The 288,264-nt window shown below is 40.5% G+C and overlaps 4 protein-coding genes, 1 long non-coding RNA gene and 1 pseudogene across 22 annotated transcripts; 4 read left to right on the top strand and 2 right to left on the bottom strand.

Moving 5' to 3' along the window:
* The first annotated feature begins 6,571 nt into the window (after positions 1 to 6,571).
* LOC123387535 lies at positions 6,572 to 10,482 on the top strand (annotated as a pseudogene).
* Positions 10,483 to 15,069: 4,587 nt separating this feature from the next.
* On the bottom strand, positions 15,070 to 30,694 carry INSL6 (insulin like 6). The gene is made up of 2 exons (XM_004766177.3): positions 30,314 to 30,694; positions 15,070 to 15,470 (listed from the first exon to the last, which is right to left on the bottom strand). The coding sequence occupies exons 1-2, from the start codon at positions 30,591 to 30,593 to the stop codon at positions 15,133 to 15,135; spliced, it is 618 nt and encodes a 205-aa protein (XP_004766234.1). The 5' UTR covers positions 30,594 to 30,694; the 3' UTR covers positions 15,070 to 15,132.
* Positions 30,695 to 68,330: 37,636 nt separating this feature from the next.
* PLGRKT (plasminogen receptor with a C-terminal lysine) lies at positions 68,331 to 142,967 on the bottom strand. Of its 7 annotated transcripts, XM_045065018.1 has the most exons (8): positions 142,625 to 142,967; positions 141,701 to 141,828; positions 139,577 to 139,663; positions 109,918 to 110,045; positions 107,061 to 107,264; positions 97,854 to 97,984; positions 97,196 to 97,305; positions 68,331 to 68,772 (listed from the first exon to the last, which is right to left on the bottom strand). In XM_045065018.1, exons 6-8 carry the CDS (start codon positions 97,967 to 97,969, stop codon positions 68,438 to 68,440), a joined length of 561 nt encoding a protein of 186 aa, XP_044920953.1. In that variant the 5' UTR covers positions 97,970 to 97,984; positions 107,061 to 107,264; positions 109,918 to 110,045; positions 139,577 to 139,663; positions 141,701 to 141,828; positions 142,625 to 142,967; the 3' UTR covers positions 68,331 to 68,437. The 7 variants fall into 7 exon arrangements, with proteins under 7 accessions (XP_044920953.1, XP_044920952.1, XP_044920954.1 ...); XM_045065017.1 differs by lacking the exon at positions 107,061 to 107,264; XM_045065019.1 differs by lacking the exon at positions 109,918 to 110,045.
* Positions 142,968 to 155,847: 12,880 nt separating this feature from the next.
* CD274 (CD274 molecule) lies at positions 155,848 to 205,408 on the top strand. Of its 11 annotated transcripts, none has more exons than XR_006601949.1 (8): positions 155,850 to 156,083; positions 162,190 to 162,255; positions 162,563 to 162,904; positions 170,513 to 170,803; positions 172,685 to 172,792; positions 174,669 to 174,728; positions 175,714 to 176,109; positions 205,235 to 205,408. XR_006601949.1 is itself a non-coding variant. In XM_045065009.1 (7 exons), the coding sequence occupies exons 2-7, from the start codon at positions 162,204 to 162,206 to the stop codon at positions 175,770 to 175,772; spliced, it is 912 nt and encodes a 303-aa protein (XP_044920944.1). In that variant the 5' UTR covers positions 155,849 to 156,108; positions 162,190 to 162,203; the 3' UTR covers positions 175,773 to 178,660. The 11 variants fall into 11 exon arrangements, 8 of the variants coding, with proteins under 8 accessions (XP_044920944.1, XP_044920945.1, XP_044920946.1 ...); XR_006601950.1 differs by lacking the exon at positions 205,235 to 205,408 and adding an exon at positions 178,686 to 178,844; XM_045065009.1 differs by lacking the exon at positions 205,235 to 205,408 and having other exon boundaries at positions 155,849 to 156,108; positions 175,714 to 178,660.
* A 1,195-nt stretch (positions 205,409 to 206,603) lies between these two features.
* PDCD1LG2 (programmed cell death 1 ligand 2) lies at positions 206,604 to 263,727 on the top strand. Of its 2 annotated transcripts, XR_006601952.1 has the most exons (8): positions 206,604 to 207,512; positions 218,373 to 218,441; positions 229,180 to 229,485; positions 238,486 to 238,752; positions 245,061 to 245,195; positions 250,507 to 250,556; positions 260,882 to 261,035; positions 261,317 to 263,727. XR_006601952.1 is itself a non-coding variant. In XM_004766170.3 (7 exons), exons 1-7 carry the CDS (start codon positions 207,488 to 207,490, stop codon positions 261,320 to 261,322), a joined length of 858 nt encoding a protein of 285 aa, XP_004766227.2. In that variant the 5' UTR covers positions 206,607 to 207,487; the 3' UTR covers positions 261,323 to 263,727. The 2 variants fall into 2 exon arrangements, 1 of the variants encoding a protein (XP_004766227.2); XM_004766170.3 differs by lacking the exon at positions 260,882 to 261,035 and having other exon boundaries at positions 206,607 to 207,512.
* A 6,239-nt stretch (positions 263,728 to 269,966) lies between these two features.
* LOC123387517 lies at positions 269,967 to 276,141 on the top strand. The gene is made up of 2 exons (XR_006601948.1): positions 269,967 to 271,398; positions 275,230 to 276,141. It is a non-coding gene; the product is annotated as an uncharacterized LOC123387517 (long non-coding RNA).
* Positions 276,142 to 288,264: the final 12,123 nt, after the last annotated feature.

The raw sequence follows: 288,264 nt of genomic DNA, 5'->3' as shown, positions 1-288,264 counted from the left end.
TACTATTCAAAAAGCATTTTAAAAAATAACAGTCACTATTTCCTATAAATCCTTCCAGAAGAAGGTTTTTTAAAATGCTGTTGTTTTTTTTTTTAAGATTTTTATTTATTTGTCAGACAGAGCAAGCGAGAGTGTACAGGAGGGGGAGTAACAGGCTGAAGGAGAACAAAATACCCCGCTAAGCAAGGAGCCCCATGCAGCGCTGAGTCCCAGGATCCTGGGATTATGACCTTAGCTGAAAGCAGATGCTTAAGCGGCTGAGCCACCCAGATCCCCAATCCATGTTTCCATCAGTAATTTTGAGGATAGTATGAATCTTCTAGTACCACTTCTTTCCCTTTCTGTTAGTGATTTTATAACAGTGCATTGCAGCTTGTTGAATAGGAATTCTTGATAATAAGAGTAAAGGTATTGTTGACAATGAAAACTGAAACTGAATTTTGCCTTTTTATTGAAGGACTTGGAAAATGTTGAACTCTATCATTGTAAATTCCTTAAGAGACCCCATTTATTTCCAAAAGTATTATTACAGGGAAACAATTTTTCAAAAACTGTAGAGGATAGTTCTTTTCTAAAAATGGTTTGTAAATCTGAGACCTACGGGACAGTGAGTATGGTTCTGGGAAAAAAAGGAATTTATAAATTTCTGTCAGAGCTGAGATTAAATTCACATTTTGTGGGAATTTTTCTAACATCTTGAATTTCTCTTATTTTAAATTTGCTATAATAAATGTGGAGGATTAGAGTACAAATAACTCAGTCAAATGCCAAAAATACTTCAGCTCTAATAATTACCTAGGTCATTTTCTTATATTTGCTCCAACTTGCCTCTTAATGGTCATATTCTTAGTAGAATTCTTTCTCCTCTCTAAGATAAAAAAAAAAAAAAAAGTATCCTGTCCTCATCGTGTATCACTTCAGATCTTCCTACATAGGTATTCGCAAATCCTGGTGGTATATCCACTTAGAATTCCCTGTTAGATAAATATTCAAACAAAACCAAGAGATAAAAAAATTAATTATGTTGCAACTCTGAGAATATTATCCCTAATCATGATGTTTTCAGGGATCCAAGTTTGCTGTGGCCCCAAACAAACTCAGATACAAAAAAGGTGGGTATCTTGGGCCTGGACTTAGTATGAGAGAGTTTCATATACTACTTCTCTTTAGAACATGGTTTTTTAAGAGCTATCACCTGTAAGAGGGTCAGTACTCTTATTGGGGGAAGAAAACTCTTTTTAAGTATAGAGCACATAAACAGATATGCTGTGCTTTTAAAATTTCATGGTGGAGGAGAAGAGGGAGAAAATGAAAGGTCAGCTTCTGGTTGGGGAAGGGAAAAGGGAAATAATATAAAGACAGTTGAGGAACATTGCTCTAGAGGGTACTCTTACGGACATGGGCCAAACCAGCACTACCTCAGAAATGACCTCAGGAAAGGGAAGATATGTGTGTCAGAACAGCCGAGAGTATGAGAGCTTTAAGCAAATATTCCAAATAGTGTATCTGAAATAAGAAGTAGCTGATATGTAATCTTTCTAAAAAGTAATCTAATTTTAACCTCTCTAGAATTTAAAGGTTTTTCCTTAACAGATATAAAAGTTGGGTCCTCTTCAGTGGAGATAAATCCCTGAGTACCATTTTGTTGTCTTGTTTTTACATTTTACAGTAAGTAAGATTTAATACTCCCCTCAAAAAACTTAACAGGTATTTTAATAATATATGACACATTAACAATTTGCTTATTGGTCAGACAAGGAGGTAATAAAGTACTTTTTGATATTAAAACTATGTCCTATCACTGTATATTAAAGTAAAAAATAAAATTTCCACAGAGAAAAAGGAAAGAAGCAATGCCAAGTTAAGATCATATTTATTTTATGAAATGAAATTTATGGAGAAGACTGACTACTCATTTTTGACTGAAAAAATGCTACAGGGTTTGGTTTGGTTTGGTTTAATTTGTTAACTATCTTCCAGGGTGTGAAGTGGTGTAGCAGTGTGGTTTTGATTTGCATTTCACTAATGATGAATGATGTTGAGCATCTTTTCATGTGCAATTTATTGGCCATTTGGGGAAATGTCTATTTAAGTCCTTTGCCCCATATTAAAATTGAGTTTTGTGTTAAGTTTTGTGTTAAGTTATAGGAGTTCTTTGTATTCTGGATATTAACCCCTCATCAGATATATAATTTGTAAGTTATTTTTCCCATTCTGTGGATTACCATTTTACTCTGTTGATTTGTATCCTGTGAAGCACAAAGTTGTTCAATTTTGCTGTATTCCAATTTATCTCTTCTTTTGGTGTCCAAAGAATCACTGCCAAATCCAATGTTGTGAAGCTTTTTCACTATGTTTTCTTCCAAGTATTTTACAGCTTTGGCTCTTACATTTATGTCTTCAATCCATCTTTAATTTTTTTCATATGGTGTAAGGTAAGGGTCCAACTTTATTTTTTTGCATATGGATTTCCAGTTCTCCCAGCAACATCTGTGGAAGAGTGTCCTTTTCCCCACTGAATGATCTTGGGGCACCCATGTTGAAAAATCATTTGGCCATAAATGTGAGAGTTTTTATTTCTGTTTTATTCCAATAGTCTGTGTATTTGTCTTTATGCTAGGACCATACTGTATTGATTACTAGTAGTTTTTGTGGTTAAGTTTTGAAATCAGGAAGTGTGAGCTTCCTTTGTTGTTTTTCAAACAACAAACAGCTTTGTTGTTCTTTTTCAAAAATTGTTTTGGCTTTTTGGTGTCCCCAAAATTCCATATGAATTTTAAAATTGGTTTTTCTATTTCTGCAAAAAAATAGATTTTTGCAGATCTTGGGGTTTTGATAGGGATTGCATTAGATCTGTATATCACTTTGGGAATAGGTAGTACTCTCTTATGTGGATTATCTCATTTTATTTATACAACTTGTAGGTACTATTATTTTTCTCATTTTAGGTGTGTGGAAACTGAAGTTTAGCAATATACAATAATTTCCAAGTCTCACGTATAGAAGGAAGAGATGCTACAATTTGAACATAGGCAGCCTGACTCCAATGCCAGAGTTCATAATATGTGTTGCCTTTCATAGCTTTGGCAGCACACATAAAGCAGCAATAGATTTAGGTAAGCTTTCTGCAGTGATCCATAGTTATACTGCCCAAGTGGCCAGGTGACAAAACCATTTTCCCAGTACAAATTATTTGAGTATATTTTTAGTTGTGTGGCTACACATCCTATGCTCTGAACAAAAGAATTTAAGTGGGCAAACATAGAAAGTAGGTCTTTGTGGAAGGAGCAGTATAAGGGATGATACTGCCTTTTCCTAGAGCTGAGAGAAAGTTGAAAGTAAATGAATTTTTTAAAAGTTTGGACTAGATGATCTTTGCCTCTGAGAGTATTCTGCCAAAATTCAATTTAATTAACATACACTGTATTATTAGTTTCAGGGGTAGAATTTAGTGATTCATGGTACGCATTAAGTGTCCTTCTTAGTGCCCATTACCCAGTTACCCCATCCCCTGATCCGCAACCCCTCCAGCAACCCTCAGTTTGTTCCTTAGAGTTCAGTGTCTGTTATGCTTTGCCTCCTCTGTTTTCATCTTATTTTTCCTTCCCTTCTGCTATGTTCATCTGTTTTTTTCTTATATTCCACAAATGAGTGAAATCATATGGTATTTGTCTTTCTCTGACTTACTCTGCTTAGCATAATACCCTCTAGTTCCATCCACATCATTGCAGTTGCAAGATTTCATTCTTTTTAATGGCTGAGTAATATTCCATCACATCTTCTTTATCCATTCATCTGTCAGTGGAATCTGGGCTCTTTCCATATTTGAGCTATTGTGGACATTGCTGCTGTAAACACTGGGGTGCATGTGAACTTTCAAATCACTATGTTTGTATCTTTTGGATAAATACCTAGAAGTGCAATTGCTGGGTCATAGGGTAGTTATGTTTTTAACTTTTTGATGAACCTCCATACTGTTTTCCAGAGTGGCTGCACAAGCTTGCATTCCCCACCAACTGTGTTGGTGTTGGGAAAATTGGATAGCCACATGCAGAAGAATGAAGCTGGACCACTCTTAAACCATACACAAAAACAGGCTCAAAATGGATGAAAGACTTAATGTGAGATAGAAATCCATATCCAGGAATCCAATCCAATCCAAATCCAGCTTTGGTTTTCTTTTTCAACATTCATTTGGCTATTCGGGGTCTTTCTGGTTCCATACAAATTTTAGGGTAGTTCCAGCTCTGTGAAAAATGCTTGATGGTATTTTCATAGGAATTGCGTTGAATGTGTAGATTGCTTTGGGTAGCAGGGACATTTTAGCAATGTTTGTTCTTCAGATCTGAGCTTGGAATGTTTTTCCATTTCTTTTTGTTTTCCTCAATTTCATTTATAAGTGTTTTTAGTTTTTAGAGCACAGATCTTTTATATCTTTGGCTAGGTTTGTTCCTAGGTATCTTACGGTTTTGGTGCAGTTGTAAGTGGGATTGATTCCTTGATTTCTCTTTCTTCAGTCTCATTATTAGTGTATAGAAATGCACCTGACTACTGTGCATTGATTTTATATCCTGCAACTTTGCCAAATTCCTGTATCAGTTCCAGCAATTTTTTGCTGGAGTCTTTCAGGTTTTCTACATAAGTATCATGTCATCTGCAAAGAGTGAAATTTTAACTTCTTTGCCAGTTTGGGTACCTTTTTTTTCTTTTTTGTCATCTGATTGCTGATTTTAGGACTTCCAGTACTATGTTGAACAACAGTTTTACCATCAAATTCTTAACCATTATGTCAACATACTATAAATTATTGAAAAAGTACCACTTTTCAGGACAGTTATACCCAGGAGAGATAACTTTCTCTGCTACCCTTATGAACAAGGATTCTGTCATTTCAAGACCTTCAACATGTGTCCCAAACTGCCTTACCTAGATTTATTTCTTCTTACTCCTCAACAGTAACTTTCAAATCCAACCAAACTGGTTTATTCACCATTCATTCCCTTATAGTATCTTATAGCTTGGACTAGAGGGTATGGATAGAAATGGAAAGACATAGAAACAGATCCAAATGATGAATTGGATGGGAGGGGTGACAGAAAGGAACAAATCAAGGATGTTCCCTTGGTTTTGGTTTGATGGATGAGTTCTTATGGAGAAGGAGGGAGTTTAGACAGAATTCCATTTGGGACATGTTGGGATGCCTGCAATATTTCCAAGTAGGGATGTCACATAGATACATAGATAAACATTTAAAATAACAGATATAGGTAAGGTAACTTAAAGAAGTGTTTTTAGAGAAAGGAAGCAAATAGAGGGTAAGGTTCTGAGACAATCACTTAAAGGTTAGATAGAGAATGAGTCAGCAAAGAAAGACAAATAGTGGCCAGGGAAAGAAGAAAACAAGCAGAGTGGAGTTTCGTGAAAGCAAGAGAAACGTGTTTTTAAGTGGGAAAAAGTGGTCAGCTTTTTTTTTTTTTTTTTTTTTTTTAAGAGAGAAGTCGGTAGGGTGAGAGGGAAAGAGAGAATCTCAAGCAGGGGGCCTCACAATCACAACCCTGAGATTATGATCTGAGCTGAAATCAAGAGTCAGGTGCTTTACTGAGCCACCCAGGCGCCCCATGGTCAATCATTTTGAATGTTATTTACTGAAGCACCAAGTAATAGAAGCTTTGTTCACTGACCATTGTACTTGGCCACTGTGAACTGATGGTAAATTCATTGTAGGTTGAGGACAGCTTCCAGACTGGATCCGGTTGAGGAGGTTATAATGTTGGTAAGGAACTAAAGACAGTGTGGGTAGATTACCATTTGAGAAGTTTTGCCATGAAGGGGAACAGGAAAGTAAACTGATAGTGGGCAAGAAAATAAGATTCTTGGTATTTATTTGGGAGTTATTATATCAAGTTTATATGCTGATGGAGTGAGCCATGAAGAAAGAAAAACTAAAGGGGTGCAAATTATAAAGGGGGTAAAATTTTGAATGGGATCCGGGCACAAGAAAGAAATGAGTCTTTAATACATCAAGGACATTTCTCCATTTACAGCTAGAGGGCAGATGGTAAAATGGTAAATACAGGTAGGTTTGTAAATTTGGTAGTAGAAACATGAGAGCATCTTCCTGTGTTTATTCTGTATTCTACAGAAGTTTGAAGTGAAATTACTAACCAAAACTGATAATTTGATGGTACACCCATGTCTCATTTGATTACTATGGTTTTTGTTTTTGTTTTTGTTTTAAGAGATATTTCTTTTAGAGAGACAGCACATGCATGAGATTTTGGCAGGGGCAGTGAAGAGGGAGAGAATTGCAAGCATACTTCCTGCTGAGTGTGGAGCCCTATGTGGCACTCAGTCTCACAACCCCTGAAATCATGGCCTGAACTGCAGTCATGACTCAGACACTTAACTGAGTGAGCCACCCAGGTGTCCCTTTTCTTTCTTTTTGATTTCCTTGAAAGATCTTTGGAATGAGCAGAGCCATCCATCCCCCAGCTTCCAGTGCTGCTGTCCTTCCTTCCACCACTTCGCCCACTCTAATGGCCATGGCCATTCTTGGCATCCCCTGTGAGTGATGGTCATCACAGCAGACCATAGAAATAATGAGCTTCCAGCACACGAAAAGATGAAGGAGCACAAGAAGATCAACAACTGTTTTGAAGAGTTAAGGGAACAATTAAAAGAACTTACCGATCAGTATGAAAAGTCCGAAAATGATCCAAAGGACCCAAATCTGGGCAAACTATGGATGAATTACTTAAGAACTTAACCGAAGAAAAATTTTGTTGTTAAATGAACCAAGATAGGTTGTCGGATGTCATTGTTAGCTTGAAAAAAAGTAAGCTGAAGCCAGGAACGAGAGTTGTTTTGGCTGTGACTACATTGATACTTGCCAAGATCCACTGGTTTATGCAGGTCTCATAAGCACATAGGGAATATTTCTTTTTGTGAAGTAGAGGGGTCAGTGGAAGGGTTGGAACAGATGAGAGAATTCAGAGGTAATAGAAATACCTTTTTACAAACCTAGAATTGTATCAGTATAGGGATACTTCCAAAAGGCTGTTTGTTATAGGGCTAGTAGTTAAGAAAAACACTAATAGCAAGAGCTGCTGTTAGCCAACTGGAATGCAATTTCTTAAATGTAGCATATAGTTCTGTTGTAGACAAGTACATTGGTGAAAGTGCTCATTTGATAAGAGAAATGTTTTCACCAGGAATCATCAGTCATGCATCATTTTTATAGATAAAAAAAAAGGTGCCATTGGTGGGTACTTGTTTCCTGGAAGTACTTCAGCTGATAGATTCAGAGAACTTTATGGAGTTATGCAAATGGGTGGATATGATACTGTGCACAGATAAAATAATCATGGCTACAAACAAGTACAGTGGATCCTGCTTTGCTGTCTCCAGATAAATGGAAAAGATACACATTATGTATAAGCAGGTTAGCTATCTTGAAAATCTGTGGCTGTAACATTACAAAGCCTGATTAAATAGACTATTAGAAGCATATACAAAGCCTTCAGATGACTCATGGAGCAGACCTGAAAAACGTTTGCACTGAAGCAGGCATATTTACAATTCATGCTGATCATGAGTCTGGAGTATAGAAAGACTTCATGAAAGCCATCAGAAGTAACTGATTTTAAGTAGCTAGAGTCTAAATTGGACTACAAACCTGAATTCTAAAAAGATAGAACATAAGATGAATTATAGGTTTTTGATGGCTACATGACACATTGACTTAATGTAAAAATCAGTTGAAAATGAATGCAGTGGCAGTAATACTATTAAATGTGTATGAATTTAAAACAAAATAGTAAAAATATGTAGTTTGTAATAGATGTAGAAGTAAAAGATATGGTACAAATAGAAAAGACGGGGAAATTAAGTATACTGCTGACAAGGTCTATAAGTGCTTGTGAAGTGATATTTGAAGGTAATTTGTGATAAAGATGCATATTGTAAACCCTAGAGTAACCACTAAATGTCAAAATTAAAATTTAAAAGAAATAGCTAATAACTAATAGAAGCAATAAATTGGAATTAATTTTTTTTAAATCAATTCAATAGAATGCAAGGAGAAAAAAGAACAGAGATCAAATTGGACAAATAAAAAATAGCAGGAGCCTAGATTTAAGCCCAAATCATACTGGTAATTACATTAATCAATGATTTAAACATTATAAAAAGACACATTATCAAATGTAATGAAAAGGCGAGAACCAAGCACATGCTATTCACAAGGAACCAACTTTAAATATAAAGATGAAGGTAGGCTATAAGCAAAAGGGTGGAAAAATCAGGTATAATGCTAATCAGTAAGTTGGGAGTGGCTGTATTAATATCAGGAATATTACCAATGATAAAGGGAGACATACATAAATAACAAAAAGCAATTTATCAAGAAGACACACCATGCACCTAGTATCAGTGTTTTGAAATACATGAAATATAAATAATCTAAAAGTATAAATAGACAATTACACAATTCTACACATTTCAACACTTCTGCTAATTGACAGAACAGGAAGAATCCAAGATCCATAAATATACAGAACATTGCAATCAGCGAACTTGACCTGACCTTTATAGAACACTCCAGCAAATAGCAGCAGACTATGCATTCATGTCGAGTACACATAAAAAAATGGTTGGTTGGCAGATGGTTATCTGCCCTCTAGTTATTTCATGCCCTTCATCAAGATGAAACATATCTTGGGCCCTAAGACAATTCTCAAGAAATTTTAAAAAATTATTCTCTGTCAATAAGTTAAAACATCAGTAAAAGGAAGATCTTGTGTAATGCTATGAAAAATAGGAAACTTGAAAACAAATGGAGTTGAAGAAAAAATACAAGAGAAAATGGAAAATATTTTGTAGGGGCACCTAGCTGGCTTGGTAGAGTATGTGAGTCTGAATCTCAGAGTCATGAGTTCCAAGTCCCACATTTGGTGTAGAGCCTAATGAAAGCAGATGTATATATTGTAATGAATGAAAATAAAAATACATATGCAGGTAAGCTGTGATTAGGGTGGAATTTATAGCTTTAGATTCTTCTATTAAAAAGGAAGAAGGATCTAAACTTCAGAAACTGGAAAACGAAGGAAATTAAATTCAAGTATAGAGAAAATAAAGTTAGAAGTATAACAAAGTAGAAAAAAAATTGAAAGGGAATACCAGTGAAGGCAAAAGCTGCTACTTTGAAAATATCAATAAAATTGATAAACCTCAGAATTACCAAGAGAAAAATTTAAAAGGACATAAACTACCACAATCAGTAATAAATGGGCTATTATGTATATCCTACAGACATTTAAAGTAATGAAATAAATATGAGGTTTATGCCAATACATAGGACTAAGAACTTAGACACAACTAATTTCTTGAAAGAAAAAAAAAAAAAGCCAAAACAGACTAAAAATTTATAGTTAGAAACTTGAGGTAAAATAACTTCAGTGTGAATTTTATCAAAGAAGAAATAATATAATCTTACATGATTTTATTTTAAGATTTATTTAGTTTAGAGAGAGAGCTTGTGCATGTGTGGTGAGAGGGACAAGGGGCAGACGTCCCATTGAGCATAGAGCCCAACCAGGGGGCAATCTTTCAACCCAGAGATCATGACCTGAGCCGAAATCAAGAGTCAGATGCTCAACTGAGTGAGCCACCCAGGCCCCCTCACACAGATTCTTTATGAAAAGAAGAGAGTGAACACTTGCCAACTACCTTCATGAGGATCCCTTTATTCTAATACCAGGACCAAAAATAGACCTAAGAAAAAAACTGTATGCCCATATTCCTTATAAATACTGACAGAAAAACCCTTCACTAGTAGCACATAGATCCAGGAAAAAGGAAAAAAAATATTACTATATCACAACAGATTCTTCAGATTCTTATCTGAGGAATAGAAATTTAGTTTAACCCTCAAAAAAATCAATGAAATACATCATATTGACAAGATAAAGAAAAAAACTCATATCATCTCAATATATGCAGAAAAAGCATTGAACAAAATCCAACACTCATGATAAAAACTCTCAGCAAACTGGGCATAGACAAACTTTTTCAATCAGAATGCATCTGAAAAAATCAAGCTAACATCACACACTTAGTGGTAAAAGAATGAATGCTTTACCCTTTGGACTGGAATAAGACAAGAATGTTTACTCTCTTGTCTACATTGTACTGTAAGACCTAGGCAAGGCAATGAAGCAAGGAAACAGAAATAAAAGACATCAGAAAGGGAGAAATAAAAGTGCCTGTACTCATATATGACATGATTATTTATGTAGAAAAATCCTACACAATTTATTTTTTAAAAAGTTACTAGACTAAGGGAATTTATAATATTGCAGGATGGGTGGCTAAGGTACAAAAATTTATTATTTCTATATACTAGCAATAAAAAGTAAAATTATTAAAAATACCACTTAAAATAGCATAGAAATAAAATACTACGGGATACCTTTAACAAGGTATTTGTAAGTATTGCACACTAAAAACTACAAAATAGTGTTTGGTCTACAGTATTTTGTAGTTTTTAGTGTGCAATACTTAACAAATACCTTGTTAAAGGTATCCCGTAGTATTTTATTTCTAAATGGAAAGACATACCGTGTTCGTAGGTAGGAGACTCAATTTTCCTCAAAATTATCTGTAGATTCAGTGCAATATCAATCATAATCTCGGCAGAATTTTGTAAAAATTAACAGGGTTGCTCTAAAATTTATATGGAAATAGCAAGAACCAAGAACAGCTAATACAATATTTAGAAAAGAACACAAAGGTGGAAGAACTTAGACTACCTGATTTTAAGACTTAAAATAAGGCCATAGTAATAAGACAGTGTGATGTTGGCACAAGGATAAATGTGTGGATTAATGAAATACTACAGTATCAGAAATAAACCCACTCATATATACGGTCAGTTGATTTTTGTAAGATATGCCAAGGTGGACTGGATGACAGAACAATCTTACAATTAACATACTGGAACTACTTGTTAGCCATTTGTAGAAAATAAACCTGGCCTCTCTTCATCGTACACAAAAATGAACTCAAATGGATCACAGACCTAACATGAAAGTTAGAACTGTGAAAATTCTAGAAGCAAATTTAGAATATCTTAAACTTGAAAAAGATAAAGATATGTTAGATATACAGTGCAAAATACCCGTTATAAGAGAAAAATTGATGTTGATCTTCATCAAAATTAGAAACATATATATATTTTTTAAATTATTTATTTGACAGAGATCACAAGTAGTCAGAGAGGCAGGCAGAGACAGAGAGAGGGGGAAGCAGGCTCCCCACTGCGCAGAGAGCTGGATCCCAGGACCCTGAAATCATGACCTGAGCCGAAGGCAGAGACTTAATGCACTGAGCCACCCAGGCACACCAGAAACATATCTTTTAAAGATACTTTAAGGCAGGGAGCCCGGGTGGCTCAGTTAGTCATGCCTTCGGCTCAGGTCATGATTGCAGGGTCCTGGGATGGAGCCTCCGGATGGGCTCCCTGCTCAGCAGGGAGTCTGCTTTTACCTCTCCCTCAGCCCCCCCCCACTCATGTGTTCTCTTGCTCTTCCTCTCTGAACTAAATAAATACTATCTTTAGAAAATAATTTTTAAAAAGATACTTTAAGGAAATGAAAAAGCAAGTCACAGAGTGGGAGAAAATATTTGCATTTCATGTATCTGACAAAGCACTTGTATCAAGAATTTATGAAGACCCCTTACAATTCATTAATTAAAAAAACTAAAAATGAGCAAAAGATTTGTACAAACACTTCATAAAAGAAGATGCACAAATGACCAATAAACACACAAAAAGAGGCTCAACATCATTAGTCATGAGGAAATGCAAATTAAAACCCCAGTAAGATAGCACAACACTCTCACTAGAATAGCTAAGATTAAAAAGACTATGTAAGATATATGTAAGTCAGGATTCACTTTATAGCTAAATATATTCAAAGGCCAGATTTGTAAAAACATAACCATAAAAAATTTGAAAGACTGATAATACAAAGTGTTGGTGAAAGGCTGGAGAAACTGGATATTACTTAGAAAAACCACTTGACAATTTTTATGAAGTTAAATATACACTTCTATGCCACTGCACTGCCACTCCTACGTATTTATGCAAAGGAAAAACATGCTCACAGTGAAAATTGTACATGAATGTTCATAGCAGCTTTATTCCTAATGCAATAGAACGCTATGCAAAAATCAAAAGGAAAAAATTACTGATTGATGCAACAACACTGATGTATCTCAGAAACCTGAGTGAAATGAGTGAATTGAGCCAGATGTAAGAATATGTACCGGAGGGCTCCACTTATAGTGAATTTTACAAAAGGAAAGACTTCCACAGTGATGGCAGTAATCTGGGCCTGGACTGACTTGCAAATGGGCAAGGTACTACTAATCATTTAGAGTTTCCTTTTGAGATCAAACAATTTACTACCATCCTTGCCCTAATACAGTTCAAAACCACTTTTTGAACCACTGTCAGGGGCTTCATCATTCAAGCCCACCCAACAAAACAGAAGCCGCATCAGGTATTTTTAACAGTAAATTTAATATAGGGTGTTAGACTTGTATTAGAGGACTCAAAAGGAAAAAGTCAAATAGTAAAGTAGCGCAGATTAAAAACAAAACCCCACAACTTTTAGGAAGCAACTACCATGCCTGCACAAAGGAAAAAATTAGAGATTATCAAAACCTAGAAGCTTGGAGGAAGGGCCCCATGGAGCTGAGACCCAGATCTCTGCCTGCCTGGCTGGTGCTAGTGCTGTGGGAGCTTGAGGAAGGGCTCCCCAGAGATGGGACTCAGATCTCTGGGATCTCTGAGGGAAAGTATGAAGCTGGTTGTGGAAGTCAAGGATAAAACAAAAAAGACCATCACTACCAGTGGGCAGAAATGCTTACTTGGTAATGCTGACAGAAACAGCAAGAGGGGAAGGGGTCCTCTCTTGTGCCCCAATAGCAGATTCTCACAGGAAACTGACTACTAAAGGAAAAGCGTGGTTTACAGAATCCAAGTCTGAGCATCACAAAGCATAATAAAGAACAAAAGGAAATTCAGGGCTGAGAGCAGATAGGTTACTGACCAACACAGAAGTCAAAACAAAACAGAGACCAAATAAATAAACTCCAAACAAAAACACATGGATAATTTCTGCTCGTGATTTTATTGACATCAGGAGTATTGAACAAGATGCTGGGATTAAATCTTGACCCAGCTCCATCACTAACTAGCAGGTAACAACATAAAGGACCCTTAATAAGTTGCTTAAAATCAAAGTGTCTCAGCTTTCTTCCTGCTTCAGGATTGTTCTAAGGAGTCTGTAAGGAAATTGTGAGTGTTCTATGCAAATGCACTAAATCATTGTTAGCGCAATTATAAACATTAAAAGATAGTCATCAAACCACAAAACTATTATACACCCTAACAAATTATTAAAGTGTGTAGGGAAGTATACAGCTATGCAAATAGCACAGTTGGTTAATCTCACACTCCCCCCCCCTTTTTTTTTTAACGAGTGGGGAGAGGGCCAGAGGCCAGAGGCCAGAGGAAGAGGGAGAATCTCAAGCAGGCTCCATGCCCAGCATGGGGCTCAACTGCACAACCTTGAGAGCATAACCTGAGCTGGAACCGAGTTGGATGCTTAACTGACTGTGCCACCCAAGAGCCCCAATCTCATGCTTTTCTAATTTGGACTTCTGATGTGTGTATATCAGTAAGCTAATAAACTATTTTTATTTTTAAACTATAAGGACAAACCTATAATTCAGAGTGGGCTCAAGTGCATCACTGCATTTTAGCCTAAGCATGGGCAGTTCTCAATGGTGCATTTCCATCCAACATCAGCAGACTTATTCCACCACTAAACCATGATTCAATCTGTCATTTTGTATCTAAACGGGTGGCTCCCATATTTAGAAAGACAACTGAATGTAGACTCCCCAGGAACTGGTAAAAAAGTTCAGACATACTTATTAATGGGTTGTTTAAGTGTCTATGATATAGATACATGTGAAAAAGAACCTTTGTCCTAAGAAATAACAGCGCCAAATAGAAACAAAACTTAACTGTAAAGAACATTACAGTACATATTTGAGAAAGAAACTAGAGAAAGATTTAAAATGATGCTTACCTCTTAATGGTGGAAAGTAAGGATTCCACTCTGAATTCTTTGGAATAAGCTTTTTTTCTAATTTGCACCATTAAAAATATTTCACATGTGGACATAAAGTGGAAAAATACACCATGAACTTAGTGTTATAACATCACATCGAGTGGAAATATGCAAGCACAGAAATAGGATTTCAACAGTATTCCACAGGACTATTACCAGTGGTTCTCGACCTTAACCCAACGTCAGGATGAGCTGGAGGGCCTGTAACAACACAGATTGCTAAGCCCCACACGGGCAGTTTCTGATTCAGGAGGGCTGGGCTGGGACTTGCGAACTGTGCCATTCCCAGGTGCTGCTCACACTGCACTGTCTTCTGACTGAGCCAAAACAGAGTGTCCCGTTAGAGCAGTTCCTTCACAGCAGAGTAGCATGGAAAGGAGTTCACTGAACTCAGTAGAGATTGTGAGAAGATTACTGACCAGTTACTATAAAATGCAAGGAATTAAAAGAGAACCTATGATTATAGTGTAAAAGCACCTAGTAGGAGTGGGAGCTGGTTAATTATTTTGAAGATGGTGGGACAGACTGGCATACTAGAGTGAGCCTCACTGGGGTGAACCTCATTGTCATGGGGCATCAGTCCCATGGAAGGCAGAACATACTATAATCCACTTAAATGCAGCCTGAGAAAGTTTCAATCATGATGACAAGCATCAGCAGGTCATTCTTAGATGTCTACATGGACCATGCCACCTCCAGGAACATTTTCTTCAAATATAAATATATAGGAAAAATTGGGGTTCCCAAAGAAAATACTAAGTTCCTATTACTACCATAAAGTATTGCTAAATACCTGCAAATACTTTTAGATGGTGTTCACGGCAAAGAACCTACAAGGACAATTACCAAAAATAAAGTAAAATAAATATATTAAGCTTTTATTAAGTTAGTATAATTCCCAGGATGGTTAGTATATCTCCATCACAAATCATGGTACTTGTTTATGTACGTTTTTGTATTTAGTGTATGGAAAGCATGCAATACTGAGTTCTTCTATTGTACATCCTTTAAGACAACACTTTTCTGAAAATCCTCTGCGTTTTCTTTGGGGATGATTCCCCCAAAATACGTTGCTTAAGGTTTTAATTTTGTTTGTGTTTGTCTTCTGAAATTCTGAAATTTCATGAATATATTGATTGTTATCTTGTAATGAGGAAAATTCTCTTGTCTTATCAGGTGGCAAGTTGGCCCTTGTAAGTCTATACTCAGGCAGCGACGACATCTCCAAACTGTTCATCTCTTCTTCCTCAGAGGCAGAAGTAGAGACTGTTGAAAGACAAGAGAAAGAATCCTACTTTATTAAAATCTTCCTTTAGATGAAAATTTCATCATAATACTAGAATACTAAAGTCCATTAATTATTTTTTAAAGATTCATTTATTTGAGAGAGAGAGAGAGAGCAAGCACACCCACATGGGGAGGGGTAGAGGAAGAGGGAGAGAATCTGAAGCAGACTCTGTGCTGAGCATGGATCCTGATGCCAGGCTTGATCTCACAGCCCTGAGATGACTGGAACAGAAACCAAGAGTTGGACGCTCAGCTGACTGAGCCATCCAGGGGCCCTTAACGTCTGCTAACTATTAAAAACAAGTAATTAAATAACAAAATGGGTTTCAAAAACGATATTTATTTTTTAATTTTTAATTTTTAAAAAAGACTTTATTTGTCAGAGAAAGAGAGAGACCACAAGCAGGGGAGCGGCAGTCAGAGGTAGAGGAAGAAGCAGGCTTCCTGCTGAACAAGGAGTCTGATGTGGAAGTGATCCTAGGACCCTGGGATCATGACCTGAGCTGAAGACAGACGCTGAACCAACTGAGCCACCCAGGCATCCTGGCAATATATATATTTTAACTAAAAGAGTTGTAAGTAGTGTTTTCCTATAAAAAAGCTCAGAAATCTTTGCACATTTTTTATGGAAAGACATTTTTTATTGAGATACCATTCACGTGTCATAAAATTCAGTATTTAAAACATACAATTCAGCTGAAAATAAATTAATTTTTAAAAAAAACATACAGTTCAGTGTTTTTTAGTATATTCACAAGGTTCTGCAATCATCACCACTATCTAATTCCAGAATATTTGTGTCACCCCCAAGAGAAGCCTCATACCCATGAACAGTCATTCCTGTTTCCTTCTTCCTCTAGCCCTAGGCAACCACTGATCTATTTTTCATTCCTAAAGATTTGCCTATTTGGGAAATGAAATCATATCACACACATGTGGCCATTTATGTATGATTTCGTTCACTTATCCACGTTGTAGCATATATCAGCATTTTATTCCTTTTATGATTGAAAAATTTTTCATTGTATGGATATAACCCATTTTGTTAATCCATTTATCAGCTGATGGACATTTGGGTTGTTTCCACATTTTAGCTATTATGAATAGTGCTGCTACGAATATTCACATACAAGTTTTTGTGTGAACATATGTCTGCAATCTTCTTGAGTATTTATCTCATAGTAGAACTGCTGGATCTTTAAGTAAACCACCAAGCTTTTCCAAAATGACTACGTCATTTTGCAGTCCCACCACTGATGTATTAGGATTTGAGTTGCTCCACACCCTCATCAACACTTGTATTTTCCATTTTTGATTATGGCCATCCTAGTGGATGGGAGGTGATATCCCACTGCGGTTTTGATTTGCAAATTACCTACTGACAAATGATGTTGAGCATCTTCTTGTGTGTTTATTGTATATCTTCTTTGTATAAATGTCTCTTCACATCCTTTGCCCACTTTTACTTGGGCTACAGTACTCCTCCCTTATCCGCAGTTTCTCTTTTTCTGGTCTCAGTTACAATGCAGTGAACTCTGGTCTGGAAGCAGATGATCTCCCTTCTGACAGAGCATCCAAAGGTCAGTAGTAGCCTAATGCCACATCAGAATGCCTAGTTATTGGGACGCCTGGGTGGCTCAGTTGGTTAAGCAGCTGCCTTCGGCTCAGGTCATGATCCCAGCATCCTGGGATCGAGTCCCACATCGGGCTCCTTGCTTGGCAGGGAGCCTGCTTCTCCCTCTGCCTCTGCCTGCCACTCTGTCTGCCTGTGCTTGCTCTCGCTTCTCTCTCTATGACAAATAAAAAAAAAAAAAATCAGAATGCCTAGTTATTAATCTCACTTTCTCTCAGTACATAGGCCTTTTATTGTTTCACATCACCAAAAGAAGGGTGAGGACAGATAACATATTTTGAGAGACAGAGACCAGACAGAGTTACATTCATGTAACTCTTATTACAGTATATTTATAGTTGTTATATTTTATTATTATAAATATCTTACTGTAACTTATTTATGAGTTAAACTTCATTATAGGTATGCATGCATAGGAAAAACAGCGTATGTAAGGTTTGGTACTATACAAGGTTTCAGGTATCCACCAGGGGTCTTGGCGTATATCCCCTGCAGATAAGGGAGGACAACTGTATTTGTCTTTTTATGCATATTTTATAACAATTTTTTTCATTGTTGAAATATGAAGAGATGACGAAGTGGTGATATGCTCAATGAAATCACTGCTATAATACTGCTCTTAACTCATTCAGAATTACTGGAAAGAAATTAAAATAAATTCATAAGGTAATTACTTGGAGGCTTTATGGATTTCTATCATTGCCCTTCCCTGTCTACTGTCCCTTCCAGGACGATAAATTTGCCTAGAACCACGCTGTAGAGCCAGACCTTAAAGAGCCTTGTTCTGAACCACAGGATTCTACCCTACAGCCACAGCTGAACAGACTACAGGTTGTTAGTACCTGACCCCAAAGAAATCAATCTACCATGGAGGCCAACAATCCATGCCATTTGAAAACAAGAGTTAGCCCAATCAATGTCCTCTCTCTGAAGTTAGAACTAAGACGTAGTGAGAAACAAAACTGAAAGTGTACCATGAAGCTTGTCATATCAGGCCAAAGTCATTAAGAAATACTGGAGGAGAAGAGAGAAAGAGGGAGAGAGAGAGAAAAGTTGGTTTTTAAAGTTGGTGTGATTCCTCAGGTTTTCCAGAGACTTTCCAAGTCGGCTCCTAGATCTTGTTTCTATGATAACTATCTCCCCCACCACTTTTTCTCAGAGTTATTTAGGTGAATCCCTGTACCTTGTAGTTAGAGTCCTTTTAGAACACCATTCATTTTCTATTTAAAATTCTTAAGCTGAATTATGGAACACTAAAACTTTAGGATAGCTATTAAAGATATTGAATACTAAGTCATCCAAGGCAGATAAATGTGATGAATTAAAGAAGTATCATAATTCATAATTACAGAGTACAGTGAGGGAAAAAGGAAATTAGGTTGTCCAGGCAAAATTGAAGAAAGAACTTCCTGTTGGGGATGTACCATCCAGGTTCTGTTACTCAAAGGGTAAAAAAAGACAATAAGAAGGAAACTTATTCATGAATGAAGGCAGCTAAAGACTAGTTAATGACAACTAATATGTCTAAGTGGGGAGGTTATTTAAAGAGAAACAAGCTCTACTCACCAGAAAATAGAAAAAGTTAAACATGAGTATTTAGATCTATGAATTTGAAAAAGAACAATGGAAAGGACCCAAAGTAGTAAGAAGGAAAGAAATCAGTGAAATACAGAACCAAAGCACTATAAATGTTTAGAAACCCAAACTTGGTTCTTTAAAAGGATTAATAAAATAGATACAACCCTAACCAGATTAATGAAGAAAGAAAAGATGAAAATGAACAACAGAAGAGTAACAACAGAACAGATACAACAGAGTATTTAAAATAAATGAATGTTATGAAAGTTACATATTTAAAAATCAAAATGAAATGGATTAATCCATAGAAAAATACAAAATGCCATAATTGGCACAGAAAATTTAAAAAGATTAACACAGATGATTTTAAAGGTAGGTTCTATGTGCTTTTCAAGAACAGTAAGTTCTAATCATATACAAGTTGTTCCAGGAAAAGAGGAAAAGTTGCTCAGCATATTTTATGAATCTAGTATATTCTTCATCCCCAAATTAGGTAAGAACAATGTGATTTAAAAAAAAAAAAAAAGAAAAAAGAAAAAACCCTTGTGAGCCCACTTATGTTTGTTTGGAAGTCCTAAAAAAAACATTAGTTAACTGAATCCACAAACATATGTTACAAATATATTAAAGCATTCATTCCAAAAAATGCAAGGATAGGTCAAGATCCCCAAATCTATCAGTGCAATTTACCACATGATTAGATTCCCGTACTCACTCTCAATTGGTTTTGCTTTCTACTTGGTAAGAAAATGAAAGCTATCATCGGAGAACTTGCATTTGGTCCCTTCACCATTTTTTTTTTAACCTCATCTTTTAACTTCTGTACCCATACATTCTGCCTTCCTAACTACTTACATAGGTGAACTATTCACTCTAAAGCCAGTTCCTCCATTTAGGGACCATATCCTCATACTCCAAGGAATCACTCCAGCAGTGCTCCCCTATACCCTCATCATCAACTCTTCACTTCAATAAGCAAAAAAATGTTATTTCTCCCGCTTTAAAAAAGCCAAAATCACTTCTCTTGGCCCTGCTTACCTTGCCAGTTATCATCCTGCTTGCTTTCTCCCTCTGCAGCAAAACTCCGTAGTTTTCTTTCTTTCTTTTTTTTTTCCTAAGATTTTATTTATTTGTTAGAGAGAGAGAGAGAGAGCGCAAGCACAGGCAGACAGAGTGGCAAGCTAGAGGCAGAGGGGGAAGCAGGCTCCCTGCCAAGCAGAGAGCCCGATGTGGGACTCAATCCCAGGACGCTGGGATCATGACCTGAGCCGAAGGCAGCTGCTTAACCAACTGAGCCACCCAGGCGTCCCCTTCGTAGTTTTCTATTACTGTTTAATCCTTCTTCTCTCATTCCACCTTAAGCCCTCTCCAGCCGGGCATTTGTTCCATCACTGCACCAAAACTTCTCTTTTCAAGGTCACGGATGATCTCTATATTACTAAATTCAACAGCCCATGCTCATCTTATCTGACTCATCAAAAATATTCCTTCTTGATACACTTATTGAACTTCATTTCCAGGACACCACATTCTACCCACCTATATGTTCCTCTTTGATCTTCTTTGTAAATACTTCCTCCAACTGTTTAATGTTGGTGTTTCCCAGGGCTCAGTCCTTGGCACTCCTCTCTCTGTACACTTCTCTTGGTGATCTCATCCAGTCTTAGGCTCTGAGAATCACCTATACACCTATGACTCCTAAATTCCTATCTTCAAGTGACGTCATTTCCATAATCCAGATGTACATTTATATCCTACGTCCTACTCATTGTCTCCACTTCAGTGTCTCAAACGCAACATGTTCATAACGCCATCTTATCAAACTCCAAACTGCCCCAAACTGAGCTGCCAATATTGCCTTCAGACCTCTTCCACCTGAGGCCTTTCCTATCTCAGTTGATAGAAACCTTAGCCTTCCAGATGTCTGAAGCAAAAACTTGGGGATCACATTAAAAAAAAAATATTGGAATCACTCTTGAGTTCTTTTTTCTCATATTTCACATAAAATCTGCCCAAATATATCTGGAATAAAACAATGTCCACTCCCTCCACTGGTCCCATCTCATCTAGCTGCTATCACCTGTAATACCACACGCCCAGAGGAAGACTCTGCTTCTGCTCTTGCCTCCCGACAGCTTGTCCTCGAGGCAGCAGCCAGAGTGATCCCTTTAAAATGTCAATTAATGTCACTCCCCTGCTCCAAAGTCTGTAATGATTTCACCACTCAGAGTAAAGCCAAAATCCTTACAATGGTCTAAACGTTTCACTAGGCCTGCCTGTTACCTCTCTCTCTGCCCCAGTCACACTAGCCTCCTTGCTGTTCCCTGTGTAAAAAGGGCCAAAATGTATTTGCTCTGCTCATTCCTTTGCCTCAACACTCTTTCCCCAGGTATCTTTGGCTGATTCCTTTATCTCCTCCGTTCTCAAACTTCACTTTTTCAACGAGGCCTACCTTGACTACACTATTTAATCCTATATCCCACCGTCCAGCCCCTGAACTCTTGATCTCCCTTATCTTGTTTCATTCCTTTTTTATGACCCTTATTACCTTCAAACATTTATTATGTTCACTTCCTATGCAAACTCCTTGAGGCCAGACATCTTTGATAAATCCCAAGGGTTTATAACAGTGGCTGGAACTTAGCAAGTACCCAATAACTATTTGGTGACTTAATCAATAAAAGAGACATATACAAAAATATACCCCCAAAAAAACCTTTAATAAAGTTTAGCCCTACTTATAATGATTAAAAAAATAGCAAGCTCCCTTATCATGGTGAAAGTTATGTAGCACAAACCTACAAATTTTATACCTAACGGAGAAATTTAAATGTATTCCCCTTTAAAATTGGGAACATGACAAGATATCCCACTATCACTACTACTTAACAGCGCTAGAGGACCTGGCTAATGTTATAAGAAGGAAGACGACTGGTGAGAGGTGAGAAAGGGAGAACAAAGCTATCATTTGCAAAGGATAGACAAATCCGTAGAACAAACTATTAAACCATTAAGATAATTTGGCATGATTACTGGATAAAGATCAACCTGTAAAAATCAAACTCATTTCTCTAACCAAAATCACTAACAAAAATATAATTAGCGAGTATTTACAATATCAAAAATAAATATTAAACATTAACTTAATAAAAAATGTAGAAAGTCTCCACTAAGAAAACTTTAAAATTCTAATATGAAAACATTCCATGCTCCATGAATTTAGTTTGTAATTGCTTTATATTAAAAAGATGTAAATCCTCTTCAAATTAATCTATATAATCCATGCATCTCCATTAAAATTGCAGATGGATTTTTATTTTATTTTTTCATGATATTGTGCTCACCACAAGTGTAGCTAGTATCTGTCACCATACGATGCTATTATACCATTGACTCTATTCCCTATGCTCTTTTGGTCCCATGACTTAGTCATTACATAACTGGAAGCCTGAATCTCCTACTCCCCTTCACCGATTGGCCATCCCCTCCATCTTCCTTTTCTCTGGAAACCATCAGTGTTCTCTGCATTTATAGGTCTGATTTCACTTTTTGTTTGTTTGTTTATTTGTTTGTTTTTTTAGATTCTACATACAAGTGAAATAATTTGGTATTTATCTTTCTCAATATGACTTATTTCACTCAGCATCATACTCTGCAGGTCTATCCATGTTATCACAAATGGCAAGATGGCATCCTTTTTATGGTTGCATAATATTCCTGTGTGTGTGTGTGTGTGTGTACCACCTCTTCTGTATCCATTCATCTATCAATGGACATGAGTTGCTTCCATTTCTTGACTATTGTAGATAATGCTGCAATAACACAGGGGTACCTCTATCTTTTTGAGTTATTTTTTTGTTTTCTTTGGGTAAATACCCAGAAGTAGAAATACTGGATCATATAATAGTCCTATTTTTAATTTTTTGAGGAGCCTCCATACTGTTTTTCATAGTGGCTGCACCAATTTACATTCCTACCAATAGTGCATAAGAGTTCCTTTTTCTCCACATCCTCACCATTACTAATTTCTCATGTTTTTCATTTTAGCTATTCTGATAGGTATGAGGTGATACCATATTGTGTGTGTCTTTTTAAAATTAAATTAATTTTTTTTCAGTGATCCAAAATTCATTGTTTATGCACCACACCCAGTGCTCCATGCAATATGTGCCCTCCTTAATACCCAACACTGGGCTCACCCAAACCCCCACCTCTCTCCCCTCCAAAACCTTCAGTTTGTTTCTCAGAGTCCACAGTCTCTCATGCTTCATCTCTGCCTCCGATTTCCCCCAACTTACTTCTCCTCTTCCATCTCCCAATGTCTTCCTGTTATTCCACCACAAGTAAGTGAAACCAAATGATAATTGACTCTCTCTGCTTGACTTATTTCACTCAGCATAATCTCTTCCAGTCCTGTCCATGTTGCTACAAAAGTTGGGTATTCGTCCTTTCTGAAGGACGCATAATACTCCATTGTATATATGGACCACATCTTCTTTATCCATTTGTCCGCTAAAGGGCATCTTGGTTCTTTCCACAGTTTGGTGACTGTAGCCATTGCTATTATGAACATTAGGGTACAAATGGCCCTTCTTTTCACCACATCTGTATCTTAGGGGTAAATACCCAGTAGAGCAATTGCAGGGTCATAGGTTGGCTCTATTTTTTATTTTTTTGAGGAATCTCCACACTGTTTTCCAAAGTGGCTGCACCAACTTGCATTCCCACAAACAGTGTAAGAATGTTCCCCTTTCTCCACATCCTCTCCAACACTTGTTAACTTTTTTGTTGATTTTGACCATTCTAACTGGTGTAAGGTGGTATCTCAATGTGATTTTTATTTGAATCTCCCTGTTGGCTAAAGATGATGAACATTTTTTCAGACATATAGTGATTTTGATCTACATGTTCCTGATGATTAGTGATGTTGAGCATATTCTGATGTGTCTGTTAGCCATCTGTATGTCTTCTATGGGAAAATATCTATTCAGGTCCTCTGGTCATTTTTAAGTTGGATTGTTTGTTTGTTTGGTGTTGAGTTGTATATGTTCTTTTTATATTTTGAATATTACCCCCTTATTAGATATGTTATTTGCAAACATCTTCCCCCACTCAATAGGTTGCCCTTTTGTTTCGTTGATGGATTCCTTTGCTGTGGAAAAGCCTTTTATTTTAGTGAAGTCCCAATAGTTTATTTTTGCTTTTGTTTCTCTTGCCTTATGAACCATATTTAGAAAAATGTTCCTATGACTGATATCAAGGAAATTACTGCCTGTGTTCTCTTCTGGGAGTTTTAAGGTTTCAGGTCTCACATTTAGGTCTTTAATCCATCTTGAATTTATTTCTGGAGTAAGAAAGTGGTCCAGTTTCATTCTTTTGCGTGTAGCTGTTCAGGTTTCTCAGTACAATTTACTTAGAGACTATCTTTTCCCCATAGCATATTCTTGCCTCCTTTTTCACAGATTAACCATATAAGTGTGGGTTTATTTATGGCTTTTCTAGCTTGTTCTATTGATATATGTGTCAATATATTGATATTTTTGTGCCAGTATCACACTGTTTTGATTACTATACTTTTGTAGTAATCTTGAAATCTGAAATTGTAATACATCCTACTTTATTCTTCTTTCTTAAGTTTGCTTTGGCTATTTAGGCATTTATTTTTGTGTGTGTGGTTCCACACAAATTTTAGTATTATTTGTTCTAGTTGAGTGAAATTGTTGTTGGCATTTTGATAGGAATTGCATTGAATCTGTAGGTTGCTTTGTGTAGGATAGACATTTTAACGATATGAACTTTTCCAATCCATGAGCATGGCATATCTTTCCATTTGTGTCATCTTCAATGTTTTTTTGTTGTTCTTGTTTCTTTGTTTTGTTTTTTTTAAGATTTTATTTATTCATTTGACAGAGAGAGTGAGAGAGCAAAGGCAGGGGGAGGGTGAGAGGGGGAGGCAGGCTCTCTGTTGAGCTGGGAGCCCAACATGGGGCTTGAGTCCTAGGATAGAGCCCTGCAATGGGCTCGCTGCACAGAATCTGCTTCTCTTTCTCCCTTTGCCCCTCTCCACCACTTATACTTCCTTTCTCTCAAATAAATAAAATCTTTTTAAAAAGATTGGTGATATGCCCATCTAAAAATTATATCCTAGAGAGTCATAACATTAAAAACAGTATAGTAATTGTACAAGGTCAAACAAAAGACCAATTAAATAGAATGGGAAACTCAAACAATAAACAATATCGTAAAAAATATCATTTAGAAGATGGTGTTTATAAAACTAGCTCCTTTTGTAGAGAAAAATAAGACTTGTGGAAAAAATTGAGATAGTAATCCTAGCCAGAACAGACCAAAGTGGTCTCCAGAATCAAGAACCTAACGTGAAAAGTAAATCTATAAAGTTAACAGAGGGAAGAAAAGGACCTCTAAAATGAAATTTCAGAAGTATGAACAATAAGGCAAAATGCTTATTGTCTAATTATATAAAATTAAGGCTTTCTTAAACAATACCAATAGATGACAGAATAGGAGACTATATTGCAATATCTAAAGCCAACAACTATTGTTTTGTTTTGTTTTGTTTTTTTGACACAGAGAAAGAGAGAGATATTACAAGTAGGCGGAGAGGAAGACAGAGAGAGGGAGAAGGAGGTTCCCTGCTGAGCAGAGAGCCCAATGTAGGGCTCAATCCCAGGACCCTGGGATCGTGACCTGAGCCAAAGGCAGACGCTTAACCCACTGAGCCACCCAGGCACCCCTAAAGCCAACAACTATTGTAATGGTACAATAACTCCTACACATCAACCGGAAAATGACCAGTCTAATGAAAATTATAAACAGAAAACTTTCAGAAAAAAATCGTACAAAAGGCTAATTTATATATGAAGATGTGCTCACATCCAGAGTAAGTTAAAACAAAAATAAGATGCCATTTCATTCTATCATACTGACGAAAGTTACAAATCATACAATGCTAATTGTTGGCATGGATATGAGAATACAGGAATCCACATGTATTCGCAACCTGACACATCTCAAGCAAAGCATACATCTGTTTTATTACATAGAAATTTTACTCATGGGTATAGATCTCTGAGAAATGTCCACACAGGTCCTTACTGGAGCACATATGATGATTTTCACTGTGGTGTTAGTGGCAGGGAGTTGGAGGCTATGCAAGTTAGGTGTTCACTGCTGAGAGGGTAAGTAAAATGTGGGGAATGTATATGAATTTTGTGGAGCAGTTTGAAGCAATGTCCACAAAGCAACCATAAAAGATAGATCTTAACTGCCATTTACATATAATTTAAGGGCACCTTAGTGGCCCAGTCAGTTGGGTATCCAACTCCTGATTTCTGCTCATGATCTCAGGGTCATCAGATTAAATGGCGCATCAGGCTCCGCACTCAGTGGGGAGTCTTCTCCAGATTCTCTCTCTCCCTCTTCCTCTGCCCCTCCCCCCACTCACGTGGGCTCTATTGCTCTCTCTTGCGCGCTCTAAAAAATAAATCTGAAAAATAATACCATTTATGTATATTTTAAAAATAAATGAGCAGGAAACAATGCACAATTTGCAAAAACATATACAACTAAAATCACAAACTAAACACTTTGGAATGGTTACCTATGGGAGGAGGAGAACAGGAGTGGAGAAAGGAGATATATGGAGACTTATCATCTTTTTTTCTTTTTTTAAAAGATTTTATTTGAGAGGCGCCTGGGTGGCTCAGTGGGATAAAGCCTCTGCCTTCGGCTCGGGTCATGATCCCAGGGTCCTGGGATAGAGCCCCGCATCGCATTGCACTCTCTGCTCGGTGGGGAGCCTGCTTCCTCCTCTCTCTCTCTGCCTGCCTCTCTGCCTACTTGTGATCTCTGTCTGTCTGTCAAATAAATAAAATCTTTTAAAAAAATGAAAGATTTTATTTGAGAGAGAGAGAGTGAGCGAGCATGCACAAATGGGTGGGAGAGGCAGAGGGAAAGGGAAAAGCAGACTCCCCCTCGGGCAGAGGGACTGGACTGGACTCAGTGAGGGCCTCAATCCCAGGACCTTGAGAAAATGACCTGAGCCAATGGCAGATGCTTCACAACTGATTATCCAGGGACCCCCAAGACTAATCATCGTCTAACACACTGTGCAATGTATTTATGCTTACTGTCCACCTTCACTATTATGTAAGCTTCATAAGAGCAGGAGTCTTCACAGCTATCTGAGTAAAACTCTTCACTCTTATATCCCAAGTACCAAGAAAAATACCCCGCATGTGATAGGCAATCAAATTTTGCTAAATTAATATATAAAGAAGGGGGACTTGCTTAACCCATTTGTGATAAGACATCTAAAAAACAAGAAAACATGTATAGGGGAATATGACCAATCCAGCTGGAATAGGGGTTATGGATTATAAAGCATTAATGCATTAATGATTTCACCTGGCTCTAAGAGCTAGGAAGTACCATATCAGCTAGAATTTAGCAATATGGTGGGGTAGGTCTTAGAGACATGGCCCCTACCCTCAAGGATCCACTATCAAGAAGTACACAATTTCAGTGTCAAGTTATGTATGAGTAGTTCTGAAAAAAAGCATTTTTAAATATGAGTACACTAAATTTTCTTTACCTGTGTCATACTCAAATAGATCATCATAAAATTAAAATTGTTGGTAATTGACTTGATTGAACATAGAAATGCATCCTGCTAGTACAGCCTAGTAAAAGTTAACTTTTCAGCCACATTCAAATGAAAATGAAATGGCATAATTATATATTCTATATTGAGAACACATACCTCTTCTCTATAACTTCTCATTGTTCATTGGAAATTAGCAGGATATATTGAATGTCCTCTTTCCTTATAGGTCAATAATTTTTTTACAAATTGAATTTTTAAAAGATTTTATTTATTTAAGAGAGAGAGAGTATAGGCAGGGGGGGAGGGCAGAGGGACAGGGAGAAGCAGACTCCCCACTGAAGCAGGGCTCAATCTCAGAACCAGAGATCATTACATGAGCCAAAGACAGACACTTAACTGACTGAGCCACCCAGGCACCCCTAAATTTTAAAAAAATTATCACAAATACATATTAATAACTTAAATCCATTTTTCATTCTTCTACACATTGTAAAACAACTATGGCTTTATGGCCCCATGACATTTCCACTATAGAAACTTGTCCTTAACATAGTAGCCATAGTAACATGTTTCATTGGTATGCCAATTCTATGATGCTATAAGCTACATTTTTATTTCCTACAAATCTTCTTTCATTGCAGTTTCCTCTTCATTGAACTAATGACATTTCTCCAGGGAAGTGTGAATAACACCTAAAACAAAGGGGTCATTACTCAGCTCTGAGTTTCAGTATATGTGCTACTGAAACAAGCACAGCTCTGAGTTTTAAAGTTGACTCAAAAAAATTAATAGTCTCCAGAGCAGGCTTTGTTGAGAAGCGGGATTCCAAACTCTTTTTTTTTTTTTTTTTTTTTTTTTTACTATTCCTCCTGTCTTCCTGGAGATGTTTTATTTTCTTTTTCCTTTTTAATTTTTTATTTTTAATAAACATATATTTTTATCCCCCGGGGTACAGGTATGTGAATCACCAGGTTTACACACTTCACAGCACTCACCATTCCAAGCTCTTTTTAAATAACAGACTCAAGCTTGGATGTCAGAGTGTAAAATTTTGATATGGTAGAGGTAGTGATAGCAGCATCAGCTATCTCTGGGAGCTTGCCAACATGTAGGTGCTCAGGACCCCACCCACTGAATAAGAACCTGTACATTAACAATATTCCCCAGGTGAATCATATGCACATTAAAGTGGGAGAATCACTGAATTAATGTACTAGTGGAAAACTGGGGGAGAGTCACTTCTTCCATTATAAGAGGAAAACAAAGTGTGTTTATATGTAGGTAGGTTTTATGGTAGAAAACAATCAAGAATCAGTCTGATGGTTTCTATTATTTGTCTTTCAAAGTTTTCATCCCTTTAGCAACAATAGGAAGAATGGAATAAGTCCCATTCATTCATTTAATAAGTTAAAATGAGTGCCCATAATGTGGGAGGCAATTTTAGTCTTCCAGTCATCTAAACCTGGGTGGGTTTTGGTGCGTTTTTGGCACTCCTTTCCTTAATTTTAAAAATCTTGCCTTTTGCAAAATATGTCCAAATCAAATTAAATTAATTGAATGACTTTAAATGCAATAATTTCAATGACACTGTGCTGGGGACAGCCTGTAGATAAAGTGCATTTTAAAATGACAAATAAGGGGCACGTGGGTGGCTCAGTGGGTTAAAGCCTCTGCCTTCAGCTCAGGTCATGATCCCAGGGTCCTGGGATGGAGCCCCGCATGGGGCTCTCTGCTCAGCAGGGAGCCTGCTTTCTCCCCGCCTAACCACCCCCCCCCTCTGCCTACCTGTGATCGCTGTCTGTCAAATAAATAAATAAAATCTTTTAAAAAAAATAAAATGAAAAACCATATTGGTACTAAAATGTAAATACATAATTAGAAGATAACAGCGAATTTGAAATAGCAATATTCTTCCTGAAGACTACTTAAAAGCATTAAGTATACATTTAATATATATTATGCAACATACCGTGTGCTAGATCCTCTGCTAGGCATTTCACATAAAAACATGTATGAAATAATCTCTAGAAAATGATCTGATATACACGCCTGGCCTTAAGGGAGAGGGCTGGTGCCCAGTCACACAGGCCCAGTGCTAGGGAGGACCTTGCATTTTATTTAATGCTGTACTGTCATAGTCTTGAAATTCCCCAAATTTTATCTTGTAAAGGTGAAGTGTTAAGAACATGAAATCTGAGGAGAGAAGGGACAGTGTGTGAGCAGAGGAGAAACACACCAAAAAAAGGGGGGGGGAGGGGGCTTTATATTTTAGTACCTTCATTGGCCCTTCCCTGCTTTTGAAAAAGGGGCCCTGCATTTTATTCTGCACTGGGCTGGCCCACTTATGTGGCTGGTCCTGATGACCGCCAGCTAGGTCTATGTGTAGCTATTGTGGTCGACGGAGAATGGAGTCAGCACCTATGGAAGGGTCAGTGAGGACTTCAGAGGAGAAATGAAACCTCAGAGGCTCTGAAGGACAAAGTGGGTTTTGTCAGGTGACAAGTGTACTCCAGAAACGGAAAGCCAAGGAAGCAGCAGCATTCTTACAGAAACGTATAGATGTGTATGTGTACACTTATTTCCTCTAAGTTAAAAAAAAAAAAAGCTTCCTTGGGGCGCCTGGGTGGCTCAGTGGGTTAAGCCGCTGCCTTCGGCTCAGGTCATGATCTCAGGGTCCTGGGATCGAGACCCGCATCGGGCTCTCTGCTCAGCAGGGAGCCTGCCTCCCCCTTTCTTTCTGCCTGCCTCTCTGCCTACTTGTGATCTCTGTCTCTCTGTCAAATAAATAAATAAAATCTTAAAAAAAAAAAAAAAAGCTTCCTTGACGTTTTGCATACCTGCGATATATTGGCTTATACAAATGTTCACTTATCTGTGTCTTCGGCACAAATTCCATTGCCCGGGGAAGCTCACCACCTGGCAGAGCCCACTTGGGGAAGAGACAGCACAAGGATGCGCAAACATGCCCTCGGTTTCCGGTTTTACCTGGGTTCGTGCCTCTCGCCCAAGCCGGGAAAGTGGTTTGGGAGCTTTCTGACCGGTCGGGGATGAAGGTTTCGATCTCGTTGTCCTGGGGAAACAGGGGCGGCGGGGGGGGTTCCTCCTCGAAGTAGCTCCAGTTGACGTTGCCGCAGAGTTCTACTATTTCCTTCAGGAGGTGCCTGCCGCACAGCCTCCTAGCTCTGCTGATTTCGCTCAGCTCCCGGGAGAACCGGACTAACAGGAGCCCCAGCCACAGCAGACACACGCAGAGGAGCCGCGGCATCCCTGGACCCCCGCCGCCAGGTCGGCCGCGCGGTCTAACTGCCGCGGACCCCGCACCTCGTGGCACCCGCGCCCGCGCCCGCCCGCTCCGAGGAGCCGCGCACGCGCACCTGGCGGTCTGGCGAGCGCGTGTGGACCTCGCGAGAACGCCGAGGCGCGAGGCGGGAGGCGCGAGGTGCGAGATGGCGGTGAGCCGGCTTCTGGCGCTTCCCCTCAGAGCATGGTAGGTCGCGTTCTTTAGTTCTTAAAATCCTCCATTCGTTTTCTTTGCCCGCCTCCTTACATCCGCGACCCCTGCGGCCGTCGTTAATCGGTAAAATCCTACCCGCGGAGTGCATTTCCCGCCCTTATGCCTGGTTGGTAACGGGGCGTCGCTTCCTCAGACGCAGCTTCTCTCTGTGTCTCTCACAGCTTCCCTCTTGGTGTACCTCGCGGGGCGTTTGTTCCCGTTGGTTCGTGTGCTTGTTTGACAACCTCTTCCCGGCCCCTCGAGTCCCGAAGCACCCCGCAGGCACGGCCGGCCGGTGTTTGCTTCCCAGGGCAGCTCGGGGCCCCCGCGCGCGGTCCGCTTGGGAAGAGCTGGAGCCTGGACGCACCTGGAACGTGCGCTCCTCAGCCCGGTTCACGGCGCGCTCGGGAGATCCCGCGCCCTCCTCGGGGAGAAATGGGCCGGAGCCTCGGCCTCGAGACCCGGGCAGTAGCGGGCATGCTGACCTGCGGCCGTCGGCGGTAGAGGGGACAGGACTGTCTGTCACTAGCTTGTGACAGCGACCCCGCGGGGTTTGCTTCTGAGGATCCCAGTATTTTGCTAAACCAGGGGGGTAAGAGATGAGGACGTGCCCCGCGCTGGGGGCGGGTGGCGTGGTCATTTGGGAGGAGAGCGGAAGGGTGCGATGCCCGGAGGACGCACTAGCGGCCCCCAGCGCGGAGTCGGGGGCCGCTGCGGAGGAGGCGCGATCGCCGCACAGTCCCCCGCGCGCGGCCCTGTGGAGTCGGGTGGTGCCGTCTACTGCCCCTTTCTGCCGGCCGCCTCCGGGTCGTGGTCTCCGTGGCCCGTTTCCCCAGCCTTGCCCTGCTGTCCCGTGGCACCCAGGAGCGCCGTTCCGTGAGCTCCAAAGGCCCGCGTGATTTCAGTAGCACGATGTCATCACCTTCCTTAAAACGGCTCCTGTCCAAGCTACGGTCGCTGTAGCCAGAGCTCCATCCGGGGAGCCCTGTGGGGACCGGGAACATTCCTTATGCGGAGAGGAACCCTTGAAACAGTTCTGCTGGCCTCCAGGGAGGGAGGCAAGCGCCTGAAACTGAGGGGACCGCTCAGACTCGGGTGGTGGGTGTCTTGGGGGGAAGCCACTGAAAACTGTGGGGACTGAATGCTTTGGCGCTGACACCGGGGTTTCAAGCACAGCGTAACGGAGGAACTCTGTTAGAATAGTGTCTGATGCTAGATTCCCGATCCAGTGACGGAACTGGATTTATATCGACTTGTGAAAACTGAGGAAGAGGGGCTCCCGGCTGGGCGACTCTTGATCTCAGGGTGGTGAGTTTCAGCCATGTGGTGGGTGTGGAGCGTTCTTCAAAACAAAACAAACACTAAAGCTGAGTATTCCTTGCACGGCAAAAACTGTCCTTTGAATTCGTACCTGTTACACCTAGACACATACTCTTTTAGGAATAAGAAGAGTATGGCTTATATCTCACACAGGGAGGTGGGGGGGTTATGTTTTCCATCTTTAATAATGGGGGGAAAGGTAGGCTAGGCGTAGTGGTGTGTATGGAAGATGAGGGTAACGGAGTCATTGCATGACAGTGAAGGACCTCAGTCATCGTGGCATGACCTCAGTTGAACAAATACGTTCCTTTACCAATCTAGCTCTTTTCTAAGAGAAACCATTAAGTTTCTTACTCAGTTATCTACTGGACTATCCATTTATGTCACTTAAAAATACTTACTTGAGGGACGCCTGGGTGGCTCAGTTGGTTAAGCAGCTGCCTTCGGCTCAGGTCATGATCCCACCGTCCTGGGATCGAGTCCCACATTGGGCTCCTTGCTCCGCAGGGAGCCTGCTTCTCCCTCTGCCTCTGCCTTCCACTCTGTCTGCCTGTGCTCGCTCTCACTCTCTCTCTCTTACAAATAAAGAAATAAAATCTTTTTAAAAAAAAATACTTACTTGAATCTCCTAGAAACATGAAAGTACTCTAACTTGAAAAATAATTTTTATTTGAACCCCCAAATCCAAATGTATTTGGTAATAAACCCGATTGTTTTTTTTTTTAAGATTTTTTATTTTTATTTATTTGACAGAGAGATCACAAGTAGGCAGAGAGGCAGGCAGAGAGAGAGAGAGAGAGAGGAGGAAACAGGCTCCCCGCCCGAGCAGAGAGCCCCATGCGGGACTCAATCCCAGGACCCTGAGATCATGACCCGAGCGGAAGGCAGCGGCTCAACCCACTGAGCCACCCAGGCGCCCAACCTGATTGTTTTCAAACATAATTTCGGCAAGGCAGAAGAGCCACTTGGGCTCAAGTAGAAAACTGCCGGTATTGTAGTTTAATGTTAACATGGTCTACTTTGGCAAGATCAATGAAAATTTTTATTACTTTTGTATGTATCTGGTGTTAGGTATATATAAAATGAATTATGTTGGTTAAATAATTAAGCATTTTATAATCACTATGAAGTTAATAAGGTTAAAATGCAATTGGTGCAATGATAGCATTAATTAAAAAAACAGATTCTTTAGTATTAAAAGGGTTGATTTTTGAGAAAAGCATATTATAGAGAAACTATATACTATTACAGAACAAATGAAGAATGTGAACACTAATAATGATTTCTTATGTTCTAGTAATCAGTCATGACTGACTTGAACATTGATAAATGCATCATGGAGAATATACAATTACTCTATATTGTGCATATTTTGAGGAAAAAATTTTTGTTACAGCCTTTTTTTTTTTTTAAACAACATAATTATATTGATAACTTCCTTCTCCTTTTGTTGGGAAAGTAGTGCCTCCATCAAAGATGACTGCTTGTGAGTGTTGTCTTGAAATCTGGTGGAAAATTAGGAATGTTTTTTACATCATTTTTAAGGTTTCTGCATGTTGGCTGATAGAGGGTGACAAGATTTTCTATTAAGTTTAAAAAAACAAGTGGGAGGTATGAAAAAAATTCATGTCAAGGAGAATCAGGAAAATTATAAACTTTTGTATGGTCCAAAAGTTGAGTTGCTTCTAGATAATTAAACTTGCAACAGAATCAACAAGTGTCCTAATATCTAAACAGCTTACTTATAGTGGGGCAGTGTGACCTACCATAGTATTACCAAGGTTCTTTAGCCACTGACTAATCCTAGGATTGTGCTAAAGCTTGCACAGTGATACTTTTGACTCTCCTGACACTATTTTGATAGATTACTACTTCCATCTGCATGTGTGGCATGGGGTTGAACACAGGCAGCCAGTTTGAGTCAGGGCCTGCAGGCTGTCATTCACATTGGTGGGCAGCAGCCAACAGGAGGGACAGACCAGCAGGGGCAGGAGCTCTTTCACTCATAGCTGCTCTTCCTGGATGTCAGAAAACCTCTTACAGTGTTTCTCACCCATAATCATCATATCGAGGCATTCCATGTCACGTAACTTCACCTTTTCATTGTTTACCCACTAGGCGGTGCTTTCTTCTAAAGAGTTGGCTCAGCAGCAGGTGGGATCAAAACAGGCCCAGCATCCTGAACCTGGTCTCTCCAGCCTTTTTCTAGGGACTACTGCTGCAGTTGCTTACTGCATTTGTGTGTGTCCCTATCCTGGGTTTCAGAATACTCTCTCTTCCTGGCTCCAGGTAGCTTTTATAGCACTTGGCTTAACACTCAGTTCTTGAGTCAAGGCTCTACCCCTTTCCCCAAAAGCTGGCAAAAGATTAGCTTTGTCAATACTTTCACCCTCTGCACCGCCTTCCCCTTATCTCCTTTCTCTTAATGTTCTCAGTATTCTTCTACTCCTTGCTTGTTTTAAAATTTGAATTTACCTTTTCTTCTTCCCTCCTCTACAACTATTTTTATGCTTACTTAAATATTTGGTTTTTAATGTCATCTTATTTAAATGTATGTTACGTTTATTATAGAAAATATAGTTAAAAAATAAAATTGGGGGCACCTGGGTGTCTTAGTCTATTAAGCCTCTACCTTTGGCTCAGGTCATGATCCCAGGGTCCTGGGAACAAGCCCTGCTTTGGGGTCTCTGTTCAGCGGGGAGCCTGCTTCTCCCTGTCCCTCTGCCCCTCCCCCTTGCTTATGCATGCGGTGCTCTCTCTCACTCTCTTTCTGTCAAATAAATAAAATCTTTTTTAAAAAATAAAGTTGACCTATAAACTCATTAGCTAGAGATTGTCTTGGCTTAACACTTACTGTGTAACCTATTATTTTTCCAAATTACCCCTTTTATTTCTATTTAATCTTCAAGCATTAAAAAATGTACAACAGTTAGATTGATTTCTGTAGTGCCTTGTACATCCATCTATGGTATCGTGATAGATGCACAGAAAATTGTTCACAAAAGAAAGAAAATTGATGATGTTCAAACCAAGTTCTATGAAAAGTATTAAAATTCCCAAAATACCACTTTAGGGTTGTACAATCATGTATAAAGTTTACATGGACTTTTCCATTCATTATTGCAGGGGACTGGAATCCTAAACTTAGTAGGAACTTCTGCTCTCTTGAGATCCTGATAAGGATTAGGAAAACCTATGGACACCTGGTATTGTCTCTTAAGTCTTAGCACGGGATTAAAGTTCTTATAGTGGTAGGTAATCAGACTCTATCACTTTCTACCAATTTCTTATTTTCTTTTGACTTCCTTTGGTGATCGGTGAGTTGTTGCCAGCTATCTGAATATTTTTTTTAATTTGAAATTAAAATTATTATCTCTAGATACAGGAAAATAAACACACACACGTGGGTGCACGCACACACACATACACACACACACATGACAAGGAAAAATCAATAGGATTTCACAATCCCAGGTAGAATATGCTGGTAACACATATTCATGTAAAAACCTTATATCTTTTTTAAATTTATTTTTTCAGTATTCCAAGATTCATTGTTTATGCACCACACCCAGTACTCCATGCAGTACATGCCCTCCTTAATACCTACCATCAGGCTCCCCTATCCCTTCATCCCTTCCCCTCCAAAACCTTAAAAGTTTGTTTCTCAGAGTCCATAGTCTCTCGTGGTTCGTCTCCCCCTCCGATTTCCCCAATTCACGTTTCCTTTCCTTCTCCTAATGTCCTCCATGTTATTCCTTATGCTCCATAAGTAAGCGAAATTATATAATAATTGATTCTCTCTGCTTGACTTATTTCACTCAGCATAATCTCCTCCAGTCTCATCCATGTTGATACAAAATTGGGTATTCATCCTTTCTGATGGAGTTGTGATATTCCATGGTATCTATATGGACCATATCTTCTTTATCCATTCATCTGTTGAAAGGCATCTTGGGTCTTTCCATAGTTTGGTGATTGTGGCCATTGCTGCCCTTCTTTTCACTACATCTGTATCTTTGGGGTAAATACCCAGTAGAGCAATTGCAGGGTCATAGGGTAGCTCTATTTTTCATTTTTTGAGGAATCTCCACACTGTTTTCCAAAGTGGCTGCACCAACTTGCCATCCCATCAACAGTGCAAGAGATCAAAACCACGTTGAGATACCACCTTACACCGGTTAGAATGGCAAAATTAACAAGACAGTAAACAACAAGTGTTGGAGAGGATGTGGAGAAAACCTTATATCTTTATGATGGACTTATGGTATTCTATGCTTGTTGCATTTTGTGATCAGGCTTTTAATCACTTTTTTAAAAATTTTAAATTTAACTTCAATTTAATTAACATGCACTGTATTATTAGTTTCAGGGATAGAATTTAGTGATTGATCAGTTGCATACAACGCCTAGTGCCCATTATTCCAAGTGCCCTCTTTAATGCCCATCACCCAGTTACCCCATCTCTCCCCCACCTCCGCCCCAGCAACCCTTTTTGTTTCCTATAGTTAAGAATATCTTATGATTTCCCCCCTCTCTGTTTTTCTCTTATTTTATTTTTCCTTCCCTTCTCCTGGGTTCATCTGTTTTGTTTCTTAAATTCCACATATAAATGAAATCATATGGTATTTGTCTTTTTCTGACTGACTTATTTCACTTAGCATAATACCCTCTAGTTCAATTCAAGTGGTTGCAAATGACAAGATTTCATTCTTTATTTTTTTTTAAAGATTTTATTTATTTATTTGACAGAGAGAAATCACAAGTAGATGGAGAGGCAGGCAGAGAGAGAGAGAGAGGGAAGCAGGCTCCCTGCCGAGCAGAGAGCCCGATGCGGGACTCGATCCCAGGACCCTGAGATCATGACCTGAGCCAAAGGCAGCGGCTTAACCCACTGAGCCACCCAGGCGCCCCAAGATTTCATTCTTTTTGATGGCTAGGTAATACTCCATTGTATTTGTATACCACCTCTTCTTTATCCATTTATCAGTTGATGGACATCTGGGCTCACTTTTTAAATTTTTAAGTAAGCCAACACAGCTGGGGGAAATGGGCTCATTAGATGATGCTCAAAGGATACATTAACTTGTAAATACAAATAGGATCACATATTTATAAACCTAATTTGTTTGTGTTCAAAATCTAGTTGGACTAGATCTGTTCCACCCATGTAAGCCTGTGGCCTTGATGAAAGTTATAGTACTTTTGAAATAAACTAATAAGTACTCTCAGTTTCCAATGAAAATATATGATTTAGGTCCCTCATAATTGGAGGAAAGCCATCTGTCAAATACTGGGCATTCTGTAATTCTTCACATAATATTTGTTTATAGCTATGGGATGGTCAGACTAGTCACTTTGAATACACTTTCATTATGACAAGCACTTTAGGAGAGGCTTTTATTTTATTCTTATTATTATTTTAAAGGACCATGGATTTTTTTTTTAATGGAAAACAGGTTTTGAAGGTATTTTTATGGGTTGGCTAACTTTGAATAACAAGCCGTGTGCAATAAATACTCTACAAATTAATTGATTATTTAAAAATGAATTTCCAGGTGTCTCATCATATCATGCTGAAAATTTTTTTTAAACATTGTTTTCTATTTCATATGTTCTAGATATTAATCCTTGTATAGTTTTCTCCCATTTTGTGAGTTTTTATTTCCTTCTCTTGATAGTGTCCTTTGATACACAAATGTTGAAAACTTTTTCTCTGAAATGTACTTCTTTGTATAATTAACATACAATGTTATATTAGTGTCAGGTATACAACATATTAATTTGACAGTTCTACACATTAGTGCTCATCAGGATAAGTGTAGTCATCATCTGTGATCATATAATGTTATTATAATATTACTATTTCCCATACTGTACTTTGCATCTCTGAGACTTATTTATTGTAAGAGTGGAAGTTTACTTATTAACCTCTTTTGTCTATTTTGCCCTATAGCACTAATCCCTACCTCTTGGCAGCCAATAGTTTGTTCTTTGTATTCATGGGTCTCTTTCTGCTTTGTTTGTTCTGTTTTTTAGATTCCACATATTAGTGAAATGATACGGTATTTGTCTTTCTCTGACTTATTTCACTTAGCATAGTACCCTCTAGATCCATCCATGTTGTCAACAACAAATATCAAGAGCTTATCTTTTTTTTTATGATTGGGTAATATTCAATTGGGGGAGTATGTGTTTGCATGTGTGTGTATCAACTCTTCTTTATCCATTCATCTATCAATGGATACTTGAGTTGCTTCCATATCTTGGCTATTGTAAATAATGCTGCAATAAATATAGGAATACATGTATCTTTTTGAATTAGTGTTTTTGTTTTCTTTGGATAAATACCGAGTGGTGGAATTACTGGATATTATGGTATTTCCATCTTTAATTTTTTGAGGAATTTTCATACTGTTTTCCACTAGTGACTGCACCAATTTACATTCCCACTGCAGTCCATAAGTCCATTCCCTCTACAGCCATACAGTCCTTACATTGCTTTTCTCCACATCTTCACTGACACTTGTTATTTATTGTCTTTTTAATACTAGTCATTCTAACTGGTATGAGATGATATCTCATTTTGATTTTGATATGCATCTCCTTGATGATTAGTGATATTGAGCATCTTTTCATGTGTGTATTGGCCATCTGTATGACTTTGGGAAAATGTCTATTCAGGTCCTCTGCCCATTTTTATTTTTTTTTCAAAGATTTTATTCATTTGTGAGAGAGAGACAGTGACAGAGATAGTGACAGAGAGTGCACAGGTGGGGAGGAGAGGCAGAAGCAGGCTCCCCATTGAGCGGGGAGCATGACCTGAGCCGAAGGCAGACGCCTAACCCACTGAACCACCCGGGTGCCCTCCTCTGCCCATTTTGAAATTGGAATGTTTGTATGTTTGTTTTGATGTTGTATAAGTTCCTTCTATATTTTGAATATTAACCTCTTATTGAATAAATCATTTGCAAATATCTTCTTCCATTCAGTAGGTTGCCTTTTCATTTTATTGATGGTTTCTTTGCTGTACAAAAAGTTTTTATTTTGGTGTAGTCCCAGTAGTTTATGTTTGCTTTTGTTTCCCTTGCCTGAGGAAACATATCCAAAAATACAGTGCTCAGGGCAATGTCTAAGAGAACAAGTGCTTCAATTTTAATCAAATCCATTATATCTGTTTTCTTTTGTTGTCTGTGCTTTAGGTGTGAAATCATTGCCACATCCAGTGTTAACCAGATTTTCTCCTAATAATTTTATTTTTAGCTCTTACATTTACATCTCTGCCACATTTTACTTAACTTTTATGTATCATGTGAGGTGAGTGTCCAGGTCCTTCTTTTGCATGTAGGTATCCAATTTTCCCAACACCATTAGTTGACAAGATTGTCCTTTCCCTATTACATGATCTTGGCACCCTTTTCAAAAACCATTTGACCAAACCAGGAGTTTACTCTGCGCTCTCTGTTCTGTTCCATTGATTTATATGACTATCCTTATGTCAGTACCTCACCATTTGATTACTGCAGCTGAAGCTCTGTAGAAAGTTTTGAAATCAGGTTGAAGAAAGAAAGAACTTTGTTCTTATTTATCTTAGTTCTATTTCTGGGAAAAAAGTCATTAGCATTTTGATAGGGATGACACTGAACCCGTAGATCACTTTGGATAACATTGATCTCGTAGTAGTGTTAAGACTTCTGATCCATAACACACATATGTTTTTTCATTTATTTCTGCTTTCTTTAATTCTTTTAACAATGTTTTATAGGTTTCTTCTTGTTTAACTCATTCCTAAGTATTGTATTTTTTTAAATGTTCTTGTAAATGGAACTGTCTTCTCCATTGTATTTATGAGTGTTCATTGTTAGTGTATATAAATACAGCCAGTTTTTACATGTTGATTTTGTATCCTGATACTTTATTGAAATTGTTTATTAACTCTAGCAGTTTTGTGGAATCTTTAGGTTCATCTTCAGGTGGAGAATATTTTATTTATTCTTTTCCAATCTGCATGCCTTTTTTCCCCTTTCTCTTATCTAGTTCTTCCAGCTACTATATTGAATTGAAATGGTGAGAGTGATCATCTTTTCCTTGTTCCTGATCTTAGGGGATAAATTTTCAGTACTTCACTATTGAGAATGATGTTAAGTTGGGTTTTTCATACATAGCCTTTATCATGTTGAGGAATAGTTTTTCTATTCCTAGTTTGTTATCATGAAATGGTGTTGAATTTTGTCAGTTTCTTTTATGACATGTTTTCCCATCATTCTATTAATGTGATATATTACATTAATTGGTTTTTGTATGTTGAACTATCATTGCATTCCAGGAATAAATCTCTCTCAGTCATGAGGGTTCCTTTTAATATTTTGTGAAATTCAGTTTGTTTTTTGTTGAGGATTTTGTCATCAATATTTCTATGTAATATTGGGGATATTTCTATGTAATGCCTTTGGCTTTGGTATCAGAGTAATGTTGACCCCTAGAATGAGTTAGGAAATGTTTAACCCCTTCAATTTTTTAGAAAAATTTGATAAGGTTTGGTTTTAATTCTTCTTTAAACATTTGGTAGAATTTATCAGTGAAACCATTTTGTCCTGGGCATTTTTGTTGTTGCTCTTATTGTTGCCAGATTTTGATTACTGATCCAGTGTGAGATTTTCTATTTCTTCATGATTGATTTTGATAGATTAGTTTGCTTCTAGGAATATATTAATTTCATCTTGCTATCCCCTTTATGTGCATATAATAGTTAATAGTATTCTGTTACAATACCTTTTACTCCTCTACAATCAGTAACATTATCCTACATTTCATTTCTCATTTTAAGCGGACTCCTCTCTCTTCTTTAATCAACCTTCTAAGTGTTTGTCACTTTTGTTGATCTTTTCAACAAAAATTAAAATCTCCAACTTTTGTCATTGAAATGTCTATTTCTCCACTGAATTTTGTCAGTGTTTGCTTCATATATTTGGGGGCTCTGGAGTTTGTTACATGTATGTTTGTCACTTTTATATATTCTGAATTAATAAGTTCTTAATATTCAATGTTCTCATTGTTACTTGTAACAGTTTTGACTAGAAGTCTATTTTATTTGAGATGAGTATAGAGTCTCAGTCCATTTAGTCTGCTATAATGAAACACCAGACTGGGTGGCTTATAAGCAACATTTCGGTCTCACATTTCCAGAGGCTGAAAGTCTGAGTTCAGGATGCTAGCATGCTTCAGAAGACTGTCAACTTCTTGTTGTGTCCTCGCATAGTGGAAGGGACTAGGGAGGGCTCTGGGGTTTCTTTTATAAAAATATTAATCCTGGAGGAGGGGCAAAATGGCAGAGAAGTAGGAGATCCTGTGTTAACCGGTCCCCTAAAGTGAGCTAAATATCTACCAGAACACTCTGAACACCCATGAAATCAGTCTGAGATGTAAGATTTACACACTTCTGGATCTCTTTGGGGGCAGAAGACATCAGTGGTGAGACAAAGCAGAGTGGGAATGCTCAGACTGATATTGGAGGATAAATAGAAGGGGGAGGAGCCACCAGAAGCAACCCATTGAGAAGTAATACCCGAATACAAAAGTGCCCTGTGATTGGGAACCAGCATTAACTTGGAGTCTGGTTAAAAGCACTCAAGAAGAGCAAAAGATCTTAAGGGGCAACAGGTAGAATTGGGCACTTACCGGCATGGGCCTAAGCCCACGTTCCCAGGATGGTCACCAATGGTGACCACCCTGCCAGAGAGAGGCGGGGCCTCCAGTCCACAGGCCCTGAGCCTGGGGCTTTCTGCTGCGCATTCCTGCCCACACCTGAGAAAGCCTGGTGTGGGCACCAGCCTGTGGTCTCTAGGACTGCAGCCTTCCCCAACTGGCCACAGGGTCTGAATGCTCCCAACCCACAACTGAGAGAACCTAGTGCCATCTCCGGTCTGGATCCCTCCTCCGGCAGTCTTCTGCGACGTGCATGACCGCAGAGTCGGAGCACAGCTGGTGTGGGTGTGGACTCCAGACAGCAGTCCGAGCAGAGGCAGCCACTGGAAGCAGGCTTCCTGGACCAATATTGCTAGAGGTTTTAGTGGCACAGGGATGCAGAGACAAACTGGGGACCTCAGATGACCACTGGGATGGTGGCCGGGGCTCTGTACTGCCTGTGGGAGGTTGTGCTGTTCAGTGAAGCAGAGGGGGGAGTCTGTGTGTTCTGGACCACCCAGAGGGGAGCAATCTGAGGTTTCTCTCTGAGGCAGAGGTCTAGGTGCCCACAGATTCTTTCTTTGCTCTGACCTTCTTGAAAAGCCACAAAAAGCCTCCAAAGAACAGAAACCTCCAGAGAACAAAAGCCTGAAAAACCGGTTTCCACAGAGCTCAGCCCCTTGATGGCCTGCAGGTTGATTCAACCCAAGCAAGATTGATGGGAGAACAATGCAGCAGGCCCCTCCCCCAGAAAACAAGCCAAAAGAATGAGAGGACAACCACCACAGGGTCCCCATATAACTGTAAAACCCCAACATCAGGGGAAAACAGTATATTAAGCTCTCGGTCTTGCTCTAAAACCTGTATATTTCATAGCTACAACTTTTTTTAAAATTTGTTCTCACGATTCTTGTTCTTTTAATTTTTAAATCTACTTATCATTACACTAGAGGTTTAATACAACATATTCCATAATAAGTTTATAACTTGAACTTTTTTCATACATATACCTTTCTTTTTCTTTTTCTTTTTAAAAAATATACATCTAGATATAAGCTTCAAGGTAATCCTTTTTCCCTATTCAATACTATCCCTATATATAAACCAGATTTAATTTCCCTTTATCTCTGAAAAATTGAGTCCTTTAACAAAGGTAACACGATAGACCTAGGAAGAACTAAAATTACCTTCCTTGCTCACATTGAGGGTTCATAACCACCCTCCCATCTTATTCTTCTGTCAGTGTTTCTGTGTATTTGTTTTTGTTCAGATACTATATAAATCTTATTGTGGGGGTTCATTGTGGCTGGGTTCTTTTTTTTCTTGTCATTTATTTTTGTTGATCTTTTTGTTTGTTTTTATTTATACACCTTATAAATCTTACTTTGGGGGCTCATTTGAGCTGGGTTTTCCCTTTCTCTCTCTCTTTTCTTCTTTTTCCTTTTTTTTTTTTTTTTTTTTTTTTGGTGGTGACTTCCTATTGCTCTGAAACTTTCCAGGTTGCACCTTGCCTGGATTATGGTTGATATATTCAGCTATACATCCCCTCAACCACCTCTCACCAAAATGACTAGGAGGAGGAAAAACCAAAAGAGGAAAAACTCAGAGACTCTGCCCTTTAGTTATTTATTTTTCAGCTCCAGAATTTTTGTTTGGCTCCTTTTCACGTCCAGTGATTGGGCTTCCTCATGATGGCTTCTGTCAACTTATATTGTTCTTTTAAATGGTCTATGTTTTCATCTTTATATGCCTTTTGATTTTGTTGTTATTGTTAAAGTGGGGGGGCAGTTGGATATACAGCCCATTCTACCAGTTTTAGCAGGTTCTCTGTACTGATAGAATTCTTCACCAATGAGCTGGACTTGCTCTGAGCCTAGAGAACAGCCAGAAGTAAAAGCTTGTTCTCTGATTTTTTCTAAGCCTGGGTCTTGTCTTGCCTTTCCTGTGAGTTTCTCAATCATTGTGGTACACAAGATGCTTTTGAATGTCTTAATTCCTTAAAGAGTTTTGCCCTACTTCTTATCAGGGCCTGGGATTGTCTATTGTTTGTCTCCACCAGTGAACTCTTGCCCCCGGTGTTTTGTGGGTCTGTAGTCTTCTTGAAGATTTCATAAGCAGTGCCCTCTCTTTTTCCACTTGAGATCTGAGTTAGGTTGAACAAATGCCAGTCTTTCAGATAGCTGTCATATACAGTAACTTACAAATAATGTTGACTCTTCACTCCTGTTCAGGAGAGGGAAAGGATTACTGGACTGTCCCCTCTTCCAGAGCAAGACTAAGAGTTCATGTGAGGGTGGGACAAGAGCAATCAAAATACCACAAATCTTCTCTACTGTTGTGAAGGTGGCATTCATTAAGCTACTGTAACCTGATTGGTTTCATGGTTTTCCAGAATTTTTCTGCAGTTAGTTTGGCCAGTTTCTGCTTGTTTCCACAGGGGAACAAGAGCTTATAGCTTCCCAGTCTACCATTTGGCTATTTCCTATTACTAAAGGACATTTGTAAAATATCTTTAACCTTCCCAAGCTGAAATAATATAATACATAAATAGAAAAATACTTTACAAATATTTGAAGTCTTTGCACTGAAAACAATGAGATTGCTGTAAATTATGTCATTTTTACAATTTTATCTTTTCCTATATACATCATGTTTATACATATTTTTTACACATCTTGGCTTTATCTGAAGAAGCATCTTATTTCTTTTGCAGCTAAGGAAGATAATGTGCATTATTTTTTTGATACAGTGTAAATTTTTTCAATTGCTTTTAGTTTTTACATTGAAATTCGGTCTTTAGCAAAAGAAATTACTTTAGTACCAGCTCATTTTCTGTAAGAAATAATTGAATAAAAGAGCAAAGAAAGGGCACCTGGGTGGCTCAGTGGGTTAAAGCCTCTGCCTTTGGCTCAGGTCATGATCCCAGGGTCCTGGGATCGAGCCCTGCATCGGGCTCTCTGCTTGGCAGGGAGCCTGCTTCCTCCTTTCTCTCTCTGCCTGCCTCTCTGCCTACTTGTGATCTCTGTCTGTCAAATAAATAAATAAAATTACTAGTTTAGACAGTCATTTGTAATATACCTACTACATAATAAGCTCTGTCATCAGAGATGTAAAGAATATGTTTATAAAGTTCTTAATTCAAGGGGTTCATAAACTGTTCAAATGTATTTCCTGAGGCCTAACCATCTTGATGCATGAGAATTAAATGGATCACAAAACATCTCTAAGCAGGCCATCAGGTTAGAATTGAGAAGAGAGAAAGAACACACACATATTGAGTTCTTGAGTGGTTTATAGGCATTCCACATGAGTCATCTTTTTGAGTTCTCACTATTGTCTACTGATGTGGATATTTTCATTTTTAACAAAGAGAGACATCCAGTTGAGAAAGGCAAATGAACATGTCCAGTGTAACTTTGGCTTGCACATGTGCAATATGTGGGCTTATCCTATAGTTGAGGGTCACTGAGAATTTCAAGATTCATAGACTTTTGAGACACAACTAAAGTGTGTATGAGTTCTTAAAAAGAAACAAGTATACCTATTTAAAAAAAAGATATAAATGTGTTAATGAATATAGCTGGTATGTGCTGGATCTGTGATTCACATTCCATGTCTACTGGATTCTAACACCTCCTTTTTTTTTTTTTGCCACTGTATTCTTTAAATCCAACTCTAGTTGGAGTTAATGAAAATGGTGAAAGTGAATAGTTGCAGATTAATGTCTTTGAATGAATCATTCATGGTATAAGAGCAGAGCAGTAAGCCTGAGCAAAATATTAGGTTGACTGGCCCAATCTCCTTCTTAGTCTCTTCTCTTTTGCTTACCCCATGAATCTGTCATTACTAGGAATGGTTTCCCAGTGTCTTCTGCCGTATTATGGTCTTAATTGTTTCCCCCCACCTCAGATTCATTTGTTGGATCCCTAACTCCCAACACTTTAGGATGTGACAGTTTTGAGAGATTGGGCCTGTCAAAATGTAACTGAGGTTAAATGAGGTCCTAAAGGTTCGTCATAATCCAGTAATACTGGTGTTCTTATAAGAAAAAGAAAAAAAGGACACAGAAATGTTTGCATACCAAGGTAAGATCATGGGAGGATATAGCAAGGAAACTACTGTCAGCAAGCCAAAGAGAGGCCTCAGGAGAAATTAACCCTGCAGCATCTTGATATCTTCCTCCCTCAACACTGTGAGAAAAATTATTGTTTTTCAAGCCACTCAGACTGTGCTGCTTTATTATGGCAGGCCTAGCAAATGAATACAGATTTTGGTACAAAGAAGTGAATTGTTGCTGTAAAGAAAACCTAAAGTGTGCAACCTTTAGAACCAGATAATAGAGGTTTTAAAAGAATCCTAAAACAAGTCTAGATTGCCTTGAGGATTGCTAGTGTGAGTATGAATGGTATATTGGTGGTGTTTCTGTGTGAGATCTTGTATAGAAATGGAGAATGTGTTATTAAAACTATAGGAAAGATGATTCTTTTTACACAGTGGCAACGAATTTGTCTGAATTGTCTTCTAGTGTTGTGTGGAAAAGTAGAAGTTAAAAGTGATGAATATGGATATTTAGCTGAGGAGATTTTAAGTAAAGTATTCAAGTACAGCCCGTTTTCTCCTTACTGCCTATAATACAGTGTTGGAAGAGAAAGATAAATTGAAGGAATTGTTAAGGAATATGGACCAGAACTTGAGGATTTGGAAAATTCTCAGCCTATCCATGTTGAAAAAAAAATAATGAAGGTTTTCTGAAGAGGCCATCAAGAGAGCAGCTTGATGATAGTCTTCCACAGAGAGATCACCCATGGATCTAAATGGCCATCTCAGCAGAAGCCAGGAATAAAAATGGGGTTATACCAGCAAAAATACTTCTGACTTGGACTAAAGGGACAAACATGGGACAAAATGAAGGAAGACTGTTGGACTTCTGGGATTCTACAGAATGGAACAGCAGAACTATTCCATTGTGAATATTATTTTTCAAGAAAACAGGAGAATGATCCCATGGGTGATTCAGGGAATGGCAGGGCTACCTCTGAATCATAGGTTCAGGGAGCAAAGCTGCCTCCTCCATTTCAAAAGATAAGACTTCTGCTTCCCATTGCCTCAGGGGCAAGATTTCTGCCCAGAGTTGTGAGGAAGTAGCATCCAAGGCAGAGCCGCAGCAGGTCCAAAAGGCAGAGTACCAAGCCAAAAAGGATTATACTTGCGCATTAAAATCTAATGAAATTTGCCTTGTCATGTTATAGATTTGTTTGGGACCCATCACCTTTTTTCTCTCTCTTTTTTTATTATGTTCAATTAGCTAACAGATAATACATCATTGGTTTTTGATGTAGTGTTCAACGATTCATTACTCATGTATAACACCCAGTGCTCATCACCACACGTGCCCTTCTTAATACCCATCACCCAGCCACCTCATCCCTCACACCCCCTCCCCTCCAGCAACTCTCAGTTTGTTTCCTGAGATTAAGAGTCTCTTATGGTTTGTCTCCCCTCTCTGGTTTTGTCTTGTTTCATTTTTTTCCTCTTTTCCCCTATGATTCTCTGCCTTGTTTCTTAAATTCCAGATATCAGTGAGATCATATGATAATTGTGTTTCTCTTATTGACTTATTTCCCTTAGCACAATATCCTCTAGGTCCATCTACGTTGTTGCAAGTGGCAAAATTTCATTTTTTGGATGGCTGTATAATATTCCATTGTATATATGGACCACATCTTCTTTATCCATTCATCTGTTGAAGGGCATCTTGGGTCCTTCCACAGTTTGGCTGTTTTGGACATTGCTGCTATGAACACTGGAGTATATGTGCTCCTTCTTTTCACTACATCTTATCTTTGGAGTAAATATCTAGTAGTGCAATACCTAGGTCACAGGATAACTCTATTTTTAATGTCAAGGAATCTCCATACTGTTTTTCAGAGTGACTGTACCAGCCTGCATTCCCACTAAGGATGTAAGAGAATTCCTGTTTTTCCACATCCTTGCCAACACTTTTTGTTTCCTGTTTGTTAATTTTTGCAATTCTGACTGGTGTGAGGTTTGTGGTTTTGATTTGTATTTTCCTGATGACTGGTGATGTTTAACATGTTTTCATGTGTCTGTTAGCCATTTGTATGTCTTCTGTGGAGAAGTGTCTCTTCATGTCTTCTGCCCATTTATTGACTGAATTATTTGGTTTTTGAGTGTTGAGTTCTTTATAGATCTTGGATACTAGCCCTTTATCTGATATGTCATTTGCAGATATCTTCTCCCATTCTGTGGGTTGCTTCTTGGTTCTATTGACTGTTTCCTTTGCTGTGCAGAAGCCTTTTATCTTTTTTTTTTTTTTTAAAGATTTTATTTATTTGTCAGGGAGAGAGAGAGGGAGAGAGGGCACAGGCAGACAGAATGGCAGACAGAGGCAGAGGGAGAAGCAGGCTCCCCGCTGAGCAAGGAGCCCGATGTGGGACTCTATCCCAGAACGCTGGGATCATGACCTGGGCCAAAGGCAGCCGCTTAACCAACTGAGCCACCCAGGCTTCCCAAGCCTTTTATCTTAATGAAGTTCCAGAAGTTCATTTTTGTTTTTTCTTCCCTTGCCTTTGGGGACATGTCTTAAAAGACATGTGGCTGATGTCGAAGGGGTTATTACCTATGTTCTCCTCTAGGATTTTGATGGATTCCTGTCTCACATTGAGGTCTTTTATCCATTTCAAGTTTATCTTTACATATGGAATAAGATAATGATACAGCTTCATTCTTCTGCATGTGGCTGTCCTATTTTTCCAGCACCATTTATTGAAGAGACTGTCTTTTTTCCATTGGGTATTCTTCTTGATTTGTTGATTAGTTAACTATAGAGTTGAGGTATCCATTCTGGTGTCTCTATTCTGTTCCATTGATCTATGTGTCTGTTTTTGTGCCAATACCATGTTGTCTTGATCACAGCTTTGTAATATAGCTTGAAGTCAGACATTGTGATACCCCAGGTTTGGTTTTCTTTTTCAACAATTCCCTCATGATTCAGGGTCTTTTCTGGTCCCATACAAATTTTAGGATTATTTATTCCAGCTCCATGAAAAATGTGGATGATATTTTCATCAGGATTTCATTGAAAGTATAGATAGACCTGGACAGCATTGACATTTTCCCAAAGTTTATTTTTCCAGTCCATGAGCATGGAACATTTTTCCGTCTCTTTATGTCTTCCTCAATTTCTTTCATAAGTGTTCTATAGTTTCTAGAGTATATATCCTTTATCTCTTTGGTTAGGTTTATTCCTAAGTATTTTATGGGTTTTGGTGCTATTGTAAATAGAATCAATTGTATAATTTCTCCTTTAGTCACATTGTTAGTGTATAGAAATGCAACTGATTTCTGTGCCTTGATTTTGTATCCTGCCACGTTTCTGAATTTCTATATAAGTTCTAATAATTTGGGGGAGGAGTCTTTTGGGTTTTCCACATAAAGTATCACATCATCTGTGAAGAGTTTGATTTCATCTTTGCCAATTTGAATGCCTTTTTGTTATTGTTTTTGTTGTCTGATTGCTGAAGATAGGATTTCTAGAACTATGTTGAACAAAAGTGGTGAGAGTAGGCATCCCTGTTGTATTCCTGACCTTAAGGGAAAAGCTCTCAATTTTTCTCTATTGAGAATATTTGTGTGGGCTTTTCATAGATGGCTTTTATGATATTGAGGTATGTTCCTTCGATCCCTATTTTTTGAAGAGTTTTAATCAGGAAAGAATGATGTATTTTGTCAGATGCTTTTTCTGGATCATTTGAGAAGATCATATGGCTCTTGTTTCTTCTTTTGTTAATGTGATCTATTACATTGATTGATTTGTGAACGTTGAGCCACCCTTGCCTCCCAGGAATAAACGCCCCCTGGTTGTGGTGAATAATCCATTTAATGTAGTGTTGGATCCTATTGGCTAGGATCTTGTTGAGTACTTTAGCATCCATGTTCATCAGGGATATTGGTCTGTAATTCTTTTTTTTTTTTTTTTGATATCAGGGTCTTTGTCTGGTTTTGGGATCAGGGTAAAATTGGCCTCACAGAATGAGTTTGGAAGTTTTCCTTCCATTCCTGTTTTTTGGAATAGCTTCAGTAGAACAGGTGTGATTTTTTCTTTAGATGTTTGGTAGAATTCCCCTGGGAAGCCATCTGGTCCTGAACACTTGTTTTTTGGGGAGGTTTTTGGTTACTGTTTCAATTTCCTTGCTGGCTGTTGGTCTGTTCAGATTATCTATTTCTTCCTGTTTCAGTCTTGCTGGTTTTTAAGTGTCCAGAAATGTGACCATTTCTTCCAGATTGCTTAATTTGTTGGCATATAGTTGCTGGTAATAAGTCCCAATAATTTCCTCTATTTCCTTGGTATCAGTTGTGATGTCTCCCCTTTCATTCATGATTTTATTACTTTGGGTCTTTTCTCTTTTCTTTTGGATAAGTCTGTCTGGAGGTTTATCAATCTTATTCTTTCAAAGAACCAGCTTCTGGCTTCTAGAAAACAAAAGTTAATAAATGACTTTTAAAAACATAGGTTGGGAAATACGAATCTCTTTGAAATGGGAGCAGGGTTAAAAAAAAGAAAAGGAAGAAAAAGTAGGAAAGAAAGTAAAAAAGAAATGTAAAATTTTAGCCCGAATTATACGTGAATTGTGAGAGAACACCTGGAGCTCCCTATATTATTTTCCCCTGGTGCTGGAATTTTACAGACCTGTGAGAAATAAGCTTGTCATTCACCTGTCCTTCCAGTCTGTCTTCCGGGGGAGGGCCTTGCTGCTCTGCTTCTGAGACATCTTTGCCTGGTTTGAATTACACCACCCCTTGTCAGGGGAATGGGTTTAATGTGAGCTGATTGGCATGTGGGGCCTAGTTCCCTGGCATCTTTCTGTTTTTCTGTAGAGAGTGAGAGCAAACATGGCCATGCAAGAATCTCCAGCCCAGAGCCAATGTCACAACTCCCCTCAGCAAATCATCCAGGTCTATCGTCTCCACCTCTGGGCATACCAACTCTACAGACTCAGACAATCATGCCCACCATACCTCTCCCATTGGAGTCATGGGGACCTGTGAGCATTTCTGCACATTGTGATTTTGCAATTGCTCGTGCCCTCTTATGCAGCTCCGAGGTCACAATGAGTACTGCTCCAGTGTCCCTTGGGGGTCACACTGCTCTGACAGCTGTTGCCCAGTTGTGGGCGCAGGTTCTTTATGTACCAAATCACTGAATCCCATGGCTGCCCCGGGCTGCACTTCTCCCAGGGGAGCCATAGGAACTCACCAGCACCTTTGTGCCCCATGACTCTACAGCTGCCAGTGGCCATGGGCTCATGTGCACATGTACCCTCCTCTGCACCTCCTAGGTCATGTTGGGTTCTGCCCAGCATCTCCTCTGGGCCACACCACCTCAAGAGCTGTCTCTGTCATAGACACAAGCAGTTCTGTATCTCCCCTAGGAGTCAGACAGTCCACACCCTCTAGTCCTTTTCAGGGCAGTCAGGCAGAGGGGGCAGTCTCTCTAGTTGTTTGGCTCACGGTTTATGGTGTCCGAAGTTGAAAGTCTCCTCTGGGCTTGCTGACCACAACCAGTCTCCCCACTCCAGTACTTGGGCCCTCTATTGGTGCAGACTCGGTCATTCTTTCTGAGTCTCACGGAATACTGAGACCACAATGATCTACTTAGAAGTCTGCCCTACTTGCCCCCTGTGCCCTTTTCAAAAGGGGGTGCCTCTCACTAGAGTAGATATCCAAAGGTCCCAGTTTTTTTGCTGTGGTGTTATATCATTTTCTGGCGGCCAGCTTATCTCTCTGTTTCTCCCCTATAAATATAGGTAATTTATCCCAGATAAATGATATAGTAATGTATCATATTACTAATTATTATTAATAATTGTGTCATTAATAATTATAATAAAGCATATTAATATATTTAATATGTTATATATAATTATGTTGTTATAATAATGTAAATATATTTATAAATTATATAATATTACTCATGTTTGTGCTCTACCCTGTTTTTCATGACGGTAATGTCTTGTGATGTTATAGTGTAATATCACAGCTAGGATATTGACATTGATAGTCAAGATATAAAGCCATCCCAATATCACAAAGATCCTTACAGTCACACCAAATTACCTCTCAAGATTATTCCCTTGGCCTTAACCTTTGGCAGATAGATCTTTGTATAATTTTGTCATTTCAAGAATGTTTTTAAAGGAATAATACAGTATGTAAACTTTAAGTCTGGCTTTTTTCACTTAATCTAGTTCTGTGGAAATTCACCCAAGCTTTTTCATGGGTCATTACTTGGTTACTTTTTTTTTTATTTTTTTTTTTTTAAGATTTTATTTATTTATTTGACAGAGAGAGATCACAAGTAGGCAGAGAGGCAGGCAGAGAGAGAGAAAGGAGGAAGCAGGCTCCCTGCCGAGCAGAGAGCCCGATGCGGGACTCGATCCCCGGTCGCGAGATCATGTCCTGAGCCGAAGGCAGCGGCTTAACCCACCGAGCCACCCAGGTGCCCCACTTGGTTACTTTTTATTTCTGATTATTATTCTATGATACAATGTACCGTGGTTTATTTAACCACATAGTATACTTATGATCTATAACTATTATTAGAAAAACTTATTTTCTAATTTCTAATACTTATAACTACTTATTAGAAAAACTAACTTTCCTGTGAAGCCCATCTTCTATAACTTGGATTCTCTTCCTCAGTAACATGACTTACGCTTGAGTTCAGCCAATAGTCTATGGCCCTGTCTCCCAACTTAGGCCCTAACCTCTGCCCAATGATTCGCCATTGTTACAACACATTATATTCACCTGGGGGAACTTTCTGTAAAAATCCCATGCTTGTGTTACATGTCAGAACAATCAGTCAGTACATCCCAGTGTCAGAGCTGTGGACTATATAGCTACTTTTAAGGTTTTCTTCTTATCTCTAGGGTGCTGTAGAGTTGGGTAATCACCACCTAGTGACTCCCTAAGGCCCTGTTGTAACATTTTAAGAGTAATCCAATTATTTTTGTTGCCTGTATATCCCTCAAGAAGTGGCAAAATTTAACGTATTTTATAAATACACCAACCATCAGCAAAAATTAGTGGGATATCAGAAGGGTTAAAGGGCATCATCCTAGAACTGTTCTTTCCATCATTTGTAAATGCGTGGTAATCCAAAAAAATTTGCAAATATTTCTCACAAGGTTTAAGAAGAGAAGGGAGATAGATAAGTGAATTTACTTATCTATATATCTTATGGATAAGGAAAATATGGTCAATATATGTGAAGTGGAATTCTTGGTTTGGGTTTTTTTTTTTTTAATTCTTGGTTTTTGCTGTACTGCTCAGTAGCTTTGGAAAGGATTTAACATGTTGGTGTGTAGTTCACCTCCCTTGCTTTCATTAATATTTAGTAATTAACCATAGTGTCTTTTTTCTCAAATATTTGCATTAAATTCTGTTATATAACTCAAGTGGGCTCAGTTGGAAGCTCAGATACTCTGGGGAACTGAGAATTCCAGAAATATGTTCTATGTTTGATGATTTGATGGTAAGATCCCATGTTTCTTTTTTTTTTTTTTTTTTAAAGATTTTTTTTTTATTTATTTGTCAGAGAGAAAGCGAGCGAGAGCGAGCACAGGCAGACAGAGCGGAAGGCAGAGTCAGAGGGAGAAGCAGGCTCCCTGCGGAGCAAGGAGCCCGATGTGGGACTCGATCCCAGGACGCTGGGATCACGACCTGAGCCGAAGGCAGCTGCTTAACCAACTGAGCCACCCAGGCGTCCCAGATCCCATGTTTCAAGGCACAGTTTAACGGGGAAAATGTTTAAGAATGATATTCCCACCCAGTGGCAGAAGTTTAATTTATGTTCACTTGATAAAAATGAAGAAGTTGAATATTTCTTAACACCACAGAGTGTGCCTATAAATTCATACCTATTACATGAAGAAAGAATATTTCAAGACAACTTATTTTATCACTTAAAAATATATACTTGGAGCTCTTAGAAGCATTAAATGACCCTGGTTTAAAAAGCACCTGAGGAGTGATGTCACCAAGATGATGACATAGGTCATTCCTGACTTCACTCCCTGTCACAAGACTAGCAATTGATGCCTACCACGGACAAAACACACTGAGAGAACATGAATGAAGACTAGAACATGGAAGTGAGGCTGAAACACCTCCTCCACCACAGAGACCAAGACAGACTACATAGAAGAGTAAGAGAATGGCTATACCTGGCTGCTTTGCCCTTCCCTCAGGCTCACACAGCACTTTGCTGAGAAGTCTCCTCTGGGCCTGCAGTTCCTCCAGTGGGACAAGAGAGTCCATAGTGGGTATCCAGCTTCACCAGCATTCTGAGTCACTTCATAGGAGCCTGAGCACTGGTTGTACTCCAAAAGTATCCTGGGAATCTGTGGTTCTCAACTAGGGGGAATCTGAGATGGAGAAATGGGGAGGGGCTTTAAGCAACTAGTTCTTGGATCTTGACAGACCAAGTTCCTATCTGTGAACCCAACTAGTAAGCATAACCATTGATTTTGCTAATATGCAGAACCAAGTCAGTAGTGTAATCTGATCAAGAAACTCAGTGGTGTTTGGGTGTGCTTGATTTGGATCCTCAAACAAGGAGTTTTGCCAACCCTGGATCCTACTCTACCCACTCCCAGGCAGAAGAGCTGAATCATAGCCCCTTCCAGTGTAGACTGTGGCTTCCAGCCCCATTTGACAGGAAGAGCTGACAAAAACACTTGGAAGCTTCTGTGTACCAGCAGTGCTTAAGCTGAGAGATGGGTGGGCAGAGCTGATTGCTGCCAGAGCAAAGTCAGTGGCTCTGTTTGGCCAAGGAACTTGAGTCAAGAACACAAAGAACCTTAGTGGCCTTGGAGCTGCTTCTCCTCCTATGTCTAGGTAGGAAAGTTTCATAGCCCCACTTATTGTTGAATAAAGCCTTCATCCTGCCCAACCAGAGAACCTTACCAAAGCACACAGGAAGCTCATAGCACATTCATCAGCTGTGCTTACAGTGGCTCTTCAACAGAGAGCACACCCTGTGTCTTTCCTTATCTGTAGAACAAAATCTGTAGCCTCACTTGACCAGGATATTCAGTTTATACTCTTGCCTCGTTCAGATCCCAAGACAATGAGCCATGTAGGCTCTGAGTTCTGTCTTGCAGCCCATCAGGTCAGGGAAGATATTCATAGTCCCACCGACTACTGAGTAGGATATCCAGTTCCAAACATCTAGTAAGCCTGACGAGAGAACTGAGGCAACTGTGGAGCTCATCCTACAGCCTCACTTGGACAGGGAACCAAGCCAGCAGTTCTGTCCATTTCTCAACCAGTAGCATACACCTTCCCACCCCTGTCCTAAAGAGCTTGAACAGTTGCCTCACCAAAAAATAAACCCTAACAGAAGGTCCCACTTGCCAAAGGATATTCTCTTCATATATGTCCAGAAATCCAAGCTGAACTGAGTGGTGAAGAAATGTCTACCATAGCAAACCTGCAAAGTTTGGATTAGGAGAACACTTACTTAAATGAGCAGATACCAATGCAAAGAATCAAGGATTACAAAAAAAATTAGGTAAATAAGACACCACCATATAAAGGAAACTTATTTGTCTTTCGTAATTGACTCTAAAGAAATACAGATTTTTGAGCTTTTGGACAAGGAATTCAGAATAATACTCTTAAAGAAATTTAGAACACACAACTAAATAAAATCAGGGAAATAATGCATGAACAAAACAGGTTCAACAAAAAAATAGAACCCCCCCAAAAGAAAAGAAAGAAGGAAATAAAGAAAAAGAAAACAAATCCTAGCACTGAAAAATGCTATAACTGAACTGAAGAATTCAATAAGGACCTTCCAAAGTGGACTTAATTATGTGAAAAAAAGAATAGTGTCCTGGAAAATAGGACATTTGAAGTTACCCAGTTGGAGGAACAAAAAGAAAAAATTAAAAAGAATGTAGATAACAAGACAGTAAACAACATGTGTTGGAGAGGATGTAGAGAAAGGGGAAGCCTCTTACACTGTTGGTGGGAATGCAAGGAAAGGATGTCCACACTCACCACTTTTATTCCATATAGGGCTAGAAGTCATAGCAATCAGACAACAGAAAGAAATAAAAGGCATCCAAATTGGTAAGAATAAAGTGAAACTTCCAGTATTTGAAGATGACATGATACCATATATAAAAAACCCAAAAGACCCCAGCAAAAAACTGCTAGAATTGATAAATGAATTCAGTAAAGTCTCAGGATACAAAATCAACATACAGAAATATGTTTCATTTCTATATACCAAGAATGAAGCAAAAGAGAAATTAAGAAAACAATCTCAGTTATAACTGCCAAAAATAATAAGATACCTAAGAATAACTCTAATCAAAGAGGTGAAAGACCTGTACTCTGAAAACTATAAAACACTGATGAAAGAAGTTGAAGATGAAACAAAGAAATGAAAAGACATTCCATGCACATGGATTGGAAGAACAAATATTGTTTAAATGCCTATACTATCCAAAGCAGATTACACATTTAATGTGATCTCTATCAAAACACTACCGGCATTTTTGACAGAGATAGAACAATCTATCCTAAAATTTGTATGGAACCACAGAAGACCCTGAATAACATAAGCAACCTTGAAAAAGAAAGGCAAAGCTGGAAGCATCAAAATTCTGTAAGAAAAAAAAGGGGGGTTAGCAATCAGAACAGCATGATACTGGCACAAAAATGGACACTGATAAATAGAACACAATAGAAAACCCAGAAATGTATCCACGACTATCTGTTTAATTCATCTTTGACAAAACAAGAAAGAATATCCAAGGGGACAAGGACAGTCTCTTCAAGAGGTATTGGGAAAACTGGAAAGCAACATGCAAAAGAAAGAAATTGTATCACTTTCTTACATCATATACAAACATGAATTCAAATGGATTAAAGACCTAACTGTGAGACAAGAAATCATAAAAACCCTAGAAGAAAACAGAGACAGTAACCTCTTGGACATTGGCCATAGCAACCTTTTTCTAGGTATGTCTCCTGAGGCAAGAGAAATAAAAACAAAAATAAACTGTTGGGACTACATCAAAATAAAAAGTTTCTTCCCAGTGAAGGAAAGAATCAACAAAACTAAAAGACAATGAGAAAAGATTTTTGCAAAAGACATTTCCAAAAGAGTTAGAATCCAAAAATATAAAGAATTTGCAAAACTCAACACCCAAATATCAAATAATTCAATTAAAAATGGGCAAAAGGGGCGCCTGGGTGGCTCAGCGGGTTAAAGCCTCTGCCTTCGGCTCGGGTCATGATCCCAGGGTCCTGGGATCGAGGCCCACATCAGGCTTTCTGCTCAGCAGGGAGCCTGCTTCCCCTCCTTCTCTCTCTGCCTGCCTCTCTGCCTATGATCTCTGTGATCTCTGTCTGTCAAATAAATAAATAAAATCTTTAAAAAGAATAAAATAAAAATGGGCAGAAGACACAAATAGATATTTCTCCAAAGAAGACATCCAAAAGGCCAACAGACACCTGAAAAGGTGCTTATCATTCATCATCAGGGAAATGCAAAACAAAACTGCAATGAGATATCATTTCATACCTGACAAAAAGGTTAGAATCAACAATACAAAAAGCAACAGATGTTGCTGGGAATGCGGAGAAAAAGGAAAACTTATGCACTTTTGGTGGGAATGTAAGATTGTACAGCCACTGTAGAATGCAGTATGGAGGTTCCTCAGGAAGTTAAAAATTGAATACCTTGTGATCTAGGAGTTGCATCCCTGGGTATTTATCGGAATACAAAACCACTAATTCAAAAGGATATATACACTCCCATGTTTATAGCTGCAATATTTACAATACCCAAGATACAGAAGCAGCCCAAGTGTCCACTGACTGATGAATGGATAAAGAAGATGTCACATAGGTATTTAATAGTGAAATATTATTCAATCATAAGAAACAATGACATTTTGCCATTAGCAAAAACTTGGATGGAGCTAGAGGGTATATTGTTGCTAAGTGAAATAAATCAGAGAAGGAGAAATGCTGTATTTCACTCATATGTGGAGTTGTTGTTTTTTTAAAAAGATTTTATTTATTTATTTGACCGAGAGAGATCACAGGTAGGCAGAGCAGCAGGCAGAGAGAGAAGGGGAAGCAGGCTCCCCGCTGAGCAGAGAGCCCCATGCGGGGCTGGATCCCAGGATCCTGAGATCACGACCGGAGCCTAAGGCAGAGGCTTAACCCACTGAGCCACCCAGGCGCCCCTCATATGTGGAGTTTTAACAAAACAAGCAAAGGAAAAAAAGAGATATGTAAATCAAGAAACCCAATTATAGAGAACAAACTGAATTACAGAGAACAAACTGATGGTTACCAGAGGGAGGAAGGGTTGAAGGAATGGGTTAAATAGGATATGAGGATTAAAGAGTGCACTTGGGAGGGGGGTGGGTAAAGGTGGGGAAAAAAATAATAATAAAGAGTGCACTTGTCTTGATGAGCAGCGGGTGATATATGAAATTGTTGAATCACCATATTGTATACCTGAAACTAATATAACAGCGTACATTAACTAATGAATTAAAATTTAAAAAAGAATAAAGAGATGATCTGAATACACCTATACCCATTAAAGAAGTTGGATCGATAATTAATAAATAACCTTCCAACAGAAAACACGAGGGCCAGATAGATTCACTGGGAAATTCTGCTACATTTAAGAAAGACACTTTAGAAATTCTTTGTAATCTCTTTTGAAAGGTAGAAAGAGGGAATACTTTCTAAATCATTCTGTAAGGCCTCCATTGCCCTAATACCAGAACCAGACAAAGACATTATGTGACAAAGAAAACAACAGACCAGTGTTTTTCATTGTCATATTTGTAAAATTCCTCATCAAAATATTAGCAAAACAGATGTAACAATGTTTAAAAATAAGACTACACCATGAGGGGTACCTGGGCGGCTCAGTGGGTTGAGCCTCTGCCTTCTGCTCAGGTCATGATCCCAAGTTCCTGGGATAGAGCCCTGCATCAGGCTTTCTGCTCAGCAGGGGGCCTGCTTCCCTCTCTCTCTGCCTGCTGCTCTGCCTGCTTGTGGGGTCTCTCTCTCTCTCTCTCTCTCTGTCAAATAAATAAACAAAAATCTTTGAAAAAATAATACACCATGAGGGACACCTGGGTGGCTCAGTTGGTTAAGCGGCTGCCTTCGGCTCAGGTCATGATCCCACCGTCCTGGGATTGAGTCCCACATCGGGCTCCTTGCTTGGCAGGGAGCCTGCTTCTCCCTCTGCCTCTGCCTGCCACTCTGTCTGTCTGTGCTCGCTCTCACTTCTCTCTCTATGACAAATAAATAAATAAAATCTTTAAAAAAAAATAATACACCATGACTAAGTAGTACTTATCACAAGAATGGAAGATTGGTTCAAGATTTGAAAATCATTTAATGTAAATAATATCAACTGGCTAATCTTGAATTTATTGAGACTTGTTTTGTGGCCTCACATGTGATCTATCCTGGAGAATGCTCTATGTGCACTTGAGAATAATGTATATATATATATTTTGATGGAATATTCTGTATATATTTGTTAGGTCTATTTGGTCTAATGTGTCATTTAAAGCCATTATTTCCTTGTTGCTTTTCTGTCCAGATGATCTATCCATTGGTGTGTGTTGGGGGGTAATTAAAGTCCCCTATTATTGCATTACTGTTAATGTTACCCTTTATGTTTATTAATAATTGATTTATGTATTTAGGTGCTCCTATTTTGGGTGCATGGATATTTACAATTGTTATATCTTCTGATTAGATTTTTCTCTTTATCATTATATAGTGCCCTCCTTTATCTCCTACTTTAGTCTTTCTTTTAAAGTCCATTTTGTCTGGTGTAAGTATTGCTACCTTGGCTTTTCTTTTGGCGGGGGGAGAGGGCTTGAATTTGCATGATACATGTTTTTCCAGCCCTTCACTTTTAGTCGACATGTGTCTTTAAGTCTGAAGTGAGTGTCTGTATACAGCATGTAGATAAGTATTTTTTTTATCTTTGTCATTACCCTATATCTTTTTATTGGAGCATTTAGACCTTTTACATACATATACACATTGATTGTTTGATTTAAATTTTTTTTTCAAGGATTTTATTTGTTTATTAGAGAGAGAGCACACAAATAGGGGGAGCAGCAAGCAGAGGAAGAGAGAAAAGTGGAGCTTGATCCCAGAACCCTGGGATCATGACCTTAGCTGAAGGTAGGTGCTTAACTGACTGAGCCACCCAGGTGCCCCAGAACTTTTACATTTAAAGTAATTATTGGGGAGCCTGGGTGGCTCAGTTGGTTAAGCGGCTGCCTTCATCTCAGGTCATGATTCCAGGGTCCTGGGATCAAGCCCTGCATCAGGCTCCCTGCTTAGCAGAGAGCCTACTTCTCTCTCTCCCTCTGCCTGCTGCTCTGCTTTCTTGTGCTCTCTATCTCTGTCAAATAAATAAATAAAATCTTTAAAAAAAATAATAGGTGTGTATTTGTTACCAGTATATTACTTGTTGTATTGTGGGATTTTTAAAAGATTTTCTTTATTTACAAAGAGAGGGATAGTGAGAGAGAGAGAGAACATAAGTAGAAGTAGCAACAGGAAGAGGGAAAGGAAGAATCAGACACCCCTGTTGTGGTTTTTATGGTTCTTCCTTGTTCCTTTCTTCTTTTCTTGCCTTTTACCCCTCGTGATTTGATGGTTTTCTTTAGTATTATGCTTGGATTCCTTTCTCTTTATTTCTTGTGTACTTATTATAGGTTTTTGATATATGGTTACCATTAGGTTCACATAGAACAACTTATGTATATAGCATTCTATTGTGAGTTGATGGTTGCTTAAGTTTGAGCATATTCTAAAAACAAAATTTTTACTCACCCCTCACATTTTACATATGTCATGTCATATTTTATATTCTTTTATTTCTGTATTCTCTTGACTGATTTTTATAGATATAATTGATTTTACTGCTTTTGTGTTTTTAATGTACATACTGGTTTTATAAATGATTAGTCTACTACCTTTATTATATATTTGCAATTACCTGAGAAACTTCTTCCTTTCATAATTGTCTTACTTCTAATAATGGCCTTCTTCCCCCACCCCACCCCCCCGATAGAATTCCCTTTATCAATTCTTGCAAGGCTGGTTTTGTGATTGTGAACTCCTTTAGCTTTTGTTTGTCTAGGAACTCTTTATCTTTCTTTTTATTCTGATTGATAATCTTGCTGGGTAGAAAAGTTTCTGCTGAAAAATCATCTGGTAGTCTTGTTGAGTTTCCCATTTGTGTAACTGTTTTCTCTAACTGCTTTTAAAATTTTGCTATTTTAACTATTATAGGTCTTGGTATGGATCTTGATGGATTAACCTTGTTAGGATCTCTCTGTGCTTCCTGGGTTTGGATGTCTGTTTCTTTCTCTGGATTAGGAAAGTTTTCAGCTATTAGACCTTCAAATACATTTTCTTCCCCTTTTTCTGTTTCCTTTCTGGGAATCTCTAGAATGTGAATGTTATTACATTTGATGACATTGCTGAGGTCCTTTAACATACTGTCATTTTTTAAAATTCTTGTTTTCCTTTTAGCTTGATTGCTTTCCATTAACCCATGTTCTAAATCATTGATTTTTCTCTGCATTCTATAATCTGATGTTTATTCCCACTAGTGTATTTTTTATTTCAGTTACTGAATTCTTCATCTCTGACTGGTTCTTTATTATATTTTCTACCTCTGTTGAAGTTTTCACTGGGACCATTTATACTTTTCTCAAGCCCAATATTTTTATGATCATTACTTTGAATTCTTTATCAGGAATATTGCTTATCTCCATTTCATTTAGCTCTTTTCTGTGATTTTGTCTTATTCTTTCATTTGGGACATATTCCTTTGTCTCCTCAGACTCTCTGTGTGTTTCTGTGTATTTGGGAGGTTAGCTACTTCTCCTGGTCTTGAAAGTAGTAGCCTTGTGTAGAAGGAATCCTGTGATGTACAGTGCTCCCTTGTCACCAGAACCAGGTGCTCCAGGGGTGTCTTCTACGTGGGCTGCTTAAACCCTACTGTTGTGCCTGAGCTGCATTTGTCTTCAGTTCAGTTGACTGCAATGACCTACTTTGCCTGCTGTGGATGTGCTGGACAGGATTTGTCCTTGTGCTGTTGAGAATCTTTTATGAGGCCTCTGCAAGCTCATAGATGGGCAGGGTCAGCAATCAAACTAGCTCTTAATAAAAGAGTTCCATTTAAAATAGCATCAAAAGGAATGTAATATTTCGGAATAAGCTTAACCAAAGATGCAAAAGATTTGTACAGTGGAAACTACAAAGCATTGCTGAAAGAAATTTAAAAAGACAAAACTAAGTGAAAGACATCCCATCTTCATTAGGTTGAAAGACTTAATGTTGTTAAATGTCATTACTACCCAAAGCAATCTGCAGAGTCTGTGCAATCCTTATCAAAATCCCAGTAAATATATATATATATATATATATATATATTTTTTCTTTCTTTCTTTTGCAAAGAAGACAAACACGTCTGGAGATTTATACGAGATCTCAAGGGATCCTGAATAGCCAAAACATCTTGACAAAAGAACAGAATTGGAGATCTTGTATTTATTGATTTCAAAACTTAGTGTAAAGCTACAGTAATCAAATAGTGTGGTAGTGGCATTAGGAAAGACCTATAGACGAAAGGAATAAAATACTGAGCATAGAAATAAACTCTTATATATATGTTCAAATTATTTTTTACAAGGAGTCCAAGACCATTCAATAGGGAAATGACTTTTTTTTTTCAACAAATGGTGGATAAAAACTGGATTTCCTCATGTAAATAGAGGAAGTTTGACACTTACCTTATACTGTCCACAAAAATTAACTCAAATGGATCAAAGACCTAAACGTTAAGAGCTACAACTATAAATATCTTAGAGGAAAACAGAGGATAAAAACTTTATGACATTGGGTTGATTTCCAATGGAATGATTTCTTGGATGTAACACTAAGAGCACCGAAAGCATTGGATTGATTTCCAATGGAATGATTTCTTGGATGTAATACCAAAAGCACAGAAACAAAATAAAAATGGGTAAATTTAATTACATCAAACATAAAATCCTTTTTGCAACAAAAGACTGTCAACAGAGTGCACAGGCTACTCACTGGAATGGAAGAAAATGTTTTAAAATTATCAGAAAAGGTATAAGATCAAGAATTTATAAAGAAGTCTCCTGCAAGTCAACAACACAAAACAAATAACCCAATTAAAGTAAGTGAATGACTTGAATAGACATTTCTTAAAAGAATATGGCCAATAGACACAAGAAAAGATGCTCAGTGTCACTAGTAATTAGGTAAATACAAATCAGAAGCACAATGGGATCCTATTTCACATTCATTAGATTAACCATTGTTCCAAAAGGAAAATAACAAGGGTTGGCAAGGATTTGGAGAAATTGAAAAACTTGTGCATTGCTATTGGGAATGTAAAATGGTACAGCCTCTGTGGAGTCAGTATCATGGTTCCTCAAAAAGTTAAAAATAGAATGAGCATGTAATCCAGTAATTACCCTCCTAGGTATGTAACTCAAAAGAATTGAAAGCAGGGACTCAAAGAGATATTTGTACATACATGTTCATAAGCAGCTTTATTCACAAAAGCCAAAAAGTAGAAATAACCCAAATAACAATTAATGGATGAGTAGATAAAGAAAATGTGGTATATACAATGAAACATTATTATAACATAAAAAAAAGAATGAAATTTTGATACATGCTACAACATGAGTGAACCTTAAAATCATGGTAAATGAAATAAGCCAGACACAGAAGGACAAATATTATATAATTCCACTTATATGAGGTATCTGGAATAGCCAAATTCATAGAGACAGAGGGTAGAGTAGTGGTTGGCAGGGGCTCGCAGCGGTGGAATGGGGAGTTCTTGTTTAATGGGTACAGAGGTCCAGAGTGAGATAATGAAAAAGTACTAGACATAGATAGTAGTGTTGATTCTACAACAGTGTGAATGCACTTAATACCAATAAAGTAGTCACTTAAAAATGGCTAAAATGGGGGTGCCTGGGTGTCTCAGTGGGTTAAGCCTCTGCCTTCAGCTCAGGTCATGATCTCAGGTTCGTGGGATCGAGCCCCGCATTGGGCTCTCTGTTCACTGTGGAGCTTCCCCCATCTCTCTGCCTGCCTGTCTGCCTACTTGTGATCTCTCTCTGTCAAATAAATAAATAAAATCTTTTAAAAAAATCTTTAAAAAATGGTTAAAATAGTGAATTTTTTGGTTTTGTATTTTACCATTAAAAATGCAAAACTATAAAACTGGTAGAATATAACATAGCAGAAAATCTAAGTGATGTAGGTTTGCATGATCTTTTATTTTTATTTTTTTATTAGAATTATTTATTTATTTAATTCCAGTATGATTAATGTACAGTGTTATACTAGTTTCAGGTGTGCACTATAATGATTCAACAGTTCTGTACATTAGTCACTCCTCATCACATTAAATGTACTCTTTAATCTTTAATCCCCATCACTTATTTCCCCCACCCTTCCAACCACTTCCCTCCTGGTAACCATCAGTTTGTTCTTTATAGTTAGAAGCCTGTTTTTTTGTTTGTGTCTTTTTCCTTCATTTGTTTTGTTATTTAAATTCTGCATGTGAGTAAATCATCAGTGACCTTTTAGATATAATGCTAAATCAGGATTCATGAAAATAAAAATTGGTACATTGGACTTTATTAAAACGTGAGCCTTCTTCTCTGTGAAAGACACTCATTGGAAAATGACACAACAAGCTACAGATGTATAAACATGTTTCTGATAAATGACTGGTATCCAAAGTATACAAGAACCGTTAAAATTCAACAATGAGAAAACAAAGAGACTGATTAAGAAATTAGCAAGAGATATGAACATACATTTCCCACCAAATAAGATATACTGATGGCTGATAAGATGGCTGTGAAAAGATGCTCAGCATCATATATCATTAGGGAATTGCAAGTTAAAACAATGAGATACTGTTGCACACCTATTAGAATGACCAAAATCCAGAACACTGGAAATATCAAACGCTGGTGAGGATACCCAGTTAGTAGCACAACTCCTAATTCATTGCTGGTAGGAATGCAAAATGGGATAGCCACTTTGGGGAAGAGTTTATCAGTTTTTTTCAAAGGTACGTATTCTTACCATATGATCTAGTAATTGTCTTCCTTGGTATTTGCCCAAGGGAGTCGAAAACATGTCCACACAAAAACCTACACACAAATATTTATAGCATCTTTATTCATAATTGCCAAATCTTGGATGCAAGCAAGATATCCTTAAATGGGTGAATGGATAAACTGTGCTACATCTGTATAACAGAATATTTTTAAGTGGTCTCAAGAAGTGGGCTGTTGAGCCTTGAAAAGACATGGAGGAATCTTAAAAGTGTATTACTAAGTAAAAGAAGATGATCTGAAAAAGTTGTGTGAGAAAGTAGAAAGTATTAAGGTGAAAGTAGAAAGATTAGTGGTTGATTGCCAGGGACATGAGGGGAATAGATGTAGCACAAGGGATTTTTAGGGCAAGGAAACTGTTGTGTACTACGCTGTTAGGATGGGCACATGTTATATAGATTTGTCAAAACCCTAGAATATACAACACCAAGTGTGAACCACAAAGTGGACTGTGGGCTTTGCTTGATAATGATATGCCAGTGATGGCTCATCAATCATAATAAATGTCCTATGTATAACAAATGTACAAATGGTGAGTGAGGTTGATAGGAGAAAGGGAATCTGTGAGAACTTCCTGTACTTTCCACTCAAATTTTCTGTGAACCTAACATTGATGTAAAAAGTTAGTTTTAAAAAACATAGAATGTAAACACAAAGAATGAAACCTAACAAACTGCAGACTTCCATAATAATAAATAATAATTAATAATATGTATTTATTGGTTCGTCAGGGGATGCAGCTGAACCACACTAATGCAAGATGTTAATGTTAGGAGAAACTTTTTGTGAGCAAGGGGGTAGATGAGAACTCTGTACTTTTTGTTGTATTTTTCTGTAAACTGAAAACTGCTTTGTATTCTCTCTGGTATACCACATATACTAAAATTAGAAAGAAAACTGCTTTAAAAATTAATGTTGATTAATTAAAAATATAAATGAATGTTTCCAGGGTGCCTGGGTGGCTCAGTGGGTTAAGCCTCTGCCTTCAGCTCAGGTCATGATCTCAGGGTCCTGGGATGGAGTCCTGCATCGAGTCTGCTCGGCAGGGACCCTGCTTCCCTCTCTCTCTCTGCCTGCCTCTCTGTCTACTTGTGATCTCTGTCAAATAAATAAATAAGATCTTCAAAAAGAAAGTTTGCGGTCAAAACAAAAGAAACAAAGACACTGTTTTGAAGACAAAAAATAAATGTGCCCATGCAGATAGCTGCCAAGTCCTGGAATGTAGTTCTTACTCGTGTCTACTGGATTCCAAAGACTTCTTTCTTTTTCCCGTGATATCCCTTGGATTCAACTTCAGTTGGAGTTCATCTTTTTTTTTAGAATTTAACTAGCCAATGTATTGTATATCATTATGGAGTTAATCTTGATAGTGAAGGCTAATAAAGATTAATGTCTTTGAAACAGTCATTGTAGGTATAAGAGCAGCAAGCATGAGTGAATGTATAGGTTGATTATTTCAGTCTTCTTTCTAGACCCTTCTCCCTTGCTTACCTCAACTCTCTAGGCTAGAAGTGAATCTAGAAATGATTTCCCAAGTCTCTTGCTGGTAGCAGGGTCTATGTGTCACAATTCTGGCCAGGACAACATGGGGAAGTTTCAGGCAAAGCTTTGCTTTTCTGATCCAGACATTAAGCCTTCTTCTGTTCCTTTCTTTTCCTTCCTAAAGTACACACTGAGATCCAGAGGTGCAGCAGCTGTGTTGGGACCATGAGGTGGGAAGATTAAGGAAGCTGTATACTAAGCATAGCTGACTGGAAATGTGTGAGGAGCCTGCTGGTATCATTCAGGGTTGGATATTTAGTCCATAGGCTTCTTCGAAGCTGCCATTGTAGGGTTTTGTTATTTACAGAGAACACGATCCTAATTGATACACATATAAAAAGAGTAAATTTTTTTATTTGAGAAATAAATTAAGCATACAAACATTAGTTTCTCATGAGAATTTTAGGACAACTTTGGTAACACAATTAGATATCTTAAAGATGTTAACTGATTATTTGAGTGTGTATAGTAGATGGTTAGCCGTGGATTGTCTTTGTACCACTTAAAACATGGTCACATCATCAGAGGTAGTGAATGTAGATTCTGGGACCATGAACCCTGCCTCATGGGCTTTTTTGAAGATGCATATGAGGGATATGGGTCAGGGTAGGGTCTGGGGAGATGCCTTATATGTCTGGAAATGCCTCTTCTTTCTGCTAGGGCTATAAATTTCCTGGGTACTGCTCTTATTCTCCTTTGCTGGACTTTGATAGAGATTAACTTGCTATTTAAGTTTTCTGTAAGTGCTGCCTAGAAATGTATGTGTATGTAAGTCAAAGGAACTGGCTAAATACTAAGATACTTGTTAATTTACTGTTCTCACAAGTTTTCATATAATTATTTTATTATAGAAATGGTTTGTAAATTCTCACATAGTAAACATAAAGTTTGTTTCCAATTGTTTATTCTCTTCTAAATATCTATTCATTTTTCTCCTTAAAAAACACAATTTGTGTTAGTGTCTTAGTTGGCAGAATTAGAAGAAGAGCCCTAGTTTGAAAAATACTTGAGTTTATATGGCCCCAACTCAATTAAATGGATTTAGTATCCAGTCTGGTTATTTGCAATTAATACTCCAATAAGGCACATAATCTTTTAAAATCTATTAGAAAACTTGGACTTTTCTAATAGATTTTAAAAGATTATGTGCCTTATTGGAGTATTAATTGCAAATAACCAGACTGGATACTAAATCCATTTAATTGAGTTGGGGCCATATAAACTCAAGTATTTTTGATATATCCAATATGAATTAATTTCAATTAAAAACATTTTGATCCCTTTTGTGTACCTGGTGTTAGGCATTATGTAAGTTATTTTTTATTTTTATCTCTTGTTATTAATATGTTTTTAAGTAGTGAAATAACATTTGGGTATTCGGTCTGGATGAAAAAGAGCGGGTGACAGGTTATAATTTATCAAATACAAATTTTAAAAGTAGGCTTATCCTTTCTCACAAGTGCAAAGCAAAATGTTTTACTAAGCTATCAAATTTTGAGTTATTGTGTGTGGTCACAATGATAAAGATTGTGTCACTTTAAGTTAACATTAAAAAAGCAATAGCAATTATACCATTAATAAGAAGGCAAAACTATTTTTTGGAATAAAAAGTATTATTAGAAGAAACTGTAATAAGGTGAGGAATATTTTGTTACACACCAAATGAAAAGCCCAAACATTAAGTGATGATTTCTCATATTTTAATAATCAGTGGGGTGACAGAGGCATCACTGAATGTGTCATCAAGAATCATGTGACTACTAGATGAAATACACAATACTTTCATCAGCATTGTGCAGAAAGCTCTTTTCTGGTACAACCTACATTACAACACTTATCACTTAAGGGTACATAGAACTGTCTCTTTTTTCGGGAATGTTTATCTAAGCCTGAGTTTTCGAATTCTGAAAGACTTTTGTCTTCAGTTTCATTTTGTCCACTAAGAACAGCTTTCTTCAATTCTTCCAAATTAAGATTTGAACTTTCCATTTCAAGTTGTAGCTCTCTTATTGATGGCTCCCTGTCAGAGAGTGCTGCCTTCAGCTCCTGTGAGAAGTTAGGAATGTGTTCCACCATTGTATTTAAGGTTTTCGTATGGATGATGGAGGATGGCAGGACTTCTAAAAGGGGAACAGAAAGAGAGAAAAATACTCAAATCAAGGAACATCGGGAAAATAAAATTTTGCACAGACATAAAAAAAGCATTGTCTTAATAGAATTAAACCAAGACAGAATCAACAAATATCCTGATTAAACAGCTTAGAGTATTATAGTTGGGTGGCTTAAATTACTGTAGCATCACCAAGATTCTGCTTTATTCCACAGACCTTCAGTCACCTTTCTTCATGTCCCCTTAATGCTTTCATTATGGCAGTTTTGACTCTTCCTGATTTCTGAAGGCATCTTGGTCATTGAAAACACTCAGTTTGACCACAGATGAATTTCTCTTACTGGATAATATCTTCTTATAGTAATCCTATCTAATATTCCATGGTGGCAAATTACTGCTTCAGGATCAAGTTTAAAAGGCAGAATCTTCAACTACTCTGATCTAAATGTCAGGAGGTAACCCGTCTTTGACATCCCTCACACATCTATTTAACAGTTCATTTTTCCCAGAGTATTTACTTCAAATAAAACAATAAGCTACTACTTTATCTCTCCTCCTAATGCTCTTTCTCATTCAAGTTCTAAACTGACAGATGAGAATTTATACCATTTTTTAGTTGTCAGAAATTTTTGCATTTTCTTTCAGTAAGATATCCTAAGGTTAATTCAGCCTCTTCATAAAATTCCCTCTGCTCTAATTTAAATCTCCTATAATTGGGGCCTTATTGAATGCACAGAAAAGCTAATAGTAAATTTCCATGTACTTAAAGCCAGTTAATTAATTAGGCAAAACAGTTGTAGCTTCTGTTGTGTTTATTCAGAGGCTGTGTCTTTTGGCATTCTTTTTCATCTGTAGATGGACATATAAGGTGTTTTGACATCTTGGCTATTGTGAATAGTGTTGCAGTGAATGTGGGAATGGCAATATCTCTTCAAGATCATGATTTCATTCATTTCAGATGCAGAAGTGGGATTGCTTGATCATATGGTAATTATATTTTTTTGGAGCAATCTATAGTGTTTCCATAGTGTTATAGTATTTCCATAGTGTTTTCTATAGTGCTGCACCATTTTGCTTTGCCTTCCCACCAACAGTATACAAGGGTTCTAATTTTTCCACATCTTGAACAACACTTGTCTTTTTTCAAGGGGCGGAGAAGCAGAGAAAGAGGGAGAGAGACAGAATCTCAAGTAGACCTCATGACTAGCATGGAGGCTGATCTCACAACCCTGAGATCATGACCTAAGCCAAAGTCAAAAGTGGGTTACTTAACTGACTTGAGCCACCCAGTCACCCGTCTCTCTCTCTTTTTTTTTTTTTTTAATAACTATCCTGACAGCTGTGAAGTGATACCATCATGGTTTCCCCCCCCCCCCAAAGATTTTATTTATTTATTCAACACAGAGAGAGAGATCACAAGTAGGCAGAGAGAGAGACAGGCAGAGAGAAAGGGGCAGGGAGAGGGTGGGCAGCAGGCTCCCCGCTGAGCAGAGATCCCAATGCAGGGCTCGATCCTAGGACCCTGAGATCATGACCCCAGCCGAAGACAGAGGCTTAACCACCGTGCCACCCAGGCGCCCCTACCATTTGATTTTCATTTCCCTGATGATTAATGACATAGAGCTTCTTTTCTTATACCCGTTGGCCATTGCATGTCTTCTATGCAAAAATGTCTATTCAAGTCTTCAGCCCATTTTTTAACTGGGTTATTATCTTTTTTGCTATTGAGTTGTAGGAGTTCCTTATATATGTTGGAAATTAAACCCTTAGCAGATATAGGATATGCAAATGTTTTCTCCTAGCCCATAGCCTGCCTTTTCACTCTGATTATTTCCTTTGCTCTGCAGAAGTTTTAAGTTTGATGTAGTTCCACTTTTCTACTTTTGCTTTTGTTGCTTGTGTTGCACTTTTATTAAAAGTATTTTTTTAACTTATCTTGAAACATTTTGCAATCAACAGCAACTTTACCTTCTCAATTCTAAATAAAAGATAATATCCCAATCGACTTGAAATCACACAAACATCTCTTAACCACTGTTATTTTGGACTAAAATTTCACTACCAGAGACCTCTTTTAGTTAAAAATATCTGTCTCTTATTTTTTAAAAGGGGTTCAATAAGTGTTATTTATGCACACATTGTAGGAAAAAAATGGCTAGTTAACAATTTAATAACATGAAAACAAAACTAACAACAGAGGTTTTAAACTCAAGTATATTGACATATACTTCAAAAAAATTCTTAACTAGTAATTTAAACATTTTTCTTGATCTTCACTTGCAGGCAATATCATGTTAGGTTATTTCCAATTAAATTATGTAGTGGGTAGTAATTAAGAGAGTTCTTTGAAAATAATTTGAAATCACAATATTCCTACAGAAATAGAAATTTGGCTAAAAAGCTATATATAAATGTGCTCAGAAAATCATTTTTAAGCAACAATTTGGAAACAACCTAAATGTCCATTAAGAATGGTTAAAACCTGTATGTCCAATAAAAATGGTTAAATATATATATATATAGTAGATTTATGATATAGAATACTATAAAGAAGTTTTAAATTCTATTTTTGGAGACTAACAATGTGAGAAACTGCTCACAGTGTGTTAAGTGAAAGTCAAGAGATATACATACGTATCTCCAAAAAAATTTTTTTTAAGGTTTTATTTATTTTTTTTTAAGGTTTTATTTTTAAGTACTCTCTGCAACCAAGTGGGGCTCGAACATACAATCCTGAGATCAAGAGTCACATGCTCTGACCACTGAGCAATCCAGGTGCCCCTACATATCTCATTAACATTGCTTTCCAATTCCTCATTAAAACAGATTTTTAAAAAATTTTCTCATTAAATTCACATATTTTTTCAAAGCCTATAATATCCATGTTTCTCATTTTTCTTATTATATTTATATATCTGTTTTTGTCTTTAATATGAGCATATTTTATTTATTCAGAAAAAGTGAATTAACAAAGGCAACACAATACAATTTGGTTGTCCCAACTTTGAATCAGTAAATCCCTGAACTTTGTAGTACTCTTCTAGTAATATTATATAAGAATTCTGTAAGAACGTGCATTAAATAAATCAGTCTCTAACCAACAGTATAGAAAACTAAAGTGAATAGCTTTATAATCATGTTTTAAATCCCATAAAAGAGAAGCAAATTATGGTTTGTGTGCACAATAATTTTATCTGAGAGTCACTTGTATACAGGATAGATAGGCTATAGTTGTGACTTATCATAAACTGAATATATGTTGTGAAATATAGAATACTAAGTTATTCATAATTGAGCTTGCATTTTCTGAATTTAATATGACCCATTACACTGCTTAGAACAGTTTGTGAAAGTTTGCATTGCTACTTAAACTTAACTTCCAGTTTATCTTTATAAATAGTTGATTACTAATGAAGTTGTTTTTGTTTTGTTTTTTAAACCATTTCAGATTTGAGCTGTCTTCAATTCTGGGGGCTTGCTTTTAAAGAACATCTACTACAGCTTCCAAATGCTTGAAGAAGCATCAATCAGGTTTTCAGCTGAAAACTTCTCTTGGGCAAACTTTCCTTGACTCTAGGTCCTCTTCAGTTTCTCCTGTAGATTAGGCCCTTTTCTTTCTTCAATCCCTTACTGTACAAATGAACTTAAAGGTCCAGGGCAAAGAGGGTAGGAGGCTAGGCTCTCCCCTTTGGTGACCCTTACAAATAAAGATAAAATTAAAAGAGGAAATTTTCGATAGTGTGGGCCACAGCACAGCTTTTTTGCAAAGGAGTAGAGTCATTAGTGAGCCCCTTTGTGTTTACCACTGCAGGATCCTCTCAGTGGTCTCCTGAGTTCAGCCCCATGCCCTCTGGCACTCAAACCAGTGCACACTTGACTGCCTCCAGCCCTCTCAAGTTGAAATGTTCTGTCCAGTTGCTCCAGCCCCCCAGCACTCCCTCTCCCAGGCCCATGGACTTAACTCGGGTCCAACCTGAATGGGTCCCACCTCGAACCGGTCTTTGCGCAACCAATATCCTCTGTGGCCCCCCTCTCCCCATCCAGATCATCAGATTGCCAGGAGGTGAAGGGCTCCACGTGCCCCTCAGGAGAGGCCTTTGTTGTTCCCGCTGCTAGTTCTACCTCTGGTGAGCTCCCTGGTGATAACTTACTAGAAAAGCAATTACAAGGGAAAACACAACTTTCAGGCATCACAACCTGAGTCAGGGCCAAGCGCGGGAAGCCCAAGCGCTCTGGAGCCAGGAGTGCCGGTGCCTTTCTAAATGGTTGGTGGCCCGCTCTCAACCAGTAATTGGAAGTACGTAGGCGGTGGGGGGTGGGGGGATAGGGGTGCTCACCTGCAAGTGGTTCTGATGCCTGCCGAGGTTCCCGCACTTGCTGGTGAACCCTTCCCACCCAGGAGATCGAGCCGCAGATCTGGATGCGTAGGCGGACTAACTCGCGGCCGCAAGCCTTAATTATCTTGTCATCGTTCTGGGCTGGGATCTCTCTGGGAAGCTGGCTCAGTAAAAGCCAGACTTTTAGCAGGTGGGACCAGTGCAGGTGCTGCATGTCGGACCAGATCGCTTCTGTTCTGGGCGTTTTTTCCTGTAGGACTGAAGCCCCTGTCGCCCACCAGTCTCTGCCTGTGTTCCAGTCCTGGACTTCAGGCTGCAGTCCTAACCAGGTTTCACCAAGCTTTTATAGCCCTTGGGCGACCACTTAGACCTGAGTCAATTGTCCAGGCTCCACCCCTTTCTCCACCCACCGCCTTGGAATTCTGCCCCCACTCCTGTCCCCCCCTTATCTCCCCGCCTTTCACCCTGAACAACTTTCCTCCCTTTACCCATCTTTCTGTTCTTGGACCCTTCACAGTTGTGTATTTTTTTTTCTTTTTTTCCCTTAAACTATTTTGTATACTTAGATAAATTTAGTCAATATTTGAAGTTTTCCTTTATTATAAAGTTAGGCATTGCCCTTACACTAAATTATATCAAGAAAAATAAAATTGAAATCACCCATATTATCTCAAATTCAGTTTTCCATCATGAACATTTGTTGTGTAACCTAATCTAAATAAGTTAATTCATATAGTGTCTGGTATATCAACCCATAAAGATATAATGAATGAACGGATAAATTAATAAGAGAGAGAACTGATGACTTTTATCTAAATCCTGGTTAAAATGTTAAAATTCTCAATGCATCACTTTAAGCTTGTTCAGTATCTTAAGTTACAGTGCACTTTCTCTACTGATTTTCTCTACTGTCTCCCAAACTATCTAGGAGATAGTTTGATTGTAACCAGTTTTTTGAATATCTTAATTTTAGGTTGTATTGTTTCTATATACCTCAAGACTGGAGAGAACACACACACACAGAAACAAGCCTCCCCCCCCCAAAAAGATCCCACAATTCTAGAAAGGATATTTTGGTAATATAGGCTACAGCACAGATATGGTGTTTATTTATTTATTTTTTTTTTACTATATTCTGTGTTTACTGTATTTAGTGAGGTAATTTTTAACAGCTCCTGATTTAACAGTTTGAGATAATATGCTCATTGAACAATCTTTCTAGATGGACATTAAGTGTCCATCTTTTAAGTGTAAATAAGTCCATTTTTTCAATATTTTTTTGCTTGTGTTCATAATATATACAGATTACCTCAGTTCTACCAGGTAAATTAGAGACATGTTGGAAGTTAGGGTAGCTTTGGTTAAAGTAATAACTGAACAATCACAAGTACAACATGGGCTAGAGTAATTCTGATTTCTAGAATGCTGCTAATTGCAACAGGACCCAAATACTAAGCATTGCATAATTAAAACAACAATAATAACAATAGAAAAGAAAAACAAAAACATAAAAAACAACCCTGACCAAAGCTATGAGAGGGTCAGAGGTAGTGCTTTTACACAGGTTTTTGCTAAGATAAGCAGTTTGGGAGAGTCTTCTTAAAACTGAGGTTGGAAAGGTTTCTTTTGTGGGTTCATAGTCATTGCAAAAAATAATCTATTTGCAAGGCTGCCCTCCAAAGTAATCGCTTATGTAAAATATAAGTTTCTGGGGGGCAGTAGGTGGTGTGCACTAAAACTACAGTAGAAGACTGATAATCAGCCTCCTGTGACCATCTCAAATGACCTCCAGGAGAAATCAAATACAGGAAGAACCAGAAAACCAGTTAAGCAGGGACATGGCAAGCAAAATTTTTAAACTATCAGATATGATAGGAACATATGTTAAGATGACCTAAGGGTCTTTCACAAGTCTGTGTGGAAATCAGAAAACCTTAATTGTTACAACCATAGCAAATTATACCTTGTGACTTGTCTTTGTGCTTGTGACTTGGAGAACTGCTTCCAAGCACGCATACACCTTTCTTCTGCATACATAATCCCCTGTATCTAATAAGCTTCAGGGCAATTCTGCAGAGCAGTCGGAAAGACTGTATCCTTGGCTATAGTCCTCAGTAGAACAACAGACAAAAGCATTTAGCAGCCTGCTTTAATGTTAGTTTTCTTTCAGTAGATGGGAATTTTTATTTTAGTAGTCTATTCTAGTAGTCTTTTTTTTTTTTTAAGATTGATTTATTTGACAAAGAGATCACAAGTGGGCAGAGAAGCAGGCAGAGAGAGGGGGAAGCAGGCTCCCTGCTGAACAGAGACCCTGATGTGGGGCTCGATCCCAGGACCCTGAGATCACCATCTGAGCTGGAGGCAGAGGCCCAACCCAGTGAGCCACCCAGGCGCCCTACCTATGTAGTCTTATAGACCTCCTAGCCATCCTGTGAAATGGCCATTTTCACATTTTATTATTATTTTTTTTTTTAAAGATTTTATTTATTTATTTGACAGAGAGAGATCACAGGTAGGTAGAGGGGCAGGCAGAGAGAGAGAGAGAAGCAGGCTCCCTGCTGAGCAGAGAGCCGGATGTGGGGCTCGATCCCAGGACCCTGAGATCATGACCTGAGCCGAAGGCAGTGGCTTAACCCACTGAGTCACCCAGGCACCCCCATTTTCCCATTTTATAGAGAGAAAAAGCAAGTTGTGAGTACTCAAATACTTGTTCAACTGTTTAGCGCATGTGCCAGATGTGGGCTTACCCTACTGTTAAGAGTAACAAACAAGTGCAGGGTTCATAGGTTTTGTAGGCACAGCTAACAGGTTTTTGCTAAGGGTTTTTTTTTTTTTTTTTTAATCAAAATAGCTTTATTTGAATTTTCAAGCTGTTTACTATAAAGGTATCAATGCTTCAGTGTGTCAGGCCCTGTTCTGAGTGCTTTGTAGTCTTTTATATAATTCTAAAGATTTTATTTATTTGCTTGAGAGAGAGAGAGAGGGTATAAGCAGAGGGAGGGGCAGAGGGAGAAGCAGCCCCCTCCCCCAGCAGGGAGCCAGACCCAGGGCTCCATCCCAGGACCCTGGGATCATGACTGGAGCTGAATGCATGTTGTTAAAACAAACAACAACAGAACCCAAAGAAACCTTTTAAAAGATTTTATTTATTTGACAGAGATCACAAGTAGGCAGAGAGGCAGGCAGAGAGGCAGCGGGAAGCAGGCTCCCCACTGAACAGAGATCCTGATGTCCGGCTCGATCCCAGGACCCCGAGATCCTGACCTGAGCTGAAGGCAGAGGCTTAACCCACTGACTTAGGCACCCCACAAAGTAACCTTTTAAAAGAGAATAAACAAATATATGCCATATACATGTCTGGTAAATGCTGGAGCAATGATTCCTATCCATGTCTACTGGGTTCCAAAGCTCCCTTTCTTTGCTTCTACTGTATCCAGCCCCAGTTGGAACTAATCTGCATGGTGAAGGTTAATAGATAAACATTAATGCCTTTAAAACAGTCATTTTAGGTACAAAGGGATCAGCAAATCTATAGATTGATTCTCTAGGCCATGCATTGTAGAAATTATTTCCCAAGTTTCTTGCTGGTTGCAGAGTCCATATGTCACAGATCTGGCCAGGACAATATAAGCACACATGTGGAAGTTTCTGGCAAAGCCTCTGCTTTTCTGATCCAGGCACCACTAAACCTTCTTCTGTTTCTTTCTTTCTTTCTTTCTTTCTTTCTTTCTTTTTTTTAAAGATTTTGTTTATTTATTTATTTGACAGACAGAGATCACAAGTAGGCAGAGAGGCGGGCAGAGAGAGAGGAGGAAGCAAGCTCTCTGCTAAGCAGAGAGCCCGATGTGGGGCTCGATCCCAGGACTCCGGGATCATGACCTGAGCCGAAGGCAGAGGCTTTAACCCACTGAGCCACCCAGGCGCCCCTTCTGTTCCTTTCTTTTCCTGCCTAAAGTACACACTGAGATTCAGAGGTGCAGCAACCATCTTGGGACCATGAGGTATGAGTGTCTGCTGGTTTCATTCAGATGCTGAGCAGTATTGATGGCTTACTCCCCAGGTTTGTTTAAAGCCCCCTACAGGGTTTTGTTTTGTTACTTAAAATACAGAGAACACAATCCTAATTAATAAATATATGCATAAATGGATTCTTTTTTTATATGAGAAACAAGCTTACATTCATTTATTTCTCATGAGGGCTATAGTCATAATTCAGTAGCACTTGAGTTAGATATTTTAGATTGAAGTAATCATTTGATTGCTTTTACAGGATGGTTTACCACAAATTATCTTTGTACCTCTTAAAAGTTAGTTATGTAAGAAGCAGTGAATGTACTTTCTGGGACCCGGAGACCTACTTCAGGGATTTTGTGGAAGCTGTGGTCAGGGAAGACGTGGCAAGGGCAGTTTCTGTGGAATTGCTTTTTGTGTCTGGTACTTTATCTTTGTCCTATCTAGGCTGTAAATTTCCTGGGAACTGCCCTTGTTCTTCTGGGTTAGATCTCCATTTCACAGAACTTTGTCCCAAGTGGCTGACAGCCTCTGAGGTTCTCGAGTGCCTTACTGAATTCCCTTGCTCCTGGTCTCCTACACACCACCCTCCCGCCTCTACCCCATCCACTTGGGGTCAGCCTGTGGTTCTAAGAGAAACTCACTTTTTTAAAGACAGGAGACTCTGCTCTTTTTATTTCACCACTAATGTCTTTCTAGCAGCTTCACATTTTGTAGCAAATTCTCACTGTTTTCACTGATGTGTCAATATCAACAGTCCCACTCAGTTCCCAGGATAATTAGTATTGCCTCAGATCTATTTTTCTTTGTATATTTCTTCCATCATTTCATTGGGATCTGGAGGAGGAGAGGTAAACCCTTGTATTTTTTTTTAAGCACAGTGATCAGAAATGGGTGCTGACTGTGTATCTCATCAACATCATTGGGACCACTCTAGATGTTTGTGCTTTCACTTCAGGTTATCATGCTGTTTTATCAAGAAGACTGAAACAAAAAATGAAGGAAAATTAGGATCTTAAGAAAGTTCTCTTATTAGCAAACCTTTGGGAAATCTCTTGGCTAAGAGATTAAAAAAGATAAATAGCTTCAATATTTTCTTATTTTTCCTCAAATAACAATAGATGTGCTAAGGGAATGTTCAGAAAGAATTATGCGACTGGATGAATACTTTTTGTGAGCAGGGATCTTAGTTTTTTTCATTAATGATACATGCTTGTCATGTAATAGGCAGTCAAATAATGGGTCCCCAAATATGTTATTGCTCACCATGAATGTTGATATATTGAGTCAAAAATTAAGGCTCAGCATTATATGCTGCATTGACATCTGGTGTAGCAGGGAGGGACTTTAACGGCCCAACCATAAGTTCCCCACCCTACTTGCTTACACAGTGGAGTCCAGCTCTCCTAGCCAAACAACTCTACTCAAGAGGACCAGGCACAGTTCTTGCTTATCCCTCAGTAATGGGTTTCATTTTCCTGCCACTTCATGGAATCATTCAAAGAAGCCAGTCACATTCTCTCACAGGAACCGCATTCTCTCATAGTAATCTCACCCTCTTGCTTCTGCAAGGCCTTCTTTATAGAGTCCCTGGTGGTTCACTCTGTTCTGAGTGCATCTCCCATTTAGCCATGCAGTGTCTTACCCTGAGCTGCGAGTGTATGTGATTAATAAACTGCTGCCAGTCTCATATGTCCGGTGTTGGTGTCAAAGGTTGTATGTGGCCATCCCTATAATCTTAGGCAGAGTTTCCTCCCTCACCAATGGGGTGAATAGAAGGCAGTTAAAATATTTGGATCATAGACAAGGTGGCCTATTCATGACCAAGGACACCTGGTCAGCTTTAATTAACTCCTCTTGGCTAACTAACTGGTTCAATGACATAGCAAAGCCTCCTGAGACAGAACTACCAATTGCTGCAGGCTCGTGTTTTGGGTATACTTTCTGTCTTTGTCAATATTGCCCTCTCTTCCCACCCTAAAATGTTCTCATCCCCAAGACAAGAATTGTTAATTGATTGCATCACAGCTTGAATGTTGTTGGGTTTGGCCGTGTTTGGCAGGTGGTCTCTGAGTCTCCTACTTGTAAAGGCAGACACAACTAACTTTAACTGTTTGGCTCTTGAGTCCCACTTGCCAAGGGTCCAGCTAGAACAATGTTGTCACTGCATCTAGCCTGGTGACAATCCCTCGCAGCTTGGGGGTAGCCATGTGGATATTGTTTGTGATTGTGCACCCCTGAGATAGGCTCAGAGTTGACCCTCTGTGAGTTTTGTGGAAAAGGAGACTACTGGGGCACCTGGGTGGCTCAGTGGGTTAAAGCCTCTGCCTTCGGCTCAGGTCATGATCCCAGGGTCCTGGGATCGAGCCCCACATCCGGCTCTCTGCTCAGCAGGGAGCCTGCTTCCTCCTCTCTCTCTCTCTCTCTCTCTGTCTACTTGTGATCTCTGTCTGTCAAATAAATAAATAAAATATTAAAAAAAAAAAAAAGAAAAGGAGACTACTATCCTGGGAAGAATTAAGAATAACACCTCAGTTGCAGGTCTATGGCCAGGTACTAATGAGAAAAGAAAAAGGGAAGGAGCATTTGGTACAAGCTCCTACCTGGATTTTGCTTAGTGTTGCTGGTTACCAGCATACCAAAGGGCTAATCTGGCAATCATGGAATTTGATGACTCCCACATGGGCCATAGACAAAATAACCTTATCGTATGTGGACCCGGAGCCTAGGGAGATTGACTGGAGGAAAAAGTGGTTGCCTATAAGGCTAGCTGCTATGCTTCTGAACTTTTCCCGTAGCCACCTGTACAATGGGTAATTGGATCAAAAGAGAAACTAAAAGCCATGACTTTCTGTAGTTAGAAGTGTGAAATATTTTGAGAGAAATTGTATACAGAGAGCGAGATAGATACAGAAAAGAGCGAGAGAGATACAGAAAAGAGCTGGGGTGCTGTGGTTCATATACTTAACAGCAGACAGCACAGCAGGACCTGTAAGTACTCTTCTGCCGCTGCTGCCTATGCTTCTTTCATAACAAAGATCCTGATCCTCGGGGTTACAGGGAAAAACACCTGTGGCATCCCTGTGGCACAGCAAAGGAGTTAATTCAAACTTCCTTAAACCCTGTAAGCAACTATTGCCATGGCGGTGGCCCCTAAACCTCATGATACTGATTTGAAACTCTGGAGGAAGAAATTAATAAATAAGTATAGGGTAGAGAGGACCCCACACACACCCTCAAAGTATATTTAGTGGCCAACCAAAAAAGGGAGAAAGAGAAAGAAAGAAAATGAAGGAAAGAAAAAACAAACAAACCTGGCCATGGGGAAAGAAAAAAAAAAACAAAACAAAACCTGAAACAAAGACCCACAGTTAGACCTAACTGAAAGTCCAAAATTTACTAAAATAAATGTAAAATAGATAAAGACCTATTTATTGGCTCTTGAATCTCCACAGCATAGATTCTGAATTAATCTTAACATCTGCTGAAATCTACCAATTGCTACCAATTGGACATAATACTAGACTCAAAGTATAGGTATACCTGGGGGTCCTTCTACATATTAACATGGTACCTGCTATAATCCTTGGAGGTTACTACATATGAAATCAGAGAACAAATAGGTATGTCTTACTTTAACCACTAAGACTGTTGTTTTGGCCAAATTGCCCATTGCTCCCATTGCTCCAAAATAGATTTTAGTTAGCGCAGATACTCTCTGACCCAATAAATGGTAAATTAAAAAATAAAGAAAGTCTTTGGTACTTAGCGTTTGGCTTGACAGAATATGACCCCATTAACTCATCTGCATGTTTTTTTACAAACTCTTGGGCTATTGTTTAAGACTTGCCCTAGGATACTACTTATTCACATTACCCTTAATCTAGGGTGTTGTCCTCATTAAGATAAATGGTCCTTCAGATTCTCCAAAAGGCCCATGGCTCCCACTCCCAACCTGGGCCTTTATTCCAGCCCAAAGTTTCCCTAACATTGCAGCACAGGAGAATTGCCTGGGAGATTTAAGAAATCCTAATGTGTTGCATGCAGAACAATCAAATCAGTATATCTGGTGTGAGAACCAGGCATCAGTATTTTTAAATATCTCTGTTGTGCCCAAGTTTTTGCGTCTGAGAGACCACCAAGGAGCCAAGCACCGATGCAATCACATGAGGGTTTGTTTGACAAGCTTAAGCTTGGGCCCAAGTATACCTGATGCAGATGCAGCGGAGTAGGGGCTTGGACCCCGAGCATAGTTAAGGCAGGGGTATTTATGGGTTCCTGTTACTAAAGCAGGGTGGGGATTCCTGAAACCAAAACAGGGTGGGGGTTACTAAAGCAGGGTGGGGGAAGTTCAACCCTTGGGCACAGGGGTCTTAGATGGCTGCCGGAGCTAAGATGGCTGTACTTATGCTAAGGCTAAACCTGAGGTGGGATGGCCTTGATTTTTCTTGGCCTTCACATTTCCCCAGAACAATTTTGACCCTTAAATCTTTAAGGTTGTTGAAAGTGGAAGGTCTCATCTTCCGTAACTTCTTCCTGCTCAGTAGAGTTGTCCTGACCTACTCAGGTCAATATTGATCATTTGGGGAATGTATAGGAGAGTTTTGAAAGACAGAGGCAGCTGAGTCCAGAGGTTTAAATCAATCATTAAAGGAGAGAGGGACTGTTTAAAGTGCTAACCTGAGTAGATCAGAACCCAAGAAATATTTTGTGATAATCTGGAACATCAAGATGGCTACACTTATGTCAGGGCTAGACTTGAGATGGGTACAGCCTTGTTTTTCTTGGCCTCCACATCTCTAGTTGTCTACAGTGTGCCAAACAGTTGACAAACCACTATGTAGCCACTGCCTAAAGACTCTAGTGAAAGATTTTAGGAATAACGCCATTTAATCTGTTAACTTACATAACCCTTTATATCAATAAAGTTAGAATTCCTGAATATATCAGTCCTTAGTATAAATGGGTTATGCAGTACTTTAAATGTCTTGTAAAGAGCTAATGTCAGTATCATAAGTGTTGGGTCCCCAATGTTGGGTCCCCCAATAATGGGTCCATGGTCAAAGGAGTGAGACTGATACAAAGTGAAGGTCAAGCAATGCTTTATTTCACGCCAAGCATCAAGAACCAGACTGACCATCAAACAGACTGGTGGCGGCTGTCCCTTACAGAGAGGACGACTCCTTCCTGCTTTCCAGACTAACTTTTTTTTTCTTTTTTTTTTTTTCAGACTAACTTTTGTAGAGCAAAGGCCATGTGGCTGGGCCTGGCCACACACAGGTGGCTAATTGAATTACAGTTCACCCCACAGTAGCTATAGAAACTAGCCTATCACCTTGTAGCTAGGAGACAGTATGAGCCCCTACTGATTGAATGTCTCCACCTGACCTGACACACCCTTGTATTTGGGCCATTATCTCCACTTGACCTAACCCACCCTTGTATTTGGGCTGTTACCTGGAACTGGTTTCTCGAACTTGCTTTTAAATAAGTTCCCCTGGGGCGGGCAGGGTCAATTTAAGTTTTACTGCATAAACAACAAAATGGCTGTTCAACCTAGGTGGGGACGCTCTGGGTAAATAGGCCTTACAATAAGGATATACAAATATGGTGGAAAACAGATGTGTATGTACAGAAAGGGGAATGTATTCTGGAACTTGTCTACGGTTCTAGCCAGTGTTTTATAGAAACATGTTAATTATTTCAATTTATATTTGTGGAACACATGTGAAAAATTAATACAAAGAAGTTCAGTTATGACTATTGAACCCAAATAATCACACTTTATTCCTTCCTACTTGATTTTCAACATTGATCTTTTATTCTGCAGTGACATCAAATGTCACTTATAATTTGCATATTTGAAGTGATTAGTAAGTTATGTTTTATATTTACTTGTATCTGGCTCAATAAACCAATCTTGAAATAACTCAGAATAATCCTTATAGACTTCTCAAACAATTTTATTATTAAAATATTAAAGCTTTAGAAATACATATGATTCTATTGATATTTAAGAAGTATTGTTTTCCTAGAAGCCAGTTTGAACAGAATTTTTTCTTTTTAAGATTTTATTTATTTGAGAGAAAGAGAGAGAGAGAGTGGAGGGCAGGGGGGAAGGACAGAGAGAGTAGAAGAATCCCAAGCAGACTCCCTGCTGAGCAAGGAGTCCAATCTAGGACTTGAACCGAGGACCCTGGGATCATGACCTGAGCTGAAGGCAGATGCTTAATTGACTGAACTACCCATGCCTCCAAGTTAGAACAGAATTGTAAATTGCCTTTTTTATGAAGTGAGGATTGTTTAATTCTACTTTTTTGGTTAACATTAACTGATAAATGCAGGTGGCTATATTCCTTTTTTGGGGAAAAGTGATACCCCAAAGCATTTGATGAAAGGAATTATCTTGAACTAAGCTGGCTACAGTGGAGAAGAAAATAGATTAAAAGTGTAGGACAAGTTGTATGCTCTAGGATTATGAACTCTCTTCATCTATGATTCAGTGGTTTCTAACAAGTGACTTACTGATTTTTAATGAGGGTGCTTTTCCTGTTGTTAGGTATTTATAGAGGATTTGCTCATTTCATTACAGTGAATGAAGAGACCTTACTTCTCCAGAGTGATTATCGAACCCAATAACCAGCTGTTTTGAATGCCTAGGACCACTTCCCTAAAAGGCATAATTTTTGAAAACCCTATTTTCTTTTAGGTTTTCTTGTTCACAGGTCTAGATAACTCAGATAATTTTGGATTTTCCAGGATATCCCTGATTTCAGTTTTATTTGTTTTAGTAAATATCAATTGTTTAAAGCATCACTGAATGTTATTTGAATTCTTATACCTTTTCTTTCTTGAAGTATCATCTAAATGGACTAAGCAAATATGGCCCCTGATCACATCACTTTCCCTAGTTTTATTTCTCAAATGTGTTCATTGTGTCCATAGAAAATGAATAGTGATTTTCTGACAAAAAGGGTATACAGTCAACTGATAAACAGAGAAAGGTTTGCAGTCAGCTGTTTCTCCTTTGTAAAATAGAACTCATGAAGTTTTATAGTAGAATGAAAATAGCAATAAACATGGGATACACTTGGGAGAACATCGATAAACACAGAACAGTAATATTAGGAATTTACTGAGTAAATTTATCTGCTAAAATTTATCTGCTAAATACTTTGCCTGAATTATCTCATTTTACCCCCCTTCAGCAACCCTCTTAGCTAGCTAATATTAGTACCACCAACTGCCAGAGAGGTGATAGAGGAACAGAGATTCAGCCACATGCTCAGGTTTGGTGAGCCTTTGGAATGAAGGTTCATACTGAGACTCAATCTGCAGAGCTTGGGCTCTTAACCCTTGGATACTGACCACAGTTTCCTGAGAAATTTTGTAAACATGATTTTATTTTTCCCACCCAACATGTAATAGTGAAAATGTAATATAGGCTAAGTACCTTTTAAATTTAAATTTAAATAGTGAGGCTGCTAGCCTCACTAACAATCTTTGAAAAACTGTCTGTTAACTTTGTATACCTGGAAAGCTAAAAAGTAATGGTTATTCATCACTCTTGAGAAAAAAATATACATTCTAAACAAAGTCAGAAGAAAGTCTAAATTATTGGACTATAAATTCAAAGTGGTGGTTCTCAACTAGGGGTGATTTGGAGACATATTTGATTGTCCAACCAAGATGGGGTGGGGGTTGCTATAAACATCGAATGGGTAGAGCCCAGGAATGCTAGTAAACATCATGCAATGACAATGCATGCAACAGCCCCCTACTGCAAAGAATCATCTGGCTCCAAGTGTGCTGAGGTTAAGAAATCCAGAATTAAGGCAACAAAATAGTTTCATTTACACTATTAAAATTATATACTAGTACACTATTAGAATTATCCAAATAATTAAAAATGCTGAAATGTGATGCATTCAATAAATTCATGAAGCTAATGGTCTGGCATATTGAGTCTAATAGTATATTTTGGTGAGTTCTAAAATATATGGTGTTTTGCTGGTGTTTAGACTCAGGTTCTTGATTAACTGGCAGAGTACTAGATATTTAAATATTTTAGGAGCCAGCATACATCTTGAGAGTGTCTGCATCTCGTAAAGAAACACATTGATAGGGACTTGTAGGTAGCTCAGTCAGCTGAGCTTCTTTTTCTTGGATTCCAGTCAGGTCATGATCGGGTTGTGGGATTGAGCCCCACATCAGGCTCTGCACTCAGTGGGGAGTCTGCTTGGATTCTTTCTCTTTCTCTCCTTCCTCTGGTCCCCTCATGTGCTCTCTCTCTCTCTCAGATAAATAAAAAATAACAACAACAACAAAGAAACTGGTTGATGGCTCAGGACTCAGTCTTACTCTGTTGAGAAGGAGGTTCCTTAGTTACTAGGGGTTTTGTTTCTTGATTGCTTTGTCCTTAAAACCCTGATATCTGCTCACTGGCACTGCAGTGAACATCCCAGTGAGACTGGGATACTTTTCTCCCAACAACTTGAATAATCTTGAGTGAAAACCTTTAATCTGAATTCTAAATAAAAGGATCTGGTCTATAAAATTAACACCATTAGCATAAAATCTAAAAGTAATTTTGTTTCAAAAATTCTGAGTATGTACATTAGATGACAAATGTTAAAATTCAGTTCGTTCTTTCATTCTGCTTCTCTTTTTGAATAATTCCATACTAAAGCCATTAGGAAGGGCAGAACAAAAGAAGTGTCTAGTGATGGCTCAGAGGGATGTGTTGAAAGCCAGGAAAAGCAAGTAGGGCATACACACTGGGGATGGCAAGGAAGGAGGGAAGGTAGCCTAGTGAGAGATGTGTGGGCCTAACTGGTTAAAGTTGGCTTCTGCACAGTGAGGCAGGCTAGTGGAAAAAGTAGGTTGAGGAACACATCTCAGCATGTGTAGTCAGAGCTCAAGCAGCGTTAAGAGGGGATCTGTGTAGAAGGGCTTTCCAGCACAGGGTATTGATACTCAAATAGACTGAGAAATGCAAAAAGAAAATGAGATAATGCTTTAGAAATCTTGATGAAAAATTATTAACAACCAGGAATTCTGTACCCAGCCAATCTATCAATCAAACATCAGAAGAGAATTAAGTTATTTTTAGATAGGTAAGGTCTCAACAGGCTTCCTCCATTTACTCTTTTTCAGAAAGCTATAAGAGGATGAGTTCCAGCAAATGAGATAGTGCAGCATAGGGAATAGGAAACTAAAGACCCAACACAGAAATAGGGAGAAGAGAACCCCTGCCATACATGAAGGGAGAACTCAGGATAGGAGCTGAGTAGAGGGAAAACAGTCCAGATGGGAGCAGGTCAGATGTCTCCAAATTTCTTCATGAAGGAGATACTGATAGACTAATTGATGTAAATGGATGTCTTGGGAGGAGATTTAGAAACTGACAAAGAGTTCATGGTCAAGGAAATGATAAATATAGAGAACATTAAAGACATGAAACAACAAAACTTACTAATTCCAGAAAAGCAGGAATCCAAGCAAGAAAGGAAAAATAATCACATTTTACTACATGGCACAGTTGTGAAAAGTGTTCATAATCATTATAACGCAAACACTGAATATTGATCTAACTGGAATGATCACCTAACAGGATTGGAAGAATGGGGCAATGGGAAGGATGCAAGCATGTGTAGTTGTGGTGGAGATGGTGGGGTGGGAGAGTTGAAAGCAAATTCTTCATTATTTACATATTACATCAGGAAATAATATTTTTAAAAATTGGAAATATTAAGAATTGGCTAAACTGGAATGTTATTTAGAGATGTAGTTAAAGTAACATTGTCTGTACTAAAATGGGAGTTGCTTTCAACTACTTTCCCTTGGCAATTTCGTCATTTCAGTTTGAGCTGATCTGACTCCCAGCTTGTAGCACCTGCATCTCCTGCCTACAGGTTTTCTCAGACCTCCAGAACCCACTTTGCCTAAATACCCTAAGTGCTAGAGAAATAACGGTCCAGGAACTGCCTTCCACCAGTGAACTACAAAGTAGGTTATAAATACCCCAGCTTTTTAATTCCTTGGGTCGGATACCTCTGGGGTGAAGGGGATTCTAAATCATTTCTCAGAATTCTCCAGCAGGATTAAGTTGCTCACAGAGGTAATTTCCTGGGTAAGATTTCATTTTTTAGTTTTCTTCTCTGTCCTGTCTTACTTTACCAATGCCCCACCAGGGTTTCTGGGATTACCTGCCACGTAAATGACTTGCTCAAGTCACTGTTGCAAAATTTGCTTCAGGGAGATCTTATACTGAGACAGCTAAAAAAGATAAAAGGGAATATCTCTGAGGAAAAAGAAATGGTAGGGAGAATGGACTACCTAAGCCATGACCCATGAATCTATTTGAATTTTTTTTCCCCTAAAACACTCCTAGTAGGAAATTGACGTTTCTGCTTGAATTGCTAAAGAGAACTTATCAAAGTTGAACAGAACTTCCTTTGCCAGCCTACTTAGACTTTCAGGCTTTTTCAGAGATGTAAGGCTTGTCCTCAGCTTCCAGTTCAAAAAAGAAAATTGTCTGGAAGGTCAGTGCTGTACTCTGTCCATAGTCCATGGTTATTGAATTTAAAAAAGTAGACATCCATAGGCACAAACTGTATTCAAACCCCAGGTGTCTTTTTATTGTTTCTGGTTCTTGAAAGAGCATTAGTTGGAATCCTTTCAAAATGTTTAATTCCTTGAAGATGAAAATAAAGCATTCTTGAGGCCAATTTTTCTCTGAAATAATTTAAGAAGATGTAAAATGGTCAAGTAGTTCAATCCATCTTGGGTTTCTAGCATTCTCCTTCTCTCTCTTTTTCTCAATCTCCTGGGTGCATTGAAATGGTGCTACCTTCTACTCAAGTCAGATCTCCATCAGCAGTAAATTAATGGTGAGGAGATGGTAGGAAGAGAAGGGAAAATAGTCACCTATATTCCTCAAAGCCTAGTCATGTTACCCTAACATCCTGACAGCTTTTAACAGACGTCCTGTATTATATTTCAATGTCTACTAGTATCTTTGATCCATTGACTTGCACATGTATTCAGCAGCTGTTTCCTTGTAGCTTTTTGAAACCTTCACCAACCCAGAATCCCAGATTGCCAGTTCTCCCTAGGACATGACTTCATGTGGACACATCCTGAACTCTATTCCTCTAACACCAAATGAAATGCCAAAGCCAACTCAGGGTCAGTGTCTGCCTGTCCCTCAGGTCCAGGCAGAGCACCACAGAGTGCTGCTGGCCACAGATGAAGTCCTCTAAGAAAAAATAAATAAGCTGAGGTTAGCAATCCATCATTCAACTATAACACTTGTGGACTGAGAAATTGTGAACCAGAAATGTCTTCTAAACCAGAGACTTAGCAATATCATTGAGTCTTTATCACTGGGATATATGTTTCCAGTTGCTTTTATTGGTGGTTATGATGAATTTGTTCTACCCAGACACACTTCTTACTGTCATCCAAGTAACCAAATGAATAAGCACAGCAAAATAACTGGCTAGAGAATCCCACAGGTGACTTTGGTCCCTGGGGGGCTCAGCTCCCCAAACCAGTGGCTCCCTTGGCAGCTATTTTTGGACTATTTACTATAAGGGACATTCCAGTTATCTCCATCCCTTCATGAAAACTACTCTTCTTGGCCCTCTTTTTATTTTCCTTATCTTCTAGGCCTTTCTTTCTCTGCCTCCCCTGCCTCTAGCCAGTCTGGACTTCCTGGTACACCTGCAACTCAAGCACTCCTCAAGTCTTCATAAGCTCTAAGAGTGACCCATAGTTACTAGTAGAAAAATCAGAAGAGATACTACGTAGTCATCCTGGAGTACTAGAAACTACTTTCTGCAAATTAGATAGTTGGTAAATGCAGGGTTTTCCTGAAATTTCCTGTAGGCATCCACAAGGCCAAACCTAAGGAACACTTCCAGTGTTCTTGCAGAACAGACACACTCCAAGGCCAAGAGATAGTGTAACCCCTGAGTAACAGGCTTTGTTTAATAATATTTCCTAGGAAGAGTTTGTTCCTTTCTCAGAATAGTGGAGCAGAAAACCTATCTAGGTTCTGGCTGGTGTCTCTAGAATATCACATTTGAACCTGCATATATTAATATTGTTGAAGTCTATAAAATACATTATGAATTTCAGATTGCTCATATTCAGATTACATTGGTTGTAGATAACGTTTTGGAATTTGAGTCTGCTCCCTCCCCATCCTTTTCTAACCCCGGTCCTTCTAATCCCCTCTTCTAAGACTCTGAGCCTGAGTATATGAGAGTTTAAACATATTTTTAATTTTAACTTTCATTGTCACTGTCCTTTCAGAGTCATGCAGCAGGCTGCATTGGAAGGATTTCTGCCAGGGATTCAAAACACCAATGTTTTAGTACAAACTACTGTCACCAGATGTGGGACTTTAGGTAAATCAGTAAAGACCTCCATTTTCTTAAGAAAATGTAAAATGGGTGCTTATACTGGACCATTTTAAGGGTTTTCTCATTTTAACATCTTGACAATAATTCCAGTATTTGTCATTAAAACTGCTATGAGTAGATTTGGAGCACTTCTATAATCTTTACAAAGTGCAGCTGGACCATAAAAAGCCCTTTAGTGTTACCCCCAAACACAAACTGAACTGCGTGGAATACCATATAAGCTTTATTTGTAATTTTAGTGCTTGTAATTTTAGTCCCCAGTTCTCTCATTTAAATATGAATTTAAAACTTTCAAAATGATTAAGAACTATGATCTTATAAACTGTATTTTTACTATCATATTTTATTATTACAAAGTGATTTCCAAGAAGGGTCATTCTGCTGCAGAGAACTTCTGGGCCCACATTTATTTCCTTTATACCACGACTTAACCCCATGTGAAGCAGAGGGAGTCCCTGATTTACTTTGGTTGGGTCAGCAGTGTCTTGGGGGAAGATGGACAGTCCACATGGAGTAGGGGTGAGATCGCCCCCCCACATCAACTTTATTCCTAATCACTAAAAAAACATCAGGTGAGGCTGCCATTATTCTAATCTCTAAGTTTTTGCATATAATCAGACTTTAGTTTCTTATTTTTCTCCTAACTTACTTATAATAATTTCCTCATTCTTCTTGTAGTATCACAAAAATCTGTAATTATAAGCTAGTTGAAGAAAGACTATATCATGTTCAGTATTTAGAAATGTCAGATGCCTGGTTAGTGATCAGAACTTAGTAATAATAGTAACTGATGGAAGTATTAACATAAATGGCTAAGAAACAGCTCAACAGTGTCAGAACAAAAATGTTTGTTCTTTCAGTTATAAATATTGTTATATTTAGTAATATAGTCATATGTAATTATATATGATAATAATAATATAATTATTATATTTAATAATAAATAAGGGGAGAGCTTTGGATAATAATCAATAATGCCAAGGACAGTTGGGATATATTTTAATATAGTTGAATTGCAAAGCCATTATTTAACAGCATTGCTTTGGTTTTTGCCTCACAATTGGGAGCAAACAAAAATATGAATGTGTGTATTTAGTAAAGGCTGTGTTGAGTAACAGTTATAAATGGGCTCAGGGTCAATGCCAGAGTGAGAAGCTAATGCAAATGAATGGCCTGGTGGTCCAGAGAGAGCTCAGAGCCTCTATGTTGCATATCAACACAAATCTTGAGTAAGGTCTTTAGCCAGTTGACCCTTGCAGGGCACTCAAACCCATTCTTGGTGATCTCTGGCTAGACCAAATTAGGAATGTTGGGGTAGCATGACTAAATTTAAAAGGAAATACAATTCCATCTGGCATGGTCTACAAACCAGTGCTGGATCTTAAGCATCCCTTAGACCACCAGTGTGACGCCCAATCACTTCTTTCTCATATCCTCCAGAAAATCCATGCTAATGATTCAATGAAGGGAAATCACCTTCTTCTCCCTCCAGAACCTCAAAAGACTTTCCTAATTTTGTTATTCTTTCAGGCTCTGGGATCTTCCTTCCTCCTGTAATAGACTAATTCCGGAAAAAACCCCACTGCAGAGTCTTTCACACACACCCTTCCCCCACCTCAGGATAGAGTGCAAATTCCTTAAACCCAGAGCTAGTCTGGAGATAAACTTTGCCTCCGGGCTCATTTCTTAACTCCCTTACCCAAGGAACCCTTTGCCCCAGGCAAATCAAACCAGTAGCAAATCCCTGGACTTGACAGCCTGTATTGCTTTTAATCACTTTAATCAAGCTGCTTTTGCACAGCCTGCCTCCTTATCTCCTTGGAGTACTTCAGTGCATCCTTTAAGACCTCAATGAGTATGATGGTATCAAAACCATCTGTTGATATGTCGTCAGCTGATGGAGGGTAATTGCTATTATATTCATGCCTGTTTTGCCCTTCAGGTTTTGTCTCTTATTGTTCCTCTTGGCCTTTCTATTGTTTTGCTGTGCCAAGTCTGAGGCTGTGGCTCTTCCTGTTGTGGAGAGGTCCCTTCCCTGTCCCCAAACCTGTTCTTCACAGGACTGGCTAATTCATCCTTCAGCTCTCAGCTTAAATGTTACCTCTTCAGAAAGGCAGTCCCTATCGTCCCAGATCTATGCCCCCCCCCATCCTCCCAATCATTCTCTTGTTGGGTCCCCCCAAAATTGGGTACCTTAATAATGGGTCCGTGATTAAAGGACCGAGACTGATATAAAGCGAAAGTCAAGCAAAGCTTTATTTCGCACCAAGCATCAAGAATCAGACCTACCGTCAAACAGACCGGTTAGGGCCTTCCCTACAGAGAGGAGGACCCCTCCCTGCTTTCCAGACTAACTTTTATAGAGCAAAGGCCATGTGGTTGGGCCTGGCCATGCACAGGTGGCCAATGAGATTGTAACACACACAGGAAACTCCACAGTGATGGTAGGCGACCAATTGAATTACAATTTACCCTAGTAGACATTTGAACCAGCCTATCACCTCCTTCAGAATTGGCGCCCAAAAGGGGCCCAAAGGGCGGGGCCCATACTCCTTGGTAGCTAGGAGACAGTATGCGCCCCCTTGATTGAATACCTCCACCTGGTCTGACCCACCCTTGTATTTGGACTTTGTTACCTGGGACCGGTTGGACTTGCTTTTAAGTAAGTTCCCCTGGGGGGCGGGGGGGGGGGTGCCAATCTAAGTTTTACAGCAAAATGGCAGTTCAACCAGGGTGGGGCCGCTCTAGCTGAATAGGCCCTTACACTCATCCTATTTCATTTCTACTGAAGCATTCATAACCATCAAAAATGGTCTTGTTTATCTTCCATGTTCATTTGTTCCCATCTTCAGTTCTCCCACCCCATTACTAGAACATATGCCTGGGATGCAGTAACCTTGTCTTCTCATTCACTCATTTAGCCTAGTGTCTATAATAGTGCTTGACACAGGGTCGGTATCAGGAAATATCTTTGGAATTATTGTGTTATATGTAGGGTTTGCAACTGGAAGAAGGGGTATAAATACAGTTATGAGCAAAGGTTTTCTGGTGAGTGAAAATAAAAAGGTAGGCATCCTAAACAACCTCGCCCCATTCCCACCTCTTCAGCAGCTCTGTCCTGAGTCATTTCAATGTTTTACCTTTTGTTTTTCACAGCTGTCTTTGTATGTCCAGAATGTGATAAACACCTAACCTTTTCAAGGCCTTTTAGATCATATTCATTGGAGCCAAACCATTTAGGTTCATGTTTCAGTTCTGTCCCTATATGACCTTGAGCAAGTAATTTAAGCTCTGTGTGCCTTAGTTTTCACATCCATGAAATGATGCCTGCCTCATGGGACTGTTAGGATGATTACAATAATATATGCAAGACACTCATAAAGTGGCCTTAATAAGTACAAATACATGTTAGTCATTAATATTAGTTATTTTCTATCATGTGGAGGGAGGACTCAATTGAAATATCCAAATAAAATAAGTATCTGTGGGAGATACATGTGATGGGAAAAATGTGTGTGAGAGAGAAATGAGAACAGCAGGACATTTGCTTCCAGAAATTCAAAACAATATAATTTATTAATTATACAGTTAGATATTTGTAATACACACATACATAGGAAATATGAAAGTTATTTAGAGTACCTCCATGATTTTGTGTTGATGCTATAAATTTTTTTAAAATAGTTTAACAAAACCCATCTTGCATTTTTATATTTTAAAATAAAATAATCATATCAAAATCTCAAGCATGTAAAAACCATGATTCAAGTCAACAATTATGTGTTTTGAGATTTGATGGGTAAACATGATTTCATTTTTCTGTGGAGAATTTACTCTGTTCCTTTCTGGCTTTTTCAAGGTTTTCGAAAGTGATCGTGCCTCTTGGCAGCTGCAACTTACTCTTTTCTGTTTCCAGTATGTTCTCAGCTTCACCTTAAATAAAGTACAGAAATATGCAAGGTGACTAAAAGATCTTTAGTATTTCGTGAAAAAGCCAAAATGCCATATTCCAGTGGCAAGTGGGAACACTATGTGGAGGCATGCCTCTAAATCTCACACTTAAATATTTCACCTGTTGGCCTCAGAGGAAGCCACCTCCCAGGGGAAGGTCATTTTTCCTTTGGGAGGAAAAAGGAATTCTGAAGACAGAGCGAGAGATCAGTCAGAGGCACCTGGATGGCTCAGTCGGTTAAGCCTCTGCCTTTTGCTCAGGTCATCCTGGGATCAAGCCCCACAAAGGGCTCCCTGTTAAGCAGAGGGTCTGCTTCTCCCTCTCCCTCTGCCCCTCCTCCCTGCTTATGTTCTTTTTCCTCTCTTTTAAGTAAATAAATAAATAAGTCTTTGAGAGATCAGATGCCATAGGTTTTACTTGACAGAAGACAGCATTTTAAAATATATAAAAGAATACCAAGTAATATCTTTTTCCTTGAAGGAACGTCAGGATGATAAGCATTAGTTGTGTTTGGAGGGGTGTAGGATGGAGAAGAAAAATACAGTGTTTGCTATACTGCCCCTTAATATGTAAGTGACATGAGAGAAAATAAAGCTTAATAAAGCTTTTTATTATTTTTCAGGAATACTAATCTTTTACCTGAAACCAATTGTAAATACCCAAAATAATATTAAATGTTCTTTAGTCCTTATACCTATATACACACAGCGTAAGAATTTTTATAAACAATTCCTCTTTAAAGTGACAGCTAGTAATTTCTTAGGCCCAGTTGAATACTAATTAGAAAAATTTTAAAAAACATTGTATACATTGTTGACATTCTATAAACTTTCTTTGGGAATGAAGGCAAATGTTTCTTTTTAAGTACTTCTCTTTAAGCACACCATTAATTTATACTCCAGACTGAATACGCTGGCTGCAATTTTCAAATTATAACATTTCAACCATCTGCAATCATCTTTTTTTTTTTTTTTTTGCCTCAGTTTTGAATAGAAAGCAAAAATAATTATAAATTATATGTAATTAGACACAGGGCACCTGGGTGTCTCAGTTGGTTAAGCATCTGCCTTTGGCTCAGGTCATGATCCCAGGGGGTCCTGGGATCCAGCCCCACATTGGGCTTGCTCCTTAGTGGAGCCTGCTTCTTCTTCTCCCTCTGCCCGTTCATGCTGTCTCTTGCTCACTCTCTTTCTCAAATAAATAAGTAAGATCCTTTAAAAAATGTAATTAGACAGGAATTTAATGACAGACTAAATAAATGTTCCCATGTGATGGTGCCTCACATATGACAAATTTTCATGTGTTTGCAGAAAGGCTGACAATAAAGTCCATCAAACAAGGACTGTATATCTTGGGTTGGTTTGTCACTAGTTAACAGGGCTAAATGTTATAACCTAAACTTTAAATACTCCAAGTTTCCTGGTAGACTATAAAGTTGTATTTTTTTAAAATAGGAAATTCCTACCTGTCTTTAAAGTTTAAAATTGTATGTTCTGTGGACTCTGGTGCACCTGTAATAAAATTACTTCCCAAATATACAGTCATAATATTACTAGAAAATAAACTTGTTCTCTATTAGTAGTATGTTTAAGTGAATGCTGTGTAATAGACTTGATATTTAATACTGCATATTAATTTTTATGAGGACACTAGAATTCTAATGTCCATATAAGCAATGAGCAGAGTTGAAATCAGACTAATGAATTCTTAAGCAGATGAGTAATATGAAACTGAACAGGTTATTGAAATGGGTTTTAACATTGGTAAATCAGTTGTATAGTAAGTTTCCAGCTTAAAATGGGACTGTACTCCAAAATTTAATCTGTAGATAAGTGTTTTAGAACTCAGAATACATTTTACCATAGTGATAATGCAATAAATCACTTGCTAGGCCACCAGCAAAAATGTTTAGTCCACAGTATAGGTGAACGGTGATAATAGTAGTGCTTGACCCCAACAGACCTTTTAGCAGAGTTTCTGTGTGGAAAATGTATTTCCAACTTCAGTGGGAATTTTTAAGAACATATAATCCTTGTATCTCCCTAGGCCTGGGAAAAAGATGTTCTACTCCCTACTGCAATACCTGCAGAGAAGTCTGCACTTCCTCCTTTCCTGTACCACATCAGTCCCCACAGAGCTTTAGCGACAGTGGTGTACACAGATAGTCCAGGAGAGGAAAGGATGCCAAAAATGAAGGCTTGGGAAAGCACAGTTTCCAATATGCTTTGGGTTGAAGGCTCAAGAAGAAGAGACACAGGGGCCCTCACGAGAGCGTCTTTCTGGTACAGGGCTGGCTTCTGGGGCAGAGCTGCTATTTTCTAGGGCAATAAAAGGGGGAGTTCTGGGAGAGCAGCATGGTGCAGTGATCATTTAACAACCAGCTCTCCAGGGAAAAATATGTAATTGCTTCTCGGCCTTTGGCTAAGATCAAATGCAGGAAAAAAATGTATATAAGTTTATTGTGAACATAAGTTTATTATAAATTTTACTTTATAAAACAAATGTAGCACATAATTTATAAAAAATAATAAAATGTTCAATATATTTTATTATAAATTTCACATAGCAAATGGATGGATTCTCATAGAATGTTTTTATTGACTTTTGTTGAACTCTTATATTCATAACTAATCTATAGTTGCAAATGATGAGAGAGTATAATTCCAACACGAATGATGGTTGTTATTTTCATTTACCCTAACAAATAGGAGAGAAATGGAAACAATGACAAATGTTGGAAATTTTTTCTTTGGGAATGATGTAAACAACTTGGATGAATCAGATAATAGTTTTTAAATGTCAGGAGAATATTTCCTCAGTTGTTTATACTATTCACAATGTAATGGCTACTGACACAACAAACATTTAAGCATAATCTGCATTATTAACATTTGCTTCATCACTTCCTTAAATCTAGACTATTGGTTGGCAAGCTTTCTTAAAATGGGCCAGATAGTAAATATTTTAGGTCTGTGGGGCCTTATATCTCTGTTGTAGTCACTCAGCTCTGTCATGGTAATGGAAACACATCCATAGAGAATTCACAAATGAATGGGCATGTCTGTGTTTTAATAAAACTTTACTTTCAAAAACATGTGACCACCCTGCAGGCCACAGTTTGCCGAACCCTGGCCGAGACAGTCAACAAAATGATGTCAGGCCTTGATTTGGTGTTTGCAGATTCCATGGTGTAAATACTCCCACCATGACCAACTTCAGGCTACCAATGGGATGCCACTGAAGTTGGAGTTATATGTGTTCTCTTACTGTGTGTGTATATTGTATCTTTATTTCTACCATACAGATACAATAGATATACTAAGACAGGTATACATAACCAGAGTGCAGATAATAATAGTAAAATAATGAAAAACTGATTAAGTTCTGAGTATTTATTGCCATTGTTAAAAACACAATTTAATATTTTTTTGTAATTTGTTTAATTATAACTTTATCTAATATAATGTTTAACAATGACTATATTTAATAACCAGCTTACAAATTCCTGAAAATTTGATAAGTCAGTTCTTGTGAGCTGGTATGAGCTGACTCCAGCATATTGCATGAGAGGGAACAGAAATGTTGGTCACTGGTAGCTCTGGGAGTGGGGTCTTGTCAGGATCATAAATCAAGGGGTCATAAGAAGACGATCCTTGAACCAGAAAAAAATCAGGAATATACTCTAGTTTATCAAAGACTGACCTTTCATTCTTTGTAGAAGGGTTCCATATCCTAAGTCATACTGGTAGGTGAACACAAAGCTTAATGGAATAATAGGGAAGAGGAAGGCTGGCTTCTTCCTTCTTATTGCTCTGGTTCAAAAACAAAAAGAAAAAATATCAATGACCTATAAATACATATCTGTAAACACAATGAAAAAAAATTACCTTCTTTTTGGAATAATGCCCACCATTTTAGAAGTTACTTAGTTCATTTGAATCATGTATGGAAATAGGATTTTCTTACTCATAAGGCCTCACCAGATACTGCAGTTCTCAAGGGCAGAATCTATGACTTTTCCCACTTTTATTTGATGTTGATACTCAGACTACTCATTTAAAAAATGGTTAAGTATTGGTATCTGTCCTTTAGGGATTATGGAGATCAATTTGCAGAGGCCTTCTTCTGTCTTGGTGTCAACTTATATAATGGAGACAAAGATGGGAGAAATCTGAGAAACTAGAGGTAGAATGAACTATTTCTACCCTGGTTCTACCGTCACTTCCAAGTACTAACCCATAAGGGGTTATTGTGTTTCCATATACACCAAAGTCCTATCTTGGCCAACTTGATAGTAATAAGCTAATGTCAAAAACAAAAAAGCAAATTAAGAAAAATTTAAAGTAAATAGCAAACATACCCAGCTGTTAAAGAGATGGCTGCAATGCCAAAAAAAGTTCCAAAATATTTAAGGAATTCCCGAGACCAAGCAATCTGCAAGGCCATTTGTCTTTCTCTCATTTCATTCTGCATCATTAGCTGCCTTTCCAGCTGAGGATGAAACAAATGACAGTCTGGTTACTCATTTTTTCATTCTGAGCACAGAGTTAATAATCTGCTTTTCCAGGGGATTTTCCTTCTTCAATTGCTTTGCTTTGTCTTTTTTTTTTTTTTTTTTTAATCTCAGTAGACTTTAACTAAAGTTCCTCTGGATAGCTATCTCCATCATCTTGGCAGTGAAATCTTGGAATGTATGTAGAATGGATGTGATATTCTTCTTCTGTGTCCCAAGGTCTCGAATGCATGTGGCCTGGAGCTTTAATTCAACTCTAAAATATATGTTCAGCCTATTCTGTCACATGTGAGAAAAGATCTATGTGCCTTTAAATGAAGGTACATCTTTCTGATCTTAATTACAACTTGTACTGAAATCATTTTATCCAACTGCAAATTGACATTCATTTGGAGTAGCAGGTCCTTATCATATTATGATATGAGGGGAGAGGGTATTATTCTGAGACATCAGTGGAGATTTTTCTTTGCCACTATTCTCTTGATACCTCAAGTCTTTTGTTACTTTAGTGAGTGTCTTTCCCTGCATTTGAGCAGAAAGTAGGTATAGCCCAGAACACAGGAGACTGGATTTCTGGATAGATTTTTAAAAAACACACAAGAGAAGCAATAGTCTATTATTTTGAGAAAGACTCTTGAGAAAGAAAATTGTTTTTTAAAGTCTAAAATCTTGGCACTGTGTATCATTAGCAGAATCTAGAGGAGAGCAAGCATAGAATTCGTGATGTAAACCATAGGGTGGGGAGGAATGAGTAGTAACATGACTCAGTTTTCTCTTTTTCCCATCTTTCTACTGTGAGAAGAAACTGGAAGAGGAAAAAGGAGACTTTAGAAAGATGGGGCTTGGTTCCTTGGCTTCTCTTAGGAGTTGAAATTTTGGAGAGTTGTGATGAATTTGGGATTTGGGGATCCCTGGAGAGAAAGCACTTGTGGACCTATCTTCTATCAAGAATTTGGGGAAGGGGCAACTAAAGTAGAGCTGAAATGGTTTCAGTGCAGATCTAAGCTTAGATCAGACCTGAGAGAGGCCACTCCGGCTCCCTCAGCCGCCAAGGGGTGTGGAGAATATCTGCAAGGTTCCCATATCAGCCTGAAGAGGGGAACAGAAGGTGGCTGAGAATTGAAAGCAGGTGGCTTAGCAGGTAGTCACCGAAACCTAGAGCCTGGGGACCCCATAAAAGACACTTCAGTAGAGGCCATAAACCAAGCACTGGGCAGGAAAAGTGGCTGGATGTCAGAGGATTAGCAGCACCCTGGAGGGCAGAGAGATGGCCAAACCAACCTGAAACATGGTGGAACGCCCACAACAGACCACCTGGCACTACACAGGTTGATCAAACAGAAAATAACTACAGAAGCCTCCTCCAACCAGATGTGCCTTCCCTATGACCATGCCACTTGAGATCACTTGGACTCAAAACTAGATTGGTCCAGGAAAAAATGCACAGAGAAGGGGAGGGAGCCAAGCTGAATTCACAAAGAAGTGTGTTAAGATGAAGTAATTGAGTCACTTTAACTTGTCAAAATTAAATTTGCCCTCAGTAGTAGAAATTGAAGTTTATTTTGGGTTCAGTTAGTGAGTAAATAGTGTTTTTGCATACATGATTATTTAGAATGTGAGATTTATCCTTGCTATATTACTTATTTAAAAAACTTAGATGATAGTTCATAGTATCCCTCCAAAGTGATGTAGAATGCATGAATTAATCATTTGTGCTGTTATCAAACGATAGCTGAATCTAGTCATGACACAGATGAATGTAGGATCAGTGGTTCTGAATCTTACCTGTACATTTGTGAGCATCTAGGGAGCTTTTAAAAATCTCAGTGCCCAGGCCCACATATCAGACCAATGAAACCAGAAGGGACCAATGAAACTGGGATCTGGAATTAGGACCAGTCATTAGTATTTTTTAAAGATTGCCAGGTAATTCCAGTGTACAGCTAAGATTGAGAACCACTGCCTGAAAACTCAAAACCTAGGTTTTTCCCACCAAAAATCACACTGAAATATCAGTTTGAAAACTGAACCTCTTGGAACTCTCAAAAGATTGGGGACAGAAGGCTTTTTAAGGCGGTGGAACTCATCTGTATAGTACTGTCATGGTGGATACCTTTCATTTCTCAGAGCCCTTTAAACTTTACAGCACAGAGTGAACCTCAGTGTTAACCTTAATGGGGCATCCAGGATGGGATTTTGGGACAGAAAAAGGACATCAAGGAAAAAACTCATGAAATTTGAATATGAAGTTTATTTAAAAGTGGTATATCAATGTTAATTTCTTAGTTGTGACAACTGTGCCATAGTAATGTAAGATATTATCTGTAGAGTATACAAAAGGTAGAGTATTCAAGAACTTTGTCCTCTTTTTCTATAAATCTAAAACTGTTCTAAAATTTAGTTTAAAAATGGTTATGAACAAATGTTATATTCTGGGTCTCTTTTACTGATAAGAATTGAGCCATGTATCTCCATGTATCATAGAGAAATTGTGAAAATCAGCAAGATTATGTATCTGTAACAGACTCTGAGCCTAGAGTTTAAAAAATATCTATGCATACCCTTTCCATTGGCAAAAATTTCCTGACGAAAGGTACCCCTGAGGTATAATTTTAATTATCAATTAGAGCTTTATTAACTACCACATACTTCATAAAGTTATGCTTAAAAATCATAGGTCTAGATCTAAATACATTTAAAATTCAAATTAATTAACAGGGTGTGCCTGGGTGGCTCAGTCAGTTAAGTGTCTGCCTTCAGCTCAGGTTATGATTCCAGAGTCCTGGGATGGAGCCCCAAGTTGCATCCTGCTCTCTGCTCAGCAGGGAGTCTGCTTCCCCCTCTCCCTCTGCCTATCCTCCTGCTTGTGGTCTCTCTCTCTAATAAATAAATAAAATATTATAAAAACCAAATTAGTTAATTTATTACCAAACTTTTTTAGTAGCCTTAAAGGGATAATTATATTGATACAGTTATTAGTTTATCAATAATAGGCATAACATAATTAAGTGTACATTCATTTTTACCCTTCTCCCAATATTGACACTAATGAGAAATAAGAGCAAAAGAGAACATGTACAGTAAGTTTTTTTAGCAGTCTTTAACCAAAGTATAAATATAAAATTCTTTATCTATTTTATTTTAATTAATTAATTATTTTTAAAGTAATTTTTAAAGACTTGTTTATAAGAATGTTTAATTATAATTCTGTAGTCATATGCCCAGTAATAATAACTAAGTCTATATTAATTTTTTTTCCTCTTTTGTTCATTTATTTATTTCTTTATTGAAAATCAATTAACATATAGTGTATTATTAGTTTCAGGGGTAGAATTTAGTGATTTGTCTCAGTTGCATACAACACCCAGTTCCCATTACATCAAGTGCCCTTCTTAATGCCCATCACCCAGTTACCCCATCCCTCTACCCACCTCCCCTCCAGCAACCCTCAGTTTGTCTCTTAGTTAAGAGTCTCTTATGGTCTGCCTCCTCTGAGTTCATCTTGTTTTATTTTTCCTTCCTTTCCCTTACGTTCATCTGTTTTGTTTCCTAAATTCCACGTATGAGTGAAATCATATGGTATATGTCTTTCTCTGAGTGACTTATTTCACTTAGCATAACACCCTCTAGTTCTATCAATGTGGTTGTAAATGGCAAAATTTCATTCTTTTTGATGGCTAAGTAATATCCCATAGTATGTATATATGACATCTTCATTATCCATTCATTTGTTGATAGACATTTGAGCTCCTTCCATATTTGTGTTATTGTGGACATTGCTAATATAAACATGAGGGTGCATGTGCCCCTTCTTTTCACTGTGTCTGTATCCTTTGGATAAATACCCAGTAGTACAATTGTTGGTTTTTTTAACCCATTTGAGGAATCTCCATACTTTTTTCAAGAGTAGCTACACCAGTTTGCCTTACCACCAACAGAGTAAGAGGGGAGCCCTTTCTCTTTTAACTTATGCATTTCCAAGTAACAGAAAAGTTGTGTTTTTATTTGCTTAATTGGGCAATGTCAAAAAGTATTCTCTGTGTCCTGCCACAAAAGAGATTTATTTTTATCATAAATGAAAATATTTCTTATTTGCCTTTGTTAAATTAGCAGAAACATTATTGATACCCTCTAAACTAAATGCAAAATCATAATCTCAGGTAAGCATAAAATAAACTAAGATTGTTAAAATAAAGCAACTATAATGAAAGCTGTGACAAGTAGATTTATCCTTAATTTGCTCTACAGATATTTTAAATGCTCAATATCCAGTGAGTAGTTTGGAGAGGATCCAGAAGGGGAAATGAGTAATAAGTTTGAGCTTTAAAAAAAAAGAGCAATAATTTTTTATGAATGACTTATGAAAATAACTGAACATAAACAAAATTATAGTAGCATTTAGAAGCTTAAAAGCTTTACTTAAAGCATCTTGTTACACATCTTCCTATAAAGAGTAAACATAATTAAATCCATTTTTACTCCCAGATGTGTGTAAACAGTAAGGTCACCCTAAGTAAAAAATAAAAATGCCAGTTTGGCAAAAACCCACTGTGTTAAGTCATGGATTCCAAATGTATTGACTTTTTCTTTTTTTAAGATGTTATTTATTTATTTGACAGACAGAGATCACAAATAGGCAGAGAGGCAGGCAGAGAGAGAGAAAGGGAAGCAGGCTCCTTGCTGAGCAGAGAGCGGCTCGATCCCAGAACCCTGGGATAATGACCTAAGCCAAGGGCAGAGGCTTTAACCCACTGAGCCACCCAGGTGTCCCTGTATTGACTTTCAGTATCGGAAGATGCTAACAAGATGAGCAGAGGCTGGGAAAGAACAAAAGACTATTGACCTTCTCAACCATTATCTAAAATTCTTTAAAGACCATTCCTAACTGCATCTGCTATAAGCACTAATAACTGAAATTGAAGACAATTCCACAACTTAAATAACAACAACAGTGAGGGTATTTTCTTTTATCCTGGTTTTCCTCATTTTAAAAAGTACTATTTCATAGTTTGATAATTAATGTTCCACTATGTCAGTCCTAACTGTGCACAAAACTAAAACCTCTATTTTATAATACTTAGAACTAAGAATCTTAGAACCAAAACATGCTTCAAAAGATCAAATCAGAAAATCCTTAAGAAACTGCAGGATGCAGGATGCCTCAGTCGGTTAAATGACTACCTTCCTCTCAGGTCATGATCCGGGGTCAAGTCCCACATGGGGCTTCCCACTCAGCAGGGAGTCTCCTCCATCTGACCCCCACCCCTTCTTGTACTCTCTCTCTCTCTCAAACAAATAAATAAAATATTTTAAAAGAAAAAGAAATTGTAGTATGCTTATTTCTACTTCACTGTGGCAGCTGATACACTACTAATAACAATGTGGCCCACTAGCAAGGTGTTTGGTGCTGTAGTAGTTAGTTACATCAACTTTCCCATCAAACCCTGTGAGGTCTGTCTATGAGTTGAAGAAAACAGAATCCATTCCAACTAGTAGATTAAACAAAATGACAATTATTGCAGGGTATGTAGCAGCTTAAGAATTTCTGGGGGAGCCATGAGAGTCAATTTGCCTCCTGTACTATTAGGAACAACAGGAGAAATGCTCTGCCGGAACGTGGGGCTCACCTGGGGTAAACCCACAGCTGCCATCTCCTGTCGTAGATACTATGGACCAAATGCTGAAACTCCACCTCCACATTCCCAGAATACTAGTCACTTCTGCTACAGGGGTAACAAGAAGATCCAGTGTCTTCTCAGAAATTTACACCACCCACATCCACCAAAGGACATGCCTACTTGGCAGCTTCAGGTCAGATGTGAAGCTCAGCTGCAAAGGAGTCTGAGAAATTCAAATTCAAATCTTTGGCTTTTTAGCCTCTGTTGCATTGGCAGGCACTCTCCAAAGGAGTCAGAATGGAACAGAAGTTAAATGATCTGGTCAGCATTAACTGCCAAGGAAGGTATTATCTCAGTTTACAGTTGAGGAAACTGATAATCAAAGTCTGAGTGATTTTCCCTGTGGCCTCACTTATTAAACAGCAGATCTGGGATTCTGACCTATACCTGCCTGTCCCAAAGTCCAAATTTGCAGTCTACTCTAAGTATACTTGGAATAATCAAGTCAGTATAGAAAATGGCGGTGAATGGACTGGGTATGTGATTACCATCTGAAAAGCTGTTAGTTTTCCATATTAATTAATGCCAGAATTTTAGAAAGACTGCACAAAGAGCTCTACATTGACCTGGGGTTCAAATTGGTCTGAATTATTCTGTTTAAATCTCTTTGAAAGAACCTTAACAACACACTGCCTCCAGGTTCTCACATTGGATTTCATGTCTCCCTTCCCTTAGTGATTTCAGTGACCACCACTTTCTGAATGTGAGCCTCCCAAGGTTCTTATAAGACCTCCTTCTCAATGCCATATCTAATTACCCAGAGAACTGGGAGGCACCACCACTTCCCAAATAATGACCCTGGTCTGCAGACTTGACTGTCTAAACACTTCTTGAGATGTGGCTTCCCCTATCCTGTAGCACAGACATGGGTTTGGGGCTCCAGGCCAAGTGCCCTTGGAGAGAATAAGTCAAGCCCTTGACTTTTTTTTTTTTTGTAAGATTTTATTTATTAGAGAAGATGCACGCACACACTTGAGCACAAGTAGTGGTGAGGGCAGAGGGAACGGGAGAAGTAGACCTCCCACTGAGCAGGGACCAGACAGGACTACACAAGGACCATGAGATCATGACCTGAGCCAAAGGCAGCTGCTTAACCAGCTGAGCCACCCAGGCACCCCCAAGCCCATGGCTTTATAAGGAAAATAGTGTCTGCTCTAGACAAAGGCAGAATAAGAAGCTGAGAAAGTTCTGAAAAGCTGAGACCTGCTCCCCTTCTGTAAATGGGATACAAAGGAAAAAGGCAACTCCTAGGAACAAATGAGCATTGGAGATGCTTCCAGAGAAGGTCCTTCAAATCCTCTGTTTACTTTCCCCCAGAGTTTCCTGCTTAGCCTTCTCCTCTTGATCTTCTAGTTCCTGGTGATATCATCACCTTGTAGTCTCCAACTACCACCCCTTGCTGATGACTTCTGAATTCTAAATCTCCATCCTAGAACTCTTTTAGTGGTAGATACTATTTCCAACTGCCTTCTGGGCATCTCCCCTGGGACACTGATAGGGAGGTCTTACCAAAATGTCCAGGCTCTTTCTTCTCTGCTGTCTTTGCTCCAGCCGAGACCATCATTATTCATCAACAAAAATATAGTATTATCACAATCTGTATTCTCTGTTCCTGGTTTCTTCCTTAATCCATCCATTTTTTAATATTTCTCTCTTTATCTTTGTTTATATTTATATTCCTATCTTTAAATGATTCTTATATCACTTTCCTGAAAACCTTTCACTGGTTCTTTAATTCCTAGACATGACATAGTTTAAAAAAATCCTATTCTGGTTTGCCTCTTGGGCTTCATGTCTTGCCATCTTTTCCTAGACTCCAGCCACCAGCCCTCACCTGCCCCAACCATGTTTCCCTTTCCACACATTTTTGCTTATGGAAGAAGACGGACTTTAGGGTTGCATGGACTAGGTTCAAATTCTAGTTATGTCACTTACTTGCTATGTGATTGTGTTAAGACCCCTAAATATCTTTACTCCAATTTCTCTGTCTTTAGGAGCAGTATAGCTACTTACAGATTGTTTTCCTAAATAATGTGGCATATTGCAAGGGACTGGAGCACCACAGCCATTCCTGTGTGTTAGCCCCTTTGTCTTCCTTTTACCCTTTATCTCCTGTCCCTGTTGGAGTATTCTTTCACTTTTTTCACTCTCTCTTTCTGAGAGAGTTTCTCTGTTTTCCTGAGTTTGAAGTTCCTCTTTGCTGAAGACCCCCACCTCTCTTTCTGGAGTCCCATCTACTCACTGAGCAATGCTGCCAGCTGCAGCCATCCAACCTAGCATTCCTGGCACTATGCTGAATTCAACCTTCCCTGCACTTGAGGTATACTTTTCCTCCTGACCAGCCTTTCTGCCAGGTCCTTGGATTCCTCAGAGGCTCTGGGATTCTTCCAGGGGAATGAAAATGTTGGTCTCATTTTCAGCTAACCCCTCTTCTTAATCCCACAAGTATCTAATTCAGAAAGTCCACCAACTTTTCTCTTGAAATCTCTCATTTTCTCCACCCTTGTCACCTCCCCTGGCATCCAAGTCCTTATTACCTCAGACCATGGCTACTGCAGTGGCCCTGCGATAGCCTTATATGTCTAGCCTGTGGTATAAGTCTATTAACAAAAGCACTGTGGCCCAGAGGTTACTACTGTGCACTCTGGTGCATACTGCATGTGAAGGCGAGTTCCATCACTTGCAAGCTGTCTAGATTTTGGTGAGTTCTTGCACCTTTCTGTGCTTCAGTCTTCTCATCTGTAATGGACAAATGACAGTGCCTGCCTTTTTTATTTTTTCTTCAAGATTTTATCCATTTATTTGACAGAGATCACAAGTAGGCAGAGAGGCAGGCAGAGAGAGAGGAGGAAGCAGGCTCCCCACCGAGCAGAAAGCCCCATGTGGGGCTCAATCCCAGGACCCTGGGATCACGACCTGAGCTGAAGGCACCTTGACAGTGCCTACCTTTTAAAGAGTTGTGTAAGGATTAAATGAGCAAATACATGTAGAGGTCTAGAGCACAGCTTTAATAAGGGTTAGATAAAAGTTAGTTGCTATTATTTGCCTAGAAAATAGATATAAAATTTTGAGATTGATTTTAAAAATATCAATTCTGCTCCTGTTGCTGCCCTGCTCAAAAACTTCTAAGGCTTCTCTTTTTGTGACATCACACGTAAATGCTTGCTCGGCTTTTCCAGGTCTTCCAGACCAGGTGTGCCCTTGGACAACCTCATTTTCTGCTGCAGCCCTTCCCAGCTTTGGTCAGCCTGGCCTCCTGCAGTTTTCTAGATGGGACTCCAGCCCTCTCTTCCCAGCCATGTGACCTCAGGCAAGTCAGGATGTATCTAAGCTTCAGTTTTCTCATCTGTAAAATGGGCACAGTAACAGTACCTACCTCATGAGTTTATTTTCTTAGGAGACTAAAAAGAAATTATGTCTACAGAGCACCTTTTCTTTTCTTTTTCTTTCTTTCTTTCTTTTCTTTTTTTTTTTTTTTTAACATGCTTAGGGTGGTTGGAGGAAAGGAGGTTTGTATGGGAAGAGCAGTAGCAGCTCTACGTTGTGTCAGTCCGAAGTACATTTCTATACATCTTGAAGCCTATAGGAAAGTAAAAATGTGTTTCAGGGGAAAGAGACAAAATCTCCACAGAAATGAACATATTATTCCCAAAAGCTAATGGCTATTGAGTCATTTACTTCCTGTAACCGTCTGTTGGCAGATGCTAGTAACATCCCCATTTTTCCAGAAGAGGAAACTGGTAAGAATGATGAAGTAACTTGCCAGTATGTATAGTTCTGTATGTTCTGAGTTTTCTTTTACCTTTTAGATAAACAAACCATAGCTCCAAAATTTAAAGGCACATACAAATGTGTAGAATGAGTGTTTGGCAAGGCTAGAGCTCCTTCTCTGGACTGTTAATCCAATGTTCTCAATAAAGCCTATCTTCCCTAATATTTATTTTCACATAATAAGTTATGCTGTTCATTTAGGAATAGAAAAATGTTTTATATAACCTATTTAATTCATAAGATGTTTATTTTATTGTAAATGTAACTTACCCAGCAATAATCAATAACTTCTATATAGAGAGAACTTTAAATGTTGTAATAGCTCGTTACAAATGGAGTTAGAATCTTCCAGACATTAGCCTAGCATCTTAATTTTTATCAGTCGATGAGAACAGACCAAAAAAAACAAAAAAACAAACACAACAGCAACAAAAAAAAAGAAATGTTACGTTTTCAGCAATATTAGGGAATCAGGTGTTCACATTTAAAAGCATTATCCAGAGGACTAAAAATATACTCCTTTAAGCAAAAAAATTTGCATAAAGGATTTCTAACCATTTTAATAGACATTTGTATAAAAGTTATATACTGCTTTTACTCTGGTATACAGTATAATATGCTGTTGCCTTCATAATAGAATATAACAAAGCAAAGTTGTTTGGTGGCTTATTTATAAATTTAGTTAGTTAGTGGTTATATACCCTTTTCCAAGAAGGTTTGCATTAGGCGACTTCTTTTTGTAAAGACACAGAATAGTCATTAGGGGGTGACTGGGTGGCTCAGTGGCTTCTGCTCTTGGCTCAGGTCATGATCCCAAGGTTCTGGGATCGAGCCCCACATCGGGCTCTCTGCTCATCTCTGCCTGTCTCTCTGCCTACTTGTGATCTCTGTCTGTCAAATAAATAAATAATATCTTAATATGTTTAAAAAAAAAACAACAACAATCATCTTTAGGTCTCCTGTGCTGCTGAATGAGGGGTGCTGCTGGAGCTCACAAAATGGCTCTAGGCCTCTGCATTTGTCTTTTGTCTCCTCCTGTATCAAGTAGTTATTTCTCATTCGTGGTAGGAAATCCTCTTCTAAGTACCAGTCTCTCTGGGATTCCCTCTCTGTTCTTTGTCTTCCTCTCTTTCTTTCTCGATGATCTGTTGCTTGTAATTGTCTTAAGGGCAGTAAGGGAGCAAAGCTTGTTAGAACTGTGTATAAAATAAAAATACATGTATTCCTAATACATTCTTATGACTGAAAGTCAGGGGCCTCCTGTGGGTATGTTGCATGCATTTTAGAATATGGCTTTGTTATAGTCATTTGGTTCTTTTGTCTTTAAGTATTTCTTCTTACTTCCTCATCATGTTCCAGATAAGAGGTTGTCAAATAGATAACTTCAGTCTAATGAGATGCCATTACAGTTAAAATAAAATGGGGAGTAATATTGTTTATACCTCTTATAATAATAGCCAGAAAATTTGTGAAGTACTTATTTTCAGGAATTGAAACAAAGCAAAAGAGAAGTAAAACAAAAAGATAAAACTAAGCCTCCCTGAACCCTCCTACACTGTTGGTGGGAATGCAAGCTGGTACAACCATTCTGGAAAACAGCATGGAGGTTCCTCAAAATGTTGAAAATAGAACTGCCTATGACCCAGCAATTGCACTACTGGGTATTTACCCTAAAGATACAAATGTAGTGATCCGAAGGGGCACGTGCACCCGAATATTTATAGCAGCAACGTCCACAATAGCCAAACTACGGAAAGAACCTAGATGTCCATCAACAGAGGAATGGATAAAGAAGATGTGGTATATATACACAATGGAATACTATGCAGCCATCAAAAGAAATGAAATCTTGCCGTTTGCAACAACATGGATGGAACTAGAGCGTATCATGCTTAGCGAAATAAGTCAATCAGAGAAAGACAACTATCATATGATCTCCCTGATATGAGGAAGTGGTGATGCAACATGGGGGCTTAAGTGGGTAGGAGAAGAATCAATGAAACAAGATGGGATTGGGAGGGAGACAAACCATAAGTGACTCTTAATCTCACAAAACAAACTGAGGGTTGCTGGGGGGAGGGGGGTTGGGAGAAGGGGGGTGGGGTTATGGACATTGGGGAGGGTATGTGCTTTGGTGAGTGCTGTGAAGTGTGTAAACCTGGCGATTCACAGACCTGTAACCCTGGGGATAAAAATATATGTTTATAAAAAATAAAAAATTAAATTAAAAAAAATTTTTAAAAAGAACTATAAAAAAAAATTTTTTTTAATGCATCTACCCTTTGGGGTACCTGGGTGTCTCAGTCAGTTGAGTGTCCAACTCTTGATTTTGGCACCAGGCTTCCCACTCAGCTGGGAGTCTACTTGTCTCCCTCTTCCACTGCCCTTCGCCCCACTCATGCATTCTCTCTTTCTCTCCCCCACCTCTAAAATAAATAAATATTTTTTTTAAATGCACCTACCTTTTGGTCTAGCAATTCCACTTTTGAGAAGTAGCATTACTTAATAAAAACTAGTTATTATTTCTGTTCTTGTCATCATCAGTATCATTACTTTCCCTATGAAGATACATCTTCTGGTATGAAAAAACCTATAAGATATATTGTTAAATGGAAAGAAACAAGGCATAGAAGAATGTATAACATGCTACCACTGCATGCACACACACACACACACACACACATATGTGTTCATAGTATTCATGTGTTCATAGTGTTCATAGTCATATATACCTGACTCTGTGGACTGCCTTTGGAAACTTTGAGAAACTACTAACAGTGATTACATCTGAGGAGATAAACTAGATGGCTGGGGACAGGGGTGGAAGGAAGTTTTCACTATATACTCTCTCCTTATTTCAGAATTTTGTATCATGTGCACATGTTAACTTATTCAAACCTAATTTTTATAAAGAAAGAAAAATATAGCCCCCAAGCTCCATTTCAGACTGAATCTGAACTTGAGCTGTCTGGAAAGCTAGATACTTGTTTTCATGCCCAACAAGAGTGCAGTGGATAAGTGGGTAATAGAATATTCATATAATGAAATATTCTGCAGCCTTAACAATGACTGTCCACATTGTAAAGGCTATCCACAACACTGGAAAGTGCAGGCACAGTGTCAAATTTAAAAAGCATGATACAGAATTTTATATAGTGTATGATAGCAATTAGGTTAACTTAAAATGTAGCACAGAGGGTCGCCTGGGTGGCTCAGTGGGTTGGGCCTCTGCCTTCAGCTCAGGTCATGGTCACAGAGTCCTGGGATGGAGCTCCGCATCAGGCTTTCTGCTCGGCAGGGAGCCTGCTTCCCCTTCTCTCTCTGCCTGCCTCTCTGCCTACTTGTGATCTCTCTCTGTCTATCAAATAAATGGATAAAATCTTTTTTTTAGAGATTTTATTTATTTGACAGAGATCTCAAGTAGGCAGAGAGGCAGGCAGAGAGAGAGAAAGGAGGAAGCAGGCTCCCCGCTGAGCAGAGAGCCTGATGCGGGGCTCGATCCCAGGACCCTGGGGATCATGACCTGAGCCAAAGGCAGAGACTTAACCCACTGAGCCAACCCAGGCGCCCCTAAATGGATAAAATCTTTTTTAAAAAATGTAGCACATTTCATGTCTTTGGTATTCTGATAGGGATTGTACTGAATCTGTAAACAGGTTTGAGTGATTTGGACATTTTTAACACTATTAATTCTTCCAATCCATTAGCATAGGATATCTTTCCATTTATTTTATGTTATCTCCAATTTCTTTCATCCAGGTCTTTAGCACATAGGTTTTACCTCCTTGGTTGTTTAAATTAAATTTAAATTAAATTAAATAAATTAAATTTATTCCTAGGTATTTTACTCTTTCTGATGTAATTGTAAATGGATTGTTTTCTTAATTTCTACTTCTGATAGTTTATTATTAGTGTATAGAAATGCAACAAATTCTGTATATTAATTTTGTATCCTACAACTTTACTGAATTTATTTATTCTAATAGGTTAAGGGTGGAGTCTTAGGGGTTTTCTTAGTTTTTTTTTTTTTTAAATATATAGTGTCATGTCATCTGCAAATAGTGACAGTTTTACTTTTTCCTTTCCAATTTGGATGTGTTTTATTGTTTTTCCTTGCCTAATTGTTGTGGCTAGGACTTCTAATACTATGTTGAATAAAAGTGGCAAGAATGCTTGTCATCCTTGTCTTCTTCCTGATCTTAAAGAAAAAGCTCATAGCTTTTCATTGTTGAGTCTGATATTAGCTGTGTGTTGGTCATATGTGGCCTTTATTATGTTGAAGTAAATTTCATCTGTACCCATTTTGTAGAGAGTTTTTTATCATAAATGTATATTGAGTTTTATTAGTTTATTAATTTATTTTGTTTATTTTATAATGAAAGAATTATAATAATTAAATGGAGAAACAGAAGTACGGATTACCAGGTAGTAAGATTATGGACTTTTTTTTTCTTTATGGTTATCTATATAAAAATAAACTAGTAACATTTAAAAAAAATACATCCATAATGGTGTCTGGAAACAAGGAAGGGTGCCATCAACAAACAAGAAATTTTGAGGAATTTCTGAAAGAGTAGAGTGCAGATGGAATCAGAATGATGGTAGAACCAGAAAAGAAGAAACTACAACCTAAAACAGACTCAGGGGAGGACATTTCTACCTATAAGAATGCTGGAAAAGCTTCAAGCTTGGGGAATTAATTAATAACTACCTATAAATGTAACTATAAAGGTTATCCATACCCTGCAACACAGAGAGAGAAGTAGCAGTGTTTGCCCCTAGTCAAATTTTCTCCAAAGTGGAAAATTTCTTGGAGGAAGCTCCTTTTCTTGGGGCTGGGATCAGAGATAGAAGAGATGTTACTGAGGCAATTATGGACTTCAGTAACAGACAGACAAGGAAGACATTTTTTTAAAAAGTCGGTTCATTCAGTCTGGAGTATGACACTATGCTCCATCCCAAAGCAGTTGTGGGGTTCTTAAGCCTGCTCCTTGCTCAGCCACCCTAAAGAGCAGCTCTTGTGTTGGCACGTGTCATCCATTCTACGAAGCCCACAGATTCAGAGGAAATTCATGCCAACTGATTAACTTACTTCTTCATCGCATATATGAACAAGCAACTAAGGGCTGCCCCGGACAGATGAGAGCAATCGAGAACATTAACAGAGAGAGACCAAGGTACAGAAAGAAAATACCTGGAATCTGAAATTGAGGTAATATGAGACACAGAAAAACTGTAGTCTGTGTGATTAGAAACTTCTTTCTCTGTTCCTGGATTTGTCTACAAGGGAAACTGCTGCATGGTTTCTCTAGCTGGCTTTTAGGTCCCTCTGGGGTAAACTACAGAGAGAGTGAGAGCATTGCACGTGATATCAGTCAGTCCTACAGTTATAATGTTGAACAAAAGGAGGCAGACACAGAACAGTACAAACCATAGGATTCCAGTGACACAAAGATCAAAATCAGATTCAAAACTAATCTATGCTGTAGGAAGTCAGGATCATGACTGTCCTCAAAGGGGGAGGGGCAAGTGGCTGCAAGAGGTCATAGGCTGTGAAAACTGAGTGAACTGCACACCTCAACAGTGATGAAAGCTCTACAAATAAGCAAGAAGCTGTAGCAGTTCAGAACCTTTTATACATTAGACAGTATAGCATTAGAACATATAAAGCAAAAGTGTTGGGAAAAACAAAGACAATTTTACAAATTATAAATAATAATGGTAGGATTTAACCAACTCTTTCAGAAATTGATAGCTCTGATAGAAAATGTAGAAATATTGAGGATTTGAGCAATTAAATTAACAAGTTAATTATGTGTGTATGTGTATAACCCAATAAACATAGAAAAATACTCTTTGTAAATATTCAGGGAACATTGCGTTTACCACAATAAAATATCTTAATAAATTCCCAAGGCAGAAATCTCATAGACCATTTTTTTAAATCATAGTGCCATAAAAGTAGGATGGAAAACAAGTATCTATAAGAATTTAAGAAAATAAATTGGAAAATAACTAATTTTTTTTAATTGGAAAATAACTAAAATCAACAAGATAATTTAAGCAGGATGGCTGAATATAAGGTCAACATAAAAATTTTAAAAAATTTCTATGTGGCCAGAAACCATTACAAAAACTATTCATAATATTATAAATACTATATAATACCCAGGAATAAGTGAATTTCATTTGTTGTGAAAATTACTTAGAGGGAAAATATAACACAAAAGTCAGTTTTGAAAATTGTCTTACCTGCCAGACATCCAGAGTTACTTAGAGGTGTGCTATACATTATGGTAGCAACCAGCAATATGTTTGTATTTAACTTGAAATTAATTAAAATTAAATAAAATTAAAGATTCAGTTTCTCAGATACACTGGTCATACTTCAAGTGCTCAGTAACAACATGTAGAGTTATGTATGTGTCTGATACACACACACGCACACATACACTGTATATCATGTAAATACATATAAAATACTTTCCCTCAGCCTATCACACATATATAGATGCATGGAGGTAGCTATATCTCTATCTCTGTCTCCACATCTGTATCTATGTATTTGTATCTGTATCATTTGTCATGTCCGAAGAACCTGCTGACCAGGTCCTTTCCATACAACCTTGCAGTTATGAGCATGTCTGGGGTATCAGCAAAGTGACTGGTGTGGCCAGAGTAGAGTGAGCAAGGGAAAGAGTAGTAGAAGACAAGGTCAGAGAAGTTGTGGTGAGGGGACAGATCACTAAGGGCAGTGCTTCACAAGTCTCAGTATGCATGTCTTTGAACTGAGGGATTTGTTAAGAGCAGGTTCTGATTCAGTAGCACTAGAAGGACACATAATTCTTTCTTTCTCTCTCTGTTCTTCCTTCTTTCTCCCTTTCTCTCTTTCTTTCTTTGTTTACAGAGAGAGAGAGAGCAAGAGCAGGGGGAGGGACAAAAGGAGAAGGAGAGAGAATCTCCGCCATCTCAGCGCTGAGCACACAGCCCAATGCAGGGCACAGTCCACAACTGAAGACAATGACCTGAGCCAAAAGTCAAGCGTCAGATGCTTCACTGACTAAGCCATCCAGGCGCCCCTGTAATTCTTTTTTTGTAATGCACTCCATTGTCAGTGCTTTTAAAGAATAGATCACAATTGAGTACAAAGTCTTATAGGCCCTTGCTGGAACTGTAGCATTTACTCTGAGGAAGATGGGAAGCTACTGGAGGATTGTGAACAGGAATTTGTGTGAATTGGCATTTTAGCAGGATCAGTCTGGCTTTTAATGATATCTTGTATTTAATCAGAGATTAGCATGTATATTTACCACTCATAGAAGCAATTATCATAATAGACCCAAACTGGAACCAATCCAAATATCCATCAACAGTAGAACAGATGAATAAATCATGGTTTTATATAATGGAAAAATGCTTGGAAAAAAATTGAATTATTGCTACAAGCAACAATGTGAAAAAACAATGTGGACATAATACTGAATGAATAACAAGACACAAAAGAATACATACTGCATGATCCCATACATAGGAAGCATTAACATGGGCAAAACTAATTTATGAGGGAAAGGTCTGGATAACTTTTGTCTTTAACAGTGGGAGAGAGAGGCAGGAGGAAGCCTCCTGGGGCTAGAAATGTTCTATATATTGATCTAGGTGGTAATTATGCAGGCATAAACATGTAGAAATTTTTTTTCTGTACACTTAAGATTTGTGCACTTTACTATGTTTGTAATATATTTCAACATAAGAAGAAAAGAAGATGTTGTAGGGGAGCAATTAGGAGGCTGCAGCACAAATCGAGGCAAAAAATGGGGGTTTGGAGGAAAGTGATCGCAATGGAAGTGGTGAAAAGTGGTTGGATTCAGGAAATGGTTGGAATTTAGAGCTGAAAGTGATTTTCTGATGGACTGGATAACAGGGTGTGAGAAAAAGGGAAGAGTAAGAGGTAATCCTTGCTTTGTGGCTTGAGCACGGCATGGTGGTGCCACTTACGGGGATGGGAAAACCTCCAGGACAAGCAGATTTGATGGATAAGAATGGGACCCAGTGGGGTGAGAACAAGGAATTGTAGTTTTCACATATTAGCTTGGGGTGTTTATGGATATCTAGGTAGATATGTCAAGTAGACAGTATGATAAGTCTGGGGTAGAAATATAAATTTGAAGTCATCAGTTACATAGGTGGTATTTGAAATTATGAGATTGGACAAGATTCCCTATGAAATGAGTGCAGATGGAGAAGAGAAGATAATTGTGATATGAGCCAGGGCTTCTCCCAGGAATGTGAAATAGTCAGGGAGCAGAGGAGGCAAAGGAGACTGAGCTGGATTGATTAGTGAAGGAGGAGGAGAAACAGGAGGTGTGGTTTTTGTTTCAAGGAGGGAGTGATCAGTGATCAACTGCGGCAAAAGTTGTTCAGAGGGACGCCTGGGTGGCCCAGTTGGTTAAGCATCTGCCTTGAGTTCAGGACATGATCCCAGAGTCCTGGGTTTGAGTCCCCACATTGGGCTCCTTGCTCAGCAGGGAGCCTGCCCCCCACCCTGTGCTCTTTCTCCCCCTCATACTCTCTCAGACAAATTTTTTTAAAAAGGTGGGGGGAGGGGCGCCTGGGTGGCTCAGTGGGTTAATCCTCTGCCTTCAGCTCAGGTCATGATCTCAGGGTCCTGGGATCGAGCCCCACATCGGGCTCTCTGCTTGGCAGGGGGCCTGCTCCCTCCTCTCTGCCTCCTCTCTGCCTGTGTCTCTGCCTACTTGTGATCTCTGTCTGCCAAATAAATAAATAAAATCTTAAAAAAAAAAAAAAAAGGTGGGGGGAGAGTTGTTGAGAAATTGAGACAAGGGCTGAGAGATTAATTCTGTTAACTAGTAAACATAGAAACCATGTCTATCATATAGTAATCACTCAAATATCACCAGCTATATGGAGAAATATAATGGGGAATAAACATTAAAGCCAATATAAACTCACTGTTCTTGGCAAGAGATACTTTTGCAGTGAAGAAAATAAAAATTCTTCAGAAATGAGCTCAGTCTTCCATTCTTTTTCCCTAACCCTTGAGGTTTTGGCTTAAAATAAGCAAGTACCCAGACCTAGGGATCTAGCCTAGTCTTCAGTCATGATGGTCCTCCAGATAAGAGGGAAACGAAGTGTTTTCTTGGTCTGTTTTGCAGACTGCCCAAACTTGCAAGGGAATGTTGCTCTTCTGGGAAACAGAACAGCCACTTATTCAACCTCCCTGTCCTTCAGTTTCCTCGTATACAGAGGGAAGTAATAGTAGTAGCCATGTCATAGTGTGTAACAAGGCTTATAAAGGGTTAATGTGTACAAAGAGTAGAACAGTACACATAGAAAATGCTAACTAAGCATTAGATATTTGTTATCTTATCATTCTAATATTAGTGTCCTCCAGTTGAAGCCCACAGGAACATACCTATCGTCAAAAAAGTGGTCTTCATCAACTTGTTGCACCAAAGGAGACACACACCATGGGAGCCATGGGGTGTCTCAGAAAGAGGATATTAGAGGAGGTTTATAGGATATGGACATGTGTTAGATAATTTGGGAGAAGTTTCAAAGATCATCTGGATTGGATGCTGTCAGAAAGTGGGAATAATTCCATGATTGGATATTTTAAGTCTTATGTAGAGGGTGGGAAGAACTAATAAGCAGCTGTAAGGGGTAAATAGTAAAGAAGCAGCAGCACTCATATTGGTCAGCATGGGGGGTGCTTGGTCATTTCTGCAGCTTGGACAATGTTCACATCTTTGTCTGTGTTCTGACCTGATTATAGAGCAGTCTATGGTGGTGATCTGTGAAATAGTTTATGTTCCACAGGAGCACACTGCGGCCTGACAGTACCAGGTCTGGGCTGTCAGGGGTACCATTTTTCTTTCTCAGTCTGTACAAACTGACATGTGCTTTGAGGGGCGTGATTAAAAGACTCTGGGAAGTTTCCTCTGACAGCATCTGAGTAATGAGTCATCAAGGAGAACCTGGGGAGATGGCCAGAGAACTAAATTCCGAATATTTAGACCTAGGTGTACGCATCACCTCTGCTTTACAGATGGTACACTCCCTGAAAGCTCCCAGAAAGGGACAGAAACTTAGGGGGTCACCCAAAGAAATAAAATCAGAAGTAACAGGAGTTTGCTTCTGGCTCGTGGAGGAAAGAGAGTCTGACATACGCTCCAGAATAAGATGGCATTGTCCTTGGTGACCTAAAGCCATTACAAACATGAAGTGGAGGAAATAGCTTCACAGATGAAACTGACCTTCTCTGAAGGACAGGGTCCCTAGAAACTCCCAGCTAGAATGCACATCAGGAGAATTCAACTGTCAAAGAGAACTATCAAGGAGGAGTGAGGAGCAAGGGTAAGGTTTCCAGGGGGCTGACGTGGAAAATACTCAGGAGGGTTGGTGTCATGGGGCCAGAAGCACTAAGAAGATGTCTTTTGAATCAGATATTCATTGAAAAAATCTAGTAGCGTCAGAAGAAACCAATACAGGGTATCTGGAAGATTCTGGAACCTTGCTTCTAGCCCTCATCTGCCTCAGGCTAGGAGGTTTTTGATTTACAATCTCAGCAGCTGCCCACACTGTACCTAGTTAAGGCCTTGTTTATATTTTGCTTGCCTTTCTCCATATAAAATTAATCTGTAAAACCATGGGACTGCTAAGGGAAGATCAGGGCATGTTGACAGAATGATCAAGGCGGCCTGATGCTGGACCAGTTTCAGAATCTGGAAAGGCCAAACAGAGTGGCTTCAGGCAGAAATTCAAAGAGGCAGGCTGTGACCCCTGAAGACCCTTCCTACTTGAGTTTTCTCCCACAGGGTCAGGAGCAGAATGTGAATACTGGCACACCATCCTCACCTTTCTTTTACAGGGTATATTCTTGGTGGCATTCTATAGTTCACCATGTGAAGTTGGGGTTTGTGAGTTTGGACCCAGGGAGATCCAGACTCTGAACTCACACTCCTTTGGGTATTAGCTCTCTGACATAGACATGGGACTCTACACTGCAGTTTCCCCAATCCATAAAATGCAGCCATTTTATGGCTCTTGTGAGATAAAACTTGTAAAAAGGCAAGCCCAGGTGCTGGAAACAAAGGACAGTGATGGCCAGTCAAACCTACATCTATGCTGCCTTCCACATATCATGTCAAGTGGGAATATTCTAGGAGAGAACTATTTAAATAACTTTAAAATTAAAGAAAGACTAAATATTTTTTTTAAAATGTACCAACTATCATAATGCTTAACTGTCAGAATTGTTACAAAGGAGATATTTGTTCTTTTGCCTTATTAGGTCTCCTCATCCTAAACATCAAAGTAGCACAATTTTCTAAGAACAGCAATTGAAGGATATACAACACATACCAATAGCCAGAAAAATACTTTGCTGAATTTATATTGCTCCGAAAAGACCTTGAAATTTGGCTTCCAATGATTAAATGTTTGTGCGTGCTTAAAGTTTATCTATAGTCCGTGATTTAGGGCAACTTTTTATGATGCAATACAGTATTGATTTGTGCAAAATCAAAATAAGATTACTTATCCTTGAAGCAATTGCAATTTAGGACATTTGGTTACTCAGAGTAAAATAGAAAACAACCAAGATGTCCAGAAACACTGCCTGGGGGAAAAGGGCTAAGATAACAGAAGGAAGTCATAACCAACTACAGTACTAATTTTACCTAGATTATCACCGTATTTTTCATGAGGGCAGCACACTTTGGGTTGTCAGAAAATTCCACAAAAGTTGTTTGTCACATGTAATGAGCTGTGCCGTTGGGTACAAAGATGATGTCACACAGGGGAGGGTGCAGAGCAAGAAAATAGGGGAGACAAAATACATTTATCAGTTTTTAACATAGTCACTGAGGGAAGAACCCAAAACTAATGGCTCAGATGTAAAGAAATGAATAAAGAAGGAGAAATAATTGAAAGTAATAGAACTGAATGAAACTTCCAATAGGAGAAGGGTTTTTTTTGTTTGTTTTTTGTTTTTGTTTTTGTTTTTGTTTTTAATTTATTTGACAGACAGTGATCACAAGTAGGCAGAGAGAGAGGAAGGAAAGCAGGCTCCCCGCTGAGCAGGGAGCCCAGTGCAGGGCTCGATCCCAGGACTCTGGGATCATGACCTGAGCTGAAAGCAGAGGCCTTAACCCTCTGAGCCACCCAGGTGCCCCGAGAAGATTTTTTTAAGTAACCTTTCCTTTAGAAAAAGGAACCACATACTAGATGCTGCAGACAAAATTCACTCTGAGCTCCCTCTAGCATTGACTTAAACCTGTTTTTGATCAACTCTCTTTGTGCCTGAGATAGAGGCTGGGGTTGAACTCTTTCCAAACAGCAGTTGGAAGTGCGGCTGGCTGCAGCAGGCACACTGTGAAGGTGCAGGAGGCTCAGAGATCAGGGTCAGAGGATAGACTTTTATTAAGGTCTGGGCTAAATAACTCATGTAAGCTACAAAACCAGGTAAGTGAAAGATGACTCTTAACTGACTGTGTGATCATTACTCTGAGGCCTGATATTAGTTTGTTTACAGTAATTGGCATGAGAGCTCTACCATCAGTCACTTGATCCAGAAGTCATTGAGAGCTTGGTCAGTAGTTCTGACTATGTATCCATGGACACGTGGAGCAATCTCATCAGAAAATAAGAGCAGCAATCATTAGGGAGTAAGAAAGTAGGGACTCAGGGAGCAGAAAATAATGTAGGCGAAAGAAGAAAACATTGCATTTAAAAATGTCTTTACAACAGTGCCCATTTCTTTGTGTAATAATCTCTATTCACTACCTCACACTGCATTTTCCTTTGTTCTTCTGTGTGAAAGCATTATAATTTGGAACCCCATTCCTTGGAATAGGCAGTAAGGACCAAATGGAGATGTGGTTTCTTATTCCTAATTTGCATGGTTCATTTTCTCCAAAAATCCTCATGTATACATTGACCCTCCCCAAAAGTGGCTTTTTTTACTAGGTGAGATACTACTAAGAAATACATTAGGGCTGTGTTCTTTAACATGACACCTCAAATCATACTTTATGATTCTAAATGAATCTATCTGGTGGTTTGTGAATGCTAACAGGAAGATCAAAAATCTGCATTTTCACATATGAAAGGCTATTTTTATTCTTACACCTAAAAGCTCTTTATATCCAGAAGGCATTTAAAAATGTTAAATGAAGAACTTTTTAGGAAGGACAGAAACCTAGCAGAAAAATGCTTTTGTGGTCTGGGTAATCTGTGCTGGAAGGCTGTGTAGAAATAAGTATTATTTTATTGCATTTATATCATTATTGGCCTTAAAATAATTGAAGCCGGTTTAGATAAATGTAAAGCTACAACAAATATTGAAACAGCTTACTTCACCCAAATTAGGCATTGTGTTTTACAGCAAGTTGAGGGATCACAGAATGATTCTCATTCTTAAAAGTGTGAACTTTTGAAGCAATTCACACTTCATTGTAAGAATAAAGGCAAAAATATGAATACTTTTCTATTAAATCAGAATTTTAAAAGGCATAGTTTTAACCAAAAGTTTAAAATTTAATTCCATTCCTGTTTTCTTTTTTTTTTTTTAAGATTTTATTTATTTATTTGTCAGAGAGAGAGAGAGCAAGAGCGAGCACAGGCAGACAGAGTGGAAGGCAGAGTCAGAGGGAGAAGCAGGCTCCCCGCGGAGCAAGGAGCCCGATGCGGGACTCGATCCCAGGACGCTGGGATCATGACCTGAGCCGAAGGCAGCTGCCTAACCAACTGAGCCACCCAGGCGTCCCCATTCCTGTTTTCTCTAAGTAAAAATTCTACCCTGGAAGCAAATATTTTAGTGTTTAGTATGTATAGGAGGGCTACAAAATGAAATTGTGGGCTTCCTATGAGTGGTGACAGATGAACCAACCTATCAGGAAATGAGTTCATATCCTTTCAGGAAAGATGACTGAAGTGACCACTCTTGCCATTTGCTCCATCTTGTTCATGGTTTTTTCCTCATTTCTCTCAGGTCTCTGCCTAAAATGTCCTCTTCAGAGACAGCTCTTCCTGACCCCACATTGAACCTTAGTGTTCATCATATTGCCTATCGCAGTCTAACCTAGATTTCCTTGCATGTTGTCTGTCCTCTCCATTAAAATGTAGACTTTTTATGAGCAGTAATTTGGTTGAGTTTCACATCCCCTTTGAGGTAGGTGTTTAATAAATATTTGTTGAATGACTAATAAATGAATGAATAAACAAAAGAAAGCATGAAGTAATGATCAGCAATGTTGGGGGCTTTCAGGAAAATGCCTGTGGCTGGGGCAGGAGGAAGTGGAGCAGCTGCAGACAGTTGTCCAGGGGGCTGCCCTGAGGTTTACTGAATGAATGGGGTAGAAAGAGGAATATTGGCTGGCATTCATGTCGGTTGTACTCAGCACAGCCCCTCAGGTTTGTGAACTTCTGTCCCTAGTTCTGAGGCAGTGCTAGGGAGCCTTGGTTACTGTTTTTCTCCATCTGATTTCCTTGTATTTAAAGGGTAGGACTGTGAACATAGAATTTGAAAGGTGGCCTACTTGACATCTGTGGAAATAAGAACTTTTAAGCAGAGGTGCCAAAATTTGAGCAGTGGGCTAAAGCTGAGCCTGGAACACATCTTCCAAAGGTATGCAGCAAGGGAGATAAGGATACCCAGCGGATGCATGGCAGAATGGGAGCAGACAAGAATAAGGTCCCATCCAAATGTGACGTTCTCTTTGTAACTACGTGAGCTGATATACTATACTATATACTGATACTATACAAATACTAGTTGTATTTGCATTCCCTCCCCCAAAGGAGGAGCATCAAGAGAAGGCTCATCCTCCAGAAATGATTTGCTGCTCTAATTTAGGGACAGTGAGAAACCTATGTCCTAGTCATGGAACTTTAGCTTGCCAGGGACACTTGCCCTCCCCAGCCCCCACCACCGGAAGTTATAGGCTCTTAATCACAAGAGTGATATATGAACTGAACTCTCTATAAGGACAATATCAAGTGATTCAATGGGGAAAAGTTAATTCTATTAAGTCAAGAAAGTGGCACTAGGCTTCCACTAAAGGAAGGAAAACTGAGAGAAGTGAGTAGTGATCTTCCCCCTTTATAGCAATATGGTTTGATTCTCTTTGGTGAAATCCCCTTGGTGAACTTGCCTTTGATGAAGTTTCATTTTGAAGTGATTACTACTTATATGCTCTAACTTTTCAATTTGATAAAGCTATGAACATGCTTTATAATATATATTATATAAAATAATATACATTATTTTCCATTGTACCCACCCCATGGTAGAATGTGAGTGTCATAAAGCAAATAGATGGGCCTTTGGGATCTTCTTACTAGAGAAGTCCACATCTGAAATGCATTTGTTTACATTATAAATTTTAGGCAAAATTGTATCATATTTAGATATATATGTGTATTTATTTAAAGATATGTATTTGTTTAAATATATATCTAAATGCATTCCTCCATATATGTGTACATGTATATATAGAGAAAGAGTGAGACACATACTGAGACAGAGCCACACATGCGAGTATACTAAATCATTTTAAGATGTTCAGTGGCAGTAGTTTTTTGTCTAACAGAAGACATAAAGTGGACAAAACCAGTGCCATCCTCATTTTAACCTTACATTTCTTGCATGAACATTGGTCATGAAAATTGCATGTACAGCTTGATGAACATTGGCCATCCTTCCCTTTTGTCTATCACAGCAAGCAGACACCCCCACCTTCTCCTCATAGTTGTGCAGTTTGGATTTACAGTTCTTGAAAATGACAGTTCTTGCAAATAAAAGTTCTAATTGACGTATGTATTAAAGGGGCATGCTAGCAAAGTGATACTTAGAAATGAATTAATTTTAACAGTTTTTAAAAAAATATTTAACTTAATAGAATTACCTTTGCCTTCAAGTTCATAAAGCCTTTAAACATACAAATATTTAAATGTTAAAATATAAAGAAAATATTTAATTAAAATATATATTCCCAATCAGCTCTTATGGTGGAATTGACTTTTTATTATAATATGTGTCTAAAAATACCCTTACAGGCCCATGTGTAGATCAGCAGTTGCTAATGTTGAGGCCTATAGTGACAGTTGTCAGTGTGCTTTTTGGTTTTTTGTGTACATTATAGATATATCCATATATATTTGCAGAAAGATTTGTCATGAGAAGAAAATCACCTATAATCATCTACTCTAGTATAATTTAAGCTTTGAAGTCTTCATGATAAAATCTTCTTTAAAATAAATATGGTTTCAAATTAGTATTTTTCTTTTTTGGCACATAACTGAAAAAAAATATTTTATACTATATAATTTGTCACCCAAACCATGTATAATGATTTAAAAATCAGGTGAACATATTCATACACAACAAAAATTCAAATCCTGGGTGCTTGTGTGGCTCAGTCGGTTGAGCATCTGTCTTTGGCTCAGGTTATGATCTCAGGGTCCTGGGATTGAGCCCCATCTTGGCTCCCTGCTCAGCGAAGAGTCTGTCTCTCCCTCCCTCTCTGTCACTCCCACTGCTTGTGCTGTTACTCTCTCAAATAAAGAAATAAAATTCTTAAAAAATTCAAATCCTAAGTTTTAAAATACTATTTATATAATAAAATAATTTAATGGCCCACATTATTTCTAATTTATCATTAGGAAATACGTGAACTGAACCTCACCATAAATCAGAAATTAACCATTAATTTGCCAAAGAGATTCAAAAGGAACACAGAATTTTTCATTACCGAAAATGATGCAACCATTTCTTTTTCCAAGAAAAGCACTATGTGAAATAATGAACCATTTCAGAACATATAAATATTATAAAATTACTCAATTTTGTCTCTTCCTATCTGTCTTCATTGACCAACACAGTGCCTGGCATACTGTTAGTGGTCAATAAACCCTAAAAAAAATGAATGAGTATCAGAGTATTTTCTTTGGGGTTCTGTACTTTATGTAAACATTAGTAAAAAGCAAGTAGAAATGCCACCATGTCGATTATAGTGCTACACAGCAGTATAATATAATTATAACATATTTTTCCAAAAACATTTTGAAGCATTGCTTTGCAAATTTATACCTAAGCTTGAGGACAAGTGTGGGAGAAGTGAGGTCTGGGAGATTTCACTTTCAAAAGCTCTAGAAATCAAATAATATAGATCATAAAATAATGATTAGAATTTTAAAAATAATGTTTTGACTTTAAAACTTTATTTTTGGAAGGAAAGAAAATTTGCTGTTGCTGGCTTTGGTTATACCTCTGTTTTTTGTATTTGTGGTTGATACGAGTATCTATCATTTTCAAATACAAAAATTTAGTGTTCTGTTATCCAACCTGTGCAATAGACATCACAATAGGCTCAAACATGGAAATAAACAGGAGCTCAGCAAAAACCTAAAGTAATAATAATTTAACCAATAAGAGTGTGCCTGGCTGGCTCAGTAGGTTTAGTGTCTGCTGTCAGCTCAGGTCATGATACCCAGGTCCTGGAACTGAGTCCCTACATCTGGCTCCTTGCTCAGTGAGAAACCTGCTTCTCCCTCTGCTTGGCGCTCCCTCTGCTTGTGCTCTTTCTTTTTTTCTTTCTCTCTCCCTCTGATAAATAAATAAAATCTTTCAAAGGAAGAGAGGGAAGGAGTGTTTTTTAATAATCACTTAAATTTCAGTGCTCTGAAATTTAAGGACAGGAGGACATGGATCTCCAGTTCCCCATGGTCTTCATTTCTCCCTACTATCTTAGATAACCAGACTCTTTATATACATTAATGACAGTGAAGTCATTCAAGTTTTCTTGTATCTCAGTCTACAATTGTCAGAAGAATTGTTAGAGTTTAATGCATATTAATTTAAAAGTGCATATTTTTAGTGTTCATAGTAAATACAGGAATCTTTTAAAAGTTGGATAGTTTTTCATAGAAAAACATGAACATACCCATTTATTTGTGTAGTGTCAACAGGCAGTAGAGAGTATGCTCCTTCAAGAGTTTAAGTGACAAGAATTTAATGAAGGGACTGTCCTGAGTGCAGGCAGAGTTTAAGGTGACCACAAGGGGCAGTGAGGTGTTCTCCCACCCCCCCAGCCCCCCACCCCCCCTACTACACCCCCCCATGACAAACAGCAGGCACCCATTAACACTGAGGCTGGAAGGGGAAAAAGAACAAGGTGTTAACCAGAGCCCAGTGAGGCCTGGAGCTATGAAAGAGACAAAGCCTGAAATGAGCTGTGACTCTAGGAAACCACTGCTACCTCCAGACCCATACCTAAATTCATTGTCTGCCCACCCTCCAGGCTCCTGCTGGTGCCTCCCACTGACTGAGCCCAACCTGAAGCCAGAGGTCACAGGAGCCTGGGAGACACAGGGCTGAGGTTCAGACCCCCAGGACACACTCAGGGAAAGGCAGAGCTTGGATCTAGGTAGGGGCAGGAAGAGGGGGTCAGACACAATAACAAAGCGGTGACCTGATTTATATGAAATAATGATTGTGCAGGAGAGAATGTTTAGAGTTCTGGTTTAGATTAGATCCAAAGTCTTAGCAAGTACTAAAAACGGGCAGCAAATTTCAAGTTGCTTTTTAAAAAATTTTTAAAAGAAAGTATGGTTATGTACAAATCAATATTAGTTGTAAAGTAAATGGTATTAAAATAGACGTCCAAATCTCTTGACAAGAAAAATTGGAAACAGGAAATACTTTCATTCAGTAATTATAATAAAAGCATACTTTATTTTTAATTTTATTGAATTTTTAATTTTAATTCCAGTTTAGGTAACATATAGTGTTATATTAGTTTCAAGTGTACAGTATAGTGATTCAACAGTTCTATAATAAAAGCATACTTTAAACTGTTTTTAGAGTCAATCAGATTTAAATACTCAAGAGAGGAACTATTGATGGCCGAGCTGTATTCCATTGTGTATATATAGCACATCTTGTTAATCCATTCATCTGTACTACTCAGCCATCAAAAAAAAAGAAAAAAAAAAAAAAGAAATCTTGCCATTTGCAATGACATGGATGGAACTAGAGAATATTATGATAAGCAAAATAAGTCAGAGAAAGACAATTGTTATATGATCTCACTGATATGTGGAATTTAAGAAACAAGGCAAGAGGAGAAGAAAGGAAAAAATAAAACAAAATGAAATCAGAGAGGGAGACAAACCATAAGAGACTCTTAATCTTAGGAAATAAGCAGGGTTGCTGGAGGGGAGGGGCTAACTGGAGGAGGGCACCTGATGTAATGAGTACTGTGTATTATAGAAGACTGATGAAGCACTGATCTCTACCTCTGAAACTAATAATACATTATATGTTAATTAATTCAATTTAAATATTAAAAAAGAAAAAGAAGAACTATTTTCCTCTCAATTACTCTGTTTCTTCAGGACAATGCTTACTCATTACCTTCTTAAATTTATGCTGACTCCTGAGCCATGTTCCACATACATTACAAGTAAATTAGTATTTAGTGAACTAATATTAAACTGGGATTTTTTTTTCTTTGTTCAGAAATTTCCTGGGGGAGGGTGGAAAGCAAGAACCCTAAAATATCATATGAGCAAAAGGAATGAAAAAGAACCATTTGTTTTTGTACTAAGGTGGGCACAGGAATACATTTGATGTTCTCTGGATTAGGTTGCAGGAACTTTTCAGGAATGACTTACCTTCTGCCATGGCTCTAGAAGAGACACCTGTAAATATCTGTGTCTTACTGCTGAGCTTGCTCAGTGGGAGCAGGAGTGCCTGTGAAGGCTGTGGGGCTGACAGGCTAAATGGTTCCCTATCAGGATTGATTATTTAAAGTGCTGAACACCTTGCAAGACAGAGGTGAAAGGGAACTAGAAAAGCATATGCCTGACTGCAGAACTGAAGTTATAGAGAAGGGGAAAGATAAAAAATGATGAAAGAGGGGCACCTGGGTGGCTCAGTGGGTTAAGCCTCTGCCTTCGGCTCAGGTCATGATCTCAGGGTCCTGGGATCAAGCCCTGCATCCAGCTCTATGCTCAGCGGGGAGCCTGCTTCCCCCTCTCTCTGTGCCTGCCTCTCTGCCTACCTGTGATCTCTCTCTCTCTGTCAAATAAATCTTTAAAAAAAAATGACGAAGAATGAAAAATGGAGAATGAAATTAGAGATGGAATAAAGAATGAAGTAGTGACTGTGAGCACATAAGAGAGAGGAAAGAAGATAAATGAAAAAGAAGGGAGCATTTCTGAGCATCTCTTCTAGCATACAGGATAGTAGTTGGGTATCTTTCTCCCCATCATAGTGATGAAGCTGAGGTTCAGAGAACCTACACTCTTTATCCAAGGTCATAAAACCAGTAAGTGATGGAGCCACTGTTGGCCCTCAATGTGTCTTCCCCTAGTGCCTTTGATTTTCCCAGTGCGTACAAGGAGAGTAAATCCACAGTCCTTTGCAGACATATCCTGGCCAGTAGGCAGCAGTCTGGGCTTAGTTTTCTTTTCTAGATTTCCAATTGTGCCACCAGAAGTTCTGCCATTCTCTGTCTTCCTACTCTTCAGTCTCGCATATTTCAGAGTAAGAATGTCCTGCCAGCGTGTGCACTGCTAACATAGTCCCTTGCCAAACAGGCAAGGAATTTAACTGAAAGATTATTTTTATAATAATTTACAGGAAATTTTGGAATTTAACTTTAATGTCTCCTTTTTTTTTTTTTAAACAAAACCCCACTTTACTTTAGACTGTAATTCATTTATAAACTCCTGAAAGACATAAAAATAGACTCTAATAAGGGGAAAAACATACTCAGTTCTTGGGTAGAATGACTCAACAGTTCTTCCTAAGTAAATTTATAAATGCATGCAATCCTAATTTTAAAAAATCAACAAACTATTTTATAGAGTTGGACAAGTTGATACCAACTTTTTTATGAAAATGCAAATATGTAATAAACATTGAAAAAATAAACTACAAGGATATATCAGCTGATGCAGGCATTAAAACATACTATAAAGAATCTAAAGTTACAATAGTAAGATACTAATACTTGAATAGACAAATTGGCCACTGGAATCGCATGTCCAGAGACAGCATTGAGTATATGCAGAAGCTCAGTGAACTCAAATCACTAGAAGAGGGGCGGGTAAAGATGGACTTTCCTTTTCTTTCAAATTTTAGGATTGCTTATTCTAGCTCTGTAAAAAATGTTTTTGGTATTTTGATAGGGATTCCATTAAATGTGTGAATCGCTTTGGGGAATACAGACATTTTAACAATATTGGTTCTTCCAATCCATGAGCATGGAATGTCTTTCCATTTCTTTGTATCATATTTAATTTCTTTGATCAGTGTTTTATAGTTTTCAGAGTACAGGTGTTTCTTTGGTTTGGTTTATACCTGGGTATCTTATTATTTTGGGTACAATTGTAAATGGGATCGATTTCTGGATTTCTCTTTCTGCTGCTTCATTATTGGTGTATAGAAATGCAACAGATTTCTCTTATGTTCATCTTGTATCTTCCAACTTTACTGAATTTCTTCATCAGTTCTAGCAGTTTTTTGGTGGAGTCTTGGGGTTTTCAATGTAGAGTACCATGTCCTCTGCAAATATTGAAAATTTTCTTTTTTCCTTGCAGATTTGGATAGCTTTTATTTCTTTAAGTTGTCTAACTGCCCTCTTGATTGTTTCCTGTACTATGTTAAATAAAAGTGGTGAGACTAAACATCTCGGTCTTATTGAGGGAGGAAAAGAAAAACAAAAGCTTTCTGATGGTCTGTAATGGCATTCATTGGTCTCATTGAAGTTTGCAAACAAACCTAAAACCAATGTGTCCCCTTTAGAGGATAGATTGTAGGAAGGGTCCTAGAAGAACTAGGCAGCAACTTGGTGGCTTGACCTTTCTTTGTCATTTGTTTACCTTTGTAGAAGTAAGTGCCTGAGGGACCAAAGACCTTATTATTTCACTTCCATTTCCTGTCACTCCTGCCATTCCTGAATATGGGCAGTATGTAGGAAATCATAACTATTTTCACTAACTCCTCTAAGTGATTCTAGATGTAGTAATATTTTGCCCCACATTTAAAAAGACTTGCTGGACATTTTTAGCAGCCTCAGTTAACAGGGGGGCCTGGGTGGCTCAGTGGGTTAAAGCCTCTGCCTTCAGCTCCGGTCATGATCCCAGGGTCCTGGGATCTAGCCCCGCATTAGGCTCTCTGCTCAGCAGGGAGCCTATTTCCTCCTCTCTCTCTGCCTGCCTCTCTGCCTCCTTGTTATTTCTGTCTGTCAAATAAATAAATAAATCTTAAAAAAAAAAGTCAGTTAACATATTGTATTCTTTGTATTTACCCAATTCTTCATAATGTTGTTAAATTATTTCTATCCATTTCAACTTTAATAGAAAAAGCCACTAACAATTAAGAACCTCAGGTACTTAAAGACCACTAAAAAGGTCAAGATGCTCTTTTCAGAGGACCTGAACCCTGAGTCAGTTACATATTTAGCATGTGACCCATAATCTTTACTGTGCAGTGTCTAACTTCTTTATGTTTATTAAGAATGAGCTTGGGCTGAGATAACTGGATCTCCACATGCAAAAGAGTAAAGTTGAACCTTTATTTCATACCGTATATAAAAATGAACTCAAAATGGATCAAAAACCTAAATATAAAAGCTAAAATTGTAAAACTCCTAGAAGAAAACATAGGGGGAAATCTTAATGATTTTGGATTTGACAATGGTTTCTCAATATGACACCTAAAATATAACCAACAAAAGAAAAAATGAATTGGACTTCATAAATATTAAAAACTTTGTATGTGTGAAAGAACACTGGGAGAGTGTAGGAAGACAACCCACATAATGGGAGAAAATATTGGCAAATCTTATGTTTGATAAAGATCTAGTGTCTATCATACCTGAGCAACTCCTGCAACTCAAAAACAAAAATAGAAACAACCCAATTTTAAAATGAGCAGGACTAGAATTTTCTCCAAAGAAGATAACATGAATGGCCAACAAATACATGAAAAAATATTATTAGTTAGGGAAATTAAGGTCAAAACCACAATGAGGGATGCCTGGGTGGCTCAGTCTGTTAAGCGTCTGCCTTTGGCTCAGGTCATGATCCCTGGGTCCTGGGATCAAGTCCTGTGTCAGGCTTCTTGCTCAGTGGGGAGCCTGCTTCTCCCTCTGCCTGCTGCTCCCCCTGCTTGTGTGATCTCTTGCTCTCTTTCTCTCTATGACAATTAAATAAATTAAATCTTAAACACACACACACACAATGAGAAACAACTTCAAATCCACTACAATGGGTAAATTTTTTTTAAAAAGGAAGATAATGTGTATTGGCAAAGATGTGGAAAAATAGTAACACCCATACATTGTGGTAAGAATGTAAGATGGTACAGCCACCATGGGAGACATTTTTGTGGTTCCTCAATAAGTTAAACATAAAATTAAGTGATCTAGCAGTTCTACTCCTAGGCATATACTCAAAAGAACTGAAAATCAAGTGTTCAAATAAAAATTTACAAGAATCATCATAGCAGCACTATTCACAATTGCCAAAAGTGGAAATCTTAATGTTCATTAACAGATGAATGGACAAACAAAATGTGATATATCTATACAATGGAATGTTGTTTAGTCATAAATAAGAATGAATACTGATTCATGCCAGATGCAAAAATACACTGTATGATTCCATTTATATGAAATGTTCAGAACAGGCAAATCCATACAGACAGAAAGCAGATTAATGGTTTCCAGGAACTGGGGATGATGGGGAGTAACTGCTTAATGGCCACGGGGTTTCCTTTTGATGAAAATGTTATGGAATTAAATAGTGTTGATGGTTGCACAACATTGTAAATGTCACTGAATTGTACACTTCAAGATGATGAATTTTCTAGTATGTGTTTTTTACCACAATATAAATAAACCTCAGAAGAATGATTATGAGTAAGGGACATAGGGAGTCTAAGAGCAGGTAGCAGGGATGGGGACTGGACAGAAGGGATTTTCAAAGGGTTAAGGTGAAGACTTTTAAATCCAAGTTCCCCCACTGTTGGTGAGCATGTGTTGACATGCTGCCTCTTTTATTCAAGGCACTTTCTGGTCACTTCTGGTTCTAGAGACAACTCTACTTGCTCATCTTTCTACATACAGATAGGGGTGGCTGCTTTCCTCCTTTCTTCACTACCTGCTTTTTATTTTGGGTCCTTGTTGCTGCAAGACTCACTACAGGGCAGACACTATACTCTCTTGCTTGCCTCAGAACATTAAGCCCTTCCTATTTCAAGATGTTGGTACAGCTTTCACCTCAAAGAAACAGATGAGAGGACATAGGAATGACAGATTGTTGGGAGTTATAGAGGTTTAAACAATTTCAAAAAGTTCTCACAATAATTATTTGCTGTTTTAATTTTTATATATTTGAAAAAGCATGTATTGAGTACCCATTATTTTTTGTTGTAGAAATAAGCCTATCACAGCCCATGCTGGTTTATAGACAAATTACTATAAATTTAGTGGCTTAAAACACAGATTACTACTGGACATCAGAAGTCTGACACAGTCTAAAAACTAGGTGTCTGGCAAGGCTACATTCCTTTCTGAGACTCTGGGGGAGAATCTGTTTCCTAGCATTTTCCAGTTTCTAGAGGTCATCTGCATTCCTTGGCTGGTTCTCTTTCTCCATCTTAAAAGCCAGCAACATCACCCCTCTCACTTTTTTTTTTTTTTTTAAAGATTTTACTTATTTATTTGACAGAGATCACAAGTAGGTGGAGAGGCAAGCAGAGAGAGAGGAGGAAGTGGGCTCCCTGCTGAGCAGAGAGATTTATTTCATTTATTTTTGAGAGAGAGAGAAGGAAGTGGAGGTAGGGGCAGAAGGAGAGGGAGAGTCAAGAGAAAATGCTCAAGCGGACTCCCTACTGAGCATGGAGGGCTTGATCCCAGGACCCTGAGATCATGACCTGAGCAGAAACCATGAGTCAGCCCCTTAACCAACTGAGACACTCGGTTAAAAAAAAAAAAAAAATTAACTCCAGGGGCACCTGGGTGGTTCAGCCAAGTGGCCAACTCTTCATCTCATCTCAGATCTCCCTCTCAGTGTCCTGAGTTCAAACCCTGCATTGGGCTTCATGCTAGGCGTACAGCCTATTTAAAAAAAATTTTTTAAACTCTAATATACTTAACATAGTGTTATATTAGTTTTAGGTATACAATATAGTGATTCAACAATGTTAGTTTTATGTGTAAAACAATGTTAGTTTTAGGTGTACAATATAGTGATTCAACAATTCTATACATTACTCAATGCTCATCATAAGGGTATCTTAATCCCTTTCACCTAATTCACCCATCCCCACCACCACCCCTCTGGTAACCCTCAATTTTTTCTCTATAGTTAAGAGCCTTTTTTGTTGTGGTTTCTCTTTTTTTGTCTTTGCTTATTTGTTTTGTTTCTTAAATTACACATATGAGTGAAGTCATACGGTATTTATATCTCTTTTTTCTCTTTACTTAACACTTTCAAGAATTTGTGTGTTTAGACTGGGTTCACATGGATAATCAAGGATAATTTTCCCATCTCCAGGTCTGCTCCCTTAATCATATCTGCAAGGTCCATTTTGCCACATTAGGTTACATATTCACAAGTTCCAGGATTAGGCTGTGGACATCTTTAGGGGGCCAGTGTTCTGCCTACCATATATATCCATATCCATACAAACATTTGGTTATTGCAGCATAATGCAGCCTCTTCCCACTAAACTAGATGAGAAGTTCCTTGAATACAGAGCCTGTACCTCATACATTTCTGGGTCCTGCTTAGCATATAGCACATTATTTTGTGTGTATTAAATAACTATATTTTTCTGGTTCATAACTGTCATTTCCTTAACAGCAAACTCTAACAACAGACATACAGGTCAAAGGATGGCGTTCATATATTTTTTAAATCTTTAGTTTGTTGCCTATACACAGTGAACAGTGAAAAAGGTACCTGACTCATCTTTACATGGACTATATCTGCTTTGCCTACACAGCAGTAGAGCACAGCATGGACCTCTGGAATCTTCTTTCATTCTTGCTGCTTTCCACTTCCAATTGCCATCCTGTTGTTTAACATTGAAATGCTTTACTGGCCACTCAGGTGATATAAAATTAGTTTAGGTATGCCATCTAATGGGATTTTAAGGAAGTATTCATTTTTTACTGAGTGATACTTAGTTTACTGAGTATAGCCATCCATCTACAATCCTCAGTAACAGGTGAAACAAAGCAACGGGAAACTGAAGTTTGCTAATGATTTGAAAATATCATTATAACTAGTAGTGTGAATCCTTTCCAGCTCAACTTGAACCAAAGTTGTTCATAAAAAAAAACTTTCTGATTTGAAGCTTTTTATGGATTTTTATTAATCAGACTCCTATGACTGATTTAATTTCATGGCTAACTTACTTAAATTGAAAAAGTTATTTGGTTCCATCTTCAATATGCATTATATTAACTCCCTGCCAATTATTAATTATAATTATGTAGCATCATAGAAAAAGAAAAGGCAGAGGTCTCAAGCTAGGTTGTGCATCACTGTCCCCGGGAGAGCTTAGAACAATAACAACATGCCTGACCATGAAGAGATCTAACTGGTCTGAATGGGACTAAAATCCCAAGGCTCCCAGGTGAATAGAATGTAAAGCCAGCTAGGAACCTGAACGTAGCTGAATATCTAATTTGGGTCCTTTTCCCTGAATGAAAAAAAGAACCCAATAATATGGGATTATTGAGTTATGATTTCTTTTTTTACCAAAAAAATAAAAATAAAAAGTAGAACTAAGAAAAAGCCATTGGGGGGGCGCCTGGGTGGCTCAGTGGATTAAGCTGCTGCCTTCGGCTCAGGTCATGATCTCAGGGTCTTGGGATCGAGTCCCGCATCGGGCTCTCTGCTCAGCAGGGAGCCTGCTTCCCTCTCTCTCTGCCTGCCTCTCTGTCTACTTGTGATTTCTCTCTGTTAAATAAATAAAATCTTTAAAAAAAAAAAGAAAAAGAAAAAGCCATTGGGGAAAGGATTCTAGTCATTAGGTTTTTCTTTACTATAAGTTTTGCTTTATTCTAATTACCCCTTTGGTTGAGATGCCCTGTTTTGGAAAGGAGCCAAAAGATATACTTTCATGAGCTGAAGGCATTAGTATATATGGTGTTTCAACTGGGATTTTAAAAAATCTTTTAAAGAAGTCGCAAAGGCATGTAATCTTCTATTCCAGTGGCTCATTCCTTACATTTGCTGAGTCCTTCTCAGTCCCAGGAGCTCTGGGATATGAGATCAATTCCAGGTCAGCTTTAGCAGTCTGGGTTCATTCAACATGTAGGATGGAACATACCTATCAGTAGCTTCAGGGGTATTGTGATCATTGGTGCTCATTTTATTATGCCTCAAAACTTATAAATATATTCTTCAGTATGTATCAAATGTTTTGTGATATTTCCACCTGATCTTCCAAAATTTCCACAGATTATTTTTCTCTCTAGGCTGTTCTAGTTAGGATCAGAACTTAAGTAGCTTTAGGGTTGGAAAGCTGCTTCAGCCATGTTGATCTATATCTTCTTTGTCATCTTTTGTTAAAATTTGAAGATAAATAATAAGGTTTATCCCGATCAACAAGGAAAAACTAATCTTCTTAGCCAAACACATGTTGGGAGAATCAATCTGTGTGGGCCAGGAGCAACCGGTACTTTTTACTGGGTGAGCCAAGGATACAGGCTCTGACTGCTGTTTACATGGGCCATTTCTCAGAATTATGTTTGCAGTAAGGAACCTGAGAGATGAAGTAACCTGTCTCACCTAAGAGCAACCTAGATGACCACTCATGGCTAAAGTAGTAGATAATGAACATACATTCAGGCTGCTTGAAGTGTTGTATCAAGTCTTCCACCAGTATCTGTGAAGCAGCAAAGGACTAAATTGTTAACCTGCCAGTTGGGTAAAATCACAGAGCCTGCCAGTTTGAGTAACAAGGAAGAGTTACTGACAGAGACATGGCATTCTGAAAGCCAAAGGACATTCTGAAAGGGACCTCATTGGTTGGGTTATTAGATATGAAAAGACTCTGAGATCTGGTAGGAAATAGTCTCACCCAGATGGTGGTAAGAATGGGAAGGAATAGGAAGGTCTCTCACTGTCTAGTAGGTTAAATGGCGCTGAACAACAAAAGGTAGAATTCAAATAAGCTGCCCCCGGGGGTGCTGTGATTGTGGCCTGTTGTCCTGCGGAGTGGGAGAGGGAAAGACTGTTACCCAGAAGATGGGGTGCAAGTCCCACAGCCCTGCCCAAAGGCCTGGCAGAGTGGCTGTAGCTGAAGGGAGGCCCTTTGAAATGGAGAAGAAATGCAAAGCCTTGCTTACTGGCCCTCAGCTACTCTCTCCTCCCAACTTAGTTGCTTTAGGGAGGAAGGATAGGTGTGCTGAAGAACTTCATTCAGAGAGGAGAGGGGAGGAATCCAAATGTTTATAGCTCTGTTGGATACAGGTGCTCAAGTACACTTGGTCCTATGTGGGGAGGGTGAACTCAGCACCAGGATGGCTTTAAGAGCTGAGGGTGCAAGGCCGAGCAATGACCCAGTAGAGGCTAAAGAATGAGGGCCCTGAAACCAGTGCCCTCCAGCAACCAGGGGTGGGCCGGGGAGGAAGCAGCATCAATTCTGGAATGAGGAGCCAAAGGGCAAAAGGCTGTCCTTGTCCCTTTGCATTCCCCATCATCTGCAGCTGTGAGACAGCTTCAGAGATAACCTCAGCTAGGACAACTGTTTAACCGCTGTGTTAAATTCTTTGGTCTGTGTTCCCATAGAGGGAAAAAAAGCATTGGAATTCAACTGATAAGAGTTTGAGCAACATTTGCAGTAAGAAAGGGAAATGAAAGTGACCCTTGAGCCGATTCAGGATACTGCAGTTATGTCCCCTGCATATAAATGTATAATGAAATTGATGTGTTACTTGCTTATATTGTAAATATTCATAGTAATAAGGAGACATTCTCTCATTCAGGGATTCCCTGACCCCTTCCAGGTGGTCTATTAGAAACAATATAGAGTCCCAAGGAGAAAAAGAGAAAATCATAGCCAATCACCATCTGCAAATACAGGCACCAAATACCTGTAGTTTCTGGGGCTGCTATAACAAAGCACACCACAAATTAGGTGGCTTAACAACAGAAATTTATTGTCTCCATTCCAGAGGCTAGAAGTCCAAAATTAAGGTGTCAGCAGGGTTGGTTCCTTTCCAGGGCTGTGTCAGGATCTGTTCCACACCTCTCTCCTTGCCTCATAAATAGCTGCCTCATAGCCCCACAGCATTCTCTCTGTAGGCATGCCTCTGTGTCCAAAGCTCCCCATTTTATGAGGACAGCAGTCCTATATTGGATTAGCGCTCATCCTAATGACTTCATTTTAACTTGACTGACTCTGTAAAGACTCTCTCTCCAAATATATCATTCTGAGATAGCAGGGGTTAGGCCTTTAACTTAATTAAGAATAGTGGGAAGGACACACAGTTCAACCCACAGCATACTCCTTTCAAAAAGGGGAGGCAGCTATTGGCTACAACTGAGCTCTTGTTAAAAATGAATATCTGACCCATGGAGTCTTGTGGCTTTCCAGCCTCAACCCCATCTTGGGGTAGGTCAACTAGGACATGACAATTATAAGGAAAGGGCCTGTTTGCTGGTCAAATAAAGACATATTTGAGGGTATGACTGGCCTGGCCCTACTGTCAACTCAGTTTTGCATAAAGGAGTAGCAGCTGCCCCTTTGGGAAAATCTTCATCTCCTACTCTGCCACATGAAGTAGAGCTACTGGCTTAATAGGACCCTTGGATCCACAGAGATTCTCCCACATGCATGGGCCTGGATTACCTTTGGTTCAGCTAAGCTGAAAACTGACAGTGCCGATAGTGCTCCTGCTCGTTTGAACTCAGCACTAGCTATAGTGGTCACTGCGATCAGTGGACCGAAATCAAGGCTGTTATCAAAGCTCTGGTCAGCTGCGCTGAGGGGCAGGTTGTTGGGAGGGGTAACTGTACAAGAATGTCCCCACACATTCTTGCTGAGTAGGCCAAGAATGCAAGGCCCAGACTGTTCTTCACAGGCCATTTGTCTGGGATGTGTTTACAGTGAATGACCTTCAGGGATAAGGTCAAGTCCTCCCCCAACTCTTCCGGCTCACTAACCACTATAAAAGCAGTAGATTCCCCAAGCCCAGTGTTCCTCAAATGTGCCATACACCCACTGAGTGCACAGCACCCATTTAAGTCCATCTTAATCACCTCTGTGAGACTTGAGGGACATAGGGATACGCCCACCAACCTCTTGATCGTGTTGCTCATGTGCTAGGAGTAATGAAGTCCTTTGTTTCTGACGGAAGTATCTCCTGTATTCTGCCAGCGTCCAGGAAACAGCAACAGGCTAATTAACAAGCTTAGGTGGGATACAATCCCAGGCCTTCACTTATTCTGACTTCACTGATGTAAAAGTCTGTAGTTTCCAAAGGCCTTGGATAAGGGTTCTCTGGGTGTATGACATTCTTGGCTGGCGTGTATGCCTAATGTTTGGTCCTCCCCTATGTCATTCTGCTCTGTTACAACACTTCAGTTCCCAATCTTTAAATTGTTCCATTCTCCCAAAAGAAATCATTATCCTGCAGAAGACACTCTTCATAGCGATAATAACAGTAGCAACAACTAATACTTTTAAAGTGAGAGACACTGTCCTAAAGACTTGAGGCATTGTTCTGTACTCTATACATTGTATACATTGTTCTGTATACTCTCTGTACACTACCATTATTACTCTTCAAAACAGCCCTCTGAAGCGGATACTGTCATCTCCAGTTGACAGACTAGTAAGGCCCACATCATACTGTCAGCGAGGAGTAGAGATGGGATTCAAACCTAGTTAGTCTGCCTTTAGTCCTTACTATTAATCATTTGTCATACTGCCTCACAGTAGGATCTTTTACTCCCAGGGCCATAATGAACCCCAAAGGTCAAGAGATCTTCATTTGAAATCTTAGGAAAATAATTTTAGTCAAACTTTTAACACTTAACTATGACATCCAACAATTTAAAATCCTTTTTGACAACTGATATTAGGCAATCAGACAATCACCTACTTTGCTTTGATCTTTTCTATCTAGCCTATGTATAAACCCAGTGTCAAGTTTTTACCCTGTATATTAATTTCCTATTGTCGCTATAACAAATTATCAACGTTAGTGGCTTAAAACAACATACATTTATTATCTTATAGTTCTGCAGTCAGAAATCCAAAGTGCGTGGCTGGTGAGATTGTATTCCTTCTCTCAGCTCTAGGAGAGAATCCACACCCTTTCCTTTTCCAGCTCCAAGAGGCTATCTGAATTCCTTTGCCCTTCCTTAGCCAACAGTGTATACATCTTCAAACCTTTCTTTCACTCTGACTTTGACCCTCCTGCCACCCTGTATCCTTTATAAGGACCTTTGTGATTACCTTGAGCCCATCCAGATAATCTAGAATAACCCAGGATCTTCCCTATCAAAAACTCCTTAACTTAATCACATTGCAAAGTACCTTTTGCTATGTAAGGCAAGGTGTTCACAGAGGATTAGGTTGCAGATATGTGGTGAGGGGAGCAGCCTCATTCTACCTGCCCTATACTCTAAGCAGGTATGTCTTACTTCAGGATGGAGATTTTTAAAAAGTATCTGGATTGGAGATCTAAACACACCCATTCACCAGATAATTAATAGTGCATTTCATCTTGATCCTAAGGATAGAGCCCCAAGAATATTTTACCTTTTTTTAAAAATTTTTTTATTTATTCATTTGACAGACAGAGATCACAAGTAGGCAGAGAGGGAGGCAGAGAGAGAGGAAGGGAAGCAGGCTCCCTGCTGAGCAGAGAGCCCTACGAGGGGCTCCATCCCAGGACCCTGGGGTCACGACCTGAGCCAAAGGCAGAAGCTTAACCCACTGAGCCACCCAGGCGCCCCAATATTTTACCTTTTGAGGTCAAAGAGAACAGTACTTCTGGAGTACATGTCGCAGAAACTTTAACCACTGTAACAACATAAAAGCTTAATTATTTGAAAATGTACCTGGAGTCGAGCATTCATAAGCATAAACTCCTGTTGGTTTTTCATGTTTTCACTCATGGATTTTGAAAATATAAATCCCATCTTGACCTAAAATGTGAAAAAGCAAAGAGGCGTAAAACAATATAGTTCATGTATATCCTCATATGCTCTGCTTTGAGCTACTGTAAGCTTATAACAATGTAAAAAGAAAAAAAAAAAGATTTCCTGGGAACATGGTGTAGATTATAGTTCTTGCTTCTAACTAGCTGTCTGATCTTTGGCAAATATAACCAGCCTGCTCAACATTTGCTCACCTAAGACCAGGGGACTAAACTTAGACAAATTCCAAAACCTTCTCCTGCCCTATAGCCATACAGCTCCATGTTTCTGATTTTTCTTCCCACTGTAAATCTTGAAGAACTGAATGCTTACAAACAAACAAAGAGACCACTCTTTTCTGTGAGCGACAGGGTGGACACCATCCATTCTCTGACGTCCTGTATTGGATGACAGAAACTTTGCTTCTGAGAAGGGGTGATTCAGAAGATGCATTGTACTCCTTGAAGAGAGATTTCTCTGTGCTCCTTGAATTTGTGTTTTAGGGAGTTTTAGGTGTCTCAAGGTCACTATGTCAGTACTCTTGCTGTAATCCCTGCCTCTCTCCTACAGTACCCCTTATTCTGTCACACACTGCCAATATCCCTTAGTTTTCCTCTTCTGGCTTCACCTTTGTTCTCTTCAGGCTACTGCCGAAGTTTCTCAAGAGGGGAAGAACAAAATGATACTTAAATGTCCTGAGAAAAGCAATTTTTAAATGAATACATGGCATTGCCTGTCTTATTTATCTTACTCAAGAAGTTCTTGGGGCACCTGGGTGGCTCAGTGGGTTAAGCCTCTGGCCTTTGGCTCAGGTCATGAGCTCAGGGTCCTGGGATCAAGCACTGCATGGGGCTCTCTGCTCAGCGGCGAGCCTGCTTCCTCTTCTCTCTCTGCCGGCCTCTCTGCCTACTTGTGATCTCTGTTAAATAAATAAAATCTTAAAAGAAAAAAAAAGTTCTTAAGTGAGCCATCACTTCTAGGGGGCCCAAATTTCAATTTTTTGTTCTTAATCCAATTGGATAGTTACAGAGGCTTTCAGTTAGTTGTTAATTTTACTTTCAGAAGACTGCAAAACTCAGGGATGTTACAACTGCTCTATATCCAGTAATATTGCTGGTTTTCTTTGGTAAGCTACTCAGAAGGGTTGTGAACCTTAGGTCTGAGTAGTCAGTCTCAATGCTTTCTACCCCACATTCACACTCTTCTGTGAGAAACCCAGCAGAGCTTCTATTTTTCCCTATCATCAGGAAGTAGTAGCTTCTGGTTAACTGAGGAGAAGATACTGGGGGCGGGAGGGCATTTCATGCCAGGCAGGTAGAATGTGTTATCCTTGCTACTCTGGCTCCATGTGAGTGGGAACTGCAAGCCATCCTTCAGTGTCTTCCCTGTATTATGGCCAAGGTTGCATCTTCGAAAGATAGGAACCTCTGAGCCAGAGTCAGCCTCAATGATGGACACAGGAAACTAAACTGTACAGAACAGGCAGGTCATGAGGTTTCCCTGTCCCTCTGCCACTCCCCCACTCCATCCTCTCTGTCCAGAGAGTTAGAGGCCACCCCATGAGGACAGGGAGACCTTACAGAAGTTCTTTCCTTTCTGCAGACTTTAACACACAGCACCCCCCCCCACACACACACACACATGTCAGCTGACTCCAACAGCAGACCAGAACTTGCTTGAAGGAAGGAGCAATGTTTTCCATCTGGGCAGTCCCCATAACGTCTTTTTCCCATAAATGTTTGCATAGTGTATGACTGGTACAAGAGAAACCTAGCTCAGGTCACTTTCCATTCCTTTTTTTTTTTTTTTTTTTTTTCTGTACATAGGAGTAGATGATTGAATTTTTCCATATGTTGTAAACATTATAAAGGAAACAACTGTCCTCTAATCCTACTCCTACACATACACACCATATATCACAGAACTATGTCTCTTATAGAGCTCCTGTTTATAAAGGGGTGGGACCTCTCCTGAAGTGGAGAGATGGTCCTCATGTCAGCCCTCTAGGGAAGAGAAACTATCTGGAAGCTTAGGGTGTAGACTTACCTGGTTTTGGACCTTGGTTTCTTGGGTCTGGATGGTATTTTGGATGTGTTAGAGAACACTCCCAAGAGTTAAAGGTAGAATCCAAGCAGGTTGAAGAACTTCCCTGTTTTCCTCAACAGAAGCCACACCTGAAAGTGAGTGTACAACACCTTGTGAACTATGCGCTGGGGTTCAGTATTGTCAATTTCCCTCTCCATTCACATCCTAACAAAGCCATTTTCCAAAGTCTAGGAGGTTCCTTAGGACGCCCAGAATACTCTCAGCTTTCTCTCTATGAAATCAAGCAAGAGTGATCTTGTAATAGGGATAATTTTGAATTCACTCAATTGAATAAGGTTAAGTCCTTCAAAAATCCCAATACTTTATCATTGGTGACAAATGTTCCACTATTTACAACTAAGATACCAGTATGTCTCAGAGGGCTTAGAGTGCTGATTTGGTCTCTTCTGCCTTCATTTTTCCTTTGCTTATTCCTGAGACCTTAGAAAGGGCTTTTCAATGCTCCAGCCCCTTTCCTCCGTGCCAGAGTTTACAATGGGAAGGGCTATTTCTGAGGAGTGCAGGGGCAGCAAGCTCCAGGCAGCCTTCCTCCAGTCACCCTGGGAATGAGGATTTGATTTTACTTATTGAGAGAGAGAGAGAGAGAGAGAGATACGTTCATGACCCATGACCTCTTGTCATCCACATGTCTGTGCTGATTCATTTCCTGATCAAATAACACAGTACACACATTTATGACTGGTGGCATAATTTCATTGGGTTTCTGGTCTTTTTTACATTCCATTCAATCTGGGCCACTTCCCCAAAGTATTCCAGCTCTGAACCACCCCACAGCTTCCGGGAGGTTTTCCCTAGTGTAGACCCATTGTTGTAACTCGGGGATTTCCTGCAGTCCTGAGATTATTTCCGTTAATAATGCCCTACCTACTTCCCCCAACTGCGTTTCATCGATAGGGGAGGGGCCAGGAGTCCTTCCCAGCGGTCTTCGAAAGCGAGGCTGGAGATGCAGGTCAGCCCTGGGGGCGGGAGGGGAGCCAACTGGAGGTGCGCCCGAGGAGGGGGCCGGCGCGGCCCGGCTGCCCGGCCTCTCCACCCCAGCTCTCGGAATGCCGGCTGTGCGACCGGCGCTCACTCACTGGGCAGCAGGTGGCGGAGGTGCGCAGAGACCGTACTCGCTGCAGAGGCCTGCAGACCCCGGGGGTCCCGTGGATCGTGACCCGACCGGGACTCGCCGGGCGGAGCCTCGGGCGGGACTAGACGGCCTTGACAGTGACGCCGAAGCTCGGCCAATCAGGGCAGCGCTTGCTTCCTTAAAGGGGCCGCTCGCCCGACTGAGGCCTGGTGTGTGCTTTGCGGCCAGGCGGGCGCGGGGACTGCAGAGGCAGATTCAAACCAACAGCGGCTCAGCTGTCAGATTTCGAGGGGACAAAGAGGAAGCAGGATGAAAATCTCACATAACGGCCTCACGGGGGTCCCTGAGTTACCCGAGCATGTGAGAAATCCATGCTCCCCTGCCGAGCTGAGCCATCTCACTGTTACTCTCCAGAAAGGGTGTCAGCCACCCCTGCTGTGTCTGTTTCCCAGAAGAGAATGTGTCTCATGAGAGGTTGTCCCTTAAACGTAAAATCCAATGCAAACATTTTTTTAAAAATTGAAGTAGAGTTGATACACAATGTTACTTTAGTGTCGAGTGTACAACATGGTGATTTGACAAGTCTATACCTTATTCTGTGTTCACCACCATACAACCTGACCACAGTACCAATGACCATAGTCCCTCCCTGTACCTTTCACACTTGTGACTTACTCACTCCAGCCCTGGGAGCCTGTACCTCTCACTCCCCTTCACGCATTTTGCCCATCTCCCTTACCCACTCCGGTCTGGCAACCATCTGTTTCTTCTCTGCATTCATAGGTCCGATTTTGCTTTTGTTTTTTTATTCATTTGTTTATTAGATTCCACATATAAGTACAATCATATGATATTTGTCTTTCTCTGTCTGACTTATTTCACTTAGCATAATAACATCTATGTCTATCCACGGTTACAAATGGGAAGATCTCAATTCTTTTTTTTATGGATGAGTAGTATTCCAGTGTGTGTGTGTGTTTGTGTGTGTGTATGTGTGTGTGTGTATACACCACCTCTTCTTTACCCATTCATCTACTGATGGATGCTTGGGTTGCTTTCGTATGTTGATTAGTATAAATAGTACTGCCATAAACAGGGATGGGTATATCTTTCCGAATTAGTGTTCTGATTTTCTTTGGGTAAACACCCAGTAGTGTAATTACTGGATCATATGGTAATTCTAATTTTAATTTTTTGAGGAAACTCCATATTGTTTCCCACAGTGGCTGTACGAGTTTGCGTTCCCACCAACAGTGCATGAGATTTTCTTTTCCTCCACATTCTTGCAAATACTTATTATTTCTTGTCTTTTTGATTCTGGCCATTCTTACATGTGTAACGTGATATCTCATTGTGGTTTTGATTTACATTCCCTTGATGATTAGTGATGTTGAGTGTCTTTTCACATGTCTTTTGACCATCTGTATGTCTGTTTTGGAAAAATGTCTATTTGGGTCATTTGACCATTTTTAATTGGATCGTTTATTTTTAGGTGTTAATTGTATAAGTTCTTTATATATTTTGGATATTAAGCCCTTATTAGATGTATCATTTGCAAATATCTTCTCCCATTTGGTAGGTTGCCTTTTTATTTTGCTGTGCAAAAGCTTTTTATTTTGGTGTAGTCCCAATAGTTTATGTTTGCTTTTGTTTCCCTTGCTTGAGGAAATGGATGTAGGAAAATGTTATTAAGGCCAATGTCAAAGAAATCACTGCCTATGCTTTGTGCTAGGAGTTCTGTGGTTTCATGTCTCATATTTAGATCTATAATCCATTTTGAGTTTATTTTTGTGTGTGGTGTAAGAAAGTGGTTCAGCTTCATTGTTTTGCATGTGGCTGTCCAGTTTCGCAGGACCATTTATTGAAGAGACTTTCATTTCCCCACTCTATATTCTTGCCTCCTTTGTTGTAGATTAATTACCCATAAAAATGAGGGTTTATTTATGGGCTCTATATTCTGTTCCATTGATCTGTGCATCTATTCTTGTGCACTTTCATACTGTTACTACTTATGCTACAGTTTTGAAGTGTATCTTAAAATCTAGGATTGTAATGTGTCCAGCTTAGTTCTTCTTTCACCAGATTGCTTTGGCTTGTCAGGGTCTTTTCTTTGTAGTTCCATACAGATCTTAGTATTAATTTGTTCTAGTTCTGTGTAAAACACTGTAGACATAGACGTTATTATGCTAAGTTAAATAAGTCAGTGGGTATTTTGATAGAGATTGTATTGAAATTATAGACTGCTTTGGGTAGTATGGACATTTTAACAATATTAATTCTTCCAATTCATGAGCATGGAACGTCTTTCCATTTGCTTGTGTTATTTTAAGTTTCTTTCATGAGTGATTTATAGTTTTCAGAGTGCAGGTCTTTCACCTCCTTGGTTAAGTTTATTACTAGTCGTCCTATTCTTTTTGGTACAATTATAAATGGAATTGTTTTCTTAATTTCTCTTTCTGCTACTTATTGATGTTAAAAAATGCACTGATTACTGTATGTTAACTTTGTATCTTGCAACTTTACTGAATTTATTAGTTCTCATGGTTTTTTCTTTGTGGAGACTTTAGGGTTTTCTATGTATAGTACCATGTCATCCACAAATAGTGACAGTTTATCATCTTTCTTACCAATTTGGAAGCTTTTTGTTTCTTTTTCTTCTCTGATTGCTGTGGCTAGAACTCTGAGTATTGTGTGAAAAAAGTGGCAAGAGTGTACATCCTAGTCTTATTCCTGATCTTAGAGGAAAATTCTGTTTTTCACTACTGAGTATAATGTTAGCTATGAGTTTTTAATATATGGCCTTTATTATGTTAACATATTTCCCTCTAAACCCACTTTGTTGAGAGTTTTCACAGTTATCAACATTTTAAATGGATTTTCTGTTTGCAGAATAGGTTTAGTGTTGAAGTTGGAATTTTTTTGTTTGTTTGTTTGAATCTAAACACAGTTTAAAGATTTATTTATTTATTTATTTATATCTTTGGAATTAATAAAATTCTTGTGGAGAAATACTAAAATAAAGCAATAGCCTGTTTCTTATAGTTAAATCCACTAATTTACTGTCCATTGTTGATTCTTTAAAAACATTTTTTTATTATTAACATAGAATGTATTATTTGTTTCAAGGGTACAGGTCTGTGATTCATCAGTTTACACAACACACAGCACTCACCACAACACACACCTTCCCCAGTGTCCATTACCAAGCCACACCATCCCTGCGACTCCCATCCACTCCAGCAACCCTCAGTTTTTTTCCTGAGATTAAGAGTCACTTATGGTTTGTCTCCCTCTCTAGTTTCATCTTGTTTCATTTTTTCCTCTCTTCCCCTATGATCCTCTGCCTTGTTTCTTGAATTCCACATATCGGTGAGATCATATAATAATTGTCTTTCTCTGATTGACTTATGTCGCTTAGCATAATACCCTCTAGTTCCATCCACATTGTTGCAAATGACAAGATTTCATTTTTTTTAATGGCTACAGGATAAAGAGAAATTAAAAGTTGGTTTGCATTAGTACTTATTCTTCTGAAAGTGTTTCAAGAAATAGAAATGGAAGGAAGACTTCCAAACTCTTTTTAAGAGGCCAATATTACCTTGATCCCAAAACCAGACAATTACCCCACCAAAAAGGAAAATTACAGACCAGGATCCCTGATGAACATGGATATAAAAAGTCTAACCAAAATATTAGCCAGAAGGATCCAACAGTACTTTAAAAATATTATTCATCAGGACAAAGTGGGATTTATTCCTGGGCTGCAAGGTTGGTTCAAAACCTGTGAACCAACCGATGTGATACACTACATTAATAAAAGATAGGATAAGAACTATATGATTTTCTCAGTAGATGCAGATAAAGCATTATGACAAAGTACAGCATTCTTTCTTGATCAAAACTCTTCACAGTATAGGGATAGAGGGCACATACCTCAATATCATCAAAGCCATCTATGAAAAACCCACAGCAAATATCTTTCTCAATGGGGAAAAAATGAGAGATTTTCCCCCTAAGGTCAGGAACACAGCAGGGGTGTCCACTATCACCACTGCCACCATTCAACGTAGTACTAGAAGTCCTAGCCTCAGCAATCAGACAACAACAAGAAATAAAAGGCATCTGAATTGGCAAAGAAGAAGTCAAACTCTCACTCTCTGCAGATGATATAATGCTTTATGTGGAAAACCCAAAAGACTCTACCCCCAAGCTGCTAGAACTCATACAGGAATTCAGTAAAGTGTCAAGATATAAAATCAATACACAGAAATCATTTGCATTTTTAAACACCAACAGCAAGACAGAGAAAGAGAAATTAAGGATTCAGTCCCATTTATGATTGCACCCAAAACCATAAGATGCATAGGAATAAACCTAATGAGTGGCAAAGGATTTGTACTCAGAAAACTATAGAAAACTCATGAAAGAAATTGAGGAAGACACAAAGAAATGAAACAATGTTCCATGCTCATGGATTGGAAGAACAAATATTGTAAAAATGTCCGTGCTGCCTAGAGCAGTCCACATATTCAACACAATCTCTGTCAAAATACCATCAACTTTTTTCACAAAGCTGTAACAAATAATCCTAAAATTTGTATGGAACCAGAAAAGACCCTGAATAGCCAAAGGAATGTTGAAAAAGAAAACCAAAGCTGGTGGTATCACAATCCTGGACTTTAAGCTCTATTACAAAGCTGTAATCATCAAAACAGTATATTACTAGCACAAAAACAGACACCTAGATCAATGGAACAGAATAGAGAACTCAAAAATGGACACTCAGCTCTATGGTCAACTAATATTTGACAAAGCAGGACAGAATATCCAATGGAAAAAGTTCTCTTTAGCTAACGGTGTTGGGAAAATTGGACAGCCACATGGAGAAGAATGAAACTGGACCATTTCCTTACGCCACACACAAAAAATAGGCTCAAAATGGATGAAAGCCTTAAATGTGAGATGGGAGTCCATCAAAACCCTTGAGAATAATACAGGCAGCAACCTCTTCGACCTCGGCCACAGCAACTTCTTCCTAGATATATCACCAAAGGTAAGGGAAACAAAGGCAAAAATGAACTACTGAAGGGAAGAGAGTCTTAAGCAGACTATACTGAGCACAGAGCCCGACCAGGGGCTCCATCTCCAGACCCTGAGATCACAACCTGAGCCAAAACCAAGAGTCGTATGTGTAAATGACTGTGCCACCCAGGCACTCCTAAACATAGGCATGGTTTATTCAATCTGTTGGAGCCTCAGTCTGCTGCTCTTTAAGTGCCAAAAAAGGCTCAGGCAGGAAATGAAAAAGAGCAGATTTGACCAGAGTTACTAATTTTATTTTTGGACAAAGCCATCTTTCTCCTCCACTGCTCTGAGAAATGCCTATTTCTTCTTACTCTCACCAGCAGTTTGCATCTTGAGTATGTCAAGCTGCTCTCCTAGCTAGCCTCATGGAAAAAAAACAAATACTTGAACTGTTGGTACTATGTTCTTTGCTACTAAATGACTTGGGAGAATAGCATGTACTTGAATATGCCCTAGCTTTGAGGAAGGGCCATCCCTGCCCTTAGCCCTGGTTGATCATCACATCAGTGGAGAAGATGTCTAATCATCCCCAGGCTGAGCACATGAACAAACACCAAACCAGCCTTCTAGTCTCCCCTTGATGCTCTCAGCACTGACCTTTTAAACTGTATACCTACATTATATTCTTGTATGTATTATATCATTCACAATTTTAAAATATAAGTGAAAAAGGCGACCATGAGAATATATACCTTGGGAACGGAGAGAAATCTAGGTATAAATTTTGAACATACTTAATAGAATGTGGGCTAAGAGGATTAAAGGAAATTTATTTCAGTATCAAATGACATATAACTTTCATGGATATGTGCATTATTTCTAAGTGGATGAATTTGTGAATGTATTGTCTATGTTTTTACATACACAAATAGGTGCTTTTAATCATTTTGCATTATAGCATAATAATTTTCATATTGTTAAATAGCATTCATATGTCCCATTTTTAAAAGGTGCATGATTTTCTGCAAGTACGTATATAATTCTCATTGTTGGATTTTTTTTCTTTTTTTTGCTATGTCAGTAACACTGTGATGACCAGCTTCATATATATAACTTTTTAATATGTGGATTATAAATATTGAGTTAAGTAGTATAAATGTTAGAGAGAATTTATGTAAAATCATGAACTCAGTGGAAGTCCTCTCCCTCAGGACCATAAAAATATTCAGTATTTCCTAGTACACCATAAAGTAGCTTTTTAAAAAATGAAGTTTTTGAAAATTCAAAATATGCATAGTAGTATTTCACTCATTGTGAAATCATTTAACAGAAATGATTTCACAATGAGTGTGAATTTCTCCATTATTAATCTGGCAACTAGGTTTAGCCAAGAACCTGTCTAAAGGAGGGCAAGTAGTTGCACGGTGTGCACTCAGGCTAGAAGCACTTCAATATTAAGCTGTTCTGGAATGGTGTCCCATGCTGTGGGGAACACAGTCTAAATTTTAACCTAACACTTTAATCATGGTGTGTGCTTGTAGCTCGGGCACAATTTGAACCGGCAGAACATCGGTGAGCTTTGTACATTCTCCCACTTCCCCCAGCCCCTGGCAATCCCTGATCTGCTTTCTTTCTCAACACATTTGCCTATTCTAGACATTCATGTAAATGGAGTCATACAGTATGCTGGTCTTTTGCATCTGGCTTCTTCCACATAGCGTAAGGTTTTCAGGGTACATCCAGGTTGTGGCATATATTAGTACTTCATTCATTTCTGTGGCTGAATAATGTTCAAATGTATGGATAAAAATACAAATAAAAAATAATAAACACCACATTTTGTTTACCCATTCAAAACTGATGGGCTGATATTATCCCCACTTTCTGAGTAATGCTGTTGTGAACATCTGTGTATAGGTTTTTGCACATATGCTTTCAGTTCTTAGGTATAACTGACTCTGTTTCAATTTTTGATGTTGAACAAATACACCATGCCACCAGCAGTGCATAAGGATACTGATTTCACTGCACACCGTGTAGTAGTTAAGAGCATGTACACTGGAGCCAGGGTACCTGGGTTTGAATCTTGGCTGTGCCACTTCCTAACTGTGAAAACCTAAACAAGTTACTTAAGCATTATGCCTCAGTACCCACAGCTCTAAAACAGGGGCAATAATAGTATCCTTCTCCGAATTGATAAGGAAGATGTGTTCCATATATACTATGGAGTATTATGCCTCCATCAGAAAGGATGAATACCCAACTTTTGTATCAACATGAATGGGACTCGAAGAGATTATGCTGAGTGAAGTAAGTCAAGCAGAGAGAGTCAATTATCATATGATTTCACTTACTTGTGGAGCATAAGGAATAACATGGAGGACATGGGGAGATGGAGAGGAGAAGGGAGTTGAGGGAAATTGGAGGGGGGGATGAACCATGACAGACTATGGACTCTGAAAAACAATCTGAGGGTTTTGGAGGGGTGGGGGGTGGGGGGTGGGAGGTTGGGTGAGCCTGGTGTTAGGTATTAAGGAGGGCACGTATTGCATGGAACACTGGGTATGGTGCATAAACAATGAATTCTGGAACACTGAAAAGAAATTTAAAAAATAAATAAAAATTTTAAAAAGTAGTATCCTTCTCACAGGATAAAATTTAAATGTGCTAATACATGTCAATTACCAAGTGTCTAACATGTAAAAAATGCTATATGTTTTATTACTGCTCATCAATCTATATTGTAATTACTGCATTTTGTTTTGTTAATTTGAGAGTTGAAAGTGATGATAGAGTTTGCTGAGGTTTGCCACTGAAATGGAGTAGTCAGAGATGATAGTAATTTTTTTTAACATCTTAATTTAACTGTATTTTACTCGTGTTTAAGCTTCATTGTTTATGCACCACACCCAGTGCTCCATGGAATAGTGCCCTCCTTAATACCCACCACAGGCTCACCAGACTCCCCACTCCTCTCCCCTCCATAACCCTCAGTTTGTTTCTCAGAATCCACAGTCCCGAGATGACAGTAATTTAAGGGGGCAGCAAGGTCAAGGGAAGTTTTTTGAGCCGGGGGCAATTATATTTCAGACTGCAACATGAATAAAGCTGAGGCTTCACATGGTTCAGGCCAAGCATGTAGTAGCTTTCTAAGGAAACGTAAACTGACAGCTGAAATACTGAAAAATAATACTTAAGCTTTCTTAAGGAGTCCCTGCAGTGCTCTGCATAGCATATTTAAGACTCCAAAATCTTCTCTAGATCTTTCTCTCTTACCGAATTTTTTCCACCACAGTAGCTATTTATATTTCTCCTCATTCTCAACTATGAGGTCTCCATCCCACTAGACTACAGCCTTCTTAACTCCCTCCTCATGCAGCTCACGTGATCCTGTTCTCTACCTGTGATTCTCAGCCGCTTGCACCCCTGAGAAATTCAGCACGAATTCCCTTTTTTAAAAAAATTGAGAACAGTCTCTGAACTCTGATGAATAAAATGATCCACTTTGGCACAATATATGTTTGCGCTACCCAAGGACAGAAAAACCATACCCAGACCTCAGAGTTAATTCTTTTTCTCTCTTCCTATGGCAAGCAGCCCTGGGAAGTGCTACACCACTGGTACAGGCCTGTTGATTTCTTCTAAGTAAGCCTGGGAAGAAGCATTTCAACATTAGAATTTATTCTTCTCCATGCCAACTCCTCATCTTCCCCTTGTCCTCCATAAACACCTGAAAAATGATATGCTAAATTGTTTGTGGTTACAGCAGGCATTAATTATCTCCTTCACCAAAATCAATCCAATGAGGGTTATCTCCAGAATTACTGGCATCTGTGAAATACAGAGTGACAGATACCAACCAACCCTACTATACCAGAAGCAAAACTAGGACTACCTTTTCCAAACCAAACCTACAACAACCCTTATTGGGTTTTGGAGAAACTGCTTATCTTCCTGACACATTCTCTCTTGAAACAGAAAGGCCTAAATGTCCTTTCAGTAAGGTGGGGAAAGCAATTCTACTTCTCATTTTTTTATGATGAGTCTGCAGTCATGAGTGGTAGATTTAAGTAGGTTCTCAATCCAGTAATTCAGATGTGACTAATAACCTTTAAATAACTTAGTGTTTGACTAACTTACTTAGTGTTTGATCACTTACTCAGACCAGAAAACAAAAATCAGTTATTCCTTGGAAGGAAAAGCTTCAAAGACTTTTAGACATTTAAGACTCCTATTGTTCTCAGTTTAAATCTAAGTGTGAATATAAAATAATACTTCTGGAAGCAATTCCACAAGAGACATTTGAACTAAATCATGCCCTTTAATCAAGTGAAATGACTCGAAGGGGCTATTTCATGTGTACAGCATTCACTTAGGTTAGTTAGTTCTAGGATATTAAGTCAATAAAATATTTCCTAGTATCCTCTAAAAGGGTATCTCTCAGTTGTAAACTTTATTTTCAGTGGCCTTCACTTCTTTTGTTAAGATTCCTTAGAATTAAATTATTCACCATAGAGCCCCAAAGCTCTACAACAGTTTTTCAAGTCACAGTTATTAATGTCTGGGTTTATGAATTCCTGAGGACAGGGGACTTGTTGGAGGTCTCAACTTTGTTTTAAAGTACCCATGATATGGGAGCTGCCCTTTGAAGGCTAGAGCTTTTCACTTAGCCAGCTTTTCCCCAGAGCTCAGGACAGGAAGGAGGGAGACATATACAGTGCAAGTGAGGGAAACACCTGAGTGGGGGCACCAAGTGGTGACAGGTGCTGCTCTCTGGCTGTTCATGCATGTAAATCACTCCTATATTTTAAACAGTTGTATAACATGGGCAAAGTGTGCTCCGTGAAATCTGTTGGGCACAAATCTACAGACTGGGAATAGATGGTGAAGGTAGAACCAACAGAAGACAGGAGTTGGTGGATGGGGACACAGAGAGAGAAATAGGCATAACATAGAGCAGCGGTTTATAGTCCTACACAATAAAAAATAGAACATGGAGACAAATCTGGATATTGTCTTTATATATAGTAATAAAATGCATTTTTAAATATTCAATGCGAAAAAAGCATGTTGTTGATATTTTTAAAGTATCTTCACTTTTACCCTGTTTTTGATGATCAAGAAAGTTAACTGGAAATTGCTCCTTTGCCAGGAAATTGCTAACATCATTTCAAGCCCTATAAGAACCTGGAATCTATCCTCCTTTTAAGATCAGGACAAACAAAGATCGTCTCTCTTATTTTAGGAGCAAAAGTGGAAGTGGGATAAGCGAAGGTAGAGTGAAGGGTGGTATTGATAACAATTAACAAAATTAGATAGAGAAAGGGGAGTTAAGACTATAATAGCAAACAACTCTTGCTCATTTTTCCCTTAAACATTATACCATCAGTTTTAAAGCTTTAGTGTGCACATGAGCCACCCAGGGATGGCCCCAAGAAAACTGGATTCAACAAGTTTTTGGCAGAAACCTGGATTCTGTATTTAAACACCTACCCCAAGTCAACATGATTCAACCGAACCCAGAAATAGCATCTCTGAGAAAGAGCACATCAGCAATGATGAGTTTTTTCCTCTAAAAATGAACAGAGTAAGAGGGGTATGAATAGGAAATGACAATGGTGAAGATGATCTGGGCATCTCATTCTCTACCTCTGGCTTCCCACTGGTCCTTCCCCATCTTAGCAGTTCTCCATCTACTTTGCCCAAATTGAAAAATGGGGATTGTTTTGATTTTTGTATTTTTTAAGGTTTTTAATTTTCATTTCAGTGTAGTTACATACAGATGTTCATACATTTTTTTGAAGTGATAAAATTTATTTTTTTCTAAACACACCCTATTTTTCTATCTCCAGAGGCTATCAAGAACTTCATTAAGAAGCTTGATATGGGGTGCCTGGGTGGCTCAGTGGGTTAAAAGAGGGAGCATCTCTGCCTTCAGCACAGGTCATGATCTCAGGTCCTGGGATCGAGTCCCCACACTGGCTCCCTGTAAGCTCAGAGGAGAGCCTGCTTCTCCCTCTCTTTCTACTGCTCCCCCTGCTGTGTTCTCTCGCTCTCTCTGACAAATGAATAAATAAAATCTTAAAAAAACAAAAAAAACTTGATAAACTGTATGGGAAAATGAATGGCTACAGGATGCAAACAGGTGGGCAAGATGAACAAAATCAGCAGTCATCAGATTACTAATATGTAAATCAACTATGTAAAACAGCAAGCTAAGTAAGTACCTTCCATTACCATCATCAGCTCCAGGGAAAGGCAAATTCATTCACTCTCTGCCTTCTCTGTTGATCATTATGTAGACCCTGAACGTTGCTTTGGTAAAACAAACAAACAAAAAAACCTAAGCACCGCTCAGTTTTAAAATTTTTTCATGGATCATAGAGACCGTCTAAGAGGACGTTACTTAGTCCTGGTACTACTCAGTAAATTGGTTGCTCAGGATAACTCAGCGGCTCAGTGGTAGGTTCTAGAGCCAGTTTTTTCTGACTATCTTGATAGTCATGACCACACCCACAGGTCATGACATCTATGTCCTGGGTCTTAACTTTATTGCTTTTAAAAAAATGAAAGATTAAAGAGAAAATAGCAGAGGTAACACTGTTATATTCCACTATGTGGCCTTAAAAAGATATTTGAGGGGACCCTGGGTGATCAGTCAAATAAGCATCTGTCTTTGGTTCAGGTCACGATCCCAGAGGTCCTGGATCAAGCCCCACCCAAAGGCTCCCTCTCCCTCTGTTTCTCCCTCTGGCTCATGCTCTCTCTCTCTCTCAAATAAATAATAAAATCTTAGAGATTTGAAAGAGGGAGCATCTCAGCTGAATCCAAGTCTATTAAACTTTATTGAGGCTAAAGAGAATTTCATACTCTCTACCAGATTTTTAAGGCAGTATCATCCTCAGTATTTTTCCAAGTTTTTTTTTTTAATTAAAATATGTGATATTCTGAGAAAGTGCAAATTCTTACTTGGGAAGAAAATGTCATAACCAAGTCAATGGACATCTCAATATTCATTCGTGGTATGCAGTATTTTGGATTGCAGCTGAAATGAGTAAGTAGGAAAGTCAAACGAGTTCAGTGTATCAATTTAAAATTAGAAAGAAAGGGAGGAGGAGGAGAAGAAAGGAGAAAGAGAGGGAAGCACCTCGAAGTCCAACAGTGGGGAATGCATAAGTAAAGTATGCCCTCACCTTCTGGGTGAGTCACGTGACTTCTGGGTGGCTCATCCACTGATCTGGAGTTACCAGTGGAAGAGTTTTCTTAGTCTTCACCTGGAATTTGCTAACCTAATCTGGTTCCCGAAGATGACAGGATCGCAGGGATCCAGAGCATTCTTAAAAGGTGTAACTGGTGATAGGAAGTTCTTCTAATGACAAAGCAACTGAAGTTTCATTATGTCGAGGAACTTTGAGGAAGTCCTCAAAATCCACGTATTAAAAATATATTTCCTATTATAGACACACCTACTTAATAGAATAAAAATCAAAGCTTTGTGACCTGTCATTATATTTTGTATATATTGTAGAATTACATCAAGTTATGTCAAGAGGTTCCCTCATCTTGTAAAAAGCTTTTTATCAGAGGGAGGAACCTGATGGCAGAGTTTAAGGTGGCTGGATCCTGAAGATAAAACTGTCTGAAATCCTTATGGTAATTTACTTTACAACGTCTGAAGTTGGGCTGTTTTAAACCTTTGTTTTTAAAAATATGAGATGTTGGGAACTCCTGGGTGGCTCAGTCAGTTAAGCATCTGCCTTTGACTCAGTTCATGATCTCAGGGTCCTGGGATCAGGCTCCTGCTTCTCCCTCTGTCTGCTGCTCCCGCTGCTTGTGCTCTCTGCCAAATAAATACATAAATCTTAAAAATAGAGGATGATGTTTGCTTTAATCTCTGAAGCTTTTCTTTTTAGAAAGCTGATTTACAAGAAACTGAACGGTAAGTTTCAGTTTCACCTTTTTTTTTTCCAAGAGCGCCGAATCCGCTAATTTCCCCCACTGGAAAGCGGGGCAGCCCAGAGGGAAGTAACTAACCCTAACGCGGATTGACCGGGCTGGGCGGTGGACGGGCGAGGGGGGCGGGGCGCGGCGGAGACCTCGGCCCCTCCCCTCGCCTGCTCATTAGTGAGCCTCGCTCGCTGGCTGCAGCCCCACCGCCCCGCAGCCCCGCCGCCAGGACAGAGCGTGCTGAGCCCGCGAGCCCGCCGCCAGCCCCTCCGCCAGCAGGTAGGGAACATCCTTCCCTCCAGAGGTGCACTTTACTTAATTTTACTTATTTATTTGACAGAGATCGCAAGTGGGCAGAGAGGCAGGCAGAGACAGAGGAGGCAGCAGGCTCACTGGTGAGCAGAGAGCCCGATGCGGGGCTCGATCCCAGGACCCTGGGATCATGACCTGAGCCGAAGGCAGAGGCTTAACCCACTGAGCCACCAGGTGCCCCTCGGGTGGCAATTTAAAAAGCAGCTGGTCTGAAGTCCTTTTCTTTTTCTTTTCTTTTCTTTTTTTTTTTTTTTTTAATTTATTTACTTGACAGAGACAGAGATCACAAGTAGGCAGAGAGGCAGGCAGAGAGAGAGGAGGAAGCAGGCTCCCTGCTGAGCAGAGAGCCCGATGCGGCTCGATCCCAGGACCCTGAGATCATGACCTGAGCCGAAGGCAGAGGCTTTAACCCACTGAGCCACCCAGGTGCCCCTGAAGTCCTTTTCTTTGGGTGGAAGAGAAGAGAAGGACCAGGCAAAGCGTGATGGTTTGACGAGGCTGTAGAGCTGATACCTGTATAGACTAATAGGAACAGCTAAGAGGTTTGACCTTTCGTAGGGCAGGGCGAAGGTAGGATTCAGTTTTGCTTAATACCAGTTTTGTAAGTATGTTTCTGTGCGTTCAAGAATATGGCCCTGGGGTAGGTAGCTGTTCTAGCGGGAAATTCCTAGGCTGGAGGTCGGACACCTGGGTCCTGGTCCACCCTCAGCTGCTCCCTAGCAGTATGCTCTGAGTCAGTCATCACACCAGCAGCATCTCCTACTGTAAGAGCAAGCCAGGATACCCCAACCGGAGCTCTTTGCTCTGTTTGCTTTGAGGACCTTCAGGAGTCCTGATGGAGAAATACCATGGCCTTTTTGTCTTATAATACAGGGAGTGTTTCAAGTATCATTGTTCCGCCTTGTTTGCACCTAAAAAAAAAATGCCTTGTGTGATTTTTCTATGGATCTTTTTTTTTTTTTTTAAGATTTTATTTTAGAGAGAGGGAGACCACAGAAAAAGAGTGAGAGGGAGAAGCAGACTCCCCACTGAGCAGAGAGCCCAGTGAGGGACTTGATCCCAGGTCCCTGAGATCATGACCTGAGTGAAAGCAGACACTTAACCAGCTGAGCCATCCATATACCTCTCTATGGATTAAATAGTCTTCTAAAATGTGATAAATATTTTTTAAATGGCTGGTACAAAATTGACACCCCATGGTACAAAATTAATACCCCATGCTAGGCATAAAGATTATTTATAGTGGTTAAGTTTCTTAGCCATTCCGTGAACATCATTGTTGTAAATCTCTGGGACATTACTGATTATTTCACTTCAGATAAACTCTTTTAAGTTTAACTACTTAGGTGAAGAGTCTAAATATTTTAAAGATCTTTCGATTGATATTGGAAATCACCTTTAAGAAAGAGCCCCGTTTACATTGCCCACAGTTTTTAAGAACGATGATAGTCTAAAGAAAAAAAAAATCAGCCTTTTTCAGTGGAATAGAGTAGGCAGAGGTTACAAGACAGTAGAGTGTAGTCTTAAAAGAAACCACTGAGGTAAGTATGGAGATTTGAATCCACCGGGAAACATATAAGAATGTCTCAGGGTAACTGAGGGGAAGGAGTCTGGGCACAGGGTTTAGTTGGGTTAAATAGATCACTCTCTTGATCTGTTAATGTGGTGGGTTTTCATCTTGGAGATATGTTGTTGAACTCTAGGAATTTTTTTTTTGAAAATTAAATTATAGTTTTTATAAAACTGTAAGTATAAATAAAAGGAAAAGGAAACCCTAAACCAACAGCTATCAAGACACTTCTTGCTCCTACTTTTGAGAATGGAAGCTTGAATTCTTTTCCTATCTTTTCCTCCTACCTTGCTACCCTTGGGAGATACAGAAGTGCTACAGGTTCCATAGTGTTATACTGAGTTCCCCAGGGGCAAACCTGCTTCCCCATTCTTCATTTCTTCCCTAGTCCGCATTTCCTTGCTCTTCGAATGCTCTTGTTTGGGAATCCAGATACACCATCATATAGTTTCTTACTTGAAGACGTCAGTGTTCTCTTAGACAAACTGCCCTGATGTGGGGATGATGTAGGGAGCACGGTTACTCGCATGGTCTCTGTCCTTCCTTTTTTCCTCCCACTAATGACAGCTGTACTCCAAGGGAAGGAAACCTTGGAAAAAGGTGGTATCATGAGGAATTAGGTAAATATCAACTCTAACCCATCAGAGTCCAGTAAACTTTTCAACCAAATTCATTTTAAGGGTAGGAAGTCTACCAGAGTATACCATAAACATTGGGAAAACGAATTTTAACCCATGAATGAGTTTCATTTCCCTTTGTATTCAGCAGTTCTTTGCTTGGGTATCTTAAAGGTTATCTTAAGTTTTCTTTTGCCCAACAAGTTTATTTCTGTTTATAATATTACAGTTGGTTTGGTTTTTTGTTGTGTTTTGGTTGTGGTGAAATCAACTCTTGCCCAAGCAAAGGTCATGGAGATAGCTTCTGCAGACTCATTTCAACAATCTTCATATTCTTACAGGCATGCATGAGAACAGAAAGGAGAAAAACAGGAATTATGCACCTAACGCTAACAAGAGAATGATGATTATTTTACTTCATTGTTTTTTATTTCTACCTGCGTATGTGTATATGAACATGAATGGTTCATACAGATTGATAAGAAACTAATAAGATAAACAGGGTGAAAAATGATGAAGTGATTCACAAAAGAACCAAAGTAATCAACAAACCCATGAAACATTCAAATTATAACTTCTCAATAATCAAATCAGAAAAAATATTTTTAAAACCATACCCAATAAAGATACAGTGTAACTCGTACCAGTTATCTACATGTGTCAAGAACCAGGAAAATGGTCTTTCTCCTTGATTAAAAATTCTACTTGGGGAATCAGTTCTTAGGGCCTGGCCTGCAACGTGGCACACCATAGGCACTTAAATATTTGCTGAATACACAAATATCTATGATATTTTTAAAATTGGGAACAATCTTAAACCTAACAGTAGGGGAACTAAACATTATAGGAACTCCAAAATATTTATGAATATCATTTGGTAAAATGGAAAACATATTGATATAGTTAATGAAAAAAAGAGTGTTAAATATATGAGAAGGTTATGATTGTTTGTACAAAGATTCATAGGGAGGAAGACTAGAAGAAAAATGTGTACTGGAATGCTCACAGTGGTTGCAAGGTTGCTCAACCTTGGCACTGTTGACAAGGAGGCCTAGCTAAGTCTCTGCTGTGGTGGCTGTCCTGCGCAGTGTAGATGGTTAGCAACAGCATTCCTGGCCTCCACCAGTAGGAAGTAGCAGTCCTTGCCACCCCCCCACTGCATTTTGACCACCAAAAATGTTTCTAGGCATTAGGAAATGTTTCCTGGGCTAAAGTAATGGAATAGTCGGTGATTTTTCCCTTCTTTTTTCATGTTCTATATTGTGTTTATATTAGATAATGAAGAAAAACATAAAAATAAACAAATATTATTACGCTGCCTCATCTCTGATGTGTGAGTTTCTAGGGTTCTTTCCATTCTACTATGCTGTCTCCTAAACGTTCCACAGCTTAGCAAGGTGAAATGGTTCACTAAATTTGTTTTTCATTTTTTTCTAAGAAGAGGAAAGCATACCCATTTATTTGAAAATACAGACATGGAAAAACACCAAAGAAATCATTAACAATCTCATCTCCCTTTTTTTCTCTTCTTTTTCTCCCATCCTTTCTTCCTTTGAAAATTTATTTTAAAAATGGGGTGCCTGGGTGGCTCAGTCAGATGGATGTCAGACTCGGTTTAGGCTTAGGTCATAATCTGAGGGTCATGGGATCGAGCTTCATGTGGGGTTCCTCGCTCAGCATGAAGGTTGCTTGGGATTCTCTCTCTCCATCTCCCTCTGCCTTTCTCTTGCTATCTCTCTTATAAATAAATAAATCTTTAAAAAGATAGAGAAAAGTGAAAGCCTGCTTATTGTCCCTCTGATTTCACTCCTAGAGTTAATCACTATCAGTATGTTGGTATGGATTTTTCTGGACATTCCCTATGTCTAAACACACACAGATTTTTCTTTCTTTTTTTTTTAAACTGAAGTAGATTTCTGCTACATGTATAGCTCTACAATTTACTTTCTACATCTTTGCAAGATTAATACAATTCTGTCCTTAGTGGTATTACATTGTCACAACATTTAACTAGTTAGGCTATCTGGAATATTCCCAGTTTGTGGCTAAGATTAGCAATGTCATCACATCACATGTATTGTTTATGTATATGTTTTTGTTTTTGTAGCATACATTTCTAGGAGAGGAAATGAAAGCTTGTAAAATTTTAATGGAGATTACCAAATTGCTTTCCAAAAAATGTTATATAACTTCACAATCCTACCACCAGGGAGTGAGAAAACCCATTTGTTCATATCCTTACAAGCACTAAATATTAGGAATCTTTATAATTTTGGTTAAGCTAATAAGTGAAAAACAGTACCTAATGTTTTAAACTTAAGCTTTTAAAAAATTGTTGATATTAAGCATCTTCCTTTTTGTTTTCATTTTTTAAATTTTATTTTTTTCAGTGTTCCAAAATTCATTGTTTATGCACCACACCCAGTGCTCCATGCAATACGTGCCCTCCACAATACCCACCACTGGACTCACCCCGCAACCCACAAAACCCTCAATTTGTCTCTCAGAGTCCACAGTCTCTCATGGTTTGTCTCCCTCTCTGATTTCCCCCAGCTCACTTCTCCTCTCCATCTCCCAATGTCCTCCATGTTATTCCTTATGCTCCACAAGTGAGTGAAACCATATGATAATTGACTCTCTCTGCTTGACTCATTTCACTCAGCATAATCTCTTCCAGTCCCATCTATGAGCATCCTTACTGATGTATAGATGTCATTTATATTTCTTACTCTCTGAACTGTGTGCTAGAACATTTTGCTCGTTTTCTGTTGAGTTGTGTTTGGTTTTCTTACTGATTTTTTTGGAACTATTTACATATTAAGAGCATAAATCTTCTGTCTTATATATGTATAGCATAGATTAACTGATCATTAGTGAGTTTTTATATGTATACAAGAGGTCAAAGAGACCTTAAGAGGCAAAACTGACTTCTCAAAGTGTGTAAACATATGTATAACAGAAGAAGGAAAGTGTATTAAGAAATAAATTTGCTGAAATGCAGTACAAATCTTCTTTATTTATTCCCCTACTTGAATATAAGGTCCAAAATGAGAGTGTTTTTTTTTTTTTTTTTTCTTGTTCACTGCTATATTCCTAGTACCTAAAATAGTGCCTGGGACAGAACAGTTGTTCAATCAATGTTTGCCAAATTAAATAATTGGTAGAATTTCACTCAGAGTGACAAAATGAAGAATAGAATCTAGGCGAATTCTAGCCCTAAAAGAGTGGGTGTAAGTCATTCACATCTTAGTATGAATTGGTCAAATTCAACTGTTTCTCCTTCTCATTCCTGCTACTAGCAGAATCAGTTTATTGAGAGAATAGAATTTATAACTTGGAATAAGCGAAAGATAGAAGAGGAGATTTCCAAAGGATGGCACCTGCAAGAAAAGTAGCATAGTTGGGATGGTGATACAGAAGGCTTGGGTAGTTAAGGACAGGATGAAAGTGTTCAGGGTCTAGGGTGGAAGAAAAAGCTTTGAAAGGTGAGAGATGTGGAGGTCAGGTTGTCCTTGCATTGAAACTTTGCACAGGGCAGGTTTGGATTTCTAGATGTTATACTGCAGAAAAAAACATGAAATAGTTGAGAGGATTTTAGTATAATTTCTTCTTAGCCTGTTTCGAGTGTTCATTATAAGTTTTTTTTCAGGCCTTGTAATTACATTTAAAGATTCTCATCACTGTAACTTTTTTCTATTTGGCTTTATAGGACTGTGGGATATTAAGTAAAGGTATTAAACTTCTAAATTTCATGCTGCATTTTCACACTTACAAATCATTTTTTTGGTTATCTGAAGGCTATTTATTTAGTACTGCCAGGACCCATAATGTCTGGGTGCTCAATTATTGAATAAAGCATTTTTGTTTTTATATTTTCCATAATTAGGTCACTCCAGAAAAATGAGGATATTTAGTGTCTTTGCATTCATGGCCCACTGCTATTTGCTGAAAGGTAAGACACCAAATCCTTTCATTAGGTTCTATATTTAACCATAAGTTAAAAACTGTAATAATTATTTAAGATGAATTTAAGATGAATGTAATTTTTTTTGTAGGAAGAATGTTCTGTTTTTCTTTCTGTATTTCATAAACCCACTGTATTGGACAAAGATATATGGTCAAACTGAAAGTAGGAAAATTAACCCATTATCTATTTCTCTATTACCTGTTATCCATTTCCCAGGGATAATTACTGTAACTATCTGTATATTTTTTGAGGAGTTTCCCAACTTCTGAAAATTGGTTGTCTTCCTCTACAGCATTTACAATCACAGTTTCCAAGGAACTGTATGTGGTGGAGTACGGCAGCAATGTGACCATGGAATGCAAATTCCCAGTAGAAAAACAGTTAAACCTGCTTGCGCTAATCGTCTACTGGGAAATGGAGGATAAGAAAATTATTCAGTTTGTGGACGGGAAAGAAGACCTGCAAGTTCAGCACAGCAGCTACAGCCAGAGGGCCCAGCTGCTGAAGGACCAGCTCTTCTTGGGGAAGGCCGCGCTTCAGATCACAGACGTGAAGTTGCAGGATGCGGGGGTTTACTGCTGTTTGATTGGCTATGGCGGTGCTGACTACAAGCGGATTACTTTGAAAGTTCATGGTAAGGATGCATACAGTTGAAGAGGCCCAGTCTTTATGAGCACTTTTCCCTCTTGGAGATCCACCTTGCTCTCCACAGGGGCAGTCTGCTCATTCATTCATTCACACGCTCCTCCAGTGAGCATTTCTCAAACACTTCCTCTTTGGCAGCCTCTGGAGATCCAGAGCCAGACATGGTAGGGGCATGTTCCACAGTATGTTCTGTTCTCCTAAAAAATTCCTGGTCTTTTCGTTTTTATTATGATGATACATGTACTTGCAAACCATTCAGAAACTGTGGAAGGGGATGACATGAATTACAAGAGTGTCCTCCTCACTTCACTGCCGTCTTCCGTGGCATGTCAAGATAGTAGCCACTGTTTCTGTGTCCTGCCAGGAAGTTTTTTATTCATCTATAATTTTTTTTTAAATTTATTAAGTCGGCCATCATTTTCCTTCCTTTATACCTCTCTATGTCAACTCACAAATTAATAAAAACAAACCCCACTGTGAGTTTCACATTTAAAAAGACTTGAAGTCAATCTATAAAGGCAAAAAAATAATATCAAACATAAAGGAAACTATTCTTTAGAGACAGGATAAACTGTGCTCACTGGGCATATATTCATCTTGAAAGTCTACACGGCTCTTATCTTGGAGTGTTGTAGAGGAACTGGGAGTGTCAAATTCCCAAGTACTGACCCACAAATATGTCATCAGGTCACCTGAATTCAAAATTTTGTGTTGCCACTAGATAAGAAAAGGAAAACACCTTAGCTCATCCCCTCTACTTTCACTGTTAAGATTCATAGAATTGAGAGATGAAAGGATCCCGAGTAAGAGCAGCTGATCCAAACTCCCGAAGAACAGAAATCCCCCCAAGGGACCTTCTGCTCACATACTTTCCACAATGACACCCGGTCACTTGGACCTCCCTTCCATAGCCTTTTGAAATTATTTTCTGATACTGAGCTAGTATCTGCCCTCTCTAGTCACAGTTCTGAGATTACCCGCCAGCTTCTTTCATTTACATGATGACCTTTAGGTGTATGACAAGAATCCAGTCATTACTCCTTGTTCTTTCATTCCTGGTCTAACTACCAGTTAGTAGGTCTGAAGGTCAGTATTACAAGTAGACGTTTACATTCATTGTAAAGGGATAAATGATCATTGTAAACTCAATCCAAATAATATAGCAACTGGGAGAAATGCATCTATTTTTATGGCACGTTACTGGGTTTCTGATTCTGGATCAGTTAATGTTTCTGTGGTCAAGATGTCCCTTGTCTTGGGAAGTAGATTTTTTTTTTAAATAAACATATAATATATTTTTATCCCCAGGGGTACAGGTCTGTGAATCGCCAGGTTTACACACTTCACAGCACTCACCATAGCACATACCCTCCCCAATGTCCATCACCCCTCCCCGCTTCTCCCAACCCCCCTCCCCCCAGCAACCCTCAGTTTGTTTTGTGAGATTAAGAGTCACTTATGGTTTGTCTCCCTCCCAGTCCCATCTTGTTTCATTTATTCTTCTCCTACCCACTTAACCCCCCCATGTTGCATGTCCACTTGGGGAAGTAGAATTAATTTTCATTTTATTTTGCCATGTACTTCTCCAGAACAGTGATTTTTACGAAAGCAAGCTGGTGGGATCCCAGGTTGGGATTTTCAACTTTTCTTCAGCTCATCAGCACACTTGACTGTGTTTCATAACATTGAAGAAATTATCAGTGCTTAGTCCCATGAACAGCCAGCATTGCTGGATCTGGGCTGGGGAGGAAGACCGTAAGCTCGGCAGTCAGGTAAAAGGAAGTATAGAGCCTAAGTTTCCGCTTCCAGAAGAGAGGGTCTTTCATCAACCTTTGGCGAGTATGCAGAGTGGTACAGCTGTCCTGTAACAAGGAAGAGTGTTCTTTCAGGTACTCTGGTCTCTCTAATATCCTATGTTGATCTGTAATGTCCTTTGTTACAGCTCAACACAGTAGGAAACTTTTGGCACTGGAGGATTTTCCAAGAAGGGGTTCCTGATAGAGCAAAGCAGATGACCAGCCAGATTTGACTATCTGATTTGTTTTGTCCATTCCGTTTTATATTATAAATTACTTAATTGGCATCCTAGTCCCAGTCCATCCTGTGGTCATTTGCAAACAGGGGTCTTGGGTGTTGAGTTGAGCTATACTGAGAATAAGCCAGCCACGAAGCTTCACTTGCACTGGGGCAGTGTCACCAATGCAAACAGCCTTCTTGCATGAACTTCACAACTCAAGGAAGTATAATTCCTGAGTCACCTCTATATGCAAATGATTTCACAGTAACACTTCTCTTCCCATCACTGCAAATATGTGGTAACACAGCTTCCCCACAGGGAGTTTACTCACCATGGGATTTTATAGGTGAAGCATTTCAAAACTGAAATGCGCTAAGACTTTAGTTTTGGATTAACTCAATTATTGTTATCACTCTGGGTATTATTGCCCCTTTCATGCTTATCAGTTTAAATATCATACTCTCAGGCATTTGACTTTCAATTAAGAATGCTGTTTTTCTGTAAACATTGAACCTAATAACGAGGAAAATGAAACACCCACTCATACTTTAAGGAACTTAAATGGGATCAGACAACTGAAAGAACGAAATTTTGCACCGTTGTCCTGATGAAGCTAATTTGTTCATATGAACCAAGGATTAACTGCTATCATTCCCCACCAACCCCATCACTCCCCAGTTCACCAGCCAGCCTTTATATTTTTTCTATAGTGTTTTTCCCCATCTAATGTATCACGTTACCTGTTCATCCTCATCTAACGCATACAGATGCACCTGTATTATTATTGCTCTCCTCTTTCTTGAATATGTACTCCACAAAGCCAGAGATTTGGGTCTGTTTTATTTACTGCTCAATCCCTAGGAATTGACATGTAAGAGGAGTTTGACAAGAGCACACAAAAAATATCTGTTGAATGAATGAATGAATGAATGAAATATTTCCTCAAATAGGATAGGGCTAAAAATTTTGAAACATGAAGAGGTTTGAAGATGTGAAAACTTATTTCCAAGTCTGTTTGTGAGGCACTGCCGGTTCTTTCTGAAGACTATTACACGAGTACATTTCAATGGTAGTAGTAAGGGGAGGGGGAGCAGCTCTAGTACTTACCGTAGTAGAGATTAACACTCATGTAGTACTTGTTACATGCCGGCCCTGTCCCAACCATTTTGTCTATACTAACTCATTTAATCCTCAAACGACTCTATGGGGTAGGGGCTCCATTATGTCTAAGATGTATGTTTTCACATTTTACTATCTCATATCTAAGTGTGTCTTTCTGTAGATGGCATCTTAGATTCAGTGATGTGTGTGGTGTTCTTCTCATTTTATGGAGGAGTAAATTGAAGCCCAAAGAAGTTAAGTAATGTACCCAAGTTCACTCAGCCAGTAATTGGTAAAGGCAGGTTTTGAACTCACTAGTCTAGTTCTGAAGTATGTGTCCCTAACAACCAGATTTTACTCCCCTCCATTTATACCTCCAGAGTGTGTATAAAGTGGTATATTGACTTCAAAACTACAGTGAGCTTTTCTTGGTCTTGATGTGACCATTGGATTAGCACATGTGTGCTCTGTATCTACTAAACCAGGAGTTTAGTAGTAGATTCAGTGATGTGTGTGGTGTTCTTCTCATTTTATGGAGGAGTAAATTGAAGCCCAAAGAAGTTAAGTAATATACCCAAGTTCACTCAGCCAGTAAGTGGTAAAGGCAGGTTTTGAACTCACTAGTCTAGTTCTGAAGTATGTGTCCCTAACAACCAGATTTTACTCCCCTCCATTTATACCTCCAGAGTGTGTATAAAGTGGTATATTGACTTCAAAACTACAGTGAGCTTTTCTTGGTCTTGATGTGACCATTGGATCAGCACATGTGTGCTCTGTATCTACTAAACCAGGAGTCTGCATATGTTTTTGATAACGTACTCCATCAGTAAAGCATGTTAGCTAATATGTGTGTTTGTGTGTGTATACAGTTAGAAAGGATATACTTATGCTAACGTAAAGGATATAGCATAAGAAATTGGCATTTTTTTTTTAAAGATTTTATTTATTTGTCAGAGACAGAGGGAGAGAGAGCGAGCGAGCACAGGCAGACAGAGAGGCAGGCAGAGGCAGAGGGAGAAGCAGGCTCCCTGCCGAGCAAGGAGCCCGATGTGGGACTCGATCCCAGGACCCTGGGATCATGACCTGAGCCAAAGGCAGCTGCTTAACCAACTGAGCCACCCAGGCGTCCCAGAAATTGGCATTTTTAAAAGGTAAAAGAAGTTGAACGTCATTAACTTCATATGGTTCAACCTAATGTATTGTACCTTCTCTAAATGTATAAAGACACATTGGGGAGGGTATGTGCTTTGGTGAGTGCTGTGAAGTGTGTAAACCTGGCGATTCACAGACCTGTACCCCTGGGGATAAAAATATATGTTTATAAAAAATAAAAAATTAAAAAAAATGTGTAAAGACAGAAATTTTTAAAGAATGAAATAAAAATGTAATCCTATTTTAATGCCTTGCTAATGATGATGATTCACTATCATTAGCTAATAGTTTAAGGTGAAATTCATTGTTAACAAAGGTGGATGGTCTTGAAAATTTTGAGTATTGGTTTTGTTTTTTTAATTTTTTTTTTAAGATTTTATTCATTTATTTGACAGACAGAGATCACAAGTAGGCAGAGATGCAGGCAGAGAGAGAGAGAGGAGGAAGCAGGTTCCCTGCTGAGCAGAGAGCCTGATGTGGGGCTCGATCCCCGGACCCTGGGATCATGACCTGAGCCGAAGGCAGAGGCTTTAACCCACTGAGCCACCCAGGCGCCCCTTGAGTATTGGTTTTTGTTTTTAGTTTCAAGTGTACAGTTTAGGGATTCAGCACTTCATAAAACAACAAATGCTTATCACAAGTGCCCTTCTTAATCTGCATCACCTTTTTAACCCATCCCTCCACCCACCTCCCCTCTGGTAACCATCAGTTTGCTCTCTACAGTTAAGCGTCTGTTTCTTGGTTTGCCTTCTCTCTCTTTTTTTCCCCTATGCGTATTTGTTTTGTTTCTTAAATTCCAGTATGTATGAAATCATATGATATTTGACTTTTTTTTTTTACTATTTCACTTAGTATTTTACTCTGTAGTTCCATCCACATCATTGCAAATAAAAAAAAAAGAGCTCATTCTTTTTTATGGCTGAGTAATACTTGCGTGTGTGTGTGTGTGTGTGTGTGAGCATGCGTGCACGTCCACACGTCTGTGTGTTTGTGTTTATATTCACATACATACATGGTTTTTTTATCCATTCATCAGTCAATGGACAGATGGGTTGTTTCCGTAATTGGGATATTGTAGGAAAACAGTATGAAGGTTCCTCAGAAAGGTGAAAATAGAACTACCCTATGTTCCAGCAATTACACTGCCAGGCATTTACCCAAAGGATACAAAAATACTAACCCAAAGGGATACATGCACCCCAGTGTTCATAACCGCATTGTCTACAAAACTTCCCTCTTCCCGTAAGACCCTCATGTGGCATAGAAAGTGAGGCTCAGTGTCAATTAGTAAAGTTGATTGAGCTTAGATTATTTCTTAATTATTATGATAAAAATTTATATGTAAGTGGAAGTTCTAATATTTTCTTCCTGTATCGCAATACATGCGTCCTACTTTAGAGACTAGAATAGTGGATATCTAACCAATGAGTAGAACAACTCCACTCATTTATTGGATCCTGAGAAGCATACCACATTTATACATATGCTTAGGCATAAAACAACATTCTCCTTTATTATTCTGTTAAAAATGATAAGAGTAAAAAAGCTAACATTTTACCTTTAGTACTTCACCATTATCTGTGATTTTAGTCTTGTAAACTAAATTGCCCAGAAATAAAGCCCTGTGCTATGTGAACTAGACCCTGTTATGGTAATACTATTTAGGAAGTATGATCAATGGCTTTATTTTTTTGAAGGATTGTTGAACATAACAGATACAAGGTTGAGGACTCAAGTACTCATGAGAACCATTATTTATGTGTTTTGAAATTATAATTATGTTGCTTTCCAGTGTTTCTATAGGTGATTCATAGAATCAAGAACACAAAAACATCACATCATTTCATTCTTCTTTGATTCTGGCTGCCTTGTATTAAATCCCTGTGAATAGATCTTATCACAAAGCCATTGTCACACCTTTGGTAAAGGAATGGAAAGTCAAGGCTCTGTGTGGACCACTGGTGGTTACATTAAAGTATTAGGAGTACAATAAAGATTATAACAACAGAATAATGATACATTACCATGCTTGTAACGAATAAACACGAATGAAGATCTTAGGTGATGTAAATGCATTAAATAATCTACTAAAATAGTACACTTGATATCTTAATCCTAAAAGGGTCCCAAAGCAGTGAGCTAAGTTTTCATTAATGACCTAATATTTAAACTTTCTTTCTTGAGTATAATAATTTTTAGATGATTTATTCAAATAGCCAGCATAAAAAAAGTTAAAAAAATAAGTATCACAAATGTGGTATTCTGCATGAGATCCCAGAATAGAAAAAGGACATTAAGGGAAAACTAGTGAAATGGAACAAAGTGTGAAGTTCAGCTAATAGTAATGTACTAACATTGGTTCCTTATTTCTGACAAATTCACCATGGTAGTACAAGGTGTTAACAATAGGGAGGAATTGGGTGAAAGGTAGGTGGGGGCTCTGTGCTATCTTTGCCACTTTTCTGTAAATCTAAAACTATTTTGAAGTAGAACATAAGTTGGCTTAGTGGGTTGAGCGACTGCCTTCGGCTCAGGTCATGATCCCAGGGTCCTGGGATCGAGTCCCACAACTGGCTCTCTGCTCAGCAGGGAGCCTTGCTTCCTCCTCTCTCTCTCTGCCTGCCTCTCTGCCTACTTGTGATCTCTCGCTGTCAAATAAATAAATAAATTCTTAAAAAAAAAAAAGTTTAAACTTTAAAAAGTGTGATTCAGGAACACGTAGTACTTTCTGTAATGATATCATACTCTTTTCATGCCTAATTTCTGATCCTTGACCCCATAGTTGGAAAAGTGAATGGAACATGAAAACCAGATTTTCTGCTTATTAAATAAAGGCTAAGAAAACCATGCTGGTCAGCTGGAGAGGTTCATGCTACGAAGACAGAAATACAACAACAAAAAGAAAATATCCAGGAAGTAAAGTTAAGAAGAAAAGGACTGGCCCTATGTAAAAACTATAAAGCTTTATGAGAAAGATACAAAGACTTGAGTAAATGAAAGACATATTTTATATTTGGGTGAAAAGACTATTGGTTTAAAGATGACAATTCTCTTTAATCTGTGCATTTGCTTGGAGCTAATAAAAAGAGCAATATGATTTTCATAGCAAGGTAGTTGTTCCTTTGAGCTAAAACATAGCTCAGCTATGAGTGGGCAAGCTGAAGCAGGACTGATAGGGGTTTCTCACTGCTGAAACATCTGAACATCAAGCTTGTTTCTCTGAGAACCTGCCTGAACTGATACTTTTCCTAATATAGATGACACCAAGTCACATTATCTAGTTTTGTCCTAAGTGAAAGCCCTAACTTCTTTTTGCTCATGACCTAGCCCCATACCGCAGAATCAACCAAAGAATTTCTGTGGATCCTGTCACCTCTGAACACGAACTAATGTGTCAGGCTGAGGGTTACCCTGAGGCTGAAGTCATCTGGACAAACAGCGACCATCAAGTCCTGAGTGGCAAAACCACCATCTCTAATTCCAATGGGGAAGAGAAGCTTTTCAATGTGACCAGCACGCTGAGAATCAACGCAACAGCTAATGAGATTTTCTATTGCACTTTTCGAAGATCAGGTCCTGAGGAAGACAGAAACAATACTGCTAAGTTGGTCATCCCAGGTAGTTTTCTGAATGTCTCAATTCAAATGTACCTCCTGCTGTCCTTTGGCCTCTAGCATGTTGCCTTTTCATTGTAGGCATCCATCATTCATTAAATAAGTGAATTCATGTATAACACTATACTTAGAAAAAGCTTCCTCATCTGCATTCATCCAAGTCATAATGCTGTTTAATAAACATTCGGCAAATATTTACTGAATATGCCCTATGTGCCAGGCATCAGGGGCTCATAGAAGAGTAAGACACTGTTCACACTTTCCAGGAAACAGATAAGAAACAGGTAAGGCAATCCCACCCCATGTAGAAAATGCTTTTGTAGCTAAGGGACCTGGGGGCAGCTCAGGCAGTGTTGCAGGAATCTAGATCCCAGCACATCAGAGCTGCTCTTTTCTTTCCAGGGTTTCTGTGGTAGCCAGCAAATGGAACATACCCCATCCATCCACCCCACCCCCAAGATAGTCTATGGCATTTCAACACAAAGCAGTTTCTCTGCTTAGTGCATGAGACATAAGCTTGTGGTCCCTGTCTAAGCTGCTCAACTTCTGCGTGTTTCACTTTCCCTAATTATAACAGTTATAAAAGTTATAAACTATTGGGCAAGGTTACTGTAGGGGTGAGTGAGCTACAATGTATGAATATGATTTGAGGCTCTTCCCAGCACAGACTCAATTATTTCTTTCTCTTACTACCATACAGGAGTGGGTACAGTGGGCTGCAGAGTCTGATGAGAGGCTGAGACCTTTGGAGAAAGTGGAGCAGGAGAGCATGAAGTTAACATGAACCCAGGGGTGTTCTGAGAAACACTTCTCGTGTCCCCCACTTCTAGTAGAGGTTGCCAGTTTAGCTTCAGCTACTTCAGAAAAAACATCAAAGACCTCAGGTGGAAAATTCAACCAACAGGAAAGGGCAATACAAGATTGTCCCATGAATGAAAAGAGAGGGGAAAAAAAGTTGAGAAACTTAAAGAGATGCTTTTACTGGGTTATGAGTCACTTTGGTAGGGGCTGTGTTTGTAGGTTCTTGCCATTTAAAAGTTGCTTTATGACAGCTTATCTGAGGGAAGACTTAGGGTAATTCACCAAAATGCTTGGGTTCTGTTTCCTCCTCTATCACCAAGGATTTTTTTTTTTTATATTGCATGACTAACTGAACTTATTTTGAGATCGAAATAGATATAAACAGGCTTTGTAAAATGTAAGCTACTAGAGAAAGGTTGACCACTGTTGTGGCTTTAAAGCTTGAATGAGGTCGTTAGGGATCATGGCTAATGGAAGCAGTGGTCTCTGAATATCATGTGCCAGGGGACCCTTTTCTTTCATGGACCCACAGACAGACTGGTGGGAAGTACCCAGGATCAGATGTTTCAAGATGTTCAAACTGAGAAAGAAAAGATAGTGAGCAATGGCCCTCAACCGTGGCCACACACACCAGGAGGTAGATGCTCTTGGGCAGTGCCAGTTGGCCTTCCTGTTCCATCTTTACCATGTGCATCAGGCGCTAGCTTCTAGGTAAAAGAATACAAGGGAGGTCACCGAGTCTCATAGTTAGTACTGAGCTCTTCACAAACACTGGTCTCACAATAAATTTATTATCATTTCCATTTTGTAGGCAGGTGAAAGGATTTGCCTGAGATCTCAAAGCTAGTGAGTGGCAGCAGAACGTAGCCCCAGGCCCATCTGTCCAAAGCCTGGGCTGCTTCCACTTTTCTGTGGGGCTCCCATCTTCCTATCAGCGGTATCTCCCCATTCCAGCCGCTCACTGGTCAGGAACTGTTTGTAACCCAAAGCTAACTGAAATTCAACTTCAAGGATGATTCTTCTCTTAACCTCTTCCCATCAAAATTTCATCTTCACTTTCTTTTTGGATTCTTTTGTTTTTCAGAACCACTTCCGGTTCCATCAAATGAGAGGACTCACTTCATGGTTCTGGGAGCTGTCCTGGTGTTTCTTGGTGTAATCCCGGCAGTCATTTTCTGTCTAAAGAGAAATGGTATCTCCTTTAGTGCAATGGTCTCCACTGTGCATATGGGGAAATGTATGGGGCAGCTACTTTTGTCAAGGTGGCACTTATAGGCAGAGCCAGAGATGCTCAACCTTCTGTAATATGCACCTCAGTCCCATGTAACTGGGAACTCTCCTACCCAGAATGCTAATGATGGCCCAATCAGGAAACATGGATTTATAAAATGCTGCCTTCTTACTAGCATTCTCTTCTAGGAGCTGCTTTCAATTATGCAAAGTGGGTTTCAGCTATGCCACCGTGTAAAACTGTGTCATCTCTTACTACAGTCCTGTTCATTTCACTGTCCTGCAGCATTGCCTACATTGGAAGGTGGCAGTGAACACTTATAGTAGCATTTCCAAGGGGGTGACAATTGGACCATAGCTGCAGGCAAACCTGGTTTGCCTTCGAAAAGTGGCACAAACACATTCCACTGTTCAATAGCAATGACAGTAAAGCTGTGCAGGATTGCCGAGTGAAGATCATGTGTATGGCAGTGAGAGGTGGGAGAATGGTACGTACAGAGGGTGAAGGAGACCAAGCATCATACAGTTTCTTTCCATCATGCAAATAACCCGAGACTTAGAGTAAGGGAGGAAAAGCTAAAATGCTTGTCAGCTTGGGTTGAATTTGAGTCTTGCATTAGTTGCACTATTTTTTTTTAAGATTTTATGTATTTATTTGACAGACAGATCACAAGTAGGCAGAGAGGCAGGCAGAGAAAGAAGGAAGCAGGCTCCCTGCTGAGCAGAGAGCCCGATGCAGGACTTGATCCCAGGACCCTGATCATGACGTGAGCCAAAGGCAGAGGCTTAACTCACTGAGCCACCCATGTGCCCCATTAGTTGCACTGTTATATTGAGCTCGTTTCTGGGCACACTAAGAAATAAAATAGTTTCGTTTTGTTTTCTGTAGAATGGTGATGCTTTTACCATAGAGTATTTTACAAGATTTCTGGCTGAGGGTATTCTACAGTTTTCAAAATAATTTGCATGTGTTTATTTCTCAATTTGCACATAGGAACAATTTAAACACAGGAAAATGAGTCTATTCAAATAATTTCCTTCCATTTTAAGATGATTTAAAGTAGACATTTCCCCAGTACTTTGAGAAGTATACCAGGGGATCCAGTGATGATCTGTGTGTAGAGTTATTTGAGGTCACATAGGGAAGTGGAAGATGGGAGGGAATTCCAATGGTGGTTGAAAAATTCCCCCGAGCTGCTTAAGAGGATGGGTGGATCTGGGAAAGTGGTGTAATCGAGTGGAGGTCAGCTATTTCTAAAGAATAGGTATTTAACAGAACTGAGACAGTTATCCAGAATAGAAGGCTCAAGGTCCAATGACATGATGATCTTGAGATGGAGTAGATTAGTCCAAGGAAGTGACTCTTGCCAACTTACATTTTGAATATTTCCTCATGGAAAGTAAATAGTCATCATTAGGAATGACTAGAAAACTAATGTATAATAAAGTGTCTCAGTGTGTTGTCTATCTTTGAGGGAAGGATGGAGAATTAAAGTATATCCTCCTAAAGAAAATCTAGGAGCATGCACCTGCCTGGCTCAGTCAGAAGGCCGTGCAACTCTTGGTCTTGGGGTTGTGACTTTGAGCCCTACATTAGCTGTAGAGATTACTAAAAAAATAAGTGAACTTTAAAAATAAATGTATGACCGAAAGCATATGCCCTAAACTGTTGAACTGACCTCAGGGGTTGAAACCTGTGGAATAAATTCAGAAGTCTACCAGATTTCCTAGGGGATTAAAAATGTTTCATAGGAACTTGGAATTGAAACTTGAGTCACTATGTGGGATGTAGGGCTGTGTTACAAGGGAATAGAAATGACTTTTTTTTTTTTCTCAAGGGAAAATGATGGATATGGAAAAATGTGTCACCCAAGACAGGAACTCAAAGAAACAAAATGGTAAGAATATTAGCAGGGGTTAGAAAGTTGAAAGAAATAGAAACAAAAAGTTAAAGTAATAACAAGGAGAAAGCTATCAGCCGGAATCTCTCCTCACTCTAAAGAATGCTGGCTGTTGGAACTGCTGGCTCCTCTTTACCTTACAATTGGCACAAGAACTCTTCCCATAGTCTGAGGAAATTTAGGGGTAGCCTGGAGTGTAGACAGGTGAGCAGCTTTGGGGATGGGGGAGGAGGCAGCTTCTCTCTGCTAGATTTATAGCTCTGCATCCTAACACCTCCTTGCAAAAGGGGACAAGTTGACTTAAGTGGGTGAGTAAGATAGATAGATAGATAGATAGATAGATAGATGAAACTTAAGCAGCAGACACTGTGCTAACTACTTCATATATATTGCCTTGTTTAATCTCCCCCCACAAAATCAAAGAGATAAATACAAGGATATTTCCTATTTTATAGTAGAGAAAACAGAGGGTCAAGAAAAATATCAAATTGCCCAAGAACATACCCCCACTAGCCTGGCTGTAAAACTTTACTCTTAACCTATCCATTTAAATTCATTTTACCATAAATATTTCCATTTATAAAACATCAGAAAGACCTCACCTAGCTGACTGAACTAAGAAAAAAGTTATATTAAGATTTCTAATTCTTTCTAGTGCACTTGGAGACCAAACTTCACAACAAGCCCTAATTTAAAGTAATCTAAGTAAGTTGGATGAGCCCAGGCAGTTTTCATTATGTGGTCAATTCCAGTCAACTCTTTTATAAAACTAAATGGTGAATATTGTTTGGCGAATCCTAGGGTGACTAGCCATCTCTCTTGCTTTGCCCAGAATTAAGGAGTTTTTCAGGACACGGGATTCCCGGTTTTAAAACCAGAACAAACCAGGGCAAACCAGACAGTTGGTCACCCTTTATCATATAAAGATAATTGGACATAAATATCTGCCTCTCTCTCATTGCGAATCTGTTCTATCGTCTAGCAAGTATGAATTATGCCTGCCATCATCAGTCTCCAGAGATACAATCTGAAGAGACATAATCCAGCATTGAAACTCCTGATCTTAAAAGCAGGGATTCTCTGGCCGTGGTTTGAGTTTGGCAGAGCGACGCGTGACCAGAGCAGCGCCGCGGGCCGGGCGAGCTGCCGATGATGCAGGACTTCCAGGCCCAAGCACTCAACTGTGAAAGCTGGGAGAGAAGAGGAAGAGAACAAAGCAAGAAGGAGCAGAGGGGGCTGGCCGCAAGGTCCTTCAGAACAACTGGGAGACTCAGGGGCGGCTAAGGGAGAGAGAAGGGATGCTCCTGAAAGATGAGCCCCCGTGCAAATCGCCCATCGCTCATCCGAGGCAAACAAGTTGTGATTCCCCGACTTAATGGTCAGTTCCTGCAGAAGTGCCCTTGGCCTTCACTCAGTGTCTCTGCTTGTCGTCTGTGTGACTGAGAGTCCCAGTGTTGCAACAGTATTTAAGTATGGGATTTTCATTTATTTTGAGTCTTTGGAGTCTTGTCATGTGAGTGTGGTCGTGAATGATTTCTTTTGAAGATAATCTGTAGCAGAAGTTAGAATTTTGTCATGAAACTAAATTTACTGCTTAGTGAGTTGTGCATGCTCAGTAAAATGTGTAGTATTGATGAGGTGCTTGGTATCCTCCACAGCTACCAGGACATAGGAAGCGTAGAGAGCAGATCTGTGGTTTATATAGGATATTACCTTGTTTAACCCACCAGTACTTTGGTTGACTTGAATAATCTTATTCTCAGACCCTAAGGTAAGATATGTCACTGCAGTATCTGTTCCATTTTAAATGTCAGCGTTATCAACTATGTGGCATCCTACACACAGAATCTCATTTAATGCCTAGGATAGCTATGTTGTGGTAAGCACTGTTATCATACCCATTTCACAGCTGAGGGAGCAGAGAGCTAAAGTAACTCGCCTGAGTCAGTAAATAGCAGATCTCAGATTTCTACAACTGTCACTCACTGTCCTTTTAGGATATAGTCTAGAGCTGTGTTTTGCTTTAAGAAATTCATTCAGCAAACATTTAGGAAGCACCCATGTCACTAGGCCAGGCAGTGACTGAGCAAGACAAAGAACCTCTCTTTTAGGAGCTCAGAGTATCACGGGGGAGACTGAAAAGGAAATTCATTATTACAGCTTAGTGCAGTAACATGACATAAGGTGTTGGGGGAGAAAGATGGCGTGGAGAGGAGAGACTAGAAAGGCTCCCTAAGGGAGGGCATGCCCTGGGCAGTCCGTCAGGGTGTTCCTTGGAAGTCCAAAATACATTTTTAAAAATATTTTATTTATTTATTTGAGAGAGGGAGACAGAGAAAGAGAGCATGAGCAGGGGAGAGAGGCAGAGGCAGAGAGGAAAGTAGACTCCCTACTGAGCAGGGATCCCGACATGGGGCTCAATCCCAGGACTGTTCAATCACAACCCCAGCTGAAGACAGACACTTCACCATCTGAGCCACCCAGGCGCCCCCCAAACACATTTTAATCAAACTGATTTTAGTTGATGAGAACAAGTCAGTATTTTCTTAAATTGTGGGAAATCACTCTTGAGCTCCTTTTGTATCATTATATTTATGTTTGATTTGTTTGCCATTGCCATGCCATCTGACGTTTATGTATATGGTGTTGTTATTGTCCAGCAGTTCTCTCTTCTTTTATTTAAGTGCTGCTAAAATTTGAATTCATACCTTTCTATGATTCAAAATGCAGAAGGTCCAAGAGGAGACATTAAAAAGTCCTCATTCCGTCTTCCTAGCCGGATGGGTTTTCCTTTCCAGAAGAAGCTACTCTTGCCTTTTGTTCTTGTAATCTTCTAAAGATATTGGGTAATATATGTAGAAACATATATAAAAGGTATATTTTTATTCACATAAATGGTAACACACTATTTGCCTGCTGTGCACTTTGCTATTTTTATTTACTGTATTATTTCTCATGGGGCTGTTGGAACAAATGTGAAGTTCCCAGAGGCCAGACACTATCTCTTATTTATTTCCAGATCAGCTCTTCCATAGCCTGTTAGTATCTTTTATAAGACTTAGTACATGCTAAATATGTACTTCATTGACATTTGGATGACAAGTTATTGTTGACTGATTGCTCTATGACTGAGTTTGGATTTGGTTTATTTTGTGTTCCTCATAGTGAGACCATTGGGTTCTCCAGGGTACCCTGGGTCAACCTGGTCCTAAAAAGGCTGACTTTATTTCTAATTTTATGTGACAGAATCATGTCTGGAACTTGTGGTTTTTTCCTATCTGTTTTCTCTTGAGTAAAAACTAGACTTTGATATTGTGTTCGTAAAATGACAGGAGTGGGTGTTGTGTTGTGTTGTGTTGTGTTGTGTTTTTTGGAAATTTCAGTAATGTACCTTGACTCCTACCTGTGCTAGAAAAGTCCATGAGCTGTGCCCGAACCCCTGAGTCCTACCAGTTCTCATCACTACATAGATCTAAGATGTTGTGTTTCAAAGGCTTTGAGGTTCCCATGCCTCCCAGGAGGTCCCAGCATATTCCTGCTCTCTTGGCCATTTACCTGGGTTATCGACAAAGAGAACCTTTGTTTTGCCACCTGTCAAGGCTGAGGAAACAGAATCTCCGACAGAACTCCTGTTGTCTTGTTGTTCATGTTCATCTGTACAGCATCCCTTGTTTGCATGACGATATCCTTTGTGTGAAGTGTAAGGGAGGATTCTGGGTGAGCCGGAGTACGCTCGATTCACTCCATTCCTAAATGTTAATGTCTCTTCTGTGTTGGATTTGAAAGGCACTTTATCCCCTTGTCTTGCGTTTCACTCTCAATGGCTTGGCAGAGAGGCAATTATTTAGTTCTACATTTTAATTGTCATTGTTTACACCTGCATTAATTTTAATAAAATATTCTTATTTATTTTGTTCCTTGGTGCACCAGCCTGTCCACTGTCTTGTTTTCTAGACTTTATAATACAACATCCAGTGTAATGTCCCGGTGGAAAAAGTTCCTGGGAATATCTGCAGCGACCTTCCCAGTTCTTACCTTCATGGCTGCTTTTTACGTGGCATACTCTTAGTTCTGTGCCAATAAAAATGCTGAAAAAAAAGTTTTTCTTCAAAAGAGTGTATTGGAAACTTTCCTTCTTTCTTACTCTATAGCTTCTTTTAGGACAATACCAAGAAAAGAGTCAAAATTGCATTGTACAAATTGAAGATCGGAGGGAGGGAGAATGAGAGAGAAGGAGTGGCCCCCACTACGGCTCTGAGGAAACAAAGGGACTTTCCTCTCAGAGAGGACTCTTCTCAGATCAGTAAACATGGATACGCAAGCCAGTGCCTATAAAGCTGAATGTGTCCCGTCTTCACATTCTGAAAAGGAAGTGAGATGTTTAGCATGAAGTCAAGGAAAGGATTAAGGCCTGGTCTGGGGGCGGGGGCCATAAAAATTATAGTAAAAGACAAACATGAAAACAGTTGTCATTCAAAGAAGTATAGGACTCTTAATTGCTGAGTCAGCAAGCTCACTTTAAAGAGACTGGTGATCATTTCTCTGAATCAGACACTCAAAAGATAACAACTATTCCCAAGAATACAGTTGGATTCTAGATGTTTTCAAAGAAAGACTGAGTATCTCTGTAGAAAAGATGATGACATGATACTTGTGCCAGCTGCTGGAATCAAAGCAATAAAAATAAGTGCTGGACAGCAGAATATCTAACCTTTCTGACAAGTCTTCCTGGCTGACTCTGGTCATGGTCATGACTCTGGCCATGGTTCTGGCTGGAATTCTGTGACATTGGAGGGGTGGGGGCCCATATTACAGGAAAAGAAGCTTGAAAATGAACTGTAAGCTTTCATTAAAGTTTTACTCCAGTCCTTTTTACAAGCATGCAACTCTCTGTTGCAAGGGGGTCAAATATATTTTTATTTAAATATTTTAGAAAACACATAAATTATTACTATTTTAAAAGTTAGAATTCAAAATTAACTTTTGCACTGTTGCTATTGCTGGCCAAATTTGTAAAGACAGATACATTCTATTTTTATAATTTTTCCCTGCTCCAAGTCCCCAGAGTTTCAAGGAAATTAATATAATAAGCCAAATTATCCTTATTGTAATTATTTCCAGAATTATTTATAATTTAAAAGAAATTAAAGTTTGAAGAAATTTTGAACAGTTGTTAGTGGTAGGGTTTTTTTTTTTTTAAGATTTTATTTATTTATTCTACAGAGAGAGAGAGATCACAAGTAGGCAGAGAGGCAGGCAGAGAGAGAAAGGGAAGCAGGCCCCCCCTGAGCAGCATGTCCGATGTGGGGCTCGATTCCAGGTCCCTGAGATCATGACCTGAGCCGAAGGCAGCAGCTTAACCCACTCAGCCACCCAGGCCCCCCCCCCTTTTAAAGATTTTTAGTGGTAGGGTTTTATCATTGATAATTGTGACAATCCCTATTTATTGAGCATGTACTCCATGCTAGACATTGGGATTACATATATTCTCTCATTTAATGCCATGGGCTTGTGATGAGATATACCAAGCAATATTTTTTATTGTAATTCTTGCTGATTATTTACTTATATCTTTCCCTCAACAGAAAAACACAAAATGGCCATTTAAAAGTAATGTTTATAAGACTTTGACGTAATTTCGAATAGAGAGTAAGTGGCCAATTGGTTGAAATGTACACTTCTTTGTTATTAATTATCGTGAAGCTCATATTTTGGCTCCATTTTCCACTGACTTATGAACGTATTGCACATTCTATAGTATAGAAAAGTGGAATTGGATTGTCTGGAAGTTCAGAATATCCATCTCCATCCCAAGAAACCAAGACACACAGATTCCTGATCTCTATACCAGTGTGGCCTCCTTGGATCTTTTGCAGAAAAGGAGAGTCAAAGCTGGGGAGATGGGCAGCATTCTGTTGTGTGGCGTGAAATCACATCCAGGCCTCAGGATTCAGTCCCTCATCAGAGCCTTTCAGGCTAGATGGCAAACCTGGGGTTGATGGGGTGGGGGAGGGGAGGTTAGAAATGGTAACACCCTCTTCACTGCAAAAGAGACACCTAATATAAGGCTAGGTCTAAGACAATAGGCAGCAGCATCTGAGTTGAAGGGGAGGTAAAAACAAGTAAATGTCTAATCTTGCATAACCTCGGTCCTGGAAACCAGCCAAAGAATCGCACACTCTCAAATCAGTGCTTTGCAATCACTGGGATGACTACAATGGTGGTGAAACTGAGTTAGGACAATGCTCCAAGTGCCTACATTTGGGGAGAGGAAAATTCTCAAGGTGAAGTAAATGGGTTTACCAGAAGACTTTGGCAAGTTTCAACATATTAATCTGATTTTTGTTCATGTATTCCCCTCTACCTCTGCTCTCCTTTGTAACCTAAGAGTTGATATCCCTTCCCCCACCTGGCAAAGCTGAGACATTGAAAGTATCTGAAATTCCACTCATATTTTTCACAGTTCCATTACAAACCTCTCGATGGGTCTCAGTTCCTCATTGGACCACTTCTGCATTCCAGGCATTCACAAGGCGTTGCGGAGTCAAAGATACTGAATGTGGCTGCTGTCATTATGGAGCTTACTGTCTAACTGAAAACGTGATACATACATTCAAGAAAAGTAATAATTCAAGTGCTAGAGAGTATGAGAGTTTAAGGAATTATCTCAGGACAGTGAGAGGAGAAGACAGCAAATGTTATAATGTAGGACTCACCAATGAGACCAGAGTCAGCTTGGACCTTGGAGACTGGAGAAGATGCTTACCTCTGATGGTGTGCGTTTTTAGTACATGAAGGCTTGTATAATAAAATATCACAGCGCAGGTGACTTATAAATGACAAATTTATTTCTGACCTTTCTAGGGACTGGGAAGTCCAAGCTCAAAGTGCCAGCATGGTTGTATTCTGGTCAGGATCGTCCTTCTAGTTTGTAACTGGCACCTTCTCGCTGTGCCCTCACATGGCAAAAGGGGTAAAGGATCTCTTTCATGTGAACACTAATGACATTCATGAGAGCTTTACCCTCAGAGCCTAAGAACCTCCCAAAGGCCCCATCATCTTAATAGCATCATCTTTGGGGATTAGGATTTCAGCATGTGGGTTTGAGGGGAGGGACACAAACATTCAGACTATACCATGTGGAGAGCAGTTCTTAAAAATTTTATTTACTTATTTATTTATTTATATACATGATTAATGTAATGATAGAAGAAAATCTGTGATCCCTTACATTTTAGTGGGAATGTAAATTGGTGCAACCTCTGAAAAGGATAATTTGGCAATATCTGTCAAAATTATATATGACCCAGGAATTCAACTTACAGAAATTTACCCTATAGTTATATTCTAATACGTAAAAAAATGACATATGTGTGAGGATTTTCATTACAGCTTTGTTTATAGTAGCAAAACACTGGAAATAACCCAAATGTCCATCAATAGGGAACTGGTTGAATGAATGGGGCTGCAGAATCCAAACAAGAGAAAACTATATTCGATAGCCACATAAACAGATAAGGAACTTCTTTCAGTACTGATATGAAACAGATCTCTGAGATACATTTATTGCTTAAAAAAAAAAAAAAAAGAAGGTAGAGAAGACCACAATATGCTCACTTTGCATGTCATATTAATAATGTATACAACATTTATACTGTGGACACTTTGCTTGCTTTGTACTTCATACATATGCTATGTACACTTACTTTGTATATCATGTACACGATGTATCCTTCCAGATAAAAATTTTGCATTTTTTGAAAGGAAAAAAATGTAGGTACACATTTGCTTCTTTATGCAAAAATGTATATCTGAAAGGTGCATAAGAAGCTTTTTTTTCCATAAGAAGCTTTTTTGAAAAGATATTATTTATTTATTTGAGAGAGAGAACAAGTGGGAGTGGCATATTGAGTTCCTAGGGGGATACTTACTGGTAGGACCTTTTGACTCTTTTCTTTTTATTAAAGATTTTATTTTTTTATTTGACACAGAGAGAGAGATTACAAGTAGGCAGAGAAGTAAGTGGAGAAAGAGAAACAAGCAGGCTCCCTGCCTGGGCAGAGAGCCCGATGTGGGATTCGATCCCAGGACCCAGAGATCATGACCTGAGCCAAAGGCAGAGGCTTAACCCACTGAGCCACCTAGGCACCCCACCTTTTGACTTTTGAATCCTCTGAACATATTGCCTATTCCAGATAAATTATAATTTTTAAAGTCTGAGCTCAATTATTTGCCTTCCAGGAACTGGAAATGATAACTCATTCATGTGTAAGACCAAATACAACAGAAGTGAGGGAGTTTAACAACTAAATTCGACCACTTCTGGATTTTTAATCTAGACTTGAACTCAACTGGACTCAATTATTTTCTTTCATTTACTTCCTCCCTATTTTCCACTGATTTCTTTCCCAATATAGCTCTGATTATGGAGAAGCATGATCAGTTTATTTTATAGACTCTGATTTATGCGGTATGAATCTGGATCCACAGATTATGGTGATAAACGACACTATTATTAAAAATAAATAAACTAAATCAACCCCTTGTTCATGGTGCCACAGACATGAAATATGCTTCCATAGATAGGAAATAACGAAAACATATAGATCTTGGGGAAACTTGCAAGAATGATCCTAACATATGTATCCAGTCTGAGAACTGAGTTCTAACCCAAGTGAAGTTTTTGCAAAACTGCAAGGTGAAAGTTTTGGCCAGCATTTGGGGGGTTATTGGTGACTATCAAAATCCCCCAAACTTGGGCTTCCTCTTTCAACATCTTAGCGTCTCCATGGGAAGATTTGGCTATCCACCCAAAGATCAAACAGCCGGTCTTTGACAAGACACAGAAGCTGTTTTCACCTCAATGCTCTGCAGTTGTGAAAAATGGATAACAAAACAAAACAAAACAAAAACCAAGATCACAGAGAAGTTACTCAATAGACATAAGTGAAACTGATTAGAAGAACTTTTTTTGCTCTGAAAGTTAAAATGCTACATCAAGCCTGAATAATGAGAAAACTGATACCAGCAACAACACATGACTGACAGTAGCCTCTCTCTATCAACCAGTTTTCTTAGCAAGGTTGAAATAAGTTATAAATGCTAACATATAAGAAAGCAAACAAAATGGTCTCTTTCTAGGACACTGAAGAAGCTGGGGGACTTTAAAACTGGACTAGAATGTTTCAGGCATCTAGGAGAAAACTGAAAAACAGGGACAAAAACAACAAACTCTTGTTTGTACCCACCACTGCTCTAAAAGTTGCCTCATCCCAGTGACTATGGAAGTTAAAACAAACAAACAAAAAAATCTAGCTGTACTGAGAAATGTACGCGTATTTGGGAAGAGTGAGAGGTTGCTTTAGAGACCTGGAGTCAGAGTCAAGTTCTAGGCTTATTAACTCTATGACTTTGGGTATGTCATTTAACTTCAGTGAGCCCGTTTCCTTGGGTCAAATGGAGTGAGGTCTAAATGAGACTATCTCCAATGTGCTTAGTAGAAGGCATGGTGAGATCAGTGTGTGTATTGATGGTATCAATGCTAAGAAATGATTTATTGAATTATTGTGAGGTCCAAGAGCTATAAATCTAACCAGATTGGTTTTGTTATGGATGACTTTAAAACCATTTTTTAATGATATAATGGTTAAGCTTTATTGAAACTATTTAATATGCTATTCTGAAATTTAAAACTTAATATATTTTTATTATAAAAATTTTTTAATAAACATATAATGTATTTTTAGTCCCAGGGGTACAGGTTGTGAATCGCCAGGTTTACACACTTCACAGCACCCACCACAGCACACCCCCCGCAATGTCCATAACCCCACCACCCTTTCCCAACCTCCCTGCCCCCAGCAACTCTCAGTTTGTTCTGCAAGATTAAGAGTCTCTTATGTAAAACCATTTTTTTTTTTTTAAAATCAAGATTAATTTTCCAGGGCGCCTGGTGGCTCAGTCAATTACGTGCCGGCCTTCAGCTCAGGTGGTGATCTCAGGGTCCTGGGATTGAGCCCCACATCTGGCTCCCTGCCCAACAGGGAGTATGCTTCTCCATCTCCCGCTGCCCTTACCCCCACTCGTGCATTCTCTCTCTCTCTCTCAAATAAATAAAATATTTAAAAATTAATAAATCAAAATTAATTTTGTATTTATTATTTAAATTGTATTTTTTAATTAAAAAAGTCTTAAGTTGAAATGTTTAATTTTTCCTTCCACAAAGTAAAATAACTGAATTAAAGTTGTGTTGGACTGAAGGTCTAAGTTGATCATCTTAATAATTTTGGATTTTTTTATTATGTTAAAATTAAGTAGAATTTCTTTTCTTTTTCAGTTTGCACATTTAAAATTCTGGCATTGATCCCTTTTTGATTCATCTGGGCCTCTCAAGTCAGTAAATGCTGAGCTACCACAAAACAGGAATTACTTACATAAGATAGTGTAACTTATTTAGGGACAATTTAGAAAATGTTTATTTGGATAGCTATGCTTTGTTTTTAAGGAAAGGTGCTTCACATCTTGGTAATTTCAGAACAGACTGTTCTCTAGTGGAGAGCATTCCTCTTTTTACACCTCAAGTCAAAAATTTCTGTCTATTTTTAAGTCAGATTGAAAACAAAAGATAGCAAAACAATGACCTGCTTGGTTTCTCACTAAACAGAACTGAGCCCGTAAGTGAGAACTTGTCCTCTTTGTTTAAACAAACATTCATTCAATGCATACTGTATCTCCTAGACTCTATGTAGAATACAGAGATGAACCCACGGTCTAAGGTACCCTTGAAAACACAAGGATTGAAACATACTATCATAAATTGTGGGCACAGCTTCTCCTCCCAAAACAAAAGACAAAAATAACAGTGTTTGAAAAGCCACTGCAGCACCAGAAAGTAATTAAAGCAGTCTGAATTCAACCACTATACTCTGTACCACTCAAGTCATATTTTATCAAGGCTTTGCACAAAAAAAAAAAAAAAAAAAAAAAGAAAGAAAGAAAGAAAGAAAAGGCTTTGCAAAGTTCTTTAATGTATTTTGGTGCCTCGTTGGTCCTAACCCGAATGTAGTATTTTTGTGGTTTCATCCATTCTAGTGCCATATCAGAGCACTAGAACATATGAAAGAGATTAAATAAATAGTATTAAGATTTTTAAAAATATTTACTGCATCTTGGGCAATCTTCTCCGTGCTTTGTGTGTGTCGATCCAATCAGTCTTCCTAAAAATCTCTGTGAGGTATATACTGATACCACCTCTTCCCGTGTTTATCTATCCTTGGACTCTTCTGTTACATTGATCAACTCATTTGTTTTGTCCTTGGGGTTTTTCGTCTAGAAAATGTTGTTAAATTAGTATTAAAGGGTTTGAAATCTTACTCGTGGCCTCAAGACAACACTTGAAGTTGTGATTTTTTTCATCTGCAGCCCTCGCCATGCTGTGGCAGGCACCAAGGCTCCCACCCTGGGGGAATTTACACAATGAGAAGATACTGCATCTCTTTCTCCTACTGTTTTCCTTCCCACTTTCACCCCAAATCTTTATTCAGTCTCTTCCTCTCTGTATGTGTTTGTCTCTTTATAAGTATGAAAGCATACTCACCACTTACTTTTTTATTGGATATCTTCTCCTCATGCATTATTTTAAAAGCAGATGAATATGGGATTTAATATATTTTTTAAAAAACAAGGAAATTAAGTTATACTAATCTATGTATGCTTAAATGAATTTTTTCTACTATAAATCCAGTGCACTCTAATTTTAGAAAAATATTTTGGTCTTTCACCCTGAAAAAATAGATATTTGAATTCTACAAGGAAGTGATTTTATTCCAATTTAGCAACCGCCATAAAATGATATATCCTTTCTATTTTAACTTAAACATCTATAATAAAAAATAAATATTGCATGTAACTGCATTCCTAGAATGTTTGCTCATAGCCACAACATTGTAAGAGCAAATAAACTTTATCTCATATTCTCACATCTGGAGTAGAGTAGAGTCATGTAACAATATGCAAAGCAAATTTCCTGTTGGGATGTCTGCTGGCCCCATGGGACAATACTTGACTAAAACAAAAACAGTGGGTATTGTCTATCATTTCCCCATTCTGCTAATGTTTTTTTGGGTTCCCAGTCACTGGAACCAAAATATCAGGACCACATTTACTCCTCTCTTTTCCGCATAACTGAGCTTCAATATTGATCTAATCCTCTTTCACAGATCTCTTGTTCCAACTACTTCTTTGGTGAACTCTCTGATACCATACCCTTTGGGCCTTTACATCAGAATGTTCATATTTGTTCAAGCAATAGGAAGACCATTATCTTAAATAGCAAGAAGTATACAGGTAGAATGGCTCTGTCTCTGTTTCTCTGTAATTCTCTTGGCCCCACTCTACTGGGTGGTTGACTCTATGCCCAAGATTTTATCATGACAGCTGTGGTAGTTCCACACCCTGGTCACATGCCCATCCCAAAACCAGTTGTTGGCAAGGATTTACTCAGGAGTCAGGGATGAAATCATCTTTCTCTGTGTCACAGGAGGATAGATACCTTAACTAAGTCAGGGCCTTGCCACCATGGAAGATGGGGGTTTGAATGTTGACAGACAACCAACAGTGTCTCCTCCAGACCCTAACTACTTCAGTTTGAATAATAGCAGCTTCCTCCTGATCATGCTCCCTGCCTTCTGTTTTTAGCCCCCATTTTCTCAATATTTATAATAAAGCCACTATAATTCTCCTTCAACATATTTCTGTCATCATAGCACTTTCTTAATACTCTGGTGGCTCCTCACTGAGTGTAGGATAAACTCCGAACACCTTGGCCTCCCCATTGAAGACCCCCACAATGAGCTTCCAACCCTTTATCCCTATTCCCTATTCCTTCTCCCTATTCCCTTATAACAGGCGTGGGCATTTTAAAATTTTCTGTAAAGGGCCAGAGAGTAAATATTTTGGGCTTTGTGGGCCCCATGATCTCTGTTGTAACTACTCAACTCTGCCATTATAGTGTAAAAGCAGCCTTACATAATATGTAAACAAAGGAGTGGGGCTATGTTTTGATAAAACTTTATTCACAAAAACAGAGTAGACCAGATTTAGTCCCCAGACCACACTTTGACTGACTAACTCTGCCTTTTAAGAAACCCCTTACTCCACTGATCCTTAAACTGCCATAAGCAAAACCCCTTTAAAGCCATAAAGAAGAAAAAGAGGTTGTGGTTTGAGGCATTGCCACACACGTGGGCTATTTGGCAGGCTCTGGGCTTCACATATGATACATCATCAAAATTTACTATATAGCAGCAAGATTTTTTGTAAACGGGGGTGCCTGGGTGGCTCAGTGGGTTGGGCCTCTACTTTTGGCTCAGGTCATGATCTCAGGGTCCTGGGATGGAGCCCCGCGTCGGGCTCTCTATGAGACAGGGAGCCTGCTTCCCCTTCTTCCTCTGCCTGCCTTTCTGCTTACTTGTGATCTCTTTCTCTGTCAAATAAATAAATAGAATCTTAAAAAAAAAAAACTTTTTTGTAAATATATTAATTCAATTATCATACTGATTCAAAGATCAAAAGATCTGGTAGGGTTCTATTTCAAATCTTTTCCAAGCTGTGGTACCTGGGTTGCTATACTGAGACAAATAAATGGGTTCATTTCTCTGCCATGCAGATAATGTCTGGGCAAGTCATCAGTTCAACTCTTCTCCCTGTCCTCACTGGGAGATACACACCTTAAGTCATGCAATCTTTTTTTTTTTTTCTCCATAATGCTATTACTTTTTTTAAATTGTGGGAAAATATACATAACATAAAATTTAATCTGAACCATTTTTAAGTGCACAGATATATTCATGTTGTACAATCATGACCACCATCTCCATAGCTCTTTTCATCTTAAAAATTGACACTTTATACCCAGGGAATAATAACACCCTATTCCCCACCTCACCTTTCCCTTGGCAACCACTCATCTACTTTGTGTCTCTATGATTTTGATTACTCTAAAATATTTCTTTTATGTGGAATCACACAGTAATTGTCTTTCGATGACTGACTTATTTAACTTAGCATAATGTCTGTAAGGTTCAACCAGGTTGTAACACATGTCAGAATTTCTTTTCTTTTTAAGGTTTAATACTACTATTCCATTCAATGCATATGCTGTATTTTCTTATCTACCCATCGGCACCTAAGGTTGCTTGCAAGTTTTAGCTATTTTAAATAATGCTGTCATGAACATGGACATACAAATATCTCTTTAGAGATCAATTATTTTCTTCATATATATTCAAAAGCAGAATTGGTGGATGATATGGTAATCCCATTTTTAATTGAGGAATTGCCACATTTTTTTCCACAGTGGCTATATATTTTACATTCCCATTAACAATGTGCAAGGTTTCCAATTTCTACACATTCTCGCCAACATGTTATTTTCCTGGTTTTTTGGCAGTAGCCATTCTAGGGTTTGAGATGGTATCTGTTATGGTTTTGATTTGCATTTCTCCTATGATTAGTGATGCTGAGCATCTTTTCATGTGCTTATGTGCTACTTGTGTGTATGGGAAAATGGGTATTAGTTTTATTTTAAATGTTTGGGAGAAATCACCAGTGAAGCCATCAGGTCCAGGATTTTTCTTTGTTGGGAGGTTTTTTTTTTTTAAGATTTTATTATTTTTTTATTTGAGAGAGAGCACGTGAAGCAAGTGGAGTGGGAGAGAGAGAAAGAGAAGCAGACTCCCCACTAAGCAGGGGATCCCAGGACCCTGGGATCATGACCTGAGCCAAAGGCAGACGCTTAACTGACTGAGCCACGCAGGTGCACCATTGGAAAATTTTTGATTACTCGTTACTCGTTTGAATCTTGTTACTAGTTATAGTTCTGTTCAGATTTTCTATTGTTTTATAGCATAGTTTTGGTAGATTTTATTTCTAGGAATTTATCTATTTCATGGATGTTATCCAGTTTGTTGGCATATAGTTGTTCACAGTACTCCTTAATAATCCCTCTGTTTTTGTTGAATTAGGGGTAATGTCACCACTTGGATTTCTGATTTTCATAATTCAAATCTTTTTTTCTTAGTTCATCTATCCAGAGGTTTGTCAATTTTGTTTTTCTTTTCAAATAAACAAATTTTGGTTCCATTAATTTTTTTCCTGTTGGTTTTCTACTCTCTTTTTTGTTTATCTCTGCTCTAATCTTTATTATTTCCTTCCTTCTGCTAGCTTTGGGTTTAATTTGCTGATCTTTTTCTAGTTCCTTAAGTTATATATAGTTGGGCTGTTGATTGGAGATCTTTCTGGTTTTTTAATGTGTTTATAGCTATAAGTTTCCCCTTAGGACTGTTTTCACTGCACTCACAAATTTTGGTTTGCTCTAGTTTTTTTTTCATCCATTGCTAAGTATTTTCTAATTCCCCTTATGATTTCCTCTTTGAACCATTGGTTGTTTAAGAGGGTGTTGTTCAGTTTTTAGAAATTTGTGAATTTTCCAGTTTTACTTCTTATTGATTTCTAACTTCATCTATGGTGGTCAGAGAAGGCATTTGATGATATTTATCATACAATTATACCTATAGTATGATGTGCATTTGAGAAGAATCTGCTGTAATCTGCTGTTGTGGGGTACAGTGTCCTGTATATGTCTGACAGATCTAGTCAGTTTGTTGTGTTGTTCAAGTCCTCTATTTACCTACTGTTTATTCTATCCATTATTGAGAGTGGGGTATTGACATGTCCAGCTATTATTATAAAAAGGTTTCTCCCTTCAATTCTGTCAGTTGTTGCTTCATATATTTTGATGGTCTGTAGTTAGGTTTGTAAATGTATTTATAAGTATTACATCTTCTTGCAAATTAAATTTTTATTAATATATAATGTCCTTCTTTGCCTCACAAACTTGTTGGTTTTAAAGTTAGTTTTGTCTGATATTCGTATAGATGTCCCTACTTTCTTTGAGTTACTATTTGTGTGGAATACATTTTCCAACCTTTTATTTTCAATCTTTGGACCTTTGGAGCTAAAGTGTCTTATAGACTGCATATAGTTGGATTATGTGTTTTTTACCATCCTGTTGATCTTTGTTTTTTGAAAGGAGAGTTTAATTGATTTGAATTTATTGATTTATTTATTTACTTATTTATTTATTTGACACAGTGAGAGAGGTAACACAAGCAGAGGGAGTGGGAGAGGGAGAAGCAGGTTTCCTGCCAAGCAGGGAGCCCCATGTGGGCCTTGATCCCAGGACCTTGGGATCTGAGCCGAAGGCAGATACTTAATGACTGAGCCACCCAGGGACCCCATAATCCACTTAAATTTAAAGTAATTATGGATAAGGTAGGACTTAGTTTTGTCATGTTTCTATTTCCTGTAAGCCTTATAGCTGTTTTGTTCTTCATTTAGTGCATTACTGTCTTCTTTCATGTTTAGTTGATTTTTTTTTTTTTTGGTAGAGAGATGTTTAAATCCATTTCTCTCACTTTTTTGTGCGTATATATTCTATAGCTATTTTCTTTGAGATTACCATGGGATTACATTTAACATTCTAAATTTACAATGCTCTGATTTGGATTTATGCCACATTAACTTCAATAACATACAAAAATCCTGATCCTTTATGCATTGTCCTCATCCATTTTGATTATTGAAGTCACAAATTACACCTTTTATATAACATAAAGTAATAATTCTTTTTAGCACATTAATTTCTTAAATCATTTAGAAAACAAAAAGTGCATTATTACCATAATTCTAGCTTTTATAATTACCTGTATATTTATCTTTACTGAGACTTTATTTCTTCATTTGGTTTCGAGTTACTGTCTATTGTTTTATTTCACCCTGCAGGACTCCCTTGAGCATTTCTTGCAGAGCAAGTCTAGTGTTAATAACTATCAGCTCACTGCCTTCTGGCTTCCAAAGTTTCTGATGAGAAATCTGCTAGTTATTTTATTGAGGATCACTTGTATGTGATGAGTTGCTTCTCTCTGCTGCTTTCAAGTTTCTCTGTCTTTTAAAAGTTTGACTATAAAGTGTCTTAGTGGAGTTCAGAACTTAAAGTTCATTGAGCTTCTTGGATGTTTATATTCATGTCTTTAATCAAATTTAGGACGTTTTCAGCCATTATTGCTTCTGAGAAACAGAAAGAAAAGACATAAGTATGCAGGTCCTGGCTCATTTGATGGGGTGCCACATGTCCCTTTGGCTCTGTTTACCTTTCTTCAAAGTCTTTTCTTTCTGTTTCTCAGACTTGACAATTTCCACTGTCTCATTCTCAAGTTAACAGATTCTTTCTTCTGCCCATTCAAATCTGCCTTTGAATCCCTCTTGTGAATTTTTCATGTCAGGTATTGTACTTTTCAGCTCCATAATTTCTTTTTGGTTTCTTCTTAGGTTTTCTCTCTCTTTACCATCTTTCCATTTTGTTCATACATCATTTTCTTGACTTTCTCCATGTCATTCTTTAGTTATTTGAACACCTTTAAAAGTCGTTTTGGAGTTCTTGTCTAGTAGATCTGCCATCAGGTCTTTTTCAGGGATAGCTTATGTTGATTTATTTTTTTCTTTGCACCATACTTTCCTGATACCTTGTATGCCTTATTTGTTGTTATTGTTATAGGAAACAAGACATTTGAATCTAATAATGTAACTGGAAATCAAATTCTCCACATTCCTCTGAGTTTGCTGCTTTGTTACGATTTTCTTTGTTATTATTGTTATTGTTGTTGCTGTTGTTGTTGTAGGCTGTCTCTGTACCAAGGATCAAACTAAGGTGTAAACTTAAGGTCTTCTCCGGTCTTTCCTGAACCTGTTCCTTTCCTTGGCCATATACAGTCACTTTTACATTTTTTCCAATATATGCCATTGTTTTAAATGTCCTCGTCTTTAATGTCTGGCTCCCCAGAGGGAAGAAAGAGAAAAATGATAGGGATGGAGTAAGGAAAAGGGTGCTGACCCTTTAAGACCCCTGGAAATCACTTCAGCTGGATGTGGAGGGGATTTGCAGCAAGGAGAGGAGGTGCAACAACAATGGCCACTGCCTCTTTGTCTGTACCTCTATGATCTGATCCAGCCGTCACTGATCAGAGCACGGATCCTCAGTATTGGGAAGACAGAGTCTTTTTCCCCTTCCCTGGCTCCCACAAGCTGTGTGTGAGCTACTCCAGGAACATGTGCATAGCTAGCTTCCTGCCGCAAGACTCAGGGTGGGGAATGGGCAGCTGCTATTGTGCTATGAGCTGAAATGTATCAGAATTAACTGCAATTTACCATGCCTTCCCCTGCAAATGGCAGAACTTCCATAGACTCCAGAGTTCCCTGAATAGCTGTATCAGACAGATTCTGTCAATGTAATTATTGTCCAGGTGGTGAGACAGACTCCTGGTGCTTTTCTACTCCATCGTCTTCCTCCCACCGGCTCATGCAGTCTTATTCAGGGATTACACTGCCTCCATCTCCCTGGCGGTGGGGGAGGGACAAAAACCAGAAGAAACAAAAGGTTATAATCTCAGGATTACACTGTTAGACCTACATGTATCAAACACTGGTGAAGAGACTGCTTTAGTGACCCACCATAAAACATGCCAATGGTTAAAGTATTTCCAATAGTTATAGGAATCACATACATGTCAGAAAAGACTAAAGTTTGGCTTGTTTATTTAGTTAGTTTGCACCTATATCAACAAAGAGTATAATAAAACTCTATTAAAAAATAGGATGGGGCGCCTGTGGGCTCAGTTGGTTAAGTGTCCAACTCTTGATTTCAGCTCAGGTCATGATCTCAGGATTGAGACCTGCATCAGGCTCTACTCCAGGCATGGAGTCTGCTTGAAATTTTCTCTCTCCCTCTCCCTCTGCCCCTTTCCAAACCCCCCTCCCCCCAAAAGAAAAGAAAATAGGATAGTAGAGTGAGTGAGAGCAGGGGCTCTAGAGTTAGGCTGTTTGGGCTTGAATTCTGGATGTACCGCTTCCTGTTTATTTGACCTTGGATAAGTTACTTAACTTTGCTTCTTCATGTGTATAATGGAGGCAGTGATAATATCTCACTTAAGAGAGCTGTTAAGATAATTATGAGTTAATATGTAGAAAGAAAAAACCTCAAGCACATTATAAATACTGAATATGAGTTGGTGGAAGAATATATATGTTCTGTCCCTAGGCATGTAAAATTTCTATAAACAAAAGGACAGAGTCAGTATCCACCTAGGTAGGCAGTTTGCTCTGTGTAGCCATTCAGGGACTCAGATGGTTAATGGCTCTGTTATATTCAATATGTGGTTTCCAAAGTTCCCTTGTCGGTGGTGGGGGGGGTCTCCTTACAGCTTATTAAGCTAGAAAAGTACAGGGAAGCTGGATGGAGGGATTTTATAAGCCAAGTTTGGAGACAGTGCACATTTCCTCTCCCCTTCCATTGGTAGAAATCTATCACACGATCATACCCGTTGCAAGGGAGGCTGGGATGTATCGTCTGTATGTCTAGTCTGCTGAAACGAGAGGTGTATATGAGTTTGGAGGGAGAGCTATCAGTGTGGGTTATAGCTGATCATCTAGACAAAACCATATTGGTCCTGGTATCCCAGCAAGAAGGGTATATTGAATTGAAATAGCTATAATGTCATTGGCCTCTATTGCAGGTATTTTCACAAAGCAACTGTTTGAAACTGGTCATTACCTACAGATGAGGACGTTCTTCACTTCATCCCCCGGTGTACTTTCTAAGTGCACTCAGAAAAAGGTCCCCTTTTTTTTTTTTTTCAAAGATTTTATTTATTTATTTGACAGAGAGAGAGAGAGGAGGAAGCAGACTCCCTGCTGAGCAGAAAGCCCGATACGGGACTTGATCCCAGGACCCTGAGATCGTGAGCTGAGCCGAAGGCAGCGGCTTAACCCACTGAGCCACCCAGGCGCCCGAAAAAGGTCCCTTTGATCTTGATGCCAAAATAGTTGTTTTCTTTTTTTCTTTTTTAAGATTTTATTTATATGACAGAGATCACAAGTAGAGAGGCAGGCAGAGAGAGAGGAAGGGAAGCAGGCTCCCTGCTGAGCAGAGAGCCTGATGCGGAGCTTGATCCCAGGACCCTGGAATCATGACCTGAGCTGAAGGCAGAGGCTTTCTGCATTCAGAGCCACCCAGGTGCCCCATAGTTGTGTTTTCTCAAGTGAGAATTTGTTTTGTTTTACCGCCCAACCTGGAAATATTATTAATTGTTTAAATGTCCATTGTTGGCTTAGAAAGCTTAGAGCCAATTTTATTTTTTCATTCAACTAATATTTACTGAGTATTTACTACATATCAAGCTTTGAGCTAGATTCTGAAGGTGCAAGAGACAAGAGAACAGACACAGCATGGCTCCTGCCTTGTGGAACTTGCTCCCGATGAGGGTCTGGGGGTGGAGATGGAAATACGTAATAAGCAAATGCATGATCACATCAGGGGCAACAAGACCCATGAATAAGAGACCGAGGTAAAATTAATCAGTCAGGAACTGATTTTAAACACAGTGAGTAGGGCAGGAACTTCTTTGAAAAGCTAACGTTTAAACTGTGCTGCACAAGAGTTGGTATGCTTCCCGGCGGGAGCTACAATTTGCACAAAAGCTTTGAGGTGGGACTGAGCTTGGCAGGATCAGGGGATAGATCGGCGCAGCCAGAGTGATCGGACAGTGGCAGGTGAGGTAGGGAGGAAGGTATGAAATTGAAACATGAGCCATACAGGGCTTGGAGTGCATCATGAAGAGTTTGGTTTCCATTCTAAATGCAATGGGAAGTTGTCAAAGGTTTTCAGGAGGAAAATGATTGATCCTGCTTGTGTTGTGAGATCACTTTTGCTGTGGTGTAGACAAAGCACTGAATGAAGGGGCATAGAAGCAGGGAGAATAGTCAGACGATGGGTGTTGTAAGTCTGGAAAAAAGCAGACGGCAGCCCAGCTACAGCAAGCCCGTGTATTCTGACAGGGAGCATACATTCCCGGCTTGTGCCCAGGGAGAAGCAGAGCCTCCGGTTTGATCTTATTCCTATTTCCCTCCCTTTTCTTGGCCCACTTTTCACTTGCGCTCTTGTGCTGTATGTTAAAGACCCTTAAATCCTTGCTGGATATTCGATATAGTCCTAGAATCCTAGGCTATAGATCCCTCCTTCTTCCAAGAGTGATTCATGATATTGCCAAGAAGGAATAAGTATTGTTTCTCAAGAGGTTTGGTGTTTCTGGGTAAATAAGAGAATTAAGCTGGAAAGACAGGTGGGACTTTTAGAGAAAGTGGGTCCAGAAGACCCAAACTGCTACTAAGAACAATTTGTAAATGGAGGTCGTGGAGCTCCGAAAGATGTTTCTCTTTGATACTTCTCCTGGGTTAAATGAAAGAGAGATACTGAGGAATTCTGTGGACCATCAGGGAAACCTCCAGTTTGGTGCCTACAAAGAGAGGAGCTACCATTGGGGAACCAAAGGGTAAACGTGGAGAGAGGGAAGTACAGCAGGAGACTGCTTCCTCAAAATCAGAATGGTTATGAGGGTGCTCTGGTTTGAACTTCAAGAACTTACTGGAAATGAATAATGTCACACACATGCGCACACAGACATCTATTGAAATGACGTAGCAAATGTCTTGCAAGTGAGCTTGTGGCAAGTTAAGTTCCATGATTATCCTTAAATCTCCTAAGGGAGAAGAGACATTGACTGCCCAGTGTGGGTATGGACAGGGAGTGAATATCCTGGCTGCTGTACCCATAATGGAAAGGTGCTGCTCCCTCTCTTCAGGCCAGCCCACCCAGCCAGTTCAATTTCCTTCCTTCCTAGCCAATGCACCACACACACTTGCTAACTCTGTCTACAGTTTTTGGTCACTTACCCCAGAATCTCTGTCATTTCACTGTTAGTATCATGTCATGGGTCAGGCCTCTGGCTGGACCTTTGACAGCCTTGGGTACCTCATTTGACTCAACTCTCTTCCTGTTTTATAGAGCAGTGAGGTCATAATTTAATGACCTTAGACATACCATATATGGAGTAAAATGTTAAATTTGATTACTTAATAACACTTAGAAAATTAACAACTTGTAGATCTATATTTGCATGAATGAAATATGGATGTATATATACATAAGTAGATTATACGGACATAGAGATATACACACATATCAGAGTGTTTGCATGGGAAAGAGATCAATAATGCCTATGTGTCTATTGGATACAAAGTAGCTATAGCCTATGAGGAAGAGACCAAGGGAATAGGAAGGGAAGAGTAAAGTAACCAGAGCCTACAAAGAGTAGAAGCAAAGATGCCCACATACCTTCTACTTTTAATTCAAATACATCACTGTCAGATCCCGCCACTAGAATCCCCATGGTTCTGCCCCTAAAGATGCTGTTCTCTTCTCTAACCCCAAGCCAGGAAGGGCTCCATTCAATCCTCTTTCCTTTGTCAGGTTTGATATTCTTAAGAGGTCTCACTTTGGGGCACCTGGGTGGCTCATTCAGTTAACTGTCTGCCTTCGGCTCAGGTCCTGATCCTGGGGTCCTGGCATGGATCCCTGTGGCCGGGCTCCCTGCTTAGTGGGGATTCTGCTTCTCCCTCTGCCCCTCATCTTGCTCATGCTCTCTCTCTCTCTCTCTCTCAAATAAATTTAAAAACCTTGAAAAAAAAAAAAAGAGGCCTCACTTTGACTAACAGGCTGAAGAACTCACATTGGCTTCTCTAAGGATATATACATATATATCTCCTGATCATTTTGGGAGTGTTTAGTTGAAGATAGATGCCCATTATTACAAACATGAGGAGGAGCAATAGTAAGTAGAAGAACTTGGAGCTAGACTATGGGAGTTCACTCAGTTCTCCGTTTACTCAATATATGACCTCCAGCAAATAGTCTACCCTATACATGCCTCAGCTTCCCTATTTATAAATGAGACTAATGAGAGTACCTATCTTATAGGGGTCTTGGGAGAGATAATTGAGTTCATACACATAAAGCACTTGGAACTGCCCTGACAGTATTTAGACCTCTGTGAATATTAGCCTATATTACTGTTTCCCCTTCAGGAGGAATTACTACAGGTAGTAGCTGCTTATTCCATTCATTCTGTCTAATCCTCCCCCACACCAAACCAGTGTGATGGAATGTTCCACCATACCCGATGTGGTCAGGAAAGGGGGCTGGAGTGAAATTAGTGGAGTGGCTGGCCTCTGGTTTAGGGTGAAGGACCAGGTGTTTCTTCGCTTTCCTCCACCTGTAAGAAGAGCTAGTGTGAACTGACCAAGTCTAGATGTGGTCCAGCCTGTGTCGCTTTCCTTCCCATACTTGACTCATCTTTTATTAGTCTCTGGACAGTAGAAGGTGCTAAGTCATATGGCCACCACTCATGTCTCTTGCTGCACGTCCCAGCTTTATTTGCTAAGGAAAATGCTCAGGTTATTGGCCAGTTGATGAGGAACATTAGGAAAAATCTTCCCCCAAACATGATTGGAGTAAAATACCATTGGACATTATACCCTCAGAAAGTTCCTCAAAAGTTAAGTGACGTTTTCAACCAAATGAACTTCCCTATCTGATTTCCTGGAAAAGCCAGATATTCAAAGAAATTGCATGGCCATGGTAGCCCAACGAGATCAGTAAATTCTCCCACTGAGTTCCTTCTCAGGTCTGAAAAATTACCTGCTGGTATAGGAACATGTTTGAAACTTGTGGGCAGGGATGCCTCTAAATATTTGCCTCCTGCAAACTGACCTCTTGCCCACTTGCCCTCCCACAACTAGGTCTTGAGTTGCTGCAAAAAATACAAGTTGGTGGCTTTGTAAGTGCCGTTAAGCCAGATGACTTGCCCGTCTCTTTTTCCACAGTATGTGTTATTCTAGTGGGACTTGTGTCTTCAGGTGTATATCCTTTGATCCAGAGATAACCCTTATAGCAAATTTTCCCAAGGAAATAGTCAAACAAGGGCCCAGAGCTCACTGGGTGGGGTCTTTCATGGCACCATTGTTTTGTAATATCAACAATGTGAGAAATAACCTAAGTGGCCATCAATAATGACAGCTCAGATACTAATGTACCTTACAACGAAATACTCATCAGTCTTTACAAAAAATCATGAGATCTATAATTACTGATATGGAAAGATACTTACAATATCTTTGATGAGTGATAAAAGCACTCCAATGAAAAACATCCTAATATAATTACATGTGTTAAAATTACATTCATATATATATATATATCCAGAGAGCTATAGAAAATTATGTTCACCAAAATATTAGTGGTTATCTCAGGTATGGTTTTTTGATCTTTACTATTTTTAATTAATTAATTAATTAATTTTAAAGATTTTATTTATTTATTTGACAGAGAGAGAGATCACAAGTAAGCAGAGAGGCAGGCAGAGAGAGATGAGTGGAAGCAGGCTCCCCGCCAAGCAGAGAGCCCGATGCGGGGCTCGATCCCAGGACCCCGAGTTCATGACCCGAGCCAAAGGCAGAGGCCTTAACCCACTGAGCCACCCATTGCCCCAATCTTTACTAATTTTTTTTTAAAGATTTATTTATTTATTTGACAGACAGAGATCACAAGTAGGCAGAAAGGCAGGCATAGAGAGAGGAAGGAAAGCAGGCTCTCCGCTGAGCAAAGCCTGACGCGGGGCTGGATTCCAGGACCCTGAGATCACGACCCTCTGAGCCACCCAGGCGCCCCTCTTTACTAATTTTTAATTTAAAACATATTTTATAATAATACGGGGTGTCATTTTGGAATTAAAAAACAAAGCTTTCTATATTTTAATTCTGAGGGGGAAACATGAGCTAGGTTTTAATCATATTTTTACAAATATGATTTTGGGTTTACCATACCAATCAGGTAATAGCATAAGAATAAATAACATTTATTGAGCACTTACTGTGTGCTAACAGGCCCTGTTCTAAGCACTCTTCATGTATCAAACCATTTAATCTATACAGTATTCGACATTCTAGGTTTATCCTTATTTTATAGATAACGAAACAGGTACCAAGAGAGAAAAATCATTTGTCCAAACCCCCATGGCTGGCACAAGATGAAACCTATTTGGACAGGGTCTCTGATCGTGATTCCTGTGCTGCTCCAAGCCCGGCTCACCTGCCCTCTATCTGCAGCGAGGAGCAGAAGGTGCAGAGATGTGAGAAGGAGAAGGACTCTGTTTTCTTCCCCTGTTGTTCGCAACCCTCTTCAGCCTCTCCCTGTTCACCTGTTCGCCTAACTCCTGTGGACTTCAGTTTCCTCTTTTGTAAAACAAGACTTCTTAGACCTCCCAGCTTAAAATGACTGAGGCCCCTGTATACTATACATGGACTAGTAGCTACTCCTATTGTAGCACTTACCCCCTGCCCCCACTGTTACCACCAACACCGTATCTCAGGATGAGAGACAGGCTCCCGTGTCCAGTACATATTGTAATGGCCACTGTTTCCGGTTCTCACCTTCCTTTCCTCCCTTTTACTCACTGTTCTTCATAAGGATGGCAGTGACCAAAGTAACCAACCCGTGATATTCTCTAGTGCTGAGCCATCAGTTCGAGTATGCTGGAGCCATCAAAATCACCTGATCAAAGTTTCCCCCAAAATGCCTATTTCTGCACCCCAACCATGGAGATTTTCAATCAGGAGGTCTGTGGTAGTACCCAGGTACCTCTAGGCTTTTAAAGTTCCCCAGGGGATTCTGATGTGCAGCCACGTTTGGGAAAAACTGATCTGGGTCAGAGTCTTCAAAACATGAGTCAGCTGTCTTCTCCTGTCTCTGACTGCGTTTGAAAAGATGAATCATCATTTCACTTTCTTTTCTTTTCTAACAAGTTGAAACCAAGAGTCAATATGAAAACTTCTTATTTCCTTTATCTGGCGTTAAACCCCCTCCTCTTCATCCAAGCACTGCCTCTTCTTTTAAAAATCTTAAGGGCAAAGGACATCGGTCTAGGAATGTGGAGAAGAGTCCCTCCTCCATTCAGTCCTGGGACCATGTTGTAGCCCTAATGAGCAATGGTTAGGGAGTCCTTGGATGAAAGGGCTATGTGATTTCTGATTTCTAAAAGAAATAGATGTTTGGTCGTTGGTCTCTATTTCTGGCATAGGGCTCTGCAGTCCCTTGGAATTTCCTAAGTGACAAGAGCTATGTTTTTGTTACATCAGTGAGTGAATTTCGGATGCACGTAAGTTTGGGCTGGTTGCCAGGAGAGCCAACCATGTGACTGAGGCTTGAAATTTGGAGTCTTAACTCCCAGACCTCCTGGCAGGAGAGAGGTGTCAGAAGTTAAATCAATCACCAATGGCCAATGATTTCAACAATCATGGCTATGGAATGAAGCCTCCATAAAAACCCAAAACGAGAGGGTTCAGAGTGCTTCCAGGTTGGGGAATCAGAAGACTTCCACATGCCACTGTGCTGGGCCCAAAGTCTACCAGGACAGGAGGGCCTTTGTTTGGGATCTTACCCTTTGTATCTCTTCATCTGACTGTTGATTAGTATTTTTTTTTAATGTCCTTTGTAATAAGTCAGCAATCTAGTGAGTAAACAGGTTTCCTGAGCTCTGCAAGCCTCTTCAGGAAATTAACCAAACTCCAAGAGGGGTCATAGGAACCTCCAATCAGTAACTGCTCCATCGGAAGTCCAGGTAGCAGCGTGGACTTGGAACTGGCATATGAAGTGGGGTCAGTCTTGTAGGACTGAGCCCTCAACCTATGGAATCTGATATTTTCTCTGGGTAGTTGGGTCAGAACTGAGTTGAATTGTAAGATTCCCAGCTGGTGTCCAAGAGCTGCTTGATTGGTATAGGAAAAACCCACCACAACCACTTCAGGTTGGCTTTGGGGAACCTTCCTTCCTGAGTTACTGGGATACTGAGATACTGTTGCATCTTAGAGCGGGCCTCAATGTCTGGGGCCAACAGTCTTGCCTCCCTCTCTCCTCTCAGAGACGAGTCAGGACCAGGAAACAGGAGAAACATTGGGATCCATGTAGATTATTTAGTTCCTTAGTTTTACCTTATCCTTCTCCCCCAAACCACCACAGCTGAGGCCAGGCCTAGGTCAGCATATAGCAGTGAGGGAATCTCAGCTTCCTCTGCCTCTCTGTGTAATTACAAGTGTCTGATATAACACTTGTGCAGAAATTCAAAATGTTTTGGAATTTCAAATTTCCAAAACTAATTCCAAACCTAATGGTTTTGAAATTCCAGCAAAATTCTAGCAAACCTAATGCTGAAACCACGGGCCAGACAGCAGAAGGAACTAGAACAAGGACCAGAATTCCAGTCAGGGCTATCTCTCTCTCTTCTCTGCTGCCTTCTTCCATTCCTCTCTGACGAGCTTCTGTGAGCTACGTGGCTGAAGCGGCCTCTACCTCCCGCCCATCCTCCCGACCCCTGTCTGTTGGGTGGAGAGTGAGCTTCATCGTATCTCAGTCCAGTTTCATAATTTGCAGCTCACTTATGACTCAGTTCAGTTCCAGTTCTCTTAACAAGTTTTTGAGATATAATTCACTTACCATACAATTCACCCATTTAAAGTGTACCATTCAGGGGCGCCTGGGTGGCTCAGTGGGTTAAGCCTCTGCCTTCGGCTCTGGTCATGATCTCGGTCCTGGGATCGAGCCCTGCATTGGGCTCTCTGCTCAGCGGGGAGCCTGCTTCCCTTCCTCTCTCTCTGCCTGCCTCTCTGCCTGCTTGTGATCTCTCTCTGTCAAATAAATAAATAAATAAATAAATAAATAAAATCTTTAAAAAATAAATAAATAAAGTGTACCATTCAGTAGCTTTCTTTATATGGACAGAGTTGTGCAGCAAACACTACAATCAATTTTAAAACATTCTTATCAACCCAAAATGAAGCCCCATACTCTTTAGTAGTCCTGCCTCCACATCCCCTCCTATTCCCAGTCCTAGGGCACCCCTAACTATATTCTGTCTCTAGAGATTGTCTATTATAGACATTTCATATCCGTGCAATTATACAGTATGTGATTTTTTTTTAAAAGATTTTTACTTATTTATTTGACAGAGAGAGACACAGCGAAAGAGGGAACACAAGCAGGGGGAGAGGAAGAGGGAGAAACAGAGTAGGGAGCTCAATGCGGGGCTCGATCCCAGGACTCTGGGATCATGAGCTGAGCCGAAGGCAGATGCTTTGCGCCTGAGCCACCCAGACGCCCCGTTATGTGATCTTTGGAGATTGCCTTCTTTCTCTGAGGATGACATTGTCGAGGTTCATCCACACTCTAGACTGAATCATTACTTCATCCACTTTTGAGGCTGACTGCTGTTCCCCTGGGTGGGTACACCAGCGTGGACTTATGCATTCACCGGCTGCTGGACAGTCGAGTTTGCTCCACTTGCGGCTGTTATGACTAATGCTGCTACAAACGTTGGGGCACACATGTTTATATGGACATGTATTTCATTTTCTCTTGGTTATATTCCTTTCTAGGAGGGAGTGCTTGGTCATATGGTAACTCTAGGTTTAACATTTAGGGAACTGCCAGAGCCCAGTCCCACTTGAAATTCCCATCTCATATCCCTTTCAGTCTTCCCCTTACTCCCAGGACAGGGTAAACATTGGTTCAGCTGTCTTGCTGGGGGAGAGACAAATACCCCAGGCTGGGTCTGGTTCAGGCCAGTAACTGTGGCCTCTGGTACGGGCCTAGGACCCCGATGCCTGTGGCTTAGTTCCCATCTGTGCCCCCTGAGGACGCAGAAGCCATGGAGTCTTTGATGGTCACTGAGAGCTCCATGGAGTCTTTGATGGTCACTGAGGGCTCCATGGAGTCTTTGATGGTCACTGAGGGCTCCAGGGCCTGAGATGTGGGGTGTCCCTATTTTCTTCATCCCTGAAAATACCCCCACAGCCTTTCCCCTCCCCGGGCATGGTGTGCTTCAGGGAGACTTCCCCGCCCCTTCAGAAACTCCAAGCAAGAAGCAGGTGTCACATTTTCTTAAGAGCACTCTCAAACCTCAGGATATCCAGCATCCCTTTCTTTCCCCCAAAGATGAGAGGGGAAAAGTCCACCTCCCCTTCAGGTCCCCAGAATGTCCTCCATGTCTCTGGAATCCGTATCTTGTATTACACATCAGAGAGGCTAGTGGACCAGGTCCGCCTCCGCCACTCTTCCGCTCTCGGCCCTTGTTTCCTGGCCCTGGACCTCAGAGACTTCCCTTACTGAATCCGACCTTTGTGACTGCAGTAACTTCTCCACGAGAAGCTGTCTCTCAGGTGTTTCTCCCTGTGCAGTCGCCTGGGAGGAGGTGGGCAGGAAGCGTTCTTGGTCGGTAACTCTCGTCAACCTATTCAACCTAGAATAAACCTCCCTTTTCTCTGAGTTGCTTTCAGGAAGGAACCAAACCTTGACCTTCTTGCTTCTGAAAACAAACATCCATCTCTGGTGTTCTGGCCAGAACACCCTTCCCATCTGCAATCTCCCTTTCCTCAGGGAAAGGCTATGCCTTCCTTCACAGACAGGGGCCAAGTGGGATCCAAGCCCCGTGGGTGACGTCCGTAGGATCTCCAGAGGCTGAACTCCAGTCCCTGGGCTGAACATGGGTGGAGGAGGGGCGGTTTTCAGGATGGCCCCCAGGTGGTCTCCTCTCCCCTCTCCGCCTCCAGCTACCCATGACTTTCTCCATTTTCAAGAGAGGGGGCTAGCCATCATTGCTAGTCATCACCTTCCAGATAAACCTGTAGAATTGGGGTTCTCTGGGAGCAGAGAGGGAGCTGTCCTGCTGCTGTCCTTGGGGAGGGCGCTGAGACTGGTTCCAGATAAGCTGCTCCTTCCTTGAAGTTCTCACCCCTCTTGATCTTGGCTCATTTCCCCAAAACCCTGGCTGCGCTTCTCTCTCACCCTTAGGCTGTGTTCTCTTATTTAATTTATTTATTTTTCTCTATAATGTGAAGCAGGGTGGGAAGGAGTGGACTTGTTTTTTGACTCTGTACTAGCTAACGCTGATTTAGCTCCTGCTGTTTGACAAGGACTCTTCCAGGGGCTTTCCATGAACACTTACATCACATCACATTACATTACATACACAGCATTTGGAGGAAAAATATCTGGGGAAGAAAGGGTAGAAGTGACTTCTGCCCTGCATTCACAAGGTGACCCTGGTGAAGCTGTGCCATCTCTCTTTGCATCCGTTTTCCCTTCTACAGAACAGTTGGGTGGGGCCTTGTAGGCTGGTGGTGTACCCTATGACGTTATTGCTGTGCTGCTCATACTGCATTATTTATGACCTGGATCCTGATATTCTATTACCAAGCATCAGTGCAACACGTAGTGGTCTGTATCCTACCCACCCCTGCACGTGCACACGCACCCACACACACAATTCAGCTATGCCTCCCCAGGATCTTTTATTATAAAGGGAACAACACTGAATTAAATAAATTGGGAACAGACATATGCTCTTGGCCAAATTCTTAAAATGTTTTCTTGTTGCTCTTGTTTAGGAGTTGAACTGTCCTGTCCGTTACTGATTCTAAAGGATTATTTTTCTTTGTCTTTACAGAAGTCCTTTGTGTCCATGGCAAGTTACTTGGGAAGTAAAGGTAAAAGAAGGCACCTTTAAAAAAAAAAAAAATCACCTGCAAATACTGCACCCAGAAACACCACTCTTAACACTTTGGCGTCTATCCTGCTGGTGTTTTGTTGAAGCGTATGGATTTAGGAGGCAAGCAGATGTGCTGAGATTCCAGTTTGAGGTGCTTTGGGGAGCTGTTGTCAAAACACCCCAGGCTTCCCCCATCTGAGGTGAGTCTGTTTTCCTAAACCTCAGTTGTGCAGAGAAGAGCTGGGAGTGAAGAAGTAGGCAGAGAGGGAGGTGCTTAGACCAGACAGAGGAAGGCATACCGTGGGAGTGCGGCTCTCTCTTCAAGACAAGCAGGAGCGCCAGCGGGGGATGTGGGGATCCCGAAGACACTAAACTTGAGAGCCACACAGGGGACACAGCCCACTCCTCAGGCCATCAGGTAGCTGGGGAAGAAGGTCAGGGAAGAGCAGACCTCCGCCCTGCCACTGCCTACCTGGAGCTGAGGGTGGAGAAGCAGGTCCCCAGGGGGAGGCTGGCTTCCCGCAGACACAGCCCCATCCTTGGGGTCTAGGCAGCCAGTCCCATCTGTAGCCAATACAAGTTTCGGTCCCTCTTGTTTGAGGGATACATTTAAAAGAACAGGAGGAAAGGAGAACCCCACTTTTTCAGAAGAAAACCAATGAAGGGGAAGGCATGGAGAGAGGACGAGAAAACATTAAAGAAATATGGTTAAAAAAACAGGTCCTATCCGCGCTTCAGAGCCCTGTCCCTGCGCACCCCATCCTTATGAGCCCGAACGGACGGGGCGGAGACACGGGGTTGGTCATCCAAACTTGGGTCCGAGTTGGCCTTCTCTCGCACCTGCTTTGAGTCTTACTAGTGAAAAGCCTCACAATGTAGTGGGATCACAGCGGCCTAAGTTCAAATGCAACCATGCAACCTTGACTCTTGCTTCATGTGTAAAATGGGCTTAATGGTGTCTAGACCACACATCGCTCCGAGAAAGAAATGGAGTACTATAGTGGGTTAGTGTTCCCCAAATATTCATGAGGCCCTGGAGCCTCAGAATATGACCTTATTTGAAGTAGGGTATTTGCAGGTGTAATTAATTAAGAGGAGGTCATCCTGGATTAGGGTGGGCAATAATCCAATGGCTGGTGTCCTTCTAAGAAGAGGAAAGGGGGCCGCCTGGGTGGCTCAGTGGGTTAAAGCCTCTGCCTTTGGCTCGGGTCATGATCCCACGGGGTCTTGGGATCAAGCCCCACATCGGGCTCTCTGCTCAGCGGGGAGCCTGCTTCCTCCTCTCTCTTTCTCTGCCTGCCTCTCTGCCTACCTGTGATCTCTGTCTGTCAAATAAATAAAATCTTAAAAAAAAAAAAAAAGAAGAGGAAAGGACATTTGAAGAACTAAGGTCATGTGAAGATGGAGACAGAGATTAGAGTGGTCAGCTACAATCCCAGAATGCCAAGGCTTGCCAGAATCTGCCAGAAGCTAGGAAGAGGCAAAGGAGCATTCTTCCCTGAAGCCTTCACAGGGCGTGTGGCCTGTTTTCACATGTCTGTCGCCTCCAGAAATGTGAGAGCGCTGGGAGCACAGTGTCTGTTGTTTGAAGCCACACCATCTTGTGGTAACTCCTGACGACATCCCTGGGAAGCTCACACTGGAACCTCAACCCGTGTGAGCTTCCAGGCGCAGAGTGAGAACATGCTGGCGTTCTTTTGCAACCCCTCCTGCCACGATGCTTGCGATGCTTGCGCCTGCTTCCCCAGGGACATGGTTCAAGGAGTACCTGAGGGCCAAGAAGCCATGCTTAAAAGCAAAACCAAAACTTCTCAGGAGGCTGGGCTTCGGTCAGTTCCTCACAGCCAGTTTTGGTTTGAATTACCCTCCTGTTACAAGGAAGCCTGAGCTGGATGGAGAGGATATCTTCTCCTCCCTTGCGTCAAGGACTTTAAGTGCCGGTTTCTCTTGACCCATCCGTGTAGGCCCCTCTGCCAGCCAGAAGGAGTCCTGCCTTGGAGCTACTGCCTGTCGTAGTGCTCAAGGCATACCCTACATTTGTTTTGTTTTGTTTTGTTTGGGCTGTTTGTTGGCTTCCAGGAGGGGATCTGATGCAAGGGCAACTATTGTTGTATTTTCCTTTGCGTCTTTCCCTGAGGAGAGGTACCAAGTTCTGCTGCTGCGAGTAGCTAAGAGGCTGAGACTCTCTCCTATCTTGAGCCGGTGTTGCAGATGGTGATGAGGCCGCCACGGTTGGGTAAGTGCGGGCAGACTTTCACTCCACACCACTGGGGGCAGGAGGAAATCTGCCTTGGCAGTTGTGCTCACAGACACCAACAAGCTCATTTCTGGCTGTCTCCAAAAGAGTGGGATTTCTCCTCCTTGCTCGTCTACTTATTACTCGTGTTGGAAAGTTTTAGGAGATGAGGGTTTGTTTGTTTGTTTCTGCATGTAATAAATACTCAGGGAAAAAGAAACGAACTGTCTTGAGATTGCCTCTCAGCTTACCATTTGGGGAGGATCATTGGAACTTAAAAATTTGTGTCTTTTTTTACAATAGACATCTTTTGTGGTTATCCCTTTGGCAGGCAATCACCAGTCCAGGTGAGCCAGTGTTTACAAGCTATGCTCTAAGGATAAGCTGTTGAAAACACAGAAGTGCAACAACAAAAATGGACCTACAATTAAATTAACTTCTAATACAGGCAACCGTTAGTTAAAAAAGCAACATGATTTGATTAGATCAAGTTTAGCTAAATGAGAGAAACCTGCGGCCTCCGTTCTTATTGCTCTCTGCTGGGGTGTGGATAGTAGAAAAGAGGTGACTATGGGTTCTCATGGGAGAGGTCGAAAGGAGCGGCTTGAGTGAAATTCCCTACAGATAAGGCCTTCTAACGCTGAACTCTCATGGTTCTGTGGAATGGAATCACAGAGAGCCGTTGACAGAATGCACAGCAAGAATACTCAGTGTCAGCAATAATCAGACACGGTCTCGGGAGTCAAATGCCAATTCCTTGGATATTCTCCAAGCTCCCTTCCAAGCCTGAGAGTCGAGGAGAGGATGAACCACATTGCTCTGAGAGCAGAAGCGGTCTGCGCATGTTCACCGCTTGAACTCTCACTACCAGCAGCTCTTCCTTATCTGCAGCTTCCAGGTGTCTTCTCCATATTTTGCTTGTGTGGGAGCCTTTCCCTTCAGCCAGAGCTCTTCCTGGGCAAGGACTGCGCCTTTCAGGTTCTCTCAATCCCAAGTGCCTGGCACAGTGCATAGGTGACATGAGGGAATCTCAAAGTTTAGCCAGCCCCAGTCAGCTCAATGCCTTCCAGCCCTCTCTACCCTCTCTAAGGGCTTGTTCCACTTCTAATTTTCCAGACCTCTGTTATCAACCCCCTCTGCTTCTTAGAGTTTTCCTCCCTGGGCCCTGAGAAGCTATGGTGGGGAAGCTTCTCATACTCTTAGGACCATTTCTTCTTTGCCTTCTTCTCTTGTCTCCTATGCCCGCTCTCCTAATTTGGGGGCATTCGTCAGACTTCAGACCTTTTTCTCTAACCTGTGTTTTTAAGAAAGTTGATTCATTCCCCAATGTCAATTAATATTTGCATATTGGAATAACTTTTTAATCTTTATCTCTTTCACTGAATTGTGTCCCAAACTTTAGGCTTTCATTTTTCTTATATTGTTTCAATTCCTTCATGACTCAAACCCAATTCATTTCATAGAACTCAGCTCGAAAACCTGGCTCCTGGTCTAGTATTTCCTTCGTCTCACCCTTCTGCTGTGGCGTCAGTATGGTCTGAATTGTCAGGTCTCAAAACCACAGTCCACTTGTTGCCTCTCCTTCTTTCCTGAATGGATGATCACTTGTTAGTTGCTTTGTCAATTGTTTTGTGAATTGCCTTGTAGTCAGTTTCTCCTTCCTCTGCCTTTCTTCCCTTTTCTGACCCTGAATCGGGGACTTGACCAAATATTTGGATTAATACCATGACCCTCTAATTGAGTGACTAGCATTCCATTTCACTCCCTCAGTTCTATACGGATTAAAAAAAAAAAATTAAAAAGAAAAGAACAAAAAATCCCAGCAGCTTTCATCTATTTTAAATACTGCTTTTAGTAACTGTCACTCTCTCTTCCTGGCAGCTCTACCTGGCATTAAGCCCTTGACATTTTTGGCTCAACCTGCATTTCCAGTGTAGATATGGTACTCCCAGTACCCTTCAACAAGCTCTGTGTGTGTGAACCTCTGAGATTATCTCTAACATTTCTTCAGGGCCTCAAGAGTAGCTCCAACTCTCCAAAGCCCACTCATCTTAGAAGTATCCTTCCACCCGTCAGCTTCCATGGTTTGGGCATTTCCATGCAACACCTTTCACATCACTTCTTACCATTTTTCGTGTGTACAGAATTTTGGCTTTCTGACTATGATACCATGTCTTCAAGGGCAGGAACCCTTTCTTACTTGAACCTTTTTCTTGATTCCACACTTTGATTTGAATTGATTCCCTAACTTGAAGACTTGCAAAACAGTGGGAGCATAGTGTTTGTTGGCTAAAGAGTTGAGATGCAATTTGAATTTAAGTTAAACTTGAACTGAGGTTAAATAGACTATTGTCTCCTAATGCCTAGCTCAAAGACCACACAGTCAAAAGAAACAGCTTCCCTAGTGACCTGGCGGAGAGCAAAGGCAGGGCAGCAATCTGAGCAGGACTTTTCACCAATCTAAAAAGAGTATCTTTTGCTTCCTCTCTCTCTCTCAAGCCTGAGAACTTGTGAGTGAGAGTCCCTTCATGACTCTTCGTAGAGGCGCCAGAAAATGTTCTTGAATCTTTTTTCCTATGCTGTTCTGTTCTGTTTTATACCACGATGACATCTCAACTGCTAGGGTGTGTTCATGGGCAGCATTGTTAAGAATTACCCAGAAATTAATTAAGAATTATCTGGAAATAAAGAAATTCTGCTAAACTGATTAAATGATTGAAAACTGATTTTTTTCTGCTCATGTTCTTATGTACCCCTTTGAGGGTAGCTTGCCTGAGAACAGATAGCTACAATGAGCATCTGTCTGAGGAAAGCTCCAGCCCAAACAGCTCATACGTAAGGAATATACAATTAAGATAAAAACGAAAAGCCGTGCAGCCCTAGACAGTAAGATACTTAACATCCAGACCAAGGTGAATTTTAAAAGGCGAGACTGAAGAGGAGGTATGGTTGTTTGAGCACGTTCATTTCATCTCATGGTGAAGAGTCATCTCTATGCTCTTTTGGCCAAAGGAGAGCCTTACATATGGATGCTTTATAAATTATCATTGAGTTATTTAATTTTGGTAATGTACTCTATAAGTTCTCCAAATAAACTCTTTCAGGCTTTGCCAGCATGAATAGAAAAGAATTCATACTTTCCTAATATTGAAGGTTTCCAGAATCTGCTCTTTCAGAAAATGTCATTTTCCTAAAGCACCCAGAGGGCAAAGATCTCATTGAGTTAGACTGGCCTTTTGAGAGAGTTTGGTGAGGGGCTTGGGGTACCTATGCAAATATTCTTTGGGGAGACAACCTTGTAAATAATCCTACTAAAGAGATATTCTTTTAATCTCCCATCTCTTGTGGAAGCACTTCCTTCCACATGCACCTTCGCTCAAGCAATTTTAAGGGGGCGGGTGATGTCCCCACCCCGTTAGCAGCCCATTCCACTGTCAGTGACTTAAACTGATGAAAATTTCTTTCTTATTTGGGGCCAAAATTATTAGCCAAATTAAGTTTTCTGTTTCTCCAATAGACAACGGAGTCAACTTGGGGGCCAGTACTCTCAGAGTATGATGCTAAATTGCCATGCATGCACTCATTCATCTGTCCATTCAGGGAACAGTCGTAATTGGTTATAAATAGTTATGAACACTCATGAAACACACACACACGCACACATACACGCAAACACACACAAATAAAAAGAAAATTATTATAAGGACCTAACACAGTTCAAAGAACTCTTGTTCTAGCACAGAAGACCGATGTGTATGTAACCAGTTACTATACCAGTGTGGAGGTAAGTGCTATTAACACTAGTTAATAGCAGATAACAATTAAGGCAAGAGGAACAGCTGAGAGCAGTTAGGAAAGGCTTATCTCCTTGTGTTGAAGGCAGAAGAACGTAAGGCCACTTAAGGAAATATTTTTGACCCAGGACAGTTTCTTTGAGCTCAAGTAGAAATTGAGATATAGAGAAAATAAGATTAGACAAGATAAAGTAAGATCAGAAATGAGAGATTAGAGAGCCCCTGTGAGGACCTAGTCATGGAGAGCACATGTATTATTTCTGTGACTGAGGCAGGAGGGACCAGATCACAAAGGGTTATATAGTCCACACTAAGGCCTTATAAATGGTGGGAGCTTTGAAGTCTTTCCAGCAGGAGTGTCATGATCACATTTGGTAATTCCTTGTTCAGGAGATTCTTCTGTACAGGTGAAGGGCTCATTCCTTCAGCCAGTATTATCGGACTGCCAACGGCCCACCGGCCACGGCTCTAGAGACTGAAGGAAAGTAATACGCGAAACAAAGATGTCAGTCATTTTAGTGATATTCTTATGTACCATAGCAGCTGATGCTCTAATATAAATGAATACATTATATGGTATGTTAGGTGGGATTGAGTGCCCTGGAAAAGAGGAAAGTTGGGCATGCTGGAGAGAGAGGCGCTGCTCCCGCAATCTGCACGAGGCAGTCTCACCAGAGAGCAAGGGAAGTCTCTGGATATGGGGAGGCGCACCCTGGCAGCAAGGTCAGCGCTTGGGCAGTGAATCTGAGAAAGAAGCCCACAGGCCTGGGAGCAGGCTTAGGGCCGTTTAGAGATTTCCAGAGTCCCAGGATCCCAGACTGCAATGGGTGGTGGGGTCAAGAGCTCCAGAGGACACTGTCAGCTTTGCAAATGCTTCAAACTGCAGGGAGAGGCATGGCCACTCTTGGGTCTTCTAAAGTATGGGGCGCAAGACAAATGTCTCTCTTGCCTGGGCTACTAGACAGCCTTAGGATTTTATTCTCAGTGAAATGTTGAGTCATCAAAGGATTTTGAGCAGGAAGCTCTGCTTCAGTATAAGGAGGAATGACAAGAATTAAGGTGATAGCAGTGGGGTTGTAAAAAGAAAAGGCATCATCCAGAAATATCCCAACACAGAATTAACAGGACTGGGGGATGGATTGGATTTTCAAGATGAGAGATGTGTGAGTTTAAGATGACACACGCAAGATTCTGGCTTGAGGTGGCTGTTATTATTATTATTGGCATTATAGGAAAAGGGGGCACAAAGAGTTTTAATAAAGCGTCCAGGGTCTTAAAGGCTCATAATTTCTAGACCCAGGATTTGAGCTCAAATGTGTCTGACTTTAGAGGTTGAGATCTTATCCATTGCACAGAAGATAGTACTCCTAGAAGGTTGGAAAGTACCTTCCTAACAGTGTCTATCTCTCTCTTGGCCAAAGAAGACATTGTACAAGGAAAGTCCCCGCAGATGGGCAAAGAGAGGGAAGTTACAGCCGGCGGGGGGGGGGGGGGGGGGGGGCGGGGGTGAGCCAGACATCCTTTCTATTGCCAGAGCATGTTACATGCTCTTGTTTTGAGCTCCAGAAATGCTGGTGCTGGGCAAGTGCAGCATTAGGATGATACCTTGTCTGGGTACATTTGCATTTCAATAAGGAGCAGGGTCTTCAAGTCCAGCTAAGGTCCAGCATTTCCCTATGGAAAGCACTTGATGGGGCTCCCAGTTGATACCACCTGATGTGTCCCTCCCTAAAATGAGAACAAGACTACAGCCCACTGTGGACCTCACAGTCTCTTCTAGCTACGGCCTCATTGCTCGCTCCCATTATAACACTCTTCTCTGAAATGCTGCCTGTATTCTCCTGTCTCTGCACCCTTACCCTTATTTTCTCTCCACTTTACACCGACTCTCATCTGCACAAATCCCCCCCGATGTCCTGCTTGGCAGGCTCACTCATGACCTCCACGCTGCTAATGGCAGCTCTCAGCAGCATTTAGCTCAACGGAGCACTCCCTCCTTATAGCACTGCCTTTTAAGCTCTTTCATTATAATTGAGGTATGGGGAGGCCAACAGATCAGGAGATAACTGCTAGTGGAAAAAAAAAAGTTTGTTGTTCTCAGACCCAGAGAGAAGGAGGCATGCCACACTTTAGGGGCCACACAGGGAGGCATCAGGGTCAGACAGGAGGCAGAGCAGAAGGGGAAATGTGGCTAGAAGTCTTTATTGTGGTTTCCACAAGAAGGAGTGGGCAAGGCAGGGTAGGCAGGCTTCAATTGTCTAGTTTGAAATAGCTCATCAGGATTTGGAACAGAGGGGCTCTCCCTTGTTGTGTGGTACCTGGCCCTGGGGAGGTTAGGGCCATAAAGGAGAAGATTGAAGTTAGGGGTTCTCAGTTGTTTCATTTGCACTTGAAAGGCCTCCCCTGCGTGAGTTGTTTACTATCTCTAGGAACTGGCTAATCCTGGGAGGGGCAACCTTGCAGGATCAGCAGGCATCAGAATACAGAAAATAAAAGACTTGATTAATTTCCATTTTTGCCCTTTCCCTGGATCTTCTTTGCTAGTGCCATCCCTCCCAGAGATCCCTGCATGTTGGAATCCCCCACATCTCAATCCTTGGACGCTTCTTCTCTCCTGTGTCTCTTGTGGTGATGTCATGCAGCTCCCTGGCATTAGGTAACAAGTAGCCATTGAGGACTCCCAAATTTCTCTCTACCCCAAACTCTAGACTGTTATCCAATTGCTTACTAAACATCTTCATGTGAATGACTAGAGTCTCAAACCCTGTACTGATTTCTGCTCCTTAATCTGTTTTTTTCCATCTTCTCCAGTTTAAAGTTAGCCCTTTGCTTTTCCTAGAGCTTCAGCCTGAAGGGTAACCCTACGGTCTTGCACACATTTAGTGGCCCACGGAGCTGCTCTCAAGGAACATAGGCTGTGGATGCCATCTTGGTGCTCTCCCTCTGCCCTGCTTCCACTCAGCAGTGGAAAGCAGTGATCCAGAAGAAAGATGATATGGTCATCTGGAGCCCAGATTTTTGTGACCAACTCTAGAGAACACCTCCAGATTGCCTGGCCTTGGTGGCCAATAGGACTTACAGTTCCAGCCCACAGGACTGTATTATTTGCATATATCACTAGTTGCTGCCTAAGGATCTGACTTTCAACCAACCTGAATCTAGGTGCTAAGATCCTCCTCTTTGGGCTACTGACAGGTCTTGGCATATCCTCCACTGCTGGAAGCTATTAAAAATAAAATCGATGGCTTAGACAAGCACAAAGGTTTGCAGGACAACCAAGAACTGAGGCACGGTTAGAGATCAAGTTTCATTTCCTACATAAGATCAGTTTTTCAAGACTGGGAGAGGGAGTTGTTTCATCTACTGTGTAGAAACACAGAGAGTCAGGCAAAATGAAGTAACTAAGGAATATATTCCAAAGTCTTCAATAAATAACATCAGAAATATTGGACAGCCATACACAATAGAATTAAACTGGACCACTCTTCTACACCATGCACAGAAATTAATTCAAAATGGATTAAAGACTTGAATCTAAGACCTGAAACCAAAAACGTCCTAGAAGAAAACATACGTGATGAGCTCCTTGACATTGGAGTTGGTGATAATTTTTTAATCTGACACCAACCAAAACCAAAAACAACAAAAGCAAAAATTAAACTTAAAAAGTATCAAACTAAAAAGCTTCTGCACAGCAAAGGAAGCCATCAATAAATTTAAGTCAACCTGCTGAATGGGAGAAATATTTGCAAATCATGTATCTGATAAAGGGTTAATATTAGTCCAAAATACCTAAAGAACTCACACAACTCAATAGTAACGCGTGCACACACACACAGAGTAAAAATAAAAATGGGTAGAGGATCTGATAAGATATTTTTCAAAAAAAGACAAATAACCAACAGGTTCATGAAAAGATGCTCAACATCAGTAATCACCAAGGAAATGCAAATCAAAACCACCATGAGCTATCACCTCACACTTGTTAGAATGGCTAGTATCAAAAAGATAAGAGATAACAAGTGTTGGTGAGGATGTGGAAAAATGGAAATCCCTATGCACACTGGATTCTAAGTTGGTACAGCCACTGTGGAAATCAGTGTGGAGGTTCCTAAAAAAATGATAAATAAAAAATAAAACTACCATATGATCCAACTACCATATGATTCCACTTCTGGGTGTTTATCTGAAGAAAATGAAAATGCTAACACAAAAAGATATATGTACTCCATGTTTGTTGCAGTATTATTTTCAATAGCCAAGACATGAATCAACCTGCTTTCCTGTGTGTACGTGTGTGCATGTAATGGAATATTACTCAGCCAAGAAAAGAATGAAACTTTGCTATTTGCATCAACATGGATGGACCTCAAGAGTATTATTACACTAAGTGAATTAAGTCAGAGAAAGATGAATGCTGTATGGTTTCACTTATGTGTGGAATCTAAAACAAATAAACAAACCAAGCTCATAGATACAGAGAACAGATTGGTGGTTGCCAGAGGTAGGGGTTAAGGGGGTGGGAGAAATGGGTAAACTGGTTTATTTTTCCTAGTTTTTAAAAAATTGGAAGAAAAAATAGGACATCGTAGAGAAAGGTTAATTGCATGCTTGGGCAGCAGAGACATGAAATCAGCTTACGGCAACTTGTGCAGAAAGCAAACAAGCTTCCCAAGATTAATAGGAATGTGTGAAAAGCAAACAGAGGCTACCTTGAAGGAACTTCTAGTGGCTAAAATTACAGTGATTAAGACTATAAAAGAACAATTATTGGGGCACCTGGGTGGCTCAGTTGATTAAATGGCTGCCTTCTGCTTAGGTCATGATCCCAGGGTGCTGGGGTTGAGCCCCGCTTCAGGTTTCTCACTCAGCAGGGAGCCTGTTTCTCCCCCTCTCTCTGCCTGGTACTCTGCTTGTGCTCTCTCTCTGTCTATGTCAAATAAATAAACAAACTCCTTTAAAAAAAAAAAGAACAATTATTATTATTTTTAAAAGCCCTCAAAATGGATCAGGGACCTAAATATAAGAACTAAAACTATAAAATACTCAGAAGAAAATATAGATGTAAGTCTTTGTAACCTTGGATTTGGTGATGGTTTCTTAGATATGCCACCTAAAGCATAACCAATAAAAGAAAAAAATAGATAAATTGGGCTTCATCAGAATTAAATTAATTTGTGCTTTAAAATTAAATTAAAATATTTGTGCTTCAAAGAACGCTATCAAGGAACTGAAAAGACAATTTGCAGAATGAGAGAACGTATTGGCACATTATGTATTTGATACTTTGGCAGTTTCTCAAAAAGTTAAACAAAGAATTACCATTTAGCCAAGCAATTCCACTCCTACATATCCAAGAGAATTGAAAACATGTCTACACGGAAGTTTGTACGTGAATGTCCATAGCAGCATTATTCTAAAAGCCAACAACTAGAAACAGCCCAAATGTCCATCAACTGATGAATGGATAAACAAGATGTATATTCATACAATGAAATACTATTCAATCATGAAAAGGAATGAGGTATCGATACATGCTACAACATAAATGAATCTTGAAAATATTAAGCTCAGTGAAAACAGCTAGATTCGAAAGGCCACATAGTATATGATTCCATTTTTATGAAATATCCAGAATGAGCAAAACAACAGAGACAGAAAGTATGTTGGTGGTTGCTAGAGATTGGAAGGACAGGAGAGGGGAATTGGGAAATTACCATCAATGGGTAGTGGGTTCCTTTTTAGGGTGATGAAAATAATCCAAAATTAGATAGTGGTGTGGATTTCACAATTCTGTGAATATACTGAAAACCACTGAATTGTACCACTAAATTGTCTGTATTTTAAGTATATATGAATATATGCATACACACACACTCTTTTATTGTATGTCAATTATACTTCAAGAAGGCTGTTGGAAAAAATAAGTTTAAAGAACAAATATATATTTGTATATAATATATTCCTCTCTACAGACCACTTCTCACCTCCACCAGCACCACCATTCAAACCAAACTATCATCTCTGTGAAAACATTCCTCACTGATCCTCCTGCTTCTAATCTTGTCCAACCCACTGTCCTTCCCAAGTCTCTATTGTCTATGCCAAAGCTGAGTCCTCTTTTGAAAATGTAATGAGATCATGTTGTTCACCTGATCCCAGATCCTCTGCTGGCTTTCCATCACACTCAGAGAAGCATCTGACTTAGACGTATGGCTCCAACCAATTTCCCTTGGAAAAATGGTTCCATGGCCAGTAAAATTTGGAAAGTCTCTTTGAAGACAGACTAGTTCACAGTGATATATCCTGTCCCTTTTGCCTCAACCACAAAAAGTCCTTGGATTTGAGAAAGCCTGAGAACAAAGGTAGAAGTGTAGGAGGACTAGCAGGACCAAAGTCAGGCACCCACTCAGTGTAGCCAGTTCTGTGCTCTTCCTGTCTAAACTTCTTAGTAACATGTAGTTCAAATAATCGGCAAACTTGATCACAACACTCAAAAGAGCCTGACACTCTCTTGCTCAGGCAAATATCAAGTGTTTATTGAGAATCTCTCTCTGCTCTACTGAGCCCTGTCCTTGAGTATCTGACTCCCAGAGTTCAAGGCCACCTGAAGAAGTTGGTGTGCACTATTCATTTGACAGTCATTTGGTTTTCAAGGACCCACTACTGAAAAAACTATGGGAGGTTTTATGGAGGAGACAAAGAGGCTCAGATAATTACCAGTGTGGGTGACTCATGAGAACAGGTTCATAGTCAGGAAAGGAAGAAGAGCTTCTGATTTGGATCGATGAAGAACACCTTGCTTCCTCTTACCTCGTCTCCCATCTCCTCCAGGCAACAACTTTGAACTTCTCTTCCTGGGGGTCCACCATGACTCTGCTGCCTCCAAGATGACCAGAAGGCAGTAGGCTCCAGTACAACGGAGCCCCTGGGAGAGAAGCTAAAACTTCTCTTCTAGGGGCTTGTTTATGTGTCATTTCCCTGTTTTCAGGAATGAGCAAGTCACCCAATCACGAGACCCAGCAAAACTGTAGGAAGCGCTGAGACGTTCAATTGTCTGTTTCAGATCGGATACAGACCATGTTCCTCCTTCCGCTAATTTTGAGCCTGGGAATGCAGCTTCATCAGACAGCAGGTAAGAACGGGCGAAAGGAGGGGGTCTGAGGAAGAGGAGTAAGCAGTTGCCCCCAGCTGAAGCCGATGATGAGAATGGGGTCCTCATGCTGAAGTCGTTCTCTGACAGGAAATGGGATTACTCTGTTACGTGCACAGTAAAAAGAATGGTGCCTAGGTGGCCTGTGCTTGCCCATGTCCCTGTCTTACAGAAACAATAACCATTGGGCAGATGAGGAAACTGGAATTCAGAGAAGTTATTTAATTTACCCAAGATTATGTAGTTAATAGACGCCACAGACAAGCTTTCTACACAACTAATGTCCTTTCTGCAAGGACATCAGCTAGGTGATGTTGATAAACAAGCATGGCAGGCAGCTCCTAATCTTCCCCCTTTGGAAGGGGATTTTGGAATTAAGTTTGACTATAGACATATATTCAGTGTTGATACTTGGATATTCACAAAACCAAAAAGTATGATTGATGGATTATGTTGAAGAATTAACCAAAAGATGAGGTGCCCGAGCGGCTCAGTTGTTAAGTATCCGCCTTCAGCTCAGGTCATGATCCCAGGGTCCTGAGATCGAGCTGTCTCTCCCTCTCTGTCAAATAAATAAATGATATCTTTTTTAAAAGAGAGAATTAACCAAAAGGAAAGTATAAACAAGTTGTATCTTGCTTTCTCCTCAAGTTTAAAATTCTTCTCTGCTTTCCACTATACATTATGCAGATGATATCAGTTCAAACAAATATTAATTACCTGCCTAAATTGGACTGCTTTCTCCTCAGGGGTCTTTTTGTTTTTTGTTAAGTCTGATCATTTCCCATCTCCCTAATTAAGGAGTTTTAACTTCAAAGGTTTCTCATAGAGGCTACCTGAGCGGCAAAATGTAACAAAAGGGTCTGAGGATGGAAAAAAACGTTTATTTCTGGGGAGGGGAAGCAGTCCAGGATGAGGATTAAGAAGGACAATCTTTTTTTTTTTTTTAAAGATTTTATTTATTTATTAGAGAGAGAGAGAGCGCAAGAGAGGGAACACAAGCAGGGGGAGAGGGAGAAGCAGGCTTCCCACTGAGCAGGGAGCTCCACATGGGGCTGGATCCCAGGACCCTGGGATCATGACCTGAGCCGAAGGAGATGCTTAATGGCTGAGCCACTCAGGCGCCCCAGGAAGGACAATGTTAACTAGTATGTTTCCCAGGTGTTGTTTTTTTTTTTTTTACAAGAAATATGCATTTATTTGTGTATTAAAAGAAGTATTATGCCCTTACTTGTCTATTAAAAGAAATATAAAAAAATTACACTTGTATGATAAAAATATAAATTTTAAGATATAAGAATTATTTTCAAAAGAATGCTTTCAAAAGCACTTGAAGGCATCAGATTATAGCATCAGGTGCCTGAGGACAGCCGCAGCTCTCAGGGCGGCCACCCTGCTGGCCTCCTCCCCCTCACTGTGCTTGTTCACCCCTAAACTTTCTCACCCCTAAACTTCCTCTCTTTGAGAAAGAAAAAAAGATAATGTGGACTGAATCAATATAATTCTTTTTTACCTTCTCTATGTAAATTTATATTTTTAAATTTTAAAAAGAATGCTCATAACAGCATTGTTAATCCTTCCAGAAAAGAAGCCCAAAACAACCAAATCCACATTAATCAACAGGATAATGCATAAATTGTGGTATATGAACAGAATGGAAAAACATACAGCATTCAAATAAATTAATTGCAAAAATATGCAACTACATTTAAGAGTCTTAGTAACATAATATTGATTAAAAAATACAAAAAGATCAAACACGGAATACAACATATAGTACAATGGCCTTTTTATAAACAATATATACCTATAGCTATATATATTGCAATATACCTATATATGTATAATATATGCATATAATGCATGTGATATGCATATCATAATGATATGATATAAGCAGTATATATATGTGTATGTGTGTGTGTATATATGTATGTATGTGTGTGTGTGTGTGTGTCTGCTACATACCTAGAGATGTGTGTGTGTATATGATAGAGCTAGAAAATAAGCCAGAGATTAATAAACACAATATTCAGGATGCTGATTACCTTTGGTGGAGATGTATGTCATTAGTAATGTTCTGGTTCTTGGGGTAGGTAATGGATTCGCAGGAGTTCATTTTCTTTGATTTGATATCCTTTAAAAATTTTTTGTAATTTAAACTTCTTTGTTGTAAAAGTTGCCACAGGCAGAGAAAACCACATGAAACAAGTGTAAACCATCATGTTGCTGTAAGATGAATGCTTGTAACCAGTCACCCATGTCAAGTGGTAGACCTGTACCAGCCTTCCCTGAAAACATTCCCCTGCCCCAGTCCTACATAACCTCCCCCCAATAACACTCTACTATCTACCCTTTTCTCCATTAAAAAATTTTCCTAAATATCATTAAAAGAAATATTAGTAAGCACTCAGCAAAATATGTTCTTTATAGTTTCTGAATCAGCAAATACAGATATCGCTCATTTTAAAGTGAATCTATATATTTCATTGGATATGCTGTAATTTATTTAACCAGTCCTTTATTGAGAGAAATTACAGTTATTTAAAAAGCGATCGTTTCTTGCTAGATTAATGCTTGAAAAAATGTGTTTCCTAAAGACTGTGATGAAGGCTGACTCTGAGTATGACCCACATAAACCATTGACCATGAACCCTTTCCTTACTTGCCTGTCTGTGGGTGCTCTGTTCTGTTGTCTACCCAACAGCTTAATTGGCAGAATACATTTTCATTTCATTGTTTAAACATTTATTTATTTTAAAATTGACATAAGCAACATTTAGTCTTTTTAATAGAAACATCTACGAGTTTTTGGCAAACATGTGATCATACAAACAATGCCACAATCAAGATCCAGAACAGTTCCACCACTTGCCAAGCAAACAAACACAAGACACTCCCCAACTCTTAAAGCGAGGTACCCACTGATCTATTCTCTGTCCTATAGTTTTAAATTTTCCACATAATCCCATACATGGGATTATCTGCTACATACCTAGAGATGTGCTTTTTTCTGGCTTCTTTCGCTTAGCATAAAGCAATTGATTTTGTTTATTCATTCATTCATTCATTCGAGAGAGAGAGAGAGAGAAAGCACAAGCAGGCTAAGCAGCAGGCAGAGGGAGAGGGAGGAGCTGCTGGCTCCCCAGTGAGCAAGGAACCTGATGTGGGACTCAATCCCAGGACCCGGGATCACGACCTGAGCTGAAGGCAGATACTCCAACTGAGCCACGCAGGCGCCCCATCATAACGCAACTGAGATTTACCCATGCTTTTATAGTATCAGGAACTCATTCCTTTCTGTTGCTGAGTAGTATTCCCTATAGAGACCAAATTTTGCTTATTCATTCCCCAGCTGAGGGACTTTTGGGTTGTTTCCTGTTTTGGGCAATTATGAATCAAGTTACTATAAGTGCTAATGTATAGATTTTTGTTAGAACATACGTTTTCATTTCACCTGGGTAAATACTTGGGAGTAGGATCGCTGGGTCATGTGGTAAGTATATACTTAATTTTATAAGAAACCAGCAAACCTCTCCATAGTAGCTGGATTTCTTTGCTTTCCCAGCAGCAAAGTATAAGCACTCCAGTTGTTGCATTCCTGGGAGCCCTTGGCATTGACATTTTTGTGTTTTATAAAGTCATTTTAATAGGTGTGTTGAAGTATCTCTTTGTGGCTTAATTTGCATTTTCCTAGTATGTCATGATGATAAGCGTATTTTCACATGGCAATTGGACATATCCATATGCCTTCTTTGGTAAAGTTTGTATTCAAACTATTTGACCATTTTTAATTGGTTTATTCATTTTCTTACTTAGTTTTAGAGTTCTTTGTATAATCCAAATGCAAGTCCTTTAACAGATGTGTGATATGCAAGTATTTTCTCTCAGTCTGCGGCTCATCTTTTCATTCTCTTAACAGTGTCTTTTTTACACAGCAAAGATTTTAAGTTGTTTCTCACACGGACTATGCTTCTGGCATCATGTCTGAGAACTCTGCCCAGGCCAAGCGCTCAAAGATTCTCTCCTATGTTTTCTTCTAAACACATGATAGTTGTACATTTTACATTTAGGTTTATGATCCATCCTGAGTTAATTGTCATATAAGATATAAAGTATAGGTTGAAGGTAATTCTTTTTCTTTTCCGTGTGTGGATGTCCAGTTTCTTCAGCCTCTTTTGTTGAAAAGACTCTCCTTTCTTTATTGAATTGCCTCTGCACATGTGTCAAACATCAATTGGTCATATTCGTGTGGGTCTATTTCTGGACTCCATTCTGCGTCTATTCTCTGCGTGTACCCTTTCCCTCATAGCACACTCTTCTGATATCTGTAATATTGTAATTCTTTTTTTCTTGTGTTTTTATTTCAAAACCTAAGGTCGTCTTGTAATCGAGACACGGTTAAGGGGAAATATTCATTTCTGTATTTTCTCATGTCTTGGAGGAAAAGTAGCTCCAATTATTATTCCTTTTATTCATATTTTTCCTTCTTCCTTCATCTTCCAGGGAGGGATAAAAGCCAGGGGGTCACATGACCATGGTGACACTTGAGGTCACTCTGGGGTGGGGACCACACCTTGGGTCACTCCACTTAACCTATCTTCAGGCTCTGAAACTACTTCTTCAGATCCCTGAGGTATACAAAGCAGAACTATCAGGCTGCAGAAAGGATTTCTAAGAGCTGACATGTCCCCATGCAGTATTCCTACAAAGAGGAGTAGATGAGTCAGGAGCCCAGAGCAGGCTTCTATCCTAAACTAACAACTAGAGCTTTCTGAAGGTTGTGGTTGTGTCAAGCAGACCCCACCTTTCAAGTTCATTAAGTACAGAGTCTGAAAAAACTTCAACTTCTGTTATTAAATGGAAAAAAAATGTATAAAATTAGCTTGAAGGGGAAGCTATCTTGGGAGGTAATGCAAATGATTTGTTTTGTGTTTCTGGAGACGTGACAGGTGCTGACTCCTATAGATGCCTGATTGCAAATAAAAGACAGTTTTCCTACGAACTTTCAGAAAGGCTCCAGCATTACTGAAGCCAGCTGCTTTTATTTGCTTAAGGAAAATGCATGTATGAATTTTTCATGCCCTGGCCAAATGTGTTACCCTTTAATTTACTCAGGGAGCCAGAATGAATGGGAAAACCTGCTTTGTTTTGCTTTTGTCTGCTTAATTTTGTAGTTGCAGAAACTTTCCAATGTTCTCCTTTGTCTCATAACTTCAGGAGTTCAATGCTAGGTTGAAGCTTAATATAATAACCTCTAATTTCAAGCTGTATTACAAAAGTATAGTCATCCAAACAATATGGTATTGGCATAAAAACAGACATATAGGTCAATCAAATGGAATAAAGAACCCAGAAATACACACACACACATACGCACACACCCACACAAACCAAATTATATTTTCCTTACCATAAAGTTGAAAAGTATATCTATCTCCTTCATGGATATAATATATACACGCCAGTGGATACATTGTCGTATCTGTAGAGTTGTTAGTATAGGCTTTCGAGACACAGAGATACGAACTGGAATTCCAACTCCATGAGTTACCACTCTTGACCTTGGGCAAGTTGTATCACTTCTGTAAGCCTAAGTTTCACCATCCATGAGATAGGCATGATAACTCCTGCCTTGCAGGGTTTGGGGAATGCCAAAGGAGATGATGACGTAAAGATTAGCCCAGTGTCTGCCTCACTGTGTTGAATAAATGTTGAGGATTACTCTGCTTCCCAGTGAGAGCCCAAGTGCAGGCTCATGTTAAAAGAATGCTTCTCAGACAGTGACGTCCACATGAACTACCTCCGCTTTGTTAAAAGGTGGAGTCTGCTTCTCTAGGTCTGAGGCTGGGCCTGAGATTGGAAATCCCTTGCTTGCTTCCAGGTGAAGTTGAGGCGGGATCATAAAAGATATTTGCCTGTGCAGGTATTTTGTTTATCTAACCTATGCTTCCTAATACTCTGCCCATTAGAAGCTTCCAAGGAAATCTTTAAAAAAATAATGGATGCTGGCCTCACAAAAGGATTAGAATTTATATTTAAAGAATCCAAGGTGGGGTCTGGTATTTTTTTAAAAAGCCTCCCGAGTGATTCCAATAATGGCCACAGTTGAGGCACCCTGCTTAGTGACTGTGATGTGCATCCAGGCTTGAGAAACATGTCTTCATGCAGTTGTTTGCAACTGTAATTTTATTGCCTCTGTAATTTACATCAAGTAAGAATAATTTAGGATCTTAAAAGTATATTGCATTTCCTGAACTCCTCATTTTTATGGGGTAATCAAGCTCTCAGCTTTGCACATCTTAGAAGCTTTAATTGAGAAAAATTACACCAAATAACAATTAGTCCTCTAGTTTTCTGAGCTACTCAGATATTTGATTCGGGTTTGCTAATTACTCTTTCCTCTTACGAACATTAGCTGAAAAATATCACCTGCCTAAGAGGTAACATGCTTTATACCTACAACCCCTACACACACTCTGCACAAAGCAGAGGAGAAAAGAAGCAAGCAGAAAATGGACTTTTGTCAAAGGCCCAGAGTGTAAAGAGGGGAGTTCTGCTGTCTGCTGTGGGGAGTTCCAGAGGAAGTTACTTCTCTCTCTCTCTCATGAGAAGAAAGCCTAAGTGCGGTAGATAAATTTGCTAAATAAATTCAATAGAGGCAACACCCAAGGTCCTCCGACACATATATCAGACTTAGCAACTGAACTTACTTGCAAATCCCATGCTTCCTGCTGTATCATGTGTGGAAAAAAAATAAAAATTCCTGAACCTGGCACACGGAAGACGGTTGCTGATGTACCAGATGGATGAGTAAATATTCCTCTGCAGGCCAGAGTGGATTGGGTAGCAGGTAGCTCTGTCTTGGTTAAAAGAGGACTTAGTAACTCAACGTTTGGCGACGACCCCCATCAGAAAGGGATCTACCCTTAAGAGGTCCTTTTAGAGACACCCAGAGTGAGAGTTACTACGAGTGGGTGTCATGAAATGGAATCATGCAGGAAGTTCGGAAGCACAAATCTCTGTTCACGTGTGTCATCTCACAGTCTTCCCAATCTGTCCAGGCAAATGCGGGTGTGATCAGCAGTGTTTGACCGAGAAGCACTCATGTTCTAGATCTGCCTCAGCCCCAGCCTGCTGGCAGATGTGAATTCTTTCCTGTACTGCAAATCTGTCAGAAAGGCGTGTTAATGTTCCAGTCATGGTGAAAACAGGGCTTGCAAAATGTAAACTCGCCCAGTTGTTCTTGAGAAAGCTCAAGTTTGGGCGTCACTACCAAGTGTGCTGTGTGATGATTAAGAATGCCAGCCAGCTTGTGCCCCAGGGGCAAGTTGCAGTTTGATGAGAGGAAGACAGAAGTGGTCAGGCTCATCCTCTCTTACTTCTCCCTCTTGCTGCCATTTGCCAAACTCTTAAGTGGGAGGAACTATGTGCCAGGCGCTGAAGACACCAAAACAAACAGCCTGGTCACTACCTTCAAAGTCTTGCAGCATTGTAGGAGGAGAAACTCAGGTCAGAAGAGAATTGCAGTGTGAACCATTTAAGCAATAGGAAACCCAAAATTTACTAGTACCTTATTTATTTATTTTAAGGTTTTATTTATTCACTTGACAGACAGAGATCACAACTAGGCAGAGAGGCAGGCAGAGAGAGAAGAGAAAGCAGGCTCCCCGCTGAGCAGAGAACCCGATGTGGGACTCGATCCCAGGACCCTGGGATCATGACCTGAGCCAAAGGCAGAGGCTTTAACCCACTGAGCCACCCAGGAACCCTTTACTAGTACTTTAAAATCTATTGCCCAGTAGGTTCCTGGGTGGCTTAGTCAGTTAAGCATCTGCCTTTGGCTCAGGTCGTGATCCCAGGGTCCTGGGATGGAGCCCTGCAATGTGACGTCTCCCTCTCCTCTGCCCCTCCCCCTCAAACTGTGCTCTTTCAAATAAATAAATAAAATCTTTCAAGAAAAAAATCTATTGCCCAGGATGGTCAGGGAATGGGCTGTCCTGGTTAATAAAATATCACAGTTAATGAAGAATGGCCCTCGGAGCACCTGGATGACTCAGGGGGTTAAGCCTCTGCCTTCAGCTTAAGTCATGATCTCAGGGTCCTGGGATCAAGGCCCACATCAGACTCTCTGCTCAGCAGGGAGCCTGCTTCCCCCTCTCTCTGCCTGCCTCTCTGCCTACTTGCGATCTGTCTCTGTCAAATAAATAAATAAAATCCTTAAAAAAAAAGAATGGCCCTTGTTAGGTCCATTATTAAACGAAATGAGACTGAGACAAAGTGAAAGTTATTTAAAGCTTTATTTTATGATAAGTATTAGAAGTCAGACTGATTGGTCAGGGGAACGAGACTGAGACAAGGTGAAAGTTATACAAAGTTCTATTTTATGTCAAGCATTAGAAGTCAGACTGACCGGCCAGGGCCATCTCTGAAGAGAGCGACCACCCCCAGCTTACAGGCTCAAGAATTAACTAACTGACCGGTCAGGGCCGCCTCCGAAGAGGGTGACCCTCTCCATCTTACAGATTACCTTTTATAGAGCAAAAGTCTGGCCACACATAGGTGGCCAATGAGATTGTAGTCATGGTAGGTCACACTAGGTGGCCAATTGAATTATAATTTACCCTATAGTAGCTGTTTGACCCAACCTATTACTCTGGTCAGAATGGGTGCTCAAGGTTGGCGCCCAAACTGTGGGGTTTACATTCTTTGGTGGTTAGGGAAAAAGCATGTGCGTTTTTTACTGATTGGATGTCTCCACCCAGCCCGACTCGTCCTTGTATTCTGGGCTCTGTTACCAAGAACTGGCCGACCTGGCCTTGTATTCTGGGCTCTGTTATTAGGACTGGATGACCATATTTTACTGGTTCCCCAGACTTGCTTCTAAGTAAGTTCCTCTGGGGGAAGGGAGCAGGGTCAGTTTAAGTTTTATTGCACAAACAAGAAAATGGCTTTTAACCAAGATGGAGTTGCTCTGGCTAAATAGGTCCTTGCAGCCCTGTGTTACATGTACAGATTACCACTTTCCCAAGAATTTTAACAGGGTACAAAAGACAGGAACCAGTGTTTGCTGACCACCTATCCCCTGCCAAAATAAGGCACTGCATATGTGCCATTTTGTCTAATATTCACCACAGTACTTAGATGCAGATATTAACCTTACACATTTATAGATAAGGAGAGACTCACAGAGCTAAATGACATATTCAAGATCAAAGAGCTCATAATCTCACCCCAGTCGCTCTGTCACTAGACCCCATGCTCTTACTGTACTGCTTTTTGTAATAGTAACATCTTGAATAGCATATGCTTAGAAGCCACAAATATTTGTTGAATGGACGTCTTGACTAATTAAATGAATGAATGAAGCAAGCTGTCCTGAATATAATTTGATCTAGTCTTTTGTCATCGTTCAGAAATTACGTTAAGATCTTGCCACACCTCTGTGTAATGAATATCCATTCGCTAATGATGGAGGTGACATAACCTTGTGCAGTTTCCCACAGTGTCTTCATGCACACACTACCTTCATTAGTTTTACTTTGCTTTACCACTCTTCATGCCGTTGTTTTTATAGAATTCCTTTAAATCAACTCAGCTTTTATTCTTTGAGAACAACGGAAAACAAGGACCACTGTTACTGGTAAACAGAGGATATAAGCAAAAATAAATGTGATGAAAGCAGTGTTATTAAATTCTACCCCGATACCTACAGTATCTGCCTGGGAGCTTTCTCTTTTATTAAAGGGAGAAATAGCCGTTATTGGAGGTATGAGAATCTAGTTGCAAATTATATGTTACTTGAAGGGTTGAAACAGGATTAAAGAGGAAATAAATTCCTCTCTGAATAACTCAGTTCCCTTTAGGCCTTAATTCGACCTTAAATATAATTATTTTGCATGCTTCATATTTGCCTCCTATTTTGGGACATACTGTTGCAGTAACTATAGAATTTTAGCGAAACAACTAATTGGCTCCCAATTTTAACTTCACTAACTGTGTGTCCTGGCGTGAACCTCTTTGAGCCAGTTTCCTCAACTGTAAAGCAGTAATAGTAATACATATTTCATGGTTGTATTTTCAGGATTAAATGATATAGTTATAGAAGCCTAGCACGGTGCCGGGTGCATAGTAGGTCTACACTAAATATTAGTTCTATTCTTCCTTTCTCCTTACTGACAGAAAAGAAGAACCTTGTCCAGTGGGCGGATGTGACACGGTGGTTAAGGGCACACCTGGGTCTGATCCAGGCTACTTCCCTGTGCCTCAGTTTCATTTTCTAACAAGACGATGGCTCTACTTTGCTGGCTTTCTGGGAAAACTCAATGAGATTGTGTGTTGGCAGAGGACTAACCCCTAGTAAGAACTCAACAGATGATAATTATGATTACTCCCAGTCACGAGAGGAGGTCGTCTTTGGCAGGGTTGATATAATCTGATCCATACAGAGAAAATGAGCCCGGGTAAGAGGCAAGAAGACAATAATCAGCCACACAGGTGGGGCGTGTTGAGAGGCGAGAAGTAGCTCAAAACAGTGGGTCAAGAGCTCCACTCTTGCCCAGACAGGACAGGGCACTGGAGAGGAAGGAGCCTGAAGGACGGCCCAGTTCGTGACAGGTGTCTCCCGCACCAGGGGGTGGGATGGGCGCCTCAGCTCCCACTCTGTCCAGAACTGAGTTGTGAAGGCAAACAGTGGGAGAACACCTTGTTTTTTGTTCAGCTTTATTTACAGTGACAGCCCCTAAGGAACTGTACACAGTGGACTATGGGAGCAATGTGACCCTGGAGTGTCACTTTGACACTGGAGGTCCTGTGGAACTCAGAAACTTAAAGGCCAGTTTGCAGAAGATGGAAAACTATACATCCTTGCAGAGTGAAAGAGCCAGCTTGCTGGAAGAGCAGCTGCCCCTGGGGAAGGCCTCCTTCCACATCCCTCGAGTGCAGCTGACGGACGCGGGCCAGTACCGCTGCCTCATCATCTACGGCCTCGCCTGGGACTACAAGTACCTGACTCTGAAAGTCAAAGGTGAGTCGTTTCCAGGGCGGGAATCTGTGGAGGCATCTGCACAAGCAAAAACCAGAAGGATGGTTGCAAAGAGACGGGGCTATCTTAGAGAAAACAGAAGCACCTGCCCAGAAATATTTTCTTAAAATATATCTGAGTATAAGGTAGCTGAGGTGAGGGTACGTCAGGGTAGGAGCTGCAGGAATGATGTGGGTCTAGAGGGAAGGCAGGAAATGGGTCCCTGAAAGCCGGGAGGGTGCCTAAGATAAGCTTTGCCTGCTCACACTTCCCCCAAGGAACAACACTGGCTTGATCATTAAGCTCCTCTTTAAGAGAAACTTACTCCTCTAGTCCAGAGCATTTCGAACGATGGTTTGCTGGCCATTCGTGGAATAAAGCATCGATTTAGTGAGTAGCAACCAGGTGGGTGTCTTTCTTCAAATAAAATGAATAGATCAGAAGGCATCACATAATAGGGCTGAATGTCATTTTGTGAAACTCTTGTTTCAGAGATAAGGGGTGTGTGTGTGTGTGTGTGTGCGCACATTGGATTGTGATGTGAAATATTTTTTCTCACTGTGGGACACGGTCCCAAAAGTTTGGAGAACGCTGTTCTAGTCCAAGCTTCATGTATTACAAATGAAGCAGCCGAAGTCCAAGAAGTGAAGGGTGGTGGGCTTGGGGAGCCCAGTCAGGTCCAACGCTGTCCCACTTCCTCTAGACTGAGGGCTCTCCTCACCACAACACAAGCCAAGAACCTAAGTCTGAAGAAATCTTCAAGGTCATGTTTGCTTTGGAAAAGGCCATTTTGAGAAAGCCTTCTAACAAAAGAACAGACTCGGCTCTGTTCCTAGCTTGTGTCTTTCAGCCCACACTGACTGATCTGGGTTTTCTCTGTCCTCTCCAGTCTCACCCAGTAAGCCTCAGAGGATCTGTACTGTCTTCTGGGAAGTCCATAGACTTCGGACCCTAAAGACCATGGAGCTTGGTAGCAATGTTGTGACTTCATGATCTGGGACAAGAAGGATAAAGCGGGAGGATTAGCCATGAGGGTAAATGCTTTCACCTGTGATCCTGGGCAGGGTATTTCACCTTTACAATCACAGATTCTTCTTATTTGTAAAAGGATAGCCATAGCAGCATCTACCACAGAGGATTATTATACAAATTTAAAAAGATACTGAACCTAAGGAAGTGAGCATGGTTCTTGGCATGTGGGGAGTGTCTGGAGAGCTGGTCCAAAGACCTCCTCTGACCTCCGCTTTCAGTAAGTCATGAGGAGAGTCATTAGCCTGGATGTAATTGCCTTCTCTCTTAATTGCATTTCCCGCACCCACAACTGGGATGAACTCCAGAACTTTGAAGTTCGTCTGATCTCAATTAATGGGAGGAAAGCAGGCTCTACATTCTCACGATCCCCTAATGAATTCAGTGTCTGCCCCCCTAGCGCACTGCCTCCGTGTTTGTTAACCTCTGCTTGAATGCTATAATGCATCGTAGGGTCCCTGGGCAACCTGGGGCCAGTCCTTCCACTCCTCTCCAGCTGAGGGCTGCCCCTCCTTCCTGGGATGCCATGCTGCCAGCTTCATCACCTAGAGCAGAGAGGGTCAGCTGCAGACCAGTGTATTCCTTAAATCTTAATTATTTATTCTTTAAATCCTTGTTGCTCTTCGAACGATGGTATGTGTGGATCACAGGATTTTCTGAGGGTTCGCAGGGGCCCGGGCAATTTTAGGAAATGAGTTTCTAATTCTTCCTCTTCCCCACGTATTCTTTCCCCAAATTGAGTGTGCCTGAGAATTAGGCTTCCAGGCAAGTCTCTTGGGGTTCCCCTAAAACACTTCCTCTTTTATCATTGGCTTCTTCCATTTCATAAGAAGTGTACCTCTCACCAATGTGGTGTGTTGCCTCTGGGTGTAGAAAAACTCTTCCTTGCTAAACAAAAGACTAATCGGAAATATTGATACCGTATCAAACTGATGACTAACAAATCCTTCTGCAAAACAGGTGATACCAAATTCTGTTTTCAGCAAAGCTGGAGGAGGGCCTAGTACAGTTAAGAGCTGATGCTAAAAAATGAAGTAGGGGTTGTTGTTGTTGTTGTTGTTGTTTTGCCAAATAAATCATAAGGCTATTGAGCATGAAATGATATCTCTATAACAAAACTCCTCCCACACCCACTACTTGTTTATATGAGTAAGTTTCCTTAGTATTTCTTGTCATAAAAATGGAAAAATTGAAATAGAGCTGAGGCTAGTCTTGCCTCATTCCAACAACCATATGCATCCTTGGATACATGAACAAATTGAAAAAGAGAGCCCCACCCGTCCCCTTAAGAGATACATTTCCAGAAAACTTTTTTTTTTTTTTCAGTATTCCAAGATTCATTGTTTATGCACCACACCATGGAGGACATTAGGAGAAGGACAACTCTTATCTTTTAATCATTATCAATATTCATAATATTTTAAATTTTGATTTTAGGTGTTCTGATAATAGAAATTAGATTTCAGTGCAGAAGGAAACTGAATACTTGAAGCCTTGTGATCACAAGCAAAAAAATCAATCTCAATAGCTATACATATTTTGTTGTTGCACAGAAATATAAGGATCCCCGATACAACATGTTGAGATTGGATAGAATCCTGTAGAAAAAAAGTGGAATCGGAGCTGAAGGTCATGGAATGAAACAGTATGAAAAAGATAGTTTAAAGCTCTGACCATTACAGGAGAATTTTTTAAAAGATTTTATTTCTTTATTTGAGAGAGGGAGAGAACACACAGGGAGAGAGAGGGAGAAACAGACTCCCTGCTGAGGGAGCCTAATGTGGGACTCAATCCCAGGTCCCTGAGATCATGACCTGAGCTGAAGCAGATGCCTAACCGACTGAGCCTCCCAGGTGCCCCTACAGGAGAATTTTTTTTATTTTATTTTTTAAATTTATTTGACAGACAGAGATCACAAGTAGGCAGAGAGGCAGGCAGAGAGAGAGGAGGAAGCAGGCTCCCCGCCGAGCAGAGAGCCCGATGTGGGGCTCGATTCCAGGACGCTGCGATCGAGACCTCAGCCAAAGGCAGAGGCCCCAGCCCACTGAGCCACCCAGGCACCTACAGGAGAATTTGTATATGTATTTTCCCAAGGACAGGGAAGTGTATAAAAGATACCTCCTATGATGTCTAGACAGCATTAGGTACATATCTAAGAGGGAAATCATTGTTTTACTTAAAATATATAATGTTTATAAAATGATAAACATTATATATTTTTCCAATACCCACACTTAGAAAAAATTTTAAGAACCTACCTAATAAATATGTGAGACGGTGCATACTGTGTCACAGCCTTTAAGAGGAATGTAAGCAAAAAACAGGGAAAGTTGAAGACCAACACCTGAGAGTATCCTATCGTGATCAGGGGAGACCCAGTGCCTCAGTTAGGATCTGCTTCAATAAAACAGGACAGGAAGAAGTCTGTACTTTTTCCTTAAAATGCCTGATCTATGGCATAAACTTGAAAACAGGTTTATAGCACCTACTTCGATATCTGGGCAGTAGTTGATATTAAATATAGTGAAAAGAGAACTACTTTTTTAAAAGCACAGGAAAAACAGTATTAGGTAGAAGGGCTGGAGAGTCTAAAAGACCCAGGATCACAGGGACCTGACAGGCAGCTGTAGCGAGGAACCTGTCTGAGGGAAGGTAGGGAGCGTGGCTGCAGAGAAGAGGCCGGAGAGCCCAGGGACTGAGCCCACAAGGATCCCAGACAGACCCCGAAGTCCTGGGAACAGAAAGGCCAAACCAGCCCCCAAAGGCCTAGTAGGAAATGAGGAGGGGGATGGGAGAGCGCCAACCCCCAGAGCGGACTGAGGCTCACAGAAGTCTTTCAAATCCACAAAAAGGCCCAGGCTAGATGGGAGTTCGACTTGAGCGAGCAGAGGAAGGAGGCAACAAGGCTTCCATCTTCTCTCCCCTTGGCCTCGACCCGGAGGACGGGAGGACAAAGGACCTGGAGAGGAAACGGCCCAAGGGAAGCAGGGCAGCCTTGAAAGGGTCTGGACCTAGAGAAAGCATTGGCTTAAAGCACTCACTGATGGGGCTAAGTCTCTCCCTTTCCTCCTTTGGGGAACCAGAAAGGCAATAAGGAAAGCTGGAGTTTGACAATGACCTTCTGAATTCCGCAGTGGGCAAAAGCTCCCGGGGAGTACAAGCTGTGTAACCCGAGGGTCCTCCCCAGTCGTCCGACAGAGGAATTGGGAGCAAGCCTAAAAGATTTCCCTCAGCGATTCCTAGAAACTGCCTACATTCTGTAAGACCAAGGCGTGTGCAACTACATTTTTTCACCTTCATTACCATCCTTACGATGATAGAGCAGATAATGCCGCCTGCTGCTTATCTCTATTTCAGAGATGCCAGAGTGTGGCCAGTCGCGTAGGGATCCTTTAGTCAGAGACGACCAGGGAGACAGAGACCATTCAAACCGGCAGAAATTTCAATTTGAAAACAGAAATTCTTTTACTAGAACAGACAGAGTGACTAATCAGGGAACAGGGAGGCAAATCAGCAATAACGAGAAGCTGCTGCCTGCACTGCACTGGAGGGAGAGGAAGAGCGCAGGGCTAATGGAGCTCAGCGACCCGAGTCACGGAGACACTAGAACCACAGCAGGCCCATCCAGCGGCAGCAGGAGGAAGGAAGAGCTGTGCGGGCTGCTGGAGAGGCTCTTGGAGCATAGGGTATTGGGGGGAAACACCGTAACTTCTCCCTCCTGTTTGCCCTCCAGACTTCCCACTGTGCCTCCTGTGGGCTGTCGGGAGCCTGAGAGACACGGCCTGCAGGAGTCAGCCTTCAGGCAGTGCAGAGCAGAGCAGAACACTTGCAGGATGGATTTGAGGACAGACAGGCCCAGGATCCACACAGCACAAATCTTGTGCGTAAATTGGTAAAATGTGAGATGAATGGTGGTGTAATTGACCACAACTGTAGCAGACTCAACAGCTGGGAGGTGTTGACTCAAAGCTGACAAAGGGTGATAGATGCTCTTGGATCAACCAGGAGACAGTCTGCAGGAGCCCACAGAGTTGTTATAGCCAACAAAGCTGTACCTGGATCATTCATTTAATAACATTTATGACTTTAGGCTGCATGAAAACCCCAATGTGGGCCTAAAATGTGCTCAACACATGGAAGTAGTCATCCTGTGCTTCATACTGCTTAGGTAAAATCTGGAATATAGATCATGTTACATTGGAAAACAAAGTGAATCCAAAGACTGGTATGTGGAACTGGGTCTAAAAACTGTCCTGTGAGATATGTTTGAAGAAAGTAGGCATGTTTTACCCAGAAGGGAAAGACTATATGGAATCTTGCCACTTACCTTCAAATACCCAAAGGATCATATTCAGCAGCTAATGATCATTGCTAATATTAATTGAATTTTTACTATGCTCTAGGCACTAGCTCATTCAATCACCCTAACACCTCTGTTAAGGATAGTTATTATCATACCTGGTTATAAAGGAGAAACTTGAGGGCTTTAAAGGTCACATAACCAGCCATTGGCTCAAGCCTAATCTAACCACGTTCTTAACTACTATGTAGCTCATACATTGACTTAGTAAACCAGACAGTTATCAAGGGGTTGAAGCTGCCAAGAGGCAAAGTTTGACTTGGGAGAAGAATGATCTTTCCAGTGAAAGTTTAACTTTCTTATTGTCCAATCATGGTAATGGCTGCTCCTAGCAAGAGGAGTTTCCATTTATAGATGCATTTAGCTAAAAGTTAGTTATCTAGCAGCTAACTGATATCAGAAAAGATAATCTTTTTTAAAAAAGGAAGAAAAAAGAAAAGATAATCTTTATTTTATTTATTGTTTTTTAATTATTTGTTTGTTTATTCCTTTTATCTGTATTAAAGATAAAAAGGGACATTTCATCAGGATAAAGAAGTCAATATGAGAGGGAGATGTAACAGTCCTCAATGTGTCTATGTCTAACAACATAACTTCAGAACATATAACACACACAAAAATTCTCTAAAAGCAGAATTAGATCCATAATCTTTTGGAGATTTCAACTCCTCTCTATTACAACAGGTGAAGTAAACAAAAAAGAAAATAGAAGAATTGTGTAAACATAGGCATCTTGGCCTATTGACACGTGTGAAACTTATACCCAACAAGAGCCGAGTAGGAAGTTGGACTCGTTTGAATTGTAAGATCACTTTTAGCTCTGAAATTCTAAAATTTACTCATCTTTTCCTAAGAATAGCCCCCTTGATGCAGCTTCCCCATTGTGTGTGGCTGATAGTGATGCCTTTCCCCCACTTCCCGAACTGCACAAGGCTGTGGAGGCGTCTTTAATATTGTATGCATGCCGGTTGTGAGTGCCCATCCCTTTTCCCAACCTTGCTGGTTCTTCTAGTTGAACATCTCTCTCATCTTCTCCATCATTTGTATATCCCAGGTTACAGACTCAGCCTCCCTTCTGATTCTTGACCCTCCTACAGATGAAATCACCTCTCAACATGGCCCCCCAAGAGCAACTTCTTGTTCTGAGCTCCCCTGCAGGAATGGGCCAGACCTTCATATGCAACACATTGCATCCATTTGTTCTCCTCCATCCCTCCCCCAAAGACCCCAGCACTTACAGAAATCACCTGCACTGTAATAGGATAAATGATCGTAAGAGGACATCAAGCCAAGTGGAAATAGTATAGATAAATAAAATGAAAGATAAGCGAGTCCTCAAAATTCATGCTTCAGATACTGTTAAATTGCCAGAGGTAGATAAAAATTGGCTTAAAGGAGACTGGTAAGTCTAACCAGTTCAAGTTCTCAGTAGGCTGCTTCAAACCTGATTCTCCTCATGTTCTACTAGTCCCGTGTGCCCCTAAGTCCCCGCCCTTCCTGTGTCTGTTGCTCCATCCCCAAACATTTTGCTATTACATAGACAGTCATCCTCTTATGATGATTCAGAATAATGTAGCCATGAAGGGCATGGGTTCAAGTCCCCCACCCCACCCCAGATTCCAGCTGTTTCCCTGTTTATAAAATAGGACAATGAATTTTACCTAACTCCTCGGGTCCTTACAGTTTAAATGAGGTAATGTATGTTAAAGAGATAGAATCAGATTTCAGAGCCACTCACCTCTGTTCCTCTCTAAGCTATACATACAAGAATCAATAACCAAATGGGAAATGAACTCCATTTTTTAAATTCATAACCGGATAAGCACATGATTTTCTCCTTTCCCCTCTCCCAACTTCAGGGCTTCTTTGGTGGTCTACACTGGAGAACAAAGTGAATCCAAATACTCTTTTTTCTTGCACCCTCATCTTAGCTTAGAGTTCAGGTTTGCAGAAGACCCTGAAGTTACTCATTTATCCAGCATCATGGGTGAGAAAGTTCACCTCACCCACCCAGTTACAAGCAGAAGGTGGAAAACCATGAGTAGGGAAGATACCAGAGGTTTTTGAGCTAGGCCAGCCAGTGCGCCCAGTTGAGTAGCTTTCCCACATGGAGGCAAGAACTTAAGAGAGGGCTGCGGGGGACGCCTGGGTGGCTCAGTTGGTTAAGCAGCTGCCTTCGGCTCAGGTCATGATCCCAGCGTCCTGGGATCGAGTCCCACATCAGGCTCCTTGCTCAGCAGAGAGCCTGCTTCTCCCTCTACCTCTGCCTGCCATTCTGTCTGCCTGTGCTCTCTCTCTTCCCCTCTCTCTCTCTCTGATAAATAAATTTAAAAAAAAAAAAAGTAAAAAAAAAGAGAGAGAGGGCTGCGGGTTGTGAACTGCGCTTCAAGACTCAGTCACCCAGTCCAGAGAACTGTGACCCACTGAGCATCTTTGACCATAACTAATCAAGTTAGCAACTCCTAACACAGGGACACAAAGGGGCAAAAATTGTGAAGAGGGGCCTGAACATTCCTTTCCCCTCTGCAGGATGTAAAATCACAGGGCACAAAGTTGAGCACCTAGAAAACCCTTAGTACCTCACTGTTAACGTGATTTTAAGTTAAAATCACTTTTCACAAAGGGTGTGCTCATTTCTACTCCTCCCAACAATTTAAGAAAAAAAATAGTTTTGTCACCCTTGTGCCATATATGCGATAAAAATTTGCATCAAAATTCTGTTTCTTAAATATTTCCTACCTAATGAAAGCTAGTATGCATTTCTTCTTCCCTTCACTGAAAAATCAACAGGTTACTTCCCGTATTCCTTGGTATTTGCATGTGTTATTAATATTTGTTTTAGGCTATCATCTGAAATAATTGGACAATTTGTCCCTGTGCCTTCAATGTCACTTGTATTCATTTTAGATCTGTTTCCTAGAGGGCAGGGAGCAATGTTTGATTAATTCACTCAGCATGTACCACAAGTGTGTGCGGCTCACTGTGTGTGTGTGTGTGTGTGTGTGTGTGTGTGTGTGTGTGTTTTGGACAGGAGAAGCAAGTAACAGATATAGTCCATTCTTGACTACTTATAGACAGACTCTAGGTCTTTGTTTTTTCTCCTCCTAATCTCACAGAGAAGAAAGGAAAGAGGGAAGTGGGAAGAGAATTTTCTCCTATAGAAGCAGCAACAAATAAACCAAGAATATGGGGGTGATCAAGGGATTTTATTTATCCCCTCTCTTTTCTCCAGTCCTCAGCCGTGAGATAATTTGGAATAATACAGGAAGCCACAGAGTGTGGTGGGATAAAGTACTGTTGAGATGTGCAATCAGACTTCCGGTGTGCAAGCATCGACTCTCCCAGTTATTAGCCCCGTGACTCTGGGAAAAATACTCAATCTCACTTCAGTTACTTCCAACAAAAATTGGGACTATCAACGATGCCATTTTTGTTATAAGAATTATATCATTCAGTGTAAATGGGGTGCTATTTGAGGCAAAGAAATGTGTAAAATAAGTATCGATACTTAGTATCGATAATGATAATTTTATTCATTTCGCATGTTACCAAGTCCAAAGCCGTCTCGGAACCAGAAAAGAAAGATTATTTCTTTTTCTTCTTTTATTATCCAGCTTCCTACAAGGAAATAAACACTTATTTACTTAGGATCCCGGGGGTAGATGAGGTAGAGCTCACCTGCCAGGCCGAAGGTTATCCGTTGGCAGAAGTATACTGGGAAAACGTCAGCGTTCCTGCCAACACCAGCCACATCAAGACCGCTGATGGCCTCTACCAGGTCACCAGCATTCTGCGCCTCAAGCTGCACCCCGGCAGGAACGTCAGCTGTGTGTTCTGGAACGCTAACATGGACGAACGTACCTCAGCCGTCATTGAATATGGTGAGAGTGATAAGAGTGGCTCCCCCCTTCCTAACTCCCTCGGTCAGGGCTTAGGCAGGAAAGAGATGGCACACTCAGAATGAGTCATTTGAGGACAGAGGGATGAAAGACCTATGTATGAAGGTGCGGCAGGAGTTAGAGAAGCTAGTAAGCATATTGCAGGACCCTGGGGCCTCCCCAGTCAGAGAAGCAGTTACCACTGTTGGAGGGATTATCAGAGAAGCAGTTACCACTGTTGGAGGGATTACTGAATCCTGGGAAAGGGAGCTGCAGGGAAAGTGCCCCTTGACCGGAGCAGTGGCCTCCAGTAGAGGGAGGACTCCGCCACCTGTAACAACTCTGCATGGTGGAAGCTGGGCAAAGGAACTCCCCAGCCTCCCCCTCCTCCCACCCGCCAATCTCCTGCTGGCGCCTCCCATTGGCTGAAGCCACTAGAAGTCAGAAAACAAGGGAGTCCACTGATGGGTTCCATCAAGGTCAACCTCTCAGAGCTCAGAGCACAGTGTGGCAGTGTAGAGAATGGATCTGAAGAGGAAACAGAAAATATCCAGCACAAAAGCTAGTCGCTGTGACTCAGGCACAGTGCAAGGAATCAGCAGGATGGATATTACTTTGCTGGCTTTGCTGATAATCAAGTGGTTATGGGGTTTCCAAGGAAAACTGGTCTTTTGTAAAATCAGAGCCTTTGCTGAGTATGCTGAGTCCCACCCTTTAGATCTTCAGACACCAGGACAATTTCAAACGATTTGGGGAGTCAGGCTATTTTTTATTTGCTGAATAAGACCATTTATTTGCTGAGTAAGAGCAACTTATATCTAGTACCAAATTTCTTTCATAAGAGGTCACTTTATCACCAAGCACGTCATAATTTTCCTAGTGCTCCTATAACAAATTACTGCAAACTTCATGGGCGTAAGACAACATTAATTAACTTACGCTTCTGAGAATCAGAAACCCAAAAGGGGCTGTGCTGGGTTCAAACCAAGGTGTTGATAGGGTGACAGAGCCTCTAAGGGAGAGTTCCTTTTCTCATCTTTCCCAGTTTCTAGAGATCACCTGCCTTCCTTAGCTCATGGTTCCTTCCTCCCCCTGCAGAGCCAAAAGCTACATCCCTGAGACCTCTGCTTCTGTGTCCTCCTCACATCTGTCTTTAATTCTCCTGCCTTGCTCTTCCACCTTATAAAAACCCTTCTAATTTCATTGGATGCCTTCCCGCAACCCAATAATTCAGGTTAACTTTCCCATTTCAGGGTCCTGAATATAATCACATCTGCAAAATCCCTTTTCCCATGTGGGATAACATGTTCACAGGTTTCAGGGATTCAAACATGGACCTCTTTGAGGGGACTCAGTATTCTCCTACCATACCAGCAAAGGACATAATCTCCGAATAAAGGACAGTCCCTAGCACTACTTAACATGACTTTATAGAAAATACACTGTGTTGTCATTGTATTTCACCTTTGCCCTTCATGTTAGTTAGGCAAAACAGAGCGTGCGATAGGAGCTTGTGTAGCATCTAAGTATTTGGGTGGCGACCTCAGGGAGCAAAAAAGAGAGGTTGGGGAGATTCAGACAGAGCAGAAGGAAAACTAAACATAAGAGTACATTATCAAAGTTGTTGCTGTTGGGAAAACAGAGCCCAGATACCCAAGGACCACCTGAGAAGTGTTCAGATGGCCTCCTCAGATGCTCACTCAGAGCACATCAAGTGGAGGTCATCTGCTCTCACCCCTGCAGATTGACAGTGGTGTCCAGGATTGCACAGTCCATTCCCCCATGAGCTATGCATGCATGTGTGCTGAGTGAGCGCCCCACCCCAGCATCTGCACTGAAAGAAAAGTAGCCATTTGAGGTGATTGAAATCCATTTAGACTTCTGCTGAGCCATGGCTGAAGTTAGAGGTGAAGTGAGAGGCAGTGGGGTAGGACTACAGCGGTCTGTCCCTTGCATGCTCAAGTTCACCTATGACCCTACATTAAGTCTGCTGTGACTAAGCCTTCAGGCTGGGAGGCAGCCATGATCTCTTCAAAAGATTTCATATGCAAGAATTCAGAGAACAGATTATAGTTCCTGCTGCTACAGTTGATCCCAACTGGTCATTGAGATCTCTCTCATCCACCGGACAGTCTAGGTTTCCCTCACTCAGCACTTCAGATGGCACAGTCTGCTTCTCTTGGGGTAGGAAGAGGACCGGAGACTCTGAGTTTCAGGCCTGAGAGAACTGAGCCTTTAGTTGCCTTGCCCTGAACAGTGGTCGCAATTACCTTTTCATTGTTACTATCGAGCATGCAGGTCACAAAAATCAGAGACTCACGTGGTGAGGAAGGGGAGCTGATGAGCCCAGGAGCCATGTCAGGGGGTGGTTGCATGGCTACAACTCTGGCAAGGATGGGTGAAAGATCTCTAGCTGCACAAAGGTCTCCTTATCTCTTCACCAGCTGCATGTATGAGTGATCTCCCAGAAGATCCTGAGCAGATGTAGACCCACAAGCTGTTGAGTCTGCGGTCAGCTATGCTGGCTTCCATGGAAAGAAGGGCCACCCTACTTCATCTGTAACTTTTCACTAGTTCAAGGTTTCCAAAGGAATGGTCAGTGTGCCCTTTCACTTCTCCACCACAAAGAAAAAAATACTGATGTAATCAGTGGCGCAAAGGCTAGATTCTAGTTATTTCTAAATTCATCTTACCCAGGCCCCTATTTCCCTGACCCTTCTGGAAAACCACATTCCATCCAAAGCATTAGCTTGCACTTAACTAGGCAAGAGATTCCACACAGCAAAGGACAGTTAAGCTATTCCAAGAAAAATAAATCCCCCTGTGATTGTTAGCATTTAAATGCCTCTAAAGTTCTAGTATGAATTAGTTACAGCTCAGTTTTCATAAGGCGACAAGTCTGGGGATCGTCACTGTGATAAAAAGAGATAGAAAATTTTGAAAGACCAACTTGCCTAGTTTACCATTTTTACTTGAAGTTGACCCTAAAAATGAGGCTTTTCTTATGACTTCATTTCTACCAAAATACTTAGAGTTATATCCATGCTTCTACCCACTGACATTGTTCCTGGGTTCTAGTCAGCTCCCCTTCCTCACCATGTGCTCTCTGAACTTGTTTGCACATCTCCCACTTTCGTGATTTCTTTGCTCAGGCAGTTTCTCTCCACATAAAATATAATCACCCTCTTCACCAACTTGAAGCCCTCTCTCCAGAGCAGCTTAGATAACTCTGGCACACAAGAGGTTTTTACCGTATCTCTCCTCCTAAAACTGATTACATGTACCATGACTTTGTTTGCCTGTGACTATATATGTCTTTTATTGTTCATTGCTATTTTACTTTCCATGTATTTTAATTGTTCACATGGGTCTTCTTTATACCCAGATGAAAGCAAAAACAGAGCAGTCTCCCTATTCTAAGTATTCAATAAATGACAGATTAGTGGGTTGGAAGATGAGCCTTAATAATCCCAGTCCCATTATCCCAGCTTCCAGACTGTGTGGGCTGCCAGATCTCAGCAGTCAAATGATCTCCTCGTTTGTGGTCCAAATACCAGCAACAAATGACCAAAGTCATACATCCTCCCACGGTTCCTCACATCTAATTCTCAAAGGGATTTTTAAGTTGCCTTATGACTGTCCCCTTTCTACTCATTCTCATCAGTTGTGCTGCTCATTGCTGACTTCTGTGACCTACCACATACTTCTTCAGAAGTCAATGAGAGTGTGGTGATGGGAGGTGCTCCAGTGGCTCTAGGATATGACTGAACATCTTAATTTTTAACCAGAAATTTAAGGTCAATGAAACCATTTTCTTTTTGAAACAGGGGTTCTTCTGCTTGGCCAGTTGTTGCATTTTCATGAGGACATGTAACGAAATTGGAGACTGGAAATGACTCTAACAACATTCTTGTGGGGTGGGAAGTGAAGCCTTCCCAAGAGACCTGGAGGGGACTCTCTGACAGTCTTCAAGAGTCTTTAAATCCTCTTTCTGCTGCTGTTAGCTTTGAGAACATGAACATATAACCGAGACATCCTAGAACTTGGTCTCACATTTGTAGAATAAGGGTGAATAATGATAGATGCCTTAGAGCATGATTGTGGGGATTGAATGAAACATGCTTGCAAAGTCCTCAGCGCTCAATGTGGAAATGGGGAAAAAGATAGTGTCTCTAACAAGAGTGCATGGGATTGTGGCAAGGATAAAACATAGTTCTCCATTGCATCATCATATCATTGTTAAGTAACATGTAATTATTGTAAAATAATCTATAAGAATATATATTAGGGTATAGACTAGGCTTCCATAACAGAGAGACCTCAAAATAGGACTCCAACAAGACAGGAACATATTTCTCTCCTGTGTAATATTTAAAGACAGAAGGTGAGTCAGAGCAGGGAAGTATCTACATTCTGTTCCTTCTGGGTTCTTTCCATCTTATTGCTCCCCCATTCTGTAGAATATTGTCTCTTTGGAACTGTCAAAGCTGGATGACTACCACATCCATGTTTCCAAAAGGGAGAAGAATGGTGGAAGACGTATCCATTATCTGAAGGCCAAGACTCAGAAGACCCATGACCTGAACTGAGCTTTCATGGTTGGTCATGCCTAACTGCAGGGGAAGCTCCAAAATATAGTCTTGAGGAGCCGTGTGTCCAGCTAATGCCCTAATAGGGAAGACAGAGTGGATTTAAGGGATAAACATCAGTCTGCCACAAGATAACTAAGGACAGGAAGAATTGGGCCAGGCAGACTAAGTAGACAGATGATTAATTTATCACTCCAAATCCTTATCGACATCTTTCATGTAAATGGTATTTGGGTCTATAGGGGATTCAGAGGTGACTCAGGTGAAGTCTTTGCACTCCAAATCCTTACAGGTTGAGCACACCGATGTTCATTGTTAGAAAGTCTTCAGGGATGGATAGAGCTTATGTATGTGGAAGGGGCTTTGAAGGAACCTGCAAAGGACACAGGTTTGCAGGGTGGTGCTGTGGCAGGGATTTCTCCTGCTGTGAGGACTCTGAAGGTCCCAGGGCTCCTTGACTCATGTAGCCACTGCAGTGGTTCTTAGTAAGCATTTCCTAAAAAGTAAAGAAGCAGTTGTAGTCAGTGTGGGTTATCCAACGTGTAGATGAGCAGAGCTTCTGAATCCTTTCTTCCTTACTGTTTCCCACACTGTTTTCAGTAGAGACAAATACCTGTGGGGCCTGAGCTTTTGATCAAACAGGCTCACAACCCTGACTTTGCCACTTAGTTAGCAGTGATAACCTCAGATAGATTATTGAGTGTCTCTGGGCCTTACTTTCTGAGCTTTAAAATGAGAGGCTCAGATTAAATGATCTTCTCAGCTAAAACAATCAATGATTCTCAGAAGGTATTGAGATGGGAGAGAGGGAAGGCAGTTGGCAGGACCGAGCCCTTCCTCCTCAGCAGTTTTGCCAGGTTTTTCCTGGACTAGGCTCTTGTGTTTATTCTGTATAAATTACTCCACAGGGCAAAATTCAGGCTTTTGGAAAAAAGTACAGCTTACTTTGGGTAGTCTTCTACCTGCTATTATGAAGCCCCCTCCAGTCCTTCCCATTGTCAGTCTGGAGCCCTTATTCTAATCTATAGATACCCACAGCTCTCCTCCACAAGACCTTCCCTGGTCTCCAAAATTGTTCATCTCATCCACCTCTCTACTAAACTCACATTTTCCTCAGTGCCAGAACATTGATTAGCTGAGCCAAGGAAAGAGCTCATTGTAGTAATTCATACTGCGGTATGAATGATTGGATTTTGTATGTTAACACTATTTACAATATTATATTTTCCCAAAAGATCCTGTTAATTCTTGAAATTGAATGATTAATGGCATGGCTTCTGAGCACTGCAAGTGCTTGACAGTGGAGAGAGAAGACATGTTTGGGTTCAGGGACTATCCTACTGGAAACAAAATTGATAATGATAGGTAGATAGATAGATGGATGGAGGTATCAGAACGATGAAAAACACAGAATCTGGAACCAGACAGCCTAGATTATATCTCAGCTCTGTCTCTTACTGTGTAACTTTGGGAAAGTTTCCTAGACTCTCTGCACCTCACTGTCTTTATCAGGAAAATGAGGGTCATTGCAAATCCTGCCACGTAGGGGGTTGTGAGAAGGAAATGAGATAGTACACGCAGCACACACAGATTAGTACCTGGCATGGAATAAATGCTCGCTGCACATTGGCTGTGTTGGTTATAATCTACTCAGAGGGCCAACTTGTTGGTTTGCCTCTAAGCTACCATGTAATGTGATTCTGGTGCTTTTCTTTCATCCAGGTGGCAAAGAACCTGAAACCTCTTCAAACTGGCTGCTTCCTGTTTTCATCCCTTCCTTCATCATTGTTTTGATATTCGTAGCTACAATGATAGGCCTAAGAAAACAGCTCTTCCAAAAGCTTCCTTTTAGAAAAGGTAAGTACCTAAGTTTTATTCAAGGTAACTGAATGGACTGGTGTCTGCAGTGTGGAGCTCTCTCCAGTGGCCTACAGCTTCCCAGTTTCCCACGAATCTCCTCAAAGCCTCACTTTGGGCTCAGAGGGCCCATCCTGATGATTTTTCCCCAGAAGATAATGGCTCTAGTCCTCAGTGAGCTGAAATCCCCACGCTGTTTTAAAAGGAATGTTTTGTTCCTGTGCTAAAATAGTTCGCTTTGTTCTTTGAGCTAAGAAGTGTCATTAGCCTCATGAGATCAGTGTTATTTTGGCAATGTGGATGGCTGTGTGTCAGAGTTCGTGGGTAGAAGGCTACCAAGATCGCTTCAGACGATTCCTTCAGTTCTCATCCCTCGATTCCCCCAACTGGGTATAAGGCTGACCTAAGCCTTTCCCCAAGCCCCCAGGAATCTGAATGCCCTGGTTCGTAAGGAAAGGAGAAAAGTGTGTGAGGCCATTTGGGGACAGGAAAAGCGCCTGTTTTGATGGTGCCCTGAAGTCTTTCAGCAGCTCCAGGAGTCCTTCCCTAGCCTGTCCTATTGTCACCCATCCACTCCTGTTGTGCAACATTTGAACCATGGCCACGATATCTGCAGACTGTCTGGTACTTTCCTAAGCTATTCCTTTGTCAGCACCCAGTGAGCTCCTCCCAAAGTCTCCACATGGCCTTGTCTATAGAAAAGAAATGACATGTGGAAATAATTCCTTAGGAATTCAGTGTGGCCACTCTTTGAGAATTGGGGGACTTTTAGGTTATTGTCATGCTACATCTATAGTCTAACTTCTGTGTTCTCTTCTGCCATAAGATATTCTCTCCTCCTGCTCTGATACTCTCTCTCGTGCTCTGTTTGTCCATTGCCCTATGTATGCATCAACTTGTGTGCTAACCACAAAACCGTCTACTATAAAATCTGAGGTATTATTGTCAACAGAAAGGGGGATGAGGGTTGAGGAGGAAGGAAGAAGTGAAGAAGGAAGGGAGGAAAAGAGGAAGAAGAAAAGAAAAAGAAAGAGAAATTATAGAAATGGAGAAGGGCATCTCACCATAAAGGAGGATTTCCAGCATCTGATAGAACTTTAACTAAACGAGATCACTTCTGCAAGTGACCCCAGAGAAGCATGGCAGATGCCCCTCATTAGAATCTTGTCTTCTGCCATCTTCTTTCTCCTCTCCCATGCACACCCCTCAGAAACAGATTTATACCTAGTTCCAGGCCTGGGGCCTGCGAACCCTTCAGTCACCTCAGGAATGAGCAAGAATTTTCTGTCCTGACTCTTTGGAAGAATGAAATGGGTCATACTCAAGATAGAGAAGAAAAACTTCTTCGCCTCATCCTTCATCCCAGTCTCAAGAAGGGGCAAGGATATCTTAGCTCCAAGCTGGGTGTAAGACTCGGGCACCAACTGTGGTGGGAGACCCTTGTTGCTAACGAGAGTTAAGCGACTAAATCTGCAGATGGTTCCTTTTTTGTTTTGAATGAGCCAGAGTAAAATCATGGCTGCCTATATAATACCCACTCGTCACCCCCACCCCACAACTCGCGTGCACTGAGATCTGTTTTCTCTCATGGGAGACACATGCACATGCGGAAATGCATCTGCCATGCGCACAGACTCATGTGTCATGGAAAAAGGTTGAGAATGGCTGGCACTGTTAGTCAAGCTTCAAGCCAGGGTCAGAAGGCTAGGTCTGCACCCAGTGCTGCCATGTATTAGCTCCATGATCTTGTATGAGTCACCTAACTTCTCTGAGATGGCTTTTCTACCTGTAAATGGGTGGTTACATGAGAATGAGCTCTTCGTGGCTTATCAACCCAACCTCACTGTCCCTCTCGGAGTTCACCTGAACTAGAACAGGACCTTCCAAGCTGTCTCCCTCCATCCACTCCTGCCACATCCGATATGGTCTATTTTCACTTTTAGCTGGAACAGGCTTTCAGGGCACTGAATTAGAAGAACATGCAGCCAAGAATACTTTATCCAGCAAGACTGACATTCAAAATGGATGGAGAGATAAAGAGTTTCCAAGACCGGCAAGGCTTAAAAGACTGTGCAACCACCAAGCTGACACTGGAACAGGCTTTTAAATGCCACAAGTCGACCATGTCTCCATGATTGGACCTCCTCCATGGCTTCCTTCAATTCCGAGTTTTCTCGGGCAACATTCTCTCTCCTCTTCCTCTTCCTTCTTCTTCTTCTTTTAAAATTCATCATTATCTTTCATTTTTAGTAATTTTGTTCAACATCAATTTTTATATTAACAACATACAATGTATTATTGGTTTCAGAGGTACAGGTCTGAAATTCATTTTATATAACACCCAGTGCTCATTACATCACGTACCCTCCTTAATGTCCATCCCCCAATTACCCCACCCCCCTTCCCTCGGGCAACCCTCAACATTTGTTCCTCTTAAAGTACTTCTTTCTCCTGTTCACCGAAGTTTGTCATCCTTCAAATCCCAGTGAAGCTGCCACTTCATCAAGCCTCCCCTGATTCTGCCCCCTAGTCACACCCATTACAGCAAATCCCCTTGTGAGATGCTTCCGTAGTACCTACGTCTTCTTTCAATACACTCAGCACACCCTTATATATCTAGGGCCCCTTTTAATACCCTGGGCCCCAAATGCAATTGCCTCCCTTTCAATTTTCCAATTAATTCCTTGAGCACCCACTTGCCTGTCTTAGCCAAAAGTCCAATGTCTCCCTCTTACAGCTTCTACTTCCCCACCTCCCACAGACTGTCAGGAGGCTAAATTCGCCAACAGTGCTCCTGCTTCCGAACAGGCCAGGAGGCTCCTGGGGAACCAGGTCAGTTCCCCAGCGGGCCCTGGTTTTGAGCTGCTGCTATTCCCACTCCTGCCATGTGCATCTCTATTCCCTCTGGGGAGGGAGGTTCTCCATCCCCCAGTCTTGCTCGTCTAGATCCCGACACAGACCAGAATGATCCAACATGACTACTTTCTGGCTCCCCTCACTTGTTCTGCCATTGCTCCCACAGCAAGACCCTCGGGAGCTGATGAGGCTGAAAGGGCTTCCTGCTTTAACTACCACTGTGCCCAACCAGCCTCCTCGCCTCAAGGCCTTCACGTTAAGCCTGAGATGTCAGTCTTAACTTCCTTCTCTTGAGCTCCTCTTAGGGCCGGTGCTGTCCTGAACTTCTCAATCTATCTGAGAGAGTCAAGTAAAGGGGTGGCGATCTCAGCCCCGTTTGCCAAGAAGACCCCTTGGCTCCATTTAACCCACCGATGTCTCAGTGCCCAGCTCTGCACACCATGATGCCTGGGGAGGGCAGCCGGGGTTGGTCCATAAAAGGTTCTGCTTTCCGTCTCTACATAAGAGGAGCCCTCAAAGGTTCAGGGCTCCAGGTGACTCACTAGGTTCTGGAGAAGAATCTGGCAACTTCTGTTGTAAAAATTATATCAGGTTCTTCTTCATAAGCGTAAGAGCTGTGTTTCTCTGATTCACTAATACATGTCCACTGTCTGAGACATTTCTTGGCATATGTAGATATTCAATAACGTTTTACACATTGAGCCCACTATATGCAGGTGCCCATGCTAACCTGCTCTTTATAGTACAGTAGCCATACATGGTCATTTAAGTTTAAATTAAATAAAAATTTAATTCCTTGGTCACATCTTAAGTGCTTATACCTTGTTAATATTCAATAGTGGCAGTGGGACTAGAGGCCACTGCTTTGGACAGAGAAAATATACAAAACTTTCATCTTTGCAGAAAGTTCTGTTGGACAGCACTGCGCTAGACCCTTTACAAATTCTTGTTACGTTAATTTTGCAAAAACCGTGAGGCAAGGAGTAGTGTGTATATTGCAGATGAAGAAACAGAAATTCAGAAAATATTCCCAACGTCATATAGCTTGTGTGTGAACACATGTCTGTCAGACACTAAAATGTGTGGGCTTTTTTGTTACCAAAGTGCTTAAGAAAAATTGGCTCAACCTGAAGAGTATTATTTTGAGCAATGGAAGGAGAGAGTTTCAACCCAAAAGAATCGAGGGGCTTGATTGTTGGCTGAGCCAATGGCAAAGCCAAGAACAGAATCCACAAAGTGTTGCCTAGATATCCAGAGACCAGATACCTAGGACATGCCTGTGGATCTTACGCACAGTATTTCTCAACCTCTCTAGGGTAAGGAACCATTTAGTCTTATATTTCTAATGTGCTAGGGTCAATGCTTTTGTAATATATATACTAAAAATGGGATTACTAAAAAATAAAATAAAAAGACATACTAGCCCAGCTTTTACTGGATTCAATAAATATATGACATTTCAATGAACATCCAGGAAAAAACACAGTAAAAGAATTACTATAAAACTTTCTAAAGGTTTATGCTAGATCTCTGTAACTGTCTCATAGTGGTTTGGTAAGCAGTAGGTCACGTACCACCACTAACCCATGAGTTCTACACTTTGAATGGCACTGCCCTAAAAGACTGAGCCAGAAGTTTACAGGGATTTAAACCAAAGACCAAATATATTGGCCAAAGGTTGTGTAAGAACCACAGAATGGCAGCGCTAACCCCAAGCCTTAGAGAGCAGTGCCCTGAAACTCCACCGTGTAAGGGCAATTTCTGTGGGTTAACTCCTAGACTCCTTTCAAATGTGAATCCTCTTAGAAGAGATGGCAATGCTGGATGGAGTCCCTCAAAGTCCAGGTCAAGGTCAGTATTGTCATGAGGGAGTTCCTAAAAAGCTGGTGTGCAGAGCAAAAGCAGAATTAGGGATTCCCTGAGTTCAGGAACCTAGGCATCAAGCTCAAAGAAAATCAGAGTGAGGGGGGATGTGTGATGTCAGGGGTTGAAAAGAGAAGAAACCAGGGGAACAATGGTGAGCGGCATCCCATTATGTGAACTTGTGCTTCTGCCCCCGAGTTACTTTGGAATATTATCTGTCATGTACACCATAGTGTGAATTAATTGGTCCGACCTCTTGAAGTGAAGAGCAAAGCAGAAAATGGACAGAGAGTTCTGAAGCTGGAAGTTTCCTGGGCTGATTATTCAAATCAGCAGTGCCTCAGCCTCCCAGTGCCTCAGACCAGTGACTGAGAAAGGAACGGAAAGTAGAGGATTGCCTTGTTTGCAGTTTTCACCTAAGGGCACAATTCTCCCCTGTCTGTCCTTCAGCCTGAGGTCTAGAGCCACAGTGCACACTTGGACTTCTGCATGTGATTTATTTGGATTAAACTTTATTTTGCTGTGTTTTCATCTAGAAACAGAATACTTTTCTCGTTACTCGTATTCCATCACTGGGATTTCTCTTTTTCAGACACAACAAAAAAATCTGTTGCCGCCATGAGGAGGGAAGTGGACAGAGCTGTGAGTACTCATGGTTTTTCTTACCTTTTTGTCTCCCAACTTGAATTAAGCAATAGCCCCTGTACTGTGAATGCACGAAGAGCAACGGGAAGCTTTCAGCCTGTACAGAACCTCCCTGTTGAATGGCACTCCCGCTAGTTGTAACAACACACCCTTCTTGGGAAGATAAGGGTGTTTGGGTACAGCCGTAGAAAGTTGTAGAGCCTTCAGTCTGTCTCTATTCCTAAGGGCGGCTGCACAGGACATCTGGGCTTAGATACTAAATAACACGGTTAACACTTAACAGCAAGGGAAGATATTCAACAGCAAAGCAATCAACAGGTCATGGTTTTGCAACGATCACTAAGTACACTATTGGCCGCTTGGGGTCAAGAATTTGATGGGGGAGGAGTAGAAGACTCTCTGTGAGGCTGACAAGGCTTGGAGCTGGAATTTGTAGATGTGACGTGGAGGTCAGGAGAATTGGGGTTGCTAAAATCACTCAGGCTGGGGAGATGCTGTTTTGGGGACCCACAGGCCTGGGTCATATTGCACAGTGAGTATTTCTAACTTTCTTGGGAAAGCCACCCTTCCTTTTGTAATCTAGCAATCATGTGATGTGACACATGAATTCATGAGTTCACCAGAATTAGAGGCAATTCACAGAAATTTCTAAATAACCTTGTTGTCAGCTACTCAAAATATTCAGAGCTGGTCATTTGAGAATTCGGCTGAATGTATCTATAAAATTCCAGAGACTCCAACCGTAAAACAACTCTAGAAAACTTATAATACCGGGATCTGTGTCTGGCTAATACAGGACACATGGCAACTCGTGAGCACAGAGTATGACTGGAAGGGATGAAGTTTGGCCAGCCCCCCGCCCCCCGCACCTGCCGCCACCTCCCTGAAAGTCACTCGTGAAATACACCCGTTACCGTAATACCTGTCCCAAGGAGCAAACGCCGCTCAGACCTGGACTCTACTTGAGGTCCGGTTGTGCTGTGTTTCTCTGAATCAGCAGCGAGATTTTCTTGACTCAAAAAAGCTTCAGATTAATGCTGGCCATCCTAATTGAAACACCTGTTTCTTGAGAAAGAACACTCCTGTGTTCCTATAGATCGGTCCTTGATCTACAGGAGCGTTCCCTGGGAGCGGCCTCAGCATCTGTCTGAGTTTCATGAGCTCCAGGCTTTGTGTAAGTGTTTCCTTCAGTTGCTGAGTGTGAGGAGGGTAGAGTGAAAGTCCCGAGAGCAGAGGTGGTAAAGTCAGATGCCCACAGGGCCAGGCAGGTGCTGAAGTGAGGAAAAAGGACATTCTTTAACCAGATCGGGAATGGTGATAAAATGGAGGCCTAGTGCTGTCAATTTAGCACTAGCCTAACGCTGTCCGAGAAGATGGAAATCCAAAATTTTATATAAAATGTCCTGGTTATTAAATGCTGCCTGAAAGTGTTTCAAATCCCAAACAAAGCAAATAAAACATGTCCATAGGCGAATTGAGCCTATTAATGACCAGTTGCAGCCTCTGTCCTAGAAAGTATTGTATCTGAGTAACGAAGGCAGAACCGTCTGTCTGAGGAATGAGGGGTGCTCAAAGGCTTGCAACCATTTCAAATGTCCCATCCTATGGCCCCCACATGGTGTGAATATTGTACTGCTTATAGAGTGATTTCTTTGGATTAACAGGGTACCACAACCATTTTTAACAATACATCTCCTTATAAACAGAGAAGTGTCATACCCTTTTTTAGTGGCATCTGAAATTCAAAATAAAGTGAATATCTTGGCCAAAAGTCAAAGTAAAGAAATTAGACTAATTCTCTTTTCCCCCAACTGATTACATATAGTCACCCTTTGTACCCTCCAACGGGGGGAAGGGAGGGTCAAGGAGGCGAGAGACTGGTGCTCGCCCTCTGTCTTCGTCACCCCTCCCTTGCTCTTGCCTGAGAATACGGGGTGTGCTGTAAAGAGGTCAGGACCACTTAGGTATACACCACAGAGGACTCATATAGGAATAGTCCTGGTACTGTTACTTACAAGAGTAACAAATTAGAAATAATCAGATGTGAATCAACAGGGAGAACAGATGAATAGAGTGTATACATAACTAGAGTGTGTATATATATATATATATATAGAGAGAGAGAGAGAGAATATATAATATATAGAGTGTATATATAACTAGAGTGTGTGTGTGTATATATATATATATATAGAGAGAGAGAGAGAGAGTATATATATATAATATAGAGAGTGTATATATAAAATGGAAGTACCAGCACTGGATGTATTTTGGGGATGGATAACTCTGAAAAGTATAATTTTGAGAGGAAAAATAGATTTCAGAAAGATATAGACAGTATACTGGCAATTACAGAGTTTTGAAAGCTGACAAAGAACTTTACATAGTGTTTATGGAAATAGTCATGTGAAGTGAAAGTACAAAAACAGCAAGGAAATCATAAACACCAATTTTAACCTCTTCAGCTGGGTGGTAGGCATACAGACGCAAACAGTATTCCGGGAGTGGGTGTGCAAATCTTGATATTATTCTGGGGGGGGGTGTGCAAATGTTGATATTATCCTGGGGGAGGGCATGCAAATCTTGATATCATTCAGGGGGTGGGTACACAAATGTTGATATCATTCTGGGTGTGGGTATGCAGATGTTGATGATATTATTCTTATACTTTGTTCTGTGCCTGAAATATTTCTCTTTTGTAAAAAAGAGATCATGATTAAAAATCAAGAGAATTAGATTCAACTTTTTCTGTGAGCTAGCTATACAGTTTTAGGTAAGATCAACCCCCTTTCTGGGCTTCAGTTTTGTAAAACTGAAAACCTAGAAGATTGGACCAAAAGCGGAGGAGGGCAAACAGGCCCCTGTCAGGTTCAGGAGGTGCCTAGGGCAGAGATGAGGAAGGTTTGGGAGACCATTTCTAAGTGCGGAGTGTGGTGATTGATGAACGATGTCTGCTTTGGGTGAGGGGTGGTGGGGGGGAGTCATAGATCTTGGCCATATAATTTGCTAAACTTGGAATAGATGCTCTTATGCAAAAAACAGTTTTGTGTTTGTCTGTCTGTCAGATAAAACACAAAGATACATGATATTTATCTGTCATGTACCCACATATTTTAACACCTGGGTAGTCCTGACACATTATGTTGTGTTTGATGTGTTCCATTTGCATTCAAAGTTATTTGTGGGTTGGTTCAAATGTAGAAATTGACAGTGATCAATGGCAGTGGAATATTAAAGGAAAAAATGGCTCATTTTTACTTAGCATAATGTTTTATGATTTTGTCAAGACAAATACCAATGTGTTAGGTTTCAGCAGATTTTTTTTTTTAAGTTCCTTCCTATAAAGTCGCTCACCAGTTATTAACTCTTTATGGAGAACTAATTTAGCATTTTGGAGACTATCCCCCCAGGAAGAAGAGGGAACAGGACATGGAAATACTGATTTGGGGAATGGAAAGAGGATGGGTCTGGGGCCCCTGTTTGGGTTGCCAAGAAAACCTGATACCTGTTGCTGAGGGAGGGGTACTTGGGGCTTCTCCCGGGGAACAGAACCACAGAACCACTTGGAGACTGGCAAGTGTGAATGAAATCTGTAGGGCAGGCTCGCGGTCCACAAGTTCACTAAGACTTGAAATACGGAATCCAGAATTTGTTGAGTAGGCCAGCACGCTGGGAACTCAGGTGGGATATCTATACTACAGTCTGAGGCAGAATTCCTTCTCTGGGGAACCTTGGTTGCTCTTAAACTGACTCACTGAGACCCACCCACATTCTAGAAGGTAATCTGCTTTATGTAAGGTCACCTGATGGCAATAGTTGAGCTAAACTGACACAGAAAGTTAATCATCACAGCCACCAACACGTGAAGGGAGCAGTCTTGGCTGGAATAAGTGGATTTGTCAGACTTCCCTGAACCTTAAAAAAATAGAAGCAAGTGACTCTCTGTTATCTGGTCACAGATTTGTCCAAGAGGCTAGGGCTCTGTCTAAAACCCCTTGAGGCATGAACCTGCCACCCCAGATATGCATGCAGACTCACAATTTAGGGTTTTCTGCTTAGCTCACTGCCTCTCTCAGCAACAAAAGGATGTGTGTGGCCTCGGCACCCTGCACCTGATGTGTTTTAGAATCATAAATAGCTGAGTAAATATGGAGGCAGAACAACATTGTCAGCAAAATTCTCTGACAGAACTTAACTGAAGGCTTTGGAAATGATTTGTCTGCCTGACTGTTCCTTTGTCTGTGTTTCTTGTGGTTTCTTCTGCAGTAAATGTAAAAGGTAACTGATTTTGACCAAATTTGTCTCCCTACTGAAAGATAAATCTTGCTTAATTTTAGTTGTTGGGCAGGTCAAAACTTTGAGAACATTTTTCAAATTAGATCATTTTTTTTCAGAACAAAAATGAAAAATAAAAAGGCATAAAGGAAACAAAAATAATTTATAATCCATTGCACACAGATTACCATGGTTAATACTTAATATTACTTTAATTTCTAATATCTTTCTGTATTTAAATTTCATAAAATTAAATTATAATGCATCTATAACTTGGTATAGTCTTTTTAACTTAATTTTATGTCATTAGTATTACCTATGTGCTAAAAGTATAATTAATAGTTTTCATATTTTATTGTATACATGGACTGGGATTTATCTTAACTAATTCCCTCTTGCTGGACATTTCATGTCGACCTCATGTCTTTTATGTTTTTGTCATTTAAGTATCATCACAATAGCCTTATACATAAATTTCTGCGTGCAGCTCTGATTATTACCATGGGTAAACTCTAAGATGCAAAATTACTACAGTAAAACCTATAGATATTTCTAAGACTCTCAAACTGTTTTGCTGAATTGTCCTCTAAAAAGTTGTACCAATTTGTACTAGCAATATATGAAAGAGCTAGTTTAATGATTATACCTGTCCCAATGCTGGATGTTATTATTTTTAAATTTTGCTAATTTAGAAATTAACCGAACATCTTTCTTGCTTACTCTCTCTCTCTCTCTCCTTCTCTCTCTCTCTCTCTTTCTTTCTTTAGAGAGAGTGTGAGCAGGGGTGGGGTAGAAGGGTGGAGGGAGAGAGAATCTAGAGCAGGCTCCATGACCAGCACAGAGCCCAATCTCACAACCCTGCGATCAAGATCTGAGCCAAAATGAAGAGATGGACGCTCAACCGACTGAGCCACCCAGGCAACCCCATCATTATTTTGCATTTTCAAGTTATTAGTGAGATAAAACATCTTCATAAATGTATAGGTTTTATCTTCTTTTGGGAACTGTCTATGCATCTTTTGTCCATCTTTTTACTTATGTCTTCACTTAGAGTTAACAGTAACCCATTTCCTGTGATATATTTTATATATTTCCCCCTGATCTGTCACTTACTATTAAGTTGGTTTTTTTCTTATCCTGAGAAAACAGGCATTGGGTATAGTAAAATTAGGTTCAGAGGACCACATTATAAACATTGATGTCCTATATGTGATATATTATTAAAAGAAAGTAAGTATAGGGGCACCTGGGTGGCTCAGTCGGTTAAGCATCTATCTTTGGCTCAGTCATGACCTCAGTGTCCTGGGATCAAATCCTGCACTGGGCTCCCTGCGGAGGGAGCCTGCTTCTCCCTCTTCCTCTGCTTGTGCTCTCTCTGTCTCTCTCAAATAAATAAAATCTCAAAAAAGGAAAATATATTAATTATAACATTTATGCTATGTAACAGCTTACAGCGAGTAGGATCTGCTGTCCCCAGAGGACTGAGTCACACATTTCTAGAAAGCAGGTGCAGTGTCTTCTTCTTCCTTTCAAAGCCTATCACATCCTAGGATGTGTTGTACTTTCAGTAGCTGCCTTTGAAATGATGGTCGACCAAAGTGAACATTCTGCTTTCCACTGATACGTGTCAGCTCAGAAGGAATGGTGAGCTACAGCCAGGGAGCCAAATCACTTCCTGTTTTTGTAAGCAAAATTTTGTTGAAGCACAGCCATGTTCAATGCTGTCCTCTAGCTTTCCCCCCACCCTTTCCCCTGCATCCGACAGCAGAGTTGAGTGACTGTGGCAGAAACCATATAGCCCATAAAGTTGAAATATTTCACAATCAAACCCTACAGAAAGCATGTGCTGACCCCTGACCCACAAGTTCCCCATGGCTCTGTGCCTTCTCTCACACAAATGTACCCGGTCTTGCTCTCAGTGCTCTAACGCTACCCCCAGCTCCAATCTCAGCTCCGTAAAGTCTGCGGACAGAGCCCCACAGGCGTCCAGCCAACTCAGGGCCCTCAGGGCTCTCACCCTCCCACACACATCTCTTCCCTCCCAGCTCTGCCTCACCCCCAAGCCACCTATGTGGGGACAGTGTCAGGTGTTCAGGCGGCATCCTGGCCCCCCTGTTTTTAGTCACATTCACCTACTGCATGGAGTCTTGGGACACACCTGTCTGACGAGACGTCTGCTCAGATAAATAGTCTCCCTTCCCACTTAAGAAGGGAAGAGCTTGGTGGTTTTGCTTCATTGACCAGAGACTGACATGAGACCTGATTCATGTGGGAGTGCCCAGCAGTACTAGCTCAGGTGACAGCTGTGTAGAGCCGGGTTTTCTATTCCATGGTTCCGCCTAGAACTCTCTAGGCAGCTCTGGGAGAGGTGTTGCCTGTTCTTATTCTTGTGCAGATTCAGACTTCTCAGTCTCCCCTGATGAGACTTCAAGGCCTTCACTTTAATGTAATAAAATCAAAAGACTCAGATCTAACTCAGTGTGGCCAAAGAGATAGCTCATTGTCATTTTTCTCCATGGTGAATATGATGATGTTTAGTGCAATTTCACAGAGTTCCTGGATCTCTTGCTTTTCTGTATTTGATAGGATTGGACTTCTCTACAACTAGTCTGTGGTTAGGTGTGGTCATGTGATTTGCTTTGGTCAACCAAACCTAAGCATAAGTGACATGTGTTACTTCTGGGTAGAAGATATAAGGGCTAGCTTATGCTTTGCTTTATTTTCTTTTTCCATCTGGAGTGCTAACCAGCAACATGTGAGGTAGTAATTGCTTCCTCAGCCTGGGTCTCTGAATAACTTCAAATAACAGAGTCCCTTGCCGACCTCAGTGAACATGGAATAAATTTTTGTTTATTATACAGAGTTTTGGTGATTGTTTGTTACTGCAGCATAAACAAGTCTCATCCTGACTGATACAACAGGAGAAAACTGGAACCTCTACTCAATATGGCATATAATCCCATTTACAATTCTGTTTCTGAGGAATGAAAACATTGGGGAAATGCTTTCTAAATAACAAAAAGAAAAGAGGGGTAAGATACAAATATATACTTACCATATCATTAATGCTTTATTTTAAAAAATGTTTTTAATATACCACCACACCCTTTTCTCCCAAAGAAGTGAAGTAAAAATACTTGAATGCCCATAATCATTGTCTTTACATGAAGGAAGCTTGTATTGTTTTCTTCTTTTATAGTTCCTGAATTTTTTTGTACTTGAATACATTATTAAATGTCCCAGTGTATCATTTTTAAGTACTCAGCAGTGCGTGTTAGACAAAGAAGGATCTCTGTCCTCATCTGTCATTCTATGTATCACCTCTTTCATATCCCAGCATATCAAATGCATTGTATAGAACTCTCCACTGGGTCCTCATCAGCTTCAGGGAGTCCTCTTTCAAGGACACATACCAGTGTCTTAGTTGCCTTTCAGAGGTTCCTAACCCAGTGAAGCTAGAAGGACTAGATGCATACTCCAAGGATATAAGAGGTCAGGTCTGGTCCCATGGCTTCTTCTTCTCACACAGACAACCAAGCCGTCAAGCAGTATAACTTCAGCAGTATAACCATCGATACATATCATGGTCCTTTAAAAAAGTTATGCTCGTCATCACCACACGGTTCATTAGCAGTTACAAACCATGTAACCTGACTTCCTCATTTTACAGATGGCAGGATTTGAGCTAAGAGGTGTTAAGTGACTTTCTTGAATGAAATCACGATAGAAAAATGAAAGGTTTTGTGATTCCCAGTAGAGTGCTAGTCATTCTCTCATTCCCTCCGAAACACGTCATGTCTGCTATTTGCATGACTCTCAAGTAGGCTATGTGGGAAGTGTAAGGATGAATGAAGCCCAGAAATAGTACTCCAAGATTCTTACGATCAGGAATTGGAGATAAGGTGTTCAAAATCCTGTTCTCATTGGCGTAATTTGGGCTAGGATTAAAGAAGCCAGATTTCTATAGACCCTCTAGCAATTGATCAGATATCTGGGTTTTTGTTGTTTTCTTCTGTTGCATGAGACTCTTGTCTTCCCCCATAGGAACTTCCACCTGAGGACTGCCCACAACCTCCACACTCATTATGACACCGGTGCCTCGTTCCCCTTTTCTCTTCAGTGAGCGCCAACCTTTTCTTTCTTTTCCCATGATAACCTTTCATAAAGGAAATATTAGATGGAATACTTGTATGCCATGAGTGGGGGAAAGCTCAGTCCTCTTGTGTGTCTCCTTTACTCTCACTACTGCATACACACCTCGGACATGAATGCATGGGGTTTCTTCTCTACCAGGAAATTCTCTGCGACACCCGCTTGGTGTCCTGTGACTTAACTCAGCTCTGACACTATCTACCTGGAAATAGCATGAGATCCCACCCATGAAAGGCTCAGTCCCACAAGACTGCCCTCCCGGACTTCCACTCTCCACTTCAGATGCCAAGGGCGAGTCCAGGTGGTCAACTGTACATCTGATCAATCAGCTAAAAATCTGAGGTTCCCGCTGTCCCTTCCTTGGGTTCGATGAATTTGCTAGAGTGGGTCACAGAGCTCAGGAAAACGGTTTACTTACTGTGGACCAGTCTATTATAAAAGGTTATGAAGTGATATGACGAACATCCAGATGGAAGAAACACACAGGGCAGGGTATGTGGGGTGCCCATGCTGTATGCACGCCTCACTCTCCTAGCACCAACATGTGCTCACCCGTGCAGAAGCTCTCGGAAGCCCTATTTTAGGGGTTGTTGTGGGGGCTTTATCAGATAGGCATAACCAATCATTAACTCCATCTTCTCTTTTCCTCTCCCTGGAGAGTGGGGATGAGAGTGGGAAATGGGGCTGAAAATCCCAACCTGCTAATCATAGCTTGGTCTTTCTGGTGACCAGCCCGCGTGTAGGAGTTCAGCAAGAGTCACCTCTTTACAACAAAAGACAGTGCTATCATCCAGGAAATTTCAAGGGATTTGGGAACTCCGTCAGGAAGTGAAGGTTGAACATTAGAACAAGAGATGTTCCTGGTGCTCTTATCTCATAGGAAATTACAAGGATTTTAGGAATTCTATGCAGGAACCTGGGGCAGAGACCAGTACATACATTTTCTATGACCTCACAAAAGTAGATTAAAACCATAGCGAGACTAGACTGAGGGATACAAACATCCTACTATAGGTCCCTGCAAAGGCCTCTAAGGGGCACATGTGCTTTTTGGAACATACTCAGAAAATCACGTAGCTCTCAAACTACCACTTTATCCCAAAGCCCACCTTATTTACATATCCTCACAATCCCCAGAGACACCCACCCCATGTCCAGCTTCCTGCCACGCAGTGCCCAGCTGTTCCCTGGAGGAGGAGACACTAGCAGCCTCATCCACCTGGGCTCATGAGTTTCTAATTGTGCCAGAAGTCAGTGTAGTTTTTTATAGTTTTCTGTGGCTTTACAAGAAGTACAAACACAACATGAGAGTTCAGAGATGGGGAAAAAAAATAGCACTTTAGGGTGGGGATAATCAGGGAAGAGGGAAGTCTTCATGGAGGAGGTGACATTTGAACCAGGCAAGAATGGAAATAGCAGACTATTCTAGATGGAGGAGACCAGGGGGAGGAGACATGGGCGTCCATGGGAAAAGGCGTGGGCTCCTAGCCTGGGAAGAGCCAGTGGGGAGATAAGAGGAAAGACCGTCGGGGCCATCGTGGGAGCCAGGAGTTCCAGGCATAGAGGTTAGATTGTACTCATCAGGCTTAGGTCAGGTCTCAGCCGGAAGCAGAGGGCACCCTCAGGAGGGGTGACTGAGGCACGCTTCTAAGTTTTTACTAGTTACAAAGACAGGAGGAAGGTTGAACACCCCGGAACTGGCAAGCACAAGGAAGAGTTGACTACCCCAGGCCTGAAGGGGAACAGGGAAGAAGGAGTTGCCACAAGGCTGGTGAGACACAGTGGGAGAGGGCCACCCACAAGGATAACGCCAGTCGGCCACCGGTCTGGAGGCTGCGGAAGCACGCGCGCCCCAGCCTCACGGTGCTGCCCGTTGCCGTCTTCTCTACCTCCAGCCTGCGGGGGAAGCATGGAGTGGAAGCTAGGGAGAGAGCCCAGGGAGCAGTCCGGTGCCTTCCTCCTGGGACCTGAGCCCGGAGAAGGGAATGAGTCTGAAAGAAACGGTGGAAATGTCTGGTGCGATGGAGAACGAGCAAAGGTTTTGAACAGGTGAGCCCATGAACCGAGCTGACTACAAGCCAGAGAATGGGCGGAACAAGGCTCTTGCGTCAGGTCTGGAGAGAGAGGTTGGAGACACGGACCCAGGGCAGTGGTGGAGTGGTAGAGGCAGTGGTAGAGGCAGTGGTGCGGACAAAGGTCAGGAACTATGCTGCTTTCAGATACACGAGCTTTTCTGCTTTGGCAGTCTCTCATTCCAATCCGATTTTTGAGAGCTTATATATTTTCTAACCAGAAAACTGATTTTCCTATTTGTGGACTTCTCTCCCCAGATTTGAACCTGTGGTTTCAGGAGCTGGGGTGACCTGATGGGACATCCTTAAGAAGCTTCTGGACTCTGAACAAGAGAGAGGCAGCACCTAGCTACGTGTGCTCAGAGGAAGCCAGGCACCCCACCCCTCCCAGATCCAGGCGCTCACCTCCACAGCCTGTGACTCTAAGCAAAGCACGATAGCACTTTAGGAAATGACCACCCTGGATCATAGACCCCAATGAGTGTTCTGAGGCTCCTTCTTGCTGCCAGGCTGAAAACAAAGGGAATTTCTGCCCCCTGCTTTTCCAGAGTGATTTCCAGAAACAGAGATGAGTGGAAATTTTCAGTTGCAGAAATGGACCCATTGCCAATAGTTATTTTTATCAGCAGTTTCTTCTTGATTCCAGAAAAGCCTATTGAGTCCATGAACTCACAGAACTTTAAACAAAGTCAAGCCATAATTGGCGTATCGTATGGCTTAGTGGAATCTGGAAAGAATCTGAGTCATTTTAATTAACAGAAAGCATTTAAGTACACAGTGGACAACTCTAATTGTGGAGAAAGGCCATTGAGTATTTCTGTGAGATCTAAATCACAGAGCATTTGTTTTAACCTGTAATGGCACCATACTAAATGATTTTTTTTAAACTCCATCTTCCCTTTTAAAAATGCTGTTTTGTTTTATTTTTTAACCTCAGAAGCCAAGGGCATACATTAAAAAAAACCAAAACGCTAATATGCCGTACATGTAAAGATTTCAGATGGGTACCCATAATGGTCCAAGCCCCAATCGAAGGCTCCTTTCCTGGCCCTCTCTCTGACTCTGAACTCCACCTTTCAGTGTCTCTGTCCCTGTCCGTGACACAGTGACACTCACGAGTCAAGACCTTCGATGGCTGGCACTGTAGAAATGCTGTGGGATGTATGTGTCGTCGAGGGGGATGACGGTAACCGCATGCTGCGACAACCGGTGAATCCTCTTAAATTTGGTCTGTGTGCTGCAGTCGGGAAGTTCGGAGCACTAGTTGTCCTATGACGTACCCAGATGTGTGCACTGTTGAGCTCAGCAGAGTCCTAGGTTCGCGGCCTATCTCTCTCAGTCTGGAGCCATGAGGATTGGGGCGCATGTGATCGCTTCCCCTTAGACAGCGAGCTCCTGCAGGGCAAGGAGGGAGCAGATTTGACTAACGCTGCAGCGAGCTGCCTCAGGCACGACTGACTCTAAGACGCCTCCTAATACAGAAGAGAACGGCTACATGTAACATTCTTACTTTCTGTGACCTTAATATCATTGGCTAAAAAGAAGGTAATGGCAATCCTTGAAAACAGAAGAACTGGAGGAGTTGTGTGTCTTTAAAAAAGAAAAAAGTACCTTTTACAAAAGAAGCAAAAATAACATTTGGGCGAGTTTGAGGAATTGAGAAAGGCCGAGCAAACAGAAATCACCGATGATCTCATCAGCTCAACACAAGTATTTTCGTTTTTGCTGTTGGCGTTTGGTCCTTGTCCAGACATGTATACGATTTCAGCCATAGTTGTGATCGTCTGTCCTTTTTTTTTTTTTTTTCCAAATTTGTCATTGTACCACGGGTTCCCACCCATGTGGCTGACTAGTCCTCCTAAGTATCATTTTTGATGAATGCGTGAGTCACAGATCATAATGAGTGGGGATTGGGCCACTCTCCTCATCCTCTGACCGCTATAAGCCCATATTTTGACTAGCGGCCTACAGTGACATTTAGGGTTCCTAAGGATTAGTATCATTTCAGAGTAGTGTTTAGGAATCCCTGAAAAGCCTGGGTATTTCCATTTCCCCCAGTGCACAGACACCTTCATAATGACCTCAAATCCCTTTGGGGATGGCTTTGAGGAAGATCTATAGTATGCAGCATTGTTGCAGGGTCCTTTCTGAGAACTGGGGAAGAAGCTATGACTCTCAGTTGTGAAAACTCAAGTCAGATTTCTATTATATAAATCAAGTGATGCTTTGGTAGGCTGGCCGTCAACTTCATTCTTATTAGGGCCAACCACCACTGAAGATTCCCTGCAAGTAGAGAATTCTGATTACTATTCTGGGATCATATCCTCTCCACTGAAAGCAGGAAGCCCGTCTCAGGGGCAGCATCTCCTCCCAGCACCCTTGGCATGCAGAAAACAGCCACCTAGACGTGTCCACGGTGGCTGGGGCTCCCTCACTAATGCATTTCTCAATGCTTTGGTGAAGAGAATATTCCTTGGGCCCTTTGAAGGTGAGGAAAGATGCACAGGTTACATATGATAAATTACTCCATTATCCCTAACTCCTTAAGCCTTTAGGATCCTTCCTGTACATTATTCCACAGAAATTCTATTAACTCAATGTCACTGTTGAACACAGGTTTCAGCCAAACAACTAAATAAACAGACCACTCCCAGCTGCTTGAACTCCTACATTCATTTCAGCTTGCTTCCACTGTATAACAAACCTTACGACTTATGTTTCTCACTTATGCTTTTATGATTGTGTACATTAGCAATTCAAGCTGGGTTCCGCGGGGGCGACTCATTTCTGCATCAGCTGGGCCCACTCACACATTTGCAATCAGTTGACAGATTGCTTGGAGAATGCTGGTCTTAGGAGGCCTCACTCACTTGTCTTGAAGTTGGTGCTGGCTGTGGGCTGAGCCATTCACCTTCGGGAGGTCTATCCTGCTTTTTTTCAGTATGGAAGCTGATCCAAAACAGCAAAAAAGAGGGCCAATCCCAACGTGCAAGTAGTTTTCAGGTTTCTGTTTGCATCACAGTTGCTAATGTCTCAGTGGCCAAAGCAAGTCAGATAGCTAGGCCAAAATCAATGTGGGAGGGACTTATGTGAGGGCCTGATCTACAAAATGGTATGATCCCCTGGGGGCTATTGCTGGAACAATCTACCCGAGCATTAAGTCCAAAAACCTATGAAGAGCAGATTATATCAGGGTTACCTACATTTAGCCCCAGTCCAATGTTGTATTCTGTTTTCCTTGGTCCGGTACCCTTAGAGTCCATCTCAGTGTAGATTAGTTAGGTTTCTTCTAGTATAAATTTAACAAAATCATGTAATTCTTTTGGAGTAAAGCCTTCTCCTCCAGAACAAGACTCTGCCCTTCTCCCCCTGAATATGCTGGGATCTGACTCTAAATAAAAGCCCAAAGACCATGAGAGCTGAGAGCAGTGGGGTTTGTAAAGGATGGGGATCTCCATGCAAGGGGACTCTCTCATCTGTGCTAATTACAGGTTTCCAAGCAAAGGAAGTCTGGTTTCATCAAATAGAAAATAAGAGGCTTCTTCCAAGGGAAGCTCAGGGATATTGAGGCATTAGGGGCAGTCAAAATTTTCAGCTTCGTCCAAGTCCGCCCAACATTCCTGTTCCCAGTCGTCAGGGTCCCATTCTAAAGACCTGCCTCAGCTTTCCCATGCGAGACTTGGCCAGTCTGTGACTGTTGGACTTGGGTCTGATTGTTTAGATACATCTGTCCTATAGCTAAAAGGAATAAGAGCTAAAAGGGCAGGCTCAGAAGCCCTCTGATGTGCTGAAGACGATTTGAGCTTTTGAGCTGTAAGCTCTGGGCCATTAGTGTGTCTCCAAAACCCTGTGTCCTGCTGACACTCCACCTAGCTTGGACAGCCCCTAGTGTAATGAATCCCAGAGCCACTGTTTGCTGACTACCTGGTCCCATTTTCTGCTGGTCAAGAGTTCAGCTCTGAGTTTGAAGCAAATCCAGCCCAGCGTCCTGTTTTACAGAGTCTGTTTCCTAGGATTACTCCTGGTATCCAGTCCTGTACCAGCCAGGGTCTGGTCAGGAAAGTGGAGTGGATTTAATATTAGGAATTGGTTATAAAGATATTGGAAGGTAGAAAGAGCAAAACGTAGATAGCCAAGAAACCCAAATATTAGAGCTGCAGACAGCAGCTAACTTTCTGACCTGCTTACCAAAGTGACAAGTGCAGGAACTGGAAACAGGAAGGAATTCTCCGCCTCCCGCATTCCCATGTCCTTGGGCCTCCTATCTATTGAACTTCCCGGGAAGTCAGCTGGCAAGGGAATCTGGTAGATACAGTTTGCTGAATTCCAGCCCCTTCCTGGAAGGAAGGTAGGTTTGGAACTGAGAACAGGAGGTAAAGAACCAACCAGTTCCTGAGCCAAAAGCTATCTAGGTAAATGGAGATATATTCCCTGAGAGAGGAAAGCACAGAAGCAATGGATTCCAGTTACACTGCAGCACAAGGAACGTTCTTAAACTTTGTGGCATTTGCCCATATAACAAGAGCCTAACATATGTTTATTGATTAACTGGACAAGAAGATAGCAATAGGGAACTGCTTTGGCCAAGAACATAGAATAAAATAAATTAATTTTTAAATGCATTTTGTAGAAGAAGTTGTATCAGTTGCATCATTTGGTTGCAAGTGAAAGAAAACCTGATGCAAATGGGCTTATATTAAAAAACAAAAACAAAAACAAAACCAAAAACAGAATGCACTGGCTTATGTCACCAAACAGCCAAAGGTGTGGGCGGGCACCAGGGTCTAACATTAACATCAGGATCCAGTTTCTTTCTACCCTCTCTTCCCTCCGCTTACCTTTTGTCGATCTATTGTCAAACACGACTTTGTATTCTCAACAGCAGGCTCCTCTTAGGGGAAGTAAGCTCCAAATAGCATGTTTTCCTCTCAGTTCTGTTTGTCCTATAAAAATAGAATTCCAAGTTAAAACAGAACAGCTACAAGAAGTACCGAGGAAGCAACTAATGCCCAGAATTCCGGGTTGTACAGATTGAACAATGATATAACCAGGCTTAAGAAAAGGTGGGGGGGGTGGTTAAAAAGAAAAAAGAGAAAAGAAATGTAATCAGACTGCTGGTCAAATCAGGCAACTCCCCAGTGTCTTGATCCCCTTTGCTTTAAAACTCAGCACATGAAATGCTCAACTTACAGGTAATTTAAAGTTTAAATCAAAACAAAATTTAAGGAAGCATTTTCAGTCATAACATTGGCAAATTCTTTTTTTTTTTTTAAGATTTTATTTATTTATCTGACAGAGAGAGACAGTGAGAGAGGGAACACAAGCAGGGGAACTGGGAGAGGGTAGGAGCAGGCCCCTTGCTGAGCAGAGAGCCTGCTTGGGGCTTGATCCCAGGACCCTGGGATCATGACCTGAGCTGAAGGCAGATCCTCAACTGACTGAGCCACCCAGGCAAATCCTTTTTATTGATAACATACACTGCTCCAGAATGTGTTGTTAAATTGGTGGACTCATAAATTGTTAGTGGTCATGTAAATCAGTACAAACCATGCAATTTGTCATACCATTTGTTTAAGTAATTATACTCTATAAATCTGAAATAATCCAAAAAGATATAGAAAGCTAAAGATATAGAGACTTTCATGGCAAATATAAATATGTGGGTTTTTTTTAAAGATTTCATTTATTTACTTGACAGAGAGAGAGAGCGTGCACAAGAAGAGGGAGAGACAGGCAGAGGGAGAGGGAGAAGCAGGTTCTCCACAGAGCAGGAAACCTGATGTGGGACTCCATCCCAGGATCCTGGGATCAAGACCTGAGCCAAAAGCAGATGCTTTACCCACTGGGTTACCCAGGTGCCCCAAAATGTGTGATTTTTTTAGAAAAAAAGCTTTGCCATAACACTGAGTAAGGAAAAAAAAAAAAAGCAAAGTATATAACTATGCTCAGTTAAAGTTTTTTTTTAAAAATGAACTAAAAAAAAATATGCTTGGATATGTAGCAAGAACCATGTCTAGGTTTATACTTTTACCCCAAAATACCATTCTAATGATTTTTTGAAAGGAATCCACAGACTGAAGTAAAATGTGTCTTATATGAAAAAAATGTACTAATTACTATCTTATCTGAGTGGCCCCAAACTGAAATAACCCACCAAACAAAATACAAGTGAGTTAGTCATAGTAATTTGTATTTGGAATGCAGACTATTATCTAGTCATAAAATGACAGTTATAACGATCATATGGAAATATGGAATAGTTGTGATATAGTTTTCTCTATTTTACAAAAATTTTTGGTATTGTACAGCACTTTTGCAAAGTATTATTTTAAGTGTTCCCTTTGGCAACACCTATACTAAAACTGGAAAGATAGAATGTTAGCATGGCCCTGTGCACACAATTCTGCAAAGCATTCCATGTTAAAATATAGATATATATCGTGATATGGAAACCAGAGCTCGCTCTGCTTATTGACCGTTGAAACACGGTGATACTTGGAAATAGCAGTGATACTTCCGGCAGTGTATTATTAGAAATATGAAATATCGGTCATTTCTATCAGAGATTTTGAGAACTACGAGTTTACTTATATGTGGATTCTAAACAAAACAAATGAGTAAACAATAAAAGAGAAAGAGTCTCATAGTTACAGAGAACAAACTGGTGGGGACAAGGGGAGGAGTGAGGGGTGGGCAAAATAGGGGCAGGGGTGGAAGGGGTGTAAGCTTCCGGTTATCAAATAAATAAGTCACAGCATAGGGAATATTGTCAATAGTAGGGTAATAATTCTGTACAGTGGCAGACGGTGACTAGATCCTTTCACAAAGTACGTACATGTCGAATCACTATGTTGTATACCTGAAACTAAGGAATTTTATATAGCAACAAAAAAATATGAAGTTCACTTCCACAAAGTCCTGCTTTTAGCACGTTTGGGAAGAAAATCCAAAATCCTATATTCCTTCCTTTTTTTCCTTCCTCCTCTCCTGTGCTGTCTCACCTGTGAAATGAGAATGAGAATGGGAATAACAGTCTCTGTCTCTGTCAGCGTGGTGAGATTATGGCCAATTTTTATTTTCTTTATATTCTTCCTATATTTGGAAGGTTTTAAGAAACACGTTTTACATTTTATTTATTTATTTGTTTGTTTTATGTGCCAGAGAGAGACAGAGAGAACACAAGCAGGGGGAGCAGCAAGCTGAGGGAGAAGCAGGCCCCCCCGCTGAGCAGGGAGCCTGATGTGGGGCTGGACCTCAGGACCCTGGGACCATGGCCTGAGCCAAAGGCAGATGCCTAACACACTGAGCCACCCAGACATCCCAACATTTTATATTTTAAATCTGAAAAAACAATAAAATTAATGTTTTAAATTAAATCATTTCATTTAAATTTAAAAGATTTTTTTTTTTAATATTTTGAAATTTTAGGAGCGCCTGGGTGGCTCAGTCAATTAAGCCTCTGCCTTCAGCTCAGGTCAGGATCCCAGAGTCCTGAGATCCAGCCCCACATCGGGCTCTCTGCTCAGTGAGGAGCCTGCTTCTCCCTCAGCCTCTGCCCTTCTTCCTGCTCGTGCTCTCTTTCTCTCAAATAAATAAATAATTTTAGAGTTTCAGTGTTTATCTCTCAAAAATTAAAAGGTCGCATGAATGGCAAATATTATAGTATTTTTGGCAACAATTTTATGAGCACAGCCCCTATTTTTTCCCTCATGTCAGGTGCACATTTTCACCCATGTCTTTAAGAAACACTCAAAAGAAACTAAAAGAAAAGTTGACTAAGTGAAAGTGCGCAGAGGCGCGAAGGTTGCCAGCATCCTGCCCGCTCAGTCAGGTGTGGCGCCGGCCTCTGCACACAGCGCATGACGGGACTGTGACAGACCGTGTGACACACACATGTGATGGGTGAGCGCCTCCCTTCTGCTCCACGTTTCGTGCTCCCCGTTGCGCCCTGGGGACTTGACGTCAGAAACCACCCTCCTGGGGGCAGGCAGGTCAGAGGTGGGGAGTGAGAGGGGTCTTTCCAAAACACACACATCGTTTGAGTTCTTGTCTAAAAATGAAGAGAAGGGGAGAACCGTGTGTGTTAGGTGCTGGAATGTGACGTTTGGAAGATGTTCCGGGAAATGCCGGTCCCACCATCTCCAGCTCGGTCCCCCTGAGAGGTGAAATGAAAAGTTCGAGCCCGAGTCCAGAGTCTCTCATGATCTTATGTAACCCCAAACTGAGGGTTACAGAGGGAGGTGGGCGGGGGGATGGGGTGACCGAGTGACAGGCATTAAGGAGGGCACGTGTGGTGATGAGCATTGGGTGTTATATATAGGCCACTAATGAAATGCTGAACACTAAAAAAAGAAGAAAAGTTCAAGCCCAGGCTGCCAGACACTGCACTTTTCTGAGTGTTCATCAGTGAGATTAGGGGTTCATTGGACTCCCCAACAACATCTTCTCCCTTTCAGGGCCATCTTGGGGGGGAAGGCTGCTGGTCTAGTCCCAGGGACCCATCAGAGTCCATGTTGGGGTCTTAGACCACCCCCCCTCTGCCAAGTCAGCACCATGTGAGATGTGAGGCGCACGTTCTCTAGGAGATAAACCGCGCTTCAGGGATTCTCAAGGGGCTGGAGAGATCCACACGGGAAAAGTTGTAGAAACAGCAAAGCCACCTATTGGCTGGGTGTTATACACAAACAACGAATCACAGAACGCTGCATCAAAAACTAATGATGTGGGGCGCCTGGGTGGCTCAGTGGGTTAAGCCACTGCCTTCGGCTCAGGTCATGATCTCAGGGTCCTGGGATCGAGTCCCGCATCGGGCTCTCTGCTCGGCAGGGAGCCTGCTTCCTTCTCTCTCTCTCTCTGCCTGCCTCTCAGTGTACTTGTAATTTCTCTCTGTCAAATAAATAAATAAAAACTTAAAAAACAAAACAAAACTAATGATGTACTGTATAGTGACTAACAACATGATTAGAAAAAAAAAAAAGCAAGGCCACTCACAGTTAAGTGATGAGAGGAAACAGACCATAAGACTCAAGGAATTGGAGTGGGTGGGAGGGAAAAGCACAAGACTAGGGAGGGAATGAGAAATGTGTGGGCCTAGAAGATTCTTAGTGACAAGTAAGGAATAGATCAGTAGTGGAGGCAAGGCTGATACTCGCAAACTTCGCGGACCCGCCCAGCAGTGGTGATGGACCACAGGCTGGGGAAGCCTCTGGAGGGTGGTTGTTGAGTGGTGGCCGGGGATATCTGGGGAACCTGGGGAAGCAGCAAGAGGGTCAGGATGGTGGGGGTCACTCAGGGTGCTTGGGACAGTGACTATTTTCTATCTAGATAGTTCTATCTAGTATCTGTATACTAGTTCTATCTAGTATCCAGTATCTGCTGAAAATCAGTCCTGAATGAGGGCAAAATGTATAAGAACGTGTAATATTTGCTTTTGTATCTGGCATTTCATTTGATCTACCTATCTGTGGATCTATTTATCTGTCTTTCTGTCTGTCCACAAGAAACCAAAAACACAGGTGAAGGGGCGGACATGGGTCTGAAGGCAGCCGTCACTCATCTTTCATTCAGTCCCTTCACCATGCCTCTCACGAACTCGGGGCCCCTGGGTGTTGGCAGCTGGGCCCGGAGCTGAGGAGTCCATCCAGAGCTGGAATTGTCACCTGGGAACCGGAAGTCGTGCCACAAGCCCTGACAGAATCTGAAAATGGCAACAGGAGGAAACAAGTGAATCATCATCTGAGTATGGATCCAAGTGAGGCGTCAGGGGAGGCGGGTCTGACAGGGAGGCAGGAACCCATCAGAAATCCGATCACGGTGTTTTGTCGGGAACTTATAGCTCTCCAGCATTGCAAACAGGTTTGAGAAGGAAACAAATAGAGCCTGAACCAACTGGACTCGAGAATAGTAATATTACCATCATTTCGATTTCCGTGGCTCATTAAGATTTGCAAAGCATTTTCAAATATCTAGTTGAGCCTTCCTGACAAGTGGTAAAGCAAATAGTGCAAAGATTCTCATCTACTGCTAGGGCAAACCAGGTTTGGAGAAGGAGAGTAACTTGCCCATTTCTTTTTAAGTAGGGTTACCAGTTGAATAGCTCAAGGAGAGGCCATAAACACAGAACATCTTCATTTTCATTCCAGCACATACAAAGAGTTGCATTGATATGCATACACATCAATGAATATGGCTGGGGAAAGAGCTCAGACTGACAAAGCATCTATTTTTAAAAATTGTCTTTTTTTCTGTTTACCTCTGTCTTAATTACCAACCCACATAAGGACAAGAAGGTGAGCCTGTACTGTCCGAAGACTAAAAAAGCAGAGAGAATAATCAGTCAGGTAAGCAAGAGTTTTCTAATTTGGGGCGACTGGGTGGCTCAGTGGGTTAAAGCCTCTGCCTTCGGCTCAGGTCATTATCCCAGGGTCCTGGGATCGAGTCCTGCATCTGGCTCTTTGCTCCACGGGGAGCCTGCTTCCTCCCCTCTCTCTCTGCCTGCCTCTCTGCCTGCTTGTGATCTTTGTCTGTCAAATAAATGATTAAAATCTTTAAAAAAAAAAAAAGAGTTTTCTAATTTAAGATCCCAGCCTAAGTCAAGACCAAGGAGATGGAGTATGAAGTCTTTCTTTCAGGTGTGTGGGCACCGAAGGTGGAAGAAGCTTGCTTTGATAGCAGTGAATGTGGAAAAAAATCTCAGGACATAATGAAAAATGATGAGTAACATCATATTCATAAAGTACAAATGTGCCATAACCACAAATGGGGGTTGAATTGAAATCCAACTGCTAAAAAGCTAAGAACTTGAACACATCTGATAGCAGGATACTGTTTAGGATTGTGAACAAATAGTTTTGATGCAACTTCTCAGTCTAGACCAACCTACATCTAGGGTGTTTTGTTCTATTCTCGGCCCTACTTAACTGGGACATTGATTGATGGGAATAGATCTGGAGTGGGACACCCAAAACAGTGACAGGGCTGGAAAACATTGTCAATTAGGAATACATAAGGGAGTTGGGTATATTTCTCCCTTGATAAGAATTATCAAGGGAAAATATGAAAGCCGAGTTCAAGAGGTATGAGTTAAACTGAAGTAGAGTTTGACCTAGAACTGGCAAGAACTCACTAACAACTAGAGCTACTCACCAAAGTTCATCTCCCAGTTGTTAGAAATATTCACACATCCTGGAACTACGTTCCCGAAGGAGCTATACTCATAAGGTCTCCTTTTTATCCTAAGATCTGTAACTGTTCGAACTAGTCTCTCAACTTCCTTCAGGGTCAGGTGGGAGCTGGGGGAGTGATGGTAGACTGAGATGGATTCCAGCTCTCCCCTGTCTGATGCATTGGTTCTAGGGTAGAGTTTCACTTCTGTTTCACAGTGATACCACAGACTGGGATCTTGCATCAGCAGCATGACTCTCAAGATCTTATCCTTAAATGAACTTTCCTCTACCAAGATATTCTAACCAATCTATCATCAGATGAGCCCAGTTTCCGTACCTCATTGGCATGGTTCCTTGAGAACTAGGTCAACTTGCCACAGTCCTTTTTTTTTTTTTCTTTTTTTTTTTTTTTTTTTTTTGGCACAGAAAGGGAGAGGTAGAGAGCACAAGCAGGGGGGAGCTGCAGACAGGGAGAAGGAAAAGCAGGCTCTCTACCAAGCAGGGAGCCCAACGCAGAACTTGACCCCAGGACCCTGGGATCATGACCTGAGCAGAAGGCAGACACTTAATTGACTGAGCCACCCAGGCGCCCAGCCATATTCCTTTCTCAGTATTCTTACCTTTTCCCTCTAAACTCTGTTTGTAAACTCAAACATCCTGTTTTCAACACTCCTTGTGTCTAGGAGCAGAGTGAGGCTAATGACACAATGAAAGACTAATTCAAGGGTGGGAAATACCTGCCTTTTACCTGGAGGATAACATCAGGATTGAGGAAGAGCCGAGGGCTTGGTTTTAAGGCGCTAGGCAGGTGTCCTAATACCTCAGAGACCTGCATTCAGATAGGATCAGTCACTGCAGGCAAAGGAATTGGTTGTGTCTGGGCGCGTGAAGAAGGATCCCGGGAAGTCCTGGTCCTTCCCACTATACCTACACCACCTGCACGTCTCCATCTTTCTGTCTGAGCACTCACCTTCCGAGATTATTTCCTTTAGGCCTCAAAGCCTTTTTAGACTTCAAGAAGCTCCTTAGGAGCTACTGATTAACTCAACCAAGGCAACAAACAAACTAAGACTTGGGAGAAAGGGCCATTTTTAGAAATGTAGGGTCCAGGGCTCTCCTTGGAAGATGTTGTCATGGGAAAACCACACTGTTATCTTTTTCATGTATTTACCACAGATTTGGTGCTAAGCACTATATACTAGGCACAAGGGAGACAGAGATAGTAAGACATCGTTCTTGTCCTCAAGGGACTTGCAGATCATAGAAGTCGTCTTTCTGACCTTTTAAATAGTTGTTTACTATATACAAGGAAAGATGTCATAAGATGACTCAAATGGGGAAAGCAGTTGGGGTATGTGTTGTTGGTTAACCCGCGACGGGGCCTTTATCCTGCAGTCATGAAGGCGGTGGAGAGGGGTTGGTTAGAAACCGCTGGTTTGGTCAATGGAGGACAGTACACCCAGGGAGGGAACAGGGATCCTGGAAGAACTGGAGGGATGTCCAACAAAACCTCTCAGTCAGGAGCTGGGGCCATAAATTTTTCTGTAGGGTTTTATGTTTTCAGGCAGTCCTTTAGGAATTAAGGAGCCACCACTGCCCACCCCCCCAACCCCAACCCCTGCTCCCCTGGCAACACCAGTAAGGCTGGGGAGCTAGAATTCCTCAGGACTTTCTTTTGGTGTCTCAGGCAGAGGAAGGCAGATGAGAGACATAGCATGCTGTAAAAGCAGACTTTTCACCTCAAAACACTGGGGGATAATGAAACTCGCCCTCACTAACAGCAGCTAACTTCAGCAGAGATACACCACCTTGGGGAGGCACTGGCAAAAGCTCATGGGGAAAGGGGGAAATGGAGACAGATTTCATAAAGTTTCCTAGTTGGGTTTATATGACCTTTACCAGCTTGCCTTGAGACCTATAGATAAAGGCCTGAGTGAAACTACTCTGCCACTGATTAGGGACATACCCACAGGCTGGCTGTCTGAGCCTGTTTGAGCCTGTTTCCTCACAGGTCAGATAACCAATCTCCCGCCCCCCAGCATTCTTGAGAGGAGTGAGGATAACATACTTAGTACTCACCCCCATTAGTATGTAACCAAATAGCCAAAGCCATTCCAGTTAGGATCTTGGTTTTACATTTATGTGATTAAACTAATTATTAAGTCTCCCCTCCCCCGAAAGAATCAACCTCAAAGGTAAATTTAAAATGTTCTTTCTAGGGCACCTGGGTGGCTCAGTGGGTTAAGCCGCTGCCTTTGGCTCAGGTCATGATCTCAGGGTCCTGGGATCGAGTCCCTCATTGGGCTCTCTGCTCGGCAGGGAGTCTGCTTCCTCCTCTCTCTCTCTGCCTGCCTCTCTGCCTACTTGTGATCTCTCTCTCTGTCAAATAAATAAATAAAATCTTTAATAAAAATAAAATGTTCTTTCTGGGGGAAAAAAAATCTGGCAGCTTAGAAATAGCAGCTTCAAAATAAATAAATAAAAGAAAAAGAAAGAAGAAATAGCAGCTTCTCTCTACTGCCACACCCCAACTTCCTATTTCCAGCAATTAAGATGTCATGAAATATTGGCCCCCAGTTTAAGCTGGGGCACCTCATTACATAGGGCGATTTTCTGTTAAGAGCTTATTTCCTGAAAACCCCAGGCTTTTCACTGCTAGTTGAGCAGACTCTGTTGTCTCACAATGTAGGTTTTGAGACAAATGAGCATCCTAATGGGAATCATTCACTGAGCTTTGGTTAGTTGGTGCCCAAGTGAAAGTGAAGAAGGAAGGAACCCACAGGGAGGTCCTGCTGTGCTAAGCACTGTGTGGGCTGCTCTGCGTATACCACTAAATTTTACCCCTTCGAACAATTTGGAGAGATAAATAGGATTATCCTCATTTTTCTGTTGAGAAATGGAAGCTGAGGGCCCCATGTCCAAAGTAATGCAACTGTCAACTAGGCAGTAGTCCTGGGGCCCAAATACATTGCTCTCTAACTCCCAAATTTCTTACACAAACTGCAGAGGAAAATGTACTTTGGAGTTCATCTAAGCAAGACATAATTAAGAAGTACAATGAACTGGGAGATACGTTCACTACTTCTACGCACACATAAGTGATTTTCTCTCCATTGGACACTCACTTCCGGTTGTAACTGAAACCAAGCTGCCCAGGTTCAAGTTCAGACACTTCCTCTCCACTCAGCCAACTGCCACAAAGGAAAAAGAAGTGGCGAAAGGCAGTTTCAGGTCCATCATCAGCAAACTCGACTAACCTTCTCTGGTCGCGAGGAGTCAAGGGACCACCACATGTGTCCAGCCAGGACATCCAGCAGTTGCCTGCGAGAGCGACACCAATCCATTGTTTCCCAATACCCGTTGTTCTAGTCGTCTGGCCCCAACAGTCGAAGCTGAAAAACCATCCTGCTTCCCAAGCAAAACCGTGTTTATGTGTAAAGGCACATTTGTGTTCTGCCGTTTGATAATCACTGCCGTCCCTCTGGTCACACTCAGGAAGCACTGGCTACACAGGTCTTTGCAGACCAGGGATCCTTTGGGGGAGGGGGGGTCCACACTTGGAGACACAGACCACACTTGGCCAAGAACGGTTACCCTCTCACTCTGAATTACAACAGCTGACCTCACTTCCTTCCAAGATAAATCCCACCACTTGACCCTCAATGTGGTCTGCACCTATCAATTAATTGCAGATTACTTTCTTCCTCTTTTTGTCTTTTTTTTTTCTTGTTTTATTTCAAGCAACCCAAAGGCCTGCCTAAAGCAATCTTCAATGGCTACAGATGTTCTGAAGGAAATAGAGAGATGAAGAGCTCTAGACCGTATTTTCTTTTCAGCGATTCCTGTATAACTGAGCCCAACTGTTATTTTTTATCTTGAAAATTAAAGCTGCCCCTGGAGGTTCTAGGGTAGGACTTTGCTATTTGCATGTTTCTTCCCCTGCCTTCCCCTTTGGCTACCCCGCACCCACGGGTTTAGAGGAACTGGCTACCTGTGGGAAGGAGGTAGAGAGATCACGTAAGCAAAGCTACCAGCCCAGGGTAAGCACCTGACTTGGCCTTTCTGCAGTCACATTGCACAATTCAATTTAAAAGCCAAAGCAAATACCATCCTACCACCAACTATACCTTTCCTTTGTCAACTCTATTTTATGGTAACATGATTTTTCATCACTGAGTGATGAGACTGTGATGACCTTAAGGGATTTCTATGCTGAATTCCCAGAAACAGTTTGGGGGAAGAATATTACTTCTCTTTTGCTTCACCTCTCCAAAGTTCCCTCCTGTGCACCTCAAATTTACTCTTCAACCCACTCTTCTTTTGAGGGAAATGAGTCTATGTTTCCCCACACATCCCACTCTTACCCCTCAGTGGCCAAAACACAGAAAAACCAGAGCCAGTCCCTCAGCCAATTGCAGGAATAACCTCCCACAGGGGCTGAAACCTCATTTGAGCCTGGATTTCCACCCCTCACCCCACCCCCGCCTCAGGATTCCTCTTGGAGAAAAAGAATCAGGGCAGCCCCCATGGAGAGGACTGAGCATAGAACAAAAACCCCAGAGCCTTCCAGCTTCAAGCGGTTCTTTGGCTCCCATGAGCCACCTGCGGCTGGAAGGAGAAAAGTCTAGCACAGGAAAGACAGCAGAAGCTCTGGAGAGGGATTTCTCAGGAGACCTGAACAAGTGTGCAGAGAGCTCTGTAGTGACTAGGAATGCGAAGATATCAGTGCCTGACAAACAGCAGGTGCTCAATATCTACTTATACTAATTGAACGATTGCATGAATGAATGAATGAATGAATGAATGGGGCAAAGAGAAAAGGTGGAAGAGATGAGAGCTGGGTACAGAGGACACTCGCCTGCCTTTCCTCCTAGGATCTTTCGTAGGGTTATTTCCATTTCTTCCACTGGCTCCAGGATGGTGCACAGACATCACCTCCAGGCCGAAGGCTTCTCCATCGGTCCATCCTTAGTGCTGGCAAGACTTAGGTGTCCACTTCCACACCTCCCAGGCAAAGGCTCAAGATAAAGCAACCTGGGTAGTTCGGGCAAAAGGAAAAGGAAAAGGTGAGCCAAGAAGCCTGCATTCTCTTCCTTCTGTTTCAATTTACTGGGGCTTCCGGGAAAGTTAAATTCTTCAGGCCCTGTTATCCATGACTGAACTGTAGCTAATATCACCGAAGCACCCGGATGGGAAATCCACTGACACTAGATTTGTGACATTGTAAAGGGATGGACCATAGACAATATCTAGAGAACATGCCTTCAAAACAAACCCTTAGTTCTTAGCAGCCCTTTCCTAAACCAGTGCTCCTCGAACTTTAATGCACCTTTGAACCTCTGGAGAGCTTTACCATATCATTAATGAAGTATACTGGACATACAATATTACATCACTTTCCGGTGCACAACATGGTGACTTGACATTTGTATATGCAGCAAAATGTTCACCTTCATAAACCAGTTACCATCTGTCACCATATGAAGTTAATAGTTATTTTTTAAATACAATGTTATTAACTACATGCCCCATGTTATACGTTACATCCCTAGAACTTGCTTATTTTATAACTGGAAGCTTGTACTTTTTTAAAAAGATTTTATTTATTTATTTGACAGACAGAGATCACAAGTAGGCAGAGAGGGCGGAAGGAAGCAGGCTCCCCGCCAAGCAGAGAGCCCGATGCGGGCTCAATCCCAGAACCCTGGGATCATGACCTGAACCGAAGGCAGAGGTTTAACTCACTTAGCCACCCAAGTGCCCCTGGAATCTTATACCTTTTGATCCCCTTCTCCCATTTTGCCTCACCCTAACCCCCTCCCCTCCAGCAACACTCAACCTGCTCTCTGTATCTGAGTCTGGGTTTGGTTTGATTGGGTTTGTTTAGGTCCTAGCTCAGATTATTTGCCAAAAGTGTCTTGCAGCTTTAATTCTTGAGAAGCCCGCCCCATCCTCGTGCACCTGCTGGACACTCTGGACATCATCGGTGACTTGCAGAGTCCCAGACGTGCCAGGTTCTTCACATCTGGGTGGCTTTGTCCGTCCTCCCTCTGCTCTTCAGCCCCTTCCCTGGATGAGCTCCTTCATAGCTCAGCTCACGGGTAACTTCTCCTGGGGAAGGCTAGATGTGAAATATTCTGCCACTACTTGGTAGAATTCACCGGTGAAGCTGTCCTGTCCTGGACTTTTGTCCATTGGGAGATTTTTGATTACTGATTCAATCTCCTTTCTAGTAATCAGTCCAGATTTTTTTCTTTCTTCCTGATTCAGTCTTGAAAGATTGTATGTTTCTAGGTTGTCTAATGTGTTGACGTAGCCATCACTTACAATCCTTTGTATTTCTGTGATGTCAGGTATAACTGGTCTTTCATTCCTGATTTTATTCGACCCTCTCTCTTCTCGTGGTAAGTCTAGCTAACAGCTTCTGTCAATTTCCAAAGAACCAGCTCTTGGTTTTGCAGATCTTTTCTATGATCTTTTTAGCCTCTATTTCATTTATTTCCATTCTGGTCTTTACTATTTCCTTCCTTCTGCTAACTTTGGGTTCCATTTGTTCTTCATTTTCTAGTTCTTTAAGTGTAAGGTTAGGTTGTTTCTTCAAGATTTTTCTTGTTTCTTGAGGCAGACTGGTGTTGCCATGAACTTCCCTCCTAGAAACTCTTGCTGCATCCCATAGATTTTAGTGTGTCATTTTTCTGTTTTCACCTATCTCTGGGTATTTTTTCATTTCTCCTTTTAATTTCTTTGATGGCCCAGTGGTTGCTCAGTAGCACAGTGTTTAATCTCCTAATACTTGTGGATTTCCCAGCTTCCTTCTTCTGATCAATTTCTGGTTTCTCACCATTGTGGTTGGGAAAGATGCTTGACAAAATTTCAGTCTTCTTAAATTTGTTTTGTTTTGCCGAACAGGTGATCTGTCCTGGAGATTGTTCCATGTGTAATTGAGAATGTGAATTCTGCTTTTGGATAGAATGTTCTTTATGTATCTCTGAAGTCCATCCAGTCTAACGCAATGTTTAAAGCTGATGTTTCTTTATTAATATTCTGTCAGTGCATGACCTATCCATTGACGCATGTGGTATCTTCATGGATATATACATTTCCTTTCTCGCTCCCCCTCCCTCTTCTCCTCAAGGTCTCTGAGGTTTGTTGTTTTTCCTTTTTTGGGGGGGGTTGTTGTTTTTTTCATTTTTTTAAAGTTCTTTTTACTTTTTGCTGCTCTGTCTCAGTGGGTTTCCGTGTCTTGTCCTCCAACTCACTGGTCTGTTCTGTTTCATCCAGTCTGCTGTGCTCAGTTATTGTACTCTCCAGCTCTGTGACTTCTGCTTGTTGTTTTCTTCTCTTTGTTTGGTCTCCCTCTTGAAGTCCTTGCTCTGTTCATCCCTTCTCCTAGGCTCAGCAAGCACTATCATGGCTAGGGCTTGGGATCTTTCTCAGGCAGACCACTTACAGCCCTATCGTTAAGGTCTTTTCCTGAGGTTTTGTCTTTCTCTCTCATTTAGAATGGCTTCTCTGTTTCTTCATTTTGCCTGATGCTGTGTTTCTGCAGAATAGCTGAAACAGCTGCCTCTTTCAGGGTTGAAGGAACAGCCTTGTGGGAGTGATGAATCTTCTTATTCACCCTTGTCCTAGTTCTCAGTTGTCTCTTGAACCTTTATGATTATCTAAACGGCCTGGTTTATTTTTGATAAGTCTCTGCTGTTAACAGTGTTCCAAGGCCTATCAGTGTTCCAAGGAGAGAAATCTCACTCGCAGCCACTTTCAGAATGACTGGAAGTCAGACCCACACAGAGGAGCTTTTGAAGTATGCAGAATGTACAGTCCTATGAGGCCACGGTCGTTAAGCCCTTCTGGTCTCCAGGTTGGGAGCTCTGGATGTGTCCCTGGGCAATTGTTTCAAAAACCAGGGCTCCAGATAAATGGAGAAGCTCCTTCCTGTGAGGTCTGACCAAGCTATGACAGGGCCACGGGGGTGTGCAATGATGGTGTCTCCTGAGACGTTTTCTGGGAGCACCTCCACAGCCTCTAGCTGTGTGGCAACCGCGAAGCCTGGCTCTCAGTCTGAAGCTCCAGGATAAGAAAACAGGCCTTTCTCACATGAAAACTGGGCCTGTGTTTCAGTAAGCTGCCTGTGCAGTGCCCTGGCCACACACCTGGCATTCTGATAGCTCAGGATCCCTGCCCCACCCCCGGCCTTGGCCACCAGGGCCAAGTGAACAAGGGGCAGCTCTATGTGGTTGGCAGGGGCTGCTGGCTTCTAGCAGGGCCGCTGGAAAGTGCATAGCTGACACCCACTGGCACCTCTGCCTTGGGAGAGACTCGACTATCCCTGACGCCCAACAGATGTCCCCGGACCAGCAGATGAATCTCCTCTAAGTACAGCCTAAGGGAATTTCAAATTTGCGCTTTTGTACTGGATCCTGGGGTGAGTGAGCCCACCCACATGCAAGCCATTTGAAAGGAGACCCTTCGTTTTCTAGAGCACTTTGGGTCCCATTGGTTTGGCGAGCTCGTTTCTCTGGCACAGACCCCAAGAGTTGGGGTGCCTGATGGGAGGCACCAACCTTTGTTCCTCCAGGAAAAGTCCCAGATGGGTGAGATCCCCCCATTGGTTGTCCCCACAATGGGTCGGTGGTTTTTTTAGCCGAGACCGTATCTACGGTCTCTCTATCCATCTTGATGTTGTCCTTTTATCCTTTGTTGTGGGGAGCAGTTCAGTAGGAAATTTTCAGACCAATTTCAGAGGGAAAGAAGGTGAGCTCAGGACCTTCCTGCACAGCCATCTTGAAACCCCCCTCCCCAAAGATCTGATTAAAATGCAGGTCCTGATTCAGCAGGCGGGGTGGGACCCAGGATTCTACAGTTCTCACAGTGTCTGGTGAAGCCGAAGCTGCCCGAAGGAGAGCCAGACTTGGAGTAGCACGGGCCTAGAGTTTGGGTCTTAGCTTAGATCGTTGTTAAAGTGTCTTCCAGATTCAATTTTTGTCAAGTCTCCCCCACTCTCGCGCACCTGCTGCACACTCTGGACATCATCAGTGACTTGCAGAGCCCCAGACGTGCCAGGCTCTTAGACCTGTGTGGCTTTGTCCATCTTCCCTCTGCCCTTCACCCCCCTTCGCTGGATGAGTTCCTTCGCGGCTCAGCTCACCTGTAACCTCTCCCAAGGAACCTTCCCCATCTCTCCAGCCTACCAGGCAGTCAGGTCCTCTCTCCTCTGTGCTCATCACACTGTACCATAAGATACTGTCTACATGTCCTTGTTCATAGTATAGGGTTGCTCAGGTTATGCCCTACACAGGGGTCCTTGGCCAAGGAGGCAAGAAGGGGCTGAAATCCATTCTGTTCCCACTTGTTGTCCCTGAGCCCCGGCACAGAGCTGCTTCCACCAGGAGGAAGGGCTGACTTTTTCCAGATCACACAAAGGAGCTGACGGTCTTTTCTGCCAGATGTGGGGTCTCATTCATCTCTCGGTTTCCATCTCCTCGCACAGTGCCTGTCATGGCTCAGCATTCAGTAACACGTTTGAACGAAGGAATGATGGGAGAAAGAAATGAAGAGCTACAGAGAGGAAGGCTCAGACAATAACTTCATTCAGTCCTCAGGGTAAAGCAGCTGAACCATGAGCAAGAGATCTGGGAATTTGCTAATGTGCTGCTGGAAAGACCAGAGGACCAGGTCCTCCAAGCCCCAACTTACGAAAGGGATTATAACAGGTATTATGAAAAGAGATGGAAAGGCTGCAGTCAGCACCTGTAGAAAACTCATCAGAAAGAGCAAAGAAACAGGCTGCCCGCAAGCACTCCTGACTTGTAATGTCTTTTCGAGTCTAGGGGAAGAGGAGGGAGACTCCGAAGATACTGTTTGCTCAGAAGCTTCTGAAAGCAGCAGTCTCTACAGCAAAAACATCCTGAGGACAAGAAGAGGTGATGACAAAACCATGAATTTGCCTAGAGGGGCTGAAGCCAGAAACAAGAGGTGAAGGTCCCAGCTTGTAAAAGTGAGTCTCCTCTGACCGCAAAGACTCTGGGCTTGGTGGAGAAAGGTCCAGCCCGGACAAAGGAACATCTCCATGCAGTCTTTTCACCAGGGCGGGGGGCGGGGGGCGGGGGGTCCTTTGGTCTGCTTTGTGAGAGTTCCTCCGTTGTGTCCACATGAGCACTGCTCTGACAAGACTGTGAGCTTCCAGAAGTGGGGACTCAGACTCAGGCCTCTTTTATCTTCCTGGGATCACGTGCTGCTCTATGAAATGAAGTCGGTGCTGGACTTGCACAGCGGCCACCGCTGATAAAACAAGGAAGGGTGAAGGTCTAAGAATCCTCAGTCAAATTCCAGAATTTCACTTTGGAATGGTGCAAGAAATTCCTTTGGGAGACATACTGATACCTTGCAGAAACCCAACCTGGACTTTGCCTCTTACTTCACCTTCTTCTTGTTCAGAACGGTTTCTGAAGATACAGGCATAGTTCTGGAGTAAGGGGAACTGAGAATCTTGAGTATGGTAGGCTATCCTGTGACTTCAGGATCACATGTTCAAAACAAAACCTAAATTCAGCACGCGCGCGCGCACACACACACACACACACACAGAGAAAGAGAGAAAGGAATGTGGGGTAAGATCTCTAGATCGACATTTATCTCTTATCAGAATTTAATCCCAGATTTCCTTGCCTCCAGCCAGTGTGGCAAATAATCAGAAAGAGCCAGACAGCTCTTACAGCATATCTTTCAGTCCAAGGGACTCTCTGTTCTTGTTATCTAGGATGAACTTTGTGATCAGATGACATACAATCACTGTCAAGAAGAATAGAGATGAGATCTTTCTAAGAGATCATCACCCTAATACCTAACACTAAAAGCTGCCCAACAGCTGGGGGGCTTCTTGAGGCGAGAACTGAGTACATACAAAGTTTCCTCTTTTTAAGGCAATAAAAAATGCTGAGTTCATATACTTGTTCCCTGTCTCATTTCTGGACGGAAGGCAGGCTAGTTAATTTCTTGTTTTACTTTCCTAAGAAAATAAGCCATGTTGCAACTGTTAATTTAAAAAAAAAATTGTTTTCAGGTCTTAAAAAACAATGCTCATTTTAGAAAAATGTGGAAATCGTCAAGGAGTTCAAAAAAGAAAGGTCCCTCTGAATGCCAGCAACTAGCACAAACTTACCCATATATTGCTGTAGCTTTTCAAAAGTCAGAGAGAAAATCAGCATAGGAAAAGCTACCTGCACATATTCACTAGTGGATCAGATGCAGGCTATGTTCTTACCTTGGGGGAGCAGTGCAATAGTGGAAAAAAACTCATCTGAAAATGTGAAATGTCAGATCCAAAAATTAAGACACCGTGTGACTGCTGATCATGAGTTCCCCTGGATAACATGACTTTCTGTTTTAAAACAGTTTGGAGAGGTTTGGACACACTTGTGTGCGGTCTCTACCTTTTGGAGGAAAGCTTCAAGCACCTTCTCAGATACTGGGATATGTCTTATGGTTGGTGTGCACGAGCACACATGCACGCATGCACACACGCACACACACACACACACAAATAAATCCATTTGGGAGAGTTTAGAGAAATCCCAACACATTATTTATCAGGCAATTCCCGGGTATCCTTTTGATAAAGGTCAACTCTGGCTATTTTATTACTGATAAGACGTTTCTTCTGAGTGTCCACGACATTTTTCCTTCTTACCCAGCTCTTCTTTCTTGAGTTCTTTCCCTGGTTCTCAGAAGACATTGGAAGAGATCTCACTTCCTTGGACACCTCACAGTAGACAGCTGAATGTCTTACTCTGTGATCCTGGCATTGCCTTGAGGCTGATTTCTGAAGCTTCAAACTTTGATTTAAGCACCCAAACTGCTGGAGTCGGTACGTGTGGCTCGGCCTCGCGGCAAGGACCATCACCACGCCCTACCCATGCACCAGGCACTGTTCTTTGTGCCTTACAAATACCAACTCCTAAAATCCTCATCATTAAATCCTTGTAACCTTCCCACGAGCTGGACACTATAATTCCCTATTTCACATATGAGGGACAGAGAGTGGTTTGCCTGAAGTTGCAGGGCTGATAAGTGGCAAAGCCATGATCGAACCAGGCAGCCAAGGTCTGTCCATCAGCAGCCAGAACATTCAAGAACATCCATCTCGGTCCGTTTTCCCAAGTGGAAAATTACATTGATTCCTTCTGTCTACCTCCATCCCTCGACATGTCGCCTTGAGTGACTGAATATGAAGTTCAAAGAGCTGCATCCTTGAACTACTCCTTTCCTTGAGGTCCCTGGGAGAAGCCGCCTGCTCGCCCGTGCAGACTTGTGCGCTCCTTGTCCAATGAGGTACAATGGAGGCCAACACTCTGCCTGCATTACTAGGGGCACGGAGGTGAGTTTTCTTGTTCATTTAGCATAAAGAGTCACTCAGGTTGAGGACTGCTGCCCCGTCCCTCCTCGGCTATGACAAGAGAAGGTCTCCTGGGTGTCAGCTTCACATGATCGGCCTCAAACAGAGACAGGTCATGTGCTCCCGAGAGCACAACTTCTTACCTCAGCTTTCCTGCTCACTGCAGTTCATCACTGGGAAGAATTTCAAGAAATGAGCATGAGTGATAAAAACTTTGTTGGCTGACGTGCATAAACCCCACCAGCTTTCATTTTGTCAGCAGGGAACATAACTGACATGACTCAGGCAAAACCAGAAACCCTCAAGGTGCCCTATGAACAACGCTGTTCTTGGATGAGACCCCATAAGACCCGGGGATGGCAGAGCTGGAATGGAAATTCAACATCGTCCTGTCCCCCTGCCTTTTACAGAGAAGGAAACTGAGGCCCATGGTCGTGGTAACAAAACTCATTTGTGGCTTTAAAAATATGTCTCTCCTTGTTGGCGTATTTCCTTTTAAAAAAAGAGAAGAACAAGAAGTAACTTGTCTGGCCTTCTAGAAATGGCTCATGGAATCAAGCTCGTGACACAAAGTCAGCACTCTATCACCTTGTACGCAGGAAAGTAATGACCACCGCAACCCCAGAATGGGTCATCTCAGACCCTTGGGTTGACACAGGGCCATGAAAATGGACAAGTGCCTAGACTTGGGTCTCTTAGCTATGGTGCCTCTCACTGCCCATCTCCAGCCCATCCTTTAGCATCTGTTGGTCTCTACTACCCTTGGCAGGCTGCAGATACGCTCCAGCAAAGGTCCTCTCTTGATCACAAGTCCAATACTAGGAGTTCTTTTTTTTTTTTTTTTAATTTTTGTTTATTTATTTATTCGAGAGAGAGAGAGAGAGCACAAGCAGGGGGAGCAGCAGAGGGAGAAATGGGCTCCCCGCTGAGCAGGGAGTCCAATGTGGAGCTTGATCCCAGGACCCTGAGATCATGACCTGAGCCAAAGTCAGACGCTTAGCCCCCTGAGACACCCAGGTGTCCCCCACCACTCAGGTTTCTTGCCACTGCTTTTGGGGCCCAGGTGCCAGGGCAGGTCATCATAGGCACCCCTCCTGACTGTCTCTGCACCAGAGGTCTCACCCTGTCTGAGCATTGTACAAAGGGGCAAGCAGACCCCCAACTCTCACAGAACCTCCCCCAAGACCACTCCCTCCAATTCCCTATCCCATTCTTCCTCCTCCTGAGCAGCAGGCTACCTCTTTTCCTCTTTGCCTGGCCACCCCAGTTCTTATCATCCCAGAGACTTTCCAAAGCAAGGGCGATAACGCATCCCCGAGGCTAGAAAGCTCTGACCTCTGAGACACCCCTGACCCTGGGTTTGTACTCTTCCTTCCATTCACAGGGAGGCTAGAAAACCACCTCCCTGTTCTCCTGAACCCATTGTCTGTGTCATGGTGTATTTAATGTCTGACCGTCTCTGGATTATAAATTTCATGAATTAAGGAACAGGGCTAGGTTAAGGTTAGGATGAGTGGTCGATAGAAATAACAAGATTCTCCTTGAAGGTTAGTCTCAGAGACAGAAAGGGGTAGAATAACGTTGAAAACTATTGAGAAGAATACACTTACCGGCTTACGAACAAATTTAGCATGAAAGATGTCAAAGGCAGCAGTCAAGGATGATTCTGAGATTTTTTTAAATTGACCCACCCAAATGTGCCACGGGACAGTGAGGGGAAGATGGGGCTTGGTAAAGGGTGGCAGGCGCTCGAGGGCTTGGGAACAGTGAGTCTGGTTTGAAAACTGGAAGACCCTGAGGGAGGTTGTCCTGCAGCACACAGATTTGCAGGCCTCGTTGTTTTAAGTACCTGTGAGCAACAAAATCCAAATGAAATTGCAAAGTGGGTAAGGTTATCCTTAGAAATTCTGTTCTCTTTTAGGATCCATGTCAGGTCCCCAGTTCCCTAATATTTTGCTGATCCTCACCCACATCTGATCTTCAGAAGCAGGGGCGCCCGGGTGGCTCAGGGGATCTGAAACCCTTGATTTCAGCTCAGGTCTGGATCTCGGGGTTGTGAGTTCCAGCCCTGCATGGGGCTCCATGCTGGGCAAGGAATCAACTTAAAAAAAAAACAAGGATGATCTGATCACGTCAGGTAATCCCAGTTGAAAAGGTTGACTACTGATGAGACACAATGCGCTAGCTCTCTCGTGTTACACTTGAACGCTAACGTGGAAGCATAGCCTCAACTCAGAGGAATGGTCATAACACCACTCGTCAGAGGGTTTATTCCAGCTCTTTCTATATGCGGGGCACTGCTCCAAGCCGCGATGCTCTTTCCAGCACCATAAGGTAAGAAACATTTTATAAACGGGAAACCTGAGACCCTGGGATGCTAGGTGATGTGTCCAACATCGCACTGCCAGCTCAGATTGAAGCAGGAAGCATTCCCTAGCATGGCAACTCCAGAGTCTGTTCTTGGAACCGCTCTCCTGGGAATGAAAGCATAGGCATAGAAATTTAAGAAGAGTTGAAATGTGTAGGAAACTGTGTGGGTGGCTGAGGAGACACTTGGGAAAATTCCGATGCCATGTGCGGGTGACTCTAGTCTCATCCTGCTGACTGGTGAGGCGATGACATGGGCTCTGCCCAGAGCTAACTCCAGATGAGTGACTTAGTATCTTTCTGTTTCATTTTCCTTATATATAAAAGAAGGAGAATCAACCCATCTACAAGGTTATTTCTTATAGCAACGTTTGTAATAGCAAGTAGCTGGAAACAGCCTAAATGTCTCTTGAGAGGAGACTAGCTAAAAGATGACTGTAAACCCATAAGATAGAATATAATGCTCCCATGAAAAAGCAGTAAGGGAAAGCTCTATATACTGCTAAAGATTGAGTTCTAGAATATTTTTTTATACATACACACACACAAACCATGGTGCAGAACTAGGTATATCATGTGTTACAATTTGAATAAATAAATGAAACAAGAATCTGTAGATTCCTTTATATTGTGCGTGCCAACATAGGAAACCAATAGAACTGGCTGCTTCAGGAGAACGGGGTGGGTAGGGAACAGAGATAAAAGAGGAGGGAACCTGTCCCTGTCCTGCACCCAATGGATGAGGGTGCCATGCCCACCCTTGTGCTAGCTACAGAGAGGAATCATTACCATGCCTAGGCCCCAAGGAATAAGGGAGTGAGGGGGAGAGAGAGTTGTAGGTACAGAAGGAGCCCCTGGACAGATGCTGGAACCCTTCCTAGATGCACCCACAGCCCAGCAGGGAAGGAGCTGGGGAAATAAATACCCTGACCCTGTTCTCCTCCTGCCCTCAACTCTGTTTTCAGTGCTGTCCCCTGGGAAAACCCTGCAAGAAGCCCAAGGGCAGGGAACATAATCAAGGCATCCTTAGAGGTGAGCATTTTAAAATAAAACAAGAAAAAAAATTTTTTTTTTAAATACATAAAACAAGAGGGCGCCTGGGTGGCTCAGTGGGTTAAAGCCTCTGCCTTTGGCTCAGGTCATGTTCTCAGGGTCCTGGGATCAAGTCCTGTGTCCGGCTCTCTGCTCAGCAGGGGGCCTGCTTCCCCACCCCCACCCCCCGCCTCTGCCTGCCTCTCTGCCTACTTGTGATCTCTTTCTGTGTGTCAAATAAATAAATA

Source organism: Mustela putorius, unplaced genomic scaffold (assembly GCF_011764305.1).
Source record: "Mustela putorius furo isolate JIRA1106 unplaced genomic scaffold, ASM1176430v1.1 tig00003854_pilon_pilon_pilon, whole genome shotgun sequence".
Taxonomy (NCBI): Eukaryota; Metazoa; Chordata; class Mammalia; order Carnivora; family Mustelidae; genus Mustela; species Mustela putorius.
This window is presented reverse-complemented; position numbering and strand designations above follow the sequence as displayed.

Bases quoted from the DNA above. Each gene is read 5' to 3' on its own strand.
- PDCD1LG2 (XM_004766170.3), top strand. From the start codon at position 207,488: ATGGTGATGAGGCCGCCACGGTTGG. The intron at 218,442-229,179 runs GTAAGAACGGGC...TTTTTTGTTCAG, and splicing joins GCAGCTTCATCAGACAGCAG to CTTTATTTACAGTGACAGCC. The intron at 238,753-245,060 runs GTGAGAGTGATA...TCTTTCATCCAG, and splicing joins CTCAGCCGTCATTGAATATG to GTGGCAAAGAACCTGAAACC.
- INSL6 (XM_004766177.3), bottom strand. From the start codon at position 30,593: ATGCCGCGGCTCCTCTGCGTGTGTCTGCTGTGGCTGGGGCTCCTGTTA. The intron at 15,471-30,313 runs GTAAAACCGGAA...GTCTTTCAACAG, and splicing joins GGCGAGAGGCACGAACCCAG to TCTCTACTTCTGCCTCTGAG.
- PLGRKT (XM_013063376.2), bottom strand. From the start codon at position 139,657: ATGGGATTTATATTTTCAAAATCCATGAGTGAAAACATGAAAAACCAA. The intron at 97,985-139,576 runs GTACATTTTCAA...TTTCATCCTCAG, and splicing joins TTATGAATGCTCGACTCCAG to CTGGAAAGGCAGCTAATGAT. The intron at 97,306-97,853 runs GTATGTTTGCTA...TTTTTGAACCAG, and splicing joins GCCATCTCTTTAACAGCTGG to AGCAATAAGAAGGAAGAAGC.
- CD274 (XM_045065009.1), top strand. From the start codon at position 162,204: ATGAGGATATTTAGTGTCTTTGCATTCATGGCCCACTGCTATTTGCTG. The intron at 172,793-174,668 runs GTATCTCCTTTA...TTTTTTCTCAAG, and splicing joins TTTCTGTCTAAAGAGAAATG to GGAAAATGATGGATATGGAA. The intron at 174,729-175,713 runs GTAAGAATATTA...TCTATCGTCTAG, and splicing joins GAACTCAAAGAAACAAAATG to CAAGTATGAATTATGCCTGC.